This window comes from Parasteatoda tepidariorum, chromosome 5, assembly GCF_982258835.1.
Source record: "Parasteatoda tepidariorum strain Cologne lab strain chromosome 5, Ptep-v5.0, whole genome shotgun sequence".
NCBI classification, from domain to species: domain Eukaryota; kingdom Metazoa; phylum Arthropoda; class Arachnida; order Araneae; family Theridiidae; genus Parasteatoda; species Parasteatoda tepidariorum.
Window position 1 is genome coordinate 3,141,454 of NC_141759.1, and position 247,028 is coordinate 3,388,481.

The window sequence follows — 247,028 nt, forward strand, 5'->3', positions numbered from 1 at the left end:
GTTTAATGGTGTAGGACTCACTCTGGTGGCCAGAATTTTAATAAATTTGCGTTATTTCTTAGTACCATTTAATTGCCTAAATAAAGGGATATCTGCAAAATGTTTTATTAGTTCATGAGATATTAACAATTTTAACTGTCTGATTTTTTTTATATTTGAATATTAAATTTTATTCACTTTGATCACCGCTTGACTTAGGATCGTAATTTGCAAATGTAAGCTGTCCGCATTAGGTAGTAAAGCATGGAAGATGGAAGAGAAAAAGTAGGCGTTACTATCTAATGTAGATTAACTTTGCGTGTTACGTTACAGATTAACTCTAAAGGAAATGACCTCCATCCTACATTAAACCTAATCCACATTTCTGAGCTTTCGCAAAGACCCATGGATCTTTTTAAATGGATTCTAATTACTTTATACAAGGCTTAGACTAAGGATTCAAAATTTTAATAGTATAAAATTTATTTTATAAAAGAGAAGGGTAGACATTATTTTTGGACAAATACGCTTTATTTTTAATTTGACTTTCGATTCACTCAACTATAAAATTTTGTCAATAATAAGCTAGTTTTTCTTCTTTTTTTTTAAAATAAAGCATCTTTTTTACAAAATTTGAGTTTAAAACTTAAATATTAGCTTTGTTTCCTAATGTTATAAAAATATTCCCATTAAAGAGCAACTTACGCCTCTTTGTCTTAGCTCCTCCCACAATCTGAATATCGCAAGTCAAAATATTCTTGAAACACTTACGGATTGACACTGTGGCAACTATAAAATTACATTTCATGTTATATTTTCTGCCTGAAGTCTTATAGAAATGTTTTTGACAGATTTTGTTAAGTTTGAAGAAAAAAATTAAATTTCTCCCCCGTTAAAAATGTACGTGTTTTTCTTGATTCCGATAAAAAAAATTTGTTGAAGCAGGCCTATTTAATTTGCATACTAAAGATATTTGTATACCAAAATAAGGGCTCGTTTCGTTTTTAAAATTTAACTAAAGCTTCCAAAAAACTAAAAAATTCAAAGTTACAAAAAAACTAAAGAAATGTAAAGTTAAAAAAACTCATCGCTACCATTAATCATACTCGTAGCATGAAAGAAATTTTTGAGGGGGCATGTGGCTTTTTTTATTAATTTTGTATATATATATACAGTCCGACCTCTATTTAACGAAGTCGCTAAATCCCGATAATAAGCTCGTTATATGGAAAATTCGTTAAACGACACAAAACAGGTTTTAAATTCATAAACGCTTGACATAATTAAAATAGCAATCCCTACGCCTTTATCTTATAAACTACTATTTATTTATTTTACCGTACTGTTTGGCGCAGCATGTCCTCATTTGGATCTTGTGCCACTAAACCCTACATTCAATCAATCAATCTACTATTTATTTTATAAATCTTAGCCATAAAAGAAATATGCTTGGAAAGCAAGAATAGAGCAAAACATTATCCAGTGTATGACAGCCATGCTATAACATTCTCAACTAAATAAAAAACTTGATTTATGTTTAAAATTATAGCTACATTTATTTGCTGTATAAAATTTAAATTGTAAAGTAATTTTAAACATGCCTTACAACATGCGTTCGTAAGTTTAATGGCTACTGATAAGATCCGTTAATTTTGTTTTTTGTTTGAAATGCAAACAAAAAAGGATTTTACTGCTGCCTCTAAAAATTAGGGGTTTCGAAAATCAATTCGAGATCATTTCCCCCATAAAATGCGTTGAAATGTTCCGAAATGTTTCGGGAAATGGAGAAAGTGGATCTCGTCAAATAGAAAATTCACTTCGCTAATTGGAAGCTATTTTACGAAGAAATTTCCATAATGTTTTTGGTTTCTTGAAAAAATTCGCAAAATAGAGAAATTCGAAAAATGGAAGTTCGTTAAATAGAGGTCCGACTGTGTATATATATAAATTAAAATACTAAAAGAAATACTCACAGAAAATTTTATAATTGTCCTTAAAAGCAATTGAGTTAAAAACTAGTAAATTAGCAATAATAAAAAACTTTAGTAGTAGTTGACGGATTCTGTAATTTATTCAGTCTAAATAATCAGCCTAAATTGAAAAATTGTTTCAGTCTAAATTGTGAAACAATGGCAAGTCCAAATTTTTATGTTTTATTTTCTTTAAATTGAAAACACCAGGGAAAAATTTCTTATTTAATAGCCGCTTTTGTAAAAGATTAAAATTGATGTGCAGAAAAAGGTCCACCTTGAATAACTTTTGTTTTAATGATCAGATCTTCACGTTTAGGACTCAATGGTTCGAGGGGGCAACTTCAAATATGCTAAATAATTAGTGCAGACGATATTGTAAGTTACGAAATCAGACACAAAAACGTTCTTTCTCAGGATAAGCATACCCTTTTTTTGTTTTGACTGATTCGGATTTCTTACCCACAAAATACGGGGTTGTTTGGAAAATTTGATCCCAATAATTAGATCAGAAGAGCGGTTCAAAGTTTGGTCCAATTACAGTAAAATCTCGATTAACCGAGGTTTCTCTTAACCGAGCTGATAACGAAATCTATTTTTTTATTCCTTCAACCTTCTTTTTTTCTGAATGAGCCATGAAAAAGACCACACTTTTTAGTTCATTTTTTTAATACCCGTCGTTGAACAGCAGACCCAATTTTGGGTTTACGACTTCTAATGTTCAACTCCGTAGCCTTGTAATTTTGAACCAATCCGGTAGACAAGGGAAACTCCTGGATCAGTACCTCCAGAGGTATTGATTTGGAAAAATTGAGGACTTAGCGACTCGATAGATTTAACGAGCATAAATCACCATTTACTTCTGCCGGCCGGGATCGAACCCACGAATTCTTGGTCATAGGCCCAGTGCCCTACCAACCAGGCTATCTCGGTCCTCTTTTTAGTTCATTATCCTGCTCTGCAGTCCGGCTCAACTTCCAAGAAAAATGACACCCTGAGAAGTCAACGGCGGAGAACAACGCTTCGTTTTCAGTGTCCCTATTAAACACCAGGTATTATCGGACTGTTCTTTTGTAAGACTATCCTTTTGTAACACTATACTTTTGCATCGAAAGGTAACAGGATATTTTAATAATGTGAAATTAACAAATTAATGTATATTAAATTTAAAAAATACAGCAATTTCTTGAGATTTATGTTATTTTCGGAAAGGCATCTTTTAGTTTAATTTTAAAAATAGTTAAAAAAAATTACTATTTGCTTCTTAAAATTTACTACTAGCAGTTGATTTCCTTTTTAAATTTGTTGAGCTGTGAAACATAACTTTATTTATAATTAATTTTTATCATTTAAAAAGCATTCTGTTTTTTTTATTTCAAAAGATGTTAAATTTGCGAGCAAGGTGAGTTTTTATACACAGTTTCTATTAACCGAGTTTTCCGATATCCGAGGTACCAGTGGTCCCAATTAGCTCGGATAATCGAGGTTCTACTGTATTCTCTATTTTAATTCCTGTGTATTTCGTAATATTGCGAAAAATTATTAAGCAAATCGAAAAATTTTTGCTCATAACTATAAAATTTGTTCATTCAAAGATAATTGCATGCAAAAAATTCAGTAAATATTACAACGAACATATATTACTTATTTCAGTAAATATTACATATAAACATATATTACATATTATATAAAAATTCTCACAAATATTAATTTTTTTTTTATTATTTTATTTAGTAACAGTCAAAAACATTTTGAATTGCAAGGTATACAATTTTTTACATAATTTTAAAGAATGTAGTTTTACATGGCAAAATTTTAAAAAAATTGAGCGAAATCGGTCAAATAGTTCCTGACAAAACAAACATTAAAATAGTCCCTTTTTTTTCAATTCCATTTCTCTGGAACTATTGGTTCAATTTCGTTCAAATTTTTTATTTTCTTGAAAAAAATTGCATTCTTAAAAATGGTTTAGAAAATTGTAAACCTTACAAGTGAAAAGTTTTTGGACTATTATTAAATAAAATAATACATATATCCCAAAAGTTGTTTTTTGCATAGAATTATCTTTGGATAAATAAATTTTATAACTTCCTGAAAAATTTTTCAATTGGCTTAAAAAGTTCTTGTATAATGGCGAAATACGCAAAAAGTAAAATTAACATGAAATGGTTAAAACTTTAAGCCGCTGTTCTGATCAAACTATTGGGACCATATTTTCCAGATTCCCTCCGTTTCTCGGGTGCCTGAAATTCGAATCCGTCGAGAGAAAAAGGGTATGTTTATTCAGAGAAAGTACGTCTTTGTGTCTGATTTCGTAACTTAAAATATCGTCCGCACTAATTAATCAGCATATTGTGGTCTTCCCTCAAACATTAAGATAGAGAACGTGAAGATCCAATCATTAGAACAAAAGTTATTCAGGGTGGTCTGTTTATCAATCGCGCAGCTCTATTTAAAGGAATGAGAATTTTAAAAAAATCGATTTTTCTCAGTTTCTTCGAGTATTTTCAACAATTATTATAAAAATGTTTTATTGTACTGATTTTTTTAAAACTTTTCATGCCTATATTTTCCTAATATCTACTAACAGTAACTTCTGTTAGTAAATTGTTAAGTAAATGTTAGGAAATTGTTTTTATGGGAATTATGTTTCATTCTAATTTTTGAACAAGATGTTGTGATTGAAAAAGAAAATACAAAATCTAATGCAATTCTTACTGTCATAAATATGTTTTTTAATATAAAAGAGTAGCATGAATAGAATTACTATAGGCTTCGTAAATAGTGATAGGATCGCTTTATCCACAGTGCCCAAACTCCGAACAAATTTTCACAGCTTTAATTCGTTTTCAACTATTATCCGGAAGCTAGGCGTAGGGTGACGGAAATGATGATGTCTCGCTGTCCCCTATGTCTTTTGTTCCTCCATTTAGCACTGCTCCTTATTCTCTCACTGTTTGTGTATTATGAACTCCTGAATCTGGATTAATAAAGATGAATACAAATACCTACTTGCTAAGGTGTATTTATGATAAACCTTAGCAAGTAGGAATTCTTCCATTCTCTTTGTTTGATAACCTTTCCAACTGGTCAGAATAAATTGGTGTCTTAAATTATATTTCCAAAACGTATGTTTACCAAAATAAAGTTTCATGTCATGGGAATTACATTTTCGTTTCTTTTTGGGCAAAATATTTCGCTACTGAGAAAACAAAATTGTATCTTGTTCTGTTTTTGGCAATCCCAAGGATGCATTTTCGTGAGCACTATAAAATGTGTCAGAATCAGCAAACAAGGCAACAAGGAATCAAAAGATAACAGTGTGCGAAAACGGGGTGCTGTGTGTGAACAACAGGGTTGCTCTTTATTGGCGCAACAGCACACTTCTGCAATAACGTAAGAACCCACGAAATAAACGACAGTAAGATATGTTGAGAAGATTTTTATGTGCTTTTCCATAAGCTACATAAAGTCCTAAATAAATTTTTTAATTACGTCTGAATGAGAGAAACCAAGAACAAGAGTGATGTTAATGAGGAATAATTTTTATATGGCTTTTTGAGTTGGCGTCTGCTCTCTAATTTATGTCTGTAATCACTTAACATTACTTAAATTCTTTAAATTTTTTAATGTATTAACGTTTTTTTTAATCGAATTAAAATATTAGTTTCATTTGGAATAATCTTTTTAGATGATTTTTTAAATGAGTTTTATCAAATTTATCTTATGAAGCAGCTCTATCATGTTTCAGAAAAATGTTTCAGTTGAATCAGGGAACAGACTTTTTATTATTCCATCAAGCAGAAACCAGTAGTTAGATCGAGTTCTGTTTGAAATATATGGGTCCATTCTCACAAAAACAGTCATTTTCATGTCCCCAGTATATTTTATGTTTGTTTTACAGCTTACGAAAAAAAAAATTCAGGGAAAGTGTCCTTCGGAATGCAAGCTAACAAAAGATAAAAATAAAATTATCAATTTTTATTTTTTATTTATTGTAGGTAATTAAACTATACCAATATGTCATTCCCTCACTTGTCCCCACTGCTGATTTAAAAAAAGAAAAAAATTGTTTCTGAAATAAAAATTTTTTTTTTACTAATTCGTGTTTTTTATTTCAGAATACTGAAATATAGAATTCAGAAAATCAATTTCATATTTAATTTCTGATAAAAATATTAACACAGCACTATTTTAAACTTTGTCCCCAGTGTTTCGCGTCATTCCCTCACAACAATGTTCTTATCACCTGCAATCTTCTTAGAATAAAAATATTTTAATAAAAACTTCAGAAGTTAACTACTGGCATCATAGAACAAAATTGCAGTATGTTTCCATCTTCAACTTAAAGAAGCTTTGCTGTGGAATAAATTTGAATGAATCAAACCAGGTAAAATTTTTTACATTTGTCATTCCCTCATGTCATTTTTTAGAGTAAAATAAAATACAACTTCATCGAGAAAGTAGATAATTATATGTTGCTTTCTTGTATGAACATAATTGTATGTGATTGACTTCAGAAATTAATTAGGCCTAACTGTTATTTTTAAATTTCATTGAATTCGTCATTCCCTCACTAGTGTATAAAGTGAGGGAATGATTCAAGATGAGTATATTATCAAATTTCTTTTTGTTCAATCGTGCCAGCCAATTTTATTTCCCACACCTGTAAAAACTATTAAATATATAAGACTAAATTATAATAAATATTAGATATACTTAGTATGCTATCATTTTCAAACTTTAGGTAGCTTAGGTAACTATTTACTTAGGTAACTATTTACTTTAGGTAACTTAGATAAAAACATGTATTAAAATAAAATATCATTCCCTCACTATTAGTGTCATTCCCTCACTTTTTAAATAGTAAAAATAATTAATTTACTTATTAATTAATTTGAAAAATAAATTAAAAAATTAACAAATAAATTTATTAAATTAATTAATTTATTTATTAAATTAATTAATTAATTAATTATTATAAATTAATTAATTATGAATTAATTATTTAAAAAATTAATTAATTTAAATATTAAGTATTATTTATAGGATATATACTTTCTTTATAATGCCATTACATATTTCTATTAATATAAAAAGTTTCAGAGCTTTTTATTCACTTTACTTTTTTGGGATTTTATGAACTGAAAAATGACAGTTTTCGTGAGAATGACCCATATAAGGGTCTTTATTTGCCTTCTTATCAAAGCATTACTATTATAAAAAATATTATCTCTTCATTAAAGTATATAATGAATTTATAAAAATTTTCAATTAAACTTTTGTGCTTGTTTAAGTCTTTCAACCTCATTATAATGTAAAAAATGCTACATCATGAAATTAAAAATTTATAACCAGACGTGAGAATAAATTATATAAAGCTTTTATTTTCATATTTTACATTTATGACATGATCAAATAAACGATTGAAATTGTTTAAAAGAATAATCAAAGAAAGAATGATATGAAAAGAAAGAATGATATCAAAAGAGGAGATAAAACAGGAAAGATACACAACAACTAATAAAATCGCCACGATTTGAGGAGAAATTTGCTTGCCTAACCGACATTTGATTCCGACAAACGATATCGCCTTGTCGGATACGACATAATCGTTATCGCATCGGTGAGTGAAAAAGCGCTCCGTTGCTGATCATGTATTTTACTTGACCCTATGTCGTTCGCCGACCATCGGATCCGTTTTGTCGTTATCGTGTCGTGTAATGAAAAAGCGCCCTTAACCTCAATAGCTCAAGACAGCAGATTCCCTCGCAAAATTATCAGGAAACTAAAACCTGATGCAACAACAAGAATAAATTTATTCCCATGAAAGTTGCGTTTTGGAATGCTAACGGACTTTTGTGAACTAAATTGCCTCCAAATTTAAGGATGCTGATTCTCTAATGGGAAAAATTTATTTATTAATACCAACATGGATTCGCAGATATATACTTGTTAGTAGTTTCAGTAGTTCCTGCACTTAAGCAAATAAAAAGAAACATTTTTAAGAAAACTCCGATTTTCTTTTAAATTACGCAACAATTCTCTTGTTTTATATATATATATATATATATATATATATATATGCACTGAAGAGCCAAAAAAACTGGTACAGGCATTAGTATGCAAATAAGCCAATATATGGAGCCAATCAAAGTACAGCGCTGCGATCGGCAACGCGTATATAAGACAACGAGTGTCTAGCACAGTTCTTAGAACGGTTACTGCTGCTACAATGCCAGGTTATACAGATTTAAGTGAGTTTGAACGAGGTGTTATAGTCGGCGCACAGGAGATGGGACATAGCATCTCCGAGATAGCAATGAAATTTGGATTTTCACGTGCGACCATTTCACGAGTATAACGTGAGTATCAGAAATCCGGTAAAACATCAAATCTACGACATCGCTGCGGTCGGAAAAAGATCATGCAAGAACGGAATCAACGACGATTGAGGAGAATCATTAAACGTGACAGACGTGCAACCTTTCCACAAATTGCAGCAGATTTCAATGCTGGGTCATCAACAAGTGTCAGCGTGCGAACCATTCAACGAAGCATCATCGATATGGGCTTTCGGAGCTGAAGGCCCGCACGTGTACGACACAAAGCTTTACGCCTTGCCTGGGCCCGTCAACACCGACACTGGACTGTTGACGATTGGAAAAACGTTGCGTGGTCTGACGAGTCTCGTTTCCAGTTGCATCGAGCTGATGAACGTGTACGGGTATGGAGACAACCTCATGAATCCATGGACCCTACATGTCAACAGGGGATTGCTCAAGCTGGTGGAGGCTCTGTGATGGTATGGGGTGTGCGCAGTTGGCGTGATATGGGACCCCTGATACGTCTAGATAAGACAGGTGACGGGTGCTTAAGAATCTTGTCTGATCATCTGCACCCATTCATGTTAATTGTGCATTCCGACGGACTTGGGCAATTTCAGCAGGATAATGCGACACCCCACACGTCCAAAATTGCTACAGAGTGGATACAAGAGCACTTTTCTGAATTTAGACACTTCCGCTGGTCACCAAAATCCCCAGACATGAACATTATTGAACATATTTGGGACGCCTTGCAACGTGATGTTCAGAAGATATCCCCACCCCCTCTTACTCCCACTGGTTTATGGACAGCCCTGCAGGATTCATGGTGTCAGTTATCTCCAGCACTACTTCACACATTGATCGAATCCATGCCACGTCGTGTTGCGGCACTTCTGCGTGCTCGCGGGGGCCCTACACGATATTAGGCATGTATACCAGTTTTTTTGGATATATATATATACATACATATATATATATATATATATAAAATAAAAATTAGTAAAAAATCGTACTCGTTAAAATTAGTAGAGTATGATATAGTGATGAAAAGCGATCTTTTTATGTATTTCTCTCACGCATAGAATGTTCTCAGTCTCTAACAATGGTTAGTAAACTAATATCAGACTTGACACGCTATGAAGACGTTGGTACATAACTTTGTTTCAAGGCAAATAACAAAAATTTCTGAATTTGAAATTTCTTTAATTCTCTTTAAGATAAATAATATTTATTCTTGTTGTTAACTTCAACAGAGATTTGGAAAATACAAAAATTTCTACATACTTATTGAAATTTTTAATAATTAAGGACAACTTTGAGCCCTGAAAATTTAAACAAACTAAATAGTTAATTATAACCACTTTAGATGTGTTCCGAGCTTCCTCTACGTTAAACGCTGAATAATTTAGATATTGCCTGCTCCTAGACGAAATTTTCTTAAAAAAAGGGTTGTAAGAATCAAAATTAGCTCATGAATTTCAGACAAGAGAATTGGAACAGGGAAGTTCGTTAGAAGCGATATTATTCATGCAGACCTCAGATTTTTATTGCCAATGCCCACCTGGGTTAACATTTTGTCAATTCAGGCGTAGTATGAGAGCAGATTTATTAGGCAATCTTTCAGGGACACCCCATGGAGTGAGCCAACGTTGCTTCCACAGTAAGGACAGATAGCACAGAGAATAAAAGAACATCCATGCCTTGTCCGGGATTTAAATCCAGAACCTTTCTGGTGCAAGGCCAGTCCCCTGACCCCTACGCAGTCCGGTTGACATTTTGCCCTCAAATTAGATAAGAAAATAAATGACCACCTTCAAAAAAACAATGTGTCATTTTATAAAAAAGCAACAAACTGCACCACATAACTTTTAGACTGACCACGGCCTTTTTTTTGGGGGGGGGGGGTGATGGTGTAATCTAAAAACATAACAACCTCCAAGTCATCATTAGAACTTCGAAAAACCGCAACACTCTCCGCACTGATGAAAACCATCAGATGAGAGGATATTTAATTATGTTGTACTATGAATTAACTCAATTTAATTTTAAATTAGTTTAGATGAAGAAGCATATAATCCCCATAAGTATTTTGAAGAATTACTCACATAGTCATACATTATCTCTTGTTCATTTTTTAAGCCCATTATTTTCTTAAAAATTTCTCTCAACGCAACTTGTTCAATATTTTTTTTTTTTTTTAATTTTATCATTTTTCACTGCATAGTAACTTTTTTTTAATAAAAAAAAAGTTTGTGTTAATATTTTCTTTTAGAATTCAGCCATCAATTTTATTTTAATTAAATAAAATGCTAAGCAGAAGTGTTTTGACGCGTTTGTTACGTTATTCTTTTCCTTTGTTGAATAATTTAACAAGTGTTTAATTATATCATCTTTCATGTAAGTTCAATATTTTGAAAGAAAATTAGTACTATTTTTAAAATAATAAACCTGAAGTCAATTTTAATTACAAAAAAAAAGGAAATTTAAAATAAAATTTACGTTAATTACTTTTTCTCTTAGAATACGACCATTAGTCGTCAATCCAATTTCATCAATTTTAAATTAAAAATAAGTGCAGTACTAGTACTTAAAAAAAGGAATTTTTTTTCCCAAAAATTTTAAATTTCTAATTTAAGTAATTGTGTACATGTAGATACACAATTATTTTCTCAATATCTATTTTTTATTTTAAAAAAATATCTTTCAATACATGTAAGTAAAATATTTTGATAGAATTCTAAACGAATAAATCTTAAGTGGTTTTCTTCTCCAAGAAGTAAACACAAAACGGTACGTTAATTTTTACTAGCAGAATTCAGTCTTAAGTCAATCACTTATTTTAATTAGGTAAAAAAAATTCAGCAATGTTTATAGATTCTTCAAATGCAGATTTTTTTTTTTTTTTTTTTTAATAATCAACGTTACCTTTTACTTATTTAAGATTTTTGATTGAAATTAAACAATATGCACGATATATCGTAATTCCTAAGAGACAATAATACAATCAGAGCATGGGCATACAAGGCCCCCAAATCGAATAGAAAGTTCGCTTCTTTCTTAAAAGAATTTTCTTTAAACAAAATATCAGCACAGTGTAATTTCCGTCGGTTAGCTTCTTCATTAATCTATGGTATGAACACAAAAAATCGATATTTCGTAAATTAATGGCTTTCTAGGACGAAATTCAGCTAAATTTTCGCAATGACGATGGCTCAATTAAACCAATCAAAAGCCTGTATTTTTACATATCGCAAAATGCGATATGTTTACAAAAATACGGGTTTTGATTGCTTTAATTGAGCCATCGTCATTGCGAAAATTTAGCTGAATTTCACTCTAATGTCGGCTAGAAGGATATGAATTTTTCGCAGCTAGATGACACATTTAACAAACAGGAAACTCCACTCGCCATGATGTACAGAGAATTGTTAGAAAATCAATAAAATGGACAGAACGATATTTCGTCAGACCATGGGAGGGTCGGCAAGAAATTTCACCAACTATCATTTTTTTAAAAATATCTCTTTTACATTTAAGAAATTACGCTACAAAAAACCTTTTTTTAGAGAAATGTACATAATTTATGAAGCATTTTTTATTTTGAATAAATAATTTATAGAATGTGATTTTTAAACTAATTATATGTATTTTTAATACAATTAATGATCATAGCTGTCAACATGGATAGGAAAAAATCCAGTTGACTTCACAAAATATGAAGTTCATTATAATTGTTGCAGAATGTACTAAATATTTAACATATAGGGAATATTAGGGATTTTTATGGTCATCAAATCAGAAATATTGCAATATTTTCTAGTTATGATTGGCATTAAACATACTTTAAATGTTATGTATTACGTATACTCATAATTTTGAATATTAAAAGGCAATTAATTCATCAAAGATAGTTAAAAGATTTTTTTAATTAATTTAAAAAGGAGTTCTGAATAAAAATAAATCGAACATTTTATAACAAAAAGAGTTTTAAACTGATTTCTATTAAAGAGATTCGCTTCATTATGCATTTGTAATAGTACTTATTTAAATATTCAAGCAAGCAATAATCTATACAAAAATTCTATTTCAATAGAGACTTTTTTTTACGGAATTTTTCTAAAATGCATAAACAGGACAAATGCATAAATAAAACAAAAACTGGGAGAATTTTAATTAAACCAGTAGACAAGGAGAAACAGAAAAATCTAAATCCAGAAGAGTTGGTAGCTATGAATGCTTAATTCTAATCAGATTTAAGTTTATTTTTATTTGATTTTTTACATAAAAAGAACAAGACTTTAGAAAAAAAAGCAGAAGGTAGGCTTATAGGTGAAATAAGTCTCATTATAAAAATTTATTTTTAAAAAAATACATGATATTCACAGTGAAAGAAATGCAGTTAAATATTACAATATCTTTGTAAAGATAGATATGTATATACATAAGAGTAAATATATATGTAAAAAAAAAAAAAAATCAGCATGCATCCAAGCTTGAGACCTCTTCCAACTTTTGTTCAATAATCGTTTCAATGTCTAGAAATCTGAAATATCCTTTAAATTTGGCACCTTTAAAAAACAAAGGAAACCAGAACTTGTCATCAGCCCACATTTTGTGAAAGGGCACTTCATTTTCTGGAAACCATGTTGGCAACATTTCTATGAGGGAAGAAAAAAAAAACTTTACGTAATTGAAAAATAACAGATATGACAATACAATTAAAGTAGGGCCAGGATAGTCAAAGACTCCCCGTGTAGTAAATGGTGACTGATGCACGATTAATCTGCTGAGCCCGCAAAGTCCTCCATGTTCCCATAACAAATCAATACCTCTGGGGGTACTGATCCGGGAGTTTCCGTGTCTTCTGAATTGGTTCAAAATTAGAAGGCTACAGAATTTAACATTAGTAGTCGTAAACCCAAAATAGGGTCGACTGTTCAATGATTGGATAAAATAAATACAATTAAAGTGAGCCATGATGGCCCAGGGAATAGAGCGTTCTCCATCCAATGAGGTGATCTGGGTTCGAGGATGAGGTGATGGATGATCGATACAAATTCTGCATCCGACTTGTACCGCTCACAGTGCTGACATAAAATATTCTCAGTGGTAGACAGATCACAGGTTAGAGTCCCCATGCCATCAGGCAAACTGTGGAAGGTTTTCGTGGTTTCCCTCTCTCTTTAACACAAATGCGGGTTAGTTGCATCAATAAGTCCTACACGAAATATCAGCACAGTGTAACACAGCACAAAGGCAGATTTCTTCCAATAGTTGATCCAGGAGTTCCCTTGTCTCCTGGACTGGGTTCAAAATGACAAGGCTACTGAGTTGAACATTAGTAGTCGCAAACCCAGAAAAAATTGGGTCGGCTGTTCAGCGATGGTTACAATATTATAAAATACAAATTACAGTCCAGACGTTACGAGGTGAGCTCTCATTCTCACTGAGACTTTGTTGTGGCCAGGCTATAGTCCTGAGCTGAGACAATTCAGAAGAAGAAATGTCATTACTCACTAATTGAGCTGAAATTTTTATAAACGATTTCAATTTATGGGTTTGAAATAATAATAGACACAAAAAAAACACGCTTTCGATTTAGTTAATTAAATTATTAATTTTGAAAGTGGAATAAGTGCAAATGGTAATCTTTTCCAGGGTGCGTAGCCAGATTTTTCAACAAAAAATAAGCACCTTTTAAGTACTTTTTAAGCACTCAAAAATATCTTTAATCCTTTTCCAAATAATATTAATAATCCTAATTAGAATCTGTGCAATAATAAAAATTATTTTTCCTGTTCTTTAAAGTTCAAAATTTCTAAACATAAAATCAATACAATTTTAAAAAAATTTCAAAAACTTTACATAGTTATGATAAAATAACTAGTTTCTGATAAATATTGCAGAGAAAATTGTAAAAATCAAGCAGTTTTTGTAATTTAGAGCGACAATCGACATAGCAAAGAAAAATTTTATTTTAAAAAATAGAAAATTAAGCAATTTTTACAAACCTCAAATAAATAAAAAAGCACCTTCAAGGGCTTTTAAAAAACGTAAATAAGAAATAAGCACTTTTTAAAAAAGCTATGCACCCTGTTTTCTTACGATTTTAATCATTGTTGCATTTTGAGGTTTCATCAGATTATAAGGCTAAAAACATCACCCAAATGAATAAATCTTTACCAATGCTTTTAAATTCATTCAGACACTAACTCTTAAAAAACTCAAAAATAATCTTTCAAATCAAACCAAAAAATAGTAGTATTCCAAAAACATTAGATGTATCCCTCTTTACTAAAGATGGACACAAGAATTAAAGATTTTCGCAGAAAAATTATTGAGGTTGTTTTCTTCAGAATAAAAAATTAAAAAAAAGTCTTATTTACATATTTTGCAAGATTTTTCAAAATGAATATTTACATTTTTATTCCTAGAATAATTTTTAAAAATACTGACCTACTTAATTAGTGCTTAGTTCTCTAAAGAACTAAACACACTACTAATTTATATAATTTGTTTTATGTACTATATACGAAATTTTTGTTAAAAATATTAAATTTTTCAAAATACTAAACAGTACATGTCATTTTAAAAACTTAGGAAAAAAAAGTGGCTTATTCATGTAATTACATGACTTATGTCATTATAAAACTAGAAAATATAATTTTCTTTTAAACAAAATTCCATATGGTATTCCAAAGAAATTGAAATTAGTGAATTTTCCCAATTCTAAAAATATACAACTCAGTATCAAATGGTACAAAAATTCTGAAGCCTTTTTTTTTTTAATCTCTTGTGCTAGTTTTACTGATCAACCAAAAAGAAAATATCTTAAGTTTTGACTAGGACCAGGTGATAAATCAATGTATCGTGAAATACTGATTTTACGCATTGATCGACAGGCCGATGTAGAGCCTTTCTCTTAGGCTGTGCATTAGAAATCTGATTTAAGCCTAATGTATAAAGCGACGCTCGGGGGTTAACCAGGGTTGCCACTCAAATCTGGAAAAAAAATTCCCCTAGTTCTCCATGCACATATTATATACACAATATATTAAGAGGAAACAACAATTACTGCGCTCTTGTGTGAGCTATATAAGGCTAACTATATTTATCAGTTTTAATTGCTGGAAAATCAGCTGAACATACTTAAAAAATGCTATAGTAAATTAAATAGTTTAGTATAGCTGAAATATCATGGTTAAATATTCCATAGATTACGCTTTGAGTGGTCAGCATTTTTTAAAAGATAAAAATAAGAAACAAAATTCCCTGTATTTTCCCAGTTTGTAAAGAAAAAATCAAAATTCCCTGCATTTCCCCTGTTATTTTAGGTGATTTTTAAATTCCTTTTATTTTCCAGGTTTTCCCTGTGGAGTGGCAACCCTGTTAACGATGAAACGATTTCATGCAAGGATCCTTGTCGTCCTGAAATCAATCTAGTAATGAAAAGAAAATATGAATAAAAAAAATTATTCTTTATTGATTTTATAAAATTATTGTTGGTTTATTTTAAGCAATACAATCTAATAGGAGTATTTTGTATTTAAGTAATTTATACTTAGCCTACATGTATTTAATTTGCTTTTATTTTTAAGAAAATAAAACAAAGTTTGCATTTTCGTTTTTTTTAAAAATTGGCTATTAGTTAAAACGACTATATTTTTTAAAATAAATGAAAAAAAATTCTTAAAACTCTTTTAATCCTTGTTCGTTTGATAATTTGTTAGATAATCAGTATCAATTTTAAACCAATAAATCTTTAGTCAATTTTACTTTCAAAAGAGAAAATAATAATAAATAAATAAAAACAACTCATTTATTTTTACATTTATTAAATATGGAATTTGACAATTAGTCAATACAGCTTTATTATTTTAAATAAATAAAAGGTTTAACGATGTTTCAAAAGCATTTTCTGTTCAACAAATAATTTAAAAAATGCTTTACTAAAATAGACATTTCTTTTGTTTGTTTTTTACTTTTTTAAAAATTTTAATGCATGTATGTAAAATATATTTTGTTACAGTTTTATTATTATTTTTAAATCAATAAAGCTTAAGTCATTTTTACTTTTAAAAAAAATTAAAATAAAGTTTATCTTTGTTTTCACTTCAAGACATAGGTCTAATGTAAAATTAAAATTTATATATATATATATATATAAATTTCTTACATCGACCAGTCCCAGTTTTGACTATTGGCTAATTTTATGTGGACCCGATCACACGTTACATAACAACTTGTATAACTACTCTTGAAGTATCTCTATCAAACAAGCAAATTTTAAAATAGTTATTTCATTAATGATCATCTCATCATAAGGTTAAATCATGTAACATTAAGTATTTATAACACCATTTTGTTATTCTTATTATAGCACATACTTAGAAATTTTTTTATTTATTTCGATATAGCACATCATTTTCATATTTATACCTTAAAAATATGAACAAATGTAATCAATGAACAAATTTTTATTCTACTGCAAATTTACAAAAAAAAAATCATAATAATAAATAAATAAACTTTTAATCAATATACCATAAATTATTTTATTCAAACAAAAGTAATATTCAATTAACCATAATTGTATTTGAAATTATTTTAAAATGTAATAAATTTTTATAGCTTTTTTAGTTATAATAGTCACTCCTTTTTTCCTAGAGGTATAAAATTTGCTCTGAAAACAGTGGACATTTTTGTAGTAGTTACCTTTGCTAAATAATCAAAAAGTTTTTTAGCTAGCAAATTTTTTTTTAAAAAATATGTTGTGGTTTACCTTTGGGGGCTACCTACAAATTATGTTATAAAGCTGATTCAATTAACATATGTTTTTTTTCTAGCTTCTTTTATTTTTTATTTTTTTTAGTATGTGCCACTGCCTGGAAAAAGCAACAACATTGATACAGAAATTTTCCTTTTAATTTAAGTTGGTAATTCCTACAGTAGCAGACTACCACTTAAATTAGCAAAAAATATTACAGTTCTATAATTAGAGATCAAAATATAAATATTTATCACATTAACATTATTGGAAGAGCTCTAAAGTCTTCTTTGTACAAGATGAATTATAAAAACTAAATATTTTTTCAAGTGTTTCTTTTTATCGTAAAAAAGTTTATGAGAGCTTCCATGCTGAATGAGTAACAAATTTTAAGGATCCCAATGTAAAAAATTAATCTTGTAAATAAATAAAAAATTTAACTAATCCCAGCTAACTATGCACATAGCTCCATAACTAAAATTAAATTATTTTACCATCGCTTTCCCGAGGTTCTCCTTGGTAAGACGAGGACGTATAAACATGAACGTGCATTATCAAAGGATCTTCCACAAATTCAAACTTTAAATAACCAACTTTTTGCAGATTTTCAGCCGTTATTCCAGCCTCTTCCTGCAACTCTCTAAAGAGAAAATAAATAACTCCGTAAAATTATAAAAGAGGATTTAAGAATGCAACAAACTAACACTACTTACCGCTTAGCACATTCAAGCATACTCTCTCCATTTTCAAGTTTACCACCAAATCCATTCCATTTGCCAAGACCAAAACCCCTTTTTTTCATGCCTAATAATATTAAACCATGTTTTCTAATAAGAACCAAAGAGGAAATTTTTACAGGAATCATTTTTGATAGAAGAGGAGGCATGGAATGACAGCCATGCGCATTATTATAACTTTATCAGGTCGAAAGAATAAATAAACTGTCCACTCTGATACAGTGACCTGAGGTCATTTATGAAAATAAATAAACAGTGGACAGCCGCACGTATCTGCTGCCAAAAACAATAAAAAAAAGTTTAAAAACATTCTGCGTTTTGTGCCGAGTTGAAAAACCTAGAAAACATGTTTTCAGTTGATACCGTTTTTTTGCGCCCCTATTTCTTGTTCAGAAATAGTGCAATATTTGAACGAAAACCGTTTATTCCATGTGACTGTCTGACACCGAAGTTTCCACATTACGAACAAAAGTCGATAAATATGAAGAAAAAAAATTTTTTTTTAAAGATGTAACTACTGACTAATCACTCAGTCATTTTATCATTTCATAGTTTGGAATAAAAGTGAATGCATTTTCCACTGTAGAATAATAAAGGTGGCCTAATCAGCTTTATCTAAAATTGCATATTTGAGTGTTTAGCAAAATATATTGCCAACAGTGCATTATATAAATTTTCGTTCGTAAAAGGCCAAAATATTTTAAAAAGTTGCAATGAAAATAAAATTTTTAAAGTTGAAAAGATTCTATGCCGGATCACTAGTACTATTTTTTAAAGGGCACCCATTCTTTACATTCCTGTTAATCATGATTTACGTCATATTTGACGAAATTGCAGTTAAAAAGTAACCGCAGTACTCAACAAAAAATCGAAATTAAAATAATAAATTTACAGATCTTGAGGTATGACAAATGTAAACAATCGAATTTTAATAATTTATGAAAATAGGAAACATTTTTAATACTATATTTTTTTTTATCTAGCTCTGAATACTCCATATCTGCTTTGATTAATAATTTAATTAGTGATGTGTAGCTGTAATCTATTGTGTAGTCAAATTTTAGCTGCTTTTATGTCAACATTAATTTTATTTCGCAATAATTGATAATTTACTAACTTTTCCTTTTAGGAACAAAGATTTTTTATATTCTTATTGTCACGGTAATCATTTATTGTCATTGTCGACTAATTGTAGTCATTTAAATTTGAAAGTTGTTGATACTATTTGATGAAAACTTAAGATGTGTTATAATAACAACGTTAATTTATTTTATTTGATGCCGTTCGTAAACAATTATAAAACAGATTATTTTGATCTCTTAAATAATTTTTTACTATTAGTTTTCCTTCTTTGAGGAAATTGACGTGTACCATTGTTTTGAAAATGATTTGTATCTTTCTTGCTTAAATCTAATTATGAAAGTGATTAAATTAATTTAATTTTGAGTTTTATAATTTTTATTAGAACTGCTTAGTTTAATTAATTTTATAAGCGACATTAATTTTTATTTAGAAAAATTAGGCTTGTTTAAATTAATTTTCTTAATATTGTGTCATTAGTTAATAAATAATTGGTTGATTCAACCAGAGCTATTCATTTTGCCTGTAGAAAGTAAAACTAATTGTTCATAACTGCAGTTTTTGTAATAAAGTTTTCTGTCTAAGGCTAGAATCATCTGTCAAATTTGTTTTTAGGCATTACTATTCTTTGCATAAAATTAAGTCTACAAGCTTGTGTGTTCAAAATACATGTTTGTGAATATTTATATAACTGACTTACTGATTACAGATGCTAATTATTTCAGTTTTTATTTTATGTGTCTGCTTTTTGTTTTACAATAGTTATTATTTTTTTAAATTGAAATGCATTCATTTAAAGAATTAAGGAAGAAAATTTGCAGATTTATTTCATTTGTAGTTTTTAAATGGACAAAAAAATATTTGATAAATTTCATTTTATTAAATTATTTTGCTAAGTCATTAATATTTTGTCTAATGTGCTGTATAATCAAAACTATGTTTTATTCTTTGCTTCCTGTCAAGTTTCATTTCCATAGATAAATAGTCAAATGCTATTAATGTTAAAATAGTATTATTTCCTTCAAAATGTTCTTTTTTTTTATTTATTTATTAATTTTATTTATATTGTGAAAATGTTAGATTTTTTCTTTTCTCTTGTCTTCAAATTTTTAAAACAAGTCATTAAAACTAATAAAAAAGAATTTTAATTTTGATCTTTTTTTTAATATTTAATGATTTTTATTTATTAATTTTATTTTAAAGCATTGTTAGTTATATTTATTTTGGGAAAAACTTGAATTACATGTACCTATGTTTCTATTGTATTTATTTAAAGGAAAAATTTTGTTATGATTAAATATATACCTACTTATTTTGAATGCATAAACACAATAAAAGTATATCTTTCATTGTAATTTATTCCTTATATTTATTATTAGCTCAATTAACTTTAGTTAAATAAGTTAAGCATTTATACTTTAAACTTAAAAGCTGATAGTTTTAATTTTAAAATTGAAAATTATTATATTTTGAAGATATTAAGGCGAGGAATAGGTTTTATGGTACTTTTCAATTAGACTGGCGTAAGTGGGAAGTTACCAAAAAATATAGACCTCTTCCAACTTTAATTAATAAATTTTTTTAAATAATAAACAAAATAGATTTTTATAAAAAATTTTTTAAAGAAAAGTAAAAAATATTAGCTGAATTTTAATTGCTTTTGGCTGCTGACCAGAAAGTACCTCTTTTATTTATCATCACAAAATTAAAAAATTTGCCTAGATAAACTGAGCATAAAAAAAAATTTTGCAAATTATTTTAACAATTTGTTAATTGTTGATGCACCTTTCTAGTTTGAGAATGAGTTTTTATATGAATGCTTGTTTTAAGTGAACACAAATGAAATCGAACATTAATAATATTAAAATACAGTGAAACCTCTGGGATTGACCACTTCCCATTCCATTGTAAAATGCTTGTTGATGAGGGTTGGTCTTTTTTAGAGGTTAAATCAACTCAAGGAAAACTATTTAATGACTGTTAAAAAATCATTATTGAAAGCTGTGGTGGCTCAGGGAATAGAGCGTTCACCTTCCCATGAGGTGAACCGAGTTCGAATCACAGCCATGGCTGTTCGATACGAATTCTTCATTTGTCTCGCATCGGCGACAGTACTGGCTCAGTTACAGACGGAATCATGGGTTGGAGTCCTCTTACCATCAGAGTAACCATTCGGGGTTTTCGTGACTTTCCTCTCCATGTAAATGCCGATTAGTTCAATCAAAAACTCCTCGGCAAATTTCTCCCAATTATTGATCCAGAAGTACTTTTGTCTTTTTTGATTGGGTTCAAAATTACAAAGCTATAGAGTTGAACATTGGTAGTCGTAAACCTTAAATTGGGTCGGCTGTTCAACGGCGGTTATAATTTAAAATAAAATCATTATTGAAAAATAATCAAAACTTAGCTGTATTATATACAATTGTACAATACAAAAAAAATTAAATAAATTATAATAGTATTATATATAAATTGGATAAATTATAATTGATGAAAACTTTAATAAAAATGTTATAGATGGTAAAGATAATGAGATATTAAGATAATTATAAATATTTAAGATAAATAAACTGAGTAAACTATTAAAAAAAACCAAAGTTGTTAATTGGAATAAAAAGAGAAATCTAAAAAAATGTATAAAATGTCTAAAAATATATAATATATTAAAATTTTTTATTAGATTATTATACATATAATATAATAATCTGATACAATATCTTAAAACAAAACTTTAATGCTAAAAATTATATTTTTTTAAAAAAAAAATTACTCACAAAACATTAAAAGAGATACCTAGTGTCTTTTAGAAACACTTTTGAATGATAAATATAAATGATAAAATGAAAAGATAATAGAACGATAAGATAATAGAACGAGATAAAAGAACGATAAATATAAATGATAAAAAAGAGGCAGAAAAAAAACTTTCTTTTTGCCCCACAAACATATTTTGTCTAAAAATACTTTTCTAAATAATACTTAGCTGAACATTGGGCCAAATATTTGGCAAAATGGCAGGATGCGCCGAATATTCGTTACATCCCTTGTTGTTAATACTTTGAAAAATGATTCAACTCTTTAAATAATATATTTTGCATTAATTATGTACTAAACCAACATACCTTTAATAATTTTTATTTATTGATTAAATACATTATTTTTGATGCTATTCCATGTTTCCAAAATTATTCCCTTTCATTAAATCTAAGAGAAATGGAAAAATTTGCTCACTCAACCATTTTAATTCAACATTTGCAAAGCATTCCATTTGGATTGTTATATCTGAATCTCATTGAATGGCAAGTTGTATTGACATCGAAAATTTAATTGTTAAATTTTTATTATCTTCATTATATTTTACTTACTCATTTAAGTTAGTTTTTTTTTTTTTTTTTTAAATTCTTTTAGTCCTTTTTTTTTAGTAAGATGTTTGATTTCATGCTTTTGTAAAGTTTCCAAAATAAACTCTCAAAATTAATTCTAAAAGAGCTAAACCTTTTTTTTTGTGGAATTGCTTTAATTTATTGTAATGTATGTTATTGATTCTATACAACTTTTAGTGTAATACTTGGGACCATAATTTACATGCCCCCTCTGCTATATACAACGCGCTACTTTCGAAAGTAATTCATATAATAATATTATGTTTTAAAATTTTATGTAACTAAAAATAGATGTGGAATAATAGTCAATTTATCACTTTATGCATTCATTTTTTAATGTATTTATTTTTATTTTAAATAGCTTGACGGCTCTTTTGCAGTTGACGGGAATATAATTGCTTTGGCAACTTTTTTTCAAAATCTTTCTTTTACTAGACTCAGTAAGTCATTTTTCTTTACATAAAATTAAAAGTGTCGTATATTAGCAAACATTAGAATTGGATTATAAAGCAAATGTTAGATTATTGTTGCTTATTCTATAAGGCAAAGTTTTTTAACAACTTATTATTTTTTCTTGAAACAAATGTGTAGTAACTTAGTATACTTGGTTTGTAGTGTATATTTGGTGCAGTGCAGTAAATAAGAATTATGTGTGGAGAATTAGATGCAGTTAAAGTTGTACAATAAATTCAGAGAACCAAAACTAGGGAAGTCCATCAAAATTCTGCAAATGAGATGACGAAAGGTGCAGTGTATGTCCGATTGTGGGAACGAGATTCAAGTGATATTCTGGCAGCCCTAGATAAATTTTTGAACCAATTAAAAAAAAAAAAAAATTGCTGCAAAATTTTTTTTTGTAAAAAAAATTTATCACTTTACAAAACTTTACCCAACAAAAAAAATTTCTAATAGACTGAAGTAAATTTAAATCAAGCCAATAAAACCATGTTATTTTTAATATAATATTATGACATGGAAATTAGCTCTGATTTGAATATTCATATCTTAACGTTCCACCGTAAATTTCATTACAGAGAGTTGCAAGAACGTACTGAACTAATATTAAAAAACATATGTAATAATTAATGTTGTCTGAGTTTCTTTTTTGTTGTTATATTTAAAAGTCTCCAAAATAATTAACTGAGAGTATATAATGACCTTAAAGCATACTTTTTTTAAAAAAAAAATAAAGTTTGGTATTTCAATATGTTTTTTTTACCCCCCTATTAGCATTTGCAATGGTAGTTAATGTTTCTCCCTGTTGATAGATTTAAAGAACATCTAAAATGATTAACGTCCATGGCTTACGTAGAAATGTTAAGAATGTAGTAAAGAATTATTCAGACGCTCAAGTAAAAGTGCGTGAAGCAACTTCTAATGACCCTTGGGGACCGTCTGGCACTCTGATGAGTGAAATTGCCGACCTCACCTACAATGTTGTGGCATTTTCAGAAATAATGCAGGTCATTTGGAAGCGATTGAATGATCATGGGAAGAACTGGAAACATGTTTACAAGGCACTCGTTCTGCTGGAATACCTGATCAAGACAGGTTCGGAAAAGGTAACATATGATTGCATTTTGTTAAACAATGTGTGTTATCATCTTTCTAATTTTGTGAGTATTAGTAAGTTTAATTGATTTTGTTGAGTGAACAAACCACAGGTATAGTTAAACCTTTTTCTTCTTCTTTTTTTAAAAAGTATTTTAAAGCTCTAGCCAACTGCAGAGTTCATTATTATTATTATTATTTTATAGCAAGTTTGACTTTTTAGAAATGAAGATGAAATTTGGTATTATCTGAAAATTTTTTCAAAGCATTAAACCCAAATCTAAACGGAATGTCAAACCAAAGATTTTATTCCGACTGTCTTTACCTTTATAAAATTTGAACAAAATGTTGAATAAAAAAATTTATTCTGAATGTCTGAAACTTAAGAAAATGCAACCTTTATTATAAATGTAGCATTTACAAGTTAATACAGTGAGCATTTTTAATAGTGTTAAATTTTGATTAATTTTTTCCCCCAATAATTGTAAAATGTTTAAACAATCGAAATCATTTTCTTAAATTACTAAAAGATTTATTCTTACATTGGAATCATTAAAAAAAAAATTAACTCTTGTAAATAGAAAGCTAAACTATTAAAATCTTAAAAAAGAAGCTGAGGAAACATCTATAAATAAAAATTAATTTTAAAATCTGACATCTTTGATATTTTTATCTTATCTTTTACTCATTCACATTTATTAAACTTTTTGTTTTGTGCTTTATCTCATTAAAATGATTATTTTATCAATTTATTCATTGTGATATGTAAACATCTAAGTGGCTTTTTTTCTTTCCTTTTTCCCCTTTGCTATTAAATATTCTATTTATATTACTTGATATTTTTCTTAATGCTTTTTAAGCATTTCAGAACTAATAATCAAAAAATTTTGTCTGTTCTTTACCTTTTTTTTTCCTTAAAAAAAAAGGAAATAGTTATTAAAATGTAAAAGCACAATAACTTTTTTTTTAAGAATGTATCAGCATCAGTGTTGGGGTTTTGGACAGGACACATGGGTTTTTACTGTCTTTAAGTGTCCAAAACCTTGAACATTGGTAAAAGGTAAAAATTCTATATGTGTAACAATTGAACACCAAATAATAAATACATATTTTAATAAATATTTGTTTAATAGGAAAAGAGAAATTTTGAAGCTCCACAATTCATTGAACAAGAAAAATGAATACCTTTAAATATAAATAAATATGCTTTTAATACTGATAACTTATGTTTTTGCGTAAGGATAAATAATCCAATATAAAAAATAAGATTAAACTTTTTTTAATAAAGCAGAAACTTGTCTTCATCTTGTTTCTTGTTCAAAAATTAAAATTTTATTTATCACAATAAATTTTTTTTGAAATTGTGACATAGCTTGAGTAAATAGGTTTTTGGACAGGAAAACAGGCATTATTTGCAATAGCCCATGCTCTTTTTTTTATATAAATTTTGAGGAAAATCTGTTTAATTTTTTTAAATCATCAATTTGGTTTCAAACAGAGCTTGAAAATTATATTGCCCAACATGTTACAACTCCGACTAGATTGTAGGTTTAAAACCACATAACAGATTTTAGCTTCAAAACAAAAGGAAACTGATTTGAAGCCTCATTTTTTTAAAATATACAATGCTGTCTAAAGTCAGTACTATAAGGCTAACACATTTACAACTTGTGATTTACACGACTCATTTCCAGGGCTTGTATCTGTCCTGATATTCCTGATTTTAGTTTATGTTCAAAACATCCAATTTTCTATATTTTTGATATTTTATGATGAACTTTTATAGTCACACAATTATTGATGTGTCACTTTCACATGACTTTTAAAATTATTGATTACAGTAATCAAATTATAGGCATTTTAAATGGTTGAATTGAGAGATCATCTCTACTAAAACTACTTCTGTGTACAGAAGTGTTAAGTTGCATATTCACTGTGTTTTCATGTGGAAATTATTAAAAACATTAATTAAAAATTATTCGATTAAGGAAATATGTATAGTGCTAAAGGAAATTAATTTGATTAAGGAAATATGTATATGGTATATGTATAATACTCAAAAAAAAATAATAATACGAATTTTTTAAAAAATGTCCCTTTTTTTTGCCTATTACGAAGCCTGCGTTTCAAAGGTCAGCAAATCTCTTACATAACCAGCATCCTATCTGCTACACTCTGAAAAAGAAAAAAGTGTGCCTCATTTTATTCATCTTAAGACTCTGATGTCAGAGGTGTTTGTATGACATCGAATCTCCCATCAGATGGATCTTTCAGATGAATTTAAAATTTCCTATCTGTTAAAGACTAAAGTTAATAGCTAGCTTGAAAATGAAATTTTCAAAAACATTTTTTACCTTTATTTGACTGTGCTTGAAATTATTTACTTAGAAATACTATTAAATACTAATTAAACACTTCTGATTTTCATGAAATTATTGAGATGCTGGATGTTGCTGATAAAAAGTACCAAAGATTAAAAACGAAAATATTGATTATATTTAATGAGGAATAAAATTTATTGAATTTAGTTATTGTTATTGAATATATCAACCCTGGTTTGATATTTGTGTTAGGTTTTATTTTACTTTTAATGTTGTAATAGAGATACAGAAATTGGCTATTTGGGATTCGTCCTTGGTGAGAATCCAAAGTCAATGATTCTTATAAACTTTAGAAGCTTACGGCCCAGGACTTCCAGATTTTTGTATCTAAAAGAGGGTCCCTATTTTAAAAAATACATATCTCCTATTTAAAGATATAGTTTATAAAATTTAAATTAATATGATTGGAAAGATTTCTTCAGAATTTCTACATTAATTGCCTTAAAAGATCAAAATCAGGTAGATCTTTTCCAATGATAATGAAACACACTTTATTCTTTTAGAATAACACTTCTTTAATGGTAGGATAGAACAGTATTATTGAAAACTGAATAATATGTATGTTACTTGAATGTAAAAGAATTTAAAAATAAACTAATAACTTTGTTAAAACATTCTAAATCTTTAGAAAGTACAAAATTTTATTTTTGAAAAAAATTGCATTTAATTGATACTCCAAAATTAAAATCAAAATGTTTGTAAAATTTTCTACCCTATAATTTTTCTATCAATGTGCACATTTTTTAGGTTCTATATCTATTGATAGTTAGACCAAACAAAGAATTTTATTAGTATTTTTTTTTTTTATAGTTCAGTTTAATTTCAGTAACATAAATCTGCTGGTGTGCCATGTTTTTATTTTTTGCGTTGAAAAGAAGTCTCCATCTTTTTTTTTTTTTTTTTTTTCATATTTGCTATGCTATCACATCCAAGCCAAATCACAAAAAAATGGAGCACTTCAATGCATATAATTTTGTTTGCATTGGGGACAAATAATAAACATTTAAAAACTGTTTTGTAATGTATTTTTCAGGTGACCCAACAGTGTAAGGAGAATATCTTTGCGATTCAGACCCTAAAAGATTTCCAGTACTTTGAGGAGAGTAAAGACCAGGGCATCAATGTTCGTGAAAAAGCAAAACAGCTGGTTGCCCTCCTGAAAGATGAGGAGAGACTGAAGAATGAAAGGGCTAGAGCTCTCAAAGCTCGGGAAAGATTTGCGCGGTCTACTTCGTATGTCAAACAACAAGACACCACTGTTCCAAAGGTCTCTTCTTACTTTCCTCTACAATTTTTTTTTTTTTTCAAAATGCTTTTGAGAGATGCAGTGTTTTTTGATAATAAATGCAGTAGAGCCCCGATTATCCGACTTTCCGTTTTAACCAAGCTATCAAAATATTTCAAGGAGTTTTTTATTCTAGTTTATTATTTTATTTTTAAAACTACTGCCGGGGAAAAAAATCTAAATTTTATCTTCCAAACACTCAGGAAGACGAAATCCAACAACTTGATCCGATGATCGTTAATATCGTCAATAATGAAAATTAATCTAGCCAAGATGCTGTAGACAGTGACAAGGAAAATCAACTTATAAAAATCTCTCATACAGATGGACTAAAACTCACCGGAAGTGCTATTGAATTAATAGAAGGACGAGAAGAGGCGACAACAGCCTTCCTGTGATCCCTAAAAATGGTGAAGTGTAGCTGAAAGAAAAGTGCCAAAGTAATGTCAAACAAAAAACAATTAAGGGCTTATTGAAGTAAAAACTCTTTCATTCTCGTAAAGAGTTTTTAATTATAATATGAATTGCATGTGGTGCACTCATATAAATTTTGTATTTGTTAAGCATATTACATTTATACCTACTCTTTCCTTTTTCATACTCTTCGAGTTAGACATGGTCCACATTAAGACGGATAGTCAGGACTCTACTGTAATAACTTAATTATTGATCAGTGTTATAAAAACAGTTCTGTCAACTAGTACACAAAACAACTACTCTTTGAAAAATATTTTACAGAGTGGTAGATAATTTGAAACTAAAGCTTTCCACAATTTTTGTTAAATTCGGCAACATTTTAAGAGCCTAACCAGAGGGCTGGAACAAAGTAGTGTTTCATATGAACTTTCAAATCATTTACATCTAGTGGTGTGAACATTGAAACTTAAATTTTGCTACCATTAAAAAAACTTTAAACCCTGTAAAAATAACGCTAACTTTTTGTTATCTTTTGCGAGACAATAAGTGAATCCAAATAACAGACTTCACCATGCATGCGTTACAATTGAAATGCTCAGTACCGCATATTGTTGCAAATTTTACAATGTCTTCAAAGTAAGAAGAAGAAGAAAAAATTCTGCTTGAGATTTTTTTTCAATAAAATTAAAATATGATAGGTTTTAAAAACATGTCCTTTAAAAAATAATTTCTTTTTTTTTTCTGTTTATACATTATTTGTATCTTTTTTTTTTTAAATGAGCACCTGATTTATGTTTGTTTTGAATGTAAAATTTGAGAAAATGTTATATTATTAAAATAAATTCTGAGTGCACAAAATAAAAAGCAGCCTGAATAACTTTTGATTGAATGAGCAGATTTTCACGTACTAGGACTCAATCTTAATAGTTCAGGAGGATATATTCAGGATTTCTTAATATTCAGGACCTTAAATTAATTAGTACAGATAATATTTTTAGTTTTGAAATCAGTCATAAAAATGTACTTTCTCTGAATAATCATGCTTTTTTTTTTTTAATGGATGTCTATTTATTTGGGGTAAAGATTACAAATTCCTTGCCCTCAAAATATTGGGGTATCCACAATCTGGAAAATGTGGTCCCAATGGTTTGTTCGGGAAAGTGGTCTAAATTTTAAACCCCTCCATGATAATTTTACTTTTTGTTTAGTTTGCAATATCTTGAGAATTTTGCATGTAAAATTAATTTTTAAAAACTATTTATTAATTTTTTTTAATAATAGTATAAAATTTTTGAATTGTAAGATATAAAAAATTTTTCATCTCTTTATGGAACGTAATTTTATCTGACTAATTACCGAAATTTGGATGAAATAGATTTATTAGTTTTTGAGAAATTAAATTTTAAATATACTACTTTTTTTAAAATTGGATAACTCAAACTATTTGACCAACTCATGCTAAAACCATTTAAGGTTACATTTGGCTATTTAAAGTTACATAAAGTGAAACTTGCTTAGAAAAATTAACACTTTTAGCACAGAAACGAAAGATTTTTACATCATTTTAGAATGTGTAATTTAAAATTATTTTTTAATGACTATTAAAAAAAATAATTTATAAAATTAACAAATATTATTTTTTGCCAAGATTTATCTTTAAATAAACAAATTATGTATCTGTTTGCAAACTTTTTCAAAATATGCAAAAAATAAAATTAGCATTGAGGAGGCCTAACTTTTGACTGGTCTCCTGAACAAACTATTGGAACCTTATTTCCCAGATTGCATATACCCCTCAATTTTGAGTGTCAGGAATCCAAATCCCTCAAGGGGCTGGAGAGGTACTATTCATTCAGGAAAAGTATGTTTTTTAACCTGATTTTGTAATTTAAAATATCCTCTACTTAATTAATTAACATATTTGCTATTGAGTCCTAGAACTCGAAAATCTGATCAGTAGATCAAAAGTTATTCAGGGCAGTCAGATTTTTTTCATGCACTCTACACCCTAAATGGTAAACTCTACATTTAACAAAATATTTTTCCCCCTCAGAAATGTGAATCTATTTTCACAATTTTACTACTGTTAATTAAAATTTTTAAATTTACTCTTGGAGTTCCTTATAAATTATTTTCATTATAAATTTAAAAAAAAATTTTTTTTGTTCAGCAAGCTGAATAAGTAATTGCTTGAGCATAAGTGACCTGATATTAAACAGTTATCTTAACAATTAAAAAAAAAAGAAGAAAAAAAGATGGAACAGCCTTTTTTTATCACAATTTTATGCCTCTAGGAAGGCTCAGGTGGTATCAAATTGATTTTAATAAAATACTGAGGAAAAAAGTATAGATTTTTATTTCATTTTTGAAAAGGTAAATGTTAATTTTTTTTCAAGGTTTTCTTTGGTGGCAAATTAGGGAATCTTGAGTATTTTTGGTACAGTCTTTGGTCCGTCTAAAGCAATACCATCGGTTCCAGCCAAATGTATGGAATAAAGCGGAAGGAGAGTGCAATATTCAATCTCAAATTCTAAATTTTTGCAAAATTTTACATATTAATGGTATTTAATGCATAGTATAATGTTTTTATTAAATAAACTCAGTTTTATGATCAATAAGCTATTATAATTTAAACTGTCTGTTAGTATCATAAAATACAAATGTCATTTAAAGTTATATAAAAATAAATCAATGTCAGTGAAAAGTTTGATGTAAATACTGAAATATAATTTGATCCTTTCCGAAAAAATCTGTCATTGAAGACTGTTTTTATACCCGTTTAATTCGCCAATTCATCAAAATTAGATTTTTCCTTTCAATTTTTACTAAGACTTTCATGACTTGAAAAATTCCTTTCTAATGCATTCAGATTTTTTTATTTTTTTCCAATCCTCGAAACTCAAGAAATTCCAAATTAATGCGCTATTTTAGTTTGGGAGTTTTTAAAATTTATTGTTTCCAAGATTCATTGTTTTTTCCCCCGATTAATTCAAATCAATCCTTTTCGCTCTCAACTTTGCAACCCACTCAGAGTTATTCAGTGGATTAAGCTATAATAATTATACTTAAGAGAAAGATACATTGTACACTAGTGTGTTAGGTTTGTGAAACTTTTTCTCATCAAATTTAATAGCGCACTAGAAGGGGACCACAAGTCTTGACCACAAAACAAATCACTTTGTACCATTTTTACATCCTAAATGATATGTGTATGAAGTAAATCAAAAAGGGGTGAAACACCATTTGTTTACTTCAATGTATAACTGACAGCATTAGTTTTTCAATTTAACCAACACCTGTTTAGACCAACTAATGAAGTGACCACCTATTGTATCCTTGTCTTAACTGAAAAATGGAAATTCCATTCTAGCTGGTGAAACATTTCTCAAAAATAAAGTTTTTTTTCTTCATTTCAGTACATCTCTTTTATGCACTTATGCGGGGACAAAAAGCAACAAATACCCATTTAAAAGGGGGAGTTTAATATCAAATGATTTGGTTCCATTAATTTTTATTCATATAAGCGGGTTATTCGATTATCCGATGTGGTCCAATTAAGTGGGAACGACTGTATATTAATTTGTGGTTGAATCATATTATTGTATTAATTTGGATGCATACAATTTTAAGTTTTCATGCTTTTATCATTTACTGCCAATATTATTTTCATGCTTTTTTCTTCTTTTTTAAAAAATATGTTGCATAGCTAGCTGGGTGTAATACTTTTTTAGAATTGTTCTAATCAGAAAAAACTGAAGGATTTTTTACTCTCAAATTGAGTATGTACCCTGTTGATCTAGATTTTTTTTAGTGTGCGATCTTCAATGAAAGATGTTTTCTTGTGTGTCGTTTGAAAGTGTTCTTTGATGAACCTTGCCCGCAAACTCATTGAATTTTAAATGCTTATCTCTTGTTTTTGATATTTTTCTAAGTAGTTTATTTATTTCAAACAATGATTTTCAGCAATTTGGGTCATCTGACTTCAGTCAAGGTTCTTACGACGAGGACATGCTCTCTCCCGGAGGTAAGAATCTCCCACAAAAAATAGTTTTTCATAGAACCTCAATATAACAACTGATTAAAATGAATTTACTTCCACAGTTGCTTTAGCAGTTAAAATATTAATTATTAAAATATTTTTTAAATGATTGCATTAAAATGTTTCTGAATGACTTGGATTTTAAGTGTACAAAGAAAGTAAAATATAAGGTTAAACAAAGAAAGTTAATTACTAGTTTCATATGTTCAAAAAACTGCTATATTTAAAAAATAAATAATCTGGTGTGTGTAATAATCAATATAAAAATTAAAACACTTTTAAAAAAATCTGTAATTTCTACAATTTTTGTCAAAATTAGGTGGCAGCAAAAACTTAAAAAATTAGTTACAAGAGTCAAATTGATTGCAGAAAGATTTTCATTTTATCTAAGTCTGGTGATCATAATGACATTTTTCAATTAACGTTTTGTTGTCTACTATAAGTACCAAATAATGTATTATTATAATATTTATAATAACTTTATAGCAACTCTCGCATATTTTGAGGAATAATTATTAATGACCGACCTTCTAATTTCCACATTATTCTCTTAATATCTATTCTACTGGAAGCTTTTTTAAAAAAAGCTAACTACACTTGAAAGAAATTACACAGATCTTTTTTTCTGCAGGTTCATTTTGTTCAAGATATTTTCTATACCTTAATATTAATGTAGTAACAAAAGTATTAAATTTAATGACACACTTTGAAACCTGGGATAAAAATTAAGAAAATACAGTCATTGGTCTGAAGGAACAGTAACTAAAAGACATTGCTAGTCTGTATGTATTTTTACTGATTTGTTCACATATCTTTAATAGATTTTTTAAGGAAAAGGTTAATAAAGTGAATTTAAATGAAAAATTACAGTAAGAGAATAAGTAATATTCACAGTTATGATAGAATATGCTATTTTTTGACAGAAATCACTTACCAAAACACAGAACCAAAAATAAAAAAAGAAGATTGCATACTATACCTATACAATTGCTAATCTGAATGACTGCTGTTAATTATTCATGGTGGTCTGTGTCAAAATTTTAAGGCTCCGAAAATTTTAAAGACTGATTTTAATTTAAAACCTGGAGGCTACATATTTCTTTTTCATCATTAAATCTATCAACATAATTTATAAAATATTCAATGTTAATTCTGTACTAATTCAATTCTATAATATAAAATATACATTCTAAAATTTTTTTAATTTATTTAAAAAAAATTTATTTAAATGTCCTTGTGTCATTTAACTCTACATTTTTGCTCTTAAGATTAAATTGAGTAACTTGTTGCATTGCTGTTGTTAATGAGCTTTGTTGCAGCTCTTTCCTTGTCTGAGCTCGAACACGCTCGTCCACAGACGGCAGGGGAAGAGGAATTGCAGCTGCAGTTGGCTTTGGCGATGAGCAAAGAGGAGGCGGATCAGGCAGAGCGCATCAAGAGGAATGATGACCTCAGGCTCCAGATGGCTCTCTCTGAGAGTGAAGAGGAATTTAAGAAGAAAGTGGATACTCCGAACGAGAAGCAATCGCAGCTGCAACAGTCTTCGTCTGCCATGGAGGACTTGTTGGGGCTCAACTTGAACACGAATCCTAACAGCAACTCACCCACGCCATTGCTCGATCCTTGGGGATTGCCCATTACCACCTCTAAAGTAAGGAGTTCTTTAACCCATTCATGCCTGATTTTTTTCTCCAACTTATTCTATTGTATAGTTATGGCTGCAAGTTTGTCGCGGGAAAAAAGACCCCAAATTCGCGGGAAATTTTGAAAATTACACAAATTCTAAACATAAAAAAATTTATTATACAAATGGTGCAAAAGACGGAAATTGCGCAAATAATAAAGAAAGCTTGAAAATACACAACAAAAGTATTTCTTTGAATTTCAAGCAATATTAATATTTTCATTTAAATGAACAGAATTTTGGTGCAAAGTATTGTACAATGTCAGATTTTTCTCATTTATCTTTCGTCTTTCATAACTTAATACATTTTTATACTTAGAAAACTATCTTTCTGCGTCAGCGCTGTTTTTAGGCACCGACAAACTTCGAATTGCCACTTCTGCCAATTTTGGAGCATTCGGTATTTGATTTCCAAAACTCAATCAATTTTCCTTCACCAACGCGCAATTCCTTGACCGTTGCTTTGTAAGAAGTAATTGCTGTGAAAGCTCAAACATTCTACATTCAAACTACTAGTTACAAGTACTAACAACCTTACTAACTACTAGTCCCCCCCTTCATCTAAGAAACTGATCCATGTTTAAGAAATCACAAGAAGCCGCCTAGGAAAAATTAACTGGATATGTAGAAAGGCAGTAGAAATTTCATTGCCCAGTGCAATAGCATGTATAACAATTTTTCTGCCAAAGATTTGATTTATAACATTTTCCTTCTTTTGTGATTCCAATTTCTTTTGTTCTCTTACTGACTTCAGGAAGGTAATTACCCTCCCTAAGTGTAGAAAGACCACCTTAGTTGTCAAGATTGTGATTGTCTCTTATCTCTGAATTATTTTCATGTCATTTTGCTATTGATTCACTCCCCTAAATATCTAATCAATTTTACGTGTTCAATTTAAGGTTCAGGAAAATAAAAAATTCTGTTTAATAAAAATAATAAATAAAAAAAAATCACATTTTAAGCAATTTTCGCGCAAGTCAAGACATATTGAGAAATTCGCGGATTTTAGGAAAAAGGATGACAATTTCGCGGAAATTCGCGCAGCGACAAACCTGCAGCCCCAATTATAGTAAATGGTGTCAAATGAACGTAAAAAATATTTTTTTTTAAGAACTTAAAAACTAATTACAGTATACTCTCGATATCTAAAACTTCAGTAGCTCGAAAACCTTGCTATTTCAAAAAAATATTTTTCCATTTCGCATTATGTATCCACCTAATGTTAATTTGAATTTCTATATTGAAGAGTTTCTTTTTAAAGCCTTGCCTGTTGAATTTTGTTCCAAAGAGAAAATAAATTTTTTCACTAAAATCACAATGTAAGTTCATTATAAGCCAATTATTTTCTATTTTTATGCACAATCATTTTTGTCCTTACCTTTTAAAAATAAAATTATAATTGTTGTATTTAGACTTATAGTCAACTATCTCTTCATGCTTATTTATTAGTAGTCATTCTTATGTTTCAGGACTCTGCTATTTAGGATATATTTTTCTACTCTTTAGAACATATTCAGTTCTTAACTTGTTATCGAGAGTGCACTATTTATTTTATAAAAATTTATTTTTTCCAATTTTGGGACTCTAAGCAAGAATGGGTATGAGTTTTTTCCCATCCCATATATTTGCATCCACTCACTTTGAAAAATTCCAGGCAGACATCTCCAACTAAAATACTTTTCCCTTTGCCAGCTATTAGCAATAATCAATAAATATTGCAAAAAGTACTGACAAGAAAAAATACTTAATGCCTGAAAGGAAGGAATACTGTTATTATTTTTTTTTAAAATTAAGTATTCCATCCTTTTTTACCCATTATGTTACTGGTACTACAGGAAGGGGGGTACATTATTTCCTTTCATAGCATGCCTTGTTTTTTTTACGTCTGTTTATATACTTGTTTTGAAATTTTAGTAAATTTCAAAATAAAAAGTGCTCTCTTCGTCTTATACACAGATAGGCTTATATTTGGAAATATACAGTACTTTTTTGTTGACCAAATTACAATGCATATAGATTCATGAATTATCTATTAAAGAACATATAAGACACAATTTACTGTTTCTCAGATTATTTTTAAAACAAAATAAAAGCATAAAACAATTTTTTTTTTTTTTTTTTTTTTTTTTTTTTTTTTTTTTTTAGCGAAATGATTACATTTTATTAGAAAGAGCCTCCAAGCATTGAGTCCCTAGACATTATTCTGAAATTTCCTTACTGCTGCTTAAAGTTTAGAAAAAGACAGAATTTGTAAAAAAAAAAGTGTAGCAAAATGATTTTTTTTTTTTTTACATTTGTTTATTAGTTTGACTATTATTAGTCATTACTTCTGCTAAAAAATAACACATCTTTTATTACACAAAATTATTTTAAGAGTTTTGATAAAAGTGAGTTTCTAGAATGATGAATCTAAAATAATTTGAAAATATTGGTTATTCGAAGTAGGATTGCACCAATTAGAAAAAGTTATATTTTATTTATCATTTTTTCTGCGAAAATATTATATTTTACTCTTTTTTTTTGTCATAGTGTTTTTTAAATTATTTATATAAATAGAGTGTTAATCTTTAGAACTACTTTTTGCAATTCTATTTAGTTTTTCTTTTAATTTTACTTTTTTTTTGTAGAATACAGCTGATCTCAACGTTTGGGATTCTCCAGATTCATTACCTGAGAAAAATCACAATATTGGTAACTAATTAATCATTTTACTTGTTTTTTAAATTATATGTTTGTTGTTTAGCAGTAATTTCTTTCATCATCATCATAGTTGGCCAGTCCATTTTGGGCCAATGCCTTCCTCTGAAGACTTCTCCATAATGACTTCCGATTTAGTAGTAATTTCTTTACTGACTTAAATCATGATGACATTAAAGTATATTTAAACTTTTTATGAAAGTATCATTGGCCAAACTTTAAATTTTTAGCTAATAGTCAGGTATTACAATGTAATAGTTAATAATTTAAATTATTCTGTAATTTTTGATAAAGCTGTGCCCTACTATCTATAATTTGATTCTTTTTTATTAGAGATTTTGCAATAATTGTTAATTTAACTGTAGTTAAAGAGATGACTCAGTTAAGGTGTCAAGTGAATATATCCCTGCTTTGACCCCAGGGGCTAGAGGGTTAAGGTTTGGTTTGACCATTTCCATACTATGTATATATAGATAGATAGTTAGTAGAAAATCCTGTATCCAGGATCACAGAGACTTCTGTAAGTCCGAAAAATAGATTTTTCCGGATAATGCACAGCTTGCAATGCAGGTCAGGGAAAACCTGGAATTGTCAGAGAATTTTATTTTAACTCAAAAAAGCAGGGAAAGTTGCAATTTTTTACAAAAGACCTTGAAAATCCCTATATCATACCTATAAAATAACCATTAGAATTATCAGTAACAGTAATCAGTTATTGAGATTCAATTTAAGTAATTCTAACATCTATTATAATTATTTTATATAATTCCACTTTTTAGAGAAACTTTTCCATGTTTCTTTTCTCATTCTATTATATGTTTTTGCTCACAAAATCTAATATTTGACATTACAAATAAAACATCAAAGTTTTCTGATGAAAAATTGCATGGTATAGATATGGTATGGATTTTGATTGACATTTACCTGGAAAAGTCAAGGATTTTTTTCTTTCTAAAATTGAGTGGAAACCCTGTAATAGGTGTTTAACTCATACAGCACCAGATACGGAAGAGAACCATTTATCCGGTATCCAGATAACCGGGAAAAATTTTGATCGGTTTTCCCGCCATTTTAAACTAGAACGATTATGAAAAAAGCGGAAATTGAACTCATCCTTGAAGTTGAGTAGAGGAAAATGTAATGGAGGGGAGAATTTTTTCCGCCGTTTACCCAGAGAAAGTTTCCTCTGTGACCTTGAAGACAGGGAAGGGTGGAATGTTTTATTTTCTCCTTTAGGCTGTCAATCAAGCACAAGGGTGTGGCTTGCTGATTTCGTTTTCTGTTTGATTTACGAGGGGGGTGGGGAAAATGCATTGCATGCATATCAGTGAACAAAAGATGAAAGAAAAAAATATATTTATCTATTTGACATCGATTAATAAAAATAAAATCTTTTTCTTCTGAATAAATTCTCATTCTTTGGAAGTGCGGTATCATTTGCAAGTTTTTATTGATGTGGAATCACATCTGCTGTAATTAAATATCGTGTTTTTATCAACAAAAAAAAATAAAAGGAGAATTGTTTATTAATTTAAGCATAGGATTATTTTATGAAGCAGATTGCAGTTTTGTTTTTCTGATTCCACTATGTTTGATTTTTTTTTCTTTTCGCGATAAATTTCGCACTCAATAAATTAATTCTTTTTATTCATAAATTTTATCATTAGGTTTTTTTTTTAAATTCTGTTGATCTTGCCTTGTTCCGGGTTTTAATATTTATGCTAGTGCCTTTTTCAACTATCGTTTCGGTTCGATAATTTTCAAGTGTTTTTATTTAGATTAATAAGTTTTCCTTTTATTTTATCGTTTCCCCCGTATAATTAGGTATGAAATATATTGCGTTATTTAACCATTGGTTTTGTTTATAATAGTTTATTTAGGAATTGTAATTATTTTTAAAAAATAAATACGAGAATTTTGTATTTTTTAAACTTATTTTTCTACCATTTTTTTTTCTTTTTAAACTTATAGGAGTACCTTTTTTTTTCTCTTACTTTATGCATTACACTTTTTCCTTGTAATTCGGGTTCGATTAAACATCGATTAACGACACTTTTTGGTCGATCCAGAAAACCGGGAAATTCAGACATCAGGGATAGCGATGGTCCCGAGCATCCCGTATAATTGGTTCTCTGCTGTATCACAGTTATGTAACAAAAATGTGATTTATACATCTTTCTACGGTTGCAGAAACGTTACTAAAAGTTGCAATCAAATTGATATCACAATTTGATTCCATAGAGCTTACAATTAGGTAACAGGAATCGGTATCGGATACAGCTGTAAACATGAGCCGCAGTTTGCGAAATGTAGTCCAATTAATTTATTCATGTGAGCTGTCAAAATTTTTAATCCTTAAATGTTTAACAAACTTTTTGATCATAGATCTAAAACTAATAGCGCAATTAAATTCTTGAAACTTGTTTACCCATAGGTAGATGAAAAAATTTTTTTTTAATTATTTATATTTCATTTAATACTATTTGAAAAAATTTTTGAATATTCATACACATTTTTATAATTTTTTAAAAATATATTACAAAATCCAAGTTTTGAACAAAATTAATTTAATAATTAGAGTGAAAAATTTTTTAAAAAAAGTCATATTTTTAATTTTTCGAAATCTTTTTAACCGATTTATCCAAATTTTGCATTTTAATATTTGAAATTACATAGTTTTAAATGAAGCAAAAGCTTGTAAGGTTTACAATTTAAACCTTTATTCAGCTATTATTAAAAAAATATAAATAATTTCAAAAGTTCTTTTTTTTTATGAAACTATCTTTGGATTAGAAAGTTTCATAAGTGGGGGAGGAATTAACTGAAATAGTCAATTAGCTCTAGATCTATGACCAAAAACATCAGGAAAAAAATACATTTTTCTTCAGTACATTCTTGTTTCTGATTTTGTAATTTAATTTATAGTTAGCACTAAATTAGCATATTTGAGATTAACTCTTTGAACCATTAAAACAAGTCTCTTCTAAAAGTTATTCTTTATATCCTTTTTATTCACTCACTGTATTAGGAAGTTTGGCTCTTTCTTAAAAAAAGTTCTTTCTTTGAAAATAATAATTATTGCATTTAAAAAAAACTGAGGTGCAAGCATATATTCAATGCAATTTTATTTTTTTATAATTATATATAGAATAAAAAGTTAGGGATGTAACGAATAGTGATTTGGCCAAATACTGAATATTCTGCCGAGACAATCCGCCGAATAGCAGCATTTTTTTTAAAAAATCATTAATAAACATTATTTTTTATATAGAAATAAGATAGGAGAGATTAGCAAGGTTAAGAAAATAGTCAAAACTTACCTGTATTATTGGTATGGGGTAAAGGGGAAAAACCCTTTATAGAAATGTTTAGGATGGTGCGTAGCATTTTTAAAAAGTGCTTATAGGTGCTTATTTTCTTTTTTTAAAAACCCTCAAAGGTGCTTTTTTTCTTTTTTTAAAAACCCTCAAAGGTGCTTTTTTCAGTGGGTTTTTTAAAAAAAGTGTTTAATATTTCCTTTTTCGAAAAAGAATTTTTTTTGGTACCATGTCAATTTACTACACGTATTATGCAAACGCGTGCTTTTCAGATTGTTCTATTCAACGTTTTGACAATTCATTCAACCACAATCCATTTCAGTGTACTATTGATCTGAAAATGCGAATCATTTTACATCTTTGATGAAATACTTGCGAGCCCACATGTGCGCCTACTGAGTTGGTTTCGGAGAGATTCTTGTACTCACATATGCATTGCTGTATTTTGCTAGATATTCTCCATTTCAGGCTTCATTTTCCACCCTTTCAAATCGAACCGAAAAAGCTTTCGATCTTTTTATGGTAGCTAATATAATCAAGAAAAAAGTTCTTTGTTAGAAACTAGTTATTTTATTATGATTATGTAAGTCTTAGAAAATTATTTTGCCTTTTATTAATGTATATAGTGCTTAAAAATATTTTTTGAGTGCTTAAGAAGTACTGAAAAGGTGTTTATTTTTTGTTGAAAGATTTGACTACACACCCTGAATAAAGATAATTATATATTAAGATAATTAGAAATATTTAAGATAAAAGATAAGCTAACAGCTTTTGAAAGAAGTTTTATAGTTGCAAGAAGAAAAAAAATATATATCTTCCTAATTCTTAAAACAAAGCGTTAATGCTAAAAATAATATTTTCCGTAAAAAATTATCCATAAAACATTTAAAGAGATGATGTCTATCAGAAACGCTTTTAAAATTGCAGTGCTATCATAAAATGCCTATAAAAAAACAACTATTATATACTAAAGGAAAGCAGAAAAAATAAAAATCTATCCTAATTTTTGAAAGAAAATTTTAAAGCTAAGCATTTAAGTTATCCAATTACCGTATTTTCAAGAAAAAAATGACTAAATAGCATACGTCCAGAGCTTCGAAAAGTGTGAGGAAAAATAAAATCACAAAATATGTAGTAAATACTGTGTGTTTTATCTCTGAAATAAAACACCTATTAAATCACTTCAAAAAAATATATATATAATTGATGAATCTAATGAAGCCTTTCATTTATGCATCTATTAAAAAGACATTTATAAATGGATACTAGACTCTGATTTCCTATCAAGGATACAATATACGTTTTTAATTTTGATTAATGAAAGTAATCGTTGTTTCTCTACCTTTTTGACCATAGATAATGCCACCTAGGATAAGAATAGGTGGTCCCGTCACTCTTATTTCATTAATAGAAAATTCAAAATGTTTCGACTGTATTAAAATTAATCATCTCCTGGGGACTTTTGATGTTTATTGTCAATGCAGGGTTGCCACAGGCGACTAAAATGCAACTGTTTTTGGCGTTAGGGGACTTACTTTTGCCTGAAAAGCAACTATTTTCAGGAAAAGGTGACTATTGGAAAATTTTTCTGTACTCGTAGCGATGTTTTTTTGAAAATCATAAATTGGGTTGAAAACCTGCGTCCCTCGGAAGCTTCTGAGCGCACTGAGTTTTTTTTCTTAAAAAATAAAAAATATTTTAAATTGCAAATTTTAGTCATCCCTTTTTAATTTGTTCAATTTGCACAAATTACATTGTAAGCCTGTTTCGCTTCTCGATCACCTTTTCAACGATTATTGCTACGAAATTTCGCATGATTTTAAGAAACCCTACTTTTAATATGATATTACGGTGCATGAAATATATATATATTTGCTAAAACAATTATTAGTAAAAGGGAAATTTTTTTAGAAAAAGTATGTCGTTTTAATGAAAAAGTCTTTTTTGAATGAGTTCTTATAATTAAAAGTTTTTAGTTTTCTGTTAATATACAAATTTTTTTATGTTAAAAATTTAGTGCTAGAACACTAGCGTTTATAAGAAAATTATCATATTTGCCTCCAACTTGACTAAATGGATCATTGTATATGACAATGAAGTCATTTAATAAAATTTTAGTCATATTATTGAAAAATTTTGGTTCTTATTTAGGCAACTATTGTCATAGTTTTCTTCAACTATTTTCATAGTTTTCTTCAACTATTTTCATGTTTTAGGCTATTAAAAGCAACTATTTTGTTCATTTTTTCTGTGGCAACCCTGTCAATGGAAAAAATGTTTGTTTGGACAGCTTAAAAATGTCCAAAGCCATTTTCGGAGTGCGGATCTTTTTTTAGTTCCAAAACTAGAAAAAAATTTTACAGTTTCTCTACTAATTGAAGCAGGTCACTTTCCATAGCATTTTAATAAACATTGCTGTAATTTTCGTTTGCATTCTGTGACGGCTACCCTTGCTTATACCCTATTGACACCTTTCTATGTTCGTTCATTATCAAGAATTTCATTGTTTGTTATCTATTGAGTCATCAACAATAAGATGTGTCTCTGAAAAATCAGTGTGAGTGCTGTTGCCACTGAGTGAGTTAAATTATGAGCACTTAACATTGCTTTCTAGAAAATCAAATTTCCTTTTGCAACAATTAATTAAGGAGAAACATTTAGGCACTCTCTTAATTTTATTATAAATGTTTTTTTTTCAGTGAAAAATGATCCATGGAGTCCATCTTTAGAAAATTCAAATGGCAGTATAAATTCAAATGAAGATTTTACTGCATTGCAAGAAAATATTAGTAAGTTAACTTCTTTATTCTTCTACACTATGGCTTCCTGTTGTATGATTATACAGAGACTTTAAACGACTCAGAGAGTTATAATTTTTTATTTTTAAATTTTTTATTTTTTTTTCAAGCAAAAAAACTTGACATTACTATATTGTATAACTGCCAACTTCTGATATTTTTTCTAAAATTCTATTTTTATATATTTAAATTCTCACAAAATTAATGCTTTTCTTTTCCTATCCTGGATTTAATTTTTTTTTTTTTAAGAGTTACAGCATCAATAATAAATTAAACATATTTATAAATACAGCATACTCTCAATATCTCGTAAGCCTTCGTATGTCAAAAAAAAATGTTTTTTTCCCTTCGCATTATATATCTACCTAATATTAATTTCAATTCCTATGTCAAAGAGTTTCTTCTCAAAACCTTGTTATGTCAAATTTTTTCGAAATGGAAAATGAATTTTTTCAGAAAAATCACAATGAAAGTTTATTGTAAACCAATTATTTTCTATTTAATGCACAATTATTTTGTCCTTACCTTTTAAAAATAAAATTATCTGTCATGCCTCCATGTTGTGATGGCACTGTCATCAAGGTAGATATTGTAAAAAGACAGAGGAGGGAATGCTCTGATATAGAGCGGAAGTGAATTGTTTAGGTGTCTTGGTTATATTAATTTTCTAATCTTTTACCATTGTTAATAAATATTTTTTTGTGTGTGTGTTGTAAACTGGTTACCATTTTTTTTTTTTTTTTTTTTTGACCAATTGTGTTTTTGGGAAGCATCTGAGTGAAGAAGGGAAAAGGAGGAAAAAATATACTCAATATCATATTATCATTGTTGTATTTAAACTTAACGCCAAGTGGTTGAGTGGTAGTGCTTCGCGCTCCCGTGCCACGGGTCCTGGGTTAGAACCTCGGGCCGGGTAAGGTTGACTCAGTCTTTAATCCCTTCAGTGGGTCGATAAATGAGTACCAAGCACGCTTGGGAACTAAGCTTGGAAGCTGACGCTTGGGAATTTTTTCTTTGTTACTCTCCCTTTTAATCATAGTGGTTAATTTCTCTGTATTTACCAGCATATGAAATAGTACTATTGCTCTCTTCTAACCTGTGGCAATCAAGATTTACTATACTCCTAATCTTATTCTTGAAGTATATAACTTCAATTATTTTGATAATTCTAAATGACCAGCTTATTAAGGTTTAGAAAAAACTTATTTCAAAATCGCAAATATGAGCGTAGCCCTTAAGTTTTAAAAAATCTAATTAATTATTCTCATCTTTTCTTCTGATGTGTGATTTTACTTTTGCCATAGTAACATAGGAAATAAATGAATTTCCTAAAAAACTCCTTTTTGGATTTCAATAAAAATTATAAGCCAACTAATTTCATTCATGTTGGTATCAATATTATAATATTAAAGCAGAATCATCCTCAATTTGAATTCAGCTTTTATCTTTGTGTTAATTCTTTGAAAATATCGTTATTAGCATGCAAATGGATAATTTTAAGGATGACCTTACTGTTTTTAAGCAGGCTTTTATAATGATTTGTGTTTATTCATTAAAATTCTATTGAATCTCGCTGGGCCACAGGTTAGAAGTCTGGCATCATCCGTTATATCTATATATAAGTTGCTATTGTTGTATTGTGCACTAGAAAAGAACAGACTTTCCTGAATAACTTTTGATTGGATTTTTCCCTTTTAGGTCTCAGCTGTTCGAGAGCAGACTTCAAACACACTTATTAATGAGTGCAGACAATATTTTAAGTTAAGAAATCAGATACAAAAACATACTTTCTTGGGAACAAGCATACCATTTTTTTCAACTGATTTCTGACACCCAAAATACGAGAACTATGATCCCCATAGTTTCATCAGGAGAGCGATCCAAAGTTTACACCCCTTAATGCTAGTTTTACTTTTTATGTCTTTTACCATATCTTGAGATTACTTTCTAGAAAGTTTTTAAGGAAATTGAACTTTTAATAAATATTTATTATTTCATTATTAATAGTCGAAAAAATTTTGAGTTGTAACATGTAAGAAATTTTACGTCATTTTAAACATTGTAATTTTATATAGCAAAATACGAAATTTGGGCAAATTTAATTGAATAGTTCCTGAGAAATCGATTTTTGAATGATTGAATTTTAAATTCGATTTCTCTGTTTCACCAATTTTGTACTTTGGTATGTGAAATTACATTCTTTAAATTATGTAAACATATGTTTACTTTGAAATTAAAAAAATTCTTTGACTATTATTAAATAAAATAATAAATATTTACTTAAAAAAATTTTTTCAAGGATTTTTATCTTTGGATTTGGCAAATCTTATAATTAAGTGCAAAAAGTTTTCTATTTGCTTAAAAAGTTCTTGAGATATGGCAAAATACCAAAAAGTAAAATTAGTATTAAGAACTCCTAACTTTTGATTGCTTTCCTGACCAAACTATGGGGACCATATTTTCCAGATTGTGGCTAGCCTGTATATTTTGCTTGTCAGAAACCCGAATCCATGAGAAGAAGATATGTTTTTATTCAGATAAATTACATTGTTATGTCTGATTTCGTAACTTAAAATATCGTCTGCGCTATGTATTTAACATAGTTAAATTCACCCTCGAACTGTTAAGATTGATTCCTAGATTGTGAAAATCTGATCATTAGATCAAAAGTTATTTAGATTGTTCCTTTTTATTATTTTATTTTTTTTAGCACACTGTACAGGACAATTCAAATCCTCAGAGACCAGAAGAAAAAAAATTCAAAATGTCTAAAACTTGAATAACATATGTTTTCTCAAACAGAAGAGAGAATTATTAAAGGTTTACTTTTTAATCAAAGGTTTTGTATACGGTTTAAAATAGAAACCTTATATAAAAATGGCGCTATATTTTTTCATTAAATTATGCATTGCATTTAGGCATATTTATTCTTCACTTTTTTTAAAAAAAGAATAAGTACAAATTTCACTTATCCAATCTTTGATTGATGCAGAACTATCTATATTTATGAAGCCTCTGCAGCTATGACAGACTTTTAAACAAAAGGATTCTGCCCTTTTTATTTTTGAAACGACAATCTTTGTAGTTTCTATGTAATACTCTTGAAAGATCATTATTTTATTATTAAAACTTATGCCATGTTCTTCCTCTCATTGCTAATGTTATGCGATTACATGGATAAATATTTCTTTGCATTTAGTTTGTATGTTTTCAAATAAAATAAAGGAGCTAAATTTTTATTATTTAATGTTTAGGCTCCTTTGATATGATGAACATGAGAAAGTCGATATCTGCCGATGTGTCATCATCATCCAAAGACGGTGTTAGATCTTTAGATGCTTTCTTAAGTGGTACTGAATCTACACTAATCAATTTCGATCCTTCGGCTCCTCGTTCTAGAACACTTGGTAAGTATATGCACTCCCTGGTTTCAACATCTGTAAAACATAAGAGTGGTGTAAGTAATAATTATATCAAATTTATGAACTGCGATGGCTCAAGAGATAGAGCATGTTTGTCTTCCATTGAGGTGAACTGGGTTTGAATCCCAGCAATGACTGGTCAATATGAATTCGGCACCCGGCTTGCATTGACCACTGTGCTGACGTAAAATGTCCTCAGTGGTAGACAGATGATGGGTTAGAGTCCCCTTGCCATCAGGCTAACTGTGGGAAGCTTTTCTTAGCATATAAGTATTCCTTAGCATTTGAATGGACTGCATATTCCCTAGCTTTAAATGTTTTAAGTTTTTTTTATATATTTAATTACATGATTGCTTCACATTCTTTTAAATGTTAATGATTATTATTGCAAAGTCAAAGCAATAAATAAACTATTATTTTTCTTTCTTAAGACTGGAAAATTCCAATGTTTGGAAATGCAGAGTTGGCTCTTATTTTTTGAGTGTATAACAAGAGGAGTATATAAACTTGGTATTTTTGTGAAATTTTGCAAATCAAAAATGTTTTCTTACTGTTGTTGAAGGTTTAGAATGTATAAATTAAATAATCTTTTTTTTTATTTAAATTTGGAATTAAGAATATCACTTTTATCGGCAAACTTAAACTTTCAGCCTAATTTTTTTTTTAACCACCTTAAAGCAAATTTTCTAAAATGAGAAATATGAGCAAACGAAATCGCTTTGCAGCAGGATTTGTTATTTTAAATCAACTTGTTTTGAATGACATTTTAAATATAGTATTTTCTTCTTTTTTTTTAAATCACTGGTCTAAGTAAAATAATTTTTTTAAAAGAAATCATAAATGCAAAAATGTATAAGTTTTTTTTTAAAAATCACTGGTCTAAGTAAAATTATTTTGTTAAAAGAAATCATAAATGCAAAAATGTATAAGTTTTTTTTAAATCACTGGTCTAAGTAAAATAATTTTGTTAAAAGAAATCATAAATGCAAAAATTTATAAGTTATACAATTATAAGATACAAATTTTACAATTATAAGGTTCTCTAACTTTTTTGATTTTCATTGTTTTAAAATTTCTATTTTCAATAAATCCAAATCCTGCATTTACATGGTTTTACTTGATTAAAAAAACTTCTTTCTTCAAAAATATACAAATTTGACAAGACAGTCGACATGTTTCAAGCGCTCAAAAATAAGCGTCAATTTTCAAGACTTGTCAGGCGTAAATGAGAAGAGATAAAAGTGGTTTGAAATATAAAACGTAAAGTTGCCAAAGTAAAATATAAAGCAAAGGTGAGAAAGGAAACTTGAAAACCTCAGTAGCTGAGAGAAAATAAACATTAAATACAAAAAGACAGAACATGGAAAACCACTGTGACTGAGAGAAGCAAATTAGAGTAAAATGCATTTCCATGCCCTATGAAGGAGTGGTGAGAAATTAACAAGGGGATCAGCATTTATATGAATAAATGATGATTTCCTCAAGATTAATTAATGTGACTAACGTGGACATAATTTTGGCATTGTCTTAATTGAATTTATGTCCTAGATTCCAACAATGTGCAGCGATTGATGATTTCTCTTATTCTTTATGAACGACATATCTATTATGTTCCTTAGGTCTAAATTTTAAAGCATGTCTAGTTTGTTTGATATAGTAGAGGTCACATTGACAAGATTTGTTGTAAATTTTTGAGCGATTATTGAAAATAAAAAGTTCTTTTAAAGACAGATTTAATTTTGCTAGCTGGCTTAAAAATGACTTTAAAACCAAAATGGGACAATATATTAGCTGGAGAAAAAACAAAAATGACAAGTTCTCAGTAAATATTTGAGGAGAAGTGTTGTTAGTGAGCTTAGCAAGAGCTGAATCAGCTATAGATGAGTTAAATCCAAACAAATGGAGAAATTTAAGCTTGGAGTTTTTCAAAAAGAAGCATCGGGGCAAAGGTTTGGTGAACCAGAAACAAAAACTTAAAATGCAGAAATTTTCCCACAATTAGAGAAGTTAGAACTAACATGGGGGGAGGATGACGGCAAAATATTTACAATAAACAGAGCTGGAAAAATTATCATAGTACAGTAGAGAACCAATTAACCGGGATGCTCGGGACCATCTCTATCCCGGATGTCTGAATTTCCCGGTTTTCTGGATCGGCTAAAAGTGACGTTAATCGATGTTTTATCAAACCCAAATTACAGGTAAAAAGTGAAGAACTTTTTAAAATAAGAAAAAATCTAAAATATCTCCTAAATTTAAAAAAAAAAAAAGAAAAAAATGGTAGAAAAATAACATTTAAAGGGATAAAATTATTTGCAAGTTTAGACAAGAAAAACAAGTTTAAAAAATACAAAATTCGCATTAACTAATATAAAACAAAACCAATAATTGAAAAACGCATTATATTTCATACCTTATTATGCGGGAGGGGGGATGATGGAAGGAAAACTTATTAATCTAAATAAAAACAACGCTTGAAAATTATCAAACGGAACCGATATTTAAAAAGGCACTAACATAAATATTAAAACTTGGAACAAGGCAGGATATTATAAGATCAACGGAATTTTTTTTAAAAAAAATTCACCTTTAAAATCAATACTCTTAGCCAGAAGTTTCAAGTTCCTTAACTTGGACATTCATTGATTTGCTTGTGCAATGCCTTTTCCCCACCCCCTCGTAAACCAAAGAGAAAACGAAAACAGCATGCCACTCCTTTGAGTTCGATTGACGGCAGCTTATCAGAAAAACAACTGACACAGGAGAAAATAAAACATTTGTCCCTTCCCTGCCCCCTCTCGATCTTCAAGGTTAGAGGAAGAATTGAAGTTTCTCTGGGCGAAGGAGGAGAAAAATTTTCCCCTTTCCCTCTACTCAGCTTCAAGGATGAGTTAAATTTCCGCTTATCTTTATATTTTAAAATAGCGGGAAAACCAAGAAAAATTCTCCCCGGTTTACTGGATAAATGGTTCTCTACTGTATTTAGTTACAAGAACATCTTAAAAAGGTAAAATAAAATTAATTTTTACGATATAGTAAATAGAATGTTGGAGTCAACCAAGTTGATAACAGAAAATAGCTCGTGAGTATCGTGTCTAGTAAGACAAAATTATCGTCAACATATCTTTTCCACCATGAGAATTTGAACAATTTAAAAACCTTTTCTTCGAAACAATGCATGGATGTCACAAAGAATGAGGATGGGAGTTGCACATGGGTAAACTGTCAATTTGTTTTTATAAATTACCATTGGTTTAAAAAAGCATTTTCAGGGTTGCCACTCCACAGGGAAAACCTGGAAAATACAGGAAATTTAAAAATTACCTAAAATGACAGGTGATGCAAGCTAAATACTAAAGTTTTTAAAAAGTGCTTATTTTTGATTTACAGTTTTTTAATAGCCCTTAAAGGTGTTTTTGTATTCGTGATTTGTAAAAAGTGCTTTTATCTTTTAAAAGGAGATATTTTTTTCTTTTGCCGTGTCGATTTTCGTACTAAATTACACAAAAAAAATGCATGATTTTCACAATTTTCTCTGCAATATTTATCAGAAACTAGTTAGTTTATCATGATTATATAAAGTTTTTGAAAATGATTTTGAATTTTTATGTTTATAAATTAAGAACTTTAACGATCGAAAAAATATGTTTTATTACTGCACAGATCCTAATTTTTTATTTATTTATTTATTTATTTTTTTGGAAAGTGATTAAAAATATTTTTTAGTACGTAAAAGGTGCTCATTTTTTGTTGAAAAATCTGACTACGCACCTTGTAAATAGTGAGCAAATTTATAGCCCGTGTTTTGAATGTTCGAGATAATAGGTCTAAAAGCAAGTTGAGACTTGCAAACTTAAGGAAGGGCATAAAAATGGGCACAATTTGAAATAAAAGGAATGACGTTACGTTTAGTGTAGCCTGAAAAAGAACTTTTTTTTAAGTAGCAGTTGAATAAGAAATAGTTGAGCCAGACTTACAAATTGCATAAGGGACAGAAGCCTTCATATTCTCAACCATAGTAAGATAGAAACATAAAGTATCTGTGCACACAATCCAAAAGTATCTGCAAGCTCATAATATTTTAAATTGTAATAGAATAATTTTATTAAATATACAAAATCAGTTAACTATTTAATATTTTTATTTATTCTTGACAAAAAAATATGCATATACTTGTGCTATAACACGAAGAACATAAAAAATAAAAAAATTATAATAATAGTTATACGTAGAACTACATTCATATAAAGTAATTATCATATTAAGTAGTATTAGTAATTTTGCTACTAACGAAATTACATTAAAAGTTTTTCTACTGTCGCCGCAATCGTCTATTTTCGTTGTGAAACGATAGTCATATCAAGTTAAAAAAATCAGCTGATTGTAGGCTCTACCGCTAATGATGGGATTGCTAAGCTTTGCATTAAAAGTGGCAGTTATATCTTTTCTTTTTGGTAGCACGATGCATACAACCAAACATTGACTTTCTTCCACCTTGCATAAATCATGATTACGCTGCCCGTATTTTTTTCCCCCACTGAAAATTTTTTTCTTCCTGCATGCGGATACTTATTTTTATATTACAATAAATGTTTCAGCAAAATTGGAGAATCGCCACCGATATATCCACACACGACATGCGCACGTCCGGCTTTATTATCTAACTAAGTTCTCAACATGATTATGGTAATCGGGTTCGTTGAGAATAACAATCTGCTTTTGTAATCAAAATGGCAGAATTGCATGGTTTATTTTTAATTTTAATTATATTTATAAAATTTAACTAATTAAAAATGGAAGTTATTGAAGTATCTTTATTAAATAAAAAAATAAGAAGTTTAATTCTTTTAAAAAAGGTTAGTTTATGCTAAAAAAAATTTTTCTTTTTTTTATGAATTTTGCTTTGCAGAGAAATAAGTATTAAAACAGGACTCCCACGGGTCGGGAGAACAGGGAAAACCTGGAATTGTTAGGGAATCGTCAGGGAAAGTTGCAATTTTTTTACAAAAACCTGGAATATTCTTATATCATACCTAGAAAATAACCTTAGAAGTTTTAAAATTGTGCGTAATAGTAATCAGTTATTGAGATTCAAATTAAATAATTCTATCATCTAGTTCATTTATTTGTTGTAAAAATGTTGTGTATGTACTGAAATGTTCCCACCCTCATTTAATAATATTTTTTTACACAGAAAATCTAATATTTCACATTTCAAATAAAAGAATTAAAGTTTTCTGATGAAAATATGGTCTCAATTATCATTGAAATTTACCTGGTATATCTGGAAAAGTCAAGGACTTTTTTTTCTGAAATTGAGAGGGAATCCTGTAATAAAATACCATTTATTTTGTAAGTTAAAGTATTAGTAATAAAAATGAAAAAATGTCTATATTGATTAATTATGTATTAAAGAACTATTTTTTTTTTTAATAGAAATAGGTTTGACATGGCTTTGTTCTTGTAAGTATTAATACTTTTTTTTTTCAGGCAATCCTTTCCAGGCTGCTAGGCCTGCCCCTATGACTATAAATGAAATCAGGGCACAGAACACAGCCTTTCCGTTACCATCCGAGAGCAGCACTCTGCCAACTTCCGCCAGCATGCCTTTACAGAGTGCACTCTTTGCCACAAATGCTCCACCACCAGTCAGTCAGAATCCTTTTATGTAAACTAGACTAGTCGCACCCTTGCGAAAGCTCGGTTTTGAAAGCTTTTATTGAAAGTACACAAATTTGAAATAAAAAAGAACTTTATTAGTGCAAATTAAAAAGAATAATATCACAAGTTTAGTTGTTTTATTAGATTATATTTATGTATAACTTAATAGTAATTATATATGGGGCCTGGGGTTCCAATTGCAAGGATGAAAGCACTTACTAGCCGATGTTTTCAAATGGAATTGTTTAGTTAGAATACCTCACCAACACTAAATTGTTACAAACTATTTTGTTATTGGTTTACACAATATAAAGTTGCATTGAATTTAGTTAGCATATTTTGTCCTACTTAAAATACATGTTCTGTTATATCTTACTTGTTTCACGATGTTTAAAATGATCTGAAATTTTTCATTCAAACATTATTTAGTAACGGCTACCTCATGTTTCTTTTTGGCTAAAAAAATTTAAAAATTAATGTTACTGTGGCATGATTAATTTAAAAATGTGTTAGCAATAATTTTTTCCCATAATTATTAAAAACATCAATATTATTAGGAGATTGTAAAAAAAAATTAGAAAGAAAATTTGATTAAAAAGAAAATTTGATTTAACTCAAGTCTTTGAGATTGTAATTTTAGATATTTTTGCACATTTGAATTTGCTTTTGGATATGTAATTTAAAAATTTTAAATATATAGAAATCTGTATACTTTTTTATGTAAAAATAAATTATTTTGACTTATCCTTACCCTTTTAATACCCTTTTTTTGTGTTTTCACAAAACAAAGAAGCAATTTTTTTCTCTTAACTTTGTTAGTTTTTGTACCACAACATAATTCTGTACACCTTGATAGTCTAGGATTAGGTTCTCAGAAATCAGATTTTATTAAGAAAAACTTTTATCAATCTGTGTTTTTAAAGCAACATGACAAACAGCCCGGTATATTCTAGTTTATGTGTTTCAAGTTTTTTTATCTTGTTAATTGTCTTTGATATTATATAAATTTTCAACCTTGTAAAAAAATGAAGACAGAATTAAGTGCAGTTAAAGCTCGATTGTACGAAATAGACGAAAACCAACAATTCTGGATACTTTGGTGTTGACCTCATTTTTGCTAGAATATGCATTTAATTCATACATTTAATTCTAATTTTCTACAAAAATTTTGCGCCTGCTTTATATAAAAAAAATCAATTATTCATTAAATTTTCTGTTAACTTCAATTTAAATGTTTATTTGCATTTGAAATTAGGAAAACTCTTAACTATAAATATTAGTTAAAGAGTTATTTATCTGCGTAGATTTGTGATTTTAAGAATTTTCCGTACTTTTATATAATTTTGTGAAAGAAAAAGAAACATTCAATATTGTCTCAATCATGAGATTTATAGAAAGAACTGAATTGAGGGACCCTTCACTTCTAATACACATTATTAGCAAATGCAGTTACAATTCCTCTGATTCTGTTTAAAAACAATTGAAACTATTAATGATTCAATAAGTACAAATTTTACAAAGTGTAGCTGATGCTAATCAACTTTTGAGGGACCATACTAATTTAATTTTAACTCCATATATTTTCTTGAAGTGTTAGTAAAATTTTTTTAAACTATTTAACTGACACTTAACATACTAACACTTTACAGCCACTTTTGATCGGTTATGGTACGTTTAGTGTTAAAGAAATATAGAAATTACTATTTTTGAATCTTATCTTAAAATTTAGAGAATATTTTCTAATCAGTATTTTAATAAGTTTACCCTGCTTTTATGATTGTTTTGGTTGTGACCAATTAACAATTCAAAATAAATCTGTTTATTTGCTGCCTAAATCAACATATCTTTAGCACTACAATATTAATTTATACTATATTAATACAATGTTAATTTATAATTTACCTAATATTAATTTAATGACATAAGAGACTAAAGAAAGCTCTTAACAACATGTACTTTGTAGAGGCAAAAATTATACAAATGAAAGTCTATAAAGATGGGATTTGTCTATGTTAAATTCCAAATTACTCTTGAAAAAGAGTTTTAAAAAAAAAGAAATTCTTGGTAACAACTTTTCTCTTCTCTTTTTTTCAAAAAAAAAAAATATTTTATAAAATTTTTGTTGCAGATCAATGTGCAATATTAAATAAGTTTCATATTCATTTATTTATTTATTTTTCTTCAAAAATCAGTGTTTGAAAATAAATTATTAAGTTAAGAATCTTATTCCTATCTATTTTATTGTTTGTAAGATTTTATATCTAAGTAATTTCTGTTTAACTGATTTTTTAATGTGTACGTTAAGAACACTAACCAAATATTTATTGTAATATCTGAATATGAATGGTTTAAACTGTAAATGGTACTCTGAAGTCTTCTTTTTGAACATGAAATGGCTCTCTAAAGGTACCTTTTTAACTACAAATGATCCTCTATTTTTTTTTTTGTTAAAACATGTTGTGAGCCCTGTAGTCTTAAAAATTGTTTAATACATATATATATATATATATATATATATATATATATATTAAAAATAAACTGCAAATCAAAATTTAAATAAAACTGCAACTGACAGTTCTCAAGTAAAAATTCCTCCCTACAATAACCGTTTTAAGAAAATACTGGATCCATACTTTTGAATCTCTGATCAATGGAAGAAAAAAAATTTTTTAATTATATATATTTATGTATCTATATATAAACTTTTTAAAGTCCATGCTATTTGAGCTTTCCAGAGGGTCAAATTTCGGATTATTGAGCTTTCACTGTATCTTGTTTCCTTACAGTCTTATAATTTTTTCATTTAAAAAAAAAAATTTCACTTAAGTATATAATTAAAATTTAATGGATCAAATAACTGTTCAGCTGGTATTAATAAAGAAAAAATAAAGCTATTGGAGCCCCTAAATGTAGAATCATTAGGTGTCAAATATTTGTTCTTCTAACTTGTTGTATGTATTTTCTGGTTTTAAAAATATAAAATAAGCAATACTTTATATTTTTACTTCTAAATATATTTTTAAAACCAGTGATGATTTACCTCTATCTTGCCTGTTCAAATGTTGTCCTAAATGCTGTTCTTAACATAACATTCCTATCAACATAATGCTGCATATATGTGTGTGTGTGTTGAAAACAAAACTAGATATAAAAATAATTCTAAAGAAATGCTGCATTTTTGAAAAACATTACACTTTTTGCTAAATACTTTTTAAATATTGTCTTCTAAAAACCAGTTCACTTGGCTGCAGAAATTTTTTTTTTATGAGAAATATTTTTAATATCGTTATTTTTATGGGTAGGTTACTATTTATTCATTTTAAAAAAAATCTATGATGAGATTTCAGTCAGTAAAGACTGTGTCTCATCTTCTGATTGTACGAGAGTATGTTATCGAAAATTCTCATCCAACATCAAAAGTTAAAAGTATTGTTTAAAAATAAAATTAAAAAAATAATTTTTTACTTAAGCCCTTAGTAGTCTAATCCAACTATTTTAAAAATACCTATATTGATTAGTGTTTTTCAGGAGCATTTACTTTACAACAATTAGTCAGTTTTCTTTTCTTTTTTTTTTCAATTTTAAAAAAAAAAAATTATGTAAATTTTTAAGCAAACTTTGTAAAGAAAGTAAAAGAGAGAGATCCGCATCCAACATGTGACATCAAAAATTAAGTGTTCTTTTGAAAACGAGAATTTTTACTTTTGCCCTTCTAAAATTAGTTTAATCCAATTATTTTAAAAATATCAATATTAATTTGAATTTTTCAGCAGCAAATTCATTTACGGCAAAATGTTTCTTTTCTTTCTTTCTTTCAGGTTTAAAAAAATTTTTATGAAATTTAATTAGATTTTGTAAATGAGGGATTCACAAATGTTTTTTAGATAATAGGTAATGAGACTAAAAAGTGTGTTCTGAAATCAACAGAAATTTTTTTTGTTTAAATCTAAGATTTTGAAACTAAATACAAAATTCCACAATAAAGGTATCCTTACAATTATACTTCCTAAAATATGTGCCAAATACAATTAAATTATCCAATTAGCACTTTTCTTGAAAAAAATATATACTTTTGAGTTTTGAAAAGGCTACATTTTAATCATAATAATTTAACATGGTGGTATTGATAAAATTTTAAAAGATATCACTATTTTAAAATAATTTTTGTAAACTTCATAAAATAATTTTGGAACTGACAATAAAAAGAGATTTATGGATTGAATGAATATGTAATTCAAACAACTTGTGCTTGTTGTTCAATTGCAATGTGCAAACTTCTCAGCAAATAAATTTGTTGTTTCACTCTTAGTAAATATTTAAATAGACTATAATAATAAATTTGTTTAAATTCTATTTTGTGAGCTAATATCCTGTAAAAAGTTTTAAACATGAACTATTCTTTCAATAAAAAGTGAGAATGGTGTCTTTCTAGCTGCCAACTTCTTTTCTGGGAGTTCTTTCTAGATTAAGATAGTCATGCTTTAATCTAAAATTATTTCGATCACCCATCGAGCAAGACCTGGTAAGCGTGTGGTGATGCTTTTAAATGCTAGCAAAATATTTTTTTACTTTATTGTTATTACGCTATTTTTAAAGAGTGTTTCAGTCAGCTGGCAACTCTGTTATTACTGCTCTGTAGACGATTTTATCTTGATTGTATTAATTACTGAGATTTATTGTTATCTCGGGTCAGAAAATAGGCCTGGATGTGGAGTTAGAATTGTATTTGTTCTCATAAGTTCAATGTTGAGATTTAAATTGTTCAATATTTATTTATTTTATACCTGTAAAGAAATCAGCTTTCATAAAATCAAGAGTCTTTATGATTATATATATCTACTGTATTATGAACAGTGGTCAGAAAAACAAAATTTTCTTTGTAGTTAACTTCATTACAATTGTAGTTAACTACTACTATTTAATTAAATATAGCGACTACAAACTACTTTTAGAAGACATACTTTACTAGAGAGCATAATTTACACCAATGTTCAAAATGGTTTTGAATTTTAAAAAAAAATAGGCTTAGTATAATATGAGAAGTTACTAAGAAATGTTAATTCATACTTATACATAATATAGTTTGTTATTCTAATGCACTTTTTACAAATTTTTTCTTTTAATCTTCAAACTCTATGCTTTTCTTGACAGTGAATATTTAATTTAAGAAGTGATAGGAAAACATCAAATATTTGAGATTTAGGTGATTAATGTTTTTTTATATCTTTCAAGAAATTAAGTACAAAGCGCAAAATAAAAAATGAGCCACCCTGAATAACTTTATATCTAATGAACAGATCTTCACATTCTAAGACTTAATTTTAATGGTTCGATTTCCAATGATAAGTAAATAAATGAACGAATTAACTTAATATGAAAGAAATAACTGCTGTCAACCAAAATAAAAAAGTAAAAAAACTTGCTGTTCTGGAACTTATTAACACTTTGTCACAGAGGCATTATCATTGCGTCTGTTCACGGATCCGCTAAGGATTTGCACCAATCAGATTCGAAAAATATTTTGAGTTTGAACTTTGTTTCGTTACGAAATGTTAAAAGTAGTAAAATTGTAAAATCGCACTACAGACTACGAAAAAAGTGGCGACTACAGTAGTTTCGCTGCTTCCTACCACTGATTATGATACATCTTTTTTAATTCTTATAAAGTTTCTTTTACTGTGATTAGTACTTATTTTCATAACAAATAATGTGTGTTAATGACATATATATTTATATATTTTTTAATTTGGTGGTTAAAAAATGGCAGGTGTTTTTAAGTTTTATTTCTAAGAAAACTACCTAGTCAAATCCTGTCAAACATCAGATAATTACAAAGTACCAGAAAATAAAAAAGAGCGCATTTTAAGACCAGCCAGTTATGATTTTTAATAGTAATGGCTGTGATTCAAAATAAAAGTTAAGGTAAATGAATTACACTGAAACATCATTTCAATTTAATTTTAGATGGAATTCCAACTGCCCAAATCTCAAATTAACATACATTTATTCGGCCTGTTTTATTTTCTTAATTTGGAATACACTTAGTGATGAAATGTTTCTACAAATGACTGAACTCGTTTGATTTTACAAAAAACTTGATTAAATGTACAAAATTTAAAAATGAATTATTAAAAGTCTAAAGATTAAATACTTTTGAATAAGATAATTATTCAGATAAAAATATTGAGGGTAATCATTTAAGATAAAATTTCCAAAATCCTTAAATTAAACTCATTTTATTTTAATACTTTTATAAAGGTGCTCTTTGTATGATCACTTTCTAAATTTGATTCAATTAAACTTTTACAGCATCTACACAAATTGGAATGTATTGTAATTTGAATTCAACACCTGCCATTATTTTATGACAGTTTAACTTTTTCTGGTCTTTCTTCTAACAAATCTTAAGTGCATAATTTAATTTGTATGTTGGAAATGAAACAGAAATATTTGCTTTTAATTAGTAGTCGAATTTCGTAAATTTATTTGATCGTTCCTATTTGAAATGATTTATGCTTTTAAAAATGTTATAAAACATATACCCAGTACGTTTTTTTAGAATTAGAATTTTTCTTTCTTAATCCAACTGTTTTTTTTTTTTAATTTAAAGTGAGAAAAACTTCCATAACAAAAGTTTTTCTCACTTGTAAAAAATGTAAAACATAAAATTATAATTTTTCTATGACGAATTTTGTGTATTAAGACAGACAATATTTTTGATTCAAAATAAAAGAAATTGGATGACATACCTATATGTTTACTTTTGCAATTGTATGATTCATATGCCTTTCTAGTTATTTTATTTCTTCCTGGCGCTCTAGGTAAATTGTTATTTTTCAAATGTTTTTGTTTAAACAAAAATGAGTGCATGATATTAATTATATATTATTAATGTTAATAATATAATTATTCAAACATAGAATCAGTTAAAAATGTGAATGTTTTCAAAAGACATTTTGTGCAAAAGAATATAATACATTATTTGAAACAAAGAATTTTTCATTGTTATAAGGAATTATATTCTTTGCTTTAATTGGCACTTTTTTAATGTTCTTTGGAATATGATAATTGTCTTAACTAGTGTGCAGTTAGTATTAGTTTTGTGTGTACTCTTGAATTCTGCACCTAAGTTTTTTCTAGATGTGTTTCTATATATCTTGTTTGTATTCGTTGCCATCAATATATAAAACCCTGAGAATTATAGAATACCTAAATCAGCAATATATATATATATATGCTATAATTTTTGCCTAATCAATGCCTATAGGTTTCTACACAATGCCAGGGCAAAATTAATCATCTTTATTGATTGATTTTTAGCATTCCGTTGTTTCCCAGATTTTATACATTAATGGTAACTTATAGATTCTTTCCATCAAAGCGATTTTAAAAAAAATATTTTCTTTCTGTACTTATCTCCTAAGTGATAATTCAGGCCATTTTAGAACAATGAACAGCGTGATATAGGGCAATACTCTGTTGACTCAGTTTAAACTTTTAACTATTCGTTAACCTTCAATTAGTGTTTAACGTTTAATTGAAAATATTTTTTAAAAAATTGCTCCTCAAAAACTGTTCACCCTGCTGACTCAATTTATATTCACTCATTTGTGTTAATTGAAATGAAAATCATTTAATGGTAATCAGGGAGGATGCTTGTTTAAAATTAAATTTCTCATATTTGTCAAGTGAACTTTGCACCTCAAATAGTGTGCACGCTACTGACTCCATTGAAACTTTTAGATTGTCTCATCCGTCTTCAACGCTTTAAATTCGTAAAAAAAAAAAAAAAAAAACATATATATATTTTTTATCTATACTCTCTGAAGAAAAAATTAGTATATCTGTTGCCTTAATGTTAACTTTGATGATTGAGGGCTGAATCATGCTTGTTTTTTCAAGACTACTAAATATTTTTCTACTCTCAACTCGACTACTACTTTTGAAAACTCCTTTTATTTCTTGCCATTCAGTGTGCTTCTGCTGACAGGGTTTATTATTAGCTTAACACAGGGATGTTTACCTTATGAACATTCTGAAATGTACGGTGGTGTCTTGTTGAAATTAGAATAGATTTTTTTCTATAGTGTTTTGTGCAATTTTTTTCTTTTTTTCATGTGAAAAATTTACGAGACTTCCAAAGCATTTCTTGGTGCCTCTGGACATCTTATAAGTATGTGAACAAAAGAGAAAGGTTTTAACTAGTTTTTATTATTATTATTTATTTACTGTTTCGTGAATGTTTTATGTAAATCATCAGAATTCTTCAATCTTTTTATTTTATTTGTAACAGGAATATTTTAATTATAATTTGATTCTAGCCTAATCTAAACAATGAATAATTAGTTAACAATCCAAAGTAATGAATTTTCCAAAAACCTTGTTGTGTCCCAGTAATAGGTCAATACTTTATTTAAAATTATACAACTAAACTTATTTTTACTGATTTGAAACAAGTCGTTACAATAATTTTTTTATTCAGTTTTAGCTAAGTAAAATTTTAACCCACTCTAAAGAAAATAAAAAGAAAGAAATTAATTGTAAGGAAAATTAAAAAATGAAGTCTTTCAAATCAAATATAGTATTTTAATGAGCATTTTAGTTATGTTGTGTATCTTTTAATTAAGTTTTTTCTAGAAATATTGTATTTATTACAAAAAAATTTATAATTTTTTTCTTTCTATTTTTTCTAATTATGTGTATTTTGATAAGTTAAAATAGATACCTAAAATGAAAATAAAATTTTTTTATATTGGAGACTAATTTCAATTATAAAATCAATAGTTTAAAATGATTATAAAAATTATCATTTATTAAACTTGATATAGTATCTACATATAAACGCGTTTAGCATTAGATATATATCCTAATCATTGAATGTGTTTAGTAGCATTTACACTAAAATAAAAATATAAAGTATTTGGTTATAAGAAGCATGTTAGGTTATGTTTCTCCACTTCAAAGTGACTCTTAATTTTCTACTTTATTTAGATTAGGCTGGAATCAATGGAGAAAAAAATAATAAAAATAAAGAGGAAATTTGTAATGAACATCCCTGTGGTCTTTGGCAATTGTATGTGAATATTTTTGGCCGTTCCTCGTGATGTACATATTGACTGTGCGACATTGCATTGATAATTTTAATTTTTTATTCTGTAGCTGTACATAGATTTTGAAAATTATATTTTATAAAACTAGAATCAAATTATTTAAAAGTTCAGTTTTTATTGTATTTATATATTCTTATGCTTTGTATAGTGTCCACAAATACTGATTTCTCGTTATTGTTAGTAGCATCCAATTATATTTCGTAAAATTATTGTGCTAGCAAATAAAAATTTTGTAGGCCATGTATTTTGTTTTCTTTTTCATTTATGACCTATCGACATATATTTCAGAATAAGTTTTTTACTTTGATATTGCATAATTCTTATAGAATAATAAAATAAAAAAATAAACAGCAATATTTAAGCAATGTCATTTTGATTCTCGTATCTTAATATCAGGATGGCAAAAGGAAAAAAGGCAGGGAATTTTATGTCTTTTTCTTTTGAGTTTTACTAAATTAAATAAAAAATGTAACATAGTATAACAGGGTTCCTACACTATTTTAGGAAAACAATATCCTGACTTTAACAGGTTTTTCCTGACCTTTTACAATAAAATTCCTGACCCGCCGTTTCCCACTCCAACGAAACTTTTAACATTGCAGTTTCAATTAGTAATAATATGCTACTTAGTCATATGTATCATATATTGAATAGGATAAACACTTATATATTGAAGTGGAATTGCGTAATAGCACTTTAGCCCAAATTATATTTTCAGAAAACTTGTGAAACATATTTTTAATTATCATGATTAGATTAAATTTTTAGTGTGTTTTTGTAGTTAGATACGAAAACTATTTAAATAAAAAGATCAAGAAAATCTGTTGGATTATGGAAATATTATTTTATTTAATGTTAAGTGGAACCAAATGCATGAGTGTCGTCATGATAAAAAGGGTTATTCAAATCTGCGAGATATGTATCAGTACCCTCAAATAATATTTACTCTTAAAACATACTAGAAAATTTGTTACATTGTTATTAATTTTAAAAAATCACCAAATTCACTTCAAACTGACTTTTCTTTTAAAAGATAATATTGAAATATAAAGGGGAAAAAAGTTAATTATATACAAATAAAAATTCAGATAGAAAAATTATGCAACTTGTGAGAAAAATAAAATCAAAAATATCTTTTTTTTTCTTCAGTATTTTTAAATTTATTTCCGTAATACTGTAAGCTTCCGGAGAAACTCAGGGGCTCCTATGTTATATAATATTTCTCAACATATTTTGTTGTTTGACAATTTCTGAATCAAGAACATCCAGTTCTGTTGCAGCAGTTTTCGTCAATTTAGATTTTCTTAATTTCAAATCATCTATCTTTTCTTTTATTCATTTTCTAGAAATTTCAGCTTTTTTATTCTCTTCGTTTTTCTTTTCTGGCTTCTAATGCACGTCTCCATCTTGTTCTAGATCCTTTTACAGCATCTAGCATTTTTTCATTAATGTCTATATTTTTCATTCCATTTATAAATAAAATATAACCATACACACGCCTTTGTGGTTTTCAACTAATAAGCTTTCATTGATTGAAAAAAACCCTTCGACTGTTACGTTACCATGAGAGAAGATAAGAACAATTTTTTTTTTCTCCGTGCAAATATTTATCTAATCTCTTTTTCTGTGGATTAAACTCTAAGAAACTCTTTTGCTCTTCTTTTTTTTTTTTTTTTTTGGCAGCATCACAAAATAGTATAAATTCCTTTTTCTGCTGTTGTTTCAGCTACTGTTGTCTGTAAACCAGTTATTCACACAAAGAGCAATAAACCTAGCAACCCTATCAAAAATTCCTTATCATTGGATAAACAGGAGGAAAATTGCTAACAGGACAGGTTCTACCAGGGAAAGAGGAATGTTATTATGAGGAAATTACATATTTTGAATTACAGAATTTTTCCTTGAAACTTTATTTTTGCCTAACTTTATGAATATGTAAGAAAAATCCTGACTTTTTAGCTCAATTTTAGAATATCCTGACTTTTGCAGGTTTTCCTGACCGTGTATAAAGTTAACATTTTAATTTGTTTTATAAAATTTTGAATATATGAAGTTATGTATTTTGTACAAACTAGTTTATTTTAGATTCAGGCAGTGAATAATCAGCAGAACAAATATAATATTAAATTATTAATTAACAATGTTTCCCATGATTATCACTAGCATGGTTTCTTCATTAACATTAAACTTTTATTTTTTTTAAAAAAAAATCTCATTTATAGCCTACACTTCAAATTTGATACCTTTACAAAGGATTTTTGCAAATTTTTCTTTAACACAAACTAGGTGAACTAGTTTGCAAAATAAAACTTTTAAAATTAGTTTTTTTAAAAGGTATTTTTCCATTAGATAGGCACAAATAAATTCAAATATTTTTATTTATTTAATGGAATTGTCCATTTTGTTTTCAAATAAATGAATTCAAAAATTAGTTGTATGTGTCTGCACCTGGCTATCAAAATATACATTATTTCTTGGGAAGGGAAAAAATTATGTCTTTCAGAAAACATTTCCATATTATCTGAAATATGCTAAAATAAGTTTTTCCTAATAAGCATTGGACTTGCAAGTAATGTGAATAATTTAATAAGATAAACAAAGAGCCAGAGATATCAAGAAAAATACTTATAGCATGCCCGTGACAGAATCATGGCAACACAGGGACATTATCTTTACACTAGAATACTTGCAGAAAGATTTTTTATTTGGGAAGCAAAAAAGTTTGCTTTTTTTGTCTGCAGAATTTTTGGAAAGATTGCAGAATTATTTTCAAAAATGCCTTCCTCGCATACTGGAGATGGAAGAAAGGGTCATGATTTTTTCTTTTCTTTTTCACCTTCCTTTGAAAATAAAAAAAATTCTGCAATGACTGGCTTTAGCTAGGATTTAAGATTGATATTATAAAAAGTAATTTCCAAATTGATAAAATTTAAAAAAAGTTAACAATACAAATATTTTTTAGAGCATAAGAATATTGACAATACAATCAATTCGCTATAACTCGAAGTACGATAACTCGAATATTACTATAACGCGATTTTTTTTATGAGGTCCCAACCCTTTTATCTTCCATTTCATGTTAATTATTCTCGATTACTCGAATTTTAGTCCTTTTAACTCGATTTTTTTTTAATCTTTTAAATCAAGAAAAAAAACCTAGGAACTAATATCTTGCCCCTTCCTTTGCAACACACACACAATGTCTTTCGCACTCTTCATGGAGAAGATAAAGCTGTTCCTCTTGAAGTATGTGAACAATGGTTAAATGAAACGTTACCTAATTTACTTCAATGATACAGTTAAAATTATGTTTTCAATATTGATGAAATGGGTTTATTTTTTAAATGTCTTCCAAATAAAACTATGATGTTTAAGGATGAAAACTGCTCAGGGGGTAAAATGAGCAAGGAACGTTTGACTGTCCTAGTTGGAGGAAATGCGTCTGGGACAGAGAAATTGCACTTACTTGTTATCGGAAAAAACCGAAATCCCCGATGTTTCAAGAATGTAAAAACATATTCTTTGGATTACAAGTCTAACAAAAAGTTTTGGATGACATCAGTTTTATTTGAAGACTATGTAAGAAAATTGGATCGGAAATTCTTCGCTAAAAAAAGAAAAGTGATACTCTTTATGGATAAAAGCACAGCACATAGTGATCTACCTAATTTGAAAGCAGTAAACTTGCAGTTTCTCCCTTCAAACACAACAGCAAAGTTGCAGCCGATGGACCAGGGTATCATAAAGTGCTTCAAACAGTCTTATCGTAAATGGCTTGTCAGAAAAATTATTAATAAGCATTAATTAAATAATCCGACAATATTTTGAAAGTCCAAAACGAAACTAACGGTAAGTCGAACTTCCGATATGTCGAAGTTTTTCGTCAGTCCTATCAGATTCGAGTTATCGCGAATTCACTGTATTAGAATATGTATTCTTTTATATGTATATTTAAAAAAAATTATACACTGTTCTATTCTAAACATGAAGGCTTTTTCTTTTTGCACTTGTATTACTTACAATTAGTAATTCAAAATGTCTTTCAGAAAAGTATCAGTACTAGAGAGAATTCTGCCACAGGGATAGCACGGTATCAAATACTTTTCTGCGTTGTGTGATTAATAAATCAATCTTTGAACAAATGTATTTATAAATATATTTACATATTGAACTGAGTCATGTAAACTACCATACATATGACATCCTTTAAAAGGAAAAATGAGTTCTAAAATTTACATGATGACAACAAATAGTGCACAAAAAATGTATTGCAAAAAACCTTTTTGAAACAAATCGTAATGAAAATATAAAGCATAAATATTTACAATAACCAATGAAATAGCACAGTAATTGATATTATATATACAGTGAACTACTCTCTGTTCCACAATAAAATTATTGTAGATGGAGGTTGGTTGTTCTTAGAGGTTATCTCCATTGACTTCAAAATTATTATCGAGGGTAAAAGATTTTTTTGAAAACTATTTTAATTTTAGTCAGTGTCATTTTTTTTTTGGGGTGCAGAAATGCAACTTGTTTTGCCTTATTTGACCTTTGCTGCAGATGTTTGTGTGGTCGCTCGTTTCTCCTAAAGGTTTTCTTTAACACCAAGTCTATTGAAAAAATTCCCTGCCTCCCAAAAGTGGTCGTAAATAGAAGTGGTCTATCCTGGAGGTTTTGCTGTACATATATAGGTTGTAGGTTGGTTAACTAATAGAAACAATATTCACAAAACATTCTGAAATCAAAATGTGAAACTTTAAACTTGTATATCTCGAACATAGTGTTCAGTCTTTTACAATTAAGGATGAACAATTGAAATATAATAGTTATAGTAAAAGTAATCAATCATTTTACTTCAATTATCGTAAAAATATTAAGTACTTTTAGATTCAGTTATACATAAATTAAAAGTTGGAATAAATAAAATTATTGAGAGATTTGTTACTCATCTTAAGCATTTTTTACCCTCCTAAACTTCGCATTATAGTTATAATGATGAAAATACTGCCATATTTCCATAGCTATATTCTGATAATCTAGCAACTACACCTTACTATAATGCAGCAAAAATGCCAAAAATCAAGAACTTAAATTTAAGTTATTAGTCGCCATCCAGAATGCAAATTCTCTAGTGAAGAAAATAATTCTGGTAGCAGAAAACATTATTTCTCTTCATCACATTAGTAATCTTAATTTACAGTTACTAGTCCTGCAGACCACAAGGCCTGAAGATACATTGATTCATACACAGTGTAATACTGTTATGTTCAAAAATAAAGCTTAGTTCAATAGCAGAAGTATGCTCTAATTTCAAAAAAATGTACTTGCTTCAATTTATTTTAAGATTTGAAATTAAATAAATATATAACATATTTATTAGATATAAAACTGGTGCAATGATTAAAAGTATGTAAGATTCAACTGATATTTAAGAGATATCTTCCATGACACTAACTTTAATTGCCTCGTTCTTAGAACAAAATCATGAAATAGTGGTTGCCAATTAGTCTCTTTCTATATATATATATTTTTCTTGTGTCCATTGCTCGATTCTCGCCAAATTTTTCTATAGAGAATTATATAAGAATATTCCAACATGTTTTGCAATTTTTACAGATCACAATTTTATAAGAATAAAGAGTTAGATTTTTAATTGACGAAAGCATGCCATTTGAGCAACTTATAATGATAATCAGGAACTATGGTACAAATAATGCTTTAGTACTTATAGATAGAACAGTCGTTTCGATGGCTAAGGTTTGATAAAATGTTTCAATACAATGTCTGCGTTAATTTTTCATCAAATGCAAGTTTGTTTGTTTCTTTGTTTTTTAAAACAAGAATTTTGATAACATGTAACAAAATCTATTCCATTTTTTTAACACCATATGAATACGTAAATATTAATAGATTTAGTGTTTAAAACTTAAGACTTTATTTTACTTTTTAAATTGGCATATACATAACGTTTTAATAGTATAATTATTAGGAAAAAAAAACATAGTATATAAGTTAAAATCAACTATTTTTGTTCTTACATAAATAAACTTGAAATACATTGCTAAGAAAGAGATATTGTTATATTTTATTAATTAAAAAACAATTCTTTTTAATCAAATAATTAAAAATTATTAACAAAATAAACACTTTGATTTTAATGTTGTTATATTGTAGTGTATTAATAAGTGCTGAAGAAACTCAGTGATTGCCTCACACGTTTATGATTTTCTTAGATAAGATAGGGGTGGGGGGAATATACATTAAAAAAAAAATTTTACTTTAAAAAACATATAAGAAGTAAAAGTATTTAAAACTGTCATTAGAATTTTAATTTTTTCTAAACACTGAGATCACAGAGAATAAAAAACAGCAGGTGCGCTTCTTCACATAAAAGGGCACTTAGAGTTTTGAAAGGACACTCACATAACACAATATCAAAATGTGTAATATTATTTAATAACCTAATTTGATCCTCAACAATTATTAAATTATCCTCTTATACAATACATGTGTGTATTTCAAAAAGTAATTCTCACTCTATAACAAATAATTTGTAGTTTATAAAAAATTATCAAAGGCTTGCACTGTGCACAAATTGTTTTCTTTAAAAAAGTAAACAAAAACAAAAAATGACTAATTGATATACAGCTTGCAAATTTTTTCTACAATTCAAACTGAATTATGAGAAAATTAAGATTAAAAGGTGAATTTTTTTTTTTTTATTTAAAAAAAGGTATTTATTTAAAAAATTATTTTGAAGTCACATAAAAAATTCATAATATACCTCCCTCCGAAAAAAAAATAGAAACAAAAAAAATTTAAGCAGTTGAGAATATCTCATCAATATAAATATTTGTAATATCAATCAGAATATAAACACATACAATTTAACCAGTGTGTAATTATTATTTAAACAATAATAAATTTTTTAAAATGGTATATGAATAAAAAAGCAGAGATTTTAAGGGCTTATTTTTATGAAAAGGTCATAGAGGGCCCTTCTCAACAAGCTTAGGGAGAATACTGCTCAACATGCACAAGGAGACTAAATTAATACTAATACAAAGATATCACTTTAAATCAGTAGGTACTAAAGAATACAAGAGGTTAGACAATAGTTAAATTAATCAGTTGATTGAACTTTGCATAAAATTTAAATTGTCCACAGAATTTTCACATAAGTTTTCCCACATTCGTGAACACACTAAGAGAGAGTAAATTATTGCATAAGAATGCTAAGACATCAATTTAAACCTGTGCTATATTATCAAACAAAAGAATTTACCCCCAAAAGTTAAATTAATCAGTTGATTGAATAAAATTTAAATACAGATTTACAATTAAGTAAAACATTTTTTGTTGTACCCAAGTTGAAATTTTTACTATTGCTTAAATGTAATAGCTATCTTTTTTTCTTAAAGCAAGATTGACACATGATCTTTGGCCTACGATTTGCATCGAGTTCTACCACTCCTTTCGCAGAATCGTACAACCATTGGGCTTTTGAAGTCTCAGGTCCTGGTTTTGTTGCACCACATATTGAGCAAGATCCACATCGACGGCACACCCACTTTCCTTGAGGAAGGTTTTTTAAACCCACACAGAATGTGTGATAACCCCGATCACAGAAGTCACAAAACAGCATCTTATCTTCATCATTAGGATCGCTACAGTGAGAACACACTTTGCAATCCATACACTGCCAAGGATACGTCTTCAAGACGTCCACGACTTCGGTCGTCAATTCGATACAAGAAGGATGTGCACTGTTGTCACATTCGGAGCAATGAACGAGTTCGTCTGGTTTACCTTCTGCTCCTTTCTTACAGACTTTGCAGACAGCATTCGGCTTCACTTTCGGCCGGTACGCCGTCGTTTCGGCGGCCGTGCCGTTCTTATCCGAAGGCGCTTTACCGTTTTCGTTTTTCTCGGATCCAGAGCTGCTGTCGTCTGCCGTTCCTTGACTCGAGCTGCAAGATCCTTCGGAAGCAGAACTGTCTTCAGAGTCTGACTGACTTCCATCAGAAAGAGCTTTGGTACTTTGAAGTTCTTTGAGGGGTCCATACAAGACCGTGTTGACAGGGAGGTACTTCAGTTCGGCAGGAGTGTATTCCTTATAATAATCTTGGAACTGACCAGGAAGGAGAGCGACGGGATACTTCCCGGGCTTCGTGTTCGGCTTTGGTTTATTTGATTTTTTGACTGGATAGTGTATCGTATAAGTTTGCAAGTCCATACAAGATCTCCTTTCTTCTCTCCTCTCTTGATTCAGGTGAGCGTTGTATTCCGCCGCAGATTGCATGGCTTTTTTCACCAAATCCACCATCTTCGTCTTGTCGGAATTGGTGGCGACGAACTCCTTGTGCTTATCAGTGATACTTTGTTTTTCCTTTTCTCTCAAAACTCTGATATAATCTTTATAGTGATCTGGATAATCTTTGCTCATCAGCTCTAAGACTTCGTCAGATCTCAATGCCGTGAGTCCCAAATCGCATTGCATTTCGGTAACAACTCCCTTATCTTTCAGAAACTGTTTCTCGTCCATGTCGACAGATCTTCTGGCTAAATCTGGGTATTTCCGCTTAAAGGACTTGATATTTAAATAATCGCAAATCTGTTCCTGCAATATAAAAAATTCTCCATTTTCTTGAGGCCACATGTACTCAAATAAATTTTCGGGCAGAAAAGCATTCACTTCGTCATCAGAGCATCTGGCACGCTTGGAACTTTTTTGACTGCTGTGGCTTTTCTGACTACAATGACTTTTTTGACTAATTATACTACTCTGTGACTCTTCATCCAAAGATGGTAAGACTGTAGGAGAGATTGCTCTTTTGGAAGATTCTAATATTTTTCCGCAGCTTTTGCGACTGCTTGTGCTCATTTGTGAATCTTCATCCATTAGGGGGTCTTTCATATCTTCCGCTTTTTTAAAATTCCATACACTTTTTTCTGCTGGGGGTTCTAAACTTGTGGGTGGATTCTGAGATTCCTCATCCATTGGAACTTCTTTAGATTCTACTTGAGCTGAATCAACATTCCATACACTGTCTTTTTCACAAACTGAGACATTACTTAGATTAGCATCATGTTTTTTCCCATTTAAATTTGAACCAAGTCTCTCGATGTTTGAATCACCATTAAGTTTTTCAATATTTGAATCTTCATCTAGTTTTTCAATATTTAAATCCTCATCTAATTTTTCAATATTTGATTCCTCATCTAATTTTTCAATATTTGAATCCTCATCTAATTTTTCAATATTTGAATCCTCATTTAATTTTTCAATATTTGAATCCTCATTTAATTTTCCAATATTTGAATCCTCATCTAATTTTTCAATATTTGAATCCTCATCTAATTTTTCAATATTTGAATCCTCATCTAATTTTTCAATATTTGAATCCTCATTTAATTTTTCAATATTTGAATCCTCATCTAATTTTTCAATATTTGAATCCTCATCTAATTTTTCAATATTCGAATCCTCATCTAATCTTTCAATATTCAAATCAGAAATTATTTTTCCGACAGAAGAATTGGCCTCTAACTTTTCAATATTTGAATCAGATCTTAATTCTTCTACATTTAAATCTGATTCTTGTCTCTCAACATTTGAATCAGCCTCTGATTGTTCAGTGTTTAAATCAAGGTCTAATCTTTCATTGCTTACGCAGGGCTCTAAATTTTCATTATTTGAATCGGGTTCTAATTTTTCACTGTTCAAGTCAAGCTCTAATTTTTCATTGCTCAAGTCCAACTCTTGTTTTTCAAGATTTGAATCAGGTTCTATACTTTTAATATTTAAATCAATACTATCTTCTTTGTCCATATTTTTATGCACATCTAATTTAACACAGTTTGAATTAGTATCTAATTTATCAATGATGGAGTCAGTATTTAGCTTATCATTGGAATCAGTATAGAGTTTATCCATGTTTGAATCAGCATTTAGTTTGTCATAGTTTGAATCAGCCTCTGATCTATCAAAGCTCTCCTTATTTGATTCTGCATCTAATACACAACTATTAGAATTAACATCTTCTATATAAGAATCTACTTTTTCAACATTTGAGACAGACTCTAATGTTTCAACAAAAGAGTTAGAATCTCGTTTTCTAGTACTAAAATCAACCTCTTCAATGTTAGAAGAAGCATCTGATCTGTCAACATTAAATAACTCTGTTGCCAACTTATTGGCATTAGAGTCATCATCAATGTTATCAGTAGGCAAAATTTCATCAGACACATTCATGCCAGAGTTAAGGTTTGATTGGTCAATATTTAAATCTGCATCTAATTTGTTTTCATTTATGTCAGCATCAGGGCTCTTATTTTCAACTGATGTATCAAGGGGATTTGAATCAAGTATACATGTATCCCGGTCATCTTTATCTCCTGTATTAGATAAATTAGACTTCACATTCCAAGCACTAAGATCTTTCACAGGACTATCTTTACTACTACTATTATCAGATTCTTTAACAAGCTCTTTCTCGGTATCAGGGATTGATTCGATAATATTCGAAACTTCTTTCCTACATTTTTGGCTGTCAGTGCTGTTTCGAGAATCATCCTCTAAAACTGATTCTCTCAATTGAGTTGGTTTTGGTTCAACACTCCATGAACTACGGGTATCTTCTTCAAACATGGACATACCAGGAATTCTCGGACTTCGTGGACTAGTATGAATGGTCAGATTCAATTTTTGACGGCTAACAGCATCAAATGACTGATCATCAGACTGAAGATCAACAGCTGCTGATCCAGGAGTTGCAGCTGAATGAAAGGAACTCATAGAATCTCCTTCTGTAGCTTCAGGAGTGGACGGAAAAGAAGTTGGTATCCAATTATCAGGTTCGTTGGAGTTTTCCATCTCAGCAAACAAAGGAAAATAAAAAGTAACTGCTTGTTAAATAAGAAAACATCAAAAATGAGTTTAAATGTGGAAATTCCAGTTAGTCTATTGCACTGACAGGAAAATCACCGGTTCCATAACAACAATAAAATAACTATCGCGCGAGTACCGCCATTTAAAAAAACAAACAATAATTTATGAAAAAATATTCACAGGCGTTGAGTTGTGAGAGGAAAGACATACAGCTGCGAAATCAAAAGTGGCAAAAATTTAAACTTTTTGATCTTAAAAAACTCAAAGCATATCATAATCAATATTTAAGTAAGCTATTATGTAGCAAAGAATTTTCAACCCATTCAACTCGATTATTTTGTTATTAAGTAGGCTGTTGCTTGGCTGACCGCCTTTTTAATAAATAGAGGCATTTGATTGGTCGATTACATCATCGTTTTCATCGTTATCTCTTCATCGTTTTGTCAGGTTTACTAGAATGGCGTTTTTAGCATTTTTGTTTGGCGCAATTTTAATAACGCGCATGCTCAGTTTGATAATTTATTCAAACCAATCTAAGTACTTCGTAGACAAAGAATATAGACGCTTGTATCCCCTCCTTTGCTCGTGTAACTCAAACAAAGACATAAAGATGGAAAGATCAATCACTGTACCAAACAGATGTCAGGGTGAACTTTGACACTGGACACATCACTGGTCTCTATTTTTTTTTATTTGATTTTCATAAATTGTTATGATAAATAATAACATTCTGTCACTGTGCCAGAAAAATCTGATCACATTTTTTTTAAAGATTTATAATTTGTAAATTTTAAATGAAAAAATTAATGTATTTTAAAAAATTGATTTTTATATTGTTCTGAAATTCAAATACTTGAAATAAATAAAAAAAAAAAAAAAAACAATTTAAGTGCTTATTAAAAATATATAAAAAATATAAAATAACTAAAAAAATTAATAAAATGATTAAAATAAAATAGAACAGTTTTATAAGCAATCTAAGCTACCCAAAGCATTTAATTTCATGATGAACAATAAATTGGAAAATGTTAATAATTGCTGAGATAGAGTCTCATAATTGCCTGTTAGCGTTCAGTTAGTTAGTTATTAAAACTTATTCATGATATTCATTTGTGCGTAATCTAAATTCTTATTATTTTCATTCAAAAAGTCTTTCAAAATATAATTTTATTCCTGTATTTAAATTACAAGTAACTTTGATATCTGGGTTGCCTACAAAAATTCAAAAAAGTACAAAAAAAATTTAGAGCATTTCACAGCATTTACTATTTATCAAAGATGATAAAAAAAATTATTGATTATTAAAAAATAATTTTATTGCGATAATCAACATTAAGCTGGAAACCTATTACTATTAAGCAATTTAAAAGACTTTTTCGTGGTTTTCCTTCGCATGTAACACAAATTTGATTACTTTAACTTAATCTTCATTAAAATAAATTATTCTTATAACTTTCATGAATTTGATTGTATTCTGATACTTAAATTGTTAATTACTTTGATCTCTGAATTGGATTAAGCATAATAAGGGTGTTTCATTACATTCACAAAATAAAAAAGCTCACACTTTGATTTCTGGGTTGAGTTAATAAGAAGAGCTTTTCGTTCTGTTCAGAAAGATGGTACCCTATCTATTAAGGATAATAATAATGAAAAAATGTTTATTTATAATTTTACTCCTATACTTAAATTGCAAATTATTTTATTTTATATACCAATAGCAGCAATCTGAAAAACATTTTTGTCTGTTTTTCATAGCGTATAACGCGAAATTTGATAATTTTAATTTCAATTTAATCTTGATTATAATTAATTATTTTTACAACTTAATTGTTTATTAACTTAATTATTTATTAACTTAATTCTTTTAACTTAATTAATTAAAATTAATTTATTAATTAATTTATTCATTAATTAATTTATCAATTAATTAAAATAATTAATTAACTTAATTATTTTAACTTAACTATAATTTATTTATAACTTAATTATTTTTATAAACATAATTATTTTTATAACGTAAATATGGTTTTATTCCGATACTAAAATAGCGAGTTACTTTGATTTTCGGTTAAAAACTACAAAAATTTGAAGAACATCTCGTTATAGTCACAAAGAAGTCTCTCAAAGATGCTGAAAAATGATTCATTATAAAAAAAATTCATTGCGATTACTGAACTTCTAAATGGAATCAAGCCATCTGAAAGATATTTTCGTGGTTTCCCTTCACGTATAATGCAAAATATGATTGTTTTCTCAAATTTTTATTCAAACAAGGAAGAAAAATATTTATACCATTATTAACCACTCCAAAAACCAGAGTAAATGCTTTATTATAAAACTGATGCGTCCAGAATTTGGAATTATGATGAACTTGCCTGTATATTTTGATTCAATAAATTGATTTATTTTCTGCTTCCCTTCTTACCATTATTTTTTTTTTTTTTAAGTGAAAAATGATTCTTCTACATTACTGTTAGAAAATTTGACGGTTCATCAGGTTGTCTTTTGTCAACATCTGAAAATAAAATTCGAGCAAATAGTATTGTATTTGTAATGGCGAAAATATCCAAATGATAAAATAAACATGAACTTTTTTTACATTGTTAAAATTAAAAAACTTAAGTACTCGGGTTCCTATGATTTTATTATTTTACTAATAACTTATTCTAGTATGTTATATTGAAATATCTGATATATGTTATATTCAAATATCTGATATATGTATTATGATTTTATTATTTTACTAATAACTTATTCTAGTATGTTATATTGAAATATCTGATATATGTTATATTGAAATATCTGATATATGTATTTTGAAATATCTGATATATGTATATTGAAATATCTGGAGAAAAAAAAATTTCTAACCAAATGTTCTTTGAGTCAGGAAGAGACAAAAAATACCTGTTGATTTTTTTGAAATATACTTCCTATCACAAACGCCTTAAAACTTTGTTATCGATAAAAATAATTTCAGATGATTTTAATCCTTCATCTCTTATTAACCTCGTTATATCATGCTTTTGATCAAAGTTCAGCAGCGTGTCTGCGTTCTTTCTCTCCTAAATATTAATTTGATCCCTACACACGTTTTTTATTTCATTACTTATAAGGATTCGTAAAATATATATTAACGGCCCGGATTAGAGAACAACTGAATTATCTTCTTCAAAAATGGCAGTTATTTAATTTAAATTTGATACTTTTGTGTGTGATCATATCTCAGTGTCAACCATATCGGTGTCACGTATCAATGACATCCAATAAAAATCTAACTGTCAATGAACTTATTAACTGAGGTGAAGGGATTAATTGAATGCTTAATAAAATAAGAGCTTTCTTTGATGATATGTTTTTTAAATTAGTGGTGAAATCGTCTAATAATTATTTTTAAAAATCGTTGCAAGAAAGGTTTGCAAGGGTATTTTTTTTTCAGACTCATGCGAGTTAATTCAAATCAAATAAATATACTATATGTACTCTCTTTTTCTTTCTTCCGGATTCTAACGAATTAAAGAGTATTCATACTTATCAAGGTATTTTACAACAAAGTGCTAACATAGTACAAAGGTACATATAGTATTGATTTCTGTGCATAGATTTTTTTTTCCTTCTATATTTGCTTTCGGAAATTTAGCTGTATATAATATTTTATACCCAGTTATGTAATTCTGTTGCGATCGTAATTTTTCTTAGAAAATTATTATTTAGATGATTAGTTGAATATTCATAAAGTACGTTAAGAAGAGGTTTGAAAAAAAAAGTAATCAATATCATGCGTAAATACTTTGGTTTTTTTTCCTTCTTTTTTTAATAATGTGTTACGTTTTCTTTTTTTAAATCATTCATTGCCACTTATTTAATTTAATTACATATAATTTCAAGATAAAAACATATCTCAGTTTTTACATAAGCATGTGAAAATCTAATATTTCATGCAGTCTTTCTGGTGGTTTGTGTTAGAGTGATAAATATTTGTTTCAAAACTATAATGTATGTTTCCGCAACTTTATCTCAGTACTATGACACTTAACAGTGAGTTCATTAACTAATATTATATTCAAATGATCTGTAAATGAAATGAATATACGTATATTGATTATCACTAAATGTCAAGTTTACTACTATGGATTGCAAATTCATTCAATTTCTTCTATTCTTTATGTAAGTCAATTTCATGAAATTTAGAGAAATTTTTTGTACTATTTAGAGATAAAAGAATTCTTTGCATGCATTCTGAGATGTATAAAGCAAGATTTTAGAAATGTTTAATTAATTTTTTTTTAAGTACTTTGAAAACTCTGATATTTGATAACTCCTTTAATATTTACGCGATTTCGTTATAAATTTGTTATATAGATAACTATTAATCTAACTAAGTAATAACTATTGTTATTTTAATTAAGTAAAGTTAATAAACTGTATACGATTGGAACAATCATTTGAGCAAAGCACAAAACGGGAATAAATTTAACTATTATAGGTTATATTCTCTAAAGAATAACTACCTCGTTTTTTTCCCACAAAAAATTTACTGAATTTAAAAAAAAAATATTTTTTTAAGAAAATAAGATCAATACAGAAAAGATTATATAGACAATATATAATTGATTTTATTTTGAACTAATATTTATCTAACAGATAAATTTTATTTAGATATAAAAAAAAAGTTATAAGGATAGAATATCTCTTTCTAAAATTAGATATTCATGTAAATAAACTATTTCAGCTTAAAAATTGGCGTTTAACTTCTAAATTGAGTTAATATAAATGAACACATTAAGTTATATTTTTTAATCAAAGTAAAATAATATGTTTCTTAAAATTCAAGCAAATCTTTTTCGTGTATTATATGACCAAGTTTAATCATAATGCAAAACTGAAAATGTGTTTCTCTCATTATAAATATGTAAAGTCACACTTTAGGGCCAAATTAAATACTAAATAAAGAAATTAAAATCATTTTTTCTTTTTTAATTGTGTTGTTATGTCTTTCTGCTTTGTGCATATTCCATATAAATAAGAAAAGATTGGTTGCAGATAAGACATTAATGTATAATTTATTCAAAATAATTCATAAAGTAATCAAGAAGGATAAAATAAAATTATCAAGATCTCTGGAGAAATTTAATTTTTATTACAGCATTGATTGTTATACCATGTGTTCATTTATTAGTTCAATAATGGATCAGTAAAAACTTATTGCAACATTTCACATATTTCAATAGCAGTTTTGACAACTGTAGAGATTTCTTTCCTCTACTATGTTAAATATAAGTTTAATCTGCGTAATTTAATCTACACAAATAATCAAATGAAGGCTATTAAATCAATTAACCAGTATGTTTTGGAAAGCTAATTATATTGCTTTAAATTCTGATTTTAATTATAAAATCAGAATGTGAGATATATAACTTGCAACATTTTAATATTTCAACAGATTTTTTCTGACAAAATTGTTATAAGTCGGAACAAATTTGGTTTTTAAGACCTATGATGAGTTGTAAAATTTTACCTACAGTAAAGTATTGACCATTCAGTACTTATAAAAAACCGAATTAAAATTATGAATAATTTATAAACAAACGGATAAATATCCAAATATGCAAAAAAAAATTTTTTTTTATTCAGAGAAAGTACGTTTCTGTGTTCGATTTCGAAACTTAATAGTTAGCACTAAATAATTTTCATATATGAGGTCACCCTCAGGAACCATTAAGATTGACACTTAGTATGTGAAAATCAGATCATTAGAACGAAAGTTATTGAGGGTGGTTATGAGGGAAAGTTATTATTATTATAATTATTTTTTGGTCCACTGTACAATGCTAACATGAATTCGCAGATATTCAATTGTTAATAGTTTTAGTAGTTCCTGTACTTAAGTGAAAAAAGAAATATTTCTTAAAAATGTGTTTTCTTTCTCACAAAAGAGAGAATAAAATTGCCTAAATATAGAAAATCGTTAAGTTGTAGCAAAATATGAGGATTTTCTTTTGAGAAACAGTAGAGTATGATGGGAGTAGTGAGGTAAGAGATTTTTCTATATTCCTCTCACACATCGAATATGCTATCAATTTAAGAGTAATTGTCTCTAATACTGGAAGTAGATTAATATCGTACTTGAGAGCTATGAAGACTTCGTAGTTCATTTTGTTATTTATTTTGTTTCATGAAATTTCTTCAATATTTTTTTAGATAAATAGTAATTTTTCTCCCTATTAATTTCAACAAAATTTTAAAATCACAAAAATTTCGGGACATCTATGGAAATGTTTAATAATTAAGAATACTTTCTTTATCTTATTTTTTTAAAGGAAATTAAGGATTACTTTGAGCCCTGATTATGTACTACTATAAAGCAGTTACATGTTTTGGTGCATGAAATGTTCTGTTATAATTTAATTTTCATAGTGTATTTCAATTATGATTACTTTTATAAAACTTAATTTAATTAGTTATGAAGTTAAGCTTTTAAGTATATTTAGAAAAATTCAATTTATGTTTAAAAGTAGTATTCCTCTTCATTTTATAAATTTTTTTTTAGTAAACACAAAGAGAAAAAAAAAGGAAGAGAGAGAGACTAAGTCAGTAGAAAAATCATTTATTTATTATAAAATGAAAACAATTTAGACATACATTTGGATCAAAAATACCACAGCTACCTACATTATAAGAAAAATCCAGTACATTTTACAAATTAAATAAATAAAATTTTTAGTCTATGAACAAAATGTAAAATTCTTCTTTTACAGGAGCTCTTTAAAAGCAGTTAAGATAAATAAAATACCAAAAGTAATACTTTTCGATGTGAGTGACAGTCATACATTTCATTCATAATTCTAAATATTTATTAGGCGCCTATTTAACTTTTGAAAGTTTTAGATTACAAGATATAAATATGATAGGCATGCTACAAAAATTTGAAAACAAAATGACAAAAATTTGACAACAGTTTAGAACAATCATGTTTGAAATTACAAAAGTGCTGGTATTTCTTTTTAATGTTAAGACACTTTATGTAATAAAATGAAACAAAACATTCTAAAATACTATTTATATTGCAATACCAGAGCCATTATAGGGGTAGAGGAAAGCAGAGCCATATGACTAGATCTCAATGATTTTACACTGAGATCAGGGTAAACCCGAAAAAAAAATTGTTTTTTTTTCATTGCTTTTTATAACAAATCAACTCTAGTTATTAAGTTTATAATAGAATAATATTTATATTTCCATCACTTCTATATTCTGCGCTTTAAAATTTTTTAATTAACTTTTTTAAAAACATTTATTATTAGAAGAGAGAGATAATGTACTAAGGTGTTGAGTTAATCAATCACAATATAAAAAAAAAGGATGATATAAAAAAATGCTACTATATACTTTATTAACTCAAATTTACCCAAGTACTATTAACTATATCATTAAAACAAATTAAAATGTTCAAAACATTATTTTAATCAACATTACTTTCAAGTAGTCAAAATGTATACTAGTCCAATCAGCTTTCTTCATAACATTCATTTGGGTCACCTAGAAATATCTATTTCTGTACTGAGGGACCAAAACTGGATTTTCAACAAGACTGACCTGGCAGTCGTAACAATACTCAGGTCAGAACTGTGAAAAATTCAGTCAATGCAGGAGCCTTATTTCCACATGTAACTGATGATGATGACAACCTAGAACAAAACTAAAAGCATTGCAACTGAATATACATAACACGAAGCACAATTTGTGTTACAATACAACTTGTGCTTTTCAATATTATTCTAAATTTTAAAAATATCACTTATAGTAGTAATGTTATCATAGCAGCATCAAACAAATAATAAAATATGTAAACAGAGAACTTTAACACATGTAAACTAAGTTTTAAAACCAACAATATAATAAAATGGGAATCAATATTTTTATTTGAATACCATTTAAGCATATTCATGCAAAAAAAGTTGATAATTTTATTGGGTATTTTAAAATCACGGTGCAAAATATTATTAATTTAACATTTTCCTCATACGAAATTTAAAAGTGGTTTCCTTCCAACCTTGTATTATTAAAGTTATAACTCATTTGTCACTCCTTTTTCCTTTCAAATAACATTCAAGAAAATTCAATACACAGAAGTAATTTAACAAATTACACATAACTCCCACTTCAGACATACAGGCACACTGAGGTTGTTGAAGGAGCTTTAAAATAATGCGTTTTATGAGTTGATAAGAAAGTCAACCTATAACAAAACAACACATCATTACATTACAATTGTTACATATTTGTGCTTCCTATCAACCATCAAAATTTTATTCTACTCCTTTCGTATTATTCCAAACTATAATATCAATTTTCAAAATGTCACTTATAGTAATGTTTAATAAGCAGAATCTCACAAATAATAAGAAATGTAAACTATATATAATATATTAACTCTAATTTACCCTAGTACTATTAACTACATCATTAAAACAAATTAAAATGTATACTAATCCAATCAGTTTTCTTCATAACATTCATTTGGTTCACCTAGATTTCTATTTCTGTAGGTACTGAAGGATCAAAACTGGATTTTCAACAAGACTGACCTGGTAGTCGTGACAATACTCAGGTCAGAACTGTGAGAAATTCAGTAAATGCAGGAGCCTTATTTCCATATGTAACTGATGATGATAACAACCTAGAAGCATTGCAACTGAATATACAAATCACGAAGCACAATTTGTGTTACAATACAACTTGTGCTTTTCAATATTATTCTAAATTTTAAAAAAATCATTTATAGTAGTAATGTAATCATAGAAGCATCAAACAAATAATAAAATATGTAAACAGAGAACTTTAACACATGTAAACTAATTTTTAAAACCAACAATGAAAAAAATGTGAATCAATATTTTTATTTTAATACCACTAAAGCATATTCATACAAGAAAAGTTGATAATTTTAATGCGTACCTTAAAATCACGGTGCAAAATATTATTAATTTAACCTTTTACTCATAAGAAACAAAAAAGTGGTTTCCATCCAACCTTGTTTTATTACAGTTATAACTTATTTGTCATTCATATTTCCTTTCAAATATTATTCAATACACACACACACACAAAAATAATCTTTATAATTAACAACAAAAATTTTTGCTTTAAATAAAAACACAGATCCGACAATAATGCTAAGAAAAGTGATGAAAATGATACCTGCAATATGCAATGCTAGCCAGTAAAAATGTCGACACCAAGAGCTATTTTATATTAATTCAGCAAGCGCTGCAATACTAATGTCCAGTATCTAGAAATCACTTTGCATGAATAAAAATATTGTAGTAAAAAATATGTATTTCCTAGCGTATTCGTTACATCTTTCCAGCTCAAACATTTTCGCCATTTTCAATCACGTTCAAAAAGCGGGCATCCAAGCAGTTGGCGATAGATTTCGTTTGGCAATCACCCATTTCACCAGATCGCCAAAGTTTAGGGTTATAAGAGGGCGGTCAGCCAAGACAGTGCGTATTAAGTAACAAAATATCCCATGTACAAAATGAATGTATTTATATATTGAAAAAGAAATAAATTTTCTTTTTTAATTCTATTGCAACGGAACAACAGAGCGGAAAATTTAATATTATACAAGATTTGTTTGTGTCAATTCATTAATTATTGCTCATCACCGTAACTGATCCATTTAAAAAGAAAAGTAAACAAAACGAAACCTGTAAAACAGCCTATTTTAGTGACATTTGAGATAAAAATTTCTTGAGATAGAATTGCATTATTTGAAATCACTCTCGAAAAATAATTAAATTTTTAATCTTCAATTAAGAGTACCGATAATTCACGTACAATTCTTTAATGCTTCTCTGTCGTGCCAGTTTTCGTATCATCTGTTTCAGGAAGAAATGTTCTCAGATTCGAAGTTTGCGATTAAGAAATGAAAGCTTTTTGCCGTGGGGATGGATTCAAAACTCAATTTCAATTGGTAGATTTCCTTTGCATAATGTATTTCGAAATGTACACGGCTCTCGGCCGATCTCCTCGCATGCCAGCCGCACATTTATGCCGGCGGATGAATTTAAAGTCACGAACAAAGATGGAAAGACCAAAACTAAAAATGGAAGTGTAAGCTTAAGGTAAAAACCTGCAGAAACATTACGAAAATTAGTGAAAACTTTAATTTTTCGTCAAAATATTAAAAAAATTTTTAGAAATTATCATTACTAGTTGTCCCTTGAATTTCATTATTTGGATAATACCCAGGATCGTAATGAACTTATATTTTTCGGAAAAAGAAAATTTCTATTTTGCCAAATGAAATTAAGAATTTGCCCGTATCATTAATTAGTGCGTAATTCATTAGCTTTAATGAAAAATTCATGTTGCTGCCATTCTCACTTTATGTTAATCTGTCCACCAATATATTACTGATTTAACAACTTTATATTTGATTATTTTGATCCATGAGTGCGGATTGGTAATTCATGTAACTCATTGTAAGTAAGGGTAAAGCATCGAACTGTTATTCGATCCCCATAGGAGATTTGAAGCTCCCCCTGCTTCAGATGTGCTATGATGATCACAGTGTCATAATCAGTGTAATTAATTATAATGATATACTCATAGAACTGAAATACAAATAGAGCAAGCCTCTGTTATATTTCTTCATCTCTCTTTCTCACAAACATAAAGTCCCCACAGTTGGGTGTTCCATCTTATTCTCTGCTTCCTAATATTGCCCAATAATTTTAAGTTTTTAGCTTTTAAATTCCAGCATCGATTATCTTCCATTGAAATAACAAGAAGAAACAGAAGGTTGAAAATACACTCTTGTTCTATTCATCTATGTTGTTTCATAATGAGTGTTAGAGTTATTGTGTTATGTTCGCCCTATTATATTTCACCTCTATATTGATATCTGATGGGAATTAATCTTGAAATACTTTCTGACCATTGCAGGAGTCTGTCCAGACATTTTGTGAAAGGTCCGTTTTCCTTGAAATTGTGAAAAAATTACTCACATTCTTTCAAGCAGGGTCCGCTTTTATGAATTTGTGTAAATAGGGTTCGTTATTGTAAAAAAAAAATTTTCAAGGAGTTTTTAAATTGTGAAGACGTACAAGATTATGCTCAACACTGTAAAATTATAATTAAAAAAATTAAATTTTAAAAAATAAACAACAATTGCTGCTTCTAAATTAGAGATGCAACATACAAATATTTGGTATTTAGCTTATACTGCTGAACGCAGAATATTCATTTCGAACGAATAATGGAAGAATCGTCTGTCGAAGACAAAACTTAATTCGTTTACATCCATCTTTCTTGTTTTCTGCCCAGTAAAGGGTTTATTCGATTAACAAAATAATAATGAAGATAAACAAATTTGTGAAGGGTCCGATTAAAAGAAAAATCATTTTTTGAAGGGTCCGTTTTTAAGTTAAAATATTTTTGGAAGGGTCCGTTAACGGACCCAAATTTCTTCTAAACAGACCCCTGCATTGATTAATATTTTTTTTAAAAGAAATCTCCAGCACACCCTGGGCAAATGAACCTATTGAGAGGGTTGTATAGCTTAAATATATGTATTATTATATTAAGTCGATAACTTTTCCAAATACTTTTCAGTGAAAGTCCTGCCATAACAGAAAAAAATGTGGATGATATATTATTTGATATGTTTAAAGATCCTGATGGTAAAGTTGCAGTTGGGAAATTTCTCGCTGTAAGTATAGGATATGTTGATGTTTGCTATAATTCTCTGGTGCTCTAGTTTTTATGTTTAAATTTGTTTTAATTAAGTGTCATTAAAGAATCTGGATTGTTATGTATTCACCAGGTCAAAAAAATGAAACTAATCCGATTTTTACAAACCACTTTAAAAAACAGATTGTCAATCACACTTGTAGTTCGGTTCTATAAAATTTATTTTGCTATCGTGCCAAACCAAATTTCGATCAATCACAGAGAGCATACTTTTCACTTGACTTTTTTTTATTTATTTTTTACTTTTGATAATCATCATGACCACAGTCGTTGTGTAATGTTTTAAAATTTTCCTCAGAATTTCAATTTTTTTTCTGGTGAGGAATTAAAAACAAAATCTTTGAAATCAAGTACCCTACAATGATAGTTCTTTTTTTAAAGGTTTTTGCCTTTAATGTTATTGCTCAGTATACCCTACACCAGGGATGAACTAACACTTTTGGATAGCGGTCACAATGTGTGGGGACCATTATTAACATAATGCTGTATTTATGAGAATGCTGGGTACATTTAGATTTTGTTTGAAAGTATTTTGAATGAGATATAAATGTATAATTAATCTTTTATTCTGGTTCAGATAATAAAAATAATGAAGCAAAATAAATTTAAACAATTATTAAAACTACACATTGTAAATTAATAGGAATACAAAGAAAAAAATCTACTTAAACTTATATTTATTCTAAAAGTTAACTTTCCCTTACGTAGAAAAATTTGTTGTAAGTATATTATTAGATAAATGTGATTACTGTTATTAGAATTTTAATAAATTTTTTTCTATTTATCTAATAGACTTTTGAACTGTTATTTTCCTTTTGAATTTATTTGTATGAATTTTCAAGTAATTACATTTCCTTACAATCTCTAAACCGTTTCCATAAACAGAGCTTTAATTATGAAATTCTGTTGCTTAGAGAAATGCTGCCAACTATGTCAATAACTTATCTATACAGAGCTTGTTTCAAGTCAAAATGTTCTGTGGTCCATATGTTGTGAATACCTGCCCTATGCTGATGTTTTTTTAAGATTAAGGTTGACCAGAGAGCCATTGTGGTTCAGAGGATAAAGCACTTGCTTCGAAATTAAATGACCCAAGTTTGAATCAAAGCAATGGCTGGTCGATACAAATTCCACATCTGGCTCACATTGACCACACTGCTGATGTAAAATATTCTCAGAGGTAGACAAATCATAGGTTAGCTTAGGTTTTTGTGATTTTCCTCCCTATGTAACTCAAATGTATCTTAGTTCCATCAAAAAGTTAGATTTTGTACAAAAGTTAGCTTAGGTTTTCGTGATTTTTCTCCCTATATAACTCAAATGTATGTTAGTTCCATCAAAAAGTTCTCCAAAAAAGCAATCTTCTCCCAAAACTTGATCCAGGAATTCCCTTGTCTTCAGGATTCGGTTTAAAATTACAAGGTTACAGAGTTAAACATTGGTAGTCGTAAACTCAAAATTGTGTCGGCTGTTCTATGACAGTTAATCAAAGTTAACTGAACAATTCACATTGGTTGAATAAAATTACTACTACTGAACTGAACTCTTGCTCGGATTAGTTCCTATTAGTGCCATTGTCAAAAGCTGGTAGATTGGCAGAAGAGCGGTGATGGTTTTTTACTGCAGATCCGTGTAATAGCCCCTATCTGAAGAAGAAGCAACTTCACATTTTTCTTCTTAATATCTATCATTATCATTTTGTTTTCTGTAAAAAAAATGAAGTATTTATTAATTTTATTTATTCGCAGGCTCTGTCAGCTACTGGCCTAAGAAAGAGTGATCCTCGACTGAAGGAAATGATTATGAAATTAAGAGCAATACACAAGGAATTGAGAGATATGGGATCTCCTGATGCAATAAATTTAGATAGGGAAAGCTTCAAAAAGTCAGCCTCATTTAGTTCATTCAATATATATTCATAATTGTATGTTATGTGTAACGTTACCTGAAGTGCAAATTTATTTTATTTTGTGAAGAATTTTGTTATGTTTTAAATTTTTTATGCTATTTCCAATACGGACACATTTTTATTTCAAAAAAAGAATTTTAAAATCCTGTGTCTTAAGGACAGTAGTTTTCAAAGTTTAGCAGAATCACTGTATAAGTCAAATTTAATAATATAAGTTGGTTGTGATTTGTTAGTTGTTGGTTGTGATTATTTAGTTCCTTTTACTGCTCCAGGATTCTTACAGCTCTCTTCTGCCCAAGTAGCTTGTTAATATTAATAAACCTAAATCATGTTTGGCGCAAATCAATTTCTCATTCTGGCTGCTATAATAGAGTCAATCTGATTCTTAAAGAATAATTTCTTTTAAATCAAATTGTAACCAAACTTGATTTTATTCAAACCTACTACACTTGAGCTGCGATGGCTCAGGGGATAGAGCATTTGCCCTCCTATGAGGTGAACCAGGCTCGAATTCCAGTGATGGCTGGTTGATAAGAATTTCGCATCCAGCTTGTGCTGGCGTAAAATATCCTCAGTGCTAGACATATCATGGGTTTGAGTCCCTTTGCCGTTAAGCTAACCGTGGGAGATTTTCATGGTTTTCCTCTCCATTTAACTCAAATGTGAGTTAGTTTCATTAAAAAGCCTTCCATAAGGGCAAAATTTCTCCCATTACTTGATCCAAGATTTCCCTTGTCTTCAGTATTGGATTCAAAATTACAAGGTTACGGAGTTGAACATGAGTAGTCGTAAACCCAAAAAATTGGGTTGGATATTCAAGGACAGTTATAAAACAAAATAAAACCTACTACAGTTGCAAATTGTAAGTTTATTTATAGTGATCCATACCCATTGGTATTCAACATAATTGTAAAAACTGATATGTTAATGTCATTAAAAAAGATAATTTAAATAATGTGAAATATTCCTTTTGACCGATGACGATAAGTTAGAACCTTTAAAACTGATTTATCAAGCTCTTCCTCTGGGAAATTAAAAAGCTATGGAATCAATGTCATAAGTTTGAAGTAAAGTTTTAATTTTCTTTTGAATAATTAGCCCTTTCGACCTGATTTTTGCTGCATTAAAATTTAAGTATGAAAAGCAGTTTATGTTAATGCTGACATATTAAAGTAAGTATACTATGAATATAAGGTTTTTCCAGAAATCTCGAACAATCTGTTCCAATTGTCTTGAACAGTGTAAAAACACCTATATATTGCATGGGTATAAACAGTGAAAATAATATAAATGCATTAAATTATTTATTCTTACCAGAAGTTATAGAAACCAGAAGTTGCTGTTATAAAATAATCAATACAAAAACTAAAATTTTGTCTTATATTTTCATCTCCAATGGCATATATTGTTCTATTGGTAAGTATGATTGGGTCAATGTATCCCACAAAACAAAATTTCTAAATTTGATGCTTAATAGGTGCAATTATTACTTAATAGAAACAAACATAACTATTTTACACAAAATAGGACAATGCCTAAAGAACCCTGAAAACATAAAAACCCATGCAAAATTGGGATCTGTTTATCCATAAGGAAATAAAGTTTAATCTTTGGGACGTATAAGTCCCGTTCAGGTCAAAAGGGTTAATTTTCCAACAATGTTTTGAAATATTTAATTCTATATTTTAATACCTAATAGCATAAAAATGGTATTGTAATAATCATATAATGAATTAATGTATTTGCAGAGTAATAAAAGAAAATATCGTCCTGATAAGCAGAGCTTTTCGCAATCATTTTGTAATTCAAGATTTTCCTGATTTTGTTAAGTGCATTGAAGATTTTTATTGGAAATGTAAAGTTAACACCAGTGGTAAGGTAAGCAAATGATAAGATTTTTAAAAGAACTTATGAGCATTATTTATGCAATGGTAAAATATAATTTTCTTTAATACTAATTGTTAGACTTTGTGCATTCTGACAAAACATGCTAACTTAAAAAATATATTTAATAAACCAACAGAACATAACAAATAACATGCTAGCATTAAGTAACAAAGATTAGTGATGAGCATCTATTAGTAACATGTTTATATGCTCTCTGGATCGGTGAGGCAGCGCTGCTGTTCAGCAACTTCAGGCTGTCGTCATTGATTCGTTAATAATGACGAAAGGTGACCTCAGCTGACATCACAACGCTAATGATAAAAGAGGGGCTGACTGTTATGTATCCGTAATTATTACGATTTCATAGTCAAGATTACGGTTGAATAATTAAAATTATTGTATTTGAAATTTTATGTAACAATCTGTTAATAATATAATTTTTTTTTATTTTCAATAATTACTCATTGTTATGACTTTTCATTGTTTACAAATAATCTATGTTAATTTTTTACTCTTTAATCAATAATTAAAAAACAAAAATGATTTTATAATAACAAGAAACAAAGAGTAAAGAAATCTCCTCTTCCAAGGAGCTATTCTGAAACTAAATTAACAACAAGGAGCTATTCTGAAACTAAGTTAATTTTTAAAAAAAATTAGCATTAAATTTAAAAAAAAAAAAATTTTTTAATTTTCCAGTATAAAAACAAGTGAACAGTAATAAATTTCATTTATATAAGAGTTGAAATATAAGAAAGCATTTTTGACAAAAATCGAAGTCTTAAAAGAAGTGTATTTTCCAGAAATCAAAGTTTAATATAGATACAAGATGATGTTTAATATAATATACCAAAGATGTTCCTTTCTAAGCTGTATTTCGGCAATACTTGAAAAATACGTTTTGTTCCCTAGCTTATAATGAGACAGAAGTTATTATACGTGAAAGTACCACAAAATTAATTGGAGTATAAGATAATTACAATAACTATTAGTCTGCATTGAAGTAATAAAATACCGATTTTTCTATATATTTAATTATTTTTTTATCTCTCAAATGTTGCCCCCTAAAATTATTCCTCATAAGGCATACATCCCACTAGTTTATGTCAAAATTGGCGAGTTACACTTCCCTAGTCTCCCTTGTCAGACCCCTTAAATAAATACTTTTTATTTAAAAATGCATCTTTAAATGTTTATTTTTTGCAATTTTCAGTTTAAAATATTTTAAAAAAATCTTTTAAATTCTTAATAAGTTGATCCTTTTTTTTTTTTCTTTTTGAACATATATTCTCAGAGTTTATCTTTTAGCTTGCCCTTAGTTATTTTTCAAAAGCATTAAATTTTTAAAGTGATAAGGAATGACTTTGTGAAACATGCATATAAAATAGTATAAGAGGTTAATTTAAAAATTGATGATCAGATTTGGTTATTCCATAATATTAGCATATTTTTATACATTTTAACAGTTAAAAGTGAGTGCCCTTTTTTGTGCGGAATAAGAACATGAGAATCATCATCCTATAAGAACATGAACCGAGGACTCATATTGGGAAGTCTAGGTTCTTTAATATGGGTCCTAGAATGGCCTACATTGATCAATATAGAACCGATATTGGCTCAATAATAGATATGAAATATCGGGTGAATCTGACAATTCTATATAGAACCGATATCTGTTGAATTGGAAAATTCTATATAGGGCCAATATCATAAAAATAGCGGCCTTTTGAGCAATTATTGAGCCCAGATTCACAAATATTGACCCCATGAGGGTCCAAGTTATTTTGCTGCTAGGGTAGTTTGAAAAGTTGGTATCTCTGTAATAAAATTAAAAATCAACATTTTAGAGGGTTTTTTTTTTTAACTACTGAAAAGCTTAAAATTGTATTTTTTTAGGTTGCTTCATACATTCCTCAGCTTGCTAAATACAATCCTGATTATTGGGGAGTCACAATATGCACAGTGGATGGACAAAGGTATTTTTCAATGCTAAGTTTATATTTTTCTCGCATTTATTCTTAAAAAAAAACATGAAATCTCTAAATAAATATGGCTGGGATTTTTTTTTTATTGTTGGTTATTTTTGTTCATTTTCTTTTTACAAAACGTTTATTATGTGATTCTTCTCACTGGGAAGGGAGATTGGGACTTGGATCTTCAAGGAGCAAACCAGCAAGGCTTTCTTTGACTTTAAGACTTTGGCTTATTCAGTTTCTAAAAACATCTCTAATTCTTTTAAAGAAAATATGGCTTGTATCCACCTACACAACATCCAGGGTATCTGCCCTTTTGAAAGTCATTGAAAATCGTGATTTTCAGTGATAAATACTAAAAATTCATGAAAACTCTCAGTTCATCATGGATTTTTAGCTATTGGTGCTCTTCATCATCTTGTGGGATGTCAAATTTCCGCATTACATATTCACTTGCAAAGCCTGATCTAGAAATGTGTGTATATATTTTTTTATATATATAGTAATTTGATAGTTCATGGAATGATGTTGATACTTTTGTTTCTTTGAAATTAAATTAACATAATCTACAGAATTGACCTTAAAAGGCATTATTAAATATTTTTAAATCCATTTTATAACTATAGTCTGTTCAACGAGAACTGATAGCGAAAGTAAACAAAGTGGCGTGCTATTTGGCGCAATACAGCTGTCTACTTGGCGCCGGAATAATGACAAATAGCGCCTATCAGACAAGCAAAAACTCTTATTTTTAGAGGGTTGTTTGTTTCGCCGTGGTGTCTTTTTGTAAGTGTTTCATGAGTAATATGGAAAATAAAGCGATGGATTTAAGTCCTCCTAAAAAACGACAGAAGAAATCTTACATAAGTAAAGCTGAGAAAGAAATAATATTGAACATTTATAAAACGGAAGTGCATTCAAAATAAATATCAATTCAAACGACGAGGATTCATTTTTACTTTTTAATGATATAATTATTCGTTATTATCCATGATTAATTGATCAATAATACAGTAATTCTTAAAATTTTGTTCTTTTCTGAGTAGTTTAATATAATTATTTTCGTTACCGGTACAGTTGTTAATTAAGTACAGAAATTCAAATGTTACGTAAAATTAAATAATTTTGACACTTGATTCTATTTTTTCAAAAACCTATTGAATTCGAGGTTTACAAACTGCTTTTTTTTATAGGTTAAGTGGGTATATTTTTCTTAAAAAAAGATTTTGTGAGACATATAAAAAAGTTCCAAGTTTCTTTTAGTGTAATTATTTTCGTAATACTTCCCTTAGAAGAATAAAGATAATTAACAATTTAAAAAAACAAATAAATGCAGTTCCTTCTAATATATTTTTAAATCAATCGGTGAAACATAAAACTATTTTAAATATTATGTAACTTCTAATAAATTTAAAAAAAATTGTAATTATGAAAATAAAAGAGTATTTTTTTAACACAACTTTAAATTCTATACGACTTTTACGATGGAATTATAAAAGTTATGTTTTTCATAGATATTTATGCAAAATATATTAAAACTAATTTAATCAAAACTTAAAGAAATATAAATATATATTAAAACTTAAACTTAAAATAAAATTATGTGTTTACTGAAATACTTAGAAACGTATTTTCATGAAAATATTTTAATTTTGCACTTTCTTATCTAATTTTAAGGTATCAAAAACCAAACATCGTTTTCGTTTTTCTATAATAGCGAAAGCTCTGTCGATTCAAATGAAATTGCCCATTCAGCGAAGAAACCGTTAAAGTGGCAAACGTTGGCGATCAAACAGCAACCCTTTTGTTTACTTCCACTCTCAATTCTCGTTGAACGGACTATAGTATGTTTGTTACCCCAAATTGTTTTTTTTTTTCTTTTTTTTTTTCTCAGTTTGTTTAGTAGTTTAGTCATTTTTATTGCTTTGGTTTAAACTGATTTATTAAAAAAGTGTGCAAAGCATTGCTCAGATAAAACAATATTTTCTTCGAGAAGGAAAGTTATACTTGTGTGTTTAGAGATCTTCTTTCAACTTTATCGAGCAAAGTATTTACCTGTCATGCAAAGTGTTTGATAGAATTAATAGGATTTAAAATTGGGATTAGTTTGATAGGATTTAAAAACTCTTAATTTTGGCAGATACCCTGCACGATGGAAAATTAGTTCCATCAAAGGAAAGAACACCAAACTTACTCATTGCGGGGTACGGTTGCCTTTGCTCGAATAAACAAAATAAAAACCCTCAAGCAATAAAGAGTCCTGAATTTATTTTTACTCAGCTGCTAGTTATTAGATATAGACTAAGCAATGTTTTAGAATCACACTCTGCTGTGATTGTAATGGAATTTGAAAATCAGTAAAATTGGAGAATGATATGTTTATTATCAACTTACATAGATAGAGAGTAACACTGATAGAAAACAATGCTGAAGTTAAGGATTTATTTGCAATTATAGTCTTTTTGCGGTCAAATTGAACATACAGTCAGGGCATTCATGCTAGTGTAAAAAAAAGTTCTTTCAGGTAAATGTGATTAAGTTTATTCTTCAACAGCTTTGAATTGTTTATTTATCATTTTATTGAAGATAAAATGGAATAAAAGATAATTAGTTTATCCAACTTTCAAAAGTTTGCTTTTTTTTCCTTTAATTTCTAAAATTTGTTTTGTAATGATTTGAATTGTTGTACCAGATAAGAAATAATTTTTGAAAGTTTTATGTAGAATTTTTTACTCTATTAGAAAAAGTAAGATTGACATATTTATAAAACAATATTTTTGATAAATTGCGTAATTGATTTATCATTTAAAGATTATTGATTAGAAGACTCAACATTAGAAAAATATTTAAATATAAATCTTATTACATTTGTCTATTTTGAAATGACACTGGAATCTGGAGGAACTGTAAAACAAGAGTTCCAGTTCTATTAGTTTAGGCAGGACTTAATCAGAAAACAATCACATCTATTGATATTGAGAAATAATTATAAAAAATGGAACTTACTAATTGCGAATTTATGCAGTACTAAATATAAAACATTAATGTACCGAAACATTGCGATGCCTGAATCTTGACATGGCCCAGTCTAACTTATAGCTTGTGATTTCAGGTGTTCCATAGGTGACACTGAGATCCCCTTCACCATCCAGTCATCAGGGAAGCCAATGAATTATGCCATCGCCCTGAGTGAGCTTGGATCTGATATTGTTCATCAGTATGTGGGTCAGGAGCCCAGTGGAAGGATGTTTAATGAGCTTGTTTTAGATTATAACAGTAAGTCTCTGTATCTATTTCTCAATTGGATTTTAAACTCAATTCGTAGTTCTCCTGATTTTATTGTGTGCTCAGAACTGAGAAAACGATTGCATGTATTTAAAAAACATTAATTTACATTCGAAGAATTGGAAAGTTTAGATTTTCGATTCAACTTTTTTTTATTTCACTTATAATGATGATAGCAGAAATAACAAAATTGAATAGCTTCAATTCTTGGAAAGACTTTCATAATTCATAGTTCAAATATATATCTTGACCTACTAAATTTTTTGCTAATCCTTTGAATTCAGTCTTTCTATAAAAAAGAATTAACAATTTTATGTTATAAAATTTTTTTGGTGCTGAATTCAGGGATCATGCACTTATATATTATTTATGCTTATGCAGTAAAAAATTATTTAAGGGGAACTTTTGTAATTCACAAATTGGATTCTAAAAATTGGATTTTTAACTCAACTATTATAGGGTCCGTAGTTGTCCTGATATTCCTGATAAAAAAAATATTTTGTCCAGATTTTATTGTGTGCTCAGAACATCTCATTTAAGAAAATGAATGCAGATATTTAAAAAAATAGATTCGAAGAATGGATAAGTTTGAATTTTCGATTCATTTTTTTTTTTTATTTCACTTAATAATGATAGCAGAAATAGCGAAATTTGATAGCTTCGATTCTTGGAAAGACCTTCATTCAAACATACACCCCTACCTACAAAATTTTTGCTTAAACCTTTATTGAATTCAGTCTTTCTATAAGAATAGAATTAACAATTTTATGTTATTGTTTTGGTGATGAATCCAGGGTTCACTTATTTATTATTTATATTAATGCAGTAAAAAATTATGTAGCATGGACTTTTTTAGTTCACTTTTATTGATTCAACCTTTTCATCTGATTTTAAAAGTGATAAATCCAATCAACCATTATTATTTGAAAGAAAAAAAGAAATTTTGAACTCAATTATTAATTTTAATTATATATTAGTATGAGGTAATTTTAATTAATACTGTTATTTTTTGTAATGAAACAGTAGTGTAAAAATTTTACATGCATTGATTTAAAGCTGTTATGAAGTTGTTTAGTTTTGACAATTATTCTGGAGACTGTTAAAACTTTCTATTCTAAACAAAATAATTCTGAAATTAAAAATAGAATATTTTATTATTCTTTTGCAATAAAGTTTGCTCTCTACCTTTTTTAAAAGTATTCCGATTTATGTATACTATTTGTATTATTACGTATTATCTAAACAATGTAGGCCGGGGTAGCTTGGTTGACAGGCCGCTGGACTTGCGTTAGCCAGAACGGGAGTTCGAATCCAGTCGGCCGAAGACTCCACGTATAATAAATGGTGACTGGCACACTTTAAATCTGTCAGGTCACAAAGTCCTCCATGTTCCCATAACAAATCAGTACCTCTGGGTTACTGAATTGTATATTGATCATTCTCTGGTTTAGGTCAAAATTACTATCTGTGGACAATGGTGAATGAATGAATGGGTCCGTCCTATAAACGGGCGTGACATATGGGTGTGGCAGAAGTCAAATTCTTGGCCAAAGATGGTGACACTAGAAAACAAGGACAATCACCTCTGCCTTAATGATCGTTGGCATCAACATCTGAAAATATCCTGGTTTTTTTTTTTTTTTTTAATGTGATTCTGATTTTTTTTTTCAAGTCCATTAAAAAGCTTGTTATTAGAAAATACCATTTCTACAAGACTTGCATAATTATGTTACAGTCAGACATGAAGTTTGTTTATGTTTTTTTTCAATTATTTTGTACTTGTTTGGGGTTTATTTTCGAGTGAGTCCAGGGATGCTGAAAAATGACCAGCCTGCCTAAAATTGTTTATTGTATACTAACAATTGTTTAAAAACTAGTCAAACAAAGCGTGAAGTATATCTATCAATAAAGATTGAGATCCTGTAATTTAACTTTTTTAAATTTTATCATTGGGGGATCACTAATTTATCTTTGTAAAGACTGTCAATTTAAACTGAAACTCTTTGGCTAGATTTTCTGAAATGAATGAATGATAAATGAAGGCTAAGTATGTTAAAAAAGCTTTTGCATTATGATTATTTTTTTGCTTAGGGACGCATATATTAAGAAATATAATTAATAAAAAAAAAAAAACATTACATTTTATAATTTTCTGTCTTGTCTAATCAATCTGTTTCAATCTTTTTGTCTCTTTCTCTTAGTATAATAATTATTAAATTGGCTCTTTTATGCCTATTAACTATCTAACTATTAAATCTAATTTACTTAATTTGTTGTTAAAGAATGAGATCAAGTGCTATTTGAATTGATCAAAGTGGCTTACATAGAGGGGATTTTTTTCTTCGCAATGTTTTTTGATAACTTAAATGATGTTCGAGTTCTGCTATCTGAGACCGTAATTTTTCAAATTGCCACTATCCTTTTATCCTTACTAATGTTTTCAGATATTTTGAAATATTTTTAAATAGTATGTTTATCAATATCTCTTCCTATATGTTCAAAAACTTACTATAGTTAGCATTATGTAGTGCTAATTTGTGTTGACATACTTCAAAGAACAAATAAGTAATAGATGAAAAAGTAGTACTTGAATAATGGCATTAAAACAGGCATACCATAGGTGCAGTTTCATAAACTTTTTCAATGTCAAATCGCAAAATGTAATTAGAGGAATAAACCAGTGTAGGAAGAGGAATCAAATAACGGAATAATGTGCATGAAATATAATTTAAATAAATTTCCAAACGTTAGAAAAGAATGGAATACTACAGGGATGAGATTTTTCCGTTTTTTAGCGGATTTCCGCTTTTTTCACTTTTATCTCTTAAATTTCAGCTTTTTTTATCAAAAATTCAGATTTTCTAAAAATTTCATTTTTTTAAATTAGTATTCTGCTTTTTCAGAAAATTCACCGATTTTCAAAAAGGAACAGAAAATTCAAACTACATAGCTACCAATCCTTTCTCATTTTTACTTATTTTACCTATTTTCTCCCCTTTACACGCAGCAGATAAGATTTTCCGAATTTTTTTACCCGCCCTCCAGATGGATCCGATTTTCGTAGTTCAAACGACGCTGCTTCTGACAAGCCTTTCAGAGGCCCCAAGCCTAGAATCTGCTAATATCTCGATTCTTATTCACACGATTTTAATATCAAACATATCTTTTCATATTTGCGTGTTGCGATTTATTTACGAGATTTAAAAATCCGATATTGTGATTCGTATTTACGTCTTTTTAAAAACCTATGTAGCGATTCGTATTGACGCAAGTTTAAAATTCAATGTGTTGATTTGCTCATGCGGTTTATAATATCAAACATTGATTTTCGTATTTATACGTGATTTTAAAATAAGGCATTGAGATTCGCATTCACGCATTCTAAAAGCTATGCATCATAATTCTTATTTATGCAATCTAAAAATTACGCATCATGATTCGTATTTACGCAATCTAAAAATTATGAATCGTGATTTGTATTTACGCGTTTTAAAAATTCTATATCCCAGTTTGTATTTTCTCATTTTCAAAATCGTATATCTAGTTTCATATTCATGTGATTTCAAAATCCATAATTGTTATTTATATTCACGCAATTTTAAGATCAACTATCGCGATTCTTGTAAGAAGTAAATTTTTTTTTAATTAGTTACTATAAAGGTGACTGTTTTTCTAACGACGATTATTCGTATATGTAAGTGTTACAACATCAGAGAAACTGGAAGGGAATATATTCAAAACTTACATTCTGTGCTTGCAAAGAAGAAAAAAAAAGGATTTGTCACAAGATGTTTGAAGATGGACTAACGACTAAATATAACAAACATAAAAGATACAGCAAACAAAAGCAATCACTTAAAAAGGGATTTAATTAAAAAAAAATTTGGGGGGAAAAAGAGTTAATTAACTCATCATCAAAATTTTATTTATAATTGCTGTTATTTATGCTATAAAATGCAAAATTCTTATCAAATACGAAACAATTATCTAAACAGTTGCTGATTGTCATGTAATTTTTCAAACTAAAATAGCAATTTTTGTATAGAAAAAAAGTATTGAGGAATGTTATGGAAGGCGTAGATTGCAGAGATCAAGTGCAATAATAACTGTTAAAGATGTAGTCAAGTTTTTAGTCATGGACAACTTTATGTTGGCCTGTCAAGAGTTAAGTCATTTGACAGCCTTTCAGTAATTGCTCCAAGATGCCAAATCTATAATTGTGTTTTCAAAGAAATTCTAAATGCTTAGTGTTAATTTCTTAGAGCTTTGCAGAAAAAAATGTTTTTTGGAAAAAAATTTAATTGAAAGTTCTATTGGCAGTAGGCAAGGGGAACTGACAAAATCAAAACACCCCGATTAGAAATGCAGCATGGCGACCTCCACGTGGTATTTCTCGGGTGATGCTAACAGCCATGCATTTTAATTTATTGTATGTAAAACATCCTTATTTTGTTCTAAAATGCTATGTACTTTATCACAAATGTTAATTAATATAGAAATTGATTTCAATAATGCTGATCACCAAAAAATATTTCATTTGGCGATAAAACAAATTTTTGTGTTCTTGAAAATGAAAGACTTTTTGAGGGTTATTATCTCAGATAATTTATTTTGCTAATATGTTTCTTATTTAACTAATGTTTTGATTTTTTCACCATGTACAATCTAAATAGCTAATATACTTTTTTAAAAGCAAATAAGAACATTGATAGAATTCTTCTACATAAGTACAATACTATGTCTTTGATGATAAAATACTATGTCTTTGATGATAATATACTATGTCTTTGTGCTAGAACATTGTGTTCATTGGCAAGCGAGTGCAGAGAGCCATGGTTCACAGCGTGAACCACAGATTGCGTAGCAATTCTCGGGGGTTGGCGAGCGTTAGCGAGCAGGGGGCGGAGCCTCCTAGTAAAATAAATAAAATTTGATGCGAATAGTATAGAGAGTTTTAACACAATTTTCATACTTCTTTAGCTTAACTTCTCTATTTTTATAATTTATCCTTTTTCTTTCATAGGTATTTAAATTAAACAGAATAAATAATTATTATTAAAATTTGCTAATATTTTAAATTTAAAAAAAAAGTAAAATCGTTATTTTTAATTTAAAAAAATTTATTCGAAAATTGAGTAAAAAATAGCATAAAAACATTCTTAGCAATAAATAAAAGGAAATATTTTTTTTTCCAATGCCCACCTGGATAATGACATAGGTCATACAGGCACCTGAAGGGCAGATTTGTTGGCCACTCTTTCAGGGACACCATATTAGATTGGCCATTGTTGCTCCCACAGTAAGGGCAGCTAGTTAATGTATATTCTCAGTAGTTTTAATTTGCTAAACCAGGTAGTTTTTCAAGTAATAATTGTCTCTTATGTGAACTGAGGAAAAATATAATTTCCAGCTTTATTTTTTCAATTGGTAATTTTTTTTTTCACTAAATGTTAAGTATCAATGTAATCGTTTTTATAATAATAGATTAGTATAATAGATTATATATTAGATTATATTTAATTATTGTACACAATAATAATTGTAAAACAGTTATTAAGATTAGACACCTCTTTAAATAACTACTTTATCTTTTTGCTTAAATTTTACATAATAAAATTTAAAAAAACAATTCCTGATGACAACCCAAAAAAATTTTATGCTGATGACAACCCAAACTTATTAATTTTATGCTAATGACAACCCAAACTTATTAATATTATACTGATGACAACCCAAACTTTTAATATTATGCTGATGACAACCCAAAAAAAAATTTATGCTGATGACAACCCAGACTTATTAATATTATGCTGATGACAACCCAAACTTATTAATTTTATGCTGATGACAACCCAAAAAAACTTTTTTATGCTGATGACAGCCCAAACTTAATTTTGTGCTGATGACAACCCAAACTTTTAGTATTATGCTGATGACAACCCAAAAATAATTTTATGCTGATGACAACCCAAACTTATTAATTTTATGCTGATGACAGCCCAAACTTATTAATATTATGCTGATGACAACCCAAACTTAATTTTATGCTGATGACAACCCAAACTTATTCATTTTATGCTGATGACAACCCAAACTTATTAATATTATGCTGATGACAACCCAAACTTTTAATATTATGCTGATGACAACCCAAAAAAAATTTTATGCTGATGACAACCCAGACTTATTAATATTATGCTGATGACAACCCAAAAATAATTTTTATGCTGATGACAGCCCAAACTTAATTTTATGCTGATGACAACCCAAACTTTTAGTATTATGCTGATGACAACCCAGACTTATTAATATTATGCTGATGACAACCCAAAAATAATTTTTATGCTGATGACAGCCCAAACTTAATTTTATGCTGATGACAACCCAAACTTTTAGTATTATGCTGATGACAACCCAAAAATAATTTTATGCTGATGACAACCCAAACTTATTAATTTTATGCTGATGACAGCCCAAACTTATTAATATTATGCTGATGACAACCCAAACTTAATTTTATGCTGATGACAACCCAAACTTTTAGTATTATGCTGATGACAACCCGAAAATAATTTTATGCTGATGACAACCCAAACTTATTAATTTTATGCTGATGACAACCCAGACTTATTAATATTATGCTGATGACAACCCAAACTTATTAATATTATGCTCACGACAACCCAAACTTTTATCATTATGCTGATGACTATTTTTTTGTTCATATACAGCTATAAATTAGAAATTATCACTGATGTTATTTTTGATTAAATAATTACAATTTACTATAATATAAAACTAAAATTATTAAATTTATTTAATGAATTAATATTTGAAAATTGAATTAATATTTGAATACAATATTGTGATTCGTATTTACACCTTTTTAAAAACCTATGTAGCGATTCTCGCAAGTTTAAAATTCAATGTCTTGATTTGCTCATGCGGTTTATAATATCAAACATTGATTTTCGTATTTATACGTGATTTTAAAATAAGGCATTGGGATTCTCATTCACGCATTCTAAAAATTATGCATCATAATTCTTATTTATGCAATCTAAAAATTATGCATCATGATTCGTATTTACGCGATCTAAAAATTATGAATCGTGATTTGTATTTACACGTTTTAAAAATTCTCTGTAAGTATTTTCTCATTTTCAAAATCATATATCTAGTTTCATATTCATGTGATTTCAAAACCCATAATTGTTATTCATATTCACGCAATTTTAAGATCAACTATCACGATTCTTGTAAGAAGCACATTTTTTTAAAATTAGTTACTATAAAGGTGACTGTTTTTCTAAGGACGATTATTAGTATATGTAAGTGTTACAACATCAGAGAAACTGGAAGGGAATATATTCAAAACTTACATTCTGTGCTTGCAAAGAAGAAAAAATAGGATTTGTCACAAGATGTTTTAAGATGGACTAACGACTAAATGTAGAAAACATAAAAGATATAGCGAACAAAAGCAATAACTTAAAAAGAGATTTAATTTAATTTGTTTTTGGGGAAAAAGATTACTGATTATTACTGATATATTTGCTATAAATCACATTACAGTATTTATTGAAAGAAATGAAATATTAATGTATATTCTCAGTAGTTTTAATTTGCTAAACCAGGTAGTTTTTCAAGTAATAATTGTCTCTTATGTGAACTGGGGAAAAGTATAATTTCCAGATTTATTTTTTCAGGTGGTAATTTTTATTTTTACTAAAAAATGTTAAGTATCAATGATTCATTTATATAATGATAGATTAGTACACAATTGTATGTCAACACATTATTTATTACCTTAAACTGTTATTATTAAAGGGTTGTGCTTGCGTAAAATTTACTATCGTGGAAATTCAGCTTTTTTGCTTTTTGGCTAATCTCATCCCTGATACTAACAAAATGATTAAATAAATCATCAGAATTTTTCAAAGCATGAAATGATTCGCATGAGTCAAGGTCAGTTGAAGAGCAGTGTGGAATGATCTTCGCAGAGGAAAACTTAAACCTGTGATTTAAATTTCCTCTGTATAGGTTGATGTTAAAGCTTGTTTGCCTTGTGTATTTTCTTTTATTCTATGTTTCTATACTGAGGAAAGTTCTTGTTTATAGAACAGAGACTATAGCAAGTCTGTTAATTCGCTATTATTCACAATATCCTGCTTTATTCACACACAGTAAACCCTGTTTTCATTGAAATATTAGTATATTTGTAAATTGGAAAATTTTAATGTTAGTCTGTAAAATGCTAGTCTGGTTGAACTCTGCATCAAATCTGTGACTTTTACGGCTTTTTTTTTTTTTTTTTTTTTTTTTTTTCAATTTTATTTTTAAGATGTATATGTTCGAAATTGGATTTTTATTTTTAATTTCTAAATCAGAGGAAATTTATGCAATTGAAAACTATGTTAAAATGTAATTTTTAAAAGCAATATTATAGTTAAATAACTTAAAACTTCCAACTAAAATGGTTAACAATATTTTGTATATAATTATTACAAATTAATTAATGAATAAATGAGATGAAATTGTATTTGTATGATCTTAACACTCTCATAACTTTGTTAAAAATAAATCCCAGTTTGTCAGTTAACTATTAAATGAAGAATAATTTAATGAAAAATTGAAATCAGGAAACATTAAAAAAAGTTTAAAAAAAACTACTTATTCTATAACATTCTTGGAAAATCAAATCTTTTTTTTTTTTTTTAATTTATATGCAAAATAGATAATAAGTTTTAAAAGTACTCGTATTTAAATAAACATAAAACGTAATGGGTATAATTGAAATATGTTTATTAAACAGCAAATTACTTTACATACAGTTAATGGAAAATTATGGTTTAAAAGTTTCAGGTCCCTTTTATGCACATTCAGTCTTTTTTTTTTAAGTCTATTTTCAACATCTATAATTTACATATATTGTACATTCAGCACATTTACATACATCATTAATTTGCATCTCATTATTTCTCTTGATGAAACCTTTAATATCAATGAAATTAAGCAACACCCTCAAGAGTATATTTATAAATTATGTTGAAAAATATTTTCAACTTGAATCAATAATTTCTGAAGATAATCTGGTGATTTAAATCATTCCTACCCTCTTGAAGATATTTTTCACTCTTAAGACAACAATTAAAAATATTTTTAGTTCATTTACATTACTTAAAAATAGTTCAGTTGTTTTGAATGCACATTCTTTTCTTCCCAGGCTTTAATTTACTGACATTTTTGTTAGAATTTTTTTTTTACTACTATTATTATTGCGTTGTAATGTTTGTAAAGTAAAGAGAAACTTTGTATTCCTCATTCATGTTTTCTTTAAACAAAAGTTATGTATTCAAATTATTTTTCAAGTGTGGCTTCACTAGCATTCCATTGCTGTGGAATGATTTGTAACCCAAAAAATATTTTAGTATATTTTATTTTATTCAAAATTTTTTTATGATTTAGAAATTTTTCTATTTTGGGCAATTTTTTAGAATCCTTTATAAAATTTCAAACTTCAAATAAAATTTGACTTTGAAAACTTTTTTTTGTATAAAATTATTCCACAGTTATAAATATTTACTTTTTCGGTGACAAACTACCCTTTACCAATAGCCATCAATAGACATTCCATTTTTGTGCAAGTTATTTTACTCTATCAATTGATATTCACTTTTTGTAACAAATTATTATTCCACATCAATAGATTTATTGTTTTTTAAAAAAATATTTTAATCACTTTTTTAGGACATATAATCTTTTTTTTTTTTTGTATTAGTAGATATGAATTAACTTTAGGGGCAAATTATTTTACTGAAATAGATATTCCCTTTTTTTAAAAAAAAATGAAACAATTCTACTGCTACAGACATTTTCTTTTTAATCTTTTGTGATAAATCATTATGTATCTACAGATATTCAATTTTTTTGTATAAAAATGACTCTATAAAATAAATATATAGTGAGTTATGTTAATTTTTATTGTTAATGAAACTTATCCTTCATAGAAAATTAAAAATCTTTTTTTTTTCTTCATGAGAAATATTTATCACTAGAAAAATCATATATTCCATTAAAAATGTTCTTTTTTTTTCATTTCACATAGTGTGTCCTTTATTTGTCTACTATTTCTGATGGAATTTTATTACGATTTTGCTTTCGAGACTAAAGTTCATGGTAACTTTCTACCATGGTTACATTGAAAGAAAGAAAGAATTATCTTTTAATTTATTTTATATTATTTTTAATTTTCTTTTATTTCTTATATTTCCAACATTCCTCTCATTATATAGTGTATGGAAAATTAAAAAAATATTACAAAATAACAAAAACTATTATGAAAAAGCTGTTAGTTATTATTGATAATAAAAATACCAATAATCAAATACTTTTATTGTTAATCTCTTCTAATGCTTAGAGAAATATAATTATTACTCTAAATTTTTAAAGCGCATTACTTTTTGTATAAAAATTGTTCCTTTGTGTAGTATTCAGATTGGTAATTTGCAAATCCCAGATTTTCCAATAGATGACAGCTCAACACTCAGAAATATCTTCTTGCCTTTATGGAAATCTTGGTGATTTTTTTAAAGCAATTTTAAAAGGTTTCTTATCATATTGCTCCCAAAACCTTGATTGCTCTTTGGTTTGTTCATATGCAATCCTTACAAAGAATGACTTTTTCAAAATGGAAAATAGAGTAGTTCTCATTATTTTCTGACAGAAAGAGTGGTTTATAAGAATGTATGATATGAAAAATGGCTGCTATATTTTTAATCGGTAGTTTTTAAAACATTTCTTAATGTAACTTTTGGTGTTTTAGAAAAACCTCACAATCCAATGGTTAATGCGGGTGCTATTGTTGTTTGTTCTCTTCTTTTATACATTGTTGAGGTAAGCTTTTTCTCATTTAATGATTTATTTTTCTTCTTATGATTGTCTTTTTGTTTTTTAATAAATATTCTTAAAAATTTACTCAAGATTCATGTTATTAAAAGTAAATTTTTTTACATAGTTTTATGTAATCATCAATAGCTAAGTCACACTGATACAAGATTGTTAAAATATGTGCTGATTACTAGAAAATAGTTCTCAATAATCTGCTGAACAAAGTAACCAATACCAGTGATGGTTTCAGGCATATGATTCTTCTCAAGACCATTGATTTGCGAGCTCCCGCGAATGAATAATTTATATTCCAACAAAATTTTCTCAGAGTTCTAAAATTTAAATTTTGTAAACCAGCCAAAATCTCATTAACGAGACATTTATTCCGCCCTTACCAGGAGCCTCTTTTTTTCTTTCCTTCCTAAGTTCTCATTCACGAGCCATTACTTTTTTTTCTTTTGATTTATTAGAGAAAAACGCAACTTCAGATTCGGATAAGAACATGAAATTGAGAGAAAAAAAGTTCCATAATAATTTCGACTAAAAATAATTAACAACTGAGGCAAACACAAATGTGTGCAATTGATAATCTAAAAAGTAATTTCGAAAAGGTAAACATTTAAGAGATCGTTCGTTAGAAAATTACTAAAGAAAACTACACGTTGGGGGAAAAAATTCAGCTAATTTTTTTTTGCAATCACATTGTTTGTGATCTGTAAACACTAACGATAAGGATTAATATTAATCCCTATCTGTCACAATCCTTCTTGGTATGCCATATTCCAACAAATAAATCTGTGAGTGTTATTAAACCTGTCTTTTTTTTAAATTATTATTTTTGTACTTTCTTGTCATTAATCAGCATCAGATTTTGATGGCACTTTTTTAATTCTCTTTCTTTATTATAGTGCTTTTAAGATTTTTTTTTTTTTTTCATTTTACGGAATATTTTGCATTTAGCAGCATTTTTTAGTAATATTGCAAAATTCAGAATTTTTGAATATTTTGGTTTTTTATTTTGTAATTTTGCAAACAGGGGTGATATTCAGGGGTGATTGTATTCCTAGGGTGCTCCAAAATTCCGTATTTTTAGTAAGATTTTTCTGGATCTTAAAACTAGAAGTGGTTCATGAGATTTTTGCATGAATATCGTTGAATTCCGTGCTTCTCACGACTATTGGTTTGCGGACTTCCGTTAATCTAAAACTTTTACTTCTTACAACTATTTTTTTAGACTTTTTCTAAATCCTATTAACATGCATTCTTCCCCCAGTTACAGGGAGAATTACGTCTTACGTGATTCTTCCGCCAATTTGATTCCTTTGGTTTAGCGTATTTTCCCTATTTTGAATATTTAAAACAGTGCCCGAATCAGTTAATATCGCGATTCTAATCAAGCTATTTTAATATCAAGCATCAATTTTCATTTTTACCTGATTTAAAAGCTATGTGTTGTGATTTGTATTCGCGCGTTTGAAAAATCGTACATCGCAATTCCTGTTCACGCAATTTAAAAGTCCAATATCGCGATATATACGTTTTTAAAACCGAATATCGCGATTCATATTCACGCTAGTTTAAAATCCAATGATGCGATTCGTATTCAAGCATTTGTAATATCAAACATTGATTTTCGCATTTATACGTGATTTAAAAACTACACATTGCGATTCATATTTACGTTATTCATATTCAAGCAATTTTAAAGTCTAATATCGTGATTCATATTCATGCGATTTTAATATTAAACATCGATTTTCGTATTTACTTGATTTGAAAGCTACGTGTTGTGATTTGTATTCTCCCTATTTAAAAATCGTACATCGAAATTCCATAGTAATTTACGTGTTTTAAAAGTTCAATATCGCGATTTATATTTGCACCCTTTTAGCCGCACTGATTATCCCGAGTTACCTAAGGTATGTATATATATTGCAAATATTTATTATCCGGAGTAAACTCGGGCATGGCAGAATTTGTCAATATGTTTTGTTTTATCACGTTTTTATTCAGCCGGAAGCAAAACAAAAAATAATAATCTGCTGTGATTGGAACTTTGTCAATTTTTGTTTGGGAGTTTTGCTATTTGTGGGACTGTAGAAGTGTTTTGTACAATTGTATATACGATAGTTGATGAATTTACATAAAAGGAAGAGTAAAAAAAGAATGGCAATCATGAGCGAAAGTGAAAGTGTAATGCAAATGCTTTTTCAGATTATGAAGATGTGAACATATATGTATACGAAGACTAATATTTAACTTTTTTCATTTGCCCGAGTTAATTTGGGGTAGTAAACAGATGGCAAATTAAATATTTTTTACACATAAAAAAATAAAAATTTCAGCTGAGAACTTGTGTATTATGTTTTGTTTTAGTTCCTTGTATTAATGAAATAAAAAAATATGTTAATCGTTTGCATTTTTTTTCTCTAAAAAATTGTTAAGGTAAGCAGTTAAAACGCAATATTGTGATTCTTATTCACGAGAATTTAAAATCCAATGCCACGATTGGTATTCACACGTTTTTAAAATTCAGTGTCATGATTTGTATTCGTGTGGTTGTAATATCAAACATTGATTTTCGCATTTATACGCGATTTAAAAACTATGCGTTACGATTCGTGTTCATGGTTCATGCGATCTAAAAATTTTGTCACGTGATTCGTATTTACGCCATTTGAAAATTCAATATCGCAATATGTATTTACGCATTTTTAAAATTCAATGCCATGATTCATATTTAGGTGTTCTTAAAATCCAACATTGCGATTTGTATTCACGTATTTGTAATATCAAACATCGATTTTCACGTTTATCAGGTTTCCCACGGATCAGGGACCTAGAATTGTCTGGGAATTTTATTTTAGCTCTAAAAAGCAGGGAAAGTTGCTATCTTTTACAAAAAAAAACCTTGAAAATTTCTATATCTTACCTGGAAAATATCCAGTCTTAGACATGTCAGTAATCTGTTCTTGAGATTCGATTTAAATAGTTCTAACATCTATTAAAAAAAAATTTATAAAATCCCAACTCTTAGTCAAACTTTTCCGTATTTTCATTCTGTTACATTGTTTTGCTCACAAAATCTAATATTTATATTACACATATAAAGAAATCAAAGTTTTCTGATGAAAAAGCATGGTATAAATAAAATATGGTATAGATTTTCATTAAAATTTACCTTTTGTACCTGGAAAAGTCAGGGAATTTTTTTCCTAAAATTGAGTGGGAACCCTGTTTTATATGTTATTTAAAAACTACTCACTGTGGTCATTCATATTCTCGTGTTTATAATTTTTGTACGGAGATTCGTATTTATGTGATTTAAAAATCCAGTATCGCAATTTGTATTTTTGCGTTTTTAAAATCCAATATCACGATTCCTATTCACACGATTTTAAAATCCAATATCACGATTCTTGTAAGAAGTATGTTTTTTCTCCAATTAGTTACTCTATTGGTGTGATATTCTGCATTGGTAGGTAATTTAATGATAAATGTTAGTTCAAAAAATTATGTTAAATATGAATATAAATTGATATTGATTTTTCTTTTACATAAAATTTTCACGGTTTTTCACTTTGTGCTCCAATTATATAAGTTACGATCGGCATTTTCTTATTTAGTCTTTCTATTAATTTCGCATTTTAATTTCAACGTCAAGAATAATTGAACTTCTCTAAATCTATATATTTAAAGACATTTATATGTGCTTCAATGAAATTTTAATTGTAAATTTAGAAAAATAATGTTTTTTATTGAAATTTTTTTTGATTATATGGGGATTTTTTTAATGTTTTAAGAACACTTTATTATTAATAAGGGTGATTTTTTTTCTTCTATTTTTAAGACCATTTTAGCTATTTGTAAGTTATTATTTTACAACTCATGTTTTATGCTAATTTTTTGAGCTTTATCATTTCTATACAATAGTTTTTTTTCTTCTAAGTATTTAAACTAGCTTTGATCATTCCTGTCGTCCATTAGCAATATTAAGCTAATTTCTTAATTAAAAAAAATATCAGCAAAAAAGCTTTTTAAATTGAAATAGCACCCATACTGTAGTGTTGAACTTTAAAAAGACCAAAGTGCTTTCAGGATTTTAGGTTGATAAGTAGCTTTTTTGTATTTTGTAGCTTAAATGATAAGTTCCCAGTGTATTTTGTAGTTTATAATAGATATTGTTTTTTCTAGTCTTTAAATTTAATTTACTTTTGCTTGAAAAGTTAGACTGTTTTAGGAAGATTTCCGTTATTTATTTATTTTTTTTAAAAACTTTTCGTTAGTAATAATGGTTTGAGCTGTCTGCGCATTATCTTTCACAAGTAGCCTACATATCTTAAAGTTTCTGAATTTCTATCATTACCCAGGAAAAGTTTATAAACCTTTAGAATGTAATTTTCTCTTCTGTGAAATTGAAATTACAGTTATAGTTCCTTCTGACAATAAGTTGACAAAATTGTCATGCTTGTCCTTGTAAACAAGTGTTTTTGTGTTAAAATAGCAATCAAAAACTGAAAATGAAATATACATATACCAGGTTTCAATTTCCTGTATTGATAACAGAAATAAATGAAAATGTCTCTCATTTGAACCATATTTATGTAATATTGCTTAATTAAACAGGACAGAAAAATTATTTCCTGAAGAAGAAAAAAAGCTAGTTATTATTTACATTTTTGTCTCTTTAATGTTAACATTTTGGCAGTGACTCTGTAATAATAGCAGATTCGCTATATCAAGCTTTTACTGTAATTTCTTTTTATATACAAAATTTTTTTCTACTATTTAATTGTAATTTATTTATACAATTCTATTATATATAAAAAATATTTATAATGATATACCCTAAAATAATGGAAGAGACAGTTTTTGACATTTCTTAAGAAATACTTCGAGAGGTTCAGCTCATACATTTTTTCAAACTTAGCAATAAAGTTTCACGCTTTCAGAGAACAAGCATTTTTGAACACCCTATGCCACAAAACCAAGTAATAAGCTTGTACTTGAGTTGTTATTTGAAATAATTGTATTAAATTTCGTAAACCTTGCTTAAATATTCATGAAAATAAATACATTTTAAAAAAAAAAAAAAAAAAAATTGTCTTACTTTTTTTGCTATTACTTTAAAAATATTCAATAAAATTAAAAACCGAATTTTTTGGAGCAATTTAAAAATAATAACAAAATTTTTGTCTTAAAATTTGAAACAAAAAATGTGCATGATGTGAGTATTTAAAGTAGTTATTTTTGTCAATTTTTAAGCAAAAACTGATAAAACTTATTCCATAACACAAGGTAAGTTCTACTCACCTTGTTCTCCAGGACTGCCACTGTTAGGGGGTAATAAATATCAATTTGTTTACTGTACAAAGGAATCCAACATGTTTGAGGGCAATCACTTTAATAATGAAATTATATAATAAGCAAAAGAATAAACAATTAAGTATCTAATTATTGAACAGAGCAAAAATACTTGTTCTTAGATCGATTTAACATCAACTAAAGAATGGCTGCGGGCGCACCAAAACAGCATGCGCAGGAGAGCTATTGTGAGAATTCACGACAATTTTATACTGAACATGCACAGAAAAAAAATCTTGATTTTGTAGTAAATTGTATTTGGCAACTAATTAAAAAGTCTGATTTGAATATCTTAAACATTTAAAAAATTTCTTGCAATTCTCTCAGTATTTTTGTATGAGGAAAATTGTATACTTATTTTCAGGGCTCGAAAAAACTCAGAAATTTTACCCGTCCCCGAGGACGGCTTGTTCAACAATGTACCCTTCCTCCTTTGAAACTAACCCGTCGCTTCTAAATAAATAAAAATATAATTTTCTCTTGTTTATTACAAACATTTATATAAATTGCACAATGAATTAGTAGTTACTAGGATTACAAATACAAGGATTACATTATACAGTAATAAAAGAAATACTAGGTTACTAATAGTAAAACCTAGTATTTCTGTTATGAAATAATTTATTTCTTTGTAGAAATAATTTAAATAACAAAGGTTAAGTTATCTGTCAATTATCATGTCAATTTATCTGATGGTACTGCGTTTTTTAAATGAATCAAGTATGACGTTTGCCAGTTCCACAATCAAGCCAATGATTTACAGAGATTTCTGCACAGAAATCTGAAAGAGGTTTTCCATTTTGGTAGATGTTCATAATTGTGTTTAACGCTTGTTGTTTAAGACTAGTACGTAATAAGTTTTTTTTTTTATATTCATTGCTGAAAAGCCCCTTCCAGCCACTGCAGTACTCCCAGACAGCGAAAACATCAATTCCGCCATGCGCAGTATGTTGCTGTATTTTGAGATTAGAGGGTCATTTTAGAAGTGAGGCGCTAGACTCTTGTAAGATAACAAAAATTGAAAATGTATCACGAACATTAATGGGAGAATGGCCATCCGCGCGGACGCTGGATTCAAGAAATTTGTTGTCCGCGGGGAATTTTGGACCGCCGAGGACGGGCGGACGAGTGGTTTTTCGAGCCCTGCTTATTTTTATACAATTTTCTGAGTATTTGTATGCTTTTTAAAATAAAGCTCTAAGTGATCAGGGATTTTCCACAAATTTCATTTTGATAGTATTGCAAATTACTTTGTTCTGTAATAACCAGACAGCATGATGTGATTATATAAGGAAAGAAAATATTTGAAGTCTAACATACTTCGATGACGAGTTTTCCTTTTTAACAAATCTTGTTTCGTGATACAAAATTAAATTTGTAGAAATCTCCATGTCATTTTTAGCTTTCTTTTCCCTAGTACAAAAACTACTTAAGACATTTTAAATTTTTACGATATTCAAATTCGACTTTTGTTATTAGTTGCCAAATACGGTTAACTACAAAATTGTGAAAAATATTATTTTTATTTTTCCACTCATGTACTGTATACGTATAAAAAAACTATTTTAAATACTCTTATTTTACACAGTTTTAAACGAATTTTTTTCACATTTTAAAATAATAATTTTGTTATTAATTTTAAATTGCTCTAAAATTTTGAATATTTTTAAAATTACAGCACAATAAATTATACAAAAAATTAGTTTTTTATAAAAAGGACCATATCTTCATAAATAATTAAGCTAAGATTATGAATTTTCAGGCAGTTATTTTAGTAGTAACCTATGCAAATTACAAGCTTACTGCTTGATATTATGGTACCGGGTGCTAAAAAATGCTTGGTCTCTTTTGTAATTTGCTGTCAGTTCTTCAAACCTTATAGCTAAGTATGAAAAATCGCATGAATAAAACAGCTCTAAAGTTACAATATAAACCTCTAAGTAATTCTTGAGAAATTTTAAAAAAAATCTGTGTGTGAAAAAACTGAAAAGTGTCTCTTCCATTATTTTAGGATAGTGAAGGTTTTATGTCCTTCAATCTCTATATCAATTCATTTGTTTTTCCAAATAGTGAGGCCTGTGTGTTAATATTGATTGCATTGATTCATTTAGTTTATAAAAATAAAACTACTTTTCTTTCTTCAACTCTTATTTTTTTCTAGCCTGAAATGAGAGTATCAGAAAAATTTGATTGGGTAAGTGAGCTCTTTTTTTTCCCCTTCTAAATATTGTTTTTAAATATAATTATTTCAAATGAAATCAATCAAATAATATCCTCCCAATGATAAAGTATATAATTTGGCTCTAAATTCATATTTCCTGTAAAAAAACATTTTAAGATTAAATTTCAAAATTTCAACAATGAATGAAATACAAATGGAATATTATTTGTCTTATGTAGCCTATTTGTCATCTATTCCAACTCTGCAAACATAAATACTAATTCAAAAAAGAAAAATTTAAAATCTACTTCTAAAAGTATGGAAAATAGTGAATTAAAGTATTTATATTAAATTAACCATTTAATAATTAGATAATACGCATGATAAAGTAATTCAATCAGTAAAAAATTTAATTTAAAAAAGAACACTACTAAAATTGTTATATTTTTCTATCTATTGTTATTTATTTTGTGTCTATTCACCTTTATATAAAAATCTTATATAAGACTTCATTAAAAACACTAACTTTTTAATAAAAAACTTATTTTGTTTCTATCTTAATAACATTCTTATAAAACTAACCTATTCTTCGTTATAGATTTGTCAATATTACAAGGCCATGGCTGGTGGAGAATACCTTGGATTTAATAATGCCACGTATGTCTAATTTCATAAAAATATTAATCTTTAGGGTTGCCTATAGTAGTGTAACCTTTGCATTCTTATCTTACAATTTCCCTATGAAAAATTTTTTAAATACAGAATGGTTGTTGATATAGAAAGCATATTTTTTTCGCATTAAATATAATTTTTTTAATCAATGATGTACTATCATCCTCATCATCAACAGTCTTTTGCCATCTAATACGCTCAATCCTCAATGCTGGATTAATAAAATCAGTTGGTTTTTTGAGCAAGATATCGTGGTCACAAGTTTGATCATCCAAATTTTTTGCCTGCCTCTTAAAAAATGTTGCAGCTATGAGAGGATGCAATATTATAAGAGTTTGAGAAAACCACTATTTGCCTTAATAAACATCTAATGCATTTGGATAAACAAATTTTGGAAGCAACTCTCGTGCACTTGTAAAACTCAAAAAGCTTACAATATGTATCTCTACTGCCATTTGGCCAGCCATAGTTGCTTATTTCATAAAAAATTATTTATAATATTACTATCAAATAAATGCATTTTATAGATGAATTTGATTTTCAGAAAATTTTTGTACTATTTCTTAAAGCTTAACTGTCGAAGAATTTGTCTTTTTCATGTAAACGTGGCTTCCTAAACTCGAAAGTTATCAATATTTTAATTTTTTCTCCTGCCTTTTTACCATGTCTCTTTTGTAACTTTGTCACATTATTCTTTTTAAGTTTGGCAAAATCTAATTCCTGCTTAACGCTACCCTTCTTCAATCCAATCTTTAAAAAAAATTTATTGATTGTAATTAAAAAATAAATTAATTTTTTGTTTTCTGTAGATTCCTTTCCGAGCGTGAAGCTGCTGACAGAAACTATTCAATAGGCTTTTACATGAAAGAGAATAAGTGCTATCCTGAAAAGGCAAATTTGAAAGATATTATGGATTTTTATTTCCAAGTAAGGGATGAAAAACTGATATGTATTAAATATAAACTAATTTTAAACTTTTACCATTACTTCATTTTTTTCAAAACAAAGTGAACAAAAAGTGCTTAGTTAAAAAAACGGCTCTGCAGTAATTTAAAAGCTTTTTAACTATTCATAATCTAGGATGCTTCTTTAAGATACAAGAATAATTAAATAACATAAACAGGCATGTGATTCTTAAGCTAATTCGGGTAATTAAGCTAATTTCAGCAAATCAATAATTTATATTCCGACAAAATTTTCTTGAAGTTCCTCTAATTTAAAATTTTATTTTTTATTCGCAAAATGTTTTTATGAGGACATTTATTGTACCCTTACCAGCTCTCTATTTTTTTTTTCTTCCTAAGTTCTTATTCAGGCGCAATAACGACTTTTTTTTTTTAATGATTCTTAGACAAGAACGCAACTTTAGTTAAACCTAAAAAAAGACGCTGTAAGAGAAATTTCATTTTAACTTCGACTGGAATTAATGAATTACCGAAGCAAACACAAAAATGTAAAATTGATAATCTTAAAAGTAATTCCAAAATGGCAGACAATAATTTAATAGATCGTTCGCTTGAAAAAAATGGTAATTTTTTTCTTGTGTTTTTTTTTTCATTTTTAAACTTATATTTTAGTGTGTAGTAATTTTTGTTGCAAATTACGATTTGTAGCAGAAGAATTATTTAACCAATGTGATATATTTGATTACTTTTTTATTTGGCTACAATTTAAAAGAATTTTTAATATGATATTAACAACATAGACATTTCAAAAAGTGCGTTTCATCGCGCTCGATACCATCATAAATCATTGTTTTGGTCTCTTTTTTTTGCAGTTAATGGGATGACGTTTTTCCATGGTTTTTTAAATTTAGTTATTATTACAACACGTAAAATTTGAATTGCGTATTTGTATAATCCCTTTTTGATGTGTTTAATTTGCATTGATACAATCATAAATCCATGTAGTGTTTCAATTATTTTACCGTTTTTGGTATTTAAGCTTTGTTTTTATTTAATTTGATAAATAAGTTTTCCTTGAATTTTATCATTTTCTTATTAACTAGGTATGAAGTATATTGTGCTTTTTAATCAGTAGTTTTGTTTTATATTAGTTAATTTGGTGATTTTAATAAATCATATAATATATAATTTGGTTTTATTTAGTTATAATTTGGTTTTATTTAGTTTATTATAATTTGGCTTAGCTTCAATTAAATGAATAACATTAATTAACTTACATATTTGCTAGTTTCTTTTGTGTTGGTTTGGTATTTACCATTGAACAAAGTTTTTTTTCTTTAACATTTTTATTAATCTCATATTTTTACCATCATAACTTATATTTTCTTTCTATTCATTCATTTTATTTATGATAAATTCTATTTATTTCTTTATTCTTTTCTAAAAAACGTTCGTCAGTTGATTAAATATGATTTAATTTCAATTAAATACTGATTATTTGTGTCAGTTTTCTTTTATAATTTTTTTAGGGGACTTATTTGTCAAAAAGTTCTTTTATTTTATTTATTAATAAGTTCTACTTTTATTGTTCGTCTTCTTGCAACTTTACTTCATATTTTAGCAAAATTTATTTATTTTATGGCAAGGATTGTAAATATTGCGTTTTTATAATTTGTTTATTTATTTATTTTCTGCTTATCAATTGATAAAGAGCATTATCTTTCAGCTATTTATTCTATTTGACTTAATTTAATAAATATGGATTAATTTTAATTAAATATGGATTGTTTATATGTTTGTTAGTTTCTCTTTAGAATGGTTTGTTAATTGATGCTAAATATATATATATATATATATATTTTAATCATTTATCGCTCAACTAAGATTTGCATTTTTATTGGTGCTTATCTTTCCCATAATTAATTTTTAATGAATTCTAACTGGGTTTTAATTCTTCATTACGTTTTTGTTTTCAAAAATTTTCTTGCGTGGATAAGATTTAAATTCAATTATGTATAGATCATTCATATATTTTTTTTTCACCAACTGATATTTTTTTTTAAATATTGTATAGTAAATTCCTTTAATCTTACATTATTCCCTTTAACATGACCCATACAACATGATCATTAAATGTTATATTGATAATTGTCTGTACTATAAATGTGACAATTTATTATTCCTAATCAGAGTTGGCAATATTTAAATTGTCTAATTTTTTGTAATTAAAAATACTTTATAGATGCTTTCTTAGAGTTACAGTTTTATTTATAATTTAATGTACATTTTTATTAAATATAAATCTTGTTTAATTTTTTTTTTTTAAATTCCGGAATTTATTATAAATTTACTTGGAAAAGTCAGGGGGAAAAAAATTTTTTTTTTTAGTATGAACACTGTAATTGCTATTAAAGAATTATTATTGTTGCATTATGAACATGATGATTATAATCCAAGCATTATTGAAGAATAAATTATCATTATTTGATAATAGTAAAGAAATGTTACACTATTGACTTTTTTGCACCTTTTAGAAAACTATAATCAGGTGTTATAAATTAGTTTAGAAACTTTAACGTATTTTATGACATTTTTTATTCAATTATCTTGTATATTTGTATGAATGGAACATTTTAATCTAATATAAAGTTAGTCTTAATTATAATTGGGCCAAAAAATAAATCTAACTAAGCCTGCTTAAAAGCTGTGCACGTTTTTTCAATTACTTTTTACAATAACTAAAAATTTAATACCAGCCAACAATTAATTGGTATTTTTCCTGTCAACTTTTGTATTTGATGCTGATGTATTAAAGAAATGTATGCTTTATAATGACGAAATTTGGTGCAGGAGTTGTATGGTATAACTGACTAATTGAAGATTGTGATGATAACTGGATCATAATTATAATTAAAGTTTTATTCCCTAGTATTAGTAGAGCTCAAGATACAAAATTATATTTTGTTTGTAAGACTTTTGAAGTGGAATAATAAATTTTGCAAAATAATATCGATAAGGACAGGAGATAAATCCCCCTTGAGCCTTGACAGGAGATAAATCAAAAGCCAAATTAAAAAGTTATTGAATAGTTCCCAATAGACAGTTAAGAGCATGGGAAGATATCCATGGTTGGTGATTCATTGAAAGATAAAATAATCAAAAAGCAATGTCAACCCCTGTAATAAATATTAAATTTAAAATAATTTGGCTATAGCTAATTATCAAAAAGAATCATGAGAATTAGTATAACCCTGTAACTGAAACATTTTTGTGGTAAGAGAAATTAAGAAATAAATTTTGATGTTAGATTTAGTCGTGGCATTGAATGAATGAGTTTTACATTTATTGAAATAAAAAGTTAGCCGTTACATTGATTGTTAAGAAAGGAATAAAAATTTATATTAGCTTTTTATAAAATGCAATAAAAATTAAATAATTGGTTTCATTTAATTAAAATTCGATTAAGAATGAAAGCTAGGAAATATGGCATCACATGCTGTTGTGTCAAAATATTGAGACTGCATTCTCTGTTTTAGATGTGTTCTTTGGAAGTGAATTGTGAGACAGTTGGTGTGATGGCTGCCACTTTGGCAAATGGTGGGATTTGCCCAATTACTGGGCAGCAAGTTATTGACACCCATTCTGTCCGTGATGTTCTGTCTCTGATGCATTCTTGTGGCATGTACGACTATTCTGGTCAGTTTGCATTCAAGGTAATACAATCATGCATTTTTCTTTTATCTAGCCTTGAACGTATTACAGGACTCCCACGGGTCAGGGAGAATCAGGGAAAGTTGCAATTTTTTAGAAAAAGCATAGAAAATTTCTATATCAGGAAAATAACCAGTCTTAAAATTGTCCATAACAGTAATCAGTTATTGAGATTCAATTTTAATAATTTTATAAAAAAACACCTTCTAGTGAAATTTTTTCATGTTTCCCTTATTATTATATTATGTGTTTTTGCTCACAAAATCTAATATTTAATATTACAAATGAAAAAAAATCAAAGTTTTCTTATGAAAAATAGCATGATAAAATAGGGTATGGTTTTTCATTAAAATTTAACTGATATACCTGGATAAGTCATGGATTTTTTTTTCTGAAATTGAGTGGAAACTCTGTTATTATATATGACAGATATAGCAGAAAAAATTTATGTATAAATTTTGTATGGCAGTAAAATAATGTTATAAGGTATTACTGCTATTCTTTTTATGTGTAACTAAATGACAAAAAGGAAAGCAAACGCAATTTTTAAAAAAATTGAGCAAATTTTTTATTAAAAAAGAAGCTTATGTTAAATTTATTATAATTTGTGGTCTATTCCTCCTTTTTTTTTCCCTTCAAATTTAGGTTTTGCATTTTTATTTCATGTAGGTTTTATTTTTTACACTCTTCAGATTTTATTATTAGAAAGAATTTTTGTAACATTTTCCTTTTTTGATTTATAGTAATTTTATCTTTACATTAAAAATAATAAATGCAAAATTCTCATTATTGTATTTGTAAATTTATTCTATATTCTGCTGCAAGTTAAGAAAAACCATTATCCCTATGGAGAGAGCTTTTTTGCATCTAAGTACACATCAAATGGATGTCCAGCGTGAACTCTTGAAATGACGTTGCACAGCCTTCTTTTTGCTTTCTTTCTTAAATTGTGTGAAGTGAGGAAAACAAAATTTAGTGAATAAAAACGTCCCCTCGAAGAGGACATTCACTCATTGACCGAGAACCAGTATGAACTAAAAAAAAATGTTAAAAATTTCTCTTCCCTTGGCGTTCCAATTCAGGGAGCTTGAGATGAACTTCACCACCGCCAAATATTCTGCTTCATGCCAAACGTTTTGTTATTGTCTTCTTCAACAAATACCCTCAGCATGACGGAATATTGGCTAAAAAAGATTAAAAAAATAAAGTACAAGCTTCCCCTCATATTTCATTTTAAATAGCCGCCAAATTTTGAAACTTTTTTTATTTCTGATGGATAACCTTGAGCTGTCTCCGAAAAATTTATGGAAATTTTTGAGTTGGTTTTTACTTTGTTTTGATTCTTTTTATTGCACTTTTTACTACATATTTTTACACTTACATTTTTTTGTTATTATTATATTATTATTATTTGATAAATTTAATGTGTTTAGAATTTTTATTTTGAAAAATTGCTTTTCATGATGGTCCCAAAGTATCTTATATTATTATGGCCTATAAAATAATTTTCATGTGTATTAATGAGTTGTAATCAATACAAAAATCTAATAATTTTCTTTTACTAAAAGGTCACTTAACTTAATGTATAATTCATTGAATGAACCTTTTCTTATTGAAAATTACATAATTATCAATAACTTAATTTTACTTATGGCACATCGATGTTAAATAATTTCATGCATCTCTTATTGTCGCAATCTTTTCTTAAAATATTGTAATAAAGATTTTTATGTGATCATTTTGTAATTAAATAATCAAAAGTTATTTTTTATTACAAGTAATGGGATTCAAAACTTGAAAGAACTAGTACCTGAAACAAAAATATAGAAAATAAAAGAGAGTTAAAGAAAATTAAACGCATAACCAAATTGCAATGATTTGTTAATTTCCTAGCAATATTCACTGTCAAGAAGGGCATAAAAAGTTTAAGACTAAATGAATAAATTTAAAAGAAATGTTTTAGAAAACAAACTGTCTCATGTAAACCTGAATACATGTTTCTAAATAATTCTCCATGTTTAATATAAGCAAATTTTTTATTCAAAACCATTTTGAACATAATGTTTAAATTAATTTCTCTAGCTGTGTAAATTATACTGGTGTAAATTAATTTCTCCAGCAAAGTTCAGTTCCTAAAATCAGGGATGAGATTTTTTTAGCAGATTTCCGCTTTTTTATTTTTGTCTCTCGAATTTCAGCCTTTTTATCAAAAACTCCGATTCTCTAAAAGTTTCACCTTTTTTTAAATAATGTTCCGCTTTTTCAGAAAATTCAGCTGTTGAAATAAATTAATTATATTTTCAAAGATGAACAAAAAAATTCAAACTGCATAACTGCCAACCCTTCCGCATTTTTAAATATTTTAGCTATTTTCTCCGCTTTTACTCGCTGAAGATAAGATTTTTCGCATTTTTACCCGCCTGCGAGATGGCTCGTATTTTCTTAATTCAGACGTCGCTTCTTCAAACAAGCCTTTTAGATGTCCCTAGCCCAATTGAATTAGTTACTATAAAGGTGACTGTTTTTCGATTTACGATTATTAGTATATATAGGCATTGCTACATCAGAGAAACTGGAAGAGAATACATTCAAAACTGACATTCTGTGCATGAAAAGAAGAATGTTACACAGGCAGGTAAAAAAGGAAAAAATAGGATTTGTCTAAAGATGTTCGAAGAAGGGCTAAAGACTAAATTAATCACCAATCTGTTTGTGTCAGTTTTGGTGTTAGCACAAGAATACATAAAAATTTTCCAAACTGGAGCACCCCTCATTTACAAGCTGCATTACAAGCAATTTGACCTTGTTAAAGGATTTTTTGCTTGTTTTGTGAAACATAAAGTATTTGCAGCAATCGAAAATTTAAAAAAATCTCAACAGCAAATTTCAAAATTTAAAAAATAATGTTGCTGTTATTTGTGCTATAAAATGCAAAATTCAAATCAAATGAAAAATAATCGTGTAACCAGTTGCTGATTATCATGTAATTTTTCAAACTAAAATAGCAATTTTTGTATGTTAAAGAGCTACTATATGTTTCTACTTAACAGTTATTGATATGTTTCACAGGGCTCTAGCTAGATTAGATTACAATATGAACATAATGATTCCCATTGTAAAAGTTTATTTTCTTTTCTAAATTTAAAAAGTCATGTTACTGATGTATTTGCTATAATTTGCTAAACTAGTTAGTTTCTCCAGTAATAATTGTCTCCTTTATGTGAACTGAAGAAAAAAATAATTTCTAGCTTTATTTTTTCAATTGGTAATTTCCCTTTTTACTAAACATTAAGTATCGATGTAATCATTCATATATTAATAAATTAGTACACAATTTTATGTCAACACATAACTATTTATTATCTTAAATTGCCTGGAATTTATTATTAAACAATTGCACACTCATAAAATTCATCATAAAATCATCAATCTCATCCTTGTTAAATGAGTGAAGTAGTCACTACATTTCGAAAGTAGTTTGTAGCCACTTTATTTATAAGAAAACGGAGTTGTAGTTATAATAAACTACAAAAATAATGTAGTTTTACCGACCACTGGTTATAACAAATCTCCTTGAATCTTAGTGAAGTAGACACTACCTTCAGAAAAATTTAGTAGGAGTTAACTACATTTGTAACAAAATAGTTATAGTAAACTACAAAAATATGTAGTTTTTCCGACCACTGGTTATAACAAATCTCTGTGAATCCTAGTGAAGCAGTTTCTACAATTCCAAAGTAGTTTGTAATCACTACCTTTAAATAAACATAGTTGTAGTTAACTACATTTGTAAGAAAGTAGTTATAGTAAACTGAAAAAAATAATGTAGTTTTTCTGACCACTGGTTATAACGAATATCCTCATCTTTATTTTAAGAATATTAAAATTACCCTTGGGTTAATCCCCTGAAATCCTTGAGAAAAATTTTCAGTGCTCTGAATTTTTATGGCTCATGAAGGCAACCATATAATTTTGAACTATATAGGATATTCAAGGAAGCTGATATCAACAAATACAGTCTCTTAAGGCTTGCCGAATGGATCTTGACATTTAAGATCTTCAATTAGAAACCAATGGGAAGTATAGCGTTAGAGGTTAGATCTAAGATCAAATGGCTTGACTGTATGGAAAAGGATTTTACTTTATTATACTTTATGTATATTTCTTGTTGGGAGTGACAAAAATATTCAATGAAACAAAATTGTTTTTGTTCCTGTTTGATTCTGACATATTTGTTTATTTATCCAGGTGGGTCTTCCAGCTAAATCAGGTGTTTCAGGAACGACAATGGTTGTGGTTCCCAATGTCATGGGAATCTGCCTGTGGTCGCCACCCCTAGATTCCTATGGAAATTCTGTGCGTGGAGTTCAATTCTGTGAGGTCTGTCATTTTTTTACAGTATTTAACATATTTAATCTTTAAAAATTTGGATTATAATGTTATAAATAAACTTATACAAATAAAAGTAAGGGTTTTTCACAATAAATGTTATAAGCAATATTTATGTTCTCGATTAATTGTTCTTGATTAAAACAATTAGCGTGCCAACAGATGTATGTAAGCAGAATTGTAACAAAACTTTAAATACAATACATATTAAAAAAATTCTTTTTCTTATCAGGCTCTTTTCTATCTTTTTAATTTTTTTTCTATTGTATCAAATTATTGGGCGTACATATAAGTTCCGGCCGTTCGTCACAAGATGGCACTATCAGAAAGGTTATGTAGAAATTGACTAGTGTTAAATGTCTTATTGTTAGATGTGTGTTTATCTGGTAGCAACATAGCCTTAAAGTATAAGTGATTCCATATTAGCATTACGTAATTGTTTCATGCAAAAATGTCAAGTTTTGTGCCAAATAAGTGTTATTTGCGGGAACTTTTGGTTAACTTCTTTAATTTGAAGAAATATGCAGCTGAGGTGCATCGATTGCTTGGAGAAACATATGGTGAGGCTGCTTTAAGTGAGAGAAGTTTTCGTGGGTAGTTTCAGAAGTTTGACGTGGAATACAAAGAGCGGAAATTTTACAAAGGCAAGAAATTAGAAGAATTGTTGGAAGAAGATAGCCCCAAAAAGAGCTTGCTCTTACATTACAAGTAACTCAGCAAACGATTTCACATCGTTTAAAATTGTTGAGAATTGTTGATCCAAAAATAATAAATAATAAAAAAAGTTGGGTTCCATACGAACTGAAGCCAAAAGACATTGAACTTCAATTTTGTATGAAAATTGATTTCGCTATTTGGAAACACTTCACTACTCTACCCACTGTATTCTCCAGACCTTACCCCATCAGATTATCACCTATTCTGGTCGATGGCACATGGTCTGTCTGAGCAGAAATTGACATCATTTGAAGAAACCAAGGAATCTGTCGATTTGTGGATATCCTGCCAACGTGGTATTCAAATGCTCCCAGAAAGATGGGAAAAAAGTAGTGTCTAGTAATGGAGAATACTTTGAAGAACCGTTTTTTCATAATAAACTGCTAATTTTTTATATAAAATGACGAAAACTTATTTGTACTCCCAATACATTGTTGCTTTTACTTCGTGCAGTGTTTTGATCAGTCCTGAATAAAAGCCCTAATTGTCCAAAATCTTCCTTTTTCAAGTTTTTTGTTGTTGTTTTTTATCAATAGACAAAAGAATTATGAATGTACATATTAATTGATGGATGAAGATGTAGAGAATTCATATTTTTATTAGAAACCTGCTTTTTGTAGAAAGGGGCACAGAAATATGGAAATCCTTAGTCCTAAAATGCATAATTTTCAAAGCACTGTTGTCGTAATATAATGTATTAAAAATATCAGAAACACCCTGTGGAAAGGGTTGACAAAAGGGCTCATAAATGACGAGGATTTACTGTAGAATCGACACAAATAAAACAAAACCAAAAGTAATACAATCGAAGTTGACAGATGCAAGTTACAATAATATCTTCTTTAAAATATATAAATTAGAAAAAACAAGTGGAAATGGCCAAAACAATAAACATAAAATTACAATGAAATCAGACATAACAAAAAGTGAATTTTGGATGAATCAATAACAAATAGTCATTACTACTTCATTATATAGTATGTAATTAAAAATATCAATTAAAAGGCGTAACTCCATAAAAGTAGGTAAAAACATGGTCTTTAAATAATGTGGGTTTACACTGGAATCGTTTCAAAACCAGCAGTTCAAATAGTGATAACTGATATTCAAAATTCATGGTTTTAAATAATATTAGGTTAAACATCATAATTTGAAAAACCTTGCAAAAATAAAACAAAAAACAACAAATAGGGCTGATCGTCCGGAAATACCCCTGTAGAATTTACTCTGCATTGATGATTTACTATATAATTTTAATGATAGTATGTTTTTATGGGATGACTTTTTACTTTCTTGTTTTGTTCCTATGTTTTTGCTTTTTCATGTCAATTACCTCTGCCATTTGAAATAAATAAATGTTTTTATGGGTGAGGGTTAATAAGTTTAATTTAAATTGGGAATTTTATTTAGTTTCAAATATTATTGGCACATTTATTTGATTGCCTTGAGAAATAAATTCTAAAAAGTAATTCCTTGTTAGTTGTTGCATTTCTGTTACATATTTTTTTATTTAACAATGCATTTTTTCAAGCTCTTTTAAATATGATATAAAATGTTAACTTATTGCTCAAAAATTTTATGTTACAAGCAGCAAGTTTCTTTGTATATAATGACTATTTACTCCAACCTGCTTCAAAAACCACATTTATTTGCTCCAAAGCACATTTTTTCTGCTACTAAATAATTATGCTGCTATTTCATCCCTGCAATTGTAATGGAAGCTGAAAACATTACTAAAGATAGGTCCTTGAAGATAATACTAGTCTGTGTATAGTTTCACTGGTCTATTTATTATTATTTTTTTGTACAAAAAAAAAGTTAATAAAATGAATTTAAGTGAAAAATTACAATTTAATGAATGTGCATTCTTCACAATTATGGTGAAATATGCTATTTTGTGGCTATTACATAGATTAAAACACAAAACTCAAAATCAAGAAACCAAAGCAACAAACCATCTTTTAATATTGATTGCTGGTTTGGCGTTCCACAAATATTATTTTGTGAGCATCTGTGTGAAAGTTTAGTGGTCCCAAACCAACGGAACACTGTAACATTTCACAAGTTATATCTAAAATTATTTTGCGTACATTTTTTTCCTTCACATTTTGACTGCTTTTGTTTTTAAATTAGAGATTTTATGAGTAGCTGGTAAAGAAAATGCATATAAAGCAAAAAGATGCTTCAATATTTCTCTGCTTTGCCCCAGTTTGGTCATCCTTTAAATGCTCTACTTTAAAAAAATAATTAAATAAATAAATAAATAAAGTTTTTCCTCAGTTGCAAAAATTTAGTTTTTTTTTTTTTTTTTTCCCCTCATAAAAAAAATTTACTTTCTAAAGGCAATGCTTTACAATTTTTTTTTTCAAACATGCAACAAAAAATGACATTATCTAGAACAAATATAAGTATAACACGTTTGATTTGAAGTATATCACATTTGAGTAAAATGTAACCAACTACAATAAATCTTAAATTATGATTACATTTGTAATCATATTTACAAATAGTAACTATGATTACATATACTTTGATTAATATAATTATTTTGGTAAATGTATTTCAGGAGTTGGTGAGAGTGTTCAATTTCCATCATTATGACAACCTGAGACACACAACACAGAAGAGAGATCCCAGAAGACAGAAATACGAGACAAAAGGTCTGAAGATTGTTGGATTACTCTTCAGTGCTGCCAGTGGAGATGTCACAGCCATGAGAAGGTGACATTGTGTGCCATATTCAAATTTATTCATCAGTTATAATCCCCTTGTAGTAAATGGTGACTGGTGTACATTAAATCTGTCGGGTCACAGAGTCCTCCATGTTCCCATAAGAAATTATACCTCTTTGGGTACTGGATTGGAGATTGATCATTCTCTAGTTCAGGTCAAAATTACAATCTGTGGGTATATGAATGGGTCCGCCCTATAAACGGGTGCAAAGTATGGGTGCAGCAGAAGTCTAATTCTTGGCCATAGATGGCGCCACTTGAAAGTGCGAACAATTGCACCCCCATTGTCTTAATGGCCTACGTCAACAAGAACAAAATATAGCGGTCATTCAAATCTAAGGTTTTACAAAAAAAAAAAAATTTTGTAACATTTTAGCAATAAATTTAAGAATGAAAAAAAAAATTAACTTGATGGGCATATAAATACTGACTATTTCATTTTTGTAACTCTTCATTTTTTAGGAATATTGTTTTCTCAAAGATAATATTAAAGTGCTAAAAATTTCTTTCAAATTACAATTGCACCTTTGAGTTATCCAAAAGGGGGAATTCTGCATTATTTTATTTTCATTCATTTTTTCTTGATACTCATAATACACCTACTATGTAAAATATTGTATGAATTTACTTCAAACCATTCTATTCATCATAAATCAGGGGTGATTGGTTTCTGGGTTTTTCATATTATCCTTCCGAGTGATAAAATTAAAAGCAGGGTATATAATTTTTCTGGGAATATAACGGAATTCTGCATTTCTCAAGACCATTGGTTCTCGGACTTTTACTAATCAAAAACTTATAATCTGACAAAATATTCACGGAATTCCTCAATTTAAAATCTATATTTTGAAACTTTCGCTATAACGAGACACTCACATACATGTGATTATTCTTCCAATGGACAGAAATTCGCCAATTGATTCTTTTGGTTTGACGGATTTCTGCCATTTTGAATATTTAAAACTGTGGCCGAATTCGCTAATATCGCGATTCATATTCACCCTGTTTGAATATAAAACATCAAATTTCGTATTTACCTAATTTAAAAGTTACACGTTGCGATTCGTATTCACACAATTTTAAAATAATAATCACGCGATTTTAAAATCCAATTTCACATTTCATATTCGCACGATTTTAAAAATCCAGCATCGCGATTCTTGTAAGAACTAAGATTAGTTACTATAAAAGTGTGATAATCATCATTGGTGGATAATTTAATTATAAATCTTACTGAAAAAAATTATGTTAAGTACAAAACATGTATGATATATAAATTGATATTGATTTTTTGCAAATGAAATTTTCAGGGTTTTTCGCTGTGTCTCAATTACCCCTGATAAACACATGATTTTAAAAACAGAAATAAGACGTTATTCCGCCGGTCATGCCTTGTTATCTGGCCAGATATATATTGTGTTGTATGATGATTTAAATATAGGCTCTTTACTATTTCCAAGATTTGATGTATTCAACTCTTTCAAAAGCTTCTGTTCTGCAAAATATTCTTACAAAAAAATTGTTGAAGTGAGTTTAATCTTGCAGTGATAATGTTGAAATGTCGTTTACTGTCATTGAAAAATATACAAAGTCCTGGATTTGTACACGCCAGTACCGGGAATTGTCTGGGAGAAACAACATTTTATCTCAAACCTGGGAATTTGACACCTCATCAAATTGCAAGATTTCAGTTTTTAACTGTAATTTGCGCTTACCCAATTGAGGATTTAAAAATAATAATAAGATTTTTTCAGGACCTACAGTCATTAAGTGTATCCTCAAGATTTTATTCTCAAGTTTTTCTGGAGTGTTGTGAATTGGATGTTGGAGTTAAGAACTACTGCCTTAAGAGCATTGACATTTAAATTTGTTTTTTTTTATCCACCTTTATTTTTCATTTTTCGTTGTCCTTGATTTATTATGAGTAATTACTGCTTTATCATTTCGGAGCGTGCATTAATTATTCAGAACAAAACGTTTTTTATCATCTGCTATGTTTAATTATTTTATATCTATTAAAGCAAGAATATTTTTTAATTGAATGAATTCTTATTCCTTAGAGGTGTAACATTCGCTAGTTTTGCCTGATGTAACGAAAGCAGAAGATAATTTATACTCAAACATACAAGTATTTATAGCTAAAAGTAGACGATTACTTTATGAAGATGATTGCTGCTTTCACTTTTTATGAGTGATACATTTTGAATTCATCTACGTTTTGAATTTTTTTTTTTTTTTTTTTCCATTTGCAATAAATTTCATACTCAATAAATTAGTTCTTATTCATGAGTTTTAGGATAAAGATTTTTTTTTTATTTGATTGATTTCATTATATCCTGCCTTGTTGAGGGTTTTAATATTTATGATAATGCTTCTTTTAAATAATTAGTTTCTATTCGATAATTTAAGTATTGTTTTTATTTAATTTGATTAATAAGTTTTCCTCATATTTTATCATTTTCTTTTCTTCCTTATAACTAGGTATTAAATAAGTTTTTACTTTATTATAATTTAGTATAACTTTAATTAAACCAGGGTTGCCACTCCACAGAGAGAACAGTATAAACCTGAAAAATACAGGAAATTTAAAAATTTCCTAAAATAACAGAATTTTGATTATTTTCTTTACAAATTGGGAAAATACAGGGAAATTTATTACTTATTTTTGTCTTTTAAAAAATGGTGAACATTTAAAGCGTAATCTATGAAATATTTAAGGATGATATTTCAGTATACTAAACTATTTCATTTGCTAGTGTTATTTAAGTATGTCTTATTTTTGTCTTTTAAAAAATGGTGAACATTTAAAGCGTAATCTATGAGATATTTAAGGATGATATTTCAGTATACTAAACTATTTCATTTGCTAGTGTTATTTAAGTATGTTCAGCTGTTCGTTTTTCCAGCTATTAAAACTAGTTTAGTTAGGCCAATATATCTGACACAAGAGCTCAGTAATTGTGTTTCCTCTTAATATATTGTGTATAATATCTACAGGGAATTTTTTTTTCCATATTTGAGTGGCAACTCTGTAAATGAATGACTTCAATTGACTTACATATTTTCTAGTTTCTTTTTGTGCTGGTTTGATATTTATCATTAAAATAAGTTTTTTTTTAAGTATATTTTATAATTTAAAAGTTTTACCATTGTGATTTATATTTTCTATCTATTTATCTATCTTATATATGATTCATTTTTTTAAATAGAAAATTTTAACATATTGATTTTTATAATTTTTCCCCCTTCTCTTGTTTTTTAACAAGAGAAAAGAAAAATCCAATTATTCAATTCATTCATCAATTGATTAAATGTAATTTAATTTCAATTAAATACAGATTGCTTGTATACTATTTTTATAATTTTATTTTCTTAGTAATTTAGTTTTTTTTTTTCTTTTGGATGAGTTAAATGTTTTTTTTTTAAACTTATTTATTAATAAATAAGTTCTACTCTTATTTTTTGTCTTACAGCTTTGTTTCATGTTTTTGGAAAAAAATTTTTTTACTAGTTGTTAAAAAGCATTATTTTTTTAGTTATCTATTCTATCTGACTTAATTTAATAAATATGGATTAATTTTAATTAAATATGGATTGTTTATATATTTTCTTTTTTGGATTGTTTGATAATTGGTGCTGAAAATATGTTGTTGTTTCTTTTAAATTATTTTATTTTTAAATTACTATCGCTCAATTAAGTTTTGAAATCTTAAAGATGCTTATCTTTCCCATAATTAATTTTCAATCTATGTCAATATATTGGGTTTTAATTTTTTATTGCATTTAAGCTTTAAAAAATGTTACCTTAATTAAATTCGATTTAACTTTAATTTATATAGATTATTTTTAAGTTGTTTTTCGTCCTAATAAAATATTTGTTTTTTTAATATTGCCTAGTAAATTCCTTTAGTCTTATTTAATCCTTTCAGTCATGTTTATAGTTTTGACAGTTTATTCTTTCTAATCAGAGTTAACATTAATTAAATCATCTATTTTTTTTTAAATAAAAATAATTTAATGCTTTTTTGAAGTTGAAATTTTATATATAATTTTATTTAACATTTTTGTTAAATATATATTTTGTTAAATTTTTTTTTTTTTTAAAGTTCTGGAATTTTATGTAAATTTACCTGGAAAAGTCAGAGAAAAAATACCTTCTTTTCTAGTAAGAGTCCTGCAAATTCTTTGAATTAATCTGTTGCCTCAATGGGGTAAAAAAAAATTTTTTAAAAAAAAGAAAAAAAGAAGTTATATTTCGATGATGCCGGATATGATAACACTTAACTTTTTATAAAATTTACCATTTCTACAAAGGTTTAGAATTTATTTCAGCATTGCTCATTAAGGTGGCCATTCAAAGTCCTGCTGTCAACTTTTCTGCTCTAAAAGATTTAAAAATCTTGTATTGATTTATTCTATTGCAAATTTCTGATTACACCTCTTCCATTAATGTTTAAAGGCACTATTTGTCCGGAATGGACATGGGTCAGAGTGACTATGATGGACGGACAGCCCTCCACTTGGCTGCTTCTGAGGGACACCTGGAATGTGTTGAATTCCTACTAAAAGTGTGTGGGGTCGACCACAAACCCCAGGACAGGTCAGTCTTCACTTTGATTATATTGTGTACGTAATTTTCGACTCACATGCAGTTTTAAATGGATAACTTTTTCAGATTCATTGTTTTTAACTATGATATAAACAAAGTTTAACCATTTTACTGTGTTTATGTAAATTAGTTATTACTTTTTTTTCATTAACCAGTTCAGTTATATACATATTTTTAACTAATTATAAGTTGTTTGTTACTACATATAAATACACTTACATTCTTATTATTTATATAAAGCTATTTGAAACAATTTTTCTAATGTTAAAAGAATATGGATAAACCCACTCCTTTTCTTGAAAGTGATAATAATTAACATAAATGCTTCTAAAGATATGCATGATTTTTAGTACCGGTTTTACAAAGTTTGAGCAACCTAGCACTTTTTTGGTAAATTATGTTATGTTTATTTTACCGTATTACATTCCGCTTTTTTTGCTGACATTTTATTATTAATATATTTTCAATTTAATTCTTATAGCATTTCACAGATTGTTTTATTATTAAATTATGTGAAAAAAAATTGCTGATCTTAAAGAATGGTATAGAATTGGAATACAGAGTAAAAAAAAATTGCAAAATGATCTTTTGATTTGTAAATGGTCATTCTCACTGCATTTCAATTGATCAATGCAATTACATTAAGTTCTTCAAATTCTCCATCCAGAGAAGAAATGGAGAGTATAGATTGGATTATTGCAGACCTTGCAGTTGTCCTATATTTTGGAGAGAAAAATGTCTTAAAGTGTCCTATGTTTTGTCCTTTATTTTTTCATAATATAAAGTTTTGCTTTTGATTTAGTCGAGTAGTGATGAAAATGTTTAATTTATTAATTATTTTTTTGTTTCTATAGCTTTTGTTGCTTGTTTTCATAATTTAAGAGGGGGATTTTCAAGACCATTTTAAATTTTGGATAATGTAGAAGTTTAAATCTACCGTAATAGGTGCTACATTTATTTTTAAATTTTACTTTGAATAAGATTTACATGATGCTTTTAAAAACAAGGTAACTTCATAAGTTTTAGATTGGATTCAAAATTTCACAGCATATGCTGCAAATTTAGTTTCTATTACACTTTGGTGTTTTTGATTGCATTTATTATTTTTGTTTGGAAGGTGAGCATTCTTACTAAAGACATTTCTCATTACTAAAAATATCACCAATTTTTTAAAAAACATTTAAAAGAAAAAAGAACATCTGCAAGACAAAATGAAGTATTAGTAGACTTCCTGTTCAATTTTTAGATGAATTAAAGAAAAGTTTGACGAAGTTGATGAGCCTGCAAATATCAAATGTAAGTAGAGATATTTAAAAGGCAAAAACATTTTACTCTAGAATTCATTTTTAGTAATTTTTCCTGAATTTGGCACCTCTCCAAGGCTGCACCCGAGGACTGACCTCGCTAGCTATGCCACTACTTCTTTTCAACCATAAAGTGCCTGCAAGTGATGTAGTGTGGATATTTCAATCCTAATTTGTTGTTGAAACGTAGCATTAGACTGTTCGAGTAAGCCAAGTACCAATTCTCTTATGATATACTTTCACAAAGATATTAATTCTTTTACTATATATTTACACAAAGAAAGGCAAGAAGCTCTGTAGAACGTAAACAAACTTATTATGCATCAAAGTTGGCTGGTACAAAAAAGAAAAATATATCACGGTTACAATAAAATACATAAACGAATGATTACATAAAGGTTAAGTAAAAGACGAAGACAATAAAGAATTATATTTCAATAAATTTGAATAAAATTTGTTCTATATGGCTCTGTATTTAATTAAAGATAATTAAAATTCTAAATTATGTTGAAAAACTTAGCTCAACTTTAATGCGTCATTTGGCTGTTAAAGATTACCTGGCACTGTCGTCATATGTCTGGGTATGGCTTGTCTTGGAATGCAAGTACCCAATAGACAAACCTAATCACTGTCACTTTGTTTATGTACCCAAGTGTTACTCATTTTTATGAAACCATATGTTATTTTCAACATTTAGTTGAAATTTTCTGTTGTGGCGTGTTGAAATATTTTACACCTCTGCAAAATTATTCAAATTTGGGATTTGCCTAGCACCAAAGAGAATGCAGTAGCATATTTTCAAGAGTATGGTGAAGCAAGAAACACTGCGGAACTACCCGAAAGCACTTAGATTTGTATTTAAACGAATTTATGTGTCAGCGACTGCGCAAGCATAATGACTTGTTTGTTTGCGCTTTAAAAGCTATCAAGGGTTTTTTGGCCACCAAAATGATTCTAATAATGTGTTTGGTTGGATTCAAGAATAATTCTTTTTATTACACTCTTTTATTAGGTTTTTTTACTCTTAAATTTTTTTGTAATATTATTATTATTATTATTTGAAAAATTTTAAATCTTTAGAATGTTTATTTTGGAAATTGCTTTTCATTATTATGGTAACAAAGGACTTGCGCATTTTCTCAAGCGTTGGCAGGTCGACGGTATAATCCCAAAGTATCCATAATCTTTATACCTAGGTTCTAACATGAAGAAAAAATAATTTCATACAACGTTTTTAATTTGTTTCAGATGGGGACACACCCCTCTGGATGAAGCTTATGCTTTCGGACATTCAGAAGTAGCCGAATTCCTGGAAAAATGGGAATCCATGCGGGACGAAGACATAAACAAACTTCAGAACGCAGAAAAACAGAAGACCCGCCGTAAGCTGGAAGATCCATCCTCGACCATCGACGAGAAAATTTTCGAGTGATTTTTCTTCATTGTTGTGATATTATACATAGATTTCAGATTTAAAAAATGCATCTATTTAGTGCCTGTGATGAGTATAAAGACTTTGTTGGTGATAAATTGTATTGAAAAACAAAAAATTAGAATGGTGTTTACACTATGTCCAAACTTTCTTAGATATTGTCCCGTGAGTCGAGAAGTCTTAATTTATTTTTTAGCAGTTATGTGAAAAAGTTAATAATTTTTTCTCATTAAAAGTAGGCAAAGTCTCATAACCAAGACTAGAATATTGATAACTAATGCCCAGATTTTGATGACCTAAAATATCACTAAAAGTGTCCTTAAAAAATTGCAAAAAATGCCTTTAAAATGAAGAAGGAAAAAAAGCCTTGTAAGTAAACAAGAATTTTAATCTAAAGCCCCATTTCTATCCTGAAACTTCATATATATATTGTATATACACACATATATATAGATTTATATATATAATATAAATGCAGCATACTCTTGATATCTCAAAAACTTTGTTACCATTTTTTTTTTTTCGAAATAGAAAATAAATTTTTCGGATAAATGGGAATGTAAGTTCATTGTTAACCAATTTTTTTCTATTTAATGAAGAATTATTTTTGTCTTACTTTTAAAAATAAAATTATAATTGGTGTATTTAGACTGTTATAGCCAACTATCATTTATGTTCCCTTACTCTACTTTTTAGAGTATTATTTAAAATATATTCAGTATTGCTATCTGGAAATTTTTTTAAGCGTCCCTTTAACTTTCGAGATATCGAGAGCATACAGTATTAGTAATTGTATTAAAACAAGTACATTAAGGAAAATTAAATGGTAATTTTCATTAAAGTTTGGAATTAATGTTAAACTCAAAATTAACAATAGACTGAAGAAGTAATGAAAACTGTTTTGATACATGTATATTGTTCAACTAAACTCAAAAATAATAATCTGAAACTGGCAAGATTTAGTTAAGATTGGAATGTTTTAAACACACTGTATTTCTTATACAAGCTTTAAGTCAAATTAAGTGTTACAATTATTTGTGACTAGAAATATCAACAGAAATTAAAATTGGTAAAATTTGTAAAAATGAGCTAGTAGTTCTAAAAATTTCAAAATACTGTCCTAAAATTTAAAAAAAATGCTCTAAATGATCTAAAGTGTGAAAAAATGCAAGTGTCATCAAAATCTGAGCTTTATTAATAGCAAAGAAATTCTTAAAAAATGTTTAAAAAAAAAAACAGTTCTTTAAAAATGATCAAAAATAAAAACAATGCCTTTTGAATTTTTGATGCCGTGTTTTTTATCAACTTTTTTATTTAAAAACTTATTACTAGTAATTTTGCATTTATAATATTGCTAAAATAATTAAGGTAGTAATTAAAATAAATGTGAAATTAAGGAATAAAAATGTAAGTACCTATTAAAGATAAAATTATTTATTAATCTTTAGTTACAGTCTTCAAAAAATATCAGAACTAATTTATATCAATTTGTTTTTGATATTCTTAAAATGAAAAGAATGTCCTAAAAGCAATTTCTTTTATTGTTAAACACTATTTAACACAAACACTTGTTATCGTAGCATATTTAAAATAAAAGGTTGGTTGTAAAATTTGTAATAACTTTTAAGAAACAAATTGGTTCAGGGGCAAAATGCTCTTAAAATAAAATAAAAGTCATTTAAAATTGATTAAAAAGTTACAGCAGAAAATATATAAAAAAAAATAAATTATAAAAAACAATCAAAAATACTAAGAAAAAATTGCATTTTATCAATATTCTAGCCTCTCTTACTCTCTAAACTCTGAAATGATATCCTCAATAACTCTTAAGAATTACATATAAAAATACTTTAAAAAAATTTTAATTTGTGTTTTTTATTTCAATTTTGCTTAAAAGTTAGAATTTCTTACTAGACTATTGTTATAAAATTATAGAATTAAAACTCAGTGTCTTTTGCTGCATAACTTAAGTTTGGATTATTCCTTTAAGGTGACAGAATTAAATCTTCCATTATTTTCTTCTACCGCAAACTTCAGTGTTGTGGAGATGGCAGAAGATGTTCAATTATCATTCTAAAATTTTGTACTGATACACTTTTAAGAAATGGTAACTTTTAAGCACTACTTCAAGCTGATCAACAAAATCTATTATTTTATTTTTAGTCTATAATTTTCAGCATTTTTAGTAAAACTTATGGTAATTTGGAACTGAAAATCTCAATACAAAGTTATAAGATTTTGTGTATTTCTTAATCAACAGATAAATTTTCTGCACTACCTGTAAAAACTTTAAGACACTTTTGAATTTCCAACGCACCCCTACTTTCCACATTATTTACTTAACTTTTGTTAGAGCATGCTCTTAACACATATCTTTTAACCTAGTCATCTAAGGTAATGAATTGTTTTGCGCAATTGCAGCAAAAGAATAAGAATGTTTTTAATTTTACATTGAATTTTTAATTTTTGTACTACTATAAACTGCTGGGAAAGGCTTTATATTTGTATGGGTACTTCAGAAATTAATTTTTTGGTATTATATAATAATACGTACTTTTTTTTTTTTAAATTCTCTTAAACCTCTGAATGACTTCTTATTTTTACATCTGTTTTTGCAAATTTGGGGATCAGCTATTATACTGTACTCTCATTTTTAGTAAAAATCAAGTGCAAAAAATTAACAGATTGAAGAACTTACTTACAAAGAATTGAATGTATGGTCTATTATCAAAGCTTGTAAAAAGATTCTATGTGTGCTTGCAAATTTTCTGCAAATCATGTTTTCACTAAATAAGTGTGTTTGCACTATCCTAAAAGCAATATAAAAAATTAAAAAAACATATTTGTGTGAAAACTATTTTTAATATATTCATTTCACGAGGCATAAATAATTCTTTATTTAGCATCAAAACATCTTTCAGATTGTTACGGTACACTACCATGTTGAATATATTTATTGAAAAGTGTTTCTGTATTAATATTTTTTTAATAAGGTCCTGCTAAAATCTCCTGATAAAAATTTGAAACTTTGGAATAACCTATAATTCCTGGAAATGATTCATAATTTTTAATTTGGAGTTTATTGAGTTTAAATGTTGAATAAAATAAAATCAACTCTGCATTTATTGCCCATGAAATGTAAAATTAACATTTGAAACATAGGGTTGAAGTTCAGCATCCACTAAAATGAAAAGCTTGTGATTTTTAAAACTTTAATATAAACTGACGAAAAAACAAATTTATATACTGGTTAACTTATTATATATTATATTCAATGAGTTAAGTCTGAAAAGTTAGATTTTATTATTTTTGAAAAATTACTTCACACTCAAATGAGTCAATAATTTAAATAGTTATAATTAATATATAACTAACCTGTAATTTAATTTTTTTTTCTCTTTATATTTTAAATTTAATAAATAGTAGAACAGGTCCTCATATGCAGTGAAAAGAAGAAATTAATCATCCAGTTATTACAATAATTTATTATTACTAATTAATTTTTGTAATAACTTGATTACTAATTATTTACTAAAAAGTTGTTTTCTTCAAAACATGATTTTTGGTTGATTTCATTTTACACTGCTTTCATTATTCACTAATTTTAATTTATACATTGTGCATTTAGATTGCTTCAATATATACATTGCTAAAAATGTTATTTTTATTTTATAGATTATAAAAAAATTTTAGTATTAAGATACGACAGTTCTTTTTTTTTCCAAGAGAATTTTGACAAACTTTTTTATAGGAATATTGCTGTAAATTTCAATAAAATTTGTAAAAAATAAAAAAAATTAAGACAAAAATTTTTAGTTTCAAAATCTAACATAGTAACAGTAGTCTTTGCTTAACGTGATTGTCGTTATCAAAAACCATTCTATTAATTTGTATGTCAAAGATCAGTTTCCGTGGTCATTTAATGTTTATATTTATTTTTGAGAAAGTCATCTTTAAGAGGAGAGGAATATGGTGATTGGCTATTAAAGCCATGTTATAATTTTCTTCATGTCTTCAGGAGAGTCTTATGTCTTCCTGTCTTATCTGAACCGAGGACAAGTGTGTCAACATTTTAAGTTTTGCTCACTTCCCTAAGAGTTAAACAACAAGAATAGCAGAAAACGAACTGATTTAAATGAAAGCAAAAGATTGACATTTTAAATGGTTACGATAGATTACCAAAAATGAGGAATGCAATAAAAAGTTGGAGTACAATGCAGTTCTGATGACTTCAAAAATCATGATTAGAAACCATTTTTGAATGATCATCTTAGGAAAAATCGCAGACAATCAACAAAGGGTGTTTTTTACAACTATGTATAATTTATACATTTTATAAGCAATATTATCATCAATGGTATGACAGTCCGGGGTGGGCCTTGGCTTTCTCAAGAACTTTTTTCTAGGCCATCTATCCATCTTAAATTCGGTACGCCCAATTTTCGTGTGCCAACTGGTCTGGCATTGAAAAAAGTTTTTGTGGTACGAACTTCGTCCATTCTGATAGCGTAGCCTGCCCATTTTATTATTTGTCGTTTAATAAAGTTAATAATGTCAAGTTCATTATATCAGTGATAAAGCTCTAGATTTGATCATAAGCAATATACTGTACATAAACATGGGGTGAGGGTTTTTTTTCCCAACTCTACACGTGTGGTTTGAATTGTTAAGTTTCTCTAATTTCGTTATTAGTTTCTCGTTATCAGTTAGTCAATGTTACCAAAATTATTGTTCCAAATGGACTACATTAAGCGGAGACTACTGAACTTGAATTCATAATTTCGAATATATGTTACACTTTTAAACTAACTTTGCAAGTCCAGGATTTATAGGTGAACTTATAGAAATCTTGATCCATGAAACCAAATCTTTGAAATGTCTGAGAGCATAATAAATTTTATAGTGTATAATTTTTACAATGCTCAAAATTCTTGATTCGATAAGAAAATTTTTTTTGTGTTACAGGCCAGTGATAAGAGAATACTGATCATCGTAATTCATTTTGTTTTTTCATAGCACATTCATTTTATTTGGTTTTTCATTTATCTTAAGTTTGTGCAATATTTTAGTTATTTTGTTGTTTACATTATAGATTCCTATTTTAAAAACTTTTTTTTTGTTTACTTTTAGAGTTTTACAATAATGTAGTATTGAATCTCATTAAAAATGTTTTTAGTATATTTTTGTTTAGCATTTATATTATTATTTGAATTTTTTGCCTTGCAAACCTTGTTTGCTTTTTCTCATTGCTTTCCTTTTTCTTATTTTTAATTAAAACTTAATTTTATCAAACCAATTTTTGTTGTGATATGCTGTTGTAGAAACATATTTATTTCTTCTCAAGTTTGTTTCTAATTTTTATGTAGCTTTTAATTTGAATTTTTGTAATCTATTGTTCTATTTTAATTTATGTTATTTTTTTCATTTTTGACAATTTCTTCCTTTATTTATTTATTTATTATTATTGCCAAAGCTTAAGATTTTATACCTATTTATTTTACAAATTGCTGTTGATATAGTTTATTTATTGTTGTTGATAAATTTTATTATTGCTTCAGATTTTAATTTCTTCATTCAATTATGTCAGTATTTTATTTTAAAACACAAAACTTGGTTTGCATTTTTTCTATACCCATAACTTTATTTATATTTATAAATGTACTTATATTGTGAAATTACTTTACAATAAAGAAATTTATATGCCTTGATAATTGATAATCAGTCTTCACCATGTAACCCATTTATTTTATTCTTTTAATTGAAAAGCTGATATTCTTTGTGTAAAATATAATTGGAAAAAAAATCCAATTTTTCTTTTACCTCCTGCTTTTCTTTAAAAAAATGTTTTTTTTCTGTTAAAATGAAATATTTTGCTCTTCTATTCAGTTTTTCAATTGTAAAGCTTTATGAACATGGTTTTTTTTTCACATTAAAAAGAAAATGTTGAACATAAGTTATCATTTGCACTGTAGGAAAGCAGGAAATGATAACTTTTACTTCGCTTTCACATAAAATTTCAAATGAAAAACCTAGACTAAGTCTTGCATTTGGATGAGTCAACTCTATAAATTTAATTTCTTTTTTTAAATATGAAATGAAATATCTATTATGTTTTTAAAAAATATGATCTAATAGTTGTATTTTTGTGATGTATATGTTCTTTAAATTTCAGTAGCTTATAAAATTTTAAATTGTCAGTGTTACACTATTGCAAAGATAAGTTTACAACCAGCATTATTTTTCCAAATATAATCGATGCTTAATTATTATTAGCTTGCACATTTATTCTTCTTTCTTAAATTTTTTTGTAACTGTGATATTGCTTTCTTCTGCTCTTTCTGTAAAAAATAGTGTTTTCTTTTTATTTTGTAATCATTTTTTACAGGGTAGTCATAAATTGAATAAAACCCCTCAGAGTTACAGATGTAAGATCCTATGTACGACAAAATCGTTACCATAGGCACTCGATCAAAGCTTTTTATTATTCTTCATTGCAATTATTTGATGACTTTTCTAATCAACTGATTAGACTAGCTAGTTGTAACCAACTAGCTTCAAAGTAAACACTTTTGCACTACATTTCTCAAATCCTTCATTATTTTATATCAACTTCTAATTTTAATCTTGTTCCATGATCTTTGTTATTCCAATAAAATACACAAAGCAATAAAAAATAATTATTTGATAGGTATTGTACACCTCTCTTAGATACAATTTAATTTTAATAAATTTAATACGTTCTTTAAAAAGAAAAATTGTTTAGGAAGCAATTAAAAATTATTTTACTTTCTTCTCGTTGCTTGATAAACATAATTGTATATTCATCTTATCATAAAAATTTGAAATTGTTATCTTTGAAAACTGCAGTTGTAATCAATAAAACTTGTGTGTTAATATAGTTGTATGCTAGCCATAAAAGACCACAAATATAAATTATTTTAACTCCACATTATCTCAATAAATACCTATTGTTCCTGTGGTAAAATTTTCACAATTGTATGTTTCGATTAACTTTTTTCAAACTATAATTTGTAATTACCAAAATTATCTCCTTTAACTCTGGCCTAAAATTATAAGTGGGCTATAAGAACAATTTAGAAAGTATATTTTCACTTTTTTTTTCTTAAAAAGGTGAGGAAAATATTTGCTTAGTTTTTAAACAAATTTTTTTTTCCCCTTGAGTTATTCCTAAGACAGCAAGATTTCTGGCTTTTTTAATTTGTATTTCGAATGTTTGCCTTTTTAAAATAAGTATTTTTCATAATAGTTTACCAGATTTGCTTTCACATTTCACTAAACATGAAATACAAGTTGAGATTTTGTTGCAAAAGTGGGAAAAAGATAGTAAATTCTGTTAAATTATGATGGAAAAAAAGGTGATAGTTTATGACTGCCACATAAAAAAAAAAAATTTTTAAAAACTGAATTTCTAAGTTTTTGTTTATTATTACTACACTGCTGTGTAAATGAAAAAATGTAAATTCTTTACTAGATTCTGAGATAAGTGGCTTGACAACTATTTTCTTTCGAATGCTATTGCTATGAATGCTAAAATATAATTTCAAAACACTGATAAAATAACATTTAGTTTTGGGGGAAATATTTTTAAAATAAGTAGCTTAGCTCAAATCTCAATTTTTTTGTCCCTTACAACATTATTTGCATGTCATTATAAACAAGCAAAAATGCTACTTTAAAACCCATTAAAACTGCTGTTGCACTGTTTTTTTGTAGATTTTGTTCACTGAGCTGATCATTTTACAATGTTTAACACATAAATTATTCAAACTTGTATCTGTAACCTTAATTAATTAATGAGTACACTCTTTGTGTGCGAGGTGGTAGAGAATGTCAGTTCTTAATGCATATTTTTATAATCCGTGTAAAAACTTCGTCCAAAAAATTATGCACATAAGTAATATTTCTTGTCTGCATTGTCAGCTGTATTGGTTAGTAATTTGGAAATGAAAGAATTCTATGTAGAGGCATGTACTTAAGTTAACCTCATTTATTTAAAGTAGCAGATTAATTTTTGAGAGAAAGAAAATAAAAAACATTTCCAAACTTTGACTATTCATGTCAATTAAGGGCAAAGGATGGATTCACTCTTAGATGCAGTCATTACAGAACACCTTTTTTATATTCAAACTTGTAAACAATATTAATTTATGACTACCCTGTGTCTAGTCCTTTTTAATAACTAGTACTGTTTTTATCTATATATTACTAAACCTTTGTTAAATATGTTTTTTTTTTTAACCTTTTTAGGTTATTCAAAAAGGTACTAGTCATTTTTAGAAAGAATATTCTTGTTATACTTTGTGGGAAAAAATAAAATTTAAATATGTGGAAGAATGGTTTTTTGGTCAATTAATTTCTAAAATCATTCACTGAAAAGATATCTTTTTAAGTACAAAAAAATAAAAGAATTACCCCTGATAACTTTTGATCTGATTTTCATAGAACAAATTTTAATAGTTCACATGTACCTTAAATATGCTAATTAATTTGTGCGGACAATATTTTAAGTTACGAAAGACACAGAAAATGGAATTTATTTGAATAAACAGAATTTTTAACCCCAAAAATATGTTCCCAATAGTTTGGTCAGAAGAGTGGTCAAAAGTTTGGACCCTTCAACATTAGTTTTATTTTTTGCACATTTTACTATCTCGAAAAGTTTTTAAATTGAACATTTTTTGCTCGCAATTATAAAATATGTTTATTCAAGAATAATTCCATGCAAAAAAAAACAATGTTTAATAATTATTTATTATTATGTTTACTAATAGTCAGAATGGTTTTTAATTGTGAGGTATATCATTTTTTACATCATTTTAAAGAATGTGATTTTATATGATAAAATTTGAACAAAATCGGTTGATTAGTTCCTGAAAAATCGAATTTTAAAATAGTGAGTAACAAAAAATATCGTTTGCACAAACTAAGGTTACCCCATCAAGCTATTAAGATAGAGTCTAGTCTAGGTACACGAAAATCCGCATTTTTTTTTTTTTTTTTTGCCACAAAACATTATTTTATTAATAAACATGCTAATAATAAATTGGATAAACGAGTAGGCTAATGAAAGCTTTGCAGTAAGACAATGCTTTATTTTTTTACTATTTCTACTTTTGCCTCTGGATTTATTTTAATTAAGTAGCCTTTCCATATGATAGGCTTTCTGCAAACTCTACTCAGTAGCTATCATGTTGCCAAAAGCTAGGTTACAGACTGACGCTGTTTTTTCAACTCGAAGAAGGGATGGACCAATAAGAAGTGGGATTAAGGAGCAGCGTTCTTCCTGAGTGTTATATATACACCGAAGAGCCATTACATTATGACCACCCTCCATCTATAACAATGGGCTCACCGAGTTTTCATGGTTTCTCGCCCAGGAGCAATGTTTTCATGGGGCACATTAGGACCCATAATCCTCATAGAACAATCCCTGAAAAAATTGAACATAGTTCACCCATTCATGGCATAATTTTTTCCTGCGCGGGATGGTGTTTACGAATAGGATAATGCACCATGTCATAAGGGTCGAATCGTCATGGATTGGTTCGAGAACATTCCAGTGACTTTCAAATCGTGTCTTGGCCCCCAAATTCACCTGCCCTTAATCCAATAGAGCATTTCCGGTCCTACTTGGAAAACCAAATTCGCACTGCCACGCTACCCCCTCGCAATGTGAGGGAATTGCAGGACCAGTTGGTGAGCGCTTGGTACCAGATACCTCGGACTACCTATCAGCACCTTGTGGAATCAATGCCAGGGCGGGTGCTAGCGGTTTTGAGGGCTAAAGGTGGTCCTACATGTTATTAGCAGGGTGGTCATAATGTAATGGCTCTTCGGTCTATATATAACCGTTGTTGAACAGCCGACCCAATTTGGGATGTACGATTACTAATATTCATAACTCCATAGTCTTGTCATTTTGAACCCAATCCAGAGGACAAAAGAACTCCTGGATCAAGTATTGAGAGAAATTTACCTTAGTGGAGGACTTTTTGATGCTACTAACCCACATTTGCGTTACATGGAGAGAAGACCACGAGAATCTCCCACAGTTAGTCTGACTGCAAGGATCTAACCTATGCTTCGTCTACCACTGAGGATATTTCCTGTCAGCAATGTAGTCGATGCAAGCCATCGCTGGGATTCAAACCTAGTCACCTCATTGGAAGGTGTACGTCTGGGCCACCGTGTTTTTAGAAGAACGGCCATTTGACCCCTATAAATACGCCCTTTTTGTAAAACTAAGCCACAATCCTTTTAAAACACTGCCTTTTTATTTTATTTTTTTAGGAAGAGATTTTCTTATCCACCTGTTTTATTGAAAAAGCCACTTCTGATGTATTTAGTTATTTACAATTATTTAACTTTCAATTTCATTCCTTCAATATAATAAAAATAAGACAATATAAGAAAAATCTTAATGAAAAATAAGATTTTTCTTATATTGTCAAGTTAAAATTCGCAAGGTATTCGATCCTCGAGATATTTGAATCTTTTATTTGAGAGGACAGAGGATCAAAATTGCGATGGCATGTCTTCGGGTCATCCTCGGGGATGTTTCCCAGACCGTCGCCAATTGTGCAGCTCTAGCTCAACGTAAATAAAATACCTACCTTATTTGAGAAGAGGGGTAGATTAATGAATTTTTTATTGTTTTTAAACTTTACCGTTATTATTTTTTTTTAATAAATACTTTTTTAAAAATGCACCTTTAAATGTTTATTATCTCGTAGTTTTCAGTTAAAAGTATTAAAAAAAAGCTTTCAAGTTGTGTATTAGTTAATCCCTTTTTTTTTTCGAATGAAATTTATACACAGAGATAGTCTTTTAGCTTGCCTTTAATTATTTTTTTAAAGCTTAAAATTTTTTAGTTGTTTTGATAATGAGTAAAAATTAATTCGTGAAATATACAAATAAAATAGTACACGAGGATAATTTAAAAATTGAGGATCAAATTCAATTATTACATAATATTACACATTCTGATACATTTTAACAGTGTTAAGTGAATGTCCTTTTCTGCGAGGAAGCACTTTTTTTATAAATACGATATTGCGACATTGGATTTTGAACTCGCATGAATATGAATCGCGATATAAGATTTTAAAATCACATGAATACGATTCCATCAATGTTAGATTGTGATTCAAAAATACAAATCACGATATTGGATTTTAAAATCACGTGAATATGAATTGCGATATTGGATTTAGGAAATTGCAAATACAATTCGCATTATTGGATTTTTGAGTCGCATCAATACGAATCGCGATGCATGAATTTTAGATCCAGTGAATAGGAATAGCGATATTGGATTTTAAACTCGCGTTTAATATGAATCACGACGCATGATTTTTAAATCACATGAATACGATCCCATTGTATTCATGTGATTTATGTTCTTATGTTTAACCATCATAAATCAGTCCGAATTTCTACATTAGGGTGTTGGTTACCATCAAAAAATATAATGATTCATGATGGAATTATTGATGGTTACCATCAAGATTATGTTGGTCCATCAATTGAAAACAATCAAAAATTTTGACTTGTGTTGCTACTAGTATCTAGACCTAGAGGAATGATACGAAAAACTGGAATACAATCACTCCTGATTATTGGTTATTCGTTCCAGATGCTTTCCTGTATGTGAAGGGGTTCGATAGAGTGTAGTTGAAATCTTGAGGAAGAGTCTGTGTTGGTCAAAAGAAAACATGTGAAGGTAGCTTTAAAAAAGAATGGGAGTTATTTTGCCTCCCTGCTATTCTTTTTAATCAGGAGAATTATGCGTTTCAAAGAAGGGATGTTTAATAACTATTTTTTCACGTCTCACTTCGTTCTTAAAAGAATCACGATATTGGATTTTAAGAAAGCGAAAATACAAAACGCGATTTTAAAATCGTGTGAATATATTGGATATTAGGTAAGCGAAAATACAAATCGTGAAATGGATTTTTAAATCGCATAAATACGAATCGCGATGTGTGCTTTTTAGGTAGCGTGAAAACGAAATGCGTAACTTAAATAACGTGTGAACACGAAAATCAATATTTTAAAAACGCGTGAATACGAATATTGGCATTCGATTTTAAGCTCGCGTGAATACAAATCACAATCCTGATTTTAAATACAAATCACTTAATTGGATATTTAAATAACATTTACATTTGATAATAAATTCAAGAAAAATCTGTCATAGCAGCTAAATTTCCCAGGAAATTATGACATGATAACTTGAACAAAGAAGCAAGCTTAAAGTCAAGCAATGACATCAAAACATCACAGGCTTTTATACAAAAAATGTGGTTGTGTCAAAAGCTAATTTACAATATCATGGACATTTTGTATAACATTAAAGTGAAAACATAGTAACAAGTTTAGTTTTAACCCTTTTGCATAATGTTATGAAAGCAATAAGTTATAGTGGAGGTATGTTACTCTTTCAGAGAAAAAGTCATAAACTAGAACTTTATTTTTGTATCGGGGTGAATTAGGAAAAGCATAATACAAAGGAAGATCCAACTGATTAGTCAAACCATTTCCAACAAACACAATGCATTTCTTTCTTTTGCGATTGCTTCCATGATTACAAAATTAGAGTATGCAGTAACTCATGTGACACATTGACTCTATTTTTTCTTCATGAAAGGCAGAGAAAATGCGAGAGGAAGGGGGGGGGGTTATCTGCTATTTCTTTTTCTATCATTTCAACAGATTTTGTCAGTTTTTTTTCATGGAATGTCTTATCTTACTTTGAAAAATAATCATAATTGTAAAAAGAAAAAAATTGAAACAAATTTTTAAAAAGTGGAAGATTTTTGTTCCTGATCGAAAGATTACAAAACAAGTCCGTAATTCAGAAGTCTTTCACCGAAATCAGGGTTTTTGACCCTCCCACGAACCCAGCTCAAATGGGTTTTTTTATAATCAAAATCTTTCCTTATATCAATTGTTATTTTTTATTTGACTTATAAATATTAATACATAACACACAACTATACATAACCCTACTTTCAAAACTTAGTATATATATATAGATATATATATAACTTTGAATTAATATAACAATTTTTCTTGCCTCGAAGTTAGGAAAAATCACTTTTTTTAAACAATAATTTGAGCTTCCTTAATGTTATTTGTTTTGAATTGAACAGATGTAGAGTACGGGGTGAAATAACTTTCTTTTAAATCCTTAACAAATAAGTTTTTAAAAATTTATAAAATAAGCATATATAAGTATTACAATAAAATATTAAAAATATAATCTTTTAATTCTTTTTGAAAGAATATTTTTGTTTTATAAAATATAGAAATGTATGGATTAAAATATTTTGTTAGTATAGTTATATTTTAATGCTACAAAATAATCATTTAAATACAAAAAATCATTAAATTTCAAAAATACTGAATAATAGGAAACTAATATTTTCTTATTTTGCATCATAAATTTTATTTAATATAAGTTCACATGATTGATTAATTATTTTATTGACCGCAGCAAAACTAATTCGAAATACATAGTTAAAAGAGCAATTCAAAAACTATCAAGAAAACTGTGAAATAAACAGTAGTTAGTTTTGCTTGTAAAAAACTCTTATTAAATGAAACTATAACTTAAATACTTAAAAAAAATTTAACAAAACAAAAAACAGCATATTTCTTTGACCCCAATATTATGCTTTCATTTCTAATCAAAGAAGGAATTAATTTAACAGCCTTTTATTATACCAGCATGAAAAGATGGTATTAAAATAAAAGCTAATTTTTTTTATTTTAATTTATTATTTAATTATTCTCCAAAGTTTTCTTTTCTATTAAAATTATTCCTTTTAAATTAAAATTTAAACCTAAAAAGTGTTAAACTAGGCAATATTTAAAAAAAATCCAATAAAACCTAAAAAAGCACAATAAAACCCACTGGGTTGAAGTTTTTTGCGAAAAACCCGGGCAAACCCTGACTGAAATTGGTAGAGTTAGCAGGTATATGTATAAGTCAATTAAATTTATTATGAATTTGAATTCGTTTAATTTATGAGTGGGACCAAAAATATAGTTTCATAATTTTAATTTAATATATTTAAATTTCTAACATTTTTAACTCACATGCTAGTTTATTTAAGAATTGTTTAAAATCAACAACAACAAAAAATTCTCTTTAAAAGTAGAAATTATTATCATAAATTTTAAACAATATACCTACAAACTTTTTTTCTAAAAACATCTTGACAAAGTTGTATTAAAAAGAAAGATACCGAAATTTCTACCCCATTCCACGAAAAAAAAAAAAAAACTGTGTTGTTCGGAATATTAGACTATGAGAATTTTTTACATCTCTGATGTAAACTTGAAGGTAGACATTTAAAACTACAATCTTTAAAAAACTTTTTTTTTTCACATAAAGAACTAGAATAAGGTTTATGACTACAATCAACATAACTATGAACTATTGCTATTATTGTGTAAAACTTATAAGAATTAGGTTATTCAACAGTATAAATAACTGAGAGCAATCTTTTTCTGAGGTTTATAAATGTGTGAACATGATTTTGATCAATAAGACTTCTCTCCATTAAAAAAAAAATCTTGCTATTTAAGTTTTTTAACTAATTCTAGTTTCAGTATTAATATTTAAATTATAATCCTGTTTATTAATATCACAAAATGAAGTTTTGTCCCCAATACGAGTAGAGCAGTGAGTTATTAGAGCATCCAAATAATCACTTGTCTTCTGAGGTTTATCGCACATATGAATAAGACTGCGATCATCTAGAGTCCTTTTCTTTGTAAAATTCTTATTACATACACAACAAGAATAAGGTTTCTCTCCAGTATGAGTTCGATTATGAACAATCAAATGACTTTTTTGTTTGAACTTCTGATTACAAATGCTACAAGAATAAGGTTTATCGCCCGTATGAACACGTAAATGGGCAGTTAGAGAACCTTTCCTTGAAAAATTCTTATTACATAAAATACAAGAATAAGGTTTTTTACCAGAATGTGTTGAGTTGTGCAAATTTAAAGCACCTTTTCTTGTAAAACCTTTATTGCATATAATACAAGAATAAGGTTTTTCACCTGTATGAGTAATTTTGTGATTCATTAGGTGATTCTTCTGTGAAAAACTCGTTTGACATAATGTACAGAAATAAGGTTTAGTATCAAAATGAACAGATCTGTGATCAATCAAACTACATTTCTTCGAAAAACTATTATTACTCAAACTACAAGAATAAGGTTTATCAGCGGTATGAAGACGATTGTGTCTTATAAAATGACCCTTCTGAGAAAAACTTTTTTCGCATAAACTACAAGAATAAGGTTTTTCACCTGTATGAAGAACAAGATAATTCGTTAAATTAATTTTTACAGAAAAACTTTTATTACATATGCTGCATGAAAAAAGTTTTTCGCCAGTATGAACACGAGTGTGAACAATAAGTTGGTTTTGTGTTGCAAAACACTTTTTACAAACATTGCAAAGATAAGGTTTTTCACCACCAGAAAACATTTTTAACTCATCTAATTTGCTGTTTGTCATAAAACTCATTTTACATATATATTACAATCAGATGATAAGTTACTAATCTGAATAATCCTTTAAACCTTTATACCATGGGAGGAAGGTTTTTAAAGAAGAGATGATTAGTAAGTATAGTAAGATATTATCAGAAACCTTTCCTTACGTTTGGTAAGGAACATTTTCATGGATTAAAAAGTTTTGTTTACATTTTTGGTTGTTTGTTTCTACCCACCTTTTTCCCCGAATGTCCGCTGAATTAATGTCGCACTAGAATATAACTAATGAGCAGAATATTTGCGAAAACAACTGAGCTTTAAATCAGTTATGCCAGCAAATCTATTGCTTTCTGTGGATCTTATTATTTGAGGTTGCTTAAATTTTTAATAAATTTACAGATTCAAATGCTTCCAGTCTTGATAACAACCTACAAAATGTGACACATCTCTATCACTCACGAACCAACCAATACCAACCAAAATTTGACTTTTGACCTCTAGCAGCATGACTCATTCTTAGAATAACAGGTCAAAGCGTGAGTAGTAACGTTAATTAATGCCCAACCTCTTGTGGGATGTCGGAAATTGAAACTAACTGAAATGTTTGTTTATTGTCTTCCTTGTTTTGGAATTGCTTTTCACTGTCATAATTATCCTTTTATGTGTCTTAATTCTGTCTCAGTAAATGAGATTGTTATTCAAAGGAATTAGATGAGATGATTCTTCATATGGCTTACGTTAATGTTTTAGAGTGGTCCCCAGAGCATGTAGCCGAATGGTTAAGGGGTAAATTTGTTTACATCTTCTCTCTACACTGTTGTTATCCGATATTTTTATTTTCTTCACATTCTGTTCATTATTTCATAGAAGGTTGCGTCTTTTTTAATTATTTTTCTGTTTCTATTTTACTAATTTCTCTTTAAATTATTGCCGATTAATAGTAGGTTGCGTAGAGAACTTTTCTATTCTTTAAATAAAAAAGTACGTAAATTTTCGTATTAATACTCTGTTAAATATTTGCATACTAGATATTTGTTTTTCAAGCATCGATATTATTTTATTTATATTTCCTTACATTGTTTAATATTTTTGTATATTTACTACGGTAACATTTTATTGATTGCTTTATAATTTTACAATGCTCTATTTGGCAAAAAGCTGATCAGAAAGTTATTGCTTGCTGAAAAGGAATAAAATTCATTAATACTGTAAACATTAGTTATAAATATGGATATTCGGGGATATTTCCGTATCGTGGTCTGGCAGGCCAACAAAATCGCCAAAGGGAAAGTATACAGTTTTGAGGTTAAGTAAAAAAAAATTATTGCAGAAAATATCTTTGGTAAAGTAAAGGGTTTTATTAATTTTGTTCAAATGAAATTTGCAAAACTTCTTGCTTTACAAAGGAAACTTTTAAGTTTAATTTGCAGTCTACTCAACTTTATTTTTTAATATCGTATAGAACTTAATTGTTAAATTTCTTGTGAGTTTGAATAACATATTTGTACATTATCAGTACAATCTAAAAGGGGGTGCAACCCTCTAACAAATTAATCCCCCCCCCCAAAAAAAAGAAGAAAATTTTTTAAAAATTTTGTTATTACATTTTGTTTTGTTATTACATATACTTTCAGCTGTTAATTTTTTTTAAGATTCATTTCTTCATTATTTTTTTTAAAAGAGAAGTTCAAATTTCTTGTACTTGCAAATTTTGCCACGAGAAACTTTATTGATGGTGCTGGCATAGCTACTGACTTTGAAACACAAATAACTACAAACAGTAGTTTCGTATATTAACGTGCTTGTGGCTGGCCAAGAAGGTAGCGTTCAAAAATTGATTCGAGACAAATATCCTAAAGCTGTGTTTTTTCATTGTGCCAATCATTTATTGAATCTCGTGATCAACGACTTAAACCATGTTGAGGGAGTGCAGAATACTATAGGGACAATGAAGGAAATTATTAGCTTTTCAGGGAAAGTACCTTGTGACAAAAAGAAGTTCCTAACATCCCTTTGCTCTGTGAAACACGCTGGTCAGAAAAGTACAAGAGTACCAGACGATTTTCCTAAAAGTTTGTTACAATTATAAAAGCTTTTGAGGGCCTTACAGAAAAGGCGGCAAACAAAGACACCAAAGTGAAAGCTAATATACTTTTATCAGCTGCTACAACGCCAACATACATTGTATCACTTTTTGTTATTGCTACTTATTCTGCCGAACTTGAACCTGTGTGCAATCAGTTGCAAAAAGTAAACACAGATCTAAAAGAAGTAACTGATTATGTAGTCAAATTGATAGAAGTGCAGCAAATTAATCAAAACAATGCTGCTGAAGAGTTTACTGCAATTTTCGCGAAAGCAGAACACATTTGCGAAGAATTAGGCATTGAAATGTGGCCTCTAGACAAGTTCATAGATCGAATGTGCCTTCTGAACACACGGGAAAAAATTTCAGGAATATCAATCTTTATTCCTTATTTAGACTCCATTGTATCTTCTTTGACAGACCGTTTTTCTTCTACTCAAAGAAAAGCATTTTCAGCAATGGACAAACTGGACAAAGCGTCATATCCTGAAGTTTTAGAAGATATATAGGACTATGTATAAAGATCTGCTCTCATCGAATGTCATCACTGAAGCTACAACGTGGTACGAAATCTGGAGGAATAGAGAAAATTTTTACGAATCCCCTGTATACATTGATTTAGTTATTGAGGCCACACCGTTTTATCCAGCTGTAGAGGAAGCAAACAAGATGATTATAATTCTTGTTTGATTAAACAATTCTTTAATTGTTTATGTATCAGTAATTACTTAATTATTTGATTTTGAACAAAAATATTTTTAATAAAAAAAATTTATAACAAAATTTTTTTTCTCTTATCTCATTAATTGTTTTTAAAAAAAAGCCAGGGGGTGCAATAAATTTCAATATAGTGCCAAGGGGGTGCAAGTGCGCCTCCTTGCACCCCCCTCCCTGCCGACGCCCTTGTACATTATACAGAATAAAGATTTCACTGTAATTCCAGATGGAGTTTTATTTTTGTGTAATTTTTTTAAAATATATTTTGATGTAAAACGAGCAAAATATGAAAAAAATCATTATAGTGTAGAGCAGTAAATTAATATTTCTAATGCCACAAGTGTTTAGATGTTGGAAATTTGAAATCAGAGAACATTTATTTTGAATGAAAACTATTGGAAATAAATTAGTTTTGTTACTAATAATCATAAATAATTATGCTGAATTTATAGCAAAACCACGAATATTAAACTTTAAAAATCGGTTGGAATTTTGTCTTAAGATGGTGAAAAGTATCTAACTAAAAGCATATTAATAAAATATGTGATTCTTTGAAATATATGTGAGATAGATTGTGTTTTATTTCAGTCTTTCATCCCTTCAGTGGGTCAATATAAATGAGTACCAAGCATGCTTGGGAACTAAACGCAAGGGTTCCGTGTTCTGCTGACCACCTAACCGGAACATCTGCTCCTGCACCCCAGAGCCCAAGGTCAAAAAAACTGATTTGGGCACAATAAAACTTGGCCCTCTTTGGGCTGTCGCGCCACTGAGTTTAGTTTGTTTCATTAATATAAATTCATATTTATAATAAATTGTGCTACCTGATTAAAAACGTCATTCACTTTAAAAGTATATAAATAGCAAATAACATTTGACATGTTTAGATTGCTTAAAAAATAGGCGTCCACTTTCAAGACTTGCCAGACATGAATGAGAAGAAACATAAGTGATTTGAAATAAAAACATAAAATTGTCAATGAAAAATGGAAAATTTGGTGAGAAACGAAGCAGTGGTGAAAAGGAACAGATAAGGGTAAAATGCATTTCCACACACTATGGAGAGTTGGTGAGAAGCTAATGACATTAATAATGGAGTCATCTTTCATATAAATGAAATTTGATTCCAGGGCATCTAGATGAGCTGATGCGACTGGAGTGAAACTGATTTTAGCATTGTCCAAATAGAATTTATGCCCATTATTCTATCAATATGTAGCATTTCATGATTTCTCATATTTTTGATAACAGACAATCTTGCTCCTTAAGTCTAAATCTTAAACCGTGTCCAGTTTGCTCGATATAGCTAAGGTTGCACTGATGAGGAATCCTGCTACATCGGACCTAATAGAAGTGCTTTAAAATTTAGATTTAAGGTCTGGCAAGTCTTGAAAATAGATGTATATCAGTGGTCTGTTTCGCTTATTTTTATTATTAATGCTTTGTAAATTGAATTTAAACCCTTGCCATAAAACTTGCAGGTTCTTTTTCAAATTTTCATAATGTGAAATGATTTTCACACTAAACTTTTCTTGGCATAAGACAAATTTATTTAAATACCTACTATGCTACATCACACACATAAAATTAAGTATATAAAAATAATTACAAATCACATCGTCAAAAAACGCTTCGCTCCTTCCCTCCACATTCTAATCCTTTTTACATTACACTCCAAATATAAGAGAGAATCTTTATTAATTAATTCTTAAGTTTTGTTCATATCTCGTAGCGCCATCTAGTGGTGGCAAATCTTACACGTCCCTGGGGGGAAAGATGTATCTAAAGGAACCACAAAGTTTTTGTGAAGTCTTCACTCGCACCCTTCTTTCTGTCTCTCCTCCTCGGACATCCTTTCCTCTCTTCCAGATCACGTGGAAGCTGATAATGTCAGTGATAGGATTGCATGTAGCAGGAGAGGAGAATAGTTAAGCTTTTCTTCGAATAAAAATTATTTTTGTCTCATAAGAGTTAGTCTGGCAGCACAGTTTTATTTATTATGTATTCATCACGCATTTTATTTATTTCCTTCATTTCGCAAATTTATCTCACTATTATCTTTTTTTATTTATATTTTGTAGCTCAACTCCTTCAAAATCAAAAATGAAATTTATAAATTGCAAACACAGTATTCTCAGAAATTATTTCTACTTCTATAAGCATCATATGTTTGCAATCGTATTAACATTAAATAAATAATAATTTTTGTTTTCTTTTAGTAAATAAATAATTTTTTAATTTATATTTATTCATACAATTATTTAAAAGAGTATTGTTTAATTGAAAATTATTTTATGTCAATTTTTTTGAATGAAATGTTATAAATTTAAGAGACATTTAAATTAACTTAATTTGCAACACATTATAAGTGATCCATAAGTTGTATTTTTTAAAATATGTCAATTGAAATTATTAAAAATGTAAGTGATTTTGTTTTCAATATTCGTCCTAAAAGAATGTTAGGCATTTGAGCAGTATAAGCTAAATACTGAATATTTATGTGTTGCATCTCTAGTTTTGTAGTAGTAATTGGCATTTATTTTTGAAAATAGAATTTTTTTATTATTATTATTTTACAGTGTTAAGTATAATTTTAATTTTTAAATTTAAAAACTCCTTGAAAGTGTTTTTTGCAATTATTGCAGTGACAGGATTCTATTTGTACAAATTCTTTGAATTAGGACCCTGGTTGAAACAAAGTGACTTGACATTAATTTTAGATTCACAAATTATGAGTAGTTTTTTCACAATTTTACAAAAACCGGACCTTTCCCAAAATGTCTGGATCAGGGTTGGCAGGTTTTTGACATGTGACAGTTTTTGACAGTTTAAACCATGGTTTAAACCGTCACGTCAAAAACCTCACTGTCAAAAATGTCGAAAATGTCAAAAACCTATATTTATATGTGAAATTTAATTAATACATAAAATTTATATATTTTTTAAAGAAGGATAGTGTTTCTAAATATGTTCTAGAAAAAATAAATTTAAAATTTTGAAGAAACACTTATATTTTGAATAGTAACCAAAATCTTGTACTTTTGAACGCTCACATCTTTTGTAATATTATGTATTCATTTTCATGTGTTATTGAAAATCTGCAGTGATATTATTAAGAAATTTATTTATAACCAAATTTAGTGTATAGTATAGATTATACTAAAAATTAGACATTTTTAAAGATAAACATTAGCAGTTTTGCACATTAGACATCTTCTTTTAAAGAGAAATCTTTTTAATATTCTTTTAAATCTTCTTAATAATCTTTTTAACATACATAAGACAATACAAATTTAAGTGCTTTCTGTTAAATACACAGAGTAGTTAGTGTCGATTTACAGTATATTCAGCCTATTTATTTACTATGCTGAAAATTTAGTTTATCCAAATACTTGTGAATTTCATTTTGCTGAATACGATATAGTTTTATTGAATATCTAAATATTCAGCTGTTGAATAATTACTTCTTGCTTTCAAGATATGCATTATTTGTATTCTTAATACAAGTGGAGAAAAAAAAATTAAGAGATAAAAATTGTTTTAAAATGATAAGTGTAATAATTATAAATAAATATAATAAACAATAAGAATTATACTTATCATTATTCATAAATATAACTACTTTTAAATTCAAATTAACATACTGGATAATAAAGATATTCGGTATAACATTAAAAAAAAAATTTTATACACTTGTATCTTATATCAAGTTTGTATTTATACAACATAACTTGTAAGTTCCTAATAAATATTAGTTATATGTTCCTTATATGTCAAAAATGCATAGTAATAAACTTTTAATTTTCTTAAGTATCAAAAAGAAAAAAAAAATTTTTTTAAATATAAATATTTAAACAATTTTTGTGCAAAATTTTTCTGCACATGCATTTGAATATAAATTTCTGAGATTTTAAATCTGTTATTTTACCTTAATTTTAATTAAAAAATATTTTAAAACCTGCTGATTACCTATAGTATAATTAAATTTCAATATAATGCATGGCAACTGTTGGTAGTTTTGAAGTTTATATATTTTCTTGGCAAACTTCAGTTTTTGACATTTTTGACGGGATTTTGACGGTTTAAACCAGTATTATACCCCTGTCATGTCAAAAACCACTTTTTGACGTCAAAAACCCAACCCTGGTCTGGATAGACCCCTGTCTATTTTCGAAGCGCTTGAAACATGACGACTGTTATTTGCTCTTTATATACTTTTGAAGCGAATGAAGTTTTTATTGAGGTACTGTCTTCCGCTTCAGTTTGTTAGGATTGTTTATTTGACAAGTTCTATTATTATATTGTTTTTTTTTCCGCAACATTTGCTTCATTTTAACCCAATCGTGGTACCGACAGGATGAAAATATTTTAGTTGTCATATTTTTATTGACTATTAATTTGTTTCTTTTTATAGGATTAGAATATTCTTTACTGCCATACGTTCAATTCTTCTTGAACAATGGAATCGATGGACAGCATTTGCTAAATTTAACTGCAAATGACTTGGAAGATCTTCACGTTTTTAAAATTGGCCATCAAACACTCATATTAGAAGCTGTTGAACTTCTTAGACAATTGGTGAGACTTAAAAGAAAAAACTCTTTTTTTTTTCTCATGTTAGTTTTTAATTGCATCCATGAAATTAACTTTCGCATACTTGAAGTAACTAAAATCTTGTCTTAATTTGTGTATAATGTTATCACTTGAGTATTTTATTGTGTCATTTTATATGTTATTTAGTTATTCTTCTTTCAAGCACTTAAAATACACAAAAAATGGTAGTACACCATATAAATGCTTATAAACCTGAAAATTTAACTTTTCAGTTTCTAGTCGGTAGACTTTTTTTCTTGAAACCTAATGAGTGAGTGACTGATATCGATAGGTCCTTTAATTTAAAAGCCACTTTATACAAATTCTTTATTTTCTTTTGCTTGGATTAAATTATATTGTTTTACGTATCGTGTATATGTTATGTATTGTATTATATGTATCACGTTTTTAAATTCCAATATTGTGATACTTATTTCGTATTTATATGTAATTTTAAAAATATGCATTGTGATTCGTATTCACTCGATCTAGAAATTATGCCGCAGAAATTATTTACGCGGTTTAAAAATTCAGTATCGCAATTTGTATTTTCACGTTTTTAAAATTCAATATCATGTTTCATATTCACACAAATTTAAATACCAATATCGCGATTCATATTCACACGATTTTGAAATCCAATATTGTGATTCTTGTAAGAAGTAAGTTTTTTCTTGAATTTAGTTACTATAAATGTGTCATATTCTTCATATGTAGGTAATTTAATTATAAATGTTAGTTTAAAAAATTATGGTTAATTTGAAACATGTGTAATACACGAATTAATATCTTGATATAAATTTTTTTGCACTTGAAATTTTCAGGGTTTTTCAATTTGAGTTACAATTACCCCGGTTAAGTGCTTAATTTTTTACTTAATTTATTGTTTGACTCATTAATTTAATTCTTAGTTCATAAATATGGTACAAATAGTTTTTAAAAAAAATTCTTTCCATATTTTAAAATGTCAAAATGTGTTTGACAATTTAACCTTTTTCTTTTCAGCATTATAATTTGAGTTCAGAGACTCTGCAATCGTTGGCTGTGAAGCTGAGCTGCAAGGCCCGTAGTTTGCACAATGATCTGAAACTGAATGGACCCCGAGACCAAAATAACCAACAGGAAAGGGTTTCAATGAATGTTTTGTCATCCGTTTCCGAAGTTTTAACTTCTGTTAAATCTCTTGTATCCTGGTTGGATCGGTATCTAACAATTTTATTTATCTTTGAATTATTTCCCATAAACATTATTTCTTTTTCTTCAGAAAAAAAATTTTTTAAATAATTTTTTCACGTTAAGAATAATATTAATAAACGACTGTTTGGGATTCATCCAAAAGGAAATCCTTCATCATCCTGCATGTTCTAACCAATTTTTTTATATTTCAGAAAGTTTTCTAAATTTGGAAATATTACAAAAAAAAAATTAAATAATGCTGCTTCGTAACGAAGTGAGATTAATATTTAATTTTTTAAGCTCTTTCATAGTACTCACTTTAAAACTTCTTTGAAAGAAATAGAGATTTTTATTTACTATTTTTCTTCAAAACTTTCCTGATTAAATTAATTTGATACTATTGGATTTTTTTTTCTTTCTTAAATTTCATAATCTTCATATTATTTAAAAAATATTTCATATTTATTTAAAATGAATTTCAGGTCTTTTATTTTCATAAGATTAATATCTTTTATTTTTAAGATAATAAACTTGTGCATATTATCAATAATTTTCTAGTTCCTTCAATGCCAATTATAAAAATTAAAATGTTGTATCCTATTTTAATTTGTAATATTTTCACTTCCTTTTTAATGAGTGTAAAAATTCCCTAAAAATGAGATATTGTTTGATGCATTTCACTATTAATTAAAAAAAAAATTTTTTACTTATTTATTTGTTTACAACCTTGATATAATTTTTTTTTTTTATGATTGCAATGGAATAAAATCAACATGTTCAATTGTTAATGTGATCCTACACTTTATTTTTAAAGCCTTCCTTTTCAACAAGATCCTGTCTGTATCAAGTTGAAAAAGACAGTTTTAAGACTGAGTATTGAACTTGCATCCACCACACAAAGGGATCAATTTGCAGAAAAACCACACACGCTCATCAAGAAAAATGTAAGCTTCCTTTTTTTTTGTTTTTTAAAAAAAAAAAAACTCATACTGGAATGCTTGTTCATTCTTTTTGTGGGAGTGGGAAAGAATGTTTATCTTTTTCATTAAATTTTTAAAAAATTCAATTCTATGTATTAAGCAAAAATCACATTTATTATGTTCATATGAACGACTGAAATATAGAATAAATTATGTATTTTTGAATGTAAATAAATATAATTCTCACTGGTTAAAAAAAAAATCCTAACTTTCGTACCATGGAACTCTAAGAGTACCGCAGAGTACCTTATGGGAACCACTGGTTTATATCTTTATGTTATTTGTTGAAAACTACCACTCATCAATAACTCTGATTTCTGTATACCAGGTTGCATAGTGTTTTTAAAAAGTGCTTAAAGGTGCTTATTTTCGTTTTTAATTTTTCCTTTTTCAAAATGAGATTTTTCCCTTACCATGTTGATTTTCGCTACGAATTATGCAAAAAGACGCAGTTCACATTGTTCTATTCAACGTTTTCACAATTAATTTAACCCCAATCTATTTCGGCGCATTGTCAGTTCGTAGCATATGGAAACGCTTGTGAAACGAAATTCGTTTCACATGATTTAAAATTTCATATGATTTTTAACAATTGTCAAAAACGATTCTGTAATGTCAGAATTTATCATTATGACTATTATTTGTTTTAATTTAGAAATGGCGCTGCCATCGCGTTGCTTATGGTAGTTACTTCCTTCCTAAAAGGAGTAATTAATATTCTAACCGACAACAAGCAAGGTTCTCCGGCTTGAAATCATTTCTTTATGTTTTGTTTCCTAATTTTTAATAAATGTTATTAAGTTTAATTTTGGAGTTTATTCAATAGATCCATACACACGAACCTCTGAAACTACAAATGTCAAAAGGTTTTTTTATTTTTACATGACGCTTGAAACCAGGTCAATTGTCAAAAACTTTCCAATCCTGCCTAATTATGATATTTTTTTAAAGTGCTTGCAAATATTTTTTTAGTGCTTAAAAGGTGCTTATTTTTTATTTTTTTTTAATTATTTGGCTACGCACCCTGTATACATTAAGTGTTTTTTCTTCTTCATTTCAGTCTGCTCAAATTGCTGAATTATGTGATCAGTTTGTTCAAAACTCTATGGACTCTCTGATACTGCAACCTGCATCCCTAGATATAGCAGTGATAAAGAAGAAACCAGATGAAGAATTGGTATTATATTCCTTTTATTGTTAAAACCTATTTTGTTTCTTTTAAATTTTAAATATCTCATTATCATGCATTTTTAAACAAAATTGGTAAAATAGTTTCTGTGTTATAAAGAATTAAAACTGAATTTTTTAACATTTTATTATTCAGAAGCTATTCAATCCATTTTGTCATTCAATATTATATAATTTAAACAAATGTTTTTAAATTTTTGCAGTTTACAATTAAAATTGGATGGGTTTTTTTCTATTAAAATAAGACTATCTAAATAATTAATTAAAAGAATCAATTATAAAGACAAAATAATAGTGATTTTGCTCTGAAATGAATAAGTTAATTTAGTATGACCCATTAACACGGTAATTTTATATTATTCCATATCTGTATGTGTTTATTGATTGCTTTTATCATTGTTTGTAAAGTGTGCACATGCATATATATTACATTAGAATATTGAATATTTTTAGGGTATACATATAAAGTCCACATACTCTGGAGTACATATAATTGGAGGCATTAAAGATCAAGTTAGTATAATTAAAAAAAATTCTCTTTTTTTTTCTTTTTTCTTATAGTTTTGTATTTGTTTTGATAAAATTTGATCTGAAAAGACTCAAACTTGAGTTGCATTCTGTAACTTGAACCATCCCAACTTATTTGTATCATGTGTGTATATAGCCTGATTTTTTATTAACAAATCTAATAAGTACATAAGTTGGGTAAGTGGATTAATTTTATGGTTTCTACCATCGATGGGATACCTGCAAATGACGTAGTATGGGTATCTTGATCCTGATTAGCTGTTGAAACGTGGCTTTTGTTTACTTTAGCAACTGTTCTTTCTATTCTGTTTTGAGTAAGCTAATCTTTTCAAGAATCAATTCTCTTAGGTGACACATTTTATATTCTTTCACTAAATATTTCCTACTCAACACAGACGGGCACGAAGCCATGTGAAACATAAACAGACTAATTATGCATCGAAGTTGCCAGGTACACAAACAAAAAATATCAAATTATGGAAAGAATTATATTTAAACGAGAATTATATTTCACAGAGAAAGAATTATATTTCAACATATTCCATTTGCCATACGAATCTGTATTTAATTATCTTTACATTGATTAACATTCTAACTTAGATGAAGAAACTTAGCTCAACTTTAACATGCCATTTTGCTTAAAAAAAGATCAGATGGCACTGACATCATAGGTCACATGTGTGAGTATTGTGATCTTCTTCTTGAAGTGCAAGTACCAAATTGTAACAACAGTCCTTGACGTAGGTGTGGGGGTTTTGGAAAGTTGCAGACTAAATTTTTAAACATTAATGAAGTTCCAGGTTGTTTTCATGAAGTAATTATACAGTTTCTTTTATAAAGTATAACATTGTATTTGTAATGTTTTGAAGAACGTATTGATGTTAATTGACATACTGGGCAAGTCAGCAGAAGTAAGAAAAGAATATACAGTGAAACATCCAGGAAAGATCAGCTCTATTTGCAATCACTTTTGGGAGGCACAGAATTTTTTCTATAGATTTTGTGTTGAAGAAAACCTTTAGGAGAGACCATTAAAGCCTCTGCCAGCTACTGGGAAAGCAATGAGAGAATTCATGACATAGATTTAAATGTATTTAAAATAGTTTTTAAGGCTCTTAGTCTTATTTAGAGAGCTCTTTTTGACAATGCAACCTCATGTTCCAGTCAAAGTACACTAAAGACGATGCTATCAATGATTTACTTTCAAAGTTGAAAGTTAAAAGAATAGAATGTTATTTTAGAAAAAGCAAGCATCTCAAATAAACGAACCTCTTCTCATCTTTTAAGGCTAACTAATTTTTATGATATAAAATTAAATGCGAACTTAAGGAAAAAATGTAATTGTTAATTTATTCAAAGTGTCTTTATCATTCAAAATTGATAAATTTGTTTTTACACATATCAGTTTGTATCATTTTTATTGACGCTAAATTTTATTCATCGATCTTTTTTTTTTTTCATGATGCCAACGGATCTGGCATTTCCGCACCAAAAAAATAATTAATAATTACTCTGACTAAAATTATATATAAAATATAAATTAATTTTCTATTAGAGTAGAAAAGTTTTCCAATTTCCTTAAATTCTCAAGCTATAGCAAAATATGCCAAAAGTAAAATTAACATTAAGAGGCTCAAACTTTTGATGGCTCTAGTGACCAAACTATTGGGACCATACTCCCCAGATTGCGTCTATCCCTCATAGTTTGGGGGTCAAAAATCTGAATCCGTTGAAAAAGAGGTATGTTTATTCAACGAAAGTACATTTTTGTGTTTGATTTTGTAACTTAAAATACCGTCTGCACTAATTAATTAGCATGTTTGAAGTCACCTCCTTGAACCATTAAGATTGAGTGAATCCTAGAATGTGAAGATCAAAAGCTATTCAGGGTGGTCCGTTTATTTTTTTGCACACTGTACAATTGTCATAGTGACTATAATTCTATAATTATTTTTTTTTCACTGTAATGCGTTTACTTAAATAAATTCTTACCAACATTTATGTGTTATTACTTTGTTTCAGAGTCCAACTAAATTATGTAACAAAGTTGAAAAGGGAGACGAAATTGTTCAAGTGAACTACCAGACAATAGTAAGCATATCAAATGAGATTACCTATTCTACTCTTGTCTTTTATTTTTAATGAGTATGGATTACATCTCCTAAAATGTTCTTTAAGTGAGGCAGTTTAAACTATAAAAAAAATTTCAAGTTTGTTAAATAAGCTTTGTTTAATATTATTATCTATTGAATTGTATTCAGTATGAAATTTATTTATAAAGTCTTAATTTTTTAAAGGTCAAATTCCACAATTGCAACATTAATTCTCTTTTGAAAGGGAATAGTTTTAGAATTATTTATCTGGTTTTGAATTATTTATCTTCAAAATAAAGGAGATGTTTTAATTCGGTACTCTTATCCCTCTAATGGTGTCGGGCTTTGCTTTTTATCTTTTCTTCTTACCTATGTTGTCTGAATCCCCCATTCCTTTGATTTCTTCTATCATCATCCTCTTGTCGTGTTTAACTGCCTGATGAAGGAAAACTACTTCGTCCCAAAATGCATAGTTTTATTGTATAGTCTTAATGAATGCTCATAAAATATTTTATAGTACTGCCTGCTGTGTAAATGACTGATTTTAAACGTTCATTACTATTTTGCTGGATTTTATTTTCTATCACTTCTTTAGATTGGTTGGCAGCAAAAGAAGTTAGTATCCACTATGACTGAACATTCAACTGAGTTACAACTAACGTTGAAAAAACGTCCTCGACACATCAACATGCTCGGAGAGGTGATGCTGTATTTATATATTTTTTAAATTAATTTTTTACCACTTCTTCCGTTGAGACGATGACCAAAGATGAGATTTCTTCTTTGTCAATTTAAAAAGAGCTGTTGGTCAAATGCGTCTTTCACAATTACTGAAAAAAAGTAGTATTTTAGGTTTTCTAATATGGAAATTTGACTTTGTTCATTATATCTATTATGAAATCATTTTTAATAAGACTTAGCTGGAACCCTTTTTTTTAAATTTTACTTATTTATTTTGAAAATAAACCCTATGTGAATCAGATTATTGGGTAGGTCTCTGTTGATTCCATTTATTGGACATAGTAATAGATCGATGTGACGAGTATGGCATATTTTATAACCGTCGTTAGACAGCCGACCCGATTTTCAGGTTTACGGCTACCAATGTTGAACTCGGTAGCCTTTTCATTTTGAAACCAATCTAGAGGACAAGGTAATTCCTGCATTAAGTATTAGGATAAATTTACCTTCATTTAGAACTTTTTGAGGAAACTAACCCCCATCTGCGTTACATGGAGGGGGAAATCACAAAAGCCTCCCCCGGTTAACGTGGCGACAAGGAGACTCAAACCCATGATTCGCCTACCACCCAGAATATTTTATGTCATCACTGTGGTCAATGCAAGCTGAGTAGGAAATTCGATTCGGCCAGTCATCGCTGGGATTCAAACCTGGTTTACCTCCTTTGAAGGCGAGTGCTCTGTCCCGTGAACCACCACGGCTCGAGTATGGCATATTACAAGAAGTCTCCCGTTACATTGAGTTTCAAAGTCAACTCAAAATGCTACTACGGTACAGAACCTCTTATCTGGAAAACCAGATAACCGGAACGAATTTTGATACATTTTCGTGCCATTTAAAAATAATAATAATTTTTTTCCTTGTAAGATTTTAGGATTTTTTCTTTCTTTTTTAAGAGATGTTTACTTTACCATCATTTTAGAAATAATCATTAATTCCCTACACTGTCAGGAGAAATAAGTTTTTTTTACTAAATATCATCCTCCAATCATCCCTATCCGAGTTAGTCGTCATTCACGTTAACTTGGATAATCGGTATTTTGCTGTATTTGCTAATAACAAGAATTCCATCTGCTATTGTTATAACTGACTTTTAATTTGTAGGTCATCATTCTACGTCCTTATCGTATACCATCCAAGAAAACGAGCAAAAATTGTTATAACTGGCCCGATGATGGTCCACTCTCTCCCTTAGAGGTCAAGTCAAGTGAGAATGAATGTGAAAGGTCAGTTAACGCCATTCAATTCAGAATTATAAAACATGAGTTAGGAATAAGGTTATCTCTGTAGAGACAAACCTGTATTGAAATTTGTTTAAACTTACTCTATAGTAACTGGATGTAAAATTTTCTGCATCAGTAATATTTTATAAGCATATTCTGAAATTTATATTTAAAGTTTGGACTATGTTATGTAGTAACTCTTTCAATGTCTGTGACAGGATTTCTACTCGTAGAATTGTTATGTTTAAAAACTTGTTACTCTATTTGAAATTTCAACATTAAAGTTTGGGCTTGTTATATTATCTTTATTGAAGCAGGGGATTTCCACGTGTAAAGCTTTGTCTTAAACTGCCAGTGTATGTACAGAGCTCTTTCTGAAATTATGTATATCTTAATATAATTAATTAAAAATGTCTGTCAGATTAATTTAGTTTTCAGTTTTACAAATGAAATTTACATAATTTTAATCTACAGTTGGACCTACCTCTATTTAACGAAGTCACTAAATCCAAATTAAAAATCCAAATAATTTGAAATGCTTAAACAACACAAAACAGGTTTTAAATTCATAAACACTAAACATAATTAAAATAGCAATTGATACACCTTTATCTTGTAAATTATTATCAAATTGTTTCAAATGATTTTAGCATATGAAGGTTTGGTGACTTCTACATCATTTCCGTCTTCATCTTCTTTGTCTTCCTCACAATTTATTGTGTATTGTTTTTCACGCTGTCCAAAATATCTGATTCAGTTAATGTTTCTCTGTTTCAAAATTTTCTTGGTTCCCCTAAAAAAATTTGCAAAATAGTGAAATTCGCAAAATGGAAGTTTGTGAAATGCAAGTCAGATTGTGTTTTAAATTTTTGTGTATCTGACACTCCTTTTTTTTTCCAATATTATTCATTTCAATCCAAACTTGGTTTTGCTATTTTTGTGTATCGATGAAGAATGCTATTCCTATTTGGTACAGTCCGCAAAAAAAAAAAGATATCACCCTGAATAACTTTCGTTCTAATGATCCGATTTTCATGAACCAAGTGTCAATCTTAATGGTTCCTGGGGGTGACCTCAAATATGCTAATTAATTAGTGCTAACTATTAATTAAGTTACGAAATCAGACACAAAAACGTACTTTCTCTGAATAAACATCTTTTTTTTTTTTACATATTTGGAATCTAGACACTTGAATTAGGGGGGGTAGACAAAATTTTAAAACAATTGGGTCGTAAATTGGGTTGCAATAAAGGTTTATATATTTGGCGATAGTCCAGAAAACCGCCAAAAAAAGTCGCCTGCGCAAATAAATATTTTAAGATAACCCATTGACTGATTCAAAAGAAAAACGCTTAATTTTACTAGGTTGCTAGGCAACCAATTTCTGACTGTAAAAAAATTGAAATAATGTTTTGTGATTGCTCTGAGAGGTTTAATTAATAGTTAATAGAAAACATCTCGAAGTTTCTAGGCAATAGACAATTTTTAAGTTCATTTATGTCCAAAAAGCAGAAAAAAAAATTATTTTAATCTTCTTTGAAAAGAAAATTTGAATCGATTTATAAGTTTTTAGAATTTAAATACATGAACTTTTTATCTGATATTATTTAGATTATGCTATTTTTGCTATGTTTATTCGAGGATTTCATACTAAAATCAAATTAACATAACTTATAATAGCTATATACAAAATTTTAGGGATAATGATTTTTACAGCTTTAATCGAGTCTTCTAGGCATGAAAGTTTGAAGAAAAAAAAAGTGCTTGAAAAATAAAATGTAGATTGTATAGTAATTCTAATGCACATTCACAAGGTTTTCTATAATTTACGATATTTCTTTTTTTTATAACTCAATGAATTGCTGAATGTTTAGTGGCATTTTAAAAACATTGAAATATGTTACGTTTAAGAATAAGATATTGAAATAATATGTTGCATATTGTATGATTCATTGTTTAAAAAATTGCTTCATTTTGCTAGATATTTACGTTACATGGTTTTCTTTGGATAAGGATGATTGGCAAATAGCATCCACACAAAGGCGCCGGCAGAATAATTTAAAAGGGGGTGCAACCCTCTAACAAACTAATCCCCCCCCCCCAAAAAAAGAAGAAAAAATTAAAAAAATTCTGTTATTACATTTTGTTTTGTTATTACATATACTTTCATCTGCTAATTTTTTTTCAAGATTCATTTCTTCATTATTTTTTTTAAAAAAAGTTCGAATTTCGTGTTGCACTTGCAAATCTTGCCACGAGAAGCAGTAGCTACTGACTTTGAAACACAAATAACTACAAACAGTAGTTTCGTATACTAACGTGTTTGTGGCTGGCCAAGAAAGTGGAGTTCAAAAATTGATTCGAGACAAATATCCTAAAGATGTGTTTTTTCATTGTGCAAACATGTATTGAATCTCGTGATCAACGACTTAAACCGCGTTAAGGGAGTACAGAATACTGTAGGGACAACGAAGGAAATTATTAGCTTTTCAGAGAAAGTACCTTGTGACATCCCTCAGAGAGTTCCTAACATCCCTTTGCTCTGTGAGCAAAGGGATGTTAGGAACACGCTGGTCACACGCTGTGAAACACGCTGGTCAGAAAAGTACAAGAGTACCAGACGATTTTCTGAAAAGTTTGTTACAATTATAAAAGCTTTTGAGGGCCTTACAGACAGCAAAGACACCAAAGTGAAAGCTAATATACTTTTATCAGCTGCTACAATGCCAGCATACATTGTATCACTTTTTGTTATTGCTACTTATTCTGCCAAACTTGAACCTGTGTGCAATAAGTTGCAAAAAGTAAACACAGATCTAAAAGAAGCAACTGATTATGTAGTCAAATTGATAGAGGTGCAGCAAATTCATCAAAACAATGCTTCTGAAGAGTTTACTGCAATTTTCACGAAAGCAGAACACATTTGCGAAGAGTTAGGCATTGAAATGAATCGACCTCGAGTGGCATCTAGACTAGTTCATAGATCAAATGTGCCTTCAGAAAACGAAGAAGAATTTTTCAGGAGATCAATCTTTATTCCTTATTTGGACTCCATTATATCTTCTTTGAAAGACCGTTTTTCTTCTATACAATGAAAAGTATTTTCACTCTTACAGCTTTACCCGAATGCGATGAGCAAACTGGACAAAGCGTCATATCCTGAAGTTTTAAAAGATATATATACTGTGTATAAAGATCTGCTCTCATCGAATTTCATCACTGAAGCTACAACGTGGTACAAAATGTGGAGGAATAGAGAAAATTCTTACGAATCCTTCGAATACATCGATTTAGTTATTGAGGCCACACCGTTTCTTCCAGCTGTAGAGGAGGCAATCAAAATTGGCCTAACTCTTCCAGCTACTACGTGCACAATTGAACGCAATGCGAAGCATCAAAACATGGAATAAATCTACAATGTCGCACGAAATATTAAGTAGTTTGTGCATGCTCAGTGTGCATAAGAAAAGAATCAAAGATGACTCAGAATTTATTGAAAACGTTATAAACAGATTTGGACAGCAAACAAGATGATTATAATTCTTGTTTGATTAAACAATTCTTCAATTGTTTATGAATCAATGATTACTTAATTATTTGATTTCGAATAAAAATATTTTTAATAAAAAAATTTTATAACAAAATTGTTTTTCCGTATCTCTTTAATTGTCTTAAAAAAAGCCAGGGGTTGCAAGTGCACCTCCTTGCACCCCCCTGCCGGCGCCCTTGCATCCACATGTTTCGATACATTCTGAAACTTACGTTCGCAAATTCACCATAAAATGTCGCACAGCATATTCTTCAATTACGATAAGCTACATTTACCACCAAATACTGCTACTATGATTATTTTTGTTTTCTTATATATATATATCTGATATGATACTCTCTTTTTAAACAGAGTTCGTAAGCCCTTAAGATACTGAAATGGGGGCCCGAAAACTTAAAAGATTTTTTTTCCCTAATGCCCGCCTGTGTTAACATCCGTCAATTCAGGCATCTACAGGGCGACAGATATCTGTGTGGCCTAAGGATTCCTAACGAGCATCAAACATTCTCAAAATTAAGTGTTCATTCACTGGAAAATTTAGTGTTTATTCAATTTAAGAACTGTTCCTTCACTTGGTTATCTTACTACTTATTATTTAAACCACCAAAAGCTTAAAACAATATTATGTAAGTTATCTAATTTTTTTTACATAATTTGCATTTAATAACAAATATGTCGACATGTATTTAATAACAAATACGTCATTTAGCTAAAATTACAAATTTTGAAATTTTTATGATTTTTTTTTAAAGACAAGCTAAGCTTAAGTATCCTTCACTGGTTAGTTTACCCTATAAGATTTTGAAAAATTTGCGATGTTGTGAGAGATGCTTAAAATGTTGACTACGTATTTTTATTAATATTTATAAAGTATATATTCAAGAAATTGATGAATATTTTATTCCAAATTTATTCATTCGTATGTATATTATTGAAATTTTATCAGTTATTGAGAAAGAAAAAAAAAAAAAAGAAAAAATAATCACATTAAAGAAGCACAATCTGTTGTATAATCATATTCTATCAGAAGCATGCTTTTATAAAACTCCACATTCTCTGAATAAAATGTATTTTATTCAATAAAATGTTTTATTCAAATTTCTTTACTAAATTGCAAATAGAATTTTAGACGACTAAAAAAGAAACATCGTATTTTATAGCTTAAAAAAATAAAAATGAAAAGATAAGCAAACGATTATTAGCGAAAAAAATATGAATGAAATTTTATGCTAAGCGCGCGAAGTCAAGTTCCTCGCAAGTTTATCACATTTTAATATTAATCGCCCCATTTAATCATTTCTTCATTGTCACCAAATTATTTTTTTAAAAATAATTAATTTTAATTTTTCTCAGCTTCTAATAAATAAAAACAGTTGAAACTTTAGATTTTTCAATTGAAAAATATGTAGATTGATATGGTATAAAAAAATTCATACCTTATAATTCAAAAATTTTTCATCCTTAATTTAACTAAATAATAAAAAATAATTAACAATTATTAAAAATTATTTTTTTCGTGAAATTATCTTTGGGTAAATGAGTTTTATGACTGGATGAAATTTTCTTCGAATTGCTTTATTAGTTTTTAAAATATGACTAAAAACGTAAAAAGTGAAATTAACATTAAGGGGTACGAACTTTGGATCGTTCTCCTGACCAAACTATGGGGACCATATTTCCCAGATTGCGGCTACCCCCTATATTTTGAAGGTTGAAAATCCAAATATGTAAGAAAAAATATATGTTTATTCAGAGAAAGTACGTTTTTGTGTCTGATTTCGTAACTTAATTAATAGTTAGCACTAATTAATTAGCATATTTGAGGTCACCCCCAGGAACCATTAAGACTAACACTTAGTTCGTGAAAATCCGATCATTAGAACGAAAGTTATTCAGGGTGATATTTTTTTTTTTTTTTTACGGACTGTACATTTCTGTATTAATAATATTGTGGATTTAACTTATTCTTAGTACAGTACAGAACCCGTTATCCGGAAATCAGAAAACCAAAAAACCTGAACGAACTTCGATAAATTTTCCCACCATTTTTTTTAAAAAAATGTTTTTTTTCCCTATACGATTTTAGGATTTTTCTTTCTTTTTTGATAGATGTTTACCTTACCATCATTTTGGAAATAATCATTACTGTATTACTTCATCATTTTTTCTTTTTTTTTTTCAAATTATTTCCAAATGTTTTTTTTCTTTTAGTTGGGTTTAACAATAAAAAATACGGCTTTTTGTAGCGATTCAGAAAACCAGAAAAATCAGTTATCCAGAATAGCGACGGTCCCGATCATTCCGGAAAATCGGTTCCCTACTGTATTATGAACTAAGTAATGTATAGAAGTGGAGTTTTTATGATGCACAGCGCACTTAATTGCATCCTTTCGACCTGACTTTTGCAGCATTAAAATAAGTATTCTATGAGTTTAAAGTGTTTCACTTTCCTGTTTGCCCAGAAATCTCCTGGGACAATATGTCCTCTTGAATATTGCTAAAATACTTATATATCGCATGGAAAATATAAGTGCATCGAATTATTTATTCTTACCAGAAGTCATCGAAACCAGAAGTTGATGTTATGAAACAAAAACTAAAATTTTGTCTTTTAATATTTTTATCACTAATGGGATATACATTTGGGGTATATACATTAAGTACATTTGGGATATATTGTCCCAATGATTGGGACACTATATCTCACCAAATAAAATGAGTCAAACTTTCTAAATCTGATTCTAAATAGGTACAATTATTACTTAATAAGAACAAACATACCTATTTTACACAAAGTATAGTTGTACTTAGCTCAAAATTCAGAAAATATGTAAACTAAAAGAGATTGACTGACCTACTCACAAACAGAAGTCTATCATTTTGAATATGAGAGTGTTGCCAAGTTTCTTTTGTCACATTTTTATTCCCTAATGCCTAAAGAACCCTGAAAACATTAAAACCCATGCAAAATTGGGATCTGTTTTTCCATTGGGGAATAAAGTTTAATCTTAGGGATGTATATGTTCCATTCGGTCTGAATGGGTTAACACTTCACATTGACTTGGTATTAAAATATATTTTCATTCATTTTCTTATTCATGAAATTTTTGTTCTTTTGCATAGAAATGATTTTCAAGATGATGATTCTGCATTTCTACCAATTTCTACTCAGCTACAGCTATCCAAAGATTTCCCCATGCAGTACAGGTTAATCGAAAGCACCACGTCGACCGGCATTCAAAGAAGGGCGACAGTTAGTGGAGCATCACCCATTATTCTAAAGTCCCCCGTCAGCATCGACGATTTGGTGAACGGAATATTTTCTACAAAATTGACAGACCACTACGGACGCAGCATCTCTCACGACTCCTCTCGCAAAGCCAAGGCTCCGGAATTGGTAAACATATCGATTGGAGAACATGAAAGATATTTGTCGTCGTCGAAAGAAAATTTAGCCGATAATTTATTTAAAGAATTTAACAACAATTCGATCGAACAGGGGACTCCTTTTCCATTCAAAAGTGGTCAAACGTGTGACGGTAAAGAGAATGACTCAGCGTCTTTTGCTACAAATGTTTCCCCAATGCAAAAAGAAAATTTTAGACATTCAAACGGAATAAATCAAGGTGAGGCAGACAGAAGGATTTCTTTGGAAAAGAGTGATTCTTCGTTGAGTGTATCAGGTATTGTATGGAAATAATTTGAAATTTTGTTGATTGTATTATCTTTAAAAAAGCATGTTTTAGTTTATATTCAGAATTCATATTGTCCGACGATTGCGGAATTTCCGTAGATAGTAAAGTAGTCCATAGACCACTGATAAATATGTTTTGCATAACACTTAAATGTTGAAGGGATACAAAATTGAATAACAGTAAAAGACGTAAATCTGTGTGTGGGTGATGTATAGTGAATTGAGAAATGTATTGGAAATTTTGCAGGGGTGAAGTAGAAGTTAAAATCGGTTAGAATTAAATTTTTAAAGCCTATTCTAAATCTATAGCCTATATTCTATAGTCTATATTCTATAGCCTATTCTAAATCCCCTCCACCAGAAATATAAACATGAAGTTTTTCTAGAAATAAGAATCATGAGTAGTTTAATTTATTTTACATAATCTTAATGTTGATTAATTTCTCTAAGATTAAACACAATTTTTTACATGAATTTGACCTTGTAGCAGAACATTAATATCAAGTTAAACAATGAAATACAAAAAATTACCAATTATAAAAGACAAGTTACAAATTATAAATGTTACAAGAGTTACAAATTATAAATATTTTGAGCTGCACTGCTGTAGCGATAGCTGAAAAGAGGAAATGAAAATCTTAAATCTTATTGTGGGCGCACTTCAAATTCCAAACAAAAAATCCTTCCACTTCTCTGCCCCTACTCGAAAAGTTGAAAACTTACACTAAAAAATCCTCTGCCTTCTCATTGGCTGAATCTATTATCTATTGGTCTCAAACATTTGAAAATTGGATAGTTAAATCAAAAGCTATTGAAATTTTATTTGTCTACTTATTACTACATTTTCGACTAACTTTATATTGTATTTTATTTATACAGATGGTAGAAATGGTGAAAGATCAAGCACTCTGATGTACAATTGGGGTCATGAGCGCATGGAGTTTCATGGACGCAGACCCAGTGCTCATGATTTAGCCAATGAAATTGCCGGTAACAAGGAAACTGATATTGATCCTGTCTTTTTGAGAAAAGCCACGAAGCTGGAGTCTTCCCCAGCAGCCAACGTAAGTTTTACAACTTATAATATTCCCACTTGTCCAACTTCTTAAAATTTTTAGAAATTATTTTTTTGAAGATTTCTTATTAATTTGTATTTACTCTTTTGATGTATCATAATTTATATAGATGCGTTATCCAAATTATTGGAGAAGACACGTCAAAGTCAATAATTTTTGTTATTTCTATTTATGGTTCACAATTTGTAGGTTTTACGAATACTTTCATCATCAGTTGTATTCACTCAATTTGTAAACTTCAACTACATTTTATATAGTTGCAATTTTTAAATCATGCATTTCTATCATAATCGCAGATTTGCAACTTAAAAATAGCAAATTTTATTTACAGATTTACACATTGTACACTTTGTGGTTTGTAATAATTGCAATTTACAAATAACCCAGGGGTAGAAGTCCTCCTATATTTCCTATTTTTCCTATATTTTTATAAAAAGCTAAGAAAGCCTCCTATTTTTCCTTTATTTCCTATATTTTTCAAAATTGGCCTATATTTTTTTCCCTCTAATATTTTTTTTTTTTTACTATAGAAGACAATTTTCTAGATTTTTCTTTCCTCAGATAGTCATGATCATTTTGAAATTCACTTGTCCTCAATACTGCTTAATGACAATGGGTAAGTGAACACATAAATAGTGTTCTCCCCCCCCCCTCCCTATCTCTTGTAGTTGTTTAACAAAAGTTTCAAGGTACAATGACTAAGTTAGTGTGTGGACTCCTATTGTTAGGGCCTGGGTAGATTTGTGGAACAACACCCCTTTTGTCAATAAAGGGTGAAATAACAGAGAACCAGTAGTGTAGTAGCATGAATGGAATGTATCATAGAGTATTATTTATCAATGTCACTAAAAAAGTCAGAGGGGGGTTTTGTGGAAATTGCAGTTGTCTGTCAAACTCTTTCTTTCCTTATCTGCTGTATCTCTCCTCAATATCCATGGGTCACTCATTCTATTCAAAGATGAAGACACCTCAAGGTCAGTTTTTTTTCTATTCACCAGTTTTATTTTCTTCTATGGAAGTGTGGTGTGCCTCGGCAAACACCCAGTCCCCAAGTATGTACCTCGACAACCCTCCTGACCACTCCAAAACGAACTGAAGCGAGGTAAATCCAGCTAAACCTTGTTCGCAGGGTCCGATCCAGGGGAGCCAGAGATCTGTAAGCCTAAGAATAGTGAGCAACCCGGCACGAGCGGTGACTTGCTGGGACGGCCGGGTCACTATATTAACAATAACACCAATGGTTTTTTGCTACCTAGATTACCCCATGTATTATAATGTAAATAATTTCGTATCTATTAAAGTAATTTGTAAATAATTTTGTATATAGTTTATCTTGACTTTAATATTTTTTGCTTATTAATATTATTCATCCTGTAAATAATTAACTGTGCTAGTGCTTGTATATAGATTTATCTCTTAAATGGAGTCTCTCCAATCCTTTTTTCACTCAATCATATCATTGTACCTTATTCAATTTATGACTACCTAATCTATGCCTATTAAATTTAGATGAATCAGTTAGCGGCGCTTCGCGCCGAATACTGAGTTATTATCCATTTCCAACGTTTCTAAATCCAGCCAGCATAACCGGTTGTAAACCCCCCTCATACTCACTTCCAAACTGACTCGCGTGGAGAGAGGACGCGTTCCTCAACCCTTCTTTATTTACATTACATCATTCTAAATTCTTTACAATGTAAGTTTTCATTATATGTTTTTGTTATAAATTAAATTTTTCCTTAACTTAAACTTTTTTTATTCTTATTTATTTTTGTAATTAATTTTTAATTACGCAATTTAAATATAGCATGTTATTAACTTTAAAGCACACACGTGCTATAGGAAGTAACAGGAATTGTCCTAACTAATTTTGTCTCCTCCTCTTTTTGGGGGAGTTTTTCTGTCAACTTCCATTGGTTCATTCAGAGGAGTGAATATAACTTGTTACCTGATTGGACCTTCATCACCCATTTTAAGTTACCCTTTGGAAGTAGTGAGTGTTGTCATTGACTACACAGAAAATTAGTTTTAGTGCTTTCTAAGCTTATACTACTTTCTATGACTTTTTTTTCTGAGTAAATGGCAAACTAAATTATTATGTTAATATTTTGTTCAAAATGTTAACTTTCAATTAGATTATTTAAGTTTTTATTTTATTATCTTTGATTAATTTATTTTTATATTTATTGCATTTAATCCATTTAATTTATAAGTACAATTAAAAGATGCCAAATCATTTGACACGATTTCGTGATGATTGGCTTGATTTTGAGGATAAAAATAATGGTAAAGTTAAAGACTGGTGCCAAAAAGGTAAAGATGAATATTCTGCCTACTGTACTGTTTGTCTGGCTACTGTAAACACCAGCAATAGTGGCAAAATTCAGCTTTTGCAGCATTCAGGCACTAAAAAACATAAAAAGGCTTTTAATGAGAAAAAGGATATTTCTCAAAAGCGTCTCGTAATTGCTGCTGGCAATAGTGTTTGTTTGGAGCCAGGATCCAGCTCTACTAAATCAAAAAAAGTATGGACTCTTACTTCTGAAGACAAAATATTGCGATCTGAAATTATATGGACAATCCATGTTGCCCTGAACAATTATTCCTTTTTATCGCAGGATGCTATAAAAGAAGTATTTTCATCTGTCTTCCCAGACTCAAATTTGTGCACTGGGATGACCTTATGTTCCACCAAAGTGTCTTATTCTATATCACATGGACTTGGTCCTTACTTTTTGAAGCAAATCACCAACGAATTTAAAAGAGAAAAACCTTATTACTCATTAATGTTTGATGAGACCCTTAATGAGCAAAACTTGAAACAACTTGATGTGCACATTCGATATTGGTGCTCTTGTGATGGTGGTATATCCGAGAGATACTTGGGTTCAGAACTGTTGGGGCATGCAACTGCTCTCAACATTTTTAATGCAATAAAATCAATTCTAAATTCTTGTGAAATAGATTTAAAGCATATAGTGATGCTTGGGTCTGATGGGCCAAATGTTAATAAATGTGTTTTTCAACTATTCGACAAAGAAGTTACAGAAATTAGGAAGTATGGATTAATAAATGTGGGTACATGTAATTTACATGTTATTCATAATGCCTTTGGAAAAGGTTTAGCTATTGAAGAATTTGGGAATATTATTGATTTTTTGGAAAACATTTATTCATGGTTTTCCAAATTTCCTTCCAGGAAAAAGGATCTCCAAAAAGAAATTGATCATTTTGGTTGTGAATATTCTAAAGTGTTGAGATATGTGAGCAACAGATGGCTTTCTGCTGATACTGTCTGCGAAAGAGTCCTGCATCTTTTGCCTCCTTTAAAGGAGTATTTTATAGAAGATCTACCTAAACAGAAAAGTAGTTTGGTAAAGCTTTATAGATTTCCAAGCATTAAAAAAGTTTTAGAAGATCCTTTATTATCAGCTTATTTGCATTTCCTTATCAGTGTTGGATCAATTTTTGATAATATTTTAAAGCTATTACAACAAAAAAACTCATTGATTCACACTTTATACAATGAGTTATGTGATTTGATAATAAAAACCATGCGACGCTTTATTAAAGAAGAAGTTTTGAAAGACAAAGGTGGCGACAAATTACTTGAGGTAGATTTGAACAAAGATGCCTTGCCCCTAAAAAAGATCGATGTGGGCAATAATGTTCGTAGGGTACTTAACTTGGTAAAAAGTGAAGAAAAGGAGTTATTTCTATTTAATGCTAAGAAATTTTATGTTATAATAATTGAATACCTCCTCCAGAAATTGCCTTTGAAAAATAGACTGTTACAATCCTTACAAATTTTACACCCTATTGTGAAGAAAGAAGCTGTAGTGAATATTTTGCCTACAATCAGAAGATTGTGTAACATGCTACCCCACATCGTACCACAGAACTGTGTTGATAAACTGACTGACGAGTGGCATTTGTATGCAAATGAAGATGTTCCCGAGGAAACTGAAAACATTCCCATTGACAAGTATTGGAACAATGTGTTTGTTCTTAAAGATGGTAATGGTAATTTAAAATATCCCTTTTTAACTAAACTTGTGAAGGCAGTCCTCTCTGTTTCTCATTGGCAAGCCTCTGTGGAATGTGGCTTTTCAATTAGCAAACGAATTATGACAAATGAAAGGTCAAGAATGAATTTAAACACGCTAGTAGGCTTAAGACTTATAAAAGATTCAGTTAGAAAAAATGCTTCTTGTATGGAAATAACAAAAAGAGATGATCCAGTTCTACAAAGAAGCCCACAGCAAATATAAGGCAGAAAAGGAAAAGCTCAATAACCTCAAGGAAAAAAGTTTAGAGCCTAGGCCCAGTACTTCTGTAAAAAAATCAACTGAGGAGAAATTGAAAGGTTTTAAGGAAAATGTTTATTCAGCTCAGGCTATGATTGAAGAAGGAAACCAGAGGCTAAAACAAGGACTCAAACGGAAATCTATGGCTGATATTGAGACTGGATAAGCACTTATTGATGCTGGCAACAAAAAGTTAAAGACTTTGCAGAATGATAAATGAATATAAAAACAATGCTGCATAATTTTTGAAATAATTTAATGTAATAAAGAGGAGTAAATAAAATGTTAATTATTGAAAAAGTCATTAGTTTGATAAAGTCAATTTTTTTATGTGATTTTTAATTTTTAAAGCAATAATAAGGTATGTATGATTTTATTGTCACCATTCAGCTGCGGAAAATTGTTTATATAATTTTTTTATCGAATTTTTATAGTGTTAAATAATTAAGTTTTAAAGTTATTCATATATGATCCATACTTTTCAATTTAATTTAGATCTTTTTTGCCCTATTTTTTATTCCAGAAAATCCTATATTTTTTTTTCTAGAAAATCCTATATTTTTTTCAAAACAATCAAATTTTTTTCTGATTGGTCACTTCTACCCCTGATAACCTCATATTGACAAAATTTAAATATCGCATGCTGCTTATTCTTATGAATATGGTTTATGGATCACAGATTAAAATGCATAATTATGTGACTTACGAGTCACACATCAGTCATGATTTATAAGTGATCAAGACGACTCTATTTGTAATAATAAAACAGATTTTCTTACAGCTATTTATAATTTCAGAATTACTTTGGATAATAATTTTCCTTTAGAATTTTGTAATTAATCTTTTAATTCTAAATGTTTTAAAGAAGTTTACTTAATTCAGTCCATATTGAAGTGCGCATAAGTCGACCTATGCGGGGAAGAAAGGATTTTGTTCAAATATAGATGGCAGCACTAGATTATATTTTTTCATAATGCATTCATTCATTTATATTTTCATTTTTATTCAAAGGAGGATAACATTGAAATCTTTTTCAAGAGAGGACAGCATTGGGATGATTTAGTTTAACTTTGTTATTTTAAGAATCTGGCAATTTAAATTTTTTTTAGTTATTTTATCTGTAACTTTCAATTTGTAGATCTAATGTGTTATTCTAAGTACTTTTGGCTTAAGTGGTTTTTTATATATTTATAATTGTGTTTCCCTGGATTTTACTTTAATCTTTGAATTTTGTAGTATTATGTATTTATTCTTATTTTGTCTTCCATTATGGGACCTCATGACCTTTGGTTGAACCACTGACTACTCAAGTCAAAATTTTTGATGGTTTTCAATCGATGGACTTACATTAGAATAGCAACTTGTTCTGATGGTTTGTTCATGTTGAACAGTAGCAAATTTTCAGCATAGTTTCTTAGAAATCAAATGTTGGTTGGTAGATTGATTGAAGTTTGTTGGCATGTCAAAAACCATGAACACATAATGGAAAATGTGGGATGATGGTGAACCATCAAATGATGTTGGACCATCATGAATTGCACTTTTTGACAGGACCATCAAGAATTTTAACTCATGTTCATAAAAATCCCAGCATTTTAGCAAGGCAGTGTATCCCCTGAAAAAGTACTGTTTTTGCTGGCATGCTAATTTTTGAAATTTCGTTTGGTTTTTATTTCAGTTCTCCTATATTAATTTCAATTGTGTAAGACGACCTCAGAGAATAACTTTTCATGATGTTTCACCTCCATTGATATTTTAAAATTTAGACAAGAGAAAGTTTCAAATGCGGGAGAAAAAAAATTTCAAAATTATCAAAATGCAAACAAATTATAAATTATTGCCACATTGCGTAATCCTAAGCAATGGTCCTGTAGTTTGTTTGTATTTTAGAATTATGTTTGCAGCATTTGAAACTTCATGATACACTCTTGCTTTATTGGAACTCACTCTATTTTTTTTAAAAATTACTTAGGTAGTTGAAAGGAAATTTGCCTTGCAGGATTTCTCATACAATGTAGTGTCCTCTTAAGAGTGGATTTCTTTTAAATATTAATATATTTGATATAAAAAGCATCAAAACTTTTTTAATTTGTTTTATTGATTATGGTTGAGTTGTAATTGTTTGCTCTTTACGAAAATAGATTCTTTTCCAAATAAAAAAATTTAAAGTATTTAGACTATTTTTTCCCCCTTTTTTTTTGAAAAACAAGAAATTTTCTGTATCCTAAAAATTTGAGTTTTTTTAAAAAATGTTTCTTTTTTTTTACGTAAGTGTAGAACTATCATAAACTATTATCAAATGTATATTTGCAAATCCATGTTGGTATGGTGCAAATTGCTCCCAATACAGTAATAAACAAAGGAATGATAATAAAATTATAAGTTAACATTTTCTGCTAGTACGTAAGTAGACTTTTTAAAGATACAAAAAAAATCATTAGAATAGCAATTAGTATTTGAAATATTTATCCATATTAACTGCAGGGGGGGGGGAATTAGATTTACTATACACGTTTCTCTGTTTTTTGTAGGATGTTAAAGTGCAGAAGCAGACTGAAGACACGAGTAGGTAAGTAAACAGAATTTCTACTTGTTGTATATTCCTTGCAGGGATAGCAATGTTTCTTCAATGGGAAAAATAGGTTCCCCTTCAATTCAAGTGAAAGAAACTCTTTTTCAAAAAGAAACATCAGATGTTAAAGCACTTGTTTTAAACAGTTCATAATTTCTAACTAGCTTAAATAATAATTTTTATGCATATCATTCTTAAATAAGTGAAAAATAAAAAGCAACCATTGGAATAAGAAATAAATTTAAAAAATCTCGCTTATGAAATCAATATAAATAAATGAAGTAAAACATTATTTTATAATTATAAGAAAAACTACTGAATAACAAGTCCCTTTAAATTAACAAATCTCATACTAAACATATTTTATAGTGTTGGATTCACATTGACGAACAGCATACTAATTTTTATTATAATCAAGCACTGTAAAGAACTCCCACTCTCAACTTTAATGTGATATTTGGATTTTAAAATTCTGTATGAAACTAAAAAAAAGAATATGAAAAAATTAATTTATTAAAAAAAAAATTTGAAAAAATGTTTTATATAAAATTTTTAAAATTTAAGCTATTCTTTTAACACTTATTTCTAAAATATTGTGTTGTTTTTTTTTTAGTTTTTTCCATTTTGTCCTGATTCTTTTGGATGAAATGCTAAATCACATAACTTAGAATGCATTAGCTCTGTATTTCTATGGAAACATTAATGTTATGCCCTACAATTACAGTTTGTTGTACGAGAAGAAATCATAAAGTGTTTCAGAATTTTTTTTTTTATTTAACATTTTTAAAAAATGCCTAATCAGTCATTTATTCTGTTTTAAAAATAGATTAATTTGTTACTTTATAGGGGGGGGGGGGATGTACAAATATAAATTTAAAGAATATGTGATTTTATTATTGTTTGCTTATTATGCTATACAATGGTTGCAAAGGTCTCAGGCTTATTGAATTTCTAAATTTGTTTCTTCTGAACTTTAGTTTGTTAATATTAATTTGTTGCGAATTTTTACTTAAAGATGTTGTTATATATCAACATGTTTTACCTATCCATTCATACAGTCGAACCTCTATTTAACGAAGTCTCTAATTCCTGATAATAAGTTTGTTATGTGGAAAATTCGTTAAATAGAAAATAACTTTTTAAAATACTTAAACAACACAAAGCATCTTTTAAATTCATAAACACTAGACATAATTAAAATAGCTATTAGTATAATAGGAAAAGAGATTTTACTGCTTTCCCTTAAAGTTAAGTGGCAATGAAAATTAATTCAAGGCCATTGCCCCCATAAAATGCATTAACAAGTTTGGGAAATATGAAAAGTGGATCTCAAAGAAAAGTTCATTAAATAGAAAATTCACTTCGTTATTTGGAAGTTATTTTACGAAGAAATTTCCAAAATGTTCTCGGTTCCTCAGGAAAAAATTACAAAATAGAGGAATTCTGAAAATGGAAGTTCGTTAAATAGAAATCCGACAGTTTTTTTTTTTCATTAAATAATTTCTTTAGAAACAATAAAATGAATGTGTTCATTGAAATTTACTCATCTGCCATTGCCCATGACAATCTAAATTCCATGAAGATGAAACTGAAATATGTACTTAGAAAATTCAGTTACAAAAAAATACACAACTCTATGCATGATTTCACCTGTTCATTCACATGTCACTATTAGATTAGAAAAAATAAAAAGAAATTAGCTTGATTTTAGAATATTTAGTATTATCACATTTTAGCTCATGGGGAAAAAAAATTTAAAAAAATATTTTTTTCATAGTTTAAGTGTAGGGAGTAAGCTTAGAATTACTACAAATTAGCAGCAAATTAAGAACAAAAACACAATTAGAATTGTGATGAAAAAAAGCATTTTATTTTATTTTATAACCGTCACTGACCAGCAGTCCCAATTTAGGATTTGCGACTATCATTATTCAACACTGTAGCCTTGTCATTTTGTACTCAATCCAGAAGACAAGTGAATTCCTAGATCAAGTATTAGGAGAAATTTGCCTTCATGTAGGACTTTTTGAGGGAACAGCATTTGCGTTACATGGAGAGGAAAACCTCTTTCCTATGGTTGGTGCGAGCTGTGTGCGGAATTTGCATGGAGCACCATCGCTGGGATTTGAACCCAGTTTACCTCATTAGAAGGCGAATGCTCTATCTCCTGAGCCACCCTGGCTCAAAAGCAAAGTATTACAAAATTTTTATTGTTCGAAGAGTCTTCCATCATTTTGCACTTGCATAACAGAAAGGAGTTGAATTTTTTTGTTTGTCAAGAATAGAAATGGATTCAGTGTTCTATCCCTTTACACTTGATTGAGGGTGGTTGTTGATGTGGTGGACCACTGATTATTATTACTCTGTGGCTTTATTCATATTGTGGTGGTCATAGGCTACTATTGAGTTTGGTCTCTGCTCAATTAGATTTGAAATTTTAATTCAATATTATCTGAATTTGAATGATTTTATTCCCTTTTTTTTTTTTACACACAAAGAGAACTTAATCTCTCAATTTTTTGTTAGATAAATAGCAAGTCAAATGTACCATCTATCAAAGTGTTCAGATCACTTCCGCAATTCACCAACGTGGGTAGATTATCTTTTGACAATGTCAAACTTCATCCATTTAAGATTGATCATCCCCCCCATATCACCCCAAGATTGAATAGAGTCAGCATGTCTAGATTTACATACTAGACTAGATACCATATTACAGGGTGCATAGCATTTTTAAAAAGTGCTTAAAGGTGCTAATTTTTTATTTAGGTTTCTTAAAAACCCTTATAGGTGCTTTTTTTATTTGGGGTTTGTAAAAAGTGCTTCATTTTCTATCTTTTAATAAGAAATTTTCACTTGCGGTATCGATTGTCACTCTAAATTACAAAAAAAAGCATGATTTTCATAATTTTCTCTGCAATATTTATCAGAAACTAGTTATTTTATCATGATTATGTAAAGTTTTTGAAAATGTTTTTTTTACTTTCATTGATTTTATGTTTATAAATTAAGAACTTTAAACAATAGAAAAAAATAATTTTTATTACTGCTTAAATTCTAATTCTGATTATTATTTTTTTTGGAAAATGATTAAAAAAAATTTTTGGAAGCTTAAAAAGTACTTAAAAATGCTTATCTTTTGTTGAAAAATCTGGCTATGCACCCTGTACTAGAAAATTGATGTTTAATAATGATAGTGGTAGACACGCTACATCTTTTTAAATGTACTTTTAATAAATCGAAAAGTAAAATTCGATATTTGTTTAATTAAAATATTCTCAAGTTTGGAAAATAGTGTTTTTTTTACACACAAAGAGAACTTAATCTCTCAATTTTTTGTTCTCTCTCTTATGCCTTGACAGATTATTGTTTGAAAATACAGTACATTCGATTCTCAATAAAATTTCCCTTAAAGTGGGGGAAAACATGCTTTGCAACGTGTGGTCACTATACCACAAGTGCACATAAATGCCGTAGATATTAACTCATAGTTTAAAAAAATACATCCAATTTTAGCGAAGCTATGCTTTTATAAGAATTCAGTGACTAACAGAAAAATTGGTTATATAGTATATGTAAAAAGTATATATGTAATAGGGAGCTTTCATACACTCCCATGCATAAGATTTTAAGCAATTACGCTCTCTGCATATGCATCAATCTGGTGAAATGCCTATGCGGTTGTGAAAAAATATCAAAGTTACGTAAGTGAAAATAATAGATTTCGCCAAAAATCTGTAAATTAAAAATGCTAATGTAGCGGAATATCATTTTAACTTCGACTACAAGATTAAAACAAACATTTGCAATGGACGTAAATGATATCTTCGTTCAACCATTGTAATATGACACGATTCATTTCTATATTTTGTCAATATATTTCTTCAATTCCACATTCTATGTCTATGTTTTAAATTCGTAGGTAGGCATCAACAGAAAACAAAATTTATCAGCTATAACCAACGTGCTTGTAGCTTTGTCTTTGTATCTTTAATCAGGCCAACTTAACGTAAAAATACATATCATCTGAAATAAATATGAGCATGCGCTGTTGATTAAAATCTTACGTATCGGAACGTATGGAAGCATACGTAAAAGTGTGAAATCTCCCTAATATATGTGAAAGTACCCTTTAATGTAATACTTTGTAGGTAAAAATGCATTAAAAATAATACGCTATTTCAGAACTACCTTTTTTGATAAATAACATATGTCAATATAACTAGTGATGGGGGTGATCAGTCCAACTGTGGTTAGTTAAGGTATAAAGCATATTTTTGGCCACCAATTTGAATATCATGTAGAGATAATATTTATCTCATAGAAATGAATAAAATTGATTTATTAAGTAAATATTAAATTAGAATATGGCCACATTCAAAAATATAAAAAGAAAGAAATCCCTTAGAAAGGGGATCAAGAAAATCATTCTCTTTACATCGAGAATTTCTCTTAAGATTATTTCAACAGTTGGGACTGAGAGACCCAAAGGCCTCCCAGTTTAATCGCCTATCAATAGAAATTGAAATTAAATTAATTGTTCCCAACAGACAGTTAGGAGCATGGGAAGAGATCCCTGGTTGGTGATTTATAGAAAGATAGCATGGCCGACCTCCCATAATCAATGTTAAATTTGAAAATAATTTGGCAAAGGCGAATCGCCAAAAAAACTGTGAGAATTTGTATATTTAAAGTAATTGAAACATTTTTGTGGTAAGGAATAAAGTGTTATAAAATGATTTTTGTTTTCGATTTTGTTGTGACGAGGAATTAATGAATCTTATACATTAGTATGGAAATAAAAAGTTAACTGTTACGTTAATTGTTTAGAGAAGAATAAAATATTTTAAATCTGCTTTTTATAAAATGTAATAAAAATTAAATAATTGGTTTAATTTTATTAAAATTGGATTAAGATTGATTAAAAAATAGTACGTTTAAGAAATTAAATAAATTTTAAAAGCTAAGATATTTGTAATGCCTATTGTGGCGTCACATAACTGAAAGAAAAAAAAAACATTTATTTGAAAATAAGCCTCACATGTATAAAATTTTCAAACTGGAAAAGTATGATGGATAAATTTATTGTATCCTTTGACAAGAAAATTACACAAATTAGAAATGACCACAAGCTACAATCACCTAGGATACAGATTAAGGAGGTCATGTGGCTCTTTTTTTTTTCAAAGGTGTGTGGTAACATTAAAGGATGGTTTAAACTATATTTTAGTATAATTATATTTTAGTTACTATATTGGAATGACCGATTCACAGGGCATCTAATGAATCTAATGAAATGGCAAAAGTGACTAGTTTTGTTAACTCATGTACAATTACTCAATAAACAATTGTATTTGAGAAGTTTAAAATGTATCATTTCAAATTATTTGCAGTTATCAAGTAGTAATTGTGGGTGGTGTTCCTCAAAGATGTGTTCCTGGTAACCGAGATGATAAAAACAAAATTGTAAGTTATTTTTCCATTGGATTTCTTTAAAAAAATATTTAATACATCATTATATTTCATGCCATATTTTCTTTTCATGCATTTTTTTAGTCAACACCTTTGAGAAATAAACCAAAGTCTTTAGCTGAACGAAGTAAGTCCATTCTTAAAAATATATTATTTTGTAATTATAACTGTTTGCCTATTTTACTGAATCATAAAATCTTTCTTGCATGCGTGTTTAAAAAAAATCTTTATCTTTTTATCTAATAACTGAATCTAATTATCCCTTCTACTAAAAACTAAATATTATTTCATCTAGCATATTCAGTTGTGTAGGAACTTATCCCCATGGTTTAGATTAACTCCAAACGAGATTCTTAAGCTTGGGCAAATTTTGAGGCAACCATTGATTTTTGTTAGGAATAAATCCTCCACACCATTGTTGAGGCAGTCCAAGGTGTGCTCCGGAGATGCTGGGATGTTGCAGCTTAACCATGATAAAGTTTTCATTCCATTTTCAAATCTCATTTCCTTGAGGTGATCAGTACTAAATCTACAAAGCATTGTTGAGATGCTTTGTGGATTTGTAAATTTATCAAGCTTTATACCTCAATCTTCAAAACTTCATCAGCAAATTTGCTGGCTTACCAGTGATATGCAAGAGCTTGATATTTGTCTAGTTTCTTTATCAAAACGAAATAACTATTACAAATGAGATAATTATTTCCAGAGAGAGGTCTCATGTTCTCTTTAATTCCTTATAGATCTGCGACTCCGGATATCACCAAACCGTCAGCCCTTTTATTATCTCGTACACGTGGAGGGACCCACTGAAAAACTAGATCTGATTTTTTATGAAAGTTGATTATATGGCAAGCTATATTTTTCAGGAGTGTATTATAACTAATGAAACATACTTTAATGTCTAGGATTGCTGTGAAGTAGTTAGTTTTAAGAAGATCTTTTAGTACATCATGTAGAGTGTACAACAAAATAAACGCACCACCCTTAATAATTTTTGATCTAATGACCGAATCTTTAAATTCTAAGACTCAATCTTAATGGTTCGAGGGAGTGACCTCAAATATGCTTATCAATAAGTGCAGACAATACTGTAAGTTACCAAATCAGATATGAAAACATACTTTCTCAGAATCAACATTTCTTTTTTTCCGATGGATTTCGATTTCTAACCCCCAAAATAGTCAGGAGTGTTGTGTATTTCACTATATCTCTGGAACTTTTTAAGCGAAATGAAATTTTTTTGCATACAATTATAAAACTCGTTTGTCCAAAGATAATTCAAAAATAAATTTTTTATATAACATTACATGGCAAAATGCAAAATTTGAGAAAAATCGGTTGAATAATACCTGAGGAATCGAATTTTAAATATCTGACTTTTTTGAAATTCCTTCTTCTTGAAGCTCCTTCTTCTACTTTGCCCAATAGATTTCAGATACTTCAACTTTTTCCGCCTACTCTAGTATAGTACCTAATTTGCATACCCTTATTTTGATGATTAACGTTTCTTATCGGTCAAAGAAAAGCTATTCAGAGTTACTACAGTGTGTCAAAAAAGAAGGATTACCCTGAGTAACTTTTGATATAATGATCTTATTTTAACATACTTAGACTCAATCTTAATGGTTCAAAAGTCTCATCTTAAATAAAAATTAGTCTAATAGTTTAAGTTATAAAATTTCAAAGATTTGTATTCCTTACAATTCAAAAAAATTCTTTGTCTTGGATAAACGCATTTTATAATTACATGCAAAAAAAAATTTTATTTGATCCAAAAAAATTTTGAAATAGTGAAATGCGCCAAAAGTAAATTTAAGTTAAAGGGATTCAAACTTTTGACCTCTCTCCTGACCCTGACTGATTGGAACTATATTTCCCAAATAGCTGCTCCCATCTATATTTTAGGGGTCAGAAATCATATTCCGTTGAAAAAAAGAAATGTGTATTCAGAGAAACTCCATTTTTGTGTCTTTTGTAACTTAAAATATTTTTTAGACCATTATTATATAAAATAATAAATAAATACTAGAAGTTTTATTTTTCATGGAATAATCTTTGAATAGACAAGTTTTATATTTTAAAAAAAATTGATTCGCTTAAAAAGTTCTCGACATATGGTGAAATACGCAAAAAATATAATTAAGTCGTTGAAATTTGGACCACCCTCACAACCTAACTGTTGGGATCCAAGACTGCAGCTATATTTTGAAGGGTCATAAATTGGAATCCTTCATAAAAAGTTCATTCAGATGTTTATGATTTCATAAATATCGTCTGCACTAATTAATTAGCATATTTGAGGAACCATTACGATTGAGTCTTAGTGTGTAAAAATCCAATCAAAAGTTATTCTTTATGCACTGTACATAAACTGATTCCATTACTTAATTCATTGGTAGCATTATAAGATTGGTAATTGGCCGAGAACTTTTGTGGATAATATGTATATTATTGTTTTCAGGAAACAGACGTATATCTTGTAGAGATCTTGGAGAAGGTGACTGTGAAGGTTGGCTCTATAGACAGAAGGAGAGGAAGGGACTCCTCCCCACCATTCATCAATGGACTAAACGATGGATAGTTTTAAAAGACTATTTCTTATACATTTATAAAGATAAGAGCGTAAGTTCCTTTCCCTACTTTAGAATATGCTTGTCAGGCATTATTAAGTAACTTTTTGCAAAATCGGCAACTCTTTGTACAACAATTACGCATTTTTTTCTTTTTTGGAACAATTTCTTTGTACATCAATCGTATTTCCGTTTTCTGAAGCACCTTTTCCCTTTCTTTTAACTTCTCACTGCTCATACGTTCCATATTGTTTGTGTAGGTGTGTTCGATCACCAGTAAAGTTTTGCCCTCTTATTCATAGTCATTCTGTATCTCTATACCTTTCATTTCTTTCTGATACTGAAAACTAATTTATGCTCATAGCAACAGTTTTCATTTGTCATTTTAGCATTAACCTTTTAACAGTCATGCCTGAAATAATCTCGGGCGCAGCACTGGTGTTCCAAAATGTCACACCCGAGTATTAATCGGCGTAATTTTTTTTTTTTAATTTATCTTATTGTTATATACCCAAATAAGATCAGGAGAAGTTTATTTCTGCTTCATCTCTTCTGCTCCTCATTTCTGTTTCCAACCCGAATCGATCTCGGGCGAAAAGTTAATTTAGAACACTAGATTACAGCACTTTGCTGAAGGTTTCAAAGGAGAAAGGTATATGTTCAAAGTGAGTGGCATTTTTTTTGTTGCAAAATGGCGTCCAGTTCTTTGAAACGGTATATAGATTATTTATTTTTTTAGAAAATAATTAATTTTTTTTTAATTATAAGAAAATAATGCTCCATTAAAAGAGAACTTTACCACTGCTACACTGAGTGGCAACTGCATCAAGAGAATATGCAGTGGCTACAAAACCTTCACATTTTTATGCCTGTAATTCAAACTATCAATTTTTAACTACTAAGTATGTTTTATTTTGTACTAAACATTTGATTTTTGCAATGAAAAAAATTTACAATTTATGTACCCAAATCACCAACATAACTTGGCAATTAAATTTTTTTTTGTTCAAACATTTCACTGCAATATGGTTCAAAATAAATAAGTTTTACATAAACATCTTACATTTTTCTAGACTGACATACTGAATAGAAGATCTGTCTATATTTTGAAAAATTAAAAAATTGTCAATAAAAATAATGCTTTTCAATTTTCAAAATTGTGTTAAAAAAAATTGGAAACATATGGAAGTTTTATTTCTTTAAAATAGAATGGTGATCTTATTATTATTTTTTTTTGTTATCCCAAGTTTTGTTTTTATTTTTATCAATTTAATTTTTTTTCATCAAATAAAAAAGGTGTCCATTTTTTTTTCTATTTCTAAAAAACATTCAGCTATTCAGCAGTAATTATTTTCTTACTTTAGGACACAAAAGCGGAATGCCTCATATCACTACCTGGATCAGTAGTCTCTCCCGTTATTGAGTGCAAGACAAAAAAATTGTATGTATTGAATGAAAATTGTATCTAATTGCATGCGTACATATCTTTGCTTGTATAATCTTAATTATGATTCCTTTTTCAGTGCATTTAAAATTTGTCGACAACAAATGAATTTTTATTTGGCAACTGAGTCTAAGAAAGATTTAACAAAGTAAGTATGTCATTGGAAATATTCACTTATTTTGATATCTTTGTGGGGAGAGTATCTTCTGACAATGTCAAACTTCATTCATCAGATGGTACCTCTAGATTGAATCTAGTTAGAGTGTCTTAAATACTAGTGAACTGTTATTTAATAATTGTAGCGGTAAACACGCTATGGTACTCCCCCCCCCCCCTACCAGAATTTCATCTGTGATAGAATTCGATGAATATGGATACCTCTTAGTTGAGTCATTGCTGTTTTCTCGAGAATCCAGGGGAGATGTATTAAGATCACCAGATTTTGAATACTGATCGTGAGAGCTGCATTAAGATCAAGGTTGGGTGCATTGTCGCTCCTGCGTTGCTATTAGCAGGCGAGTGTGGACAATGTCACGGTAAAAAATAGCAAGTCAAATGTACCGTCTATCAAAGTGTACAGATCACTTCCGCAATTCACCGACATGGGTAGATTATCTTTCGACAATGTCAAACTTCATCCATTTAAGATTGATCATCCCCCCCATATCACCCCAAGATTGAATAGAGTCAGCATGTCTAGATTTACATACTAGACTAGATACCATACTACTGGGTGCGTAGCATTTTTAAAAAATCCTTAAAGGTGGTTTTTTTATTTGGGGTTTGTAAAAAGTGCTTCATTTTCTATCTTTTAATAAGAAATTTTCTTTTGCGGTATCGATTGTCATTCTAAATTACAAAAAAAGCATGATTTTCATAATTTTCTCTGCAATATTTATCAGAAACTAGTTGTTTTATCATGGATTATGTAAAGTTTTTGAAAATGTTTTTTTACTTTCATTGATTTTATGTTTATAAATTAGGAACTTTAAACAATAGAAAAAAATAATTTTTATTACTGCTTAAATACTAATTCTGATTTTTATAAGTGATTAAAAATATTTTTTGAAAGCTTAAAAAGTACTTAAAAATGCTTATTTTTTGTTGAAAAATCTGTCTACGCACCCTGTACTAGAAAATTGATGTTTAATAATGGTAGTGGTAGACACGCTACATCTTTTTAAATGTACTTTTAATAAATCGAAAAGTAAAATTAGATATTTGTTTAATTAAAATATTCTCAAGTTTGGAAAATATTGTTTTCCCCTTAACAGTTCGTTATTAAGTTACAAAATCATTAAATAAGATGGAATGGGGTTGTATCATTAAAATATTCCAAAAATTTTTATATTTTGTATATATTTCCATGTGTAACTTATTTAAATGAAATGTTACTTCACTTTTTGATTATTTTATGCCTCGTAGTATGCAATATTTTTAATTCTGAGCTAGATATATCTTAAAACATTTGAAGAATTAATATTTTTTGTTCGATAATGGGAATTGAATTTTTTTGTCGAAATTTTTATGTATCAAAAATAAATAAGTTGTAGCAATTTTTTTTTATTTGTCTTTAGTTTCTGGTGAAGTTAAGGCTCAAAGTAATTATGGAACAAAATTATAAATTATAGTAGGTAGTAATTATAGTGAGCAACAATAATTATAGTTGTCAAAGTAATCATAGTAAGCGATTTGTATGCAGTTTATCTTCTAAATATGCACATTTTTCTTTGGAAAAAAAAAAAACAGAATTTTTTTCTTGAAAAACAGCAGATGTAAGAATACCTTTTGGCAGAGCCATGATAGCCTGGTTAGTACCGCACTGGGTCCATGTCTAAGAGATTGTGGGTTCAATCCCCGCCGGCCGAGGACTCACCGTGCAGTAAGTGGTGACTGATGCACGTTAAATCTGTCGAGTCACTAAGTCCACCAAGTTCCCATAACAAATCATTCGTCTGGGGGTACTGATACAGGAGCTTCCTTGTCTTCTGTATTGGGTTCAAAATTACAAGGCTACGGTGTTGAACTTTAGTAGTCATAAAACCAAAATTGGGTCGACTGTTCAACGGCGGATATAAAATAAAATACCTTTTGACAGAGCCGCGATAGACCTTTCAGAGGTCTTTTTTATTATCTTCTCAATTTGAGCCTTGAGGACTCAGGGGATAGAGTGTTCGCCTTCCACTGAGGTGAAAAGGCTTCAAATCCCATTGATGGCTGGTCGATACGTGTTCCGCATCCGGCTTGCAGCTACCGCAGTGATGATGTAAAATATCCTCAGTGGTAGAGGGGCCGTTCAAAAAGTACGTAGGGGGAGGGGATTTGCTATTTTGCACGGTTTGGTAGGATGGGGAGGGGGGGAGGTATTATATGAAGTACGTACACTATAAGCATACATCAAATTTAAATTTGACTTTGACGAATAAATTATTTTAAATAAATATTTAATTTTATTTAAAACATAATTATTTTAATTTTTATGAAACAGGGGGTAGACTAATAAAATGTATGTACTCTGGGGGGGGGAGTATGACCTTATGTACGAAGGGGGGAGTGTTAAAATTTCTCCATTTTTGTGTACGTACTTTTTGAACGGCCCCAGACGGATTATGGGTTAAAATCCCCTAGCTGTCAGGCTAACCCAGAGTGGTTATTATTATTTTTTTATATAAATATCTTCTAGTTTAATAATATTTTGATGTTATCATATGTTTTTTTTATTGTTTAGCTTAGCTGCAGTAGCATACCACCCAAACAAGGATGTAACATAGATTTTATGTAAACTTTTTATACCTAATAAAATAAAAAGTTTACATTAAAACTCTGTCAAAATTGAAACAGTTTCTCATTTTTATAAAAAAAAATAAGATTAAACTATTTCTTTTTTCTCAATAAATATCTTCTAGTTTAATAATATTCTGATATGTATGTTTTTTTTTTTTAGTTGGATGAATAAGATTAGCTTAGCTGCCATAGCATACCACCCAAACAAGGACGTAACTACTTATACCTCTTTGAAATCGGATAGTAGCTCAAGTTAGTACTTTTGAAGTCTTTGTATTATTACTTTTAACTATCTGAAAATTGTTATATGTAAAAAGAAAAAAGAAACTTCTTTTTTTCTGTTTCTTCTAATAATGATCAACTAATGCAAAGAAAATGCAATTATTGCTCCTTTTTTGCCAAAATCTAGACAGAAACAAACAAAAAAAATAAAATAAATAAATAAAAATTTCAAATATGTAGACAGTTGGACAATCATCATGTTTTACTGCGCTATATTTCTTTCTGAAAGTGTAATTGAGATCATAAATTATTTCTATTTACTAAGTTATGAAAACTACTGTCTAATGTATATGTTACCTTGAATGACCGAAATGTCGACTTTCACCTCTGAATGGAACAATCACATAGTCAGTGAATGTCTGAAATATTTGTTATATTCAATTTGATATTAATTTATTCGTTGATATTATTATATTTATTCGATATTCTTAATATCTGCTGAGGATAGATAAGAAGAAACATGAGTGTTCGGAGTACCGGTTAAATGCATACTGGGCAGTGTCACTTGACCTTAAAAAAGACAGTGATGTGAGGCATACTGAACAGTGGCACTTAAATAGAACTTGTATATATTTTGGACATTTACCAAAGTGATTATGTGATTGCATCATTCGTCCATTGAAGTCAACGATTACCGATTTCCATCATTCACAGTAGCATATATATGTTATGTTGTAGGTATTGATCAAAGCTAATGTTAAGAACAGCAGATGTCCTCAGGTTACGGGGGTCTCAGTATTAGTCCCTGAGGCAGGATTGTTGATTACTAATTAGGACTTAGGTAATATCCATCTTAAGAGATCACCCCTTTTTTGGAATGTTTTCCTTAAGTTAGGGCTTTCAAAACAAGATTATTTTCTTTGCTTCATACTAAATTTCATATTTAAAATATGAGAGATAAAAATCTGTCTTAATCTTAAGTGCTCACTTTTTTTTGATGCATTTCTGTTAAAATTAAGTGGAATATTTTCATTTTCAAAAATCCTAAAAGTCTAATTGTTATAAAATTGAAAACAATTCTAAATGTTCATCATATTAAAAAAAAAAATGTGAGAAGAACTTTTGATGTAATTATAAGGGCAATTTAAAAATAAAGAACATTCGGGAAAATATTTGTTAAACTTTTTATGTTATTGGACAGCATGGCATAACATAGTATGATTAGATCAAATCAATCAATTATATCCATATCAACTATATCGATGTACAATAAAATAAGATCAATCCTTTAAAAAAAAGTTTTAGCTCGATTTTTAGAAAACATTTACCCTTAGCTTTCTTGACAACTTCTGATATGATTAAATTCTGCTAATTTTCCTTCCCTACTGTCTCTGGTGTCGTCCACTCTTTGCTTTAAATTCAGTAATAACCAATGAAATCTTCAGTCTCCTGGTTAATCAGCTGTGTACTCGTGCATTACTTTTTTCATTCCTTCGGCTGAGCAACCTTAATTTATCTTGGCTTTCATAATCATTTTATTTCTACCAAGTATTCGATTCTACTTCAGTGCAGATGAAAATAAATAAATGTTATTACTTCTTTTCAGATCAATTCTACAGCGAAACAGATGATAGTGAAAATGGTAGTCCGACACTGACGAGACGCATTGCCTGTGAGGGTGAAAAAAATGCATTTGCCTACGAGTCTTTGTTGAGTAATCAGAAATGGGGCAAGACAACTTACTCAGGGTATAAGAACGTTCCTACTGCTGAGGAAGAACTCGAAGTGCCACAGTACAACAATCGTAATTTCTCCTCTTCATCTGTGTTTCATAAAAATACAGAAAATACAGTTCCAAAATCAACGAATACTCTAAGTGTACACCCTTTCAATGACTCATTTTCTTCTGGAAGCAGTATTAATAATTATTCTGAAAACTCTATTTCGTCATCGTATAATGTGACATCCAGCAGTATTGAATCGAACATTCATTTAAACGGCGAGAAGAGATGTGCCATTGGGAGGAGTAAAAATACTCCCCAATATGATTCCACGGGAGCTTGTTTGAGGGCTTCGGACAGGAGCGCCCTCGCCGCCGAGTATGATGCAGCGACGTCCTCTTTGGGCAGACCTCAGAAACCTGTCGTGAAGGAAATAGCTCCGGGGCTCGTTGCAAGAATGGCCGTTTCTTACACAAATTTGAGTAAAAATAATGGCACTGGAGGTAATAAATTAGAACTGTCGAAGAGCGTGTCGTCTCCCAGATACGTTACGAAAATATCGGACTCCTACAATTATTTAGTGAGAAACTCCAATAAATTACCTGATCAGAATAGTTCTTGGATAAAGAAGGATGAATCTTACGGCTGCAAGAGGAGTGCCTCTGAAAGTCAGGTTACAAAAACAGATGGTGCTGTGAGTAAATTTTCTAACTCTTTGAGCAACGAAATGGGGAATGAAGACACGGGGTACCGCTACAAACAAATAAATTTACCCCACCGAGAGCAAAAAGTCTTCAGTCTGCTTGACAGAGAGTACAACAAAGTTTTTGAAGGAAAGAAGGTGTCGCAGCATCAGCTCAAATCGACGTCCAATCAGAACAAGTTGCTCCAATCTATTAAAACGGAACAAAGGGTCGCCGCGAGCCATTCGGAAAGTTTCCATTCGATCAACCTCAATCAAAATATTAAAAATAGTTTCAGTGATTTCGAAAATGTGTCTGCGTCCAGGTATGACCATAAAAACATATCCAATAAAGGTTTCTCTTTACCCAGTGGTGGTAATGTTTCTGATGAATTTCATTATCAGTATGGCCACTCTAATCAGTTAAAGGCTAAAATTTTATCTTCTTGCAGTCGACTCAAGAGCTTTGGATTTAACTCCGAAGACTCGATTAAATCGGAAGATTCCGGCTCGAAGATTTCACGGCCGTCTCTCGTCGTAGATTCAGAACATTGTGGAAATTCTGTGAGTTCGTGCGAATTAAACGACGTGTCCGAAGCGACCTCCTCGGACGTCGACTCTCCCAAAATGGCTTTCAAGTTCTTCAATTCTCCAAAATTCATGAAAAAGCTAACGTCTCCTAAAGTTGATAAAAAAAATATATTCAAAATCAAGAAACAAGCAAAGGAGCAGAAGAAATCGATCGAACAACAGAAAGAGAACAAACTTCGTCAGAACGAGAAAAAGTTCTTCGGGTCCCCGAAGCTGGTCAGGTCGTTCTTCAGCTCCCCCAAGACGGAGAAGAAGGTGGTGACAGTTTCTTCCAGCGTACAAACAGATATTGCACTCATGCCAGCTATTCATGCAGATACGACTGACAGACACTGTGACTTCAACAGTAATAAAAATACTGTTGAGTTGGAGTTGACTCCGAGTGTGACGTCTCGTTTGGACGAAGAAGTCAACATCTCCAAAAGCAGCAGCAACAGCAGTTTGACGAGCAGCATCTCGAACTTTCCTTTCACCAACTCTGTTTATTACGTGGAAGCAAAGATTGAACCCCAGATAACTATCACTTTGCCTCTTGTTCCTGACAACAAGTCATCCCCAGTGGAACTGTCTCGCACGCCACTGAAACCAATGATGGGCGTGGCTATGCTTGGTAAAAAGCGACTTCCCAGTGTCAGTGGAGAAAGTACAATTTCGGCGTCTTCTAAGCATTCTCAAGATATTTCATCCAATGAAGCAAATGAGGTTTTGTCAGAGATCTCCATGGAAATAAAAGGTAACTTTATTAGTTGTTCATGGGTTGAAAGTAACATAATAAATACAGTGTAACGTCCCATATCTGGACGTTCCTTCTCCGGAAGGGTCGATTTCCCGAACACTTTTGAACAATCAAAATAAACAAACATCTCTTCATCTTCCCCTCTCTTAAAAAGAAAAGAAGAATAGGTCTATTGACACGCTTTCTCTTTTTCTTGCTTGCATTGAACCCATAAATTACCAGAAAGGGGAATAGAAGATCTACCAAGACCGTCAAGTGACCGTTACTGACGCTCCTCCTCTGGAATGAAGGAAGAGAGGGAGTTTTGTTTACAAAAAGGGCAACTTAATCCCCTGCCCCCTCTCCTTTCCTATACAGCTGACTAGTAAAAGAGGCATTTCCTGGAAAAGGGTAAACGCGGCAAACATTAACAAGGAGGGAGAGTCAAAATGAAAAATTTGAGTAGGTCTAAAAGGATACATGTCCTTGAGAAACATTCGTTCTTCCCTGTAATATTTAGGAGGCGTAGGGACAAAAGGGGGTAACATTTTTTCTTTTATCAGATTCTCTCAGTCATACAAGATGAAGTAAAGAGAACGCGATCAGCATGTCACGCCTTTTCACTTGATTGATAGCCAATGATTGGAGAGAAAACAATAATTTGTCACTTCCCAGCCCTCAATTTGAATTATCTCCTCTTTAGGCATATTTCTCTGGCAATTAGGGAGGAAATTAATTTTTCTCCTCCACCTACCCACCTTAATGAATGACGGGAATTTCGCCATCTTGCTTGAATCGTTCTAGTTCAAAATGGCGTTAATATTTTCATAACTGTCAAATTTTTTATCGTTTTTTAAAATTTAAGCAATAATTTTTTTTTCTAATATTTTATTTTTGATTGATTAGATATTCTAATACTAAAGCATTATTGCTCAAAAAATAATGTTTATTTATTTTTTGCTTCTTAGATTCAGATCGTTTATTAGATCATTTTAAGCTTTGTTTACCTTGGAGGTCTATTATACAGAAAAATCTATTATCCGGACTTCTGGAAGTCCCACTAATTCCGGATACGCGACTTTCCACTGTATTTCAAATCTGCAAGCCGACTGTCTGACATTTATAAACAAACTGATTGACCAAGTACCTCAACATGCATACTCTAGCACTAAAAGTAATTGTTTACAAAGTCAAAGAATAGAAAGAGTTCTTTCTTATAAAAAAGGGTCTCACCTTTAAATTGTAATTTCTTATTTATGGTCGAGCACTCATGGTTTCATCCCACCCGAAAAGGGTTTAATGAGCCTTAACTATAGTAGCATTTTTTTTTTACAATTTAATTTTATAAGTAAGAGTACAGTGAAAAAATGTAAGTTTATGTAGCTCATCAATAAAATATGCTAAAGCAATAAGAGCTTTAAAAATAGATAATTATAAAATAATAGCAAGTTTCAGTTTTAAAAAAAATAAATTCAGATTAAAATAATAATGAATTTAGAATCCAAATTGAACCCAGCCTGTTAGCATAGATAACACAAGTAAATAAAATCCAATTCAAAACAAATTTTGGTTGGGAGTCTTCCAATATCTGATGAATGTTTGTGCCAATATTTGTAACTTTAGAGACAACAGCAAAACTTTTTGTTTGTAATTTTCCCCCAAATTCAGCACAAATGATAATGAGTATGAAAAAATAAATCATTTTTGTTGTATCTTGCGTGTTATGCTCTGACGTACTTTACCTGTTGTTGGTTTTTAGTTCTGTATTGTCAAATAATAGCATTAACTAAGTCATAACATTTGCTAGCTATGGAAGGTATATAGATAACACCGTGACCTGAGTCCAGGAGTCTATGAAGGGTCATGCAAGTTTCCAGGCACCATGGCTTGATTTGCACAACAGTATTCAGCAGCTGTTGGAGCAATTTGTCCTATTCCTCTGTCAGTGCACAAATGAGGGCGTCCTTGTTTATTGCAGGGCATTCTTGACCAGCAACGCTCCTCCTCAAAGCATCCCATACATTTTCAATGGGATTTAGATCAGAGGAGCGTGCTGGCCATATGAGGTGGTGAATGTTCTGGCTCTGTACATACTCCATGACAGCTACTGTTTGATGACATGTTGCATTGTTCTCCATAAAAACAAATTCATCAAAACAGCACGGAACAAGCTAACATGAGGCGGTAGAATATCATTAATGTAGCATTGGCCATTTATAGTCCCAGTTGGAAACACATAGAGGGGCATACCATGATGCTATATGTAGGATATCAGTCCCTTTCCCGTGGGTTTGCTTGACTGTACGCAGTACCAATCTTGCACCAGATCATTTGGCACGGACTCTCAGACGCAAGACTGAATCTACACTTATCTGAGAATAGCATGCAAGCCCAGTCCTCTTCCCTCAAATTGCGACGAAGACACTATTGCAAATGGGCGCTGCAATGGTATGCACTCAATAGGCTGGTGACTGTGTAGTCCTTTTGCTTATTGGTGCCTGGCTACAGTTTTTCAGGAGATTCTCTTGTCAGTAGCAGCATGAAACTGATTTGGTACCTGACTGGCTGTACTGCGGCAGAGGAGTTTTGTTGATAACACTATGTATCTGTCTTTCGCAGCCATCTTACATGGAACACGATCTCCCATGTGATGTGTGCTATACATGCCAGTTTTTTTTTATTATTTCCTGAGCCTTGGAAAAACATTGTGGTGGATGTCAAACTCTTTGAAAACATCTGTTTTTTCTTTTGTTTTTTTTTGGCTTGCTGATAATATGGCAATGCGTAAAATTATCAAAATAATGTTAGGAAGGCATATAAAAAATTGCAAATCCTTAATATCCCTTGTCAGCATTGTGATGTGACAAACCAGTTCAACAACCCAAAATTTGCATACACAAAACACGTCTTACTGTATCTTGCATTTTCCTACCTTCAATTTTGTGGTTTCTATCTTTGCTATTATGATCCTTCCTTAGCAATTGCCTAACAGTGTATAACCTTGTTGTTAAATGAAGTAATATTTTAAGCTTTTCTTAAATGAATAAACCACTTTATTGTGTTTAATTATGTTAAAAGGTTTGGTTATTACATGTAGAATTATTTGCCAGTGAATAACCAATATAGACCAACTATAATTGTAGGTGATGATTATGAATTCAAAGGTGATAACATATCTGTGCCAAACTTTGATGAATCAGAAGACTCACAAACATCTTTCAGTGAGGTCAGAATTTTTTTATATTCTTTCTTTATACAAATATATTGAAACTAAGAATGCATTATACTATTTATGATTTTTCTGTTTCCCTCTTTTTATATATATAAACCTACATTATTTCTATTTAAATTGTTAATTTGTGATTAAATTTACGAAATAAAGTATGAGACTGCTCTGCACAATAGGGTGGGTTGAAAAATCTTAGCATTATTGCCTCTATTAATGGTAGTGCTAAAAAGTTGTAAAATACCAGAAATTTATAACTCTATATTATAATTGTTCTGCTGCCACGTAACATTTGACTTAAGAGGCTTTAAAAAAAATTTTAGCAATTTTTTTTTTATTGGCTTAAAGTTGTCCTTAAAAGAAAGTGTACTGAAATTTTTGTTAACAGCAAGTATAAATATTATTTATCTAAAGGAGAATTGAAGAAATTTCAAATTCAGAAATTTTGTTATATGCCTTGAAACAAGGTATGTAACAAAATGTACGCCTAAGTCTTCAAAGCGTGTCAAGTATGGTATTAGTTTAGACAATTACCCTTGAATTGATGGTATAGAACATTCCATGTGAGAGAGATACATAAAAAGCTCTCTTTTTCTTCCTCCTTCGCTATATCATACTCAACTAATTTTAACGAAGGAATCTTCATATTACGCTTCTACGTAACAATTTTCTTTGTTTATACTATTTTATCCCACTTTATATACACAGTCCAGTCACATTAATGTGACCACCACCTACCTTCGACGTCAACGTGAAATAACCAATCACAGAAGGCAGGTGGCAGCATATTACAGTAGAGTGTATATAAAGGATGTCCTAGGACATCGGAAAACATTTCAAGCATTGGCATAATGCAAAAACGTAGCGATTTATCCGACGTCCAAAAGGGCATGGTTGTTGGCTTTCGGGCTAAGTGTGGAAGCATTTCGGAAACGACTAATTTTGTGAACTGTTCGCGTGCCACCGTGGTGAAAGTATACCGTGCATGGTAAAATGGCACTATCCAAAATCAGGGGCTTGGCACATGCGGTGCACAACGGGCTATAGATGACAGAGGCGTAGGAAAGCTGCAGAGATGCATTCGGGTGAATAGACGTGCAACTGTTGAGCAACTGACCTCCCAGATGAGCCAAGGGGCTACCAAGTGTGTATCCTCAACAACGGTTCAGCGAATGTTGCTGTGCATGGGCCTCCGCTTCAGAAGCCTAGTTAATGCATCTATGCTGACTGCTGTTCATCGGTGACGAATGCTGGAATTTGCATGCCAGTACCGCAACTGGACGTCCACATAGTGGTGACAGGTGGCTTTTTCCGATGAATCACATTTTATGCTCCATCGAACAGCTGGACGTTGGCGTATACGGCATGAAACGTCTGAAAGCAAACACCCTGTAACAATTGCCGGAAGGATCCAGGCTGAAGGAGGGAGCATTATGGTTTGGGGAATGTTTTCCTGGCATTCACTGGGTGCACTCATCATTGTGGAAGAAGCGATGGATCAGCACAAGTACGCATCTGCCCTTGCGGACCATGTCCACCCCTACATGCGAATGATTTTTCCTCAGAATGATGGCATCTACCAGCGGGATGAGGCGAGGTGTCATACAGCTCACAGTGTATGTGTGTGGTACGAAGAGCACAAGGATGAGTTTACCGTACTTACCTGGCCAGCAAACTCACCGGATTTAAACCCAATCGAGAATCTGTGGGACCACCTCTATCGGGTTGCTCGTGCCACATATCCTCAAACGCGTAATATAGCGCAGCTGGCTATGGCACTGGAGTCAGTATGGCTCAACATTCCAGTGACAGGTCACATTAATGTGACTGGACTGTGTATATATATATATACACACACACACAAATAGATAAACTCTTTCAAAATTTGATAAAAAAAAACAATGGATATCCAGCTAAAATAATTCAATTCTATATTAAATTATTGAGTTAATTGTATATTATTGTAAATAAATTTACTAAAAAACTTCTTTGTTAATTTATATAATTTTTAACGTGTGCAAATCCATTTCAGGCAAATCCAAATCTAAAATTATGTGCAAAACATGCAATTCATGTTTCTTTCTCTTTTCTATTTTATTTTTTTCTTAAATAAAAGTTAATTTTCTAAAATTATTAATTGTCAACTTCTTTAAATTATCCAGTATAATACTACCTTGTGCACATCCATTTTCGGGGCCCATCCTTGGTAACTAACAAATCAAACGCACTTCAGTACTGCAGTAAGAACTCACTATAAAATAAAATCCCTCTATTTACGCTTTTACCTCAATTTGCAGTTCTGTTTTTATATTTTATAATCTGGCAATCTTGTTCCAAATATATTTTAAATCATTCTTGAAAAATTTCCTGTTCATGTGAATTCATTTGAATTTGATACTCGCTTTATAGATTTCGTTTTATGTTTTATTCTGTTTTTTCTTAATATTTTATTTTCTGTTTTTACGTGATATTTTTCTTAATGTGTTTTATTTTATTTGTAGTAAATGTTTTGTAAAATTTTTTTGAGTGCTCCTCACACCATTGTATTGATAGATTTTGCTTTGGCTATATTGATACAATATTAGAAAACACTAATTTTTGTGGATATAATCGTATGAGCTGATGAAAAGATTATAACTTTTATTCTCCGGATTTTTATTATTATTTTTTTCCCCTTTTTTTATTGTTCTGTAATTTTTCCATGTCAAAATGTTTCTTTTTCTACTTAAGTGTAGAAACTATTACCAATTGTGTATCTGCAAATCCATGTTGGTATCCTAGAAATTACTCCCATTAAAGAATCAGCATCCTTAAATTTGGAGTCCTTAATTTTTATATTCTCGACTTCCAGCCCTGAGTTAGCCATCCATAACCATCTTTGTAACCATTTGTAGATTTATTGATAACCGTGGTGCATTCTTTTGAAATGTGTTACATAATTTCTATTAAAAAAATAGTTCAGGAATTTTTCTTCTTTTTTTTAGTTTTAAGAAGATAACTTAACCAGTGGTCACTCGCACAGTGCTCTATGAATATAAGGGGTTAAAAATGTAAAAAGGAATCCATGTTTGTTTTTTGCTGTTATATATTTATAAAAACAAATTTACAGCTTTTTTTGTATAATATTAGCTCACTTAAGCAGTCTAAAAATGTATTTGCCTTAAGAAAAATGTTGTTATAATTGCAGAAAGCTAGTCATTTTTAACATACATATTTTGTACTTTAATATTTGCATTTCGGAGACTTGAGAATTTCTCTCAAGAGCTTACTTCTTATTAAAAGACATAATTTTTATGAAGGCACTTAAATGATGAGCTTTCTTAGATAAAATTAACATTGCCATCTTGTTAAAATATTGATGTCCTATTAAGAAAGTACCTGCTCTAGGGAGGGGGTTAATTAATAAATGATTGGTAGAAATTTAAAAAAATTGTCCATACTCTAAAATGTCTGCCCTCATGGAGGTTCTGTAACATAGAAATTTTAGTGTTTACTGAGTTTTTACTTAAATTTGCTTCTATAATTGTGCAATAACTAAATAATTTTTCTGTTCTTAAAGAGATATTTCATATTTCTTATGAAAATATTTTTCAGGTGGTGTGAAAATACTTTCAGGTAGTTTTTGCAAGCATTTTCAGAGCTGAAATTCTGAATCGAAGAGCTTATATATTGACAAAAATGTGTTGGATCCTTTCTCCTATAATAGAAGAATCCCGATAATCAAATAAATTTATATACCTGATTGGCTAACGGAATATAGTGATCATATATATTTTTTTTTTCCGATTGTTCCAGAGTTTCTGAATCAGAGTAGTCTCAAAACTGGATAATTTGGAAAAACCGGAAGAAAACATGATATTTTATTAATCTAGAAAAATATCAGATTCATTAAAATTACCGAAAAGGTATCGTAAATATAAAAAGGTGTACTGATTTTGAAGCAGAGGTGCAGAAAATTCTAATATTTCCCTAGAACATTTTTTTTTTTTTTTTTTTTTGGTTTGACATTTCCCTTAGCATTATAGGGCTTTTTTTGTAGCATAAGCTTTTATAAATAATTTTAGAAATTAAAGTTTGTATAGTGTTAAAAATTTTTAATAATAATTTTTGTTCGTACAAAAATAATGAAATTCATTTGCTTTTACACAATTCTCAAATAAACTAATGTATGTGTGAATTATAGAAATTCCAAATACAGTACAAAGTTCCTTATCCGGACGTTTGTTTATCTGAAACATCTTTTAAATTTCCATACACTGTAACAATCAAACTAAACAAATTTCTTTCCCTTTTTAAACTTTTTTTTTAACATTCCTTCGCAATCTGTTAAAAAAATATCAATAAAAATTTCTTACGATTTTTACAAAAAAATTTTATTCGCTACCAAACTATTTATTCTGCCTCAGTAATCTCTCTAAAAGAGTTGTTAAAAAATGACACATTAAAGAAAAACAAACTTTAGTGAGAAGAATTAAATATATGAATATTAATGAAGCCGAGTAGTTATAGTGTTTGAAAAGAACACCAGCATACAAGCTTTGTTTCCCTTTAAATTATAAATGTTTTTTACTAACAAAATCGACTTAATTCTGTTCTTTTTTTTTATTTTAATTTACTTTTTGAAATGATTTTTTTAACCTCATTTTTATCTTATTAATTCTTCACCTAAAATGGGGAAAAAAAGAGAGAGAGAAACGAATCTTCATTCATAAAAGTTCAAGTTATCGTTTGCCTACTTTTATTTATTTTTTAAACCCTATAAGAAAACGTTGTGTAAAATTAAAATTATCGTCCATTTGTTTGTTTCTTATTGAATAATGTATATTTTTAAGGTCTATTGTGCAGAAAAATCTGGTTTATGGAACTGCCTAAGTCCCCAGGATTCCAGATATGGTTCTTTTCACTGTATATTGAAATGGTAGTGATTTATAAAACTAAATTTAAGATCCAACTCAAAAACGTAAGCTAATGAATAAACAAATTGACATGCGTAGTTATTTGTATTATCATAACTGACATAACATTTACATTTTTCTTTTTATGCACTAATTTAATATGGAATAGTGAATTAAAAAAATTGTTAAAATTAATTTAAAAATGTATATTTTAATATTTAAATGATGACTTATTGTTTCATCTTTCTTACACCTTATTTGTCCAAATAACGCAGTTTTACGATAGTCAGGAAGTGGAACAGTCTTTTATAAAGAAATACCATACACCTAAAATTACCCCAGATCTGCATGATTTTCTCCCGAGCATTGACTCTGCTATCTGACATATTCTGCACTTCTGTTTTAAAGTACTGAAAAATCCAATATTTTTTTGTATATTTATAAAATTAATAAATATGTTTATTTTGAAAAATATTTTTATAGTAAAAAGTTAGTTTCATATTTTTTTTTCGACATATATCTCTATTTTTTCTTAAAATATTACTATAATTTTTTATTTCAATATTGTGTAAATAGTATTTCCTTATAGGCAACAAATGTTTCCAACAATGATTAACATTATTTGATATGCCAGATGCAATAAAATGTATCGATTATTTCTCCGTACTGCTATCTACTTGAGTCTTTCCGTATAATATGTTTGTTTAGTTCATTCTCGTAACAATTTTAAGAAATCAACATTAAAAGTCTTCTGTAATATATTTCACTTACACATGAATTAAAAAGACATAATGAAATATTTAATGATTGAATTTATACTCTTAATTATAACGATCAAGGAAGTTTATAAAATCAGGAATTTTCTACTCTGAATGTTGGTGGCCATTTTATATGTTTTACTGTCAGCCAAACATTTGGCAAAGTTTTCAATTTTTTTTTTTTGAACTATAAATCAAAATTTTATATCTTGAAATTCTTGTAAAAAATTTGGTTTGATGCTCTACATATGAAGCATTTTGCTTCTTTTTTTTACAAATAAATACAAAGATGATATTATCGGGATTTTACTATAAAGGATTACGTTTATTTTTAATGAACACTTTGGTGAGGTGAAATTTTTGATTTGGATCCTAATTTGCTTTTGTTACTATGTAAATAAAAACCCTTGTTATGTTGCTAGTTATAAGTTATATATGTTATGCTTGTTAATTTTAGATATTTAATAATTTTTAATCAGAATATGAATTTTTTGCTTTATTTTATAGTTTGATTTTACTATCTTTCTTTATTTTTATTTATTCATTTTTTTTTAACTTGCATGTTTTCTCATTTCAATATTTTTTAATTATGGTATTTTGTTAAAATGTGTAACAGTTTTCAACATGTCCCAACATTCATAAAACGTCCAATGGGAAAAAGTAAACATTTTTTAAAATGCAATCTAAAAGATATAACTAATTTTTCCTATTTCTTTTTATCAGTATGTGCATGTATGATATATGAAGATTCAAAACACTTGTATGATCAATGAATCCTATGCTTATAAATATATTTTTTGTAGTGAATTTTAATAAAATAATTGGAATGAGCTTAAATGTGAGATAATGATAAGTCACAAAAAATTAATTTTCTGATTTTAAGTTTCACAAGCAAGCCACCTGTTTAAGATGAGACACCACTTTATTAAATTGTCCATCTGTAACGAGTAAATCAAATGTGATTCTTCATTTAGGCTTATAATCAACATAGCTACTGGATTTTCTCCTGATCTACTGGTTTAGTTAAAATTCTCCTAGTTTTTCTGTATTTTAGAAAATTTCCTAAAATTGAGTAAGTTTCCTAAAAAAAATTCGTGTTAAAATATAATTTTTATACGGATTATGCTTACTTGCTTGAATATTTAAATAAGTATTACTAATACATAATGAAGCAAACCTTATTTATGTGTTAGAAACATTTTTTTTTTGTTCTAAAATGTTCAGTTTTTTATTCAGAACTCTCTTTTTAAATTAATTAAAAAAATCTTTAACTATTTTTGATGAATTAAATGCCTATAACTATTCGAAATTATGAGTTAACATAATACCTAACATTTCAAGTAATGTCAATCATAAAGCAAATTGATGTTAAAGATCATAAAAAAAAGTATCAAAATGTCAAGAAAAGATTAAATGAAATTGACATAGCTGCCAACTCTACTGGATTTTGCCAGTTTCTGCTGGTCTACTGGTTTAATAGGAATTCTTCTGGTTTTTGTACATTTTAGAATATTCCCTAAAATATGAGAAAGTTTTCTTTAAAAAATCCCTATTCAAATAGAATTTTAGTGCAGATTAATGCTTGTTTGAATATTTAAACAAGTGTTACTAATGCATAAAGAAGCAAGCCTCATTTATAAAAATCAGTTAACTACCTTTTTTTTAATTAAATACCTATTGATATTCAAAATTAAGGGTAAACATAATACATAATGTCAAGTTCATTTAATGTTAATAATAATAACTGAAAAATATTGCAGTTTTTTATTTTTATTTTGATGGCTAAAAATCCCTAAAATTCCCTTTGTGTAAAATATTTACATTTTGTAACAAGTTTCAAGAAGTTTATATTATTTCGTAAAATCTACTAGATTTTTCCCTATCCGTGTTGGCAGCTAGAAATCAATTCCTGGTTCATCAAAATTTTACTGTTTTTACTCATATTCTCAACCAAATATTCATGAGAACAATGAAATCCAACCAGCTTTTAAGTGTGATTTCAATTTTATATCCAATTTTGATTGCCAGAGAGAACAAGTTCTGTATGTGTATATATAATGGATTAACCAAGTCAATAATTTGCTGCTACTTTTTAAATACTTATGTTTTTGAGAGGAAAATGCCAAAATCAATACACATTGGTTTTGACTAATGTGTTATGACTTGGACTTAATAAGAGTTAAAACAACATGAGGACATTATTGCACTTTTGCTTATTACTATCTTCGTCACTTTTTGAAATGTGTCCAACACGCACACATATATATATTTATGTAATGAAAATTTTAATTCATATAAAGTTAAAAATATCGAGAAAATGTGGTAAATAATGTGATAAAGTTTAATGAAATGAGAAGAAGAAAAATAATTAATATAAAAAATCTTAGTAAAGAATATTTAAATTAGAAAAATATATGTATATTAACAAAATAATAAAAAGATATAATCTCGCCATCAGCTCACGTGATTATATCTACAAAAAATTTGAGTTTTCCTGCTTTTTAATAAAATTTTTTTAAATATCTTTGAAAAATATTTTATTTTAATAATTTTTCTTCTCCTTTCAAAATAAAAAATTTATCAGACCATATGAAAACAAACACTTAATCTCATCATTAAATCGGGAAATATTACATTTTTGAAGCATATACTTTTTAGCTGGTTTATCTTTTTGTGGCTTATCATTTTTCTCATTAAATCCTTCATATATTAATTTTTGGAAAAATACATTCCCAAATGGGAACAAAATCTGTTTTTGTAATGTAATATCTTCACACTATCCAGTAATATTGCTGATAATCTATTAATTATCAGCGTGTTGAAGCTGACATTAATTTACAAGATTATAGAATATGAGTGAGTAAAAACTGATATTAATTTGCAAAATGATTGAATATCAATGAAGTATTGTATAAATAAGCTTTCTGTAATCTTTGAATGTCTTTGTGATTCTCAAATGGTGCCATCAATAATCAAAGTTTTTAGATAAAAAATTTCTTGTGGTGCCATCGTATACTTCAGTGTTTCGATACTTTGTACAAAATGCATCTTTCTGGGAAAACAATTTTTAGTATGTATTTTTTCATACAATGCTTGTACTTTTTCATGATATTTTTTTGAAAAAAATTTACTCAAATTATTGTGAAAGTGACTATTTTTTTACTGTTGTTGTATGGTTTTGGAAGGAAAAAAATGTTTTTATCTTTAACGTCATAAGTATATTTTAATATTTCTTGTTTTATATGCTCTTAATGTGAATTGAATGTATATGTTAATTATACAATTTCTACTCAGGTAAAAAAGAAATGCATGAACCTTCTTTTATTTATATTTTATATTCAAGAAGAAAATTTTCACCCATCTCAAAAAAGAAGAAATAGTGAATGATTTACATTATTTTAAAGTCATTAAACCTAGTGGAATTTTTATCATTTTTAAAATTGAGAAAAAATATATGGTGTGGAACTTTGGGTTGACTAAATTAACCAATGTGTTATCTTCTTTGCAAAATGTGCAATATATATTAAGTTGAATAAAAAATAACATTTCAAAGTTTGAAAAAAACTTTACATAATCTTTTTCTTAATAACTTTTTTAAATTATAATGATCTTCATCTGCAGTTTATATACAGTAGCATATTTTATTTTTATACAAAATTAAAATAGAAAAAAAAATTTTTTTTTCTTCAAATATTTATTTTAAAAGCTTGTTTGATTCAAATGCAAATTAAATGAAGTTTTTTTTTTCAACAAATGTGTTATAAAATCATTATTTTGTTTCTTATCAATACGTGTAATATTTTTTCATATATTACATTCTGTTTAAATCAAATATGCTACTCGCATTTTAAGACATTAGTTATGTAATTAATTCAACTTAATATGCATGTTTTGTTGCCTAATTTCAAAGAGAAAGTTTCAAAAGACTATTTATATGGAAGTTCCTGATACAAATGATTGCACACATGCCAATGGTTCCGTCCATATTTTCAATAGCATTGTTTCTATCAATGCAGCAGCACTGTTGAGGGGAAGTATTTTGATCATTTACTCTGCTTTTCCTTTCAATCATAAGTGCTTTTTTTTTTTTCTCTGTAATAAATTTAAAAATGTTATTTCGCTTACTTTTCAAAAAAATGCTCATTCTTCTTTCTGCATATCTACTTAATCAGTTCTAAGCATTACTTTGAAGAATAGTTTTTTGCCTTTAGAGAGATTCTATGACCATTCTGGCATCATTTTATGCAAATTTGATTTCCTTGTTTAAATGTAATTTATGTTGAGTGCAGTATAAATGGATTCCTGCTCTTGTGTCAATAAACTCAAATAATATTGACTCATTAAGCTCGAAAATAAGTTTTGCTTGTGTACAAAAAATTAGGAACTCGCTTAGAGCAGGATTGGCATTTCATCTGGAAGACTCCTTCCAGGACGCTGAAAGAAACTAAAAAAGACAAATACGAATATTACAAGAATGGCTTAAATTTAAACAAATGAAATTCAAAATAGTGCAAGAACAATAATAGCTTTTCACATCAACTTTTCTAAAAGAAGAAAAACAATTTATGCAGAATTTTTTAAATCTGTCTCACATTATTTAAAAGTCAGTCTGAGTATTCATATTTAATAATATTTTATTGAAAACTTAATACGCTGTTTGTAATTGTGAATTCAATATGTGTCTTTAATGGCATAAATGTTTAGTTAATGACTTTTGTTAATTTAGTAGAATGAATGAAATTCGATTAGGTTATTTTAAGAGTTCTTTATAGGATTATAAATTTAGGTTTTTCATTAAATTAATTTTTTTTTTCAATTGTTGCTTTTCTGTTTTTGCTTATTTAAAAACGATATATTAAATAGCTGGAAAATTAATACTATTGTTTAAACTAGATTGCAATTATAAACAGTTTTAATATTTTATATTTCGTTTTGAAAAAGATTTTTTTCCTCTAGGATTAAAAGAAAACTATTTTTTTCCACTGTAGAAGAAACTTCTCCCACTATTTTAGACTGATGCAATGCATTTTGTTCTTTCACTATTTTAGATAAATCAAATCTAAATTTTATCTTCTTTACCACTTGTCTTTTTTTGTTATTTATTTCATTCTTTTAAAAATACTGCTCAAGATATTAAAACCTTTTCTTTTAGGATTATTTTTGATTTCATACATTGTTGTATTCCAGAATACATTGTTTTTAATGAAAATATGACTAAATAAATTTTACTTATAAGAAAGAAAAAAAATATTCATTTTTTTTTTTTTTTTTTTTTTTAAATTTATTTTTGAGGTTTACGCTAAAAGTTTCACATTCCAGTCGAAATATGTCTCAAAACTGGAGAATGTTGTCATGTGTTTCACTATTAACTAATTACCCAAGATTATAAACGGAACATGTAGTAAAAATGATTGAAGGGCAATTTTTGTATATATTTCAGGAATGTATTGGGTTATTTCATAATTACTGTAAAACATGAGTGTAACTAGAGAAGCAATTTCCTTGTTTAAATATCAGCCATGCATTTCCTCTTCATTTGGAAAAAGTCCTTTATTGGTAGTTTATATCATACCGGAGACTGACGCAGCTCAAACGAAAAGTTTGATGTCAGACACTGACATAGCACTCAACATGCAAAAAAGAATGTAAATTTTTTATAACTCCGGATTTCATATAGTCTGTCACCTCAACGGACCAAAAGGGATGAAGGTTTGACTGATGTATGGATTTTGTTGATCAACCACCGCTTGAAGGTTACAATTTATTAACAAGAGCCGTGGTGGCAAAGGAAATAGAACGTTCGTCTCCCTATGAGGTGAAACGGATTCGAATTCCACTCCCGGCTCGCGCCGACCACAGTATTAACGTAAAATATCCTCAGTGGTAGACGGATCATGGGTTAGAGTCTCCTTGCCGTCAGGATAACCGTGGGAGGTTTTACTCTCCATGTAAAGCAAATGCGAGTTAGTTCCAACAAAAAGTGCTCCACGAAGGCAAATTTCTCTCAATACTTGATCCAGGAGTTCCCTTGTCTTCTGGATTGGGTTCAAAATGACGAAGGCTACGGAGTTGAACATTGCTAGTCGTCATCCCAGAAATTGGGTGGGCTGTTCAACGACGGTTATGAAATGAAATTTGTTAAGAAAAATCTGTCAATAAAAATGTATAACTCTGCTGATTCAGTATCTCTGGACATTTTGTTTGGTTCATTGAATGGAATGGATTCATTGCTATTGAAATGGCAGACGATGTTGAGTCTTAATTCTAAAAATGTGTACACACGTATTCTTGTTAAGAAATGGTAACTTTTGACTATTGCAAGCCGATCAACAAATTATTGAGTTTCTCATACATCTTTATGATGGTGGATGACAGTTTTACTACTAAACTAAAAGGTTTAAAATACTAACAGTGAGCTAGTACTTCTAAAAATTAAAGAAAAAAATTGCCCCAAAATTTTTTAAAAAAATACCCTAATCATTGCACTAGAGAGAATCGTTGCATTTTAAATGCTAATCTCATCAAAATCCAGTCCTTATTTATCTATATGAAAATTGAAACTTACTAATGTAGTTGATTTATTTTTTAAGCGTTTCAAACATTCATCATCTTTTGAAAAAATGAATCATTCATTTCAAAGAAATATCTAATTTTTTTGTGTGAAATCTTGGCAGCTATGTTTGAATTTTGTGGTATTTTCAGCCGATGATATTTGAAGTTTATTGCTTACGCTGGGAAACAAATTTTTTTGTTGCATTTATACAAGTACTCGATCTTAACGAATACGGGCGGGGTGATTTAAAATTAATTTTGTTCCGAAAACTAGTTTTTTTTTTTAAATTGTATTTTTAGTTTAAATTATTTTTGTCTGAATGTACAAGTTTCTGAAGAACGTATAGGTTTGTAAATACGTATGGACTGGGTCATCCTGAAAATAAGACAAAAATGTATGACCTTAAGGTATCCCATCACAAACTGAAAAGTATTATCTCTTTCTTCCTACCACTCCCTTCGTGGCAGAGAAGTGGGGAAACTTAATAGTCGCGCGAGTGAATTTTAAAAAATCCTGTTAAATGGCTTAAAAACTGTAGCTTGTAAAGAGAAACCGAATGCAGATTTTAATCCAACGACGCGAAAATCGAATGCAACAGAAAATTGTTCCCCAATGTTTTTTGCTTAATTGCATCTCTCTTTTTTTTTTTTTTTTTTTAAGAAGATTGTTCATTTTTATAGAAATATTTATCTGAAAAACTGTTTTTATTTGAGAGAAATAATTCTTATATCTGTAATGAGCAAAAACTGTACTTTTTTTAATTCGATGTGTGATGATGACTTGATTAAAATCTCATTTATTGTTTTGACTTGCTTTGTTTTCTTCTAGCGTGTCATCTCAACCATGGTGCGTAGCGTTTTTTAAATGTGCTTTTTTTCATGTGTGTGTTTTTAAAAAATGTCCCATTTCGAAAAAGAGGTTTTTTTTCCCTACCGTGTCTATTTTCGCTGCAAAAGCGTAGTTTTCACATTGTTCTATTCAACGTTTTCACTATTCATTCAACCACAATCCATTTCGAGGTACCGTCGGTCCGTAACGTATGGTAGCACTAATCATATTACATATTTGATGAAATACTTGGGAGTCTGCATGTGCGTCTACTGAGCTGAGTTCGGTGAGATTCTTGCAATTCTGCTGCATTTTGCACCCTCTGATATCGAACCTAAAAATCTCTCGGTCTTTGTATGGTGCTAATATAATCAAGAAAAAGAGTTATTTATCAGAAACTAGCTATTTTGTCATGATCATGTAAAGTCTTTGAAAATTGTTTTGCATTTTGTTAATGTATAAAGTGCTTAAAAAAATTTTTTTTTGAGTGCTTAAAAAGTACTTTTTTTGTTGAGATATTTGGCTATGCAGCCCGTTAACCCTTTCGTAAGTTATATTCTCTAAACATGAAGAAACAAACAGTTCACGCATGAGACTCTTCCATTAATTCCCGGAATTCCGCGAATCTCTAGACTGTTATTTCGCGGACTTCCGCGAATCAATTATTTTATATTCCGACAAACTTTTACTGGTGTTCCGCTTATGTAAAATTTAAATTTACTTTTTTAACCGTCTTTGAATAGACGAACCAATTTTGGGCTTACGACTATTAATATTCAACTCCGTAGGCTTGTAATTTTGAACCCAATCAAGAAGACAAGGGTACTCCTGGATCAAGCATTGGGGAAAATTTGATTCGTGGAGGACTCTTTTTTTTTTTTTTTTATGGAACATGGCGAGCGGTCCGTCTACCACTGAGGATATTTTACGTCAGCACTGTAGTCAGTGCAAGTTGGGTGCAGAATTCGTATCGATCTGCCATCGCTGCGATTCGAACCCGGTTCACCTCATTGGAAGGCGAACGCTCTATCCTCTTAGCCACCACGGCTCTAAATTTCGTTACTTATGCAAAATCTCATTAACGAGACTTTTATACCGCTGTTAGCAGCGCTCATTCACGCGCGATAACCTCTTTTTTATGCAGATTTGTTAGAAAAAAAACGCAACTTCAGATTAACTTCGAGAAAACGAGACTGGAAGAAAAAAAATCATAGCCATGAGGCTAAAATTAATAAACTGCTGAGGGAAACACAATATATAAAATTGATAATCTAAAAAGCTAATTCTGAAATAACAGACACTTAAAAGATTGTTCAAAAAAAACTTTGAGACGTATTTAACTAAGTAGCAATTTTGTTGCAGATTTAATCAATCTGATATATTTGCCGCCACCTCTACTCACCCCTGAATATTGGGTAAGACGGCACTTCAAGAAGATGCCACACATGTGACCTATGCCGTCAACGCCAGCTAATCTTTATCAGCAAAATGGCGTATTAAAGTTGAGCTAAGTTTCTCTACATAATTTAGAACGTGAAGTTAATCAAATACAGAGCAGTGTCGGTTATTGAAATATAATTCTTTCTCGTCTATACTTCTTTTACTTAACTTAGATTTATTATTTGTTTATGTATTTTATTGTAACCGTGATATATTTTTGTTTTGTGTACCTGGCAACTTGGAGGCATAATTAGTATCTTCATGTTCCACGTGGTTTCGTGTCTGATGTCTTTGTGTTAAGTCTGTGTAAATATAGAGTGAAAGAATCGAAACCTTTGAGAAGGAATCTTCGTGAAAGAATTTAGAATGTGTCAATTAAGTGGATTGATACTTGGAGAGTTTGACTTACCAGAAATAGAATGGAAAGAACAGTGGCTAACGTCAGCAAACGCCCCGTTCCAATAGCCAATCAAGATCGGAATACCCACTGTACGTCACTTGCAGGCATCCCATTAGATCCAATAAATTTTTAATATGATCATGATGCGTCATGGAAATTTCGAATCGCGCATTTCAGTTATCATTTTTAAACGTGCTCAATGCATCGTAAATCTGTGTTTCGATATTTTTTTTTTTCTTTTGCAGCTAATGCAATTTATTTTTTCATGGTCCGATATTATAATGATTGACAAAATTTGAATCACGCATTTGAGTAATCCCTTTTTGATACGCTCGATTTGCGTGAATCCATGAGGTCAGGGTGCGTAGCGTTTGTAAAAAGTACTTAAAGGGGCTTTTTTGGAGATTTCGTTTTTAAAAGCTTTTAAAGGTGCATTTTTCATCTGGCGCTTTTAAAAAGTGCTTTTTTTCCCCGAATATTTTTTTCCCCTTCAGTGATATCTGGTGGATCCCATGCATTTCATGAAAAATGGGGTGTTTGCTACGTAATCATTCACGCGGACTTCATGTCGTACCCACTTTATGACTTGCACATGCACGCACACTTGAAACCGAAACCCGAGTGCTCCAATTCGGATGGAGAATATCTGATCCTTATGAAATGTTTTTTTTTAATTTATTTTATTTTATTTTACTTCTAGCACTTTTTTGACGTAGGGGGTACGGGTACTTTTGTTCTGAGTTCAGGGTCAAGCTGAATTCACTCGATGATGTGGATTGTTTCGATTTACGTCTGTTTCTTTCTTCTTTTTTTTTTTAGCGCTAAAACTGTTTATGAAAAGTTTTTGCTTTTCAATGATATCGCTGATTGAATATGAATTTTTTGAGTGCTTGAAAATTTTTGTAAAGTGCTCGAAAAGTTTTTAAAAAGTGCTTATTTTTGATTCAAAGATTTGGCTACGCGCCCTGGAGGTGTTTCAATCTTTTATTGCTGCGAATGTTTTTTTTAATCATTATATTGTTTGTACATTATCATTACAACTCGCAAAATTTAATTCGTGAATTTATTTGCCACGCAACGATACCACTTTTTTTAATCGACTTTTTCAGTTCTGATAAATTCACGTGATTTTTTTAATTCCCACATTTTAATTCGATATTATTAAGAAACGAGGAATTCGACTCACATATTTGAGTAATTACTTTTTGACGGAGTCGATTTGTGCTAAATCCTGTGCGCAGTGTTTCGTTCCAGTTAATGCTGTTGATTTTTTTAAAATCTCGATGTTATAAATTCACGTACCTGAGTATTTAGTATTTGGCGAGATAAATTTTTCAATAAATTATTCTGCATTTATTACTACAAATTTTCGCAATTGTTTTAGTATATTGATATTTTTGATTGTATTATTATAACTCTTGGAAACGTACATTTAAAGAACCCTTTATTGACGCATCCGATTCGTGCGATTTCGTTGTCCATACAATTAGTTTTATTATTAAACTTGTTTCGATTATTGCCGTGGATTTCAGAGTTTGTTATTTTTTTATACGATGACGATTTACAAGTGTAAAAAATGAATATGTAACATTTTTTTATTTATATATATTCTTTTCTGTATGCATAAAAATGAGAGTAGCCATTTATCTTCTTTGTATAAAAAGTAAATACGAACTATAATACGAAAAAAAAAATTCAGATAATTTTTTCTTCCAGCAATCACATGTCTGAACAGTGTTTGGTATATGTATATATATACATCTTTTTTTTCTTCTTTAATTTCTGGGTTTGGCACAAATTTCCATTTTTCCATTCTTCATCAATTCTAGAACGCCAATGTCTGAAGTTTTCGGGACGGTTAGTTTGAATTTCTGTATGATTGCTGTCAAAAATAAGAAAACCTGCGCCATTGTAAAGCTTTCTCCTATGCAATTCCGCTTACCTGGAATAAAAAAAATACAGCCAAACAATGTTGACCTATACTTAGATAAATTGCAGGGTGACAAGAAATATTTTGAACGCACTATAATTTTAATACTTATTAAAATACCAAGAACAAGCTTACGAATGACATACGCATAATAAATAAGTTTTCGAGCGGAGAGTGTTTTATTTTTTAGTAAGTTTTAATAGATAATTTATAAACATGGGTGGATGGTTAAATATTTGCTTGGATGTTAGCTACTTGTTCCTTTAGTATAAGTAGTCAGCCATTTTAAACAGTGCATTGTAACTAGAAAAACCCAGTCTAAGAGTTTTAACGTGATAATTATGTGACTGCCTGAGCTAGTGTATGAATGTGTTTTCTACTCTAGGGAGCGCTGCAAGCTCTTGACTCCCTATACTTCCGGGTTCCAGTTTTTGGTGAGTTTTGAAGGTATTTATTTGGCTCTCAACTTGAGCAGTATTTCTTGTATACGTGTGTATATAGTTGTTACTTGATTGAAAGAAAAATCGTCATTTGAAAACCTGACCTTTCAAGACGAAAGAATTGACATTTAAAAAAAAAAAAAAAGACTGTTTACCTTGTTAACACTATACCAACTTCGAAATTTAAACCTAAATGACAATTTGCAGAATTAAATTCAATCTCTCAGCTCGAATAATATACTACCACTAACGTATGATGGTGCACAGCTGGCACCAAGAACAAACAGTAATAAACTAGTAAAAAGGAGTCAAATCAAATCTATCAACCATGTCACCTTTTTTTAACAATGCATCTCTAAATAACTAAAAAAAAATTTCATTGCAAACTCATCAGGAATGATTAATATCTCATGAAGCACAGCCGATTTGAACTCAGAATTTATTTCTTTTATTAAAAACGAAATTATCGCCTCGTAGAATAAGCTGGAGTAAGCAGTTGTATACTTTCTAATCGGAAGTAGAGCAGGTCAAGAGCTCGAGACTGATGCTATTTATATTGAAAACACCATCCATACCCATTAGACCAGTGCTCCCCAACCTTTTTATCACCGCGGACCTGTCGAAGTTTGATAATTTTACCTCGGCCCGCTGGGAGGGCGTTGATTGTTTATTTTTAAGATTACTTTGATTTATTAATTTTAATTTGATTGTATTTAAACATGCCTTCGAAATAAAATACAGTTACACCAAAAAATAAGTATAAAGTGATTTAACATTTTAACATACTAGAATGTTAAATCAATGAGAACCCTCAACATTTGCAATGAGACGGTTCCATATGGGGGTAATAGGAGACAATAATACATTACAAATATTAAAAAATTTATGATACTACCTTCAGGGGCCCCCCTTTTTTAAAACAAATAAAATTTTAATGGAACACAAATATTTTTAATTTGGGGTATAAAACTAGGAATTTAAATTCAGTTGCAATGAAATGGGCGGCCCAGTACCATTTGATCCACGGACCGGGGGTTGGGGAACACTGCATTAGACCACACTCGGACTAGTATCAATTGAGGGCATTTCATTACGATCACTGGCAGTGAGTTGTACAGAATGCTGGCGCAGCACAGTAGAACTTATTAATTTCCGCAATTAAAGTTCCAACCCTCTTTAATTCGAAGATGTTGTATTATGATTCTGACATAAAAGCCAATCTACTTACCGACACCAAAACGTATCGGAAGTTCAGGTCTCTGATTCTTGTCCTCAGAAATGAAGCGCATCTCATCGAATGTCTCTGGTTTCTCATAAATATCAGGATCATGGTGGCTTGCCCACACATTCATCAGTGTGATGGCACCTTTAGGAATCCTGTACCCTCGTACAGTGGTTTCTTCTGAAAAAGGTTAACCGTGTCACAAACACTTAATCACAAAACAGTAGTTTTTCTTCATATTGGAGCCATACCATTTTAGAACCAGGCTTAAAGGAAAACGAATCACCCAAAATACCTTATGAAGTAATAATCAGATTTTTCACTCACCCAGGTGCAATTTTAATCGTTTTGGAAACACTAATTTACTATGATACTTAATTAGCGACACTTATTCATTCAATCTCGAATTCAAACAAGCAAAAAGAAATTTGGACTAAACACACATGAGAAAAAACCTTTGGAATATTTAAGTGAATAAGTTATAAGCTTTCGTTATTATAAACACCATTTTAATTTTCTATTTACAGCTCCTTAAAAAAAAATTTTTTTTTTTCAATAGTTGTATTTCTTTATATGGAGAAGTCTAAACTGACGTCACTTCATTTATCTGCCTACTGAATATTCATTCCTCTTGGATCCATCAGTTACTGTATTGCAACTAATAGGAATACAAATCGCCCGCATGCAACAACTGGTTGCCATTCACAGCCTCTAAATTACGCTAGAATATTTCTATTTTGGATCTGGTATGTAGATAGGTACTTTACTTACATAGCACTAGAGTTGCACAATAGGCTATTGGTGACGGTGAATATTCCTGAGGGTGATCTGAAGACATGCCATCACAATTTTGATCCTCTGCAGAGGGGATGGTTCCCCTGCTGTGGTAGCCCGAAGACCTGCGCACGAAGTTGAGTACTTTACGGTAGAACAGTTTAACGGGGATCGATACCACACGCCCTCGGTCCCCACGCAGATTGATAAAAAATATAATAGTAACAGTAAAAAATATTCATTTGGTGTAAACAAGCATTTGTTACTACTTTTTTCTTATATAGACCATTTTTTGTGGATGGACGTTAAGACTGTTTTTCGAAGGCATTTATTTTCCTTGGCTACAGCAGAGTTCAAATTAGGATTGAGCTATCAGAATGGTGTTGGGTTTTGACCTTAATAAATGAACTAAGCCGTGGTGGCTCCGGGGATAGAGCGTTCGCCTTCCAATGAGGCGAACCGGGTTCGAATCCCAGCAATGGCTGGTCGATACGAATTCCGCATCCAGTTTCCACCGACCACAGTCAGGGCCTGATTATCGCCTAGGCCCAATAGGCATGGGCCTAGGGCCCACAATTTCGGAGGGGCCTCAAAAATTAGCAAAAAGTTTAATGAAAGGTGGGCTAGCTTTGTGTTGATTTAAGTATTAAATAAAAAAACAGTGTTACAACAAACAGTATTAAATAAAAATCAGTAACTTGTAGCAAAAACCACTGATTTCAATTGTTTGTGGCCACCAAACTATTTTTATTTTGACATAAACATTGTTTTGTTGTTTTATATTTTGCTCTAATTTATAGATACGTAAAATTTATCTTAGAAAAATAATCTTCAATTGTCTGCTTTCAAAATTTCTCAGATTGTTTCTCTTGAATCATGCAGTTCAATAGATTCTTTTTCATTGTTAGGACTACTCTTCAGTAATTTAATTTCAAAATATCTTGTGAGGGGCCCAGAAAATTTGGTGGGCCTTGGGCCTGAATTTGTCTTGATCGGTCCCTGACCACAGTGCTGACGTAAAATATCCTCAGTGGTAGGCGGATCATGAGCTAAAATCCTCTTGCCGTCAGGCTAACCGTGGGAGGTTTTCTTCACCATGTAACGCAAAGGTGAGTTAGTTCCATCAAGAAATCCTCCACAAAGGCAAATTTTTCTCAAAACTTGATCCAAGAGTTCCCTTGTCTTCTGGATTGGGTTTTAAATGACAAGGCTACGGATTTGAACATTAGTAGCCGTAAACTCTAATTAGGTCGGCAGTTCAACGACGGTTATAAAATAAATAAACGATCTGTCACAGAAAATCGGGTGGTGAAGATTGTTACTTACTGATGCACTGTGCGCTGGGAAAGACAGCAAAATACTCTGTTGTGCGTATGATTTCATGGATGAGTGAGTTGGTGTAGCGCATCTGACTCTTGTCTTCCAGGGCCGGATGTCTCTCCAGCCCAACGACTTCCTTCACCTCCTGGTACACCTTCTCCTGAATATCTTCGTCTTCCAAGACATGCTTCAGGAAGAGAGAAACGAAGAAAGCTACGCTCAACACTCCATCACCGACAAATTGTAATAGAGTCGACACCAAGGCCCTGTCTACAAAAGAAGAATAGTTATTAAAGAGTGGACTCCTGACTTCAGAAGATTATTAAAAGTGGATATCTATCTACACAACAAGACCATACACATTATAGGGCGAAATAAACAGTCGCCACCGGCCACAGAATCACTAAATATAAAAAATAATGATTAAACAATAGTCGACACTCGATTTTTTTTTTGTCGAAATTTACCCCATGTGCATTTTATCACAATTATTTTAAATTAATAAAGAATTTTTATGACTCTTATAAAATATCTTGAAAATTACTTTTCACGAAACTTATCGTAATTTTAGAAATGAACCTTGTAATGTTTACAACATGCTTCAAAAGAAATGACTTACACTATCGAGAGTTTCAAAAGTAAATAAAAAATGGCCACCCGCTTCAAAGGCTGGCCGCAATTACAATTCAGGTCAGTAGCGAAATTTCCTAATTTTGCCCTATAGTACACGTGGTAGTGCCTTTATGGAGTGCGCTGGTAGGACTTTCATATAAACCAAGTTCTGGGATGAAGATTGATTGAAATTGATGGAAACTTGTTTTGAGTTCTTGGTCCAACTCCTTGGGTGATAATAGAGCATGTTCGACTTTCCATCGAAGTTATTCCTACCTTAACCAATCAGCTTCAAAAGTTTTCAGATGATTCTAGGGGTTGAAATTTGTCGGAACACTACCGGGTTACTACTTCCGATCGATTTTTACGCCTAATCTTGAAAAAACTCACCATCCAATATTATGCTTGCAATGCTCACAAGCAGGTATCAGATCATGTCATTTTGTTGTCCGTTTTCATATATTTTAATCCAAATAAATTAATCTGTTGGTGTCTATTTATGTTATAATGATTTTATTTGAATTTATTTAGTAATTTCCAATACATGTAAGTGTGATTTTATAAAGTTAAATATGAACAATGGGCTGGTGCAAGTTTTTCACCGACCCATCAGTGACATTCAATCAGACACGTTCAATAAATCTAACACCGGAAGTTTTTTAAATTTCCTCCGGCTTTAGGAAGCTTGTCAACCATCCAGAACTGGTTCAGTACATCTGTGCTGACGCCGTTGGCGATTTTGAGTTTCACTGGTATCGGCACCCGTTCCTCTCTCACTTAACTTTTCATTTAAGCTCATCATTATTTATCTTGGATTTGATAACTATTGTTTTATGGTTAATTGTAACCATATTTTGGAATGATATTATTCATCTGGAATCATTTAATGAACTTTTTTTGTTTATTGTTATTTTTGTTTACAGTAAAAACTGTTATTGTTTATGAGCTATTTCCTTCAGTTATTATTTACTTACTAAGGTAGGTTGGACCTTACAATAATTTGTTAGATTTCGATGACGCTTTTTCCTCCTCACTTAAGTCTTAATTTGCAACACTTTTTTTGTTTTCGTTTTAGGTAAGGTTTCTAAAAATGTTGTTTTCGGAACGAAACACCCTCTACTTTAAGCCAATCTGAGTAGTTCTTTTTTAAGCACTGACTTTAACGATTTACCAGTAAAATATTTTGCTGTTAGATCATTCTTCGAATGCCTATCCTCTCTCTCTTTTAAGTAAGCGTTGATGAAATCGTCTGGGTTCTCTTCCCTATGCTTCGCTTTGTTCACCACTTTCTCAAGGATTCCTTCCATGGACCTCAGATGCTTCAATGCTTCTCCATATCCAGGCTTTAAAGGCAGAAGGAAATAACTAAAAAAAATATTATATTTCTTTTTTGAAAAGAAAGAACTTTACATACAACAGTTCCTCTATTATAATACAGTTGTAAGATAAAACAAAATATAACAAAACCTAACCTGGGCAAGCGCAAAAGCTGTTCATAAATTATTTCGCATTTCATGTATAGAATATGATTTTTATACCTTCTATGTTTTATGTTTCCTTTCAAATGGGGCTTCGGAAAGTAATGTAACATAAAAAAGCTTGAACAATTATTTTTATATCCATACTTTATCTTAATTCTCTTTCTTAATTTATTATTCAAAATTAAAATCTTTCTCACACTTTATTATTCACATCCGCTCTTTTGGTTCTATTTCTAGATTTTAACTACGCAAAAATTAACATTTTGAGTTTTTCTCTTTACTAACCGTGAGAACCATATTATTCTCTCGACCAATTTAAGGGACCGATTGTAATGACTAACATTTCCCTTTTTTCATGAGACGTCATACATCGCAGAGAAAAACTTACGTCACGTTCCCTGAGAATTAAATTCGAACACACTGATTTTGGATTTGAAAGAGCTGCCAATCTTGAAAAAAGCTGAAATAAAGAGTGTCTCAGATTTTCCTGCTTCGCCACTCTGCCATGACACACAAGTGTATAGAAGAGTGAAAAACTTGAGAATGTTTTTTGTAATGTTCAATTAAATTTATACACTGTACACAAGTCTTATGAAAACCCGACCAACACTTTGTTTTTATTTTTATTCCCGTCAGCCTCCGCCTTTTTATAAGTAGACTGCACAGACTATTTAAAAAGTGAACCAGTCTCATTTAATTGCGCAATTAATATATTGTACGGCGGTTGGCAAGTAAATAAAACAAAACCATCCTATTAAGCAGATTTTAAGACCTATACATATTTCCTATTACTTTTTTACTCTTTCTTTCTAAACTGGTTTGCTTGATTAATGGTCTGATCGGACTACCTATGGATGGTTAATTGAATGTAAACAATAACAAGTTTCCTAAAACCGGAAAAAATTTAGAAAACTTCGGGTGTATCCCTCCGCTTATATTATATGCTTACGAGGCGATGTGTGAACAGGCTTAAGATTCTAGGAAGTTTTACTATCGTGATTTGTGTTTAAATTGACGCATAATTTTACCACTCATAAGAGTTTTCTGTAATTTATAAATTCTAAATGACTGTGAACATAATTTTTTTTTGAAGTTATACTTCTTATGCGACTTCCAACAAGGTTGCGTTAAACGTTTAACGCTACATTTTTATTGGCCGGGAAATCATGTGGTAGGATCCAGTTTTTCCTCATTTATTTCCATATTGTTTTGGTTTTCACTAGCATTAAAATAATAAAAGTCATAAAAGTATTGTTTTTCTATAAATATTTTTTTAAGTTTGTTTTGATACACATATAATTTAATAGGGTAGTATTTTTTATTTTCAAATTTAGTGGATAACAATTGTAAATAATGAGTGAAAACAATCCCACGGACAACGCGACGAACTTAAGGTTATGTCAAGGTAGGTCTCTTGTGAATATCAATTGATTGTTAGGTTTTCTCTTCTGAAATTACATTATGACGCATTCACATACATCATTAATTCAAATACATTTTCCAGGGCGAGACGATGAGGCAACCACAAGCACTTCCACTGGTTCAAGAGGTCCACGAGGGAAAAATGCACAATATTATCGTGATTACAGAGCACGGAAGCGAGCGGAGCAGGAAAAAGAGTCGTTGAATAGAACTAGTGATCCTTCTACGACTGCTGATTCTTCTACAATTAACGTCGCAGGTTACGAAGTTTAACTACTTCCGCTCGGAGAGACTCCATGCACTATTTTTTTTTTATCACAACATAAAGTGTAAAGTTTATCATGTTTTGAGTGTTATCCCTTATTTGGCTATATTGGTGTAAATATCACAGTTTGTTATTTTTTAGGTAGCATCTTGCAGGCCATAGCATGCTTGCGGCGTCTTCCGAATTTATTTGTTGTTTATTTCGTTGAAATTTAAATTGAAAAGATGCGTTATATTGTAAACACTACAAGTATAATAATATTGGATGGTGCGCTTTCTCACGCTTAGGCATAGAAATGAATCGGAAGTAGTATCCCAGAAGCCTTTCGATGAATTTTAACCTCTGGCGCCATCTGTGCTTAGCTTTACACGGTCAACCATCTATAAGAAACCGAGACTTTATTGAAGATGAATTTATTGAAGCTATCAATCTACATCTTTTTGAAAAAAGAACGAGTTTCCGAAATGGGAAGAATGGTATTTAAAAGTGAAAAAAATTTTAAACTTCGAATCCAAAACTAATCAAAAAGCAATAAAAAATTTAAATTACCGTGATATATTTCCAGTATAAAGAAGATTAGTGAGGGTCATAAATGACATAACATGACCAAACGATTGATTGATTTCTCTAACTTCCAACTCGGTAATACTGGTACTACCAAACATGCAGCAACGAAAGATCGCATTGCATTTGTCTGTCAGTAACTCAATAATTTCTACGGGTCCGCCATCCTTGGATCTCAGGTATTCGATGGTCTCTTGAATCGAAGAGTACATCGATTCTGCCACGTGATTGTTGATGGTAGTCATTCCCGTCTCTCTGAAATGCTGCAGAGTAAACTTTCTCAGAACCCTCCATGCTTCTCCATTAATTACTCCAACTCCTTAAAAAGAAACAATAATTAGGCAAATTTTTCTTCCATGTCCAATGGCTGCTGCATATTTTAATTTATCTCTTCTCTCTATATACGAGGGCCGTCTGAAAATGAAAACCAAACGTAAGAAAATTTTCATGAAGCCAATTTATTTTTTGATTCTACATACGTTTCTCTTTTTCTTTTTTTTTTTCAAAATAGTTGCCAGAGCCGAGATGGCTCAGGGGATAGAGCATTCGCCTTCCAATGAGGCGAACTGGGTTCGAATCCCAGTCGATACGAATTCCGCATCCGGCTTGCACCGACCACAATGCTGACGTGAAAGATCCTCAGTGATAAACGGATCATGGGTTAGAGTCCCCTTGTCGTCAGGCTAACAGTGGGAGGTTCGCGTGGTCTTCCTCTCCGTGTAACGCAAATGCGGGTTAGCTCCATCAGAAAGTTCGCCACGAAGGCAAAATTTCTCCCAATACTCGATCCAGGAGTTCCCTTGTCTTCTGGATTGGGTTCAAAATTACAAGGCTACGGAGTTGAACATTAGTAGTCGTAAACCCATAAAATTGGGTCGGCTGTTCAACAACGGTTATAAAATATAAAATAAAATAGTTGTCAAGTTTGCTGCAACACTTATCATACCTTACAACTAGATTTAGAATACCCTCTTCATAGTAACTCGCCGTCTGCACCGATAACCAGGAGGTCACGACCGCTTTCACGCATTCGTTGTACTGGTTGCCCCCCAAATTGATGTTTGAAACATTGGAAAAGATGAAAATAACTGGGCGCAAGATCTGGGCTGTATTGAGAGGTGGTCCAAAACTTCCCAGTTAAAAGAGTTCAATAAATTTCGGGACTGAGCTGTGCAGAGAGTCATTGTCATAGAGTAGCAAAATTTCCTGCCAGTAGGAAGCTTCGTAAACGTCACAAATCTATTGGTGAATGTATGCAGCAGCAGACAGGTTTTTTGCCGACTGAAAACGCACCACTGACCGTACCTCATGCGTAAAGGGTGATTAGTTAAATTTTTAACATTTTAAGACACAGACCTAGACAGCTGTAACTGAGCACAGTTGTTCCCAAGGAACGGCAAGAACGACGCAAGCAAACAAAACGGCCCTCGTATATAAAACCAAAAGTATCTCTCTATTTACGTTTGCTAATAACTCGCGAAAACACTGATTTGAATCGGATTTTTTTTTCTCTCTACAGTATACAGAATTTTATGATGTGGCTTGTAAACAATTGCCACTTTTCGTCCTCATTTAGTAGTTGGGGCGCAGTATTGAAAACACGAAATTCCATTGTTACAAATTAAACTTTCTTTTTAAACTTTTGAGCGACTAAACCGATTAGCACAGCGCATTTTATTACAGATTACTTATATATTGCATTTTGGGTCATTTTGCGATTTTTTTTTTCATCACTCTATATTGTGTTGTTCGCAAGCAATATTGATTTCATTGTTTCAGCAATGCACTGTTATGGAAACAGCATCATAACAAAAGTTTTTTCTCTTAAAAAAGGGGGACAAAATTTTGAGAAAAATAAAGCTGGCTAAGCTAGCTCATATTTTAATTGTTGATGTAAAAACGCTTGCTAGAAAGAAATGTGCAGTCTAACATAAGTTATTCAAAATTAAAGAAATACTATTCAACCGTCAAAAGTAATTTTAAACATAAATATGTATGCGTATTCTAAATCGTCCAAACGGCATTTCACTTTCAAGATGTTTAGAACTACGAAGTGTATAAAAGTACAAGTAGGGTAAAACACTTATTGGTGGTTCACGGTAATAACATGTCATATCCCAGTAGAGCAGTTGTGCAGTTAATATTACAAGGAAAGGAAAGGAATTCACTTCTCTTCAGAGAAGTACAATTAAAGGTATAGGCAAACTTCTGAAATTTTTTATTTTCATGGGGGAAAGTTCACATCATTTCAAAAAAAAAAAAGTTAAAAGTTTCATTAAATTTTGATGTCATAATTCGTAATCGAAATGGCTTTCTTATATTCGGGGCGATTTAACTTCATTTACCCTTGCTAATAGCTGTAAATAGTTCTACTTAATTACTCATACACAACTATTTTAGTTCATTTTATTTTAAATTAAAATAGACATTTATTATTTTTTAAATTTTACTTTTTTTCAATTTCCTCCTTTTTCTAGCAAAAGAGTAAGGAAAATCTTAGTGCATCAAATATGGCTATTATAAAAACAACAATAAATTCAGTAACAATAAATAATCTCTATTTATTGTTACTTATTTGAGAGACATAAAAAGAAAGTTCTATCAAGTGTAGTGTATCTTTATTTTCATTATACGTAAAGAAAGTACGAAAAAAGTACCTTTGCTTTGTCAAAAGAAGAAAAAAATTCAACCCAAAGTACTTCTATGTTCATTATAAGTAATGAAAATACACGGAAATGGTACTTAATTTTTCGTTACAAGAAGGAAAGTTCAATCAAAACTATTTTTATTTCTGTTATTAGTAAAAAGAGAATAGGAAAAATACCTTTCACTTTCATAAGAATAAAAAAAGTTCAACCAACAGTACTTTTATTTTCGTTGCCAGTTAATAAAGTACGAGGAAACATCTTTACTTTTGTTACAGGACAGAAAATTAAACCCAAATACTTTTTGTTTTGTTACGAGTAAAAAAAAGCACTAAGAAATGAGCTTTAGTTTCGTTAAAAGTAAAAAAAAGTATAGTCGCACCAAAGTCATACAAAACATAAATATTTGAGGGAACGTACCGTCACTAAAAACCCAATTGAGTACACTGAAATCTGTACACTTTTCAAAATAGTCGGCCTTGTTGAGATGGAGTTCGCGGATGGCTTTGATGCTTCCCAAATGAATGTAGAGAGCACCGCAGAACCGGAAGCTGTAGATATCACCATACTTTACTTGCAGTGTGTGTAAAGTACGATGGCATGTCTCATCTTCGAGGAATGGTGAATAACCAAAAAACGGCCAACCAACAGGACCTGGCGGCAGACCTCTAGATTGTTTCAGATAAAAAATGGCAATAATAACCACTATGGTGATTAGAAGTGTAACCGCAGTTCCAGTCTTTATGCCATCAACGTATTCGAACATGTTTGAGCAGAGATGAGACCTAAAAAAAATAAAATCCATAAGGATGAAAAAATGCAAGCCTAATATTCTATATATCTATTCGCGATCGCAACACTCGAAAACGCCATCTGGGGAGAAGACCGGTTCCATGCCTTTGATCCTTCCCTCCCCTCCTCTTTCAGACGATATTTTCCCCTTTCTTAATACTTTTTGTATTTGATTGTCAAAAATTTTTTTTTTAAATTTGCATGAAGCTTTCTTTTAGAACTATGCAGTTTTCATTTCCATATAGTTTCCTAACTTAAAAGATTTTAATCTATTGAAAAATCAAAACAAAAACTTACGTACTTCTTTCTCCTATGATTCTTCACAAGCAAATGGTGAAAGCATGCGAAGTGTTGTCATTGGTATAGAGTTCTGCTCTAAGTCACCTGTAGCCCATTTCGATGGAAGATTCTAATTCAAGCAGGTGGAGGAGGATTTGGAACAGCGGGGTGATGATTTCCAGCCCACACTGTCACAAACATCTTTAAGATATCTCTTGTACACAGAAAAGCTGGATATCTCCAAATACACCAGAGATCTCCAAAATACCCATGAAATATGTGTCAGAAATCCAGAGGTCGCATCTGTGTGAAGTACAACAGATATTGGGACATCTGCTATATATCCAAGGGACATGTAAGTAAACTACCTTCACATCTACAGTTTGAGCAGGCTGATCGGATTTCTCGGCAAAGCCTTCTGTTACGTCATTTTGTAGCTTCTCATTATTATTATTTCTCCGTAATTTGTTCACAAAATGCAAATCATAAGTCAGTTCTAATATATTTCGTATATTATCTTCAGTCAAAAGAGTAAGAGATAAAGCTTAAAAGCTGAAAAGAGTAAGAGATAAAGCTTAATAGTTTTTGAAATGAATTAATATTTAACTGACACGAGGAAATATTTGAAATAAATTACAAGTTCTAAGATTTGTATACTTTATTTATGCAGATTTTTTCATTTAATTCTAAAATAAAAGAGGGCGCTATGTGCTAAATAAATATGCTTAAAATTAACAAAAGTCGATTTAAAAAAAAGTTATAGAGACTTATTCTTTGCATAAAGAAATGAAATTTTTTTTAATATATAAATAGAATTAGCTAATAACTATATCAGAACAAACAAAAACTTAAGAATTAAGCAAAGCGTTTTTTAAGGAAGAGTAATATTAAATTACAACAAAGATTTATCAATTTTTGGAGCACATCATGCTTTTGAATTTCAGAAATAAATTTACTATATGTGCAAATTGAACAAAAATTTCGAATTAAAACCCATGCAATTTAGATCCATTATGTGAGAATCTTTGTCCGTAAGGTTTCGAAGTTCTGACATTCCATTTCGTGTATTGTCTGTTTCTAAATTCCTTTACCCATTTGTTCCAATCTTCTAAATTTGGAACATTGCTTCTAAGTATAACAATGTTAGATTAAATAGTTTCTATTTCATTTTTAAATAAAGAAGGCAGGCGAAAAAACTGACATTTCAAGTCTGAAGAAGAAAATAAACTGCAGAAATCGCTCTATACTTAAAATAACAAGCATATCAGATTGAAATAGCCATACGTAACAGAAGGCGTTGCCGAAAAAATCCTATCAGCGAGCTCAAAATCTCTCTTTACTAACTGTAGATGCAAAGGTAGTTTACATGCACCCACAGGAGACATCTGACAGATATTTTAGACTTATCACAGATATTCATGAGATATCCAGCCCATAACATTGATATTTAAAGGAGTTTTACTAGATACCATTTGTACATACTCTATGGATATTAGAAAGAGATTTTTATTGTCTATTAGAGATATCTTAGTACAAAAACTAAATTTACTGATCTATCATAAAGAGTAAATTTATGCTTTACATCCCATAATTTTATGAATAAAATTACTTCAAGCATTGCTGTTGTTGTTACTTTACGTCGCACTAGAGCTGCACAATGGGCTATTGGCGACGGTCTGGGAAACATCCCGGAGGATGATCCGAAGACATGCCATCACAATTTTGATCCTCTGCGGAAGGGGTGGCACCCCCGCTTCGGTAGCCCGACGACCTTCGCGTGAAGTCGAGCAAATGCAGGGACGATGAGTTCCTGCATTTTCAGGAGAATGTAAAACAGCGGAACGATGAGTTCCTGCAGTTGCAAGAGACTGTGGAACCGCGGGACGATGAATTCATGCATTTTAAGGAGAATGAGAAACAGCAGAGCGATGAATTCTTTCAAGTGAAAGATCATGTGAAACCAAGTATCGATTAGTTCCGGCAGGTGAAAGAGAATGTAAAACTACGGAATGATGAGTTTCTGCACCTAAAGGAGAATGTGGAACCGCGGAGCAATGAATTACTGCAGGTGAAAGAGAATGTAAAATCGTGGAATGACGAGTTTCTACAGGTAAAAGAGTATGTGAAACCACGGAGCAATGAATTCTTGCAAGTGAAAAAGCATGTGAAACGCCTAGCAATTAGTTTCTGCAGGTAAAAGAGAATGTGAACCAGCGAATGATGGGTTTTCTGCAGGTGAAAGAGAATGTTTTTAGTCAATTTCGTGTGCAGAGTAACTATCAAATTAGTAAATCTTTTTAATTACAAAAAAATATTTCATCATAAAAATCAAACTAAATTACGTAAACAATATAAGGCTAGACAGTTATTTATGAACATAATCAATTTATTCAATAAATTACAAATTTATCTATAACTGCAATATTTTTTTATAAGAACTGACTGACTATATAATGTAGAAACAGATTACATCAGTAATAGACTGTAATATCTGTTTAGTGTGTTGACTTTGCGTACTTAGTAACAAATATTTTAGATATAAATATGTAACATTATAATTTGCTGCACCTTCTATATGATTAAACATACTTTTGTTGAATAATAACATGCCTATTAATTTAGAAAAATATTTTTAAGGGAAGTATAAGATGAATTCTATTTATTAATTTTTAAACGCTAAGCAAAATGGACATTCTAAGAAATTAAGCAAAATTAAAAGAAAAGTTTAAAAAAAATCCCTGCCCCCGGCAAACTGAAAATCAGGTGAAAGAGAAGGTGGAACCACAAAGCGATGAATTCCTGCAGGTTGCGGGTGAAAGAGAATATGAAACAACAGAACGATGAGTTCCTGCAGTTGTAAGAGAATGAGGAAACAACAGAACGATGAGTTCCTGCAGTTGTAAGAGAATGAGGAAACGCGGGACGATGAGTTCCTGAATTTTAAGAAGAATGTGAAGCAACGGAACGATGAGTTCCTGTAGTTGCAAGAGAATGTGGAACTGCGGGACGGTGAGTTCCTGCAGTTGTAAGAGAATGTGAAAACGCGGGACGATGAGTTCCTGCATTTTAAGGAGAATGGGAAACAGCGGAACGATAAATTCCTGCAGTTGCAAGAGACCGTGGAACCGCGGGATGATGAATTCATGCATTTTAAGGAGAATGTAAAACAGCAGAACGATGAGTTCCTGCAGTTGTAAGAGACTGTGGAACCGCGGGACGATGAGTTCCTGCATTTTAAGTAGAATGAGAAACAGCGGAGCGATGAATTCCTTCAAGTGAAAAATCATGCGGAACCAAGTAGGGATTAGATCCGGCCGGTGAAAGAGAATGTGGAACTACGGAATGATGAGTTTCTGCAGGTAAAGGAGAATGTGGAGCCGCGGAGCAATGAATACCTGCAAGTGAAAGAGTATGTGAAACCGCCTAGCAATTAGTTTCTGCAGGTAAAAGAGAATGTGAACCAGTGGAATGATGTGTTTCTGCAGGTGAAAGAGAATGTGAACCATCGGAATAATGGGTTTTTGCAGTTGCAAGAGAATGTGGAACCGCGGAGCGATGAGTTCCTGCATTTTATGGAGGATGTAAAAAAACATCGGAATGTGGAGTTCATGCAGTTGAAAGAGAATGTGGAACTACGGGACGATGAGTTCCTGCATTTTCAGGAGAATGTAAAACAGCGGAACGATGAGTTCCTGCAGTTGCAAGAGAATGCGGAACCACGGAGCAATGAGTTCTTGCATTTTAAGGAGAATGTGAAACAGCAGAACGATGACTTCCTACAGTTGCAAGGTAATGTGGAACCGCGGAGCGATGAGTTCCTGCATTTTAAGGAGAATGTGGAACAGCGGAGCAATGAATTCCTACAAGTTGTTGTTGTTGTTAATTTACGTCGTACTAGAGCTGCACAATGGGCTATTGGCGACGGTCTGGGAAACATCCCGGAGGATGATCCAAAGACATGCCATCACAATTTTGATCCTCTGCGGAGGGGATGGCACCCCCGCTTCGGTAGCCCGACGACCTGCGCGCAAAGTCGAGCACTTTACGGTAGCACAGTTTAACGAGGACCAATACCGCACACCCTCGGTCCCTACGCAGACTGATCCAAGTGGTCACCCACCCGCATACTGACCGCAGCCAATGATGCTTGACTTCGGAGATCTGCTGGGAACCGTGTCTTAACGATCAGTCCACTGCGGGACTCCTACAAGTCAAAGAGCATGCGAAACCACGTAGTGATTAATTTCTGCAGGTGAAAGAGGATATGAAACCTCAAGAAGGGAACCAACTAACGGTATGATAGATAAATTGTAATCGTTGCCATATTTCACATGGTCTAGCCTGGAGCTCAAGAATCTTCAATAACTCAACCAACTTTAAATTTCCAACTTCACTTGATTTTATTCCATTAATGTCTAGATTTCGGAAGATGCGAAGCAGATTTTTCGTCCCTGACTTTTATTTCATTGCAAAACAATGTTTTTGATTTGGAAAATTGATTCAAAGATGAAATTTTTTTAAATAAAATTTTTTTCTTGACCTTAGTTTTGCGCACGTCGAAACTTCAGAAGGGGAGAAACACTTTGATCTACCTCTCATTACTATTTTGGAAGAAAATATTCTACCCGGAAAATAGAGTGAATATTGGAAATAAAATAGTATTTTTATACTTTTACTTTACTTTTCCAAATGTCAAAAAGCATATCATTCGCCCATTTAGTTCAATTTCCGAACAAAATAAAGTTTCCTACTTGGTGCATAACTTCCAAGTTGAGAAAGAATAGCCTTTTTTTTCTCCAAAATTACCAATTTTACTTGACTTAGTCTTGTCGAATAACTAAACTTCAGTATAATTCCAGTGTACCGTCAGAGAGAGTTTTTAGTACTGGGGGCAATGTCGTTCGAAAAAACAGAGCATCTTTATAACACATTCGGAAATGCTGATATTTTTAATTTCAGAATAAAAATTTCATATGAAGTTTCAATTTTGCTACTTATCAAAGTTATTTTTATATGGCTCATTTAGTAAAATTATTTTTTACGGTTTTAAACTTTTTATTTTTTCAAAGTTTAATTCACTTAAACTAACTGATTTTCAAATAATTCATAAACCTATCTTTTTAAACTTTCTTTGATTTCTAGTTAAAAGCTTAGTAAAGTATTTAACTTAAATTAAGACTGCTTATACCTTATAAACGATAAAGAGGTGCAAATATTTCATTCTGTATCTACACACATTTTTTCGATAAATATTTTAAGTAAGATTTGTTCATCGTAGTCAATTTATTTTATATCTTTCTTAAGCAAAACATATATATCTTCAAATTTATAAATTGATTTAAATCAATCTGAGTATGAAGTCTTGATAGAAATCTGACTTTCTGTGCCTTAAAGCAAATGAAATTCAAAAATACTATATCGCGATGCAAAACTGACGATGCATCACGATATATAATTTCTAATATTGCCCAGTCCTAGTCCCTTCAGATGGGGCCCCCTTGGACATCGGGGCCGTACCCCGACATAGTTACGGCTCTAATGAAAATTACTGTTTACTTTCTTTCAAGCTAGATGTTTCAAAATGAAGTCACAATTTTGCCATTATTTGAAGCTTGAGTTTAGAGAGATTGAAAGTAATTGAGATTTTAATGCCAAAACTTCACAATTGAGCCTTTAGATATAGTTTTAAAATTTATAAAGAAATACAAAAATTTCTAAAAATATACACTTTATTTCAAGATAAACATGAGTATTTCACACTGAATTTTAACAGAACAAATGTCAGAATTTTATTATACAATTTTTTTTCAATCAGTTTTAGATTCATGCCAATTATTCACAGTACAAATTTTTATTTTTAATGTCTTCTTAATGATCACGGTTACAAACTTTCAATAATAACATCTTAAGTGCACAATCCAAACACTTAACATAGTCTAAATATGTGTCCCAGAGCTTTAATGAAATTTTTTCATACATGTCAGAGCAGGGTTATTAGAATTAAGCAAGGCTAAAAAAAAACACAAATTGTTTTTTTCCCCTCGGTTCTAACCACTTAAAAAACGAATTGGTAAAATAAAAAAGCTGGCTTTTATTAAATCAAGATATTTTTCAAAAACTGTGATAATATAACAGAATCATAATGCCTTTAATTAATTATGGTGTTATAACTGGATGTTAGGAGAAATATGGAGCATCAGTTTTGCACTTTCAAAACTTGTTAGTTCAAAGAAACAGCTTTAAATTTTAGAGAAGAACAAATAATTTTAAACTACTTTGAACCATAAAAACCAGTTTACCAACTTTACAATCAAATATATTTTTATTATTATCATTTTGTATAAATCTTGCAGTTTTATAGAATATACTTGATAAAAAGATTTAGTACGATTTTTGAAAAATCTTTATTTCACAGAGATTTAAAACTCAGTTGGAATGTGATTGTAATATGTTTAGAGTGAATTTGTTCTGCTTTCAGCTCAATACAGAAATGTAACTTTTTTTTTACAGAACATAAAGTTTGTAAATAAAAACTAAAATTATTCATGCTAACGAAACCCAAATTTTGTTTCAGAAAATTAAAAGTCAAACTTCTGCAACTTAAAGACATGGAAATACCTTTTAAGTCATCGTGATATTACGCAACTTGTAAATTTTTTTTGGTCACAAAAGCTATAATAGTATATTTTTTTCATATTTGCTTAGACATCAGATACATCATAAAATCACACTAAATTTTAGCTAAATTTTTCAATGGAATAGTAATCAATAAATTGAATTTAGTGAAAAAAATATTAATTAATGCAAAATGCAGAAAATGCCAATCAAGGTCATCGTTTTCATAAGAAAGCTTTTCTTTTTAATAAAAATGAACCAACTTGGATGTTTTGCAAAAGGCTGGCATCTTTGCAACCCTGTACCAGAGGGACTCAAAAATGAAAATATGACACATTGTAAACAAGAAGAAAATCAATAAAATTTTAAGTAGTTTGATAAAATAAAAACTTTTGTTCAATGTTATTATATTCAAGATTTTATGGATTCATGACAAATTAACATGTTTATGAAATGTTGCCATCAGAGGCAAAAAATTTAACAGATATTGACAATTACTCAAAATCTTGAACAAAATGTTTAATATCCATTTAAATTCATAAATAGACAAAGTGTCAATGTTCAAAAGTCATTAAAATAGGCACACAAAAAATAATTAAATAAATTTTAAACCTTTAAATACTGTCCACTGACAATTGAATTAAAAAAAACTATCTGAATCTAGGTAATAACCATCTAATAAAAACTGTCTCTATTAAAACAGTATCTACAATGCATATAGCAAAAATCTGAATGATTTTTGAATTTATAATTTGAGAGGCCTGTATATGCTAATTAATTTGTGGAAATGATAGTTTTAAGTAACAAAATCAGATAGAAAACGGTAAAATCTCTTAAGAAACATACCTTTTTAAGGCTTTTTTTTTCTTGTCCATTATTTATTTAATTTTTTATTATTCAATTAAATAATGATTGAAAAATTTTTGAACTGTCCAGAATTTATTAGTCCTGAGTACATATTTATGGAATTTCTGTCTACTCATGCCCTGAGGCAGAATTGCCCGCAAAACGTTACAGAGTTTCTGCAGAAATATTTTTTATTAGGGAAGGGAAAAATTTCAATTTTCATTTTTGTATAATTTTTCGAAAAATATTTTTTCTTTTTCAGCAGGAATTTTTTTTTAAAGATGTCTTTTTTGCGCATCAGAGAAGAAAAAAGTTATTATAATTTTTCTATTCTCATTTGAGATTTTCAACAAAAAAAAAATCGGCAACGACTGGTTTCACCAAGAATTTCAAATTAATAATATAAAATAAAAAAAATTCATAAGTTTAAAAGATAGTTCGCTCTAGAAATGATGTTCTTTTTCCATTTATATATTTTTTCTTTGAAGAACACCACTTATTTGAGCATATCTCTTTTTTAAAGAGCCTATTCGCATGATTTCGTCATCAATCTTTATTTTGGGAGTTACTGCATGCATTTTACGATTTTTAATTCATGTATACATATTTTAATAAATACAGTTGAACCTCAATCTATCATTCCTGCATCTTTCATTTTCTCATAAGCATCAAATGTGTGTGCAATAAAATTCGTATCGTCTTAATAGATTGTTTTTAATACTAGCAAATTCCCCCCGTTATTGTTCAGAAACATTTTTTAAAAAAAGTGAAGCTATTCTATTTTGAGAAGAAAATTCCTGATTCTAATGATGATGAGCATGAAGTTTTGTGACAGTTTGGGGATAATGCTTCAAACTTCCTATTTTAACCTCAAATGCTTTAATTGATGAAAATGCTTTAATGCTTTAATTGATGAAAATGTTGAAACTTGTGGAGTTGACAGTTCATAAAATGCTTGCAGAAAATGAAAAAGTTCATAGTGATACCAACGAAGACAGCGAAAGGGTCCCCTAGCCAACATTTGCAAATTTCCTTGAAGCCTTTACAACTGTATGAAACATTCTGAATTCATGGGAACATGCAGAAAATAAAATATTACAAATCTGAAATCCGCTGAGAAGAAAACAGTGAGTTCAAATAAAATTTTTAAATATTTTAAATAAATAAATTTGTCTATTTGCTTTAAATATTTTTGAAATGAGTACATGATTTTTTCGACAAAATTTTCAATATTTATTATAAATAAGTCAATCACTTTCTTGATTTTTGAGTAAATCAATTTTTTTTCACTCCTAATACATTTTCAGGTCAGTATTTCATACTGATTCACATTTGTCATTTTTTCACAACTATCATTCATAATGAGTGGTCCCACAAAGAAACCATCGATCAAGAATTCACTGTATTTTCAACCCAATAGCTAAAATTCAGTTTTACACACCATAAAATATTTGCAAACAGTGATCCATCAAAGATAAACAATAAAGAAATTTATTCAGGTCCATAGCACAGATGAAACTGAATTATATATATTTTTTAATTTAACTGTTGTAACTGCCGTTGTACATTTTAATTATCATGTTAATCAATTAAATTTTCTACAATCCAATTAAACATTATAATAAAAAACATATTTAACATAAAGCTGTCAAAAAATTTTTTAGGCCCAACATTTATAGGGTTAGAGATTCGTTCCACACATACAGACTTCTCACAAACACATACTTCGTAAGGAATAAAAATCGAGTATCAAATCCTATGGGTTAGCTTTTCGCCAACCGTGTTGAATGTCTTCACATAACTTAACAGGAATGTTTAAACTAGAAACATGATCTTCTGATGATAAACAAACAACAACTGCATCAATGCACAGATCTTGCAATGAGAGAACTGAAGAAAAAAGAAAGCAAAAAACTTCAGGAAAATGAATATAACATTAAAAGGGAAACAGTCTAAAATAATATAGTTCTTATAAAATAAACATTTGTTTATAATACGAAAAGACATAGTATGCAGTTGGGATGAAAAATTTTAAAAAATGCAGATTTACGATTGCAATAATTATTTCACAGTTAGTGAAAAATTTAGAGCCTTTCTTTGATAGCACCACAGGGAAGATTTCCGTATTGTGATCTGTGACAGAATAATTGCTAAGACTTTAAAACATCACTGAAAGGGATCAACTGGAAAGGTATAACTTGTAGCCACCCCCCGGAGAAACATCTACATGCTTTTTTTTTTAAAAAAAAATTACAAGTTTAAATTCTATTAGGCACCTTGGCGATTGTAGTTGGCATGACAGATCTAGATACGGAAATATCCCCAATTAATGAATGAAATTGGGAAAAAATGCATTTATACTTACGTGGTGATGTTATAACAACGGTGATGGGTAAATTTTCTTCCTTTTCAGGGTCTTCACAAGGAACTGCAGTAGGAATAAACAATTCTTGGTTATTCATTAAAAATTTGCGTCTTGTTGATACTTCCCGACAAATCCAGGGGTGACCTTCGTACGAAAAGATCCTTTTCTGATAGGTCGGTTTCAATACACCATAATTCGTTTCCCTGCCATAATAATCTAACCAAATGATATTGATTATTTTTGAGCTAGCATTGCACATGAATAATGTGACGGGCTTACGTGATGGCCCAGATCTAAATCCAGTTACAACTCTTGCCATTAAAACTCAAGCCGATTACAATTTATCAGTACAATTCTGCAAATTTTTTCTAAGCCATCACACTTAATTTCCTTTTAAACATACACATTTTTATAGAAAAAAGTTAAACAAATATTTGGTAAACGCCAAGTTTTATAGTAAATAAATAAAAAGAACAATCAGTAAGAAATAGTAAAAAAAATTATAAATATACTTGCTCAACTCTATTCAGAAGTCTGCTGTTGGCATTATGACATGTTTTAAGAACTAACCATACTCAGTAATTGCAGCTTTTAGCTTATATTTATGTGATTACTCCTTAAGCAAACATGAACCCCTGTTGGATATTTTATGAAACTACATGAAAGGTCTTGGCATTGATTGAAAATAAGCCGTATTTTTAAACTTTCTCCAGGACTAATCGACTGACATCGCTCAAATTTAAAATTAGTTTGAAATGGTGTGAAAATTTATATACCTTGAAATTCGAAATCTTTTGGTCCGTGCCAAATAAAATAATAAATAAGTATGAAAAATTGTTTTTGTATCCCTATCTTTGGCAAAACCGTGAGCAGGCGAGATGATGGTTTTTCGATATTTTTAGAAAAACTAAAAAAATTAAATTTAAGAAAAGTTTCATTTACGTACGCAAAAGAATTTTTCATTACATAAAAATCTCACCGAGTACATGCGATATATGTTCTCGTAAAATTTGTGGAATCGAAAGTCCTGTGGTCGGTCGCTGAACAGTACAGGGAACTGAAAAAAATTTCCTTCGTCTTCAGATCTATTTCTTAATTGAGGAAGTGGCCTCATGCAGTTGTATTGTGACGGCATGCCTTCAAATCATCCTCATGGATGTTTCCCAGACCATCGTGAATAGCCCATTGTGCAGCTTTAGTAAGACGTAAATAAAGTACTTGCCAACCTCTTATTTTTTTCCACTGTGGGTCAAACCAAAACATTCTCCCTTCATTAAAAACGAAAAATTGGGGATTATTTTCATTTAGGGGCTTGATGTTATTTATTTAAAATAATATCGAGAGTTCTTTGGTTAATTCTTCGCAACAACCGTGCTTTCTGCTTCCTGTTAGTTCATGTGACATGTGGGTCCCTCAGTTGACTCATAAAGACAGAGTTCCCAGTAAAACATCAAAGTCAAGCATCACTGGCTGCGGTCAGTAATCAGGGAGGGTGACCACTTTGATTAGACTGCGTAGGGACCAAGGGTGCGAGGTGTCGATCCTTGTCAAACTGTTCTACCGTCAAGTGCTCGACTTCGAGCAAGTCGTCGGGCTACTAAAGCAGGGGAGCCACCCTCTCTGTTGAGGATCAAAATTGTGATTTCACGTCTTCGGATCATCCTCAGAGATGTTTCCCAGACTGTCGCCTATGGCCCATAGTGCAGCTCTAGTGCGACGTAAATAAAGTACCTACCTACCTATGAAATTAATTTGGAGCAATTTAATTGTGAAGTTGCTTTCTCTAAAGAAGAAATCTAAATCCACTCCAATATCTCGATTTGTTTGCAATCAATCGGTAATTTTTCCCATGACGGTTTGAATAGGTGAAAAGAGAACTTGACAACTTCGATGCATAAATAGTTTGTCTATGTTCTACAGAGCTTTGTCCTTTCTTCGTGTTAAGAAATATATAGTGAAAGAATATAAAATGTGTCACCTAATAGAATTGATACATGACGTGCTTGGCTAACTCGAAACTGAATGGAAAGAACAGTTGCTAACATAAACAAAAGCTACGTTTCAACAACCAATCAGGAGTGACATACCCACACTACGTCATCTGCAGGTATCTTATTATAAACTCACTTAAAATAAATTAATAATTAAATGATTCAACGTTCTCATTTGATTCCGCTTCTTCAAATTAAAAAAGGATATTAAAAGTCATTTCTTTCTACAAATGTTATCATAGATCCTATAAATTTATGACAAAAGAAATTTAGATTTTTTTTTTAAATAACTACTTTAACATTTATGGCACTGATTACGAAAAGATGCTTGAAAAGTTACATCTGTAACATACTTAGCCAAAATCAAACAGAGGTCCGGTAGCTTGCTCCATGTCAATAAAAATCAATCATTTCAAAACAGTTCAAAGACATTTTTATACATCCCGATTTTATGTAATATACACTAAACTAAGAGACAATAAAATGAAGAAAAAGCTTTGAAAACTGCTGGTAGAGAGTTGAGTGCGTAATGGAAATTGCTAAGCAAGCGCATAATGAAAAAGTCATCTTTGAACTAACAAGGTCCCGCAGTGAACTCACCGAAGTCAAGAATCACTGGCTGCGGTCAGTGTGCGGGTGGGTGACCACTTGGATTTTAGTCTGCGTAGGGATCGAGGGTGTGCGGTATTGGGCCTCGTTAAACTGTTCTACCGTAAAGTGCTCGACTTCGTGTGCAGGTCGTCGGGCTACCGAAGCAGGGGTGCCATCCCCTCTGCAGATGATCAAAATTGAGATGGCATGTCTTCGAATCATCCTCAGGTATGCTTCCCAGACCGTCGCCAAAAGCCCATTGTGCAGCTAGTGCGACGTAAATGAACTACAACTACAACAAGTTGAACTAACAAGAATCTTTATTAAGCAAGAAAAATTATAACTAAACTTAAACATCATAATCCACGAGAGTAATTTACTCTCCATAACATGAGGCAACTAAATTCACTGCATACAGTCATGAAAAATCACCAAATCTTGATTTGTCATAGGTATATATAAGAATATTTATCATCCAATCAAAAAATAACATTTGCATAATGAGGGTAGAAAACTTACACACCTAAAATTAATATGTAAATTTTGGCTAAAATATTTTTAAATGTTTGAACTCCCTCTTTCAGTGGTTTTTTCGAACTCGTAATTTCTGACTCACCGTTCTTCTTACTCGAATCTTGTTCTTTGAAATTTGTAGTCTAACAGAAACAATGTTTTTCAAATGCATAAGTAAAAAGTGAACATAATTAGCTCATTACACACTCGCATCATAACTCGCTCATGCCACATTACTGTTAGCCGTCCAATAAGGTACTCTGCCCGCTTCAAAGTCTGCGGTAGTCTGGTGCTATGGAAACAAGAAGAGGGCAATTTAGGGAGGGTAGCTTCGATGAAGAGATCTCCTTTTCTCTCGCTGAAAAATGTCCCAAGGATAATCATACCTCGTCACCGCCACAGCTCCAGATAAATGTCTGGCAGAGTACTCCAGTTCCAGAATTTTATCTGTGACAGAATTCGATGAATGGATACCACTAGTTGATTCGTGCTATTTTTTTTATTTTATTTATGTCTCATTTTTTTCCTTTATTTTTGTGATAAGAGCATTTTTTTTTGTTATTATTCTTAATTTTTGTTTATTGACCGGGAAACTTCATTTACTTCACCGGATTTTTTTTCTTTTCATTTTTTATAGCAATTCGCTCATTTATTTTTTTTCTTTCTTTAATATTGTTTATTGACCGGGAGACGTACTTAATTTACTTCACTGGAATTTTTTTTTTTTTTTTTGAGCAGTTTATTTTTAAGAAAATCAACTGTTTAATGTGAATCATCCATCGATATTGGCAAGTTTTCATTACATGCGCAGGTCACCATTGTGGGGACATAATTTTAGACTGTGTCAACCGTCATCTATCAAAAGGTACCTCTGTAGTGGCTATTACACCACAATACTCTATTAACAAATCTAATCATTATTTGATTGTTAAATACATTCATTTTGGGTTGTAAATGAGTTTCCCTAATTCTATCCACATTTCATTATAGACAAAAGTGTTAGATATAATTATTTGAAAGGTATTTCTAATTTAATATAAATCTTACTGAACGAGTCGTTGACTAACCTGTGTTGTTAAAAGTAGGCTTTCAATGTTCAGAGCTCAAGTTGGTATTTGATATAAAATCATTTTTTGACAACCACAGCACAGAGAAGATATGAAGATCTAAAGGACTCTTCAGCACACATACAAATCAATGTCTTAAGGAAGGTAATTAATAAGATAGTACAAAATTAACTAGATAATACTAAAAGGATTTAAGAAAATCTAGTGCTGCTGTTGTTACAACAAAGCTTTCCATGTCTTGAGTTTTTGAATTAATATATAATTTTTCTTTTCTTTAAAAGGGATATTGTTCATTTGAATTCTACAGTAGACCTTTATAATGCAAACCTTGAAACCTGAGGTTTTGCATTTTATGGAATTTTGTGTTATATAAATCATTTTACTGATCTTTAAATTCACCTACTAAATAAGGCAATATTTGTCTAGAATAGATAAATGTTTTCAATTAATATTTAGATGCTAATACTTAGAACCACAAAATATGCACAAGTATTTATTCTTTAGAGGAAAGAAAGAAAAAAAAAGGAAATTTTCTGTAGCATTAGAATAGCAACAAACAAATGAATCAATTTCGGTTTGCTTTGGCTTTTAAAATGTTAACATCTTAGCAAATAAGTAAACAAATAATGTAATAAGTTAATTGTTCCTTCTAAACAATAGAAATTTCTTAACTACAAACACTGTTTTCAATCTCCAAGATAGAGTGCTTCTATATTACTACTTAATTTCACTTTCAGTGAAAAGATTTTAAATAAAAACCTAAATAAGTGGGTTACTGACTGACTTGCGTTAAACTTTCAGGCTAACATTTGAACACATTTCATAAATTGGAATTAAAACATTTCAGACAACTGAATAATTATGATGTGGAGACTGAACTTTATGTGAGACATCCTCACACCCACATTTATTTTGCATTAAAAATTATAGTTAAATTGATCTGAAAAGATTTTAAACTTGAAGGCAAAAAAGCTGTTGTCAATGTGTTGTTTCATTAAGACAAATTTTAATTAAAAACTTTCTAGCCAACATAGTATATTTATCATTGCAACAATGTCTGCAGATTTCATAAGTGAACTTCATATTTAAGATCTATTCCAGGATGTTAAAAAATAAAAATTCTAATCTTTACCTTTAGTAACTTTGTTTTGTTGCAAAATTTTTTATTTCCTAATTGTTTTCATCTAAGTAAGTTTTTCGTACACTGTACAATAAAATGTTATTGCCGTGTAAAAACTTTTTTCCTTTTAGTAAAATAAAGTTATTGTATAGTTTTGTTGGAATACCAAAGTTTCGACTTGTTACAAAATAATGTCTTTGCACAATTTTAACACAAATTTATTAAAAGTAAGTTTAAAATATGCATAGGTAAACTAAAATTAGATTTGTTTCATAGCAGAACCCCTCGAGAAACTGGAGTATCTGCTGTTGCAATGATAACTTCGAATTTGTTTAAAGGTGAAAAATATTTTTATCAGCAAGTAAGACACCCTTTCGTTTTGGTGAACGACTTTAAGTCCACCAGCCAACTCCAATATCATTATTTCATTTGTCAAAGATTGAGCTTCTTTGAGGAATCCAGCTAAGTCCAGGTGAATCTAAAAGTGGATGAATCTTTTGAGATACCCTAAAATCCATCGCATTAACCATAGAAAAGTTTCCATGGCTTCTTTCTCACTAAATACAAAGTCTGAGTTTACTTCACTTACTAGATATACAAGTAATCTATACAGGGCTGGGAATCCAAGTCAAAATTGCCTTCAAACTTAAATATTCTCTAATGGGAGCAATATGTACAAAACCAACATGGATTCGCTGATTGGTAATTGGCTATAAGTGGCATAGAACTCTCTACCTACGGCAATATTTTACATGCTTTCACAATTAGCGAGTGGAGAGTCATAGAAGAAGGAAGTACCTTAATTTACGTCTTGATTTCCAAATAGTTTAAAATCTTTAGTTAGGAAACTACATAAAAGGCATCATGGAAATTTTAAAAAATATTTTTAACAATTAAATACAATAACATAGTACATTCCTATACAACTGAAAAGAGAAGAGGGAAAGGTCAAAGGCACGGCGCACTGGTCTTCTCACCAGATGGCGTATTTGAGCGTTGCAATCGCGAATAGTTTTAGTAGTCTCAGCACTTAAGAGAAAAAAAGAAACATTTTTCAAAAAACTTAGATTTTTCTTTCACAAAAAGTGCCTAAATATGGAAAATTGTCGATTCGTAGCAAAATATGAGGATTCTCTTGTGTAAGACAGTAGAATACAATATAGTGATGAGGAGGAAGTAGTGAGATCAAATGATTTTATGCCATTAAATCAAGAGCAATTGTCTCTAATAGAGGAATTAGATTAATATCGTACTATGAAGACTTAGTCATAATTTTCGAATATGAAATTCTATTCTTTTTTAGATAAATACCTTTTTATCGTTCCTATTAATTTCAACAAAATTTTTTAAAAAAATCACTAACATTTCAGGACATTTATTGAAATTTTTAAAAATTAAAGACAATTTCTCTTTTAAGGAAATTCAGAACAATTTTGAGCCCTGTCTATATATATATAACTCTCTTATGTGGAACAATAAACTTTGGTATTTATTTATCCATTGTAGTTATTTGAGGTAGTTTTAGGTAATAAATCAAGTAGAAGTGTTCAGCAGTTAGTAATGCATTCAGTATTTACTTTTGATGCTTTTGAAAATGGTTATAGAAATTTTAAACATAAACAGTGCTACATATTGTCGTACCAATTATTGGTGACTTTTCAACATTGACCAATTATTGGCGGCTTTCCAAACAGTAGCATATAAAAACACATAGCTGCCAACAGGGATAGGATAAAATATAGAAGATTTTACAAAATAATATATATCTCATGATAACTGATGCATTATGTACTAAATTTCTTACACATAGGGAATTTTATAATCATCAACATAGAAAAATTGCAATATTTTCCCATTATGAATGACATTAAGCATGCTTGAAACATTATGTTTACTCATAATTTCGAATATTAATAGGCATTTCATCAAAGATAGTTAAAATATTTTTTTAAAATTAAGAGTTTTAAAATGGTTTTTATAAATGAGGTTCGCTTCATTTAGTAATACTTTAAATATTCAAGCAAGCAATAATCTGCACAAAAATTCTATTTCATTAGGGATTTTTTTAAGAAAATTATAGGGAATTTTCTAAAATGTACAAAAACCGGGAGAATAAAAACTGGCACAGTCTAGTAGAGTTGGCAGCTATATGCATATATATACTACACGATACTTAAGTTTATGGTTAGAGAGATATGTGAGGAAATTGTAGCGTGTAATGTAGCTTTGGTGTGAGTTTTCTATCTTATGTCATGGCAGAGAGATGGAAATACTTCTACTGCTTACTATGCTGATGTCCCAAATAACATATTTCATTACATATCCTCTGTATTATGACTTTTCCTTTAAATCCACTTTTTTTAATTCAAAAAAAAAAAAAAAATCTAGTAAAGACATGTAAACAGACCAGTGGAAATGTGTGCAGATTAGTAACAGAGTTTTTGCTTTAACCGAGCTATCAAATATTTCAAGGATTGTTTTGTTCTATTATATTTTTTAAACTGCTTCTGAAAAAAAAAACTAAGCACTGAGTAAAAAATGAAATCTAACTTGAACCGATGATATAATTGTTTATATTAAAAACGAATCTAGCGAAGATGAAGACAATGAAATTCAATAAAAATCTCATACAGATGGGAGTAAAAGCTATCGAAAGTGCTATTGAATACATAGAACAAGAGATGCATCAGCCTTCCTATTATCCCTAAAAAAAAATTAGCGAAACATCACTGCAGAAAAGTGCCAAGTAATGAAAAATAAAAAACTATTCAGGACTTTTTTTTAAGAAAAAAATTATTCTTGTAAAATATGCTCTTTAGGTGTTTATAAGTGAACTTTTTAATTATAATATGAATTTTATGCAGTGTTCTCATATAAATTTTGTATTTTTTAATTACTATATGTATTACATTTATACCTACTTTTTTTCTTTTTTGTACTCTTTGCTTTAACAAAGTTTCTCATTTATCTCAGGTAGTAGTCGCAGTTCACATTAACTCGGATAATCGGGCGGGACTCTACTGTATTCCGAAATTCTATATAATTTTAAAAAATCATTCCTTAAGGGGTTACCCAATTATGAAATAAAAATAGAGGTAGCAAAGTTTGACATTTTTTTTAAACTTATTCAGGAATACCTAAGCTTTTACCTAGAATACTTAGACAGGGCAGATTCTTTTGAAATAAAAAATAACTTACCTTACACCGTTTTGTATTTATGTAGAAAGGGATACACAGTCTTTTAATGGAATGAAGAAAAACTTACCAACAGAATCTAAAACTCAATACATCACCAATTTGTTTAATAAAAAAAGATCTGACAGCCAATGTACTAACTTAAAAAATAGTCTTGTTACAATGTAAACCACAATTAAAATAGCAGTTTAAATCTAAATCGCAGGTTAAATTTTTTTCTAAAAAAAAATTTATCTGATTTAAATCTATTTTTTTACATTAATAAATTAGTTAAAAACTTTTATAAACATAATTTTTAGGGCGTGATTTTTTATTTATTTATTGAACATTGATAATGAAGGTTACATCGAAAGAAACAAAAGGGAGTGTGTTAAGTACATTTTTTAAAAAAATTAATAAATGAATAAAATTAAGTTCACAGTGGATAAGAATGGCATTGAACTGTTAAATTATAATTTTCCATTAGCCTCAAAATAATTTGCTGGTGATAAGCATATTTCAATTATACCAATTTTTCGTTTATTTGTAGCTTGTTGCTGCTTTTAAAACTTATTAAATATGTAGTAACTGTATACCAATATTGATGAAAGTTTGTTCTACAAAGAAATCCCTTCATTCCTAAAAATTCTCAACATTATCAATGATCATTTCGCCGAATCTAATTAAGTGACCCTGTTATTTATTTTTTTTAAAGGCAATGTACTTTCTGATAATAATACTATATCAAAAATTTGTGAAGTGCCAAAAAAGGATCAAGAATTAAACTAAAAACCCAACAACATTCCATCACACTGTGTAGAGGTTTTAAAATGACATCGAATATGTTAGAAAACTGATTGCGATTAGAAGAAAGCAACCATTTACTGACCTTAATATGAAATTCTGTATACTTTGCTCTGAAAGAAAATTAGTACTGTATGGACTATATTTTATAAGATAAAATTTTAAAAAAAGTTTAATAAATAGTTTTCAGTGTAAATACTGAATTTCACTATATTCCATGGACATAATTTTTCATTTTTAAATTTTATAAAATAATGAGAACTTTATATATATATAACGACGTTGCCGAGTGGAAGGATTAAAACAGGTCTTAGGCAGGAAAGGAGGGTACAAATTTTTTTTATTAATTATTAGACAGAGCAGTCATGAAAGTGCGCACGAAAAGTTGTGTTTCTTCATTACATGTTACGGAAAATCTTGCAAAGTAAATCTGCTAAATGTTTCAATTTAGACAAATCTTAGTAATAGGTTTATCAAATAAGTCGAGAGATTCCCACAGAGAGCAAAAGGAAAAATACCATGCTTTTAATTAAATGCATGCTTGAGCCGAAAATAGATTTAAGAACAGGATGTGGCCTTTAAAAGTGTGAGAAAGTATTTCAATTAGAATAATTAATTAGGATAGCATAAAAAGATTAATAGAAGCTTTTTATGTTCCCAGCTCGGTATATTCACATACGATTCCACAAGTATTTCATCAAATATGTAAAATGATTGGCGCTTTCATGAGCTATGGGCCACCAAAATAGATTGTGGTTGAATGATTTGTGAAAACATTGAATAGAACAATGGGAAAAGCACGCTTTTGAATAATACACGGAGAAAATCGACATGGTAAAGAAAAATAATCTAATCTTTGATAAGGGAATATTAAACACCCATTAAAAAAAACCACCTTTAAGGACTTTTAAAAAATAAACACCTTTAAGCACTTTAAAAACGCTACGCACCATGATATATATATATATATATATGCACACACACAGATATATATATACTTATTTTATTTCAGACTTACAAAGTAATTGAGAAATAACTAACAGAACACAAAACGAATAATTTTTAAAGTGTTTAAAGTACAAATAAATTTTGACATTTGGACGTGGAAGATTTTTTTCCCCTTGAAGAATAATATCTTTTAGCAATATATATGGGTTTATTTTTTCCAAGATTTGGGTTTTGAACCTCCTAAACTAGTTTTAAACAGGACACGTAGGTTTTACTGTCTTAAGGGTCTAAAACCTTGAACATTGGTAAAAGGCAAAAATTTTATGTGTAACCATTGTACACATAATAATTACATATATTAATAAATATTTGATACTTTTTATCTAATTTTCTTAAACTTATAAAAGGGAAATAATATAATATAATTAGAAAAGATTTATAACTTTTGAAGTTCTACAATTCATTGAGCAAAAGTGAATGCCTTATCCTTTAAAAAGGAATAAATATGCTCTTAATCCTGATAAATTATGCTTTTGCAAGAGGATATTCATTTATCATGATATTCATTTCTCATAATATCTTTTCAAATTGTGACATAATTTGAGTAAATAGGTTTTGGACAGGAGGGTTTAAACCATAGAATAATCCTTTCTGTCCTAAACCTTGCCAAATCTGCTTTATCATAATTTTTACCAGTTACTTAGCAACCAAGAAGGAAAGTAAATAGAGGTGTTACGATTTATAAAAGAATGCATTTGTATATAGATAGATAAAATTATTCATATTTACAACCTGTCTCCCCCCCCCCAAAAAAAATTATAATACTACAGCTACAGCCCTAACTGGATAAGATAAATGACAGATTCAATTCATATGAATAGGTAGAATTTAAACAAATTGAATATTTTACTTGAAAATTTAAAGTTTTTCATATACATTCTCATTCAAATCCTATTAACTCCTCCCAGAATTTTAAATTCTACATATTTAGATTTGGTTAGTTTTCATACTTGAAAGCACTTTATTATAAAATTTAAGCTACTTGTAAATGTTTTAATATTATTGGATGCTACAAAAACTTTCTTCATACCAAATAGGACTGGGCGATGTTAAGATTTCTTACCTCGCGATGTATCGTCACTCTAAGATAGCAATTATTGAATACATTGCGATGTTTTACTACACTAATATTTTGCATTTCGAATTCTTGCACTTTTTGATTGATAAATTGAGGCAATTTAATTCTTGTAATAAATACATAGAAAATAAAATCATGATGCATTAAAAATAAATTTAAAAAATTGAATAAATTGTGAGAGGGGGACAAAATCATTCAATTGCTGCTTATGTCATTAAATAATTATGAATGTAAAAATGCCCATTAAGATCATTCATAAAAATCTTCTGAAAGAAAGTAAAAAATTGTCGATGAATTGAGAGCTGAGAAAATGCATGTAACTTCCCAGTCACCCCCCCCCCCTTCTTAAATTTAGTTCATTACTATCAATAATAATAAAAGGTTTTAGTGCGTAATAAATAATAAAAGGCATTCGTTAGGGTCGGGAGAAGTGCTCACCGCGAGTACTATTGGAAACAATGCTCACCATCATGCTTGTATATGATACGTTGTGAAACATTTCATGTACCTCGGTAAACTCTTAATATTCCATGCTTTGAA

At 29.4% G+C, this 247,028-nt stretch overlaps 7 protein-coding genes and 2 long non-coding RNA genes across 14 annotated transcripts; 4 read left to right on the forward strand and 5 right to left on the reverse strand.

Annotated features, from left to right (window-relative positions):
* Positions 1-12,613: 12,613 nt before the first annotated feature.
* Positions 12,614-18,296, reverse strand: LOC107455574 (oxidized purine nucleoside triphosphate hydrolase). Its single transcript, XM_016073198.5, has 3 exons — positions 17,759-18,296; positions 17,540-17,685; positions 12,614-12,936 (listed from the first exon to the last, which is right to left on the reverse strand). The coding sequence occupies exons 1-3, from the start codon at positions 17,929-17,931 to the stop codon at positions 12,755-12,757; spliced, it is 501 nt and encodes a 166-aa protein (XP_015928684.1). The 5' UTR covers positions 17,932-18,296; the 3' UTR covers positions 12,614-12,754.
* A 252-nt stretch (positions 18,297-18,548) lies between these two features.
* LOC107455573 (epsin-2) lies at positions 18,549-51,623 on the forward strand. 4 transcript variants are annotated; one of them, XM_016073196.5, is made up of 10 exons: positions 18,549-18,684; positions 22,607-22,685; positions 23,514-23,807; positions 27,211-27,444; positions 31,843-31,903; positions 33,238-33,569; positions 36,230-36,293; positions 42,316-42,405; positions 45,669-45,821; positions 51,327-51,623. In XM_016073196.5, exons 3-10 carry the CDS (start codon positions 23,532-23,534, stop codon positions 51,506-51,508), a joined length of 1,392 nt encoding a protein of 463 aa, XP_015928682.3. In that variant the 5' UTR covers positions 18,549-18,684; positions 22,607-22,685; positions 23,514-23,531; the 3' UTR covers positions 51,509-51,623. The 4 variants fall into 4 exon arrangements, with proteins under 4 accessions (XP_015928682.3, XP_015928683.3, XP_015928680.3 ...); XM_016073197.5 differs by having other exon boundaries at positions 18,638-18,695; XM_016073194.5 differs by having other exon boundaries at positions 18,642-18,943.
* Positions 51,624-64,739: 13,116 nt separating this feature from the next.
* On the reverse strand, positions 64,740-71,717 carry LOC107455576 (uncharacterized). Its single transcript, XM_016073200.4, has one exon. The coding sequence runs from the start codon at positions 71,484-71,486 to the stop codon at positions 68,013-68,015; it is 3,474 nt and encodes a 1,157-aa protein (XP_015928686.3). The 5' UTR covers positions 71,487-71,717; the 3' UTR covers positions 64,740-68,012.
* A 140-nt stretch (positions 71,718-71,857) lies between these two features.
* Positions 71,858-74,126, forward strand: LOC147808488 (uncharacterized). The gene is made up of 2 exons (XR_015433580.1): positions 71,858-72,176; positions 73,952-74,126. It is a non-coding gene; the product is annotated as an uncharacterized LOC147808488 (long non-coding RNA).
* Positions 74,127-81,173: 7,047 nt separating this feature from the next.
* LOC107455575 (glutaminase liver isoform, mitochondrial) lies at positions 81,174-132,264 on the forward strand. Its single transcript, XM_016073199.5, has 15 exons — positions 81,174-81,634; positions 83,127-83,223; positions 85,013-85,149; positions 86,922-87,051; positions 88,957-89,036; positions 92,146-92,309; positions 103,144-103,214; positions 110,734-110,766; positions 111,332-111,390; positions 112,215-112,332; positions 115,847-116,023; positions 120,270-120,401; positions 123,694-123,848; positions 128,319-128,459; positions 131,021-132,264. The coding sequence occupies exons 1-15, from the start codon at positions 81,357-81,359 to the stop codon at positions 131,202-131,204; spliced, it is 1,956 nt and encodes a 651-aa protein (XP_015928685.1). The 5' UTR covers positions 81,174-81,356; the 3' UTR covers positions 131,205-132,264.
* LOC147808489 (uncharacterized) lies at positions 117,071-146,934 on the reverse strand. Its single transcript, XR_015433581.1, has 3 exons — positions 146,840-146,934; positions 133,907-134,014; positions 117,071-117,205 (listed from the first exon to the last, which is right to left on the reverse strand). It is a non-coding gene; the product is annotated as an uncharacterized LOC147808489 (long non-coding RNA).
* A 328-nt stretch (positions 146,935-147,262) lies between these two features.
* Positions 147,263-201,067, forward strand: LOC107455582 (uncharacterized). The gene is made up of 21 exons (XM_043042609.3): positions 147,263-147,530; positions 153,962-154,125; positions 155,146-155,342; positions 156,131-156,260; positions 157,357-157,473; positions 157,938-157,997; positions 160,035-160,103; positions 160,701-160,805; positions 161,951-162,072; positions 168,744-169,303; positions 170,194-170,378; positions 177,229-177,266; positions 182,663-182,735; positions 182,826-182,868; positions 185,203-185,363; positions 186,676-186,752; positions 186,835-186,903; positions 189,700-189,791; positions 191,368-193,488; positions 196,614-196,696; positions 200,291-201,067. Exons 1-21 carry the CDS (start codon positions 147,461-147,463, stop codon positions 200,297-200,299), a joined length of 4,545 nt encoding a protein of 1,514 aa, XP_042898543.2. The 5' UTR covers positions 147,263-147,460; the 3' UTR covers positions 200,300-201,067.
* Positions 201,068-213,147: 12,080 nt separating this feature from the next.
* LOC107455577 (cytochrome P450 2A6) lies at positions 213,148-235,735 on the reverse strand. Of its 3 annotated transcripts, none has more exons than XM_087163147.1 (7): positions 235,659-235,735; positions 224,666-225,030; positions 221,586-221,919; positions 219,040-219,233; positions 217,263-217,526; positions 215,169-215,342; positions 213,148-213,512 (listed from the first exon to the last, which is right to left on the reverse strand). In XM_087163147.1, exons 2-7 carry the CDS (start codon positions 225,009-225,011, stop codon positions 213,346-213,348), a joined length of 1,479 nt encoding a protein of 492 aa, XP_087019273.1. In that variant the 5' UTR covers positions 225,012-225,030; positions 235,659-235,735; the 3' UTR covers positions 213,148-213,345. The 3 variants fall into 3 exon arrangements, with proteins under 3 accessions (XP_087019273.1, XP_087019272.1, XP_087019274.1); XM_087163146.1 differs by having other exon boundaries at positions 235,655-235,726; XM_087163148.1 differs by lacking the exon at positions 235,659-235,735 and adding an exon at positions 225,339-225,860.
* Vhl (von Hippel-Lindau protein) lies at positions 233,248-235,708 on the reverse strand. The gene is made up of 2 exons (XM_016073204.5): positions 235,143-235,708; positions 233,248-234,667 (listed from the first exon to the last, which is right to left on the reverse strand). Exons 1-2 carry the CDS (start codon positions 235,459-235,461, stop codon positions 234,534-234,536), a joined length of 453 nt encoding a protein of 150 aa, XP_015928690.1. The 5' UTR covers positions 235,462-235,708; the 3' UTR covers positions 233,248-234,533.
* Positions 235,736-247,028: the final 11,293 nt, after the last annotated feature.

What these genes read in the sequence shown, in the direction of transcription:
- LOC107455575 (XM_016073199.5), top strand. Translation starts at nt 81,357, where the DNA reads ATGCTTCTCTGTCGTGCCAGTTTTCGTATCATCTGTTTCAGGAAGAAA. An exon ending in AAGTTAACACCAGTGGTAAG is followed by an intron (nt 87,052 to 88,956) that starts GTAAGCAAATGA and finishes GTATTTTTTTAG; the next exon opens with GTTGCTTCATACATTCCTCA. An exon ending in TATCAGAAAAATTTGATTGG is followed by an intron (nt 110,767 to 111,331) that starts GTAAGTGAGCTC and finishes TCTTCGTTATAG; the next exon opens with ATTTGTCAATATTACAAGGC.
- Vhl (XM_016073204.5), bottom strand. Translation starts at nt 235,461, where the DNA reads ATGGCAAGAGTTGTAACTGGATTTAGATCTGGGCCATCACGTAAGCCC. An exon ending in CGTTGTTATAACATCACCAC is followed by an intron (nt 234,668 to 235,142) that starts GTAAGTATAAAT and finishes TTTTTTCTTCAG; the next exon opens with TTCTCTCATTGCAAGATCTG.
- LOC107455577 (XM_087163147.1), bottom strand. Translation starts at nt 225,011, where the DNA reads ATGTTCGAATACGTTGATGGCATAAAGACTGGAACTGCGGTTACACTT. An exon ending in AACAGCAAAATATTTTACTG is followed by an intron (nt 217,527 to 219,039) that starts GTAAATCGTTAA and finishes CTTCTTTTGTAG; the next exon opens with ACAGGGCCTTGGTGTCGACT. An exon ending in TCCCAGCGCACAGTGCATCA is followed by an intron (nt 215,343 to 217,262) that starts GTAAGTAACAAT and finishes AACCTTTTTCAG; the next exon opens with AAGAAACCACTGTACGAGGG.
- LOC107455576 (XM_016073200.4), bottom strand. Translation starts at nt 71,486, where the DNA reads ATGGAAAACTCCAACGAACCTGATAATTGGATACCAACTTCTTTTCCG.
- LOC107455573 (XM_016073196.5), top strand. Translation starts at nt 23,532, where the DNA reads ATGATTAACGTCCATGGCTTACGTAGAAATGTTAAGAATGTAGTAAAG. An exon ending in TCAAGACAGGTTCGGAAAAG is followed by an intron (nt 23,808 to 27,210) that starts GTAACATATGAT and finishes TGTATTTTTCAG; the next exon opens with GTGACCCAACAGTGTAAGGA. An exon ending in TGCATTGCAAGAAAATATTA is followed by an intron (nt 42,406 to 45,668) that starts GTAAGTTAACTT and finishes TTTAATGTTTAG; the next exon opens with GCTCCTTTGATATGATGAAC.
- LOC107455582 (XM_043042609.3), top strand. Translation starts at nt 147,461, where the DNA reads ATGATTCTTCATATGGCTTACGTTAATGTTTTAGAGTGGTCCCCAGAG. An exon ending in AGTCTTCCCCAGCAGCCAAC is followed by an intron (nt 170,379 to 177,228) that starts GTAAGTTTTACA and finishes TGTTTTTTGTAG; the next exon opens with GATGTTAAAGTGCAGAAGCA. An exon ending in GAGTGCAAGACAAAAAAATT is followed by an intron (nt 186,753 to 186,834) that starts GTATGTATTGAA and finishes TTCCTTTTTCAG; the next exon opens with TGCATTTAAAATTTGTCGAC.
- LOC107455574 (XM_016073198.5), bottom strand. Translation starts at nt 17,931, where the DNA reads ATGCCTCCTCTTCTATCAAAAATGATTCCTGTAAAAATTTCCTCTTTG. An exon ending in ATGCTTGAATGTGCTAAGCG is followed by an intron (nt 17,686 to 17,758) that starts GTAAGTAGTGTT and finishes TTTTCTCTTTAG; the next exon opens with AGAGTTGCAGGAAGAGGCTG. An exon ending in AGAACCTCGGGAAAGCGATG is followed by an intron (nt 12,937 to 17,539) that starts GTAAAATAATTT and finishes CTTCCCTCATAG; the next exon opens with AAATGTTGCCAACATGGTTT.